The sequence below is a fragment of the Argiope bruennichi genome, chromosome 1, assembly GCF_947563725.1.
Source record: "Argiope bruennichi chromosome 1, qqArgBrue1.1, whole genome shotgun sequence".
Taxonomy (NCBI): domain Eukaryota; kingdom Metazoa; phylum Arthropoda; class Arachnida; order Araneae; family Araneidae; genus Argiope; species Argiope bruennichi.
The window spans coordinates 88,546,338-88,834,695 of NC_079151.1; the positions used below are offsets into that span (position 1 = coordinate 88,546,338).

The 288,358-nt window shown below is 27.9% G+C and overlaps 6 protein-coding genes across 9 annotated transcripts; 3 read left to right on the forward strand and 3 right to left on the reverse strand.

The window, feature by feature from the left end:
* Positions 1–24,897: 24,897 nt before the first annotated feature.
* On the forward strand, positions 24,898–45,864 carry LOC129976067 (sodium/hydrogen exchanger 9B2-like). Its single transcript, XM_056089437.1, has 11 exons — positions 24,898–25,180; positions 30,887–31,105; positions 32,150–32,237; positions 32,578–32,760; positions 32,968–33,143; positions 34,881–34,993; positions 36,968–37,126; positions 38,920–39,025; positions 43,492–43,628; positions 43,751–43,828; positions 45,286–45,864. The coding sequence occupies exons 1-11, from the start codon at positions 25,132–25,134 to the stop codon at positions 45,532–45,534; spliced, it is 1,557 nt and encodes a 518-aa protein (XP_055945412.1). The 5' UTR covers positions 24,898–25,131; the 3' UTR covers positions 45,535–45,864.
* A 5,676-nt stretch (positions 45,865–51,540) lies between these two features.
* Positions 51,541–115,943, reverse strand: LOC129973481 (sodium/hydrogen exchanger 9B2-like). Its single transcript, XM_056087502.1, has 12 exons — positions 115,817–115,943; positions 75,983–76,054; positions 75,125–75,364; positions 72,562–72,649; positions 71,750–71,932; positions 69,343–69,518; positions 63,640–63,752; positions 60,827–60,985; positions 59,765–59,870; positions 58,441–58,577; positions 56,912–56,989; positions 51,541–51,735 (listed from the first exon to the last, which is right to left on the reverse strand). Exons 1-12 carry the CDS (start codon positions 115,941–115,943, stop codon positions 51,541–51,543), a joined length of 1,674 nt encoding a protein of 557 aa, XP_055943477.1.
* LOC129981056 (cytochrome P450 4V2-like) lies at positions 77,817–112,409 on the forward strand. 4 transcript variants are annotated; one of them, XM_056091697.1, is made up of 11 exons: positions 77,817–77,874; positions 93,181–93,290; positions 96,641–96,726; positions 98,627–98,817; positions 101,206–101,269; positions 101,490–101,616; positions 104,743–104,940; positions 105,513–105,683; positions 106,119–106,185; positions 107,221–107,400; positions 111,866–112,409. In XM_056091697.1, exons 2-11 carry the CDS (start codon positions 93,195–93,197, stop codon positions 112,096–112,098), a joined length of 1,413 nt encoding a protein of 470 aa, XP_055947672.1. In that variant the 5' UTR covers positions 77,817–77,874; positions 93,181–93,194; the 3' UTR covers positions 112,099–112,409. The 4 variants fall into 4 exon arrangements, with proteins under 4 accessions (XP_055947672.1, XP_055947681.1, XP_055947663.1 ...); XM_056091706.1 differs by lacking the exon at positions 77,817–77,874 and adding an exon at positions 85,734–85,820; XM_056091688.1 differs by lacking the exon at positions 77,817–77,874 and adding an exon at positions 89,202–89,511.
* A 3,057-nt stretch (positions 115,944–119,000) lies between the features above and the next one.
* On the reverse strand, positions 119,001–137,799 carry LOC129981084 (cytochrome P450 4c3-like). The gene is made up of 11 exons (XM_056091738.1): positions 137,458–137,799; positions 136,561–136,673; positions 133,562–133,647; positions 130,563–130,753; positions 128,829–128,898; positions 127,511–127,637; positions 126,284–126,475; positions 123,919–124,089; positions 122,360–122,426; positions 120,728–120,907; positions 119,001–119,509 (listed from the first exon to the last, which is right to left on the reverse strand). The coding sequence occupies exons 1-11, from the start codon at positions 137,687–137,689 to the stop codon at positions 119,313–119,315; spliced, it is 1,626 nt and encodes a 541-aa protein (XP_055947713.1). The 5' UTR covers positions 137,690–137,799; the 3' UTR covers positions 119,001–119,312.
* A 7,484-nt stretch (positions 137,800–145,283) lies between these two features.
* Positions 145,284–158,328, forward strand: LOC129981091 (kelch-like ECH-associated protein 1A). The gene is made up of 5 exons (XM_056091753.1): positions 145,284–145,385; positions 150,604–150,870; positions 152,715–153,083; positions 154,499–154,845; positions 157,063–158,328. The coding sequence occupies exons 2-5, from the start codon at positions 150,623–150,625 to the stop codon at positions 157,422–157,424; spliced, it is 1,326 nt and encodes a 441-aa protein (XP_055947728.1). The 5' UTR covers positions 145,284–145,385; positions 150,604–150,622; the 3' UTR covers positions 157,425–158,328.
* Positions 158,329–161,717: 3,389 nt separating this feature from the next.
* Positions 161,718–208,242, reverse strand: LOC129981075 (cytochrome P450 4c3-like). Its single transcript, XM_056091726.1, has 11 exons — positions 207,668–208,242; positions 205,620–205,732; positions 191,625–191,710; positions 188,661–188,848; positions 187,040–187,106; positions 178,532–178,658; positions 170,756–170,944; positions 168,173–168,346; positions 166,481–166,547; positions 165,540–165,719; positions 161,718–162,033 (listed from the first exon to the last, which is right to left on the reverse strand). Exons 1-11 carry the CDS (start codon positions 207,954–207,956, stop codon positions 161,867–161,869), a joined length of 1,647 nt encoding a protein of 548 aa, XP_055947701.1. The 5' UTR covers positions 207,957–208,242; the 3' UTR covers positions 161,718–161,866.
* Positions 208,243–288,358: the final 80,116 nt, after the last annotated feature.

Here is a 288,358-nt window from a genome sequence, read left to right on the forward strand (position 1 = left end):
GTAAGGAAAGCAAAGCGGGCGACGATAAGAAAACGTTACCTAAAGAAACCAGTGCAGTCGAGGTTAATTTCGGAATTGTGCTTAATGTGGTTACTGTGAAGCCGGAAGAACTTGTCATTAAGTTCGGAGCTGGCAATGAGTTAGAAGTGACAGTTGCTCAGCGGAACGTCCATTTGAAAGAGAGAATAACTTTCAGCCGTCGCTGCTCTTACAAATATGAATTGCCTGATGGTATTGACAAAAATTCCTTGGTAGCTTTGAGAACATCGGATGACTATTTGATTATTTTGCAACGTGCCCTCTTGAGAGAAGATCTTTTAAAGAAAAGCATTGAAGATGCAGAACAGTCTGAAGAACCTTGTGATAAGGATGCTGAAGAAGCAACCAAAAGTACAGACAAAAAAGAAACCGATACCAAACCAGGAAAAAAGCAGAAGGCACAGAAGAAAGGACTTGAAAAGGCTGCGGAAGATACGAAAGAAACGGAGAAAATATTACCAGATCCAAATTGCATGATACCGGTACAAGTGGCCAGAATGCTAAGACCTGGAATGGATATATTCATGTTAAGGAAATATATGGCTGATCTTGAAAGCTATATAGCTACAGTTCGGAAATTCATCGAAAATGCTTCATTCGTAACGCAAAATTCGAAAACTGCTGAAAGATGTCTTCGTGCCATCGCAAAAGAAAAGACCGATAAGTACTATGAAGAGCGTAACATTACAGGCCAGAAGATTAAAAGGAAATTCACTAAAGAACCATCCCCAGAGAGCGGATACACATCTCCTGGGAATCAGACGCAACCTTCTGGAGTTTACGATGAGTCGTCAGGGAGCTCCTCAACTAAATCCGGACAAACGCAAGAAACATCGAATTGAGATTGAGTTCTTCCACGAAACCCATCCTCAAAATGGCCGAGCCTTCCAAAGTCGTTAAAACACTTCTCCAAGTAAAGACTAGTAGTTTTTTTGAATATAGAAATGTTTAAATTATTCTCGGTTTCTTAATTGAAACTCCGGTAAAGTTTGTTTCTTGAACAGCAGTAATTTTCTAATTCTTAAACTAAAAGTTTTTGATATTATTTATGGATTTTGTTAGAGAATAACTTGTAAAGGAAATTGTTCAAATAAACTTAATTTTGAATTAATGCTTTATTTCATTGATATATTTAATATTTCAATGCATTTAATACATAAAATCTATAATGTAAAGAATAGTGCCAATTATTCTTCTTCCATTCGCCAAGTGCTCACAAATTTTTGAATTGAAAGTTTTTATATGAATAGGTCTAATATCGACGATTCGTATCGTTGAGCAATGAGCTTTTTCTTGTCAAGAAAATAAATGTAATGCATCTTGTTTCGTTTATATGGACTAAATGCTAAAATAGAAAAATCTTGCTGAATATGGGGACAGATATTTGATATCAAGATGCAATTTCCTGCTTCCGAAACTTACAAAATCATAAATATTCTGTGTTCCTATTTCCTACTAAAAAATCAATCTTTATTATTATTGTGGTGAAGGGGGGAAAATTGCGAATTCCATTTAGTTTAAAAACTTATTAAATGAAGATGCTTTTCTAAACATCACGCAAATTGCCTTTATTTTATTAAAAACTCTCTTGGCCATAAGCAGAGTTCACACGAAGCCAACTATTGCGCGCAATTAAAGGTCATGACTACTTCAGGAAAATGGCATGACTGCAATGGGATAATAGCAAATAGTTATCCCGATGGTACAACCATTTGCCATTGTCACGTGATGTTCCTGAAGTAGGCGTGACTTCCCATTGCGCGCAATTGTTGGCCTCTATGAATGCTGCTTAATAAGAATCTTCGTCACTTGAAGATGTACTAGTTTAATAGTGAATGGAATATTTTGTCAATGAATTAACCGTTGTAGGTTAATGGAATTTCCTTTGTGTGCATATATTTCAATGCAAGGGAAATTAAATTACGATCGGAATTTTCATCCGACCTCGAAAGCTATTCCTAGTACCATGTAATTTGCATCATAACAGAAGTATAATGGAAGATTTAATGAAGTCGAAACTTTTAATGGTTCCTTTAATCTACACAATTTCAATGCTTACATTTCTGTATGCTTTCAGGTAAGGTTTGTTTTCGCTAAATATTTTCTAATGCAAATTTTTAAGCATCTTATTGTTTTAACAATCTCTTATTTTGGGATTCAATTTTTAAGTTAAGTGACTAAAATCTGTTCTATTTCAATTGAATTATACTGTATAAATATGTATCTGTTTTATTTATTTGAATACTTAATCCGTTATATTTCTTCCAAAAACTCGTAAATAAAGATGAATGAATTTCTCAATCTATAAAAAACGCGGCATTAAGTTCTAAAAAGGGAAGATAACCATTTAAATCAAGTTTACCATAAATTTTTAATAATAATGGGTTGATTAAATTTAATAAAGGAATGTATCATTCTATCTTGTTGAGAAACATTTTAAGCAAATCGCCCATTCCTCAAATTAGCAAAGCGATATTGTCGGAAGTGATAAAAAAAATTGGCGTTGAAAGAACTGAAACAGCAAAACCATTTGGATACAATAAAGCACTTATTGACATGGATCGAAAAGATCCAACTTATCCATATTCAAATCTAATTATTTCCTTATTTTTAAATATGCTCTACTACAGTCATAACCACGAGTCGTATACCCGGAATATCCCTAATATGCAGTTACCTAGAATATCCATTTTAATGACAGTTATTCCAAATCTTTTTCTTGGGCTTTGATTTAAGCTTAAGGTTCTCTAATGGAATAAATTTCATCAGAAACTAAGAATATGTATTAAAACAATGTCTGTATATACTGAAGCAAGCAAGTAAGAAAGAATGAATCGAATCAGTAAAAGAATGAATCGTCATCAGTATTCAAAAGGTACGAATAATGGAAATCGCAAATAATATACGAGAAACACGAATGTTCTTTAAATAAATATTAAAATATGGATTTTCTCTTTAAAAATGGTTACTCAAAATATTTGGAATAGAAGTACTTCAATTGACTTCTATTAATCTTTTATTTACCGAATTTTTTTGCCATTTATTTTTCAATTTTATTTTTGCATCGTACAAGTTTTGATACAGATCAAGTCCTGAAAGAGGAAAAAAACTTTATAATTAATTAAATGTCTTTATTAATTTAATTAATAACTAACGATTTTTAATTTTTGCTTTTAATCGGTATCTGTTGTTTGCTATAGGAATTACTGTCTTTGTATTCTTTTGAATACCGTTCGAAAAAACTGACATATTATGAAGACATCAGCTTGATTTTAACGTTACTGTTGGTAAATTAGCTAATATTTTTCATTAAGTGAGAAACTTTTTTTTACCAAAATGAATGGGATGGTTCAAAACATGATTTTAATTAAATTTACAGTGGGCCACAAATTTGAGTATACACCTTAGAATCTTAGAGACTTTTTGCAATTACAAATTAAATATTGCTTTAAGATGATTGAAATTTTTACCTTATATACTTTAGTCTGTGCTTTAGCGTACTATACTAATAAAATTGTAACGTGTATTTATTTTTTACGAAAAAAATTAAAAGATCTAAGACGAGAGGAAAAATAACACCACAAAAATAAGTATACACCTTTATTAATTTCCTTTTAACGTACAAATCAATATTTTGTTGCACAACCTTTTGCTTGAATTACAGCTTGTAATCTTCTGGGCAGTGATTCTACTAGTGTTTTAGTGGTTTCAACAGAAAATTTAACCCATTCTTCTCTCAGAACCTTCTTGAGAACTTCCTTGCTTGTGATTTCGTGCTCATGTACAGCTTTCTCTAATTGCGACCACAAATTTTCGATGACATTTAGGTCTGGAGACTGGGTTGGAGTGTGTAATTGTTTCCTGCAATGGTACAGCAAGTATAACTGCACAATCTTCGCTGTATGCTTGGGGTAGTTGTCCTGCTGGAATATGAAGCTTGACCCAAGCCCCAACTTACTGGCACTTTTTTTATAGTTATCATTTAAAATCCCCAAATATACATGTTTGTCCATAATACCATCAATAAAAGCAAGCTCTCCAACTCCTCCAGCCGACATACAACCCTAAAAGAGGACAGATCCACCTCCGAACTTGACTGTCTTAATGGTGTTTTTAGGTGCCAGTGCTTTCCCAGCTTCTCTCCATATTTTAAATAGTCCATCGCTTCCGTAAAGATTAAACTTACTTTCATGAGAAAATATTACAGTGTTCCAGAAAGAAATAGGCTTTAAACATTGTTCTTTGTCGAAAATCACTCTCTTTTGTCTATTCACATACTTGATGAGTGGCTTTCGTATTGGTGTACGGCCATGAAACCCATATTGGTGAAGGGTAAGTCGAATTGTTTCATCTGAGATCTTTTCCCCGATTGTAGAGGACATCGATAAAGCTAGTTTAGAGGCACTCACCCTCGGACCTTTCTTTACTGAGTGAATGATCTTCCTCTTCGCTGTAGTATTCAGTGTTTCTTTACGTCCTCTTCCAGGAATATTGGCCACAGATCCAGTTTTTTTATACTTCTGTAGTATTTTTTGAACACAACCATGAATTACACCTATCAACGAAGCGATTTCTCAAAGAGATTTGCCCTCTTTCGACCATTTTACAACCAATAAACGTTCAGATTCAGTAGTTTCTCTACGAGAGCTCATTTTACGATTTTTAATGAGAAGAAATACTATTTAAAAGCGTTGAAGTGCAATAGCACGTGTTATAAGCAGCAGCTACTCCTGAAACTCTTTAAAGAAAATTTGAAACTAAAAAAAAAAAAAAAAAAAAAAATGTGGCAAAATTTACAAATATAAGAAGTGTATACTCAATTTTGCGGCATGGTTTTCTATCTTTTCTTCGAATCGCTTAACTTTTTTCGTAATAAATAAGTTAACTATAGAATTGTGTTATTATAGGATGGTAAAGCAGAGGTTAAAGTATCTAGGATAAAAAAAATTATCTATTTTAAATCAATATTTAATTTGTAATTGGAAGAGGTCTAAAAGTTTTAGAGGTGTATACTCAATTTTGTGGCTCACTGTATTTCAAAATTTTTTGAGTTAAATTGTTATGCATTGTTATAAACTTTCTTGTCGTCTGATTAATGAGCATAAAATGAATGAAAATTATTACATTGAAATTAATTGCTTTTATTTTCCTAAACTAATTTTATACTTTTCAAGCCTAATGAAATTTTATGCATATTTTATGAAATTAATTTCATATTTTATAATACAACAAGCCTGACTATGGCCTCATTCTACCATATTTCACTAGAAAGAATACAAAAGATTCCAAATGTTTCGCTGAGAAATATTCCAACAGCTCCGATTTCGCGAAAAGTTTTTGTTACTATCCAAATAATTCTAAATAAAAAAAAATTTCTAAATAAATAATTCTAAAGAAAAGGAATTTAAAGAATTAAAATGTTGTGCCATTTAATCATTTGTAATTGCAATCTATTCTCTGTTTGAATTATTCTTCATTACAAAAATATATCAATCCTTAAGCAATCTTACTATTCATATATGAGCGCCATTTCTTTGGAGAGATTAGATGAACTCGCTAAACCCTTGACTAAAATGGTTTTCCAGCTTTATGAAATAATCTTTTCCACTTTCCTATTCATGAATACGGTTAGAAAGCAATTTAGAACTTACTTTTTCGAAGTTTTTTTTAATTTGTATTAATTTACTGATCTATTATATTAGGTCTGAGTAGTTCGGCTTTGATAGTATCATTCATAAAATCATCAAATTTCAGATATGCATATTGAAAATATCAGAAACAGAGTTGTAGAGATTTCATACACGCAAAAATACCTCAATTTTATAGTATCCATCTCCTTTTAACACGTACAGTATCTATCTCTATTTGACTATCAGATACCAAATAATATAGATGAATTTCTCACTGTTGCATATCTTGCTTCACGCAGCATTTCACAAAGTTGTATGAAGCGAAATATGCATCATATTTAAAACGCAAAGATTGCAGATTATCCATAATGTAGTCTTAATAAAAGTTTTCCGATCTGTTTGTTCGTAAGGTGATTAATACATGGGATTACAGCATCTGAAAATTAGATCCTATTAATAAAACTTGAGTATTGTTTTTGGGACAGAAATCAGAATCCCCCCTTCAAATTATATGGTTCCAAAAAATAGGTGACACACAGTTGCTCAGATGATGAAGCTATCCAAGTAGCACAATGTGTTATGCAATGCTGTAAAATATTATGCTAAATTATATTATTCAACAATATCATAAAATAATCAGAATATTGTTTAATAATACACAATATTCTACAATGCATGTGTGCTACTAAAGTTATGTAATAATAATTTGATTATTTGTATTTGATTTTCTTCGGTCGCAATTAAAGGACATTGCTTTCGCCAATCAATTAATTGATATTTTTGTTTTAAAAAAACTAATTTTAAGTCGGTGAGACTTATTTCCTTGTTTCTTTCAATGTAAATCTTAAAATCAAAGAAAAACACGATTGTAATTGCCACCAAATATTTTAATCAGCATGTTGAAAATTCTTATAGTATTTGTATCAATACAATTAGAAATAGGTTGCTTAACCGAAAATTATTAGATATTTTTTAACCAATTAGTTCAATATCTGCATTAAGTATTTCTTCGATGTAAATTCTTCGAATTGGTTTGCGTTCCAGCACATGTTGTAATTGGCCTCTATAAACAAACTAATATTGCAGCAGATGATGTCGGAAATCCGTAAACTTTCAATTGTCATTACAGATGTATGCAAAACTGCATTCCTTATTCAAGAAATGCAATCTTGTAATAATACAAAAATTCGAAATATTCCTAATCATTCAGTCACGTTTCAAACACTAATATGCGACTACTTCTATCTCATAATAAAAACCTCTCTTGCTTGTCTTCATCTTTATTATTTATTTACAAAGACTATCCATTTCGAAAATTGTTCTTGAACCATCTTCTATTTGCCACATATCTGTTATACGACCGCTTTCTGTTCTTTTTGCACCATAGTTGACGCACACAAAGAATAAGTTTCATGTTTCTTAGTAAACAGTTCTCGTCAATACAATTGGATCCATGACACTCCTGTTTTACATCGGAAAGCCATTTCTTTTATCATTCTGCAAATTTGTTCTAATTTCTCTTTTGTGCTTTCTCATATTTCCAATTTTGGCTATTGCTTTGTTTTCAAAGTAGTATAGACAACACAAATTTTCCTCAATTTAAACATTGAAATGAATAACAGCTTTTACTTACTTATATATACTTTGTAAGCAAAACTTTTTATGCTCTTTTAATTTTTTATACTTTAAAAAACATCTATTCTTTCTGAAATGTTTCATTGCTTTTTATTAGTATTCACATAATACTAAACAATATATAATACAATATATATAATGCAATACAATATATAAACAATATATATACATTATTATAAGTTTGAAATGATTATAGATTTTTTGATATAATCTCCCTATACAATTACAAACCCTGCGAATGATTTAATTTTTAATTTCAGAATTTGAAAATCCATGTGATTCGATTCACGAGAGCTAAATAATTAAGTTTCTGAAGACGCTCATTTAATAATATTATAAAAGGTTGATTTTCTCTCTCCTATCAATCATTGAATTGTATTATAATAATTAAGATTTTTCTTATTATTGTATTATAACATTTATATGTTTATAGAATTAAATTTAGATGAATTAATTTTCTAATTTTATTCCCATATTAGAATTCAAATAAGAAATAAAATATTTTCGTAAGTAATTTTATATTTTCAAACGTTTTGCGCATTACTTAATTAGATAGTTGATCTTAATAAAGTTGATAAAGATATATATATGAATCTTCCACATCTTTTCCTAAACAAATGAGCCAGATTTTGCACACTTTTTATATAAGATAATGTGAAGCATGGCTTTTAACTTTTCATAGTACAATTACTTATTTAAATATTCTGTTATTTAAAAATTAGCAAAACTTTTGCTTTTTTTTTTTTTTTGCTATTCTATACAACTATTTTTTCCCCTTATATTTTAATATGTCTTTTGGCAACGCTTTTTTAAAGTAATAATTTAACCCTGCTTAAAACTAAGCTTAAATCAATCTCTCAAATGAAAATTGCCTTTCTTTTTTGCATTTGTGAATAAAATTTGCATTAAAGCAAATATTAACAATTTATGAGGAAAATTAGCTATCAGTGATTTTTAAAAAATCGATTGGTTCAATTTCTATTCTTATTTTAATTAAAAGCAGATGGTATAAGACGCCACATATTTTAGATAATCAAAACGTCTTGTATAGTATGTTTACATAAAAGTAGGTTTTACTCTAAAAATAGATGCTTAAGCACTCAAAAATATCTTTTATATCTTATCTTCAATCACTCTGCTGACTCTGATCTCATTCGGCTTAGCATGACTAGTCAAATATTTAATGCAAAAAGAAAGAATGTTATCTTTTGCGAGCAAAGCGACTCTGACTGCCTTAGTAGAATCTAAGGTAGAAATTTAGTTCAGCTCCAATATAAATAGGGGAGTTTAAATTCCTGGATGATTTTAGCGAAATAAACCAGAAAAAATTCCAATCACAGTGAACAATCCTTTGTTAAACATACATCGGTGAATCTAATTTTTACATACTGCTATTAAAGATGCTAGCGTTGCTAGTGACGAACAACCTTGGTTTTTCGATGTATGCGTCTCATTCATGCTATTTCTTGATCACTATGCAATTGGGGTGCATTAAATTACTCAAAATGCATAAATGTCAATATTAAGAATGAGTGAAATGAAAGCATGTCATATCTTTGAATTTTGTATTTCATATTGTATTTTTAAGATTAAAACATAGAAGTATCTAGAATTTTACATCAAAGACGATCGAAGAAAGGTAAGAAGAAACTTCAAGGCGATCAAAGAAAGAATATATACTGATTGAAGCAAATTATACAGTTTATTGTCTTTCCCAACGAAATACACTTTAAAAAAAATAACTTCTTAATGATTTTGATTATCCCAAATATTTTGAAACTAAAAAGAAAAAATTATTCATTCTTAGACGTTATAATTGTATGCAGTGGAGAGTCTATAAGCATCTTAAGTCTCCTGTGGACTATCAGTTGAATCAATATGACAGAACATTTTAAAACAGAAGTCGGCATCCTATTAAACAGGGAAAATAAAAGCGAATCAAAAAATTTAAAGAAAAATTATAATCCTATGTTATTGAATATGCCTGTAATGAAGTGATTAATTCTGAAAAAATAGATAATTATAACTCTTTCAAAGAATTTTCAAAATCATTCACATATCAAAATATATATTTGAAGTTTGTTTAAATACTTAAGCACCTTACTTTGAAGCAACACAATAGATATTTAGGGGCGAACCTCGTACTTTTGAGCCGTGATTAGAGTGCAATTTTTACTTATCACCCAAGTTTTCGCACTATGGTCCAAATTGTTAAATTCCACAACATGATGATTTACACCAGCGCCTCAAACATGATAAAATTATATTATAATCAGAATCGAATTCATATTTTGAACCTTTGGTCTCGAAATAGCAATCTTTGTATCTGGCCATCGTCCCCTCCCCCTTTTCCCTAGTATACTTTGGAGAAGCTATGATGTAACTAAATCAACTGGTAACTACTTCCACTTCAAGCTGACAATCGGGTTTAAAATTTCACTTTTAAATGATAATACAGTCTTAGAAATCTGCAGTACTTTCAAGAATACACTATTATGATTCCATTAAAGGCGAAAAACTTCATAATATTCAAGATGGTAAACCAATACTGAAAGCTTGGGATTTTGCTTTTGCTTTTGTTAGCTACTTTTAATTTTTACCAAATGTTTGCCAACTTTTGCAGTAATTTTCAGCTTTAATTTAATATGTTTTTGTGATTACTATCATACAAGGCAGTAAATAAATAAATAAATTTTCGGTCATGTGATTTGTGGTTCTCAATAAAAGAATAAAATCTAGAATATAATCGCAGAGCAATTTAATGAATGAAGGAAATGACACATAAGGCCTATAATTTGCACTACGTGTTTATTCATAGATTCAGCTAGCAGCTTCGATTTCAGATATGAGCTTTGAGAGATAACTCCAAATTGCTTTAGAAATTCTACTTTGAAAGTTTTTTTATACGATGACTTTGCTGTAATTTATTTCACATTTCCATTTTAATAGTTTTCCAATGGTCACCTAAGTCCATCTGGCTTCCATAAAAAGTTGTTAATACAAAAATCATTACCTTGCAAAAATATCTATTCAATAATACCTCTTTCTTTAACGCTGAAGTTAATCCACCAGTGCTGCTTTTCTTTTAGCACTACACTGGGGACCATTATAAATAACAGCAATTGAAAAGGTGAAAGATCTATTGTTCCTACAACCCAATAACATTCAATTGATAACATTTATTACCTTTTGACTGCTAAATCTTGTGGTTTAATGTCCCCAGAATTGATATGTCCCTTTTGGATCGCTATTAATCGATTCGTGGTAAGGAATGGGTGTGGTTCCATTACGAGTGACAGCCAGTTGTAATTCCGAAGATCAATGACCGAAGCGATCGGATAGGGGCTGCTCCAGGGTAACCCTTTTCCAAAGTATTAATAGCCTCTCTTCTCTTGCTGGTCTCCTCATAACTGTCAAGGCCATTCACCACGTGTTCAATAAATCCCAGATTAATGACCTCTAAAGGCAGTCGCCTTCAACTATACGTCTGAAAAATTTTTAGGTTTAAGAGGTTTGAAGAAATATTTTCTGTAAACATTTCACTAGATAATATATTTTTATATAAAACGTGCATAAAAATATTATCATTGGAATTGATGATTTATACTAATTATATTACCATATTCAGGGCTGCATATTGTAAAAAAAATATGAATGATAAAATTTCTTAAAATCGTTTGACAAAATAAAACAATAATATAAATGTCATTCGACTATCTTGCTATCAGACAACTCATACAACTCATTGGATAAATAAAATAATAGATAGTCCCCTTGATTCAATTCCAATTTTATTAGAGACTAGCCGCCTTTGGCAACCAGCCGGTTCACCCGTATTAATGCTCGCTAAAATGTTCAATTAATATTTTGTTACTTGTTCTCATAATAGGTTTTTCAGCGAGATATTTTTAAGCTTCAAATTTTGATAGCCATATTATTTACTTATACTATTATGTAGGCCTTAAACCGTACTGTTCATTATGTTACGCGTCTCTATCTAATTTTCTATTAGCATAAAATTCAATTTTAAATTAAGTGGAACTGAAAGCAGAGTTGTTCGGCATTGAAGTCTTATGTGCACTACAGAATAATTTTCATAATTTATAATATCTCAACGAATTATTCAACAAAAAGTTCACGCATTCAATGAAAATATTTTTATTTTTAATATTATATAAACGCTGTCAATAATAATATTTTATTTTTTTAGCTTTTAAATATCTTTCAAAAATTATGAAGTTTAAATTTTAGACAGTCTTTTAGTCCTAAGGAATCATATTCTGTAAAATATTTTTGACACTCCAACATTTAAATAAATAAATAAACGTTTCTATCTTCTGTGTTCAAATCTGACCGATTTATTAAGTTTTGAATATTACAATCTTAGAACAATTAACAATTTCGTAATCTAGCCCAATCATCATTCTTGTGAAACTCTGGCAGATGATTGGCTTCTTTGAGACGGACGGTCGATGAAATTATCTAAAATCAGCCGTTTTTACAGAATAGTTGTATTGAAATTTTCAAAAATATCAGCTTTCGGATTTATTTAGTTTATTAGAATGCAACACTTTTTATTTGAAATATTAACGTCATAAGAATATTTTATTAAATATTATTCAAAAGGCAGAAGATCTTTGTAAAAATTTAAAATTCGCAATTCATCATCATTTATTGATTCAATTTATATAAAATACAATTATTTCATTTAGACCATAGCAGGTGTATGTTTATTACTAAAGGTTTACAAATTAGCTGTTGGTCTCTGATTAGAGTAGATATCTTGTACATATTAAACCATATTTCCCTTAAATAAAACTGTTTAATTAAATTAGTAATATAGGTATTGTAAAAGATCATAGAAAACGTGTCAAAAGATATCATGTTTCATATTTATTTCATTTCATACAGACACGTGCTGAAACGTGATGGTTAACACACGTGACATAGACACGTGATACTTAACTTTTTTTTTATTTGAGCGGTTGTCGCTGATAAAAGTTAATTTTTACATTAACGTGCAACGTGCTCGTGTAGCTTAAAATTTATTTTTATTTTGTGAGAAATAAATTGTTTAAAAAATATAATTAAATTAATTTTTTAAAATTCATTAAATATAGAAATTTAATTTATGGATTAATACATTAGTTTCATTGAAAAGATTATTTTTTGAACTTCAGTATGATGTAAAAATCAATTTCGTGCTGCAATATTTTAGTTATAGTTGGAAAACGACAAAATTTCGCTTATTTCTTAATTAATTAAAATTCTAACTAAAAATTAAAAAATCACTCCGCAGGAGCACATTCCCGATATAAAAGATATACATGTGTCGAATTTGATGCTCTAGGTCAAACGGTCTGGCCTGTAGAGCGCCAACAACACACACACATTGAGCTTTATTATCTTAATATATATAAATTACGTGTCACGTTGTTTGTCCGCGATGGACTCCTAAACTACTTAACCGATTTTAATTAAATTTGCACCCCATGTGCAGTTTGATCTAACTTAAAAGATAGGATAACCCTTTTTTGATTTTTTAATTAGAATTTTAATTATTAATTAAAAACTAACTTTCCCGCCAAAAAAAAATCTTTTCATTTTCCTCACCGCCAAATGAGTAAGGGTTCAGTTTTTTTTTTCCCAACAGTCATAAGGCTAGGCTTAAGATTTTTCGGCTGATTATTTGAAACGATTCTATTTATTTTCTTAATGTTTGATGCATTTAAAATTAAATATTGTTAATGAATCGATCTTTCAGATTCATTATTAAGTACTTTTGAATTAAAATAAAACAGAATAAAGGAAATTAAAAATTTCTAATCTGCATAGCGTTACCCCAACTGGCGTAGAAAAAATCACGTATTTGCGTTACGTAACTGGCGTTGAAAATTCACGCATCCGCATTGTGTTCTGAATTCCGCATTGTGTTGACAATTTTATCAACAGATGCGGACTGGATTTAAATTATTTTTAGGTTCGTTGTATGCTTTTGTAATTAAAATGTATTTATGTTAGTTATATATTTTTTGTATATGCTTATAGTTTTAAGTACATCATTTTTTAAGTAGTTTTTTTAAACCTGCTTTCGGCCGATTATTTTAAACGATTCGTTTTATTTTCTTAGTGTTTGATGCATTTAAAATTAAACATTGTTAATTAATCGTTCTGTTCATGATGAATCTGAGAAAATTTTGTTGACAAATTCTTGAAATATTACATAAATTAAGAAAGATATTCTTTAGTGCCCATAAAGTTTAAACGCTCAGTGACTATTTTCAGTAATCATATTACAAAAAAAAATACTTTGTTTCAGTAAAAAATATTATTATATTAATTGCAGATTCATCCTTTCCACTTTAATTTATAGTATAAATTCTTCGGGAACTAACAGAAAATTGGAGAGAAACATATTACGTTATGACTGAAGGCGTTTATAATATTATGAGAGAATTATATGACTATCAAAATTTGAAGTTTTAAAATATTTTGATGAAGGAGCTATTAAAGTAGGAATTGCATAAAATATTTAATTATTAAAATTTTGGCGAACCGGCTGGTCGCCAAAGGCGGCTAGTAAGTATATATATTAACACTTTTCACCACAATTTGCTTAAAAAAAGATTTTTTGCTAATAAAAAATACATCATTATTATTTATTCTATAATCCATAGCCATTTATTCCATAATCATTTTCGGTATTAATTGGCACATCTGATAATCCATCTACATAAATTACTTATTTCGTTTTATCAGATTGGCTTTCCATTTTTAACTATTTTTTATTTCCTCGTATACGTAGTATATAGAAAGTATAGGAATCATCAAAAAATTCGAGCTCGAGATTTTGTCTGATCTCCACGCTGTTTGACCTTTGAGTTTGAAAAACACACTTTTGGGAAATGCCCATATGTCTGCCTGTGACAAAGATAACTCAAACACGCTTTGAACTGAATGGTTGAAATTTCGTATGCGGTCTTTACACCAAATTTGGAGATTTCTGTCACATTTTGAGTAAAATGTGTTCACAGGAAGCCTATCAGCCCGGCTGTTCAAATATAAGTTAGCATGATAACTATAAAATGAAGAGAGCTAGATAGATAAGATTCGGTAGACAAATTTAACGTCTATATTGTAGACATCTGTCGAAGTTTGAGATAAAACCAACATGGAAATGACTGTCTATCGGTCTGTACTTTCAGAAACAAATTTATCTCGATAATTCAAAAACTTCAGATAAATGTATCAAATTAGGTGTTGGATTTTGTGACTACACATGCAGTTTTATGTCAAGTCTTTGTTTATATCGATAGAGAAAAACGTATCTAAATCACCAATTCGATTTTCGGATACTATTAACTGCATATCAGAGATTAATTGCCACAAACTCAATAAGAATAAGGCAATAGATGCAGTAAAAACGATAAATTCATGCCAAAAATAAATAATTTCTAACTATTGTACGCCGATGCCATGCAAGGTGTTCTCTGGTGTGGCAAGCTTATTAAAGTGTATGCGAGAAATTTTTGGGAAGACCACTTATGCTGGCTTCATAACAAAATAAACATTTTCAGGGCTATTGTTATCTTTTAACCCTTTCTAGGGCCGTGGGAAGTATGCTTCTCACCAAATTTATCAATCTTTGTATGAAATTATGTAGGTTGGCATAAGTTCTGACAAATTTTTTTATGAGTCAGAAACTCAGATGGTTCAGTTCTTTATCTCAGACAAAATGATATGTCTTGATTTGTTACTTAATTATTAATTCACCAAATTAATTAATTAATTAATCAAATTAAATTTATCTAATAAGCTAAATGAATCCCTTTTCTTATCCTAATTTCAATCCTAAAAATATTTTAACATAATATGACTTGAAAAAAATGGCCCTTTAAAGGGTTAAGATAAAATCCCTCTTTCACCGAATTATTGCTTTTATTGAATCTCAATCAAATTTCTTACGCTAAATAAAGCATTCGTGAATTCCTACAACAGCATCATTCTAAGCATCAAATTGTAGCAGACATTAAAAGGGTTTTATTTTGATAACCTTAATTCTGTTCATTTTGTTCATCAATCACCTTAATGGAATCAAATCCCATTAAATTAGAGTGCTATTAAAGCCTTTTCCTTTCGGCTCATGCATCTTTGAAGTTTCGTAGTACATTGTAACTTCACTCATTAGTTCCTTATACAAACTACAGAGAAATTAAACAGAATCCTTTTTCTTTTGCTTTTAACTATGAAAGAAAGTAACACGATTACATATTTGATGAAATAATAAAAACGGTATGACTATCATTGCAACAATGAAAGGCATTGTTAAAATTTATGTAAAAAAATATATTTATAGGTTTGTCAAAAAGCAAAAAAAAAAAAAAAAAAAAAAAACATAATAAGTGAACTGATATTATAAATATAACTTTTTCTATTTCAAAATGATTTAATAATCATATTTATAGAATAATATTATAGTTATCTACAATAATATCTATTATTTTCAGTGATAGTTATCACTGAAATGCCCCAAATCTCGCTTAATTTTTAATTAAATAAAATCTCAATAATTAAAATAGTTGCTTTAAAATATACATTCCAACTCTTAAAAGTATATTTGTACCAAATTCGATAGCTGTTTAATCTGCACTGTAATTCACACCAAAAAAAGACACATATTTTTTATTACTTGTATAGATGAAAGCTGAATATTATATACTGTAGCTTTATAAGAAAAGTAAAAACAAGATAACGTCCTTTTATACTTTTAATAAAAGCTATTAAAACTATTACTAACAGATGCAAGCTAACTATTTTTCGATTCAAACAATTGTCAAAAAGTAACAGATGCTAACTACAGATTAAAAATAAATTTTAAACAAGGCAGTATACAAAGGAAAAAGGAGGAAAAATTGATTTAAAAAGAAAATATTTAAATGATACAAAAATATTTTTATGCAATGTGCGATATGAAAATAAATAAATAAATATCCTTTCATTAAATGGGCTTGTGAATTTGGAAGTAACTTCTCTTTTTGATAAACACTTTGTATTTTTATTAGAAAAATACCCCATTTGAAGTTAATTTTTCTACAAAACAGGATGACTTTTTAAAATGGATTCGGAAAAAAATAACAAGCCTTTAAACAATCACAACATAATTGGATAATTCGATATCATTAATTTAAATTAAAATTATTCAAGAAATATTTTTTAAAAGATAAAAAAAATAAGTTAATACTAGTACAGAGTTCGAATTAAATGATTATTTATTTAAATTTTCCAGTCTCTATCTATGAGAAAGAATACAAGATGTCTGAAAGCCGACGGGAAAGTTGCATGGATAAAAACTAACGTACAAATACTTAACATATTAAATTTTAAAAAATAATTCTGAATTGAAAAAAAGAATTCAAAATAATGCATAATTTAGAATTAATCTAGCCTGAATAAATAAAATGCATTGTTTCGAAATAATTGTTATCGTATCACAAACAAAATCACTTCAGTTACATAGACATAATAACACTTTAGGGATAGACATAACATAGTTTAACATATACAGGAATAATAGTATACATAGACTGAAAATAAGTATAATTTGAAAGCGGTAAATAACACAGAAAATGGTTCCTGAGTGAGAAAGTTCATGGTTGAAGAGAGATAGTCTGCTTCAGAGAACCATTTTATTTGCCGGAATTGTACGAAACAATTCGGCACTAATTTAGACCGTGATTAGACTGCACTTCTCTCTTTTAACTGAAGCAGAAATTGAAATAGTTCGTTAAATTATGCTCGTCCGATAGTTTATAATCAAATCAACAGACTTACAGAGTGGATCGTGATAATAATATACGTCAATTTTGGAGTATGAATATAGCGAATTGAAGTTGTTTGGCATTTACTAATTGTGACGTAATTCAGAAGCAGAGAATATACAACTAGGGTTGCTTTAAATTCCTGAATTCGTTATTCCAAGTTCACCAAAAGACTGTTTAATTTATTTTTCTTCTTCTTCTTCTTCTTTTTGTATATGAAGTATATAAAAGAAAATATTATATTCGTCGAAAATTTCGAAATCGAGATTTTGAATTCTTATATTTTAGACATTTTCGAGTTCGAAAAATATGTTTTTACAATTATGCCTCTATTTGTCAGTGAGCACAATTAATTGAACAGCGCTCTTAATTAGACGCATTGAATTTTCCAAGTAATCTTGATCTCATATTTGTAGATTTCTCTCACATTTTGCAAGAATCTCATTCACAGAAAGTCTGGCTGGCTGTTCGAGAACAGATGAGCGAAATAACTAAAAAACGTTAAGAGCTGGACGAATAAAATTTTGTATACAGATTTAACATTTAAAGTGTAAAATGTATCAGATTTTGTATTAAATTTGTCAAAAGGTTGACTGTCTGTCGGTCTGTACATTCTTATGCATGTGAATGCGATAACTGAAAAGTGAAATGACTTAAATAAATGAAATTACTAAAATTATTCCACTAAAAATACTAAAATTGTAAATGTGTATCAAATTATTTTGTTTCCATTCGATGGGAAGAAAATAAGTCGAAAATGTCCGATGTTTTTTTTTCATTGCAGCACAAAACACAGAATGCTCGTGTGCGGATCTGAAAATTAAAAAAAAAATCAGATGTTTTCGTCTTTCTCTACGATTCACAATTTTATAAACGGAAAATACACATTTATTAGAGAGTACGTGTATGATTTCTGTCTAATACATGACTATCAAACGATTACATTAAAATATCACTTATCAAAAATATTGAATAATTAAAATAATCAATTAACCAGAACCAAAAATTAGTTATATTGTAGATATCAAAAAAAATCTTTCTCAGCAATTTAATTTTTTTATTACAATGACAAAAATATTTCATGTGGAATGTGTTTTTTTTTATCATGTAAATGAAAGATTTGTTTTAAAATAATAATTTGCAGACAACTGATCATGTCTGTGATAAAAAATCACAAATTTTTTTTTGAAAACACATTATTGATTTTTAGTTGTTCCTAATCATTAGATTGTAAATATACCTACATTCCTTCTTTAACTAGGAGAAAAGAATTCTTGTAAGTAAAGCGAAGAAAAATATCTTGAAGTTTTCAGTTTACCTTAAATTCGTAATCAAGAAAATAGAGAATGTATAAGACAACCTTTTTATTATTCTGACTTTCGTTTAAAATCATGTAGTCTGTTACTGTAGAGAAAATAGGATTTTCTCTGTTCGTTTCCTTCTTTTAAAGTAGAAAATTTCTTAAATAATGATTACATAACAATATAAGAAACGAAGCCCTGTGTGTAAGGAGTATTGTATCACTTATCGGATAAAATAGCGATAATTGCTAGGATCGAAATAACAAATTGCTATCTAAAGAGGATACTATTGTGCTTTAAAGCACACATCACCCTTGTAAATTTTATCATTTCTTTTTCAAAATGTTTGATAGCAATGAGTTATTTAAAATGCAACGCACGTAAGTTAAAATCGATAGTTTTCAGAGCGTTTAGAATTACAAAATACTGATTCAGTTTACAGATATGGATAAAGTATCAGAATTAGCACTGTATTTTTTTTCTTTTATTTAACCCTTATAGAAGGGACTATTATATATTTTATATTAGACTCTTCGATTTCTAAGATCATATTTCCTTTCTTAGAGCCTAATTATGAAATAGATAAAGTTGCTGAGAGGTCCTATAAGTTCGGGCTTACAGGTAATATATATATACTATCGGGTGTTCCCAAAATGATTGGTGGATTTTGAAAATCAATTTTAAAAAGATAGAATGCAATAGGAATGCGACCTTATGCTTAAAAATATCCAGGGAAATTTTTCCTATCAAATTGCAAACTTAGTTAACACTGCCGCTGATAAATGGCACTGCAAAATTGGAAAAATAAAAACTGGCATAAAAAATATTCCAAGGCTGTTGCAAAAATATAAACAACAATGTTTTTAATGTAGCCTTTATTTTCAACAAAAAAATCGGCGCAGTCTGAAGCAAAAATGTTCAGAACTCAAACACTTCGTTTTAACTAAATACGGTGCAAACCGCTGCAGCGCCACCTATCCCTAGCAATGATAACTAAATGCGATGAATAAAATTCCCCAAAAGTGCAAATTTTGTTGTAATTTTGTACGCTTGGTTATAACACTTGGGAAATCCGATTTTCCAAGCATAATGCTGCAAACGTTATATTTCTGCCGCATTCCGTCTTTTCTTTATTGATTTTCAAAATACATCCGTCATTTTTGGGACACATTATATACATATATAGTCTTATAAATGTATTTTGAAAGTTACTTAATTGTGTGCCTTCATTTAATTCTAAAGGCAGTAAATTCAAATTTATTCAAATAAAAATCAAGTTTGAATTAATTTTGAAATATCCTTCTAGTGTTATTCTTACATAACTTCTGTTTGCAAGCTTTATGTTATGTCATTTTATAAATCCAAACACATCCAAACACTTATTATTAATTATTATTTAAATGGTGTTAGGAAAAAAATTTCTAATTTTTTTTAAGAAAGTATTTCTTTAAATATCCGTAGCACATTTTATATGCAATATACTGCTGAAATCACCTCTTGAAAAAGAGATTTAGAGTAAAGCCTTTTGCTATTTCAGTCGTTCAAAATTTTCTACTTGCAACAATTCATATATAGAATTTATTTATTATTATAAAAAACATTTTATTATAAAACAAGTAATATAAAAAATTTTTTTAATTCAATTCCTATTTAGGTCAACAAAGAAAATTCTCGACAAATTTTGCAACCATTTAGCGACTTCGCGATGAATTTGGCGACAATTAGCGACTTGGCGACGAATTTGACGACCAGATAGAAATTACTGGAAAAATTTAATTAATGAATTAATATTTGAAAAAAAACTGTATTAACATTAAGAGTCATCCACTACAAGTTTTAAAAAAATGTATTTGAACTTGAGTGGATGAATAAAAAGTATTTTATTAACGATTGAGTATTTGAACAAGATATATATAGAGAGAGTGTGAGTTAATAGTAGTAATTGAAAAATAGAATTCATTTTGAAATATTTGAAAGCATATCAATTTTAATTTTCAGCTACTAAAATTATTTGAAATCAAAAGTAGTAACAGTTTTCTATTATTACAAAAAAGAAAAGAAAATTAAAATTTGATTTTTATATCTGATCTATTTAAAAGCGGCTGTACTTTTTCCCAAACATTTTTTGGAATTCTATACGAATTGTCTGAATCTATATTTCATATTGCTGTCATGAATTCAAATATAATTGATTGATTTATATTATATATTTCGCCGATATGTCAGGATTTACTAAGGAGTAACACTATTGATATCATGAATCTTCAATGGAATCACGATTCAATTTATAAATATTCAATATAAATTAAAGAATAAATGTATTTAAGCAATGCAACAAAAAATAATCTAGCTAAAAGTAATAAAGAAAAAAAAATTTGAAGAAAAAAATCAAGTTAAAATTCAATAAAGGTTGCTAGGATTTTTTAGAATAACAACCTTATACTTTTCTTATCGAAATCTGTGAAGTGCATAAGATTGTGTAACGTGATTCTTCTCAAGTTCTTTCCCTCTCAAAATGTTCACGATTTCAAGTTTTCTTAGATAGCGGCTTATTTCAAAAAACGCACCCAGCCTCCACAACTTGATTATTTTTGTTTGTTATCCATATTCGCTTTTCATGTCTTCTTATTCTACAACTTAATATTTATTGGAATGTTGTACTCTTAATTCTATATTATTTCACTAGACACTTTGGGTTACAAATTGGCTATCCGGAATCAATGATTGCTTAAACTCCCAGCCTCAGTAAAATAATTTTAACCATCAACATTCGATTAACATGCAATTCGTCCTATTTTAGAAATCTTGCATCGTTCTGATAATTGTGTTATGAGTCTTCTAATTTTCTACTATCTCACCTAAAATTTAAGCTTTGATAGAAATTTAATTTTAACTTCGATTTATTTCATTCCAACTAATCTAATATCGTGTTAAGAAAGAAAATATATGGTATAAAAAACATTCAAAATTATATATCAGAGGATCATTCAATATATTTTTTTGATTCAAGAAAATATTCGATGTAGCGAAATAAGTAAACAAATTTCAAGCTAAAGGAGTGATAATATATATATATATATATATATATATATATATATATATATATATATATATATATATTAAATTTTATTTCATGAAAGTGTTGTAGTGTTTAGAAATGAACGAACTTTAAAAAGAATTCATCTGAAATTAATTACCTGTGCAACAGAACATCAAAAATTATATTTAAACCATATATTAAATAGAAGGCAATCCGATACTTAAAAATAAAACGAGTCACGTTGTTCATCAACAATAGGAAAATAATTGTAGATGAAACATTTTCAAAAGCAATAATAATGATTTAAGTTCCATTATAACAATGAAACGTAATATTATAAAATAATTTATTTGGTATCATCAAAAGGTTTAAAAAAAAATTTTTTTAATTTTTAGATGGTGTGAAATTTATATTTGTACTACAATACTTTCAGAAGCTATGGAGAAAAGTCGCAAATAAAAAAAGCATAAACATATATTTTTTTGTTAGTTAAAGTTTTAATTATTTTTTTAAATAACTTCTCAGACATGCCCATTTTCAACCTCCAAAACATGTATGCCGAATTTGGTAACTTTTGATGTATGTTCATCTTCTAAAGTGCCAATAAGCCTACACATGATATTCAGCGGCTACATAAGATGGAATTCTTTTAAATATTCGAAGTCAGATTTTAAACAAAATTAGTAAAAAGACTTTTTTTAACCATTACAAAATTTTCACTTCATAAGTTGTCTCTATAAATTTTCAAGAAAATAATTTTTTTTCCTTGTTTTTTTTTTTAGTATTTATTGACACAAACAAAAATTGTGAATTATGTCAAAATATCAAAATCAAATCAAATCAAATCTTTAGAATATATTGGAATATTTTAATTAAAATTTGCTCCAAATTAATCTAAAATCACAGTAATAACTGCAAATATTTCTGATAAATCTCTGTTTGTAAAAGTTAACAAATATTTAATTGAAATTCTGATCGTTTTTTATACTTAAGCAAATAAAAATGTAATTAAAAAAAATTCTGTTTTAATTTATTCTGAAATTCTTCGTATTTTTTAGATCATTAATGGGAATATCTGAATATATCCATGCTTATAAGATGGAACATCAAAATGGGTTTGCAGTAGAAACCCATTTTGATCAAACGATAACGAATTTAAATTAGCAAAATATGATTTTTTTAAAAATTCATTTTCTTTCAGAGGCAGCATTTTAATGGGTTAGAGAATTTTAAATTATTCATAATTTATTCATTCTTAAAAAAAGATCTTATAGAAACTTAAAAATTTAATAATATTACTTGGTATAAAATTTGGTGAGTGCAAAATTGGGAATTGTAATAAAAATTAAAATTAAAATGGATTTTTCACATTTTTATTGAAAACATGCTTATTTATGTAGCAGCATCAAAACAGCAGCAAATGGATTTCTTAGATCACAGAAATAAATATTATATTTTCTATCAGATATATTGTCATTAGCATTTTTTTTTTATTTATTTATTTATTTATTTTTTGGTTTCATTAACCCAAACTTTTCAAAAACATTGCTTTATAATACTCCATATGATATGCATTAGAGCTGTAGATTTAAAATTCATGTTTTTAAGATTTTTATATTTTTAATTTCCTTATTTAAGTGCCGTAAAAGAAATACAAATTGGAGAAATTTTTATTATTTAAAACCAACTATGTTAACACTTTACCGACCGGTAGCGGTTCGAACATACTATGTATGAACAAAGAACAAAACGTCGATTAATCGACGGCCGGTCGGTAAAGTGTTAATTATGCTTTCTTTCGGTATACAAGATTTTTTTTTCTCCTCTTTACAAACTCGGTAATTTTAATTCAAAACCTGCAACATTTTCATTTCGCTGTTACAAAACCTACCTATCGAATATCTTTGATAAAAAGTCATGAGATTTCAAATTTAAAATGAAATCTAAGATTAGGTTAAAAAAAATATCAGGTGCTGCCCTAGTTTAATAACATTAAACTCCTATCCTGCATAAGAGGATGCAGTGGCCAATGATAAGGCTTTGATTTCAGGACTGGAAGGTTTCAGTTTTAAAAGCTGGTTAATATATGTATGGATTTAATACACGGATTAACCGAGAGTTAAATGCATTCACTTGAGTATAGCGCGGAAATTCGGAAAGAGGATTATCAGTTCAACCATTATTTGAATTATAATGTTTTCAAATTAGGAGACTTATATAAAAACATCTTTTATGATATTTCCAAACGGGAATATCCAATATATATATATATATAATACGTGGAAGCAAAATCAGGCCGAATTTATTAACCGCCCTTAGGCAACATTTCGACCTCGCCAGGGAACATCAACACGCTATTCTTGCATCGGTTTGAAAAATTTTTAAACAAAAAATTAACGGTCAAAAAACGGACAAAATTTTTTGCCATGAGTTTGAATCGTGCCGTATCGATTTTAAAACAAAATCGTCGAAAAAGGCAAGTCAAATGAAAATGCTCAAGAATCGTTCATAAGAAGATCCAGTCGTAATGAATGAGATAGGGTGAAAGGTTTATGTGTACGGAGCGAAGTTTCCGAACTACAGGCGCATAGTTATGGGACTATGTTCTTTTTGCCAGGGAACTTTGCCTTTTGTTACTGGGAAAAAGAAGTAAATTCAAGTAGCAAATACCGAAATGTTGTCATGATTAAAAAAAAATTGTTTTGGAACATCTGTTGAATCCACTGGAAATATTGAAAGACTTGCTGATCAGTGATTTAATCGAATGAAGAAACTACATTGAAGTAAATCGTAAGTATCAAATTCTTATTCTGTCTCTGTAGTGTAGCTTCCAAATTTGAACAATTGTAAGAAAAAAACATTTTTTTAAAATTTGTTTCTTTGGTGGATGCTTTACATTTTTTTTTGTTTTACATTTTTTTAAAAATTTCTTTCATTGTTTTATCATATTTTGGAATAAATTGAATCTGAATATACTATCTGTTGCTAGACTAAAGTGGTTTAGTGGATGGCGAGCGAGCGAAGCGATCCGAGAGGAACTACATTAGCAGTTCCTGTGGGTTGGTGAGCATAAGCGAGCTAGGGGTGGAGCCCCCTAGTAAGAATTAAAATTATCCTTCAGAAAAATGAAGTAGTTTGAAATATTAGGACATATAAAAGAATCTGATTAAATTTGTACAAAAGAATATATAATATTGGCTAAGATCACAAGGTTGTATTTCATACTATCGTTATTTCCTACTTTTGCAATTATTCTTCTCTAATTTTATTTGGTTGAAGTTTTTCATAACAAATACTAGCCCATAAAGGTTCAGATCTTTTTGAGAAAAATGTTTAAAGAAAAACTGATAATCTCTAATCATCGCCAAATACGTCGCCAAGTGAGTATTTGTTATTGCCGCTATCTGTATTGATAAGTTGACAATAAACTTGAGTAAGAACAGGAGTATTTGAAAAAAATTTCTATGAGCAGATTTTTTAAAACTTATTTATCATTCTGATTATTTTGCATTAAAAAAATACTTTATATTGATGAAATTTTCATGTATGCACAATTCTTTGATATAAAAATAGTTTAAAAATAATTTATTGGTAAAAAACCACTTAACTGATTTCAAAATATAAGAATTTTTGAATTGAATAGACTGAATCTAATAAAATTTTGAATTATGACTCATCTCACCACTTTAAGCGAAATGGATAAAATTAGCATTTTAGGTAAGTATTGTTTGTAATAGATTTATGATAATTACAACTCGTTTAAAGTTTTTTTTTAAATTTCTTTAAGTGACAGCATTTATATGATTAAATAAATTTTTTAGTAAAGGATTTGTAAAAAACTCAAAAATGAAAATATTGTAATAAAATATATGTATATTTCTGATTTTGTAAAACAATTTCATTCCCAAATTTAATTTGAGATATTGTTTTAGCTTAGAAATACAACCATTTGAAAGACCCGTGAATCAAAATATATTTCTTTATTGAATACGTATAAGATTTTACATTTAATTACAAATGACTCCATGTACAGGTTTTCTTAAATTTCTTTTTAGACAAGTTTATGTGATTTTTTTTTTAATTTCTTGAGTGATGAAATAATTTTACTAGACTTCTTGAAATCCGATAACAAAATTTTTGCTTCACGTTTTTAGAATCACTATAAATTATAGCCAGCTCAAAACAAATAGAAAAAATCTGATAATTATATCAGACGTTATTAGAGTGTTCAACTGTCAATGCACTGCGAAATTTGGAAAGTAAATGTTGCTTGAGGTATTATCCGCTTCATAAATATTATCCAAAATTAAGAAAAGTGCATCATGAATAATTCTTGCTAGTTTCAAAAAAAGTTATTGTAGCAAATGTAGCTGAATCATAATATAAATCTTTAAATATTGGTTGTTTGAATTGAAACTGATATTCCCTTTCTAAATTGTACGTAAAACTTTTGTTAAATGTTATATTATGCACTATAAATTATTATTTGGCTAAGAAATTTCTACATAGGCTCATTAATTATTTTTACAAAGTATGTATTAGTAGTATTTCCATAACAAAAATAACTCCCATCTCATTCTTTTTTATTGTATTTAATACTAGAAGCCTTTAGCGATCGCTTAATTTGACAGAAATAATGGTTGTGTTTATTTTTCAATTAAATCTTAACTTTAAGTTTATCATTCCTTAAATAAAATAAATGTCAAATTGATACAAATAACAAAGCCTAGTTATTTTAATATCTTACACCCGCTCCGTTCACTGTGGAAATTACCAACTTTAATAGAGCCAAGTGTATGACATCACAATATTATTAAAAATATAGCTTTCAAAAAAATCTATCTTCTAACTTTCAAAATATATTGATTTCACTTTCTTAATTCTGTGATAAACGATATAGATATTAAACAGAATCATAATTTTACCCTAACGCCTTATCCTAATAATTAACTTAATCCTAACACTTACAAAAATAGAAAAAAAAAACATGCAATTAAATATTCGATGTATTAATGAAAACGGTTTGAATTTCAATTAAATAATAAAAATTATTGTTAAAAATTATTTAAATATTGTAAAAAAAATAATTTAAAACATTTCCAAAATTTCAGTAACATTTGCTAGACGAGAGATTTGCAATAAAAAAAAGAGATTAAAAGCTTTTTTTAAATGGTATAAAAATCAGTTTTATGCAATAACGTTTTCAAAAGTTATCACGGGGAAAAAATGTAAAATCTCGTATAATTTTTAATTAATTAAAATTTTAAAATAATAGCTCTGAATTGAAAATTCCCCCTCTCCAAAATATATTGGGACCGGATTTGGAAGTTCCGGATGAAATGGTCTGCCTGTAGAGTGCTAATACACAAACACAAAAACACTCAAACACAAGCATGCGCATACACAAATACACGCAGACATTTCCATGTAAAGATTTTAAATTTGACTTTTTTTTTACCTAACAATATTATAGTATGAATAAAAATGCGCAGAGTTTGAAGAAAGAACAATATTTAACATTTTTCAATAATGAAAAGCTTAGTATCTAATACAACTACACAAATATTACAAATTGACTTCTTTGGTAATTAGCTCATTACCACATCTTTGATCTTGGTAATCAGCCTGATACTTGGTAATCCCCTGTATTATTGATCGCATTTAATTTCTACCAATATCATATACATAATTTATAATCATGACTCTTCTACAAAATATTATTAAGCATCAAATTGTGATAGACATAAAGTATTGTTATTTTAATAGCTTTAAATGCATTATATATTTATTGTAATGCATTTAAATAAACACTAAATGAAGTCCCTTGAACATAGTGCCATTAGAAACTTAAATGTCTGTGTAATCTCTTCCAAACTGTACATTATTTTATGTGGTAATTCAATTTCTCTTATTCTTCGTATAAACGGAGCAAATAATTAATTGTTGGATTTTTTTCTCTTTATCTTACAACAAAAGAAGAAAATCACCCTCCTAAATATGAAATAAAACAATGACAGTTGTTAGAACTTCATTGCAACTGTGAAATCTATTGTTAAAAATCATGACAATTTTTTTTAAATGTCGAAATTCAGGAAAAATTTCATGACAATGAAAGCAGTACAATTGAAAATATTTTAAATTTTAAGATGATGTAAAAATTACTTTTTTTCTATAACATTTTTAAAAGTAATGATTAAAAACTTCAAAATTTTGAATAATTTTACCTAATTAAAATTTTAAAAATATCGTCCAAAGGAGCACATTTCCATATTTCCAAAATATATCCGCTCAAATAATTTTAAATAATTTTTCGAAATTTAGTAAATCTAGTTTTGATGATCTGTCCTGTAGGTGTGAAAACATAGAGACAGTTATTCTTCAGAGTTGCGCACAAACATATCACACACAAATGAATCATGAAACTATATAAATACATATAATATATTTCTTATTTTAATTTTATTTAAATTAATTTTTAGCTAAGATTAGTTAATTAATCTTGCTGTAAACATTGCAAAAAAAAAATGAAAGAGACAACCATAAGTTATCATTCAGATATAAACTTAATCCAATGTTTGGAAAATTAATAATGAATAAAATAATACTTCTTTATTATTTATGATTCCTGGTTCACTGTAATTTATCTTATGTACTTTACTTATAAATATGATGAAGTATATAGCAAATTTCTAACTTTTTATTGGATTCAATACAACTATTCGAAGATTCACACTTATATGACATCAATTAGTGAAAAAAACCCTCATAATTTTGCTTCTCTTCAAGAGCAATTGAAATTCAATTCATTGCAAAGTCAACAACTTTCTTAGTTTGAAGGATATTTGAAAAGAATTTTTATATAAGTTGTCTATATATCTATCTTTGAAATTCTGAAAGAAGAAGTATACTATGTTTTGTGCATGCGCAGTTATAATTTATTTTCTAAATATATTTGAATATTTGACCATTTTACTGAATATACTAAATATAATTTACCATTTCTTCAAATATTTACAAAATTTACTGAAAACTCCAATCTAAGGTTTTAATATTACCTTGGTTTTGGTACCTTTTACCTTTTCTGAGAATACGTGCTCCCATACGAAAATGCGTGAAGATTTGCCCAATGTAAACAAAAAAAAAAAATTTGAAAGTTTCAAACTAATATGCTTTGCGTGTAACGGAGTAGGCCAAAATCATTTCCTTCCTCGTGAATTTATCGTCGATTCCTAAATAATCTTGTGGCCGGATTTTCAATGCAGTTTGTGCTATTCGTGGGTATATTTTTATATGATCGAAGCTTAGTAACTTTTAAACAAATCATTTTGGATATATTCAGTAATGTGCGTAAAACCGAAAATACTTTTGATTACACTGTGTGCATTTAGATAAACAAATGATCAAAAAATTCGAATTCGTGATTTCGACAAATCTCCACTTTTCAAATCTTTCCAAGGTCAACGGATATATTTTTGGAGTTATCTCTCTCTCTCTCTCTCTCTCTCTCTCTCTCTCTCTCTCTCTCTCTCTCTCTCTCTCTCTCTCTCTCTCTCTCTCTCTCTCTCTCTCTCTCTCTCTCTCTGTGAGTGTGTGTGTGAACACGAAAACGCAAAAAAAAAGAAAAATAAAATAACGCTCTGAGTTACATGCTTCAAATATAGAAATATGAGCTTAACCTAAAATTTGTACATTTCTATCAAATTTTGGACAAAATATAATCAGAGATCTCTTATCTAGTTGCCCGAATATGAATATAAGTTAACAAAATGACTTTAAAATAAAGGGAATCAAATGAATGGTACTCAAATTTGCATCTAATGTATAAATATATCTCAAATTTGAAATCATATCCGTCGAGAGGTTGAGTATCTGTTGTGTGTGAACAAGAAACATGAGAACGTGATAATTCAAAACCTAATGATTTATATCTATGAAATTTAGAATGTGATCTTGTGACTACAATTATAATTCTATGTCAAAGCTTGCTTCATTTGTTAGAAGAAAGGCGCTCGAATGTCACAATCAGATACTTTTGATTACAATCTGATACTTTTATATTTCCAGTAATTGGTCGCCAAAGATCGTCCTCTAATAAGCTCTTTCGTAACTTTTGCTCATCATTTGGATGCTGTTAACAATATTTAAGTACATGTATTAGGGAGTATGCGAGGAAGTATAGGGGAGAGATACTAGTTAATTAAAAAACCCACTAGTTTAATTAAAAAATCTGTAAAAAGAATTGATATTTCTCTGCACGATATTTTTATAAAACCCATACAATTTATACATTTATATAAATAACTGTAAGGAATGGGGGAATCTTACATCTCAAATGCTGATTTCTACTTAAACTAGTCAACGTTTAATTAAAATAAATTAAATATGATTAAATAATTTTAGTAAAAAACAATATTTCAAATCATAATTTTTGTAATTAGGAAGTTATTTTGTTAAATGACTCAACGACCAATTAGTCAGTTGTGAATAATTGTTGGATTTGATTGCATTCAAATCTTTTATGCATAATTTTATAGCATACTAAAGTCGTATTGTTTTAAAGATTTATACATAATATGTGTATTGTATACATGAAACATAAGAAATATTCATCATAGATTCGAAGCCAAGGCATCATACGATTCTAACCTTAAGAGTTTGGTTAATATATTTAGAATTGGACTTTTAAGATAATTTAAATCATTTTCGAGATTAAACCGTGCAGATAATTAGCAAAATCTTTTTTCTAAAGCTTTCAACCCAGGAAGAAAACAACGCATTTAAATAATTGATGAAACGATGAAAGCTTAATTCTAATTCCATTGCAACAAGGAAATCTATTTCAGAAAATAATGAAAGAAAATATTTACAAAAAATTCTAAATTCAAAGGAAAGATTCGTGAAAGCTGAACTTAAATCATTAAAAAATATATATTTTTTAAAATTTCAAAATGGTGTTAAAATTCGTTTTATGCTAGTTTCGAAAGTTGTAGGTATTGCCAGTTGTAGGTCGAAAGTTGTAAAGTATTGCCAAAATTTGAATCATTAATAAAAATTCTAATTAAAATTTTTTTAAGCGTTTCGAATTGCTCATTTCCATCTTCTAAAGTATATTTATTCCAAGTTTTGTGTCTCTATGTCAAACTGTGTGTCCTTTAGATGTATGTCCGCCTACATTCACAAGCACACACAGAGAAACATATACATTATTAATAGAGAGAAACCTACTAAGTCTACGAAATGAAGTTATCATTATGAATAGTGCTGATACAAACTTAACCAGATTTGTTTAATCCTAAACAACATATCTATTCATGAAAGACTTTATGAATTATGAAGCCTCTATTTATGAAAATTTCTATTAAATATTCCACACATGCAGTTTTGCTTTCGTATACTGTGTCATATAATATTTTCTTGTTGCAGATATCAATCAAAACAACTGCTCATGGGCCCTAAAGAAAGAGAGACTGGTGTTAATAAGCACTCAACTAGCATGTCTCATCTGCGTGGCTGGAACTGCTTATGGAATTCTGGGAAGTTCAGCCCTTCCTGGATCCGAAATTTTCGCTTTGCTCCTGCTGGCTGTTTCAGCATGGGTAGGAGGAGTCCTGGTAGGATGTCTAAGACTGCCAGCACTTTTGGGTAAGATTTGTTTCTTACCAAATACTCTCAAAATATAAAAAAGTAAATAAGTTCACAAATATCTTTTCAATGATAATTATTGATTATAACCTTTTAATGAACCAGGCGATTTAACCACTTAACTGTTCTGCCCGAGTGGTATACGTGCATCGTTTTATTAGATTTTGATAGTGTTAAGCAAAAAATAATCTATAAAATAATTCAATATTAAAATTACTTCGAATACATAAATAAGTCAAATATTCAATGGATTTCCATTTTAATCAAAATAAGAAAATATTCTCAAAATAGAAGGTATCATCTTATTAGATAGTAAAAAAAAATAAAACAGTTAAGGGGTTAATGGTGCAAAAAGACAACCTGTATGATGTAGGAGGACGATTTAGTTCAATGGTCTAAGTTGTGAAGAAAAATTTCAATTACAGTAAAAAAATTATAAAGTTCAAATATTTATGATGTTTCTAATAATGGGCTAAATACATTTTAAATTGTTCTGTGTCTTAAAATCGTTTACCAATATATCATGTAAATATGTTCAAGGAATATCTAATTAATTATGAACACATATCTCATATTCCTTTGATTATTGTTCAAAGTAAAGGATTATTCCCAAATAAACATATTTCAGATGGGACAATTTAACAAAACAGGATTAAGTTCCACTAAAGATAATTCTGCAAAGAGAATAAAATGGGCAAAATTAATTTCATGATTAGCCATATTTGTCATTTATTATCAAATGAGAATTACGGAAGAGATGCTCTTATTGATTATGTTTAAACTACGGCCAGTTTTTTCAGCAATGACGGAAGGGCTTAAATCCGATTTAACTGGTGTAGGCATTGCCAAAGCCTCAGAATATAGTGTCAATATCGTAACAATATTGTAGAGAGTCTTATACATAGAGATATATGATAAAATACTCTACACTATATAAGCTCAATAGAGATATATCTCGTATTTTATTGCATACTTTTAGAATTCATATTCTAAAACTATTATGATCATAAAGTTGCTCAAAAAAGTTCTTTTGTTTTATTTTAGGCATGCTTATTGTTGGTATTTTATTTCGAAATATTCCTAGTATTCCTTATCATACTGATATTTCCATCAAGTGGGCAGCCACTCTAAGGTAAGTATTAAACAATTTCGTTACTGAAATTCTTAATTAGATATTTAGGAATTTTTAGAATTTCACACATTTTATTAGAGTTGTTTTTTTTTGTTCAATAATAGCGAAATTTAAAGAAAGAATCAAAATTGTAAAAAACAAACTCTAGAAATCTAATCATTAATAATAATTTTTTGAGATAATAATAATTACTAATCTTTTTTGGCCAACAATAAAAGAAATTTATAAAGGCAGTTTCATCTATAAAAAGCATATTCTAGGTATCTAACATGTTCATTGTATAATTATGCCATGTAGTTTTGGCCTCAAAATTGAACCTGCTACTTAATTGTATTTTTAGAGACATATCTCTAGTCATTATTTTACTGAAAGCTGGTCTAGGATTGGATCCTCAGAAACTGCTGGAGTTGAAATTTCATGTTTTCAAGCTGTCTGCTCTCCCATGTCTACTTGAGACAGCTGCTTCGACTGTGCTGGTACACCATTTCTTGTCTCTACCATGGCTCTGGGCAGCAATGTTGGGGTAATCTCATTCTATAATGTTCCTTAAATTTTTTTCATCAATTGATATAAATTATCATCATTTTTTATTCAGCAATCTTCTTAATTTGACAATTGTTCTATGGTTCTTATATTCTCCTCCAATCTCTAAAAATTCAGATAACTCTACCAAAATCCATTAAAAGACCTTTTAAGAATACAGGCAAATTATCGTTTTTATCCATTTCAGGTTCATTGTATCTGCTGTGTCTGCGGCAGTGCTGGTACCAGGAATGCTGGCCCTGGATCAGAGAGGACTTGGAAGGAAAAGTGGCATTCCCACCTTGGTAATGGCATCCGTATCCATTGACAACATCATTGCTCTCACTGGATTCATTGTAACATTCAGCATCCTCACCTCCAGTGGTATCATTGATTCATTCTTCTTTTCAAGTATTTGCATTAGAGAAACCATTATAGATTACAGTGCATCAAATTTAAAATCAAATCTTTATAAATAATTTCATAAAATCTTCGCAGTGTCTTTTGAAATATGTTGTCAAACAATTTTTGCTCCAAAATGAGAACAATATACTTCATGTTTATATTATTGAGCATTTTCGCTAGAATTGTACAACAACATTTAACAAATTGCATAATTGATTTTTGCAAGAAATTCCGCGGAAAATAATCATAACATAATTTCTCTCTCCTTAAATCTATTTCGATATATATTTTTTAAATTTATCAATTGTTCCCAAAAAAATTTTAAATGTTTCTTTTTTTGGATATATTTTCTTGTATAAATGCTAATTTATACTAATATTATTTGAAAACAAGCAGATAATGCAGTCCAAATAAAACTGTTTGGGCATGGTAAATATATGTTTTAAATAAATTAAATATTTTTGAAAAAAGAAATATTTCGATAAATGCCTTAATAATTTGTCAAGTTACAGTTAAGAGAAAATGTGTATCTCTCAAACACACTATGCATTTTTTTCAAGGGAACTCATACCCAAATATTTTTAATTTATTCAAATTTATCTACAAATGATACATTTTATCTAGAGATGTTTCGCATTTAATGCATCCATTAAGTAGTGACATATTATACAATTTTCGTTGTTATTTGTTTCATAATATCTGTCAATTTTTTTTCTATTCTGGCTTTTACCAGAAAAGTCACATTTGAAATTTCATCCAAAATGGGCAAAATTACTTCGAAAGTAAGAATTGTTTTAGATTACAAATATTCCTATTTTTCTTTTACTTTTCATAAATGAGTACACAGTAAAATTTTCGGATTACAAATGATATATAACAAGAGAGAGTGAAAATAACTCAATTAAGTATATTTTCTGGATAAATACAATATTTTGCTGTCTCAAAAACTAAATGTATCGAAATTTGGATGTTTTCCAATTATTGCAGCAAACCAATTTCGACATTTGTGACAGCTTAATTTCCTGATAGTAATGACCGTAACTATCAAGGTGATATATAGTCCGAACTGTCACGCTCAGGTTCTTATGAATGCCGTAGTTTTCAATATTGCTTTGGACGAATTCAATTAATACTTTTTGGTCAACATTGCAAACATAGGTCCAGCACAGAGATATATAATTAATCTTAGGACTGTACCGAATATTCTAGATAAGTTCCTAATTTTTTTCTATAGAATCGATACACTTTTGTAGTAAATTTTCCTCATTGTATCCATTAAACTCAATATAATAATGATAATCGTAATTCTCATTAAAGTATAGCTCCTTAGAGCAGAAATTCTGAAATGGTAATTTTATATCAATAGAGGAATTGCTTTTTAATCACTGCTTTGTATTATAAAAGAAAATTTAAGGATATGTATGAGAATCCCAAAGTCATATTATGATTCAAATATTAAGGTAATATCTTCTCTTAAATAGCAAATTTTTTGATAAATTTCATTCTTTACTTATTATAATGGAATAAATATCAATTAAAGCGGGAAATATTTATTAAAGCAACCTAATGGATTTTTCTTCTTTAATAATTTTTATGCCTTCATCTACTATGATGAATTTTTATTAATGGTTAATGTTTAAACAGCTTCATTTTTGTTGAATTAATTGTAACGCATTTTTAACACTCATTAAGTTTAATGATTTAATTTCATTACAGAAAATTTAACGTGGACTCTTATGACACGACTTCTAGAGCCATTCATTGGATTATTGATGGGAACGATTATTGGAGTACTTCTTTGGTATTTGCCAAATGACAATAATCCGGAGGTAGGATTAAATATATATTTAAAAATGTTATTCAGAAGCATAAACTATCATATTCTTAAAATGACATATATTTCATTGGTAAACAAATGATGGAACGAATTCCATGAATTCTTGATACTTCTTTTATAACGATATCTAGCCAGAAGAATTATCATTATTGTTGAGTCATTATAATTTCAGATTTCAGAAAGTCAATTAAATCTAAAAAGAATACCAAATATATACAATTAATGTCCCTATAATAATCATCCGTGAAAGGGACGAACAAAGAACTCGATTAAGCTTACAAATGCTATATGTATAATGGATAATTCTAAATAGCCTTTTAAAGAGTCAATAAATGTAACAATAGTTTCTAGCTATTAGCACTTCAGTTCAGTAGCGTTTTGAGATTTATATTTGCCATTCGGCCGGTTTATCTCCTTTTTCTCAACTTCTAATAAGTGATGTTGTGTTGAGAAGAAGCTTGACCAATATCATATAAGGAAGAAAATGACTCAAAACTGAACTTAAAACGGCATAAAGGAAAGAGATGCAACGGAGAGCTGAATTCATGAAAACCGTGACAATACAAGAAGACAAAGAGTCATTCAATTATCAAAAAATGAGATGCAAAAATTCAAAACAATTGTATTCCGATATCAAATATTGGATATACACAGATATTGTAAATTGTATTGTTATACCAGTAAACTGTCGTCACTAAGCATTTAATTTTAACAATTCAATAAGAAGCAAATTCATCCTTCGAAGAAAAGTGGAGTGCATAAAAATTTCTCATAGGCTTGTTAATTCATTTTATTCTTCAAATTTTGGTTCAAAAAAGTATTCTTAATTCTATTTCTACTCTTATTATCACTGATATGATTGCTTTTGAATTACTGCTAGAAAGAGCGTTAAGATCATTGCGTTTTGATTCGTGTTGTTGTTGTTTCTAATGGCACTTTTCATAGGCAAGCCCACTGACTTTAGAAGTCAGTGATTTTAAGCCAAGAGTGCGTCACTTGTTTTTCAGTAGTGTCATCAGGGGGCAAGAGTAGGACTTAACTACGCACGAGTCCCAACACTTTTTACGAGGCGGACTTCATTCATGCATTTCATTCACGTATCGTAATTTAGACCTGAATCAGAGAACGATAACCCCTGCTCCAGTGCCCTCCCCCAGTGGTGTTGCTCTTAACATGGATGACTTTGTGACCACGGCAGATTTATATGTGCGCCAGCCACCACACACACGGAAGGTATCCAGCCGGCGGGGTTCGAACTCGCAACCCAAGGGACACGAATAAAACGCCGTACCAACTAGGCTATCCTTCCCGTTATGATTCGCATAATGGCATATGATATTTCGAAAGATCTTTTTTAAAAAAAGAAATGCGTTATTTTTTATGATTTTGAAATTCCATTTGGTTCTTTACTTTCCAATCTGTACTTTACGAAGTCATCTAATAGACTGAAAAATTTTAAGGATGAAATAATAAAAATTTGATAATAAAAGTCTTAAAAATTCTTCAATGATTTTATATGTATTTTTGTATCAGAGTTTTGAATTTAAAGCTTGCATTTTGGTAGATCATTTGCAGTTTTCAATAAACTCAGAGGTATCAAGAAACTTAATATCTGAAATATGCAAAACATGTAAGAAAAAGGAGCAAAATAATAAACGAAAAAATTTGAAATCCATAAATTTTGTTTGATACTATCCTCAAATACTGAATATCATTAAAATAGCTGCAAAAAAAATGCATACTTTTAAAAAGTATTTTTGGCATTTGACTCCTTTTTACATTTTCCTTTAAATAAAAAGTAAATGCATTCCTACTATATATGTATTCAAAAACGAATCTTTTGCATGTAGACTATACTAAAATAAGCAATTTTCTCTTCATTTCAAAAATCAAATAGTAAGTATTTTTAAGATATTGTTATTTGATATGAAATATTATAAGATTTTAAAAACAAAATTTCTTGTAGCCCATTTTGGTATACTACAGGAGCACCCTGCTGTGCCTAGGCGGCCTGGGCGTCTCCTTCGTATGCAAGAGGGTTGGTATGACAGGAGCCGGGGCACTTGCCTGCGTCAGCCTGGCATTCGTCGCATCTCTCCGGTGGCGGCTGAAGGGAGAACATTTCGTGAGTCCTTTATTTCAATCCTTCTTTCAAGAATTAAATACAAATAAGTACAGTCTAAAGGAAACTGTAACTATTCAGCAAAATGTTCTATAAGACATGAAATCAAATTTTTCTTTGAGTGAAGAAAGGTCCATAGACCATGCCTGAAGTAAAATCCTCTTTTTGATTATTTTCAAGAAAAAAGATTAAAAAATTTAAACCTTTGCTAAGTCCTGAGGAATGAAGGCTGCAGTACCAAAAATTCGACATATATATATTAATCTACTACATTAAATCTGCTAGAATGAAACGGTTCCTGGTGTGATGTGAAAGTTTGAAAAGAGGCTTTGCAACTCAAGTAGCATCCGTCACAGAGAAAAATTAACAAATAAAAGGAATTCCTAAATAGCCATCATGCAATTTCTAAACGAAATGCTGGATGTCCATCTGCATTTCGATTAAAAGATCAATACAATTTAATATGTTTAAAAATTTTGCTGCTCCGTAATAGATTTGTTTTATTTTTTTGAATACAATGGTTCAACTAAATTTGTAAGCTCATTTGTTATTTTCAACACAATTATTAATGCAAAGCAAGAATTTAGAGAATAAGTAAATGAATTAAGATTACTATAAAATTCTCATAGGTAAAACGAGTGTAGCAGCAACTCCTATACTGTGCTAAATTTACCTGTGGTATAATCCATTTTTCCGCATTTTATATTTATAAAAAATTTGAATAGTATTTTTATGATTTCGTCTGATAATTGCAATTTCAAAATTAATTTTCATGTAGAAATCTAAAACAATAGCTTTTAGAATAACATGAAAATGAATAATTAAGAACATTAGCACATTTTCATGACTTTGTATCTATCTTTAAGCAAACATATACGCAAAATCTAAATCATAAATCATGCTATACGTATTTTTTAAAAATTCTAGATGTATATCTTTTTTATAATAAACCGCTGTTTATCTCATTTTTTTTTTTTTTTTTGTGGTTCAAATATTACACTTAAACGAGCATAGTTATACAAGTCCATGAATTAAAGATTCGAAAAGTGCAGCATATATTGATCAGAGTGGCTGCATAGCACCTGAAAAGTGCCAGTACATACTATAAGTTGCTATCTTAGAAGGCCTTTTTGGGAAACTGCCCAGATTTGTATTTATCTTGAAAGATATATCAGAGAAACTTTCAATAGCGAGTGTGATCGCAAAGAACAATTCATTGCTGAAACAAAACCAAAACTAATTCATCACTTTTTAATCATGATCAGTCAGAGGAGAGAAACCAAAACCTTCTTGAGATTCAGCACAGTACCATCCTGTGCCTTAATAAACAAGCTATATGCTCTTCTGTGTAAGCCATGTAAATCGTGATTTCAATAATTAAGCTCTCATAACGCAAATAAATTATCTGAATTAAAATCATTGATTCAATTTAAATTTTAGAGTATCTGTACCAGATACAGAAAAAAAAAAGAAATTTTACTTCTTTTTACAAAACCATAACAAATTTTTGAATCACAGAAAAATTCCTGTTACTATTTGTTAAACCGAATATCCTTTCAAATTAATAAGAATTCGGAAGTTGACTCTAAACTTCAAAATGGACCCAAATGTCTATAATGGAGTTAAATATCTTAATAAACTTCAATATGGAGTTATTTGAATCTAAACTGAATAATGTTAAGTTCCAAAACTATTAGGATAAGGAGTAAAACAGGCTCAGTTTTATTTCGCCTTATGAAATGGTTGCTTGCAATTTTAAAAATTTACATAACTTCTCATGCGATTTCTTTGTGCAGAAAAATATAGCGTGGATAACGGGTATTATGTGGAATCTCATTGAACCATTCCTGTTCGGCCTCATAGGAGCAGAAATAACAACTAAAAGCTTAGGAAAAGATTTAGGTATGATTTTTATGTAAACATTGGAAAATTATAAATGTAAAGACCTAAAGGGTGTTTCAGCATCAGGATTCCACACTTTTAAGAAATTATGGTATAATGGAACAACTCGAAAACACGTATAGCAATCCTGTGCTAGAAATGCTTACCAGATGTGGTTGATGGTGTTGCATATGTGCGGGATTACCAAGTGTTTCTATGGGAGTCTTCATTTCCGCAATTTCTAACAAGATTCAATGATCATAACCAATGATGTCACAACTATCCACATTGAATTAAGAGTAATCATTAACCAGTGACTCAGATTCGAAATAAGTAGATCCAAAATGCACAGTTCATGTGAGAATTGAGAAGAACACCTTTACATTTCGTTGAAAATCATCTTAAACTTTGAAACTGCAGTAAAAAAAATTTGTATGGAAAGATTCACATTACGCATATTTTTCCCCAACCAAAAAAAGGATTGGAAACGAGCAAGTGAATGGCAAAGAAGTGATTGTTTTCTTTAATAGAAAATAATAATAAAATCTTGATGATGTCATCGATCAAAATATCTATGTGCATATGTGGAAGAAAGAAATTTTTTTTTTCTGGAATTGAACTATGAATATTGGATCTAAATTTTCAGTCTATTAACGTTCAGTTGCGAGTCATTGGTTATGACCACGCTGTGTTCATGTGGACAACTATAAGATCATTGGTATGATTAATAATCTTATTATGAAATATTGAAATGAAGATATCTTAGGCAATGTTCGGGAATCCAATACAAATGCAATATGTAATATAAGCATTTCTGACTCAGTATTATTATCATATGAGTCCAAGCCCTCTAGGTGTATCCTATTTTTATTGGAAGTTCATAACCCTGACCCTGAGACACCCTGTACAATAATAAATTTAGATACTTAGACAACTGTAGACATTTTAAAAAGTTTTTTTTTATAAGAGCCTTAAAACTTTAACTATTTGTTTCATAAGATATTATTCTTAATTTTCATTGGCTATTTTGTTTCTACTATTAATATCCACCTTTAGTAAAGAGTAAATAACTTTATTTCAATTAAAAACCATCATACCATTCTAATGTAATCACCATATTTTTCATGAGAATATTTAAAACATAATTACCAAATTTAATATTTTACTAATATTGAAATTAAAAGAAGGCAGGTGTAACGTCTTGTCTAATTAACTGGAAAATTGATGATGCTCCTAACAAAAGATTATTGATCTTCTTCGCAAATAGATGCAAACTTTTCAAAACAGTGTATCTTTTTCCGTAATAAATTTTCATCTGTTTTACATTGGATAAGCATTTAATAAATACTTCAGACAATTTAAGTTGCATATTTGATTATGTATAAATCTTTATTTACTACTCAGGTTCTTACTTTCTTTAAGAATGTTTTTAAATAACCAAATGAAACCTAAATCTCGGAAAATATTTTAAAACATAATTATGTCATTGTATAACACTGTTATCTAGCCACTTTTGGTTACCAACTGGTTTACAGGAAATATTGGTTATGTTTTATATAAACTAAATCTCTTAGACATATTTTGATATTCACGATTCACTCAAAAAAAAGGTTCGCCTAATGAAATAGAATCCTGTGTCATCGTAGTTCCATTAAAACTTAGTATCTGGATAATCAATATCAAGTTACACAATCAATATTGTTTTTTTTTTCAATTGCAATATTATCTTTTGCAATAATGTAATTTCCCTTTCTGATTCCTACCTTAACTTTTCAGATAGGTAGAAGATCATTTCTTCTTTAACTTTCAACAATGGAAGGAAATATTTAATGAAATAATGAAAAACATTTGAATTTTAAAGTGGAAATGAAATTTAATGTTGAAAAATTACCTAAGATAGTACTTTTTTAAATATTGTCAAAATTCAACGAAAAACTGCAAAGTAATTATATTGATGTTATTAAAAAATAATTTTCTAATTATTAAAATGATGCGAAAAACAAATTTGTATTATAATTTCAGTAGTTATGAAACTTTGAAATTTCGCTTAACACTAGAAAGTTCGTCGGTGTCGATTGGACACCCGAGTCTGTTTACTTTGTTCTCCTTTCCGCATTTTTGGAGGGAATTTGAAAATTTTTCATGACTTTTAATCAGTTTCCATGGTGATTACACAGAAGAAATTTTGCAGTTCTAGGTTAATTAGGAAATATTTTACAACTAAATATACCTAAAATGCCCGCTGGTGTCATTTAGATACCAATGCAATTTGTCATTATAAATAACTATCGTTCAACAAAAAATAGATACCATTAGTAAAACAAATTTCCCAGAGTATTATCGCACATTTGTTTGACCTTGAATGCAGTGTTATTAGGTTCACAGCGGAAATGAATCAATTATTAAATTAAATTGTTGTTTCTAAGTGTTTCGTTATATAGCATTTGCCTATCTGCTCATTAAAAAATTCATTGGATTTTCGAACCTGTGCAGAGCAGACACTGGAACGAAGGCTCGTAGAAAAGATTTGTTGTTGCGAGAGCTTTCTGAGAACGAATCAGATGGTGGTGAGCTGTCTTGTTCTAATTTAGATTCCGATGAAAACATAAGATTGCGTGTAAGTGACTGCAAAGAATCTGAAGTGCAGATGAAATTGATAATATTTCAAGTAATAAATACTAAATTTAAAGGAATTACAAATTCCATTAATTTCGCTACAACGCAAAAAGTGCGAAATTGAAGAGTGTAATGGTGTAATGTGTCTCTTGCATAAAAATGGTGCGCGGAAAATATACAAGAAAAATTGAATATCACTGTATCCATTGCAAATGAGGTATGTACAAAACATTATGCATAAAAACGATAAATAACGATTAAAAAACTTGCATTCTCACAAAAATTACGATTTTGCTTATTATACTAGTATTTATGAATATTATTTTTTATTTCATTTTACAAGATTAAAAAATTTGTATTGTTACAGTTTTTTTATGATATAAAAGGTCATAATATATGATAATTATGTGAAATAATATTAAAAAGTTATAAACTAAACCCTACTGAGCAGTAGTCATGTAATTATTTTATATATTTTATATCGTGTTGTCGAAACGAAATTAAGAGCGGACATTTAAGAGTAATCGAAATCCCGGACTTCCTAGTGTTAATTTTTAATTAACTAAAATTTCAAAAAAAAAATCTTTAAGTTGATCATTTTTATTTTCTTAAGCAAATTTTTTCCGCATTTGTAGATCTATTAATTTATTTTATAGAACGCCGTATTATAATGTATAATTATCGTACTTTACCTGCGTGGTATTAAAGATGCTAACTGAAAACCAGAATGTTTATGTAAATTCAGCTTTCTAAAGTATTTTCATATAAAATCTTCGTTTAAATGATTTCTTAATAAAATCAGCCGAGTAGGTTGTTTCCCAAATAGCCCACAGACATTTTTATATGTTGCAGAAACAACTAGCACTAAATAGCCATTATTTCCAATGACTACAATGTAATTATTTCATCAACCAATCGAGATTTTATCCGTGTCCGTATCTTCCTATTACTAGAGTCAGTGAAGATCCAGTTTTTCAGAAATATTGCGCCTTAAAGTTTAAGAAACATTTTTATTTCTAGTAATATGTTTAAAACAAAGAAATGGACACATTATTTAGCTAAGATAAATCTGTTGATTTGTAGGAACTTTTTATAAGAAAATCTGCACCAAGTAAACAAAATAAGACCCAATTAATCGGTACCAAGGTAGCAAAAATTTGAATATAAATACCATCCATGTAAAAAAGAAATACTCGAATTATAATGTAATACAGCAAATTCAAATATAAGCAATTCACGGACCAAAAACATATAATTTTGAGATGATAATGTTTATATAGACTGGCTTTTCACTGTCTATAAACTGCATAGTACCACTTGTATAATGTAAATATTATTAGAAACTCTTTAACTTTGGATACAGAATTATCAAATTCGGCAAGAGTAGTTTCTTGGGTAGTAAGTACTAAGAAATGATTTGCCAAAATTTGTAATTAAAAATTTATCGAAAGTTTAAGTTTCACCTCAATAACTTTGGAACATTATTAATACAGCACAAAAATCATTTTTATACATTTTATAAATCAAAAGATGATATTTTTATTTTCTAACTTTAGTAAAATTCTTTAAAATGTTTGAAAGTATATTTTACAATACTCTTCATTCTTTTAGCTACTAAATTTATATCCTTCTCGTTAAACGAAATTCAACAAACTTGTATGTGTGTGGTCACATTTCCACTGTTATATAATTAAAAGAAAATTATAAAAATAAACTGATGATAGACCGATCAATTCTTAAACATAATCAAGCAAAGATATTTAGAATCAGAATTTCAAATAACTGTTATTTATTTATAAATAATTAAAATTTGGAATCATTGTCGGTTTTATTTAAAAATATAAAATATATATATTTATATTCTTTTGCAGGATTTGCAATATTAGCTTTAGTTTTAGGAGTTATATTTCGATTCTTGTGCACCATTTTTGTGTTATTGGGATCAAAACTGAATTTGAAAGAACAAATATTCGTTTCTGCATCGTGGGTGGCAAAGGCAACAGTGCAGGTAAATTTGATAAATTTGTATAAATAAAGATAGAATTTGTCAAGTTTTAAGTAGATTTTTTTTTCTATGGAAAACTTCAGAATGGCTATTCGAACACAATTTTATTTATTCCTTTACAATAGGCAGCAGTTGGCTCACAAGCTCTGGACTATGCAAGATCTCATCCTACAGAACTTGATTTCAAAGACAACAGTCAAAAGGTACTTTTTCGTTTCTGCTTTCTTTAGTTTCTAGTATAAATTCAGGTAAATTCACCCATTTATAAAACCATATACAGAGCAGATTTACTATTTTTTTTCAAAAGTACATTTTAATCTCAAATATGTTATTGTTTATTTGAATATTTGACAGAAAAACGGGTCTACACCATATATCACTACACAAGAAATTTTAAATTCAGTTTAATGAATTCAGCTTGTGAACTTCAAACTAAAATTGTAATTACGTATAAAATGTCGATCAAATCTTTTATTGGAGATAGATATTTTTTTCTAAACAAAAACCCAATTTTCAATGAAATTAAACAAATATACACCATATTAACAAAATTTATTTTAGCATGTACTTTGATACTAACATCCAAGAAAAATATCACAATTTAATTATTGAGCTTATATTAATTAATTTAATTATTTGCATCAGAGAGCATATTAAAGCATTTGTGACCACATTATAGCAATTGCAATTAAAAATTAACGTTTTGGACCAACGTGGAAAGCAAAGTAAAAAGTACAACAATCAGATTGACATCATCGAATAAATAATATTTTCAAACTTAAGATCCACTCTCTTCGGATAATAACTACCGAATCTTCAAGAAAATAACACCATAAGAATGAAATCAAAAATCAGGAGATACAAAAGAAAATTTGAATATTTTAAAGAGAATTTTTAATAATGCCAGTAGTTTTTTATGTAATACAAATACAATATTGTGTTTGACTATGCATTATAAGTTATCGTCTTATTTCTATGTTGTTTATGGCAATAAATACACTTTTGAATAAATTACGATACTTAAATTTTTATACAGTTCCCTGGTCCTAATAATGATATACAGAAAGTCTTCTACTCCCTTGCCATCAAAACTGAAGAAATGCGAAGATTTTAGTTTCATTATTTTAATCAACAGTCGCCTCGAAAAAACGTTATGCAGTAATCAGCGCATCGTCCTCGACATGGTCATTGAAATGTATTAAAACAGTAATATTCAAAGCTTTAAAACCCGATTAGTTTTAGTCACAGATGATTTTTTAAAATTTAAATGAATATTTTACATTGTGTAACTAATGGACCAGAATGCAATTCTATAACAATACATTTATTGGTGCAAACAACATAAAATAACTACGTTGTTGAAAGCATCTTTCCAGTTGGGACTAAACGCCGATGTTGATTTCTACCGGGTTTAGAAATTGTATATTGGATCATATTTAAAAAGGAATTCCTGCATTCATTTTGTCGTTTTTACAGAATGAATAAATCTACTCCTATAAAAATATGAAATAAATTGATGACTGATAAAAATAGTTTTTGAATGGATTTTGTACATTAACAGATAACTCTCTGTACAAACGTCCAACATACCTATGTCCAAATTGACACTGTATGTCATAGTATTTTAATTAAAACCATTTATTGATATTTCACCCATTAGGTTTTAATGATGTCAGTGGTGTCGATTCTACTAACTGCCCCACTGGGAGCAGCTTTCATTGACTTTCTAGCACCCTTCTTACTGAAGGAAGAGTGTTCCGCTTCTTCCACTTCAGCAGATACTTCCGGCGAGGAGGAAAGGGAATGCATCACGGAAGTGACAGTCTCAGACTACGGAGCAAGAAGATGTGCAAGTGTGGGAGAGATAGAAGGATTTCTCCAAGGTCTCAAAAACAACGTTAATGATTAAATACAAGTATGTAGATTGCAGATGATTCTATTCTACATCAGATTTTAAACAAATGCAATCCAAAGAAAATGGAATGATGATAAAAAAAAAAAGGTTTAAAGCAAGTTATTCATCACATTTTTGTTAATTAAAATCTCAGAGCAGGCAACGAAAGTTGAAGTAACAATGAATTATTTTTCTGTTCAAGCGAAGTCCGTCCAAAAAGACTGGCAGAGGATTTGCTTCTTTCGGTAAACCGAATTTACAACGTGTTGAAGAAATTGTCAATATGTAGTATTAAGGTTTAAAGGTTATTCTTCATGTATTTTATTAAAACATTCTAAAGTAAGATTTTTATTGTTCTTACTGCTGTGGCACATATACTATAATGACTGAAAACTGGAGCATAGAGAATTGGAGCACTGTGACTGATTAGTTATGCTAACAAACTGGTGAAATTAGTTTGTTAAGAAAATTAAGAATTTCGATAATTCCAATTTTTAATGCCGGAGGTTCTGACAAAGATTTGTTTTGCTACATCTCTCGAAAATAGAGAAGGTTAATAAGTTTAGGAATAAAACTCCTCCATTTTTTAAAAAAAAATCTTTTAGGTACCTATTAAATCTTGCTACCTATTTTGCTTAATAGCAAATGCTTTAAATGGCAAAATGAATTACACAGGGTGGTTATAAAGTCTTTACCTTATTATAAAAAATTATTACTAAAGAACCTTTAAATATAATACAGCAATTTTTTTACTATGAAAAAATGGTGTTCCTTTATCTTTTAATTCAATACATAACACAACAAACATAAAAATAGTTATTTTTCATTAAATTGTTGTAAAAATGGCGCCAACAAGCAAGAGATTCAATGTGTTCGTTCATTCAATGAATTCACATTCGCCATAACTAATCAAAGTCGATTTTGGGGTTACATAAAGGTCACAATATTTGCAATAGAATTTGAAAATATTGATGACATCAAAGATGCATCAAGTTAGGTTCATAGATGCTGCATTTAGTATGATAGCCAAAATGTTGGGCAATACTGGTCGAGAATCAAAACACAGGTTTGACATTCTTTGAACTACTAAAGTTGCTCTCACAAAAACTTACTGATGTCAGTGATTTTAATAAAAGCTTTCTAAAAATCATTGAAATATTTTGAAGCAACCATATGCCAAATTGTAATTGCCAACAATTACCAAATTGTTGCAGAAGATTGGAACAGTTTTTTTGTTTTAAATGCTAAACTATAAAAAGAATATTTTTCTAAATATGATTCATAACACCCAGGTACTGAGTAAAAGTTTACATATCATATATTTTCAAATTTATTAACTCACACAATATAAAATGGAATTCTTCATGCATTTTAAAGCATTTTTCTCCAAATGGAAGTATATGCTTATCTTTACCAATTTAAAAATTAGAAATTGATTTATGATTAGAGTGAATATCCTGTATAATCACATGAGGTGAAAAATATCTAATATCAATATTTTTAAATTGGTGAGTTATTTAGCATTATGAAAGAAAAAAGGGTTTGCTTATGAAACTAAAAATTCATATTTATCATAGAAGCTTGCAACATTTGAAGAAGGGGTATATATACCTTTTGAAACAAATGTGTATCACTGGGAAAACGAAGATTAAAAATAAATTTTGCTTGACATTAATAACACAATATCAGTCACATTTCTTCCAGATGTCCGTATGGCCAATAACAGAAATTTTTCGATAAAAATACCAACGAAAATTAATTTAATGTTTTTATTACAAAAAATGGTCAACATTTTTATTAGTTTTTATTATAAAATACTGTTTTATCAGTTAGAAATGAAACTAAAAGCTATAATCTTCATATTTACTCAGTTGTACCTTATTCACAGAATATCTTTTCCCCTTAGTTTCTTCCTTTCCCCTTCAATTTCACATAAATTATGTTCACGTAGTACTCCAAAAAAAGAAGAAGAAGAAGAAAAAAGGGTAAGAAAAAAACTTAGCAAAAAATGAAATCTAGAATAAATTTCTTAAGGATTTATAAAATCCTTAATTAATTTCTGAACCAATAATAAAGCTATAAAAATGACTGAGTTCATGGTAAAATAAAGAGAAAAAAATGGCACAATAGATCTTAATAATATTTAAGACTTGAAAAATAATAACAAGGAAAGTGAATATATAGAAACAATAAGAAAAGTTAGAATAATGGGTTAGTTGTGATTGTATAAGTTAGAGTCTGTATTTTGCATGTTGATAAAAAAAAAAAAAAAATCACATATTTATTAGTGCAGTCAATTATGTTTTATTTCTATTGTAACAGGACAAAAACTAATAATCTATAAACATCACTCAAGATTAACATTAATATCACATTTCTATATAAAGCACTTCTATAAAGTTTCATAATAATAGGAAGCTTATTTGAAAATGCCACAGTAACATCATATTAAAAAAAAGGACATATTTTTATAAAACAGTAAAATATTATTATTATTATTTTGTATTCTGGAATGGCAAAATGTTATCATACTAAAAGGCAAATCAAATTAATCAAATTTTTTTGCACTTACTTAAATAAGATATCTTTTATTAGTTTTTTACCAATAATATTAGCAATTTCAGTGTCTCAAATATAGTTATCAATACTTTTCCTAAAAATAATGTAAAAAATAACTGAGTGTTGTAATGTATCACATATTATACTTAAATAATTAATGCAATGAACTAAGTTAATCATATTACAAAAATTGAAACTGCAGCATTTTCTCTTCAACACTCCTAACACACTAGCATATAATGTACTATGAATGTAAAACCTAGTGTCTTAACATACTAATAGATGGTTGATGATAATGTGTAGCAATAAAAATTTTACTTTGAATAGAAAATAGTGCATAAAAAATTTCAATAACCCACAAAATGCATTTTTTTTTTTCATTTTAAAAGAGGTAAATGCATCACACTTAACATTAATATGCAAAATGATTGTCACCTGAATATATCAACAAAATACAATTTACATCATTCTATCAAAAGATTATATAATAAATATATGACAATTTCTATGAAATTTTAAAAATTCATAGAAATTTCGAAATGTTTAACATTGATTATATATCAGTAGATATGATAAGTTTAAAAAATGCAGAAAAAATAAATAAATACACAATGTAAATAAAAGAATGCATTCAACAATAATATCACGTAAATTTAGACACTACAAAAAATTGTGCGCAGAAAATGAAGCAGTTTCTCCGCTTCAAGTTTGTAAAAATTCTCTGTATAGTAAAAAATAACATATATTTAAACATAATCATGTAAAGAAATAATAAAAGAGTGTTTATTATTCAACAATGGTAAAAAATAATAGCAACTAAATATTGACTGTTTAAATGTCAAACTAAAAATACCTAACTGAAGAAAATATTTATCACATATTAAAATAGAAAATTTTAAAAAAAAAGACATGGATGAATACATTAAAGATGATAAATTAATTAAAGATAAATAAAAATACTAATTAAAAAAAGAAATTACAGAAAATGGCATTAGTTTTAACTGAACATTTTTATGTCTAGATAAGAATTGTTGCATAAATTATGCACCCATTCCTTATCTGAAAAAAAAAATCAATTACCCATTTATAATTAAACTAAAAGGAAACTATCAAAAGAATTAAATACTATTTATCTAAAACAGAGATATGAAAAATACATAAGTATTATAAAATATATTCCTTTATAATAAGAGAATCTTTTGCTTTTTATATGATAAAAAAAGGAGAAACTGACAGGCAAATGTGTTCTCAAAAAAAAAAAAATTATATTATAGAACACATTTACTTCATATTAATTATTAATTAAACATGTTACTGCCCTCCCAACATTAAAAAAAAAAAAAAAAAAAAAAAAAAAAACTAATTTTTCTTTCCTATTTCAAATAAATGAAAATCGTAGAACAAAATATTATTATTCAAAAATGCAATATTTAATCTTTTATCATAACAAAGTAATTACACCTTACATTTATATAATTGATATTAAATGGAATTGCAAAATGATTCTCATAATAGATGTTGGGAAATGGTGCAATTTAGATTAAATGATAATACATAATTAAATATAAAAAACGTTTTTTTAATTTTACAATCTTCTTAAGAAACAACTTTAAATAACTGTATTAAATGTTATTTTGGAAGGATTATTACTATTATTACACTTACAGATAGGCTTTAAAGATAACTCGATACTCTAAGTCAGCAAGCAATTATGAAATTTTCTGGTGGTATAAATACTAAAAATGCATCTGAGAATTTAGTAAACTTCTAATATACAATTTACAACTAACCAATCTCTAACCATTATAAATTTCTTAAAATACAAACAAAATGACAGTTAAAATAAAACAAACTAATATATTTGAATGAAACACATGTCAACTGTATTGATTATTATCAATAAACAGTTTGTCAGGAGCAAGGTCTTAAAATATTTTATTAATACTTAACAGTTATAAAAAGTCAACATTTAATAATAAGGAAAGAGAATGGTATATACATAAAAATATATATGATGCTGCATAAAACGAATATCTCAACTTTACAGGGGTATTTTTAAAAAAGTAATGTACAATTTTGCTGCCCCTCAGAAATAAAAAAGAATAATAGGTAAAGGTTTAATATAATTACAAGTGTTTAATGTGAGTCCTTACATGAATGAATATTCCGATTTTTAAAGCACTATTAAGAGAAAACTAGAAAATACAATCCTATTATTCAACGGAAGTCAAACAGAACAGTTGAAAGATTAAATTCAATAAAGTTACAAATGTTCTATACAAGCCCTATTTAAACACAAAGGATATTCAGGTAATATAATAAATCATGCAACATATAATAATTCATTTTCTGCATGTTATGGTGAAGTTTTCGTAAGAAAGAAAAAAAAATTCTTTTATACATTAATTTTATTTTACTTTTGTGGCTACAATGGATGTTTGTTGTACCACTATCAACTGCCATCAGCAAACATAAAACAGACACATTTGCGTATTTTCAAATTATCATACCAGAGATACAGAAAAAAACTGTAGGATAAATTATCATATCACTTTGATATGATTCTTATTTCTGGAGAAGCTCACACTGAACACTTATAATGATGTTGAATTTAAACTTTTAATTGTTACTTTTTATTTCTGAAAACAACAAGGTTCCACTTTTTTTTTAAACCTGCAAAATTGAGACATTCATTCGCGAACATTTTGCATTTCAATTAACTAGATATCATGTCTTGCATAACAGCAGGCTGATAATGCATATAAATTGATAATACTACAAAAATTCACCAATTTAAAAGCAAGACAATAACAAACAACTGCAACAAAAAAATTATATATATAAAATGGATGGACTATATTTTAACACAGAAATTTCTTTAACATTAAAATTGGTCCCACTGCATTCATTATATGCACTTCTATATCAGAAATATAATACTATCAATGTATGGATCCATTGTACATGGAAATATAAAATGTTTGTTATATAATATTAAATTGAGAAATTAAAATAACATATGGCATAATAAAAATTAACTTTAAATTAAATATAATAATATCAATTAAGTGAAAGGAAAACAGATATCAACACATTATAGGAAGCACCATGAAAATGTCTTTTATCATTTACATAAACTTAAATTGAAACAGTAAATAATATTATTGCAATTATCTGAACTCTTTCTTTTTGAAAATATATTTTAAGAAAGAGTACTCAAAGTACACTTCTATAAAACACTAATAAATTTCTCAAGAATTAAAATATTTGACAGAAGTAATGAAAACTTAAAAATAATTTAGCATTAAAAGCAATTTATTCAGTATAAATACATCTGACAAGTACTATGAAAACTGTTAAATCAGATTAGTTCATTTTCTGAGATACTAACAAAAAGATTCCATTACATTAAAATATTTTTTAACTATGGAAAAATATTCAAAAGTGAATTCTTTCTGTATCTCACTTATCTTTTTCCACCAAAACTGCAGAAGACTGCTCTTCTGTCTGTACGGCATTGGCATCTTCTTCTTCAAAATGTTCATCACTATCACTTCGAATGACATCTTGAGTCAGTAAAACAGGCCCCAGGAGACTAATTAATACAGCACCTAAAGGAGCTGTCATTACAATTGACAACACAGACACATTCAAGACCTAAAAAGAAGAAAAAAACATATCAACTGAATAATATTTAACTATTAACAGAAGCACATATGATTTTCATAAATTCCACAAGCTTATTTGCCATTCAATAAAATTCATTGTAAGTTACAGGAAGTGATTATGTAGATGTTTAAGAAGTAAGCAAAAGCTTGCTATTTCTGAAATCAGTCTTCCCATTTAAGTCTTATTCTACTAAAATATAGATTTAGAGAGTGGTAGTTTCACTCAATTTGAAGAAAAACATTCACTATGTGTTACTCATTTAAATTCAGTTAGGCAAATAAAGCAGCAAACTTTAAATTGTTGCATCTACATGCATGCTAACTGTAGTATAAAGCAGTCCAGATCAATGGTAAATAGATCTGAATAATCTTCAAAGAACATTCAGTGCAATCATCGATAATGCAGCTTCTCATAACTAATCAGGATTGACTCTTTCAATATCAACAATTACTTTTGGACATTCCTAACTTGAATATCCAGTATAATTGTGATTTCTTTCTTTTTTTTAAATTTTTCTGCAAATTCAAAATTAATCCTTATAAATATCAGTTGTCTCTATCCCTTTTTCTTTTGAGAAATACGATGGGAATTAAGAATCAATCCCAAGACAACTGAACATTAAGTATGCTGTTGCTTGTAATGTTTCTCAAAAATTAGAATCTCTTTTTTCGGGAAAGAGCCTTTAATAATAATTATATATATACTGACTCATTAATAAAACAAAACCATAAAAAAATGCAAAATTAAATAAACTGTTATTTTATCAAATATTAGCTGCTGTTGGTCATCAGCCAGTTTACAAAGAATATTGGTTGCATTTAATTTCAGTTAAATCTGTTATGGATGACTAGATGTTCAATTATCCTCAACAAAGCAAAACTTTACTTATCAAAGGCATTAAATTTGTGTTATTTTAGTATCTTTTATATTTTTATTGTGGTAATAAATCATCCTAATGGAATCAAGTCCCACAACATTATAACGCCATAAGAAACATAACTATTTCAGTAGTATTCTATGTTCTAATTGGGCATTGATTTTTGTGTCACCGTAAGTTCACTTACTCATTCCTCACATGAACGTTTCGGACAATAAGCAGAATTGCTACTCTTTAAATTTCTACAATACAAAAAAAAAATAAATAAATAAATATTTGATAAAACAATGAAAATGGTTTGAATAACATTGGAACAATGAAGTGCATTGTTGAAAGTTCAACATGCATTATTAAAAAAAATGTAATTTTATTTTTAAAAAATTACCTAAATTCAGAAAAAAATCTGCATGATAAATAAATTAAGATCATTTAAAAGATATTGCATTTTTTTTTTAAATTTCAAAATAGTGCAAAACCATTTTTGTGTAATATTATTATCCGGAATTACCATGAATAAATGCCAAAATCTCGCCTAATTTTTAATTGATCATAATCATTATTAAAAAAAAATTAAATGGTACATTTTTTAAACATAGCTAAACGCAAAAAGTAAATAAAACCAGGGGGAGTGGTCTTCCTAAAACTTTCCCGCATACACTCTAGTGAAAGTGACATTCCAAAGAACGCCTTGCATGCCACTGGCAAAAAATAGTTACGAAATATTAACTTTTGGTGTGAATTCAGTACTTTTATTGAATATATCGTGTGACCCTTGGAGATTAATATCTGGCATGCAGTTAATAATATCCAAAAATCAAAATTTGCGTCTTAGACATGTTTTCTCAACCGATTGAAACAAAAATTCGGCACGAAATTGCACTTAAAGTAACACAATTCTAAACCTAAATTGATATATTTAAGTCACTGCGTTTTTGAATTATCGCATTTACATGTTTCTGAAAGCACAGGCAGAGAAACAGTCAACCCATTGTTCGTTCTCACTCAAATTTTGACAGGTATCTCACTCAAATTTTGACAGGTACACATTATAGATTTTAAATCTCTGCCCCAAATCTTATCTACGTATCTCTGTTGGTTTTGTAATTATCGTGTTAATTTGTATTAGAACAGACGGACAGACAGATTTTCTCAGAGAGAATGTTGCTCAAACTTTGATCTACTAATTTGGTATAAAGATTGTACACTAAATTTCATTCGTCTAGATCAAAAAGTCTAAAATGTTGATATTCTTCAAAATCTCAATTTCGAATTGCTCGGAGATTGCCATACTTCCTCCTTACGGCGTATACAAGAAAATAAAAACCACACAAAGCGGTATGTCTAAGTAAATAAATGAAAATTAAAAAAAGAAAATCCCACAAGGCGTATTCCAAAATTTTGGTGCAACTTTCCTTCCTGCGAAGTGTTTTGTATCAAATTCAGTAGATTTAGGTCAAACGTCCTATAGAGCGTCAATACACATATCAATACATTCCCTTTTATTAGAAATAGAGATTACTCAAACTCACTGTGGTCGTTCCCACCAGCCATCACCAAGCAAATCACTATGGAAATCAAATATCAGAGGTTATATTAGCACTCACAAAAACACAGGAAATCGGAAAGAGCACAGCAGCTCGAAATAGATTTTGGGATCACAATGCAAGCGTCCAACCATTAGTAATCATACAGCAACTATTAAATGCTAGTTTTTTACAAACTTCTAAAGGTTGCTAGCTTTACAAACACATAACGCTTAAGTAGAAAAAAAATTCATTACAAAATGTTAATTCCATAAAAATCTCTAACCATACTTTTGACCAGTGCTTGGTAGATTGTAGGGGGTAAGGCAATAGATAGCTACAAGTTAAGAAATCTATTTTATTTTTAAGCGAATAAACCGGAAATAGTAAAGCATTAAAATATTTTAAATTTATATTTCCAATTAATCAATTAAAGCCTGTATTCTTAAAATTATTTAATACAACTATGCAATGAAAATCTCTGCTCTCTTCCGTCTTTTCAACTAGTTTGTCCAAAGATTTTTGCAGTCTTAAAACTCTATTTTTAATTTTTGTCTTTTTTTGGTTTTAAATAATTTAATTTATATTGTAATATGTTTCTTTTTCTTAAGCTTTTCACCATATTGAGATAGTAATCTTCGCAATTCCATTTTTTTCAGACGTTTTTTATGTTTGTTTGTTTGTTTGATTTTACATTTGATTTTCTTAATTCTATTTTCTATTTTATTATTTTTTTTAATCAACTTGAAATCAAATGTTCTGTAACATATATTTCAACCTCAATGCTTTTATTTAAAATAAACTTTCTACCAATTATGGCCAAAACATAGAATTTTATCCATGGAATCATACTTAAAACTTCTTAGAAATTGTTTCCTACAATTTCTAATAAGCTTTTTTTTCAAAAATATTTTAATGAAAATTTCTCAATTTGATTTTGAATATTTTAAACTTAACAAATTTGTTGCTAGCAAATACTCTGCTGAACTGCCAGAAACATCATTTAAAAAATTCATTTCTATTAAAATAGAATAACAGGCAATTCAGTAAAATTTGCATGCATATGTATGCATGCACTTTTTATTCGCAAGAACAGAAAGAACGGTTTTCGTCTGATTGGTGTAGGTTTAATTTCGCTACTCTCCCCAGATCTAAATATTTTTACTTCTGACAAGTATATAGTTAAGAAGTGATTTATCCAAAACATTACAAATGAAGGTACATACTAAGTCCAGACATTCATATTTCAAATCTGTTGATTCTTATTCCTTTTTTTTTCCCCCTTTCAGATTAATATGCTTATTTTTTTTTTATTATTATTATTTTTTTCTTTTTTGCATTTTAGCTCTAAAGAAACCATTACTAACTTTTCTAATACAAATCTTTATTTGAAAAATCAAAGAAATGTTAGTTACAGTTTTTAAGCCCTCCATAACATCATAACCAGCTTTCAAACAATCAATTACCATCTTTTCATCTTTCTTTCATATCATATGCTAAAAAATTGGTAAGAGTGGCTGCTTTATATAGAAAAATGTAAAATAAATAAATAAATAATGGTTGGATAATTTTGGTTTATGTTGAAAGAAATTCTGTCTGACAAGTGGGATCCTTTTTCCATCTAGCTGTAAATTTATATGATTTAAACTTTGCATTATGGATGTACCTTTTCAATATACAATGTTATAATTTTTCCTTGGTTCAATGGAAAGTTCAGCTGCAATTGTATTTTCTAGATGCCTGATTCTCCAAAAATTCCAGAAAAGTTAATCATTCTCTGAAAATTTAATGTATAATCATCTCTTTAGCTTGCAAATCTTTGAATAAACCATATAAATTCAACAAAAAGAGGTTCAAAATCGATCGCACACTACAAATATCCACATTTATTAATAAAGTCGAAAATTCTTTTTAAATCTTAACATTCAACAATTGCCAATTTACTGATAAATCAACTATCCTGGTAGAAAAAGGCTTTCTCAGATTTAATTTTTCTATAGATCATGAAAATCTCATCGCCCATTAATTTTGAAGCCACATATGTAGTAACAGCTTCTTTATTTCTTTTCATTATGAAATGGAAAGTGTACATTTATTTGCCTTGATTCAAGGATTGTCAACATTAAATTAGGTATATCAACATCAGTCAGATTCTTAAATAAAAATCCTAAATGTATAGAACAATGTCAAATATAAATGCATCCTTATAAGAGCTGTAAGAATAATAATTTTCTCTGCACTATAAAGAGGATAATTTGAACAAACTTAAGATCAGAATTACAACTCTAAACATATTTAATTATACAAAATCTTTGACACATCTTTACAAAAGCATTCAAAAATAAATTTTAGCATTAATGAAATAAATAAAAGACTAAATGCATTGAATTTTCAAAATACACTTAAGAAATGAAACATATTTTATGATGCCAATTTTTATAAAAATAAAATAAATAAGAATTTTTTTTTAAAAAAATCTTTTGAGTCAATGGAACAATAGTAACAAAAAAATGTCAAAAGATATGTATTTAATATATGTTAAGTGCTACATAATTGCACCTTCACATAATTGTTTAAAAAATATTATAAAGTATAAAATTATAGTATTTTAAGTAAATTCTTCATCTCAAAACAATTATTTACAGCAACTCCTTTTGAAAATGTAAATAAACAATTTCTATTATGTGTAATAAAAGTAGTTACATTACAATCAGATAACAATTCTAACTTTAAATTATTTTGTTCTATATGAATAAGTAATTACCGTTGTTCCATACTGAATAAGAGCTTCATCTAAATCATGTTGCCTAGCAAAATCTAAAGCCTGTGATCCAATAGCAGCCTGAAAACAAGATTTTTATCATTTTTTTTTTTTTTTGAAAAAATAACAGCAAAAAGAAATTGAGAAATAGAAAACAATAACAGAATGAATATTTAGGCATCCGTTTAATTAACTGCTTAAATTAATGTCAATAACTCAAAATTCACTATCAATAATATATATACATTGAACATTTAAAATTAATTTTAAATAAATTGAAATTCTCTATTATTTTTTAAACAATTTAAAAAAAAAAGATGGCATTTCAAAAAATTCATTAAAAAATTATTGGAAAATCAGTAGTATTCATAAAAGCATTAAAATTAATAAATATGGTGATTGTAAGTTACTACAAAATTAATTCATCAAATTTCTATCTCAGCAAAGAAAAAAAAACTGACATTTTTTTTTCTTCATATTTTTTAAATATGGTATGCTAATCTTAATGTAGTAAAAATGGACTATTTTTGAAAACAGAACACAGTTAAAGGCAGTTTAGTAAAAGGAAGTAAGTGTCAGCATATTTATTTTATAATTATTGATTGTTTCATAGTGAAAGTTATACAAAACTGAAACAAAATATTTGGAATTAATTTTTTTTTATAAAACTCATTGAAGTTCCTATATTTCTACAGTACAAATTAACAAAAATATTGAAGGCATCATATGATAAAGCAATATTTGATGTAACTTTCGAAACAATATTAATGATAAAACATAAAGGAATAAAAAATACATTCCTACAATAAGGATTTGTTATGTTCCTATATATTCCTACTTTAACATTTGTACAAAAATATAATTTATTAAAGTAGGCAACACAAAATATTAACAAGATTTATTTCAAAATAAACTTGCATATCTTCACAAAATAAATTTTAAGAAATGATATGTATTTTATAAAATTTAATCATTTTGTATGAATCAAAACAATCCAATTAATGTCAGAATATCTACTTTTGTTAGTTTTTCCTCTCATCATTTTCTGAGATTCCTTTTAGTCATCACATGACTCATATAAATATACATTTCACATACACTTTACTTTTAAAATTCAGAAAAAATTATTAACTCTTGTAATAATATAAATTGCATTAAGTTTTAACAGAAATAATAATTGTATATATATTTATTATCATCATGCAAATCCCAAATTATAAAATGAGATTATTAATACAAGAAATGCTGTAAATGCCAGAAATACAAAATTTATCCACAGAAACATAGATTAATGTAAAATGAATGTATATCTTTTGTAGTGTTAGATATCCAAGGCACAACAAATAATTTTTAGAAAAAAAAATAATTAACTTGTTTCAAATATAATAGTAAAAATTGAATGAAATTTTAATAAAAATAATATTAATATCATATTTATTTTTGAACTAAACCCAGAAGATAATAAAGGATATTTAATGCCAGAAACACTGTTATGTGCACAATTTGTGCGTGGAAAGTAAATAGATGCATACCTGAAGTGTGGCTTTAGATATCCAAGACACAACAATAAATAATTTTTCTTTATGTACAAAACCTGCACCTGAACACACGAAATAAGTAACCAAGCAACGAAAACTAAGTCCACATAATATGGACAATGCTCCAAAACCTAGAAAAGAAAAAGAATTAAATTTTCTATATAAAAAAATCTTCAAAATTAGAAAATTTAAAAATGTATAAATTAAAAAGATATAAAAAATTCTTCAATATGAAAGAATAAAATCAATAGAATGTAACTCTAAAATAAATATAATCGTAAACAGCAAACCCTTTTAAACATATTTACAAAATTTTACTGATGAAATTATCAATCCAATCAAAAATACAACATAAAAAATTGTTGATCACATCTTTGCAAAGGAATTTTTATTTCATTGTATCATTGTATCATCTTTGCAAAGGAATTTTTATGCAAATAATCTTTTCAAAATGCAGTAAAATCTTGCTTAATGATCATATCTCATAACTAGATTTATTTAATGAACAAAATAAAATGCAATTTCATTTTGTAAAATGTTTTGGCACTGTTGAATGCAACTCCGAGAGTTTAAGCAAATGCCCCAAGAACCTTAATCGACAAGATGAATGATTCTGGTCAATGTTATGAGGCTAAAGGTTTGTAGCAGCAATATTGATGAAGTAGTGGAAGAATGCAGCCAGAATTATTGAAGAACTTATAGAGTTGCATTCTGTGTCACAGCAAAAAGCAGTAGAGACGGTTTGGACAGGAAAGGAGGAAATAATAGACTTGACAGAGCAAAAAGCTTTCAATAAGGAAGATGCTGAAACCATAGGAAATAATTGATCATACACTGATAAGCATCATCACCCTAATAAAGCAGTAATTAATTCTTTTAATGATACTGTTGTCTCATTTTTGACAAATTATGAAGCATGGTATGTAACCAATGTTTTTAGACAATTTTCTTAGCAAATATTATATATATATATATATATATATATATATATATATATATATATATATATATATATATATATATATATATATATATATATATATATTAAAAATTATAGACTATATTATTATAAGGGGGTGTGATTATTTTTTCTTCATGGAATATATTATTCTTAAATAAAAAATTGTTTTGCTTAACAAATATCCAACCTTACAAATAAGATTGAGTAATGAATTAGGCTTGTTAAGCAAAGTTCCATGGTAGAAACTACATATCAATAACAAAGACTTTTTTTCCCTCTTTTGTACTTCAGAAACTTGTGCAACATGCATTGTAAAATTTCAGTCTCAACAAGTATACATAAATCACTCATAATTACCAGCAGAATTTTGAAGTGTTTCCACTGTTACTTCTGCTCCAATTAAAGCAAAAAGAAATGGTTCAAGAATAATCCAAATACCTTTGGCTACAGTTTGTACTCCTCTCTAAATAGCAGGAGAAAAAATATAATTATCATGTAAAATAATTTTTGGTGAACCAAACAAGAATTCTATATATGCATTAAAATTAAAGCACACCACTATTTTGTCTATTATTATTATTTTAATCTAAAATAAATCTCTACTAATTTTAAAGTTTAAAAAGATTTTGATACTTTACAGCACAGAGATTTAATTTAAAATACACCACATTTCTCCCATATATACTTCGGATGGTGGAGATGTGCACCTCAGAACAAATTTATTAAAAATTAAACAAATTTGGCATTTTATCAAGATAACTTCCACAAATATAACAAACCAAAAATCATTTTTACATCATAAAATGCCAAATAATAATTTTTTTCTAAATACCAATTTAATTATTTTTTTACTAAGAATTTAAAGAATATTTTACAACAATATATTTCATGACTGTAATGAGACTCAAATCATTTTCATTCCTGCCACTAATATTTCATCCTGGCATTTTTCCATTGTTATGATTAAAATATGAAGATTTGACTTAATTTTCTACTTTGACTAGGTTTTCAGTTTTAAGCATGTTTTTAATAAAAAATTTGAAATTGTATTGTATTTACAATTAAGGTTTAACTGAAGAATCAAGCAATGATGAAAATAATTGAAAATGCCTATCTTTAAACTCTGCTATTGTTTTCTGAGATGTAGTTACTATATAAAGAAAAAAAATAGAAAATTATGAAAAGTATTTGCATAGCACACTGAATGATGTAGGGCTTTTCAAATGAGTTATATTCCTATCAATATTTGAAGTTTAAAATACTTTATGGAGGAAAATATTAGGATATGTTAGGAATAAAACATTTAATTAAAATTTTTAACAACCATCAATCTCAAACTAGCTGGTCTTCAACTGACTGGTTTAACTGATCTGCAAGTTATTGATTAAAGAAAAATAATTATCAACCATCTTCACTTACAAATTGACGCTCATTCTTCCTAAAATTGATTCCAGCCACAAATGCAAGAGTGATACAGCCAAGCGGTCCAGCACCTGGCAACCTGTACTTATCACTCAAGAATAAGATTGCCATGCACCCAAATGATAGAAGTAAGATATTGTAATACACCAGTTTAGCCTAGAAATATAATTCAGTTTATTAAAACATACAGCAATTTTCTTAAAATTGAAAAATTTTATCCTTATAAATGATTTGAAAAATAAAAGGTTATATGTTTGATATAACAATAATGATAAATAAATAAACTAAGAAAAAAATCTCATTTTAAAATCATATTCTCAAATGCTTTAGACATTTAGTAAAAGATTCAGATTAGTTGCTAGTATTTGACATTACAATTTATTCTTTTAATAACTTTATTGTGTCACTAGCATAATTAATGAAATATAATAAAGCAGTTCAAAAGTACAAAATAATTCTTTGAAAGAAAATGTAATCACATATTTTGGAAAAAAATTACATACTAAACAAGTCTTTATAAAGAAAGAAAATATTTTTGAAAAGCAAATTACTTCATTTGACAATAACAAAACCTTATTTTACAAATAATTAATGATGTTATTAAATGAATCCATAATTTTAATGCTGAATATTTTGGATTGGATGTTTAAACAAACATTCATTTATTTTGGAAAACTTTTATTGTAATTATCTTGAAAAATTTTAATTAAAAAACTGGTAACAAAACATTAATTACTGCAGCATAACCAAGCAATTAAAAAAATTCAACTGAATATGGATTGCTATACCAATCTCCAAATAATGAATATATATAAAAAAAATAATAAACATAAAATATTGGCAAAAATAAAGAATAATTTATATTAACTGACTGTTATTATAGAATTAGAAACCAACTCTGAAACATAGATTATTTAAAAAAAAAATCTAAAACTGAAATTGATTTAATTTTTCATAATATAGTATCAAAAGTATTAAATAAATGTTCATATTGAATTAGAAACCAATTTCATAATTTATATTATTCACAAAGTATGAAAAAAAACTTATGTTGCAATTAGAACTGATTTAACTATGCAAAGCTTACAATGGCAGGAGCTTTCAAATTAAATTTTATAATAGAAATAAAATTTAACAAAATTTAGAAATAAGATTCAATCATATGGATAATATCATTAAAGAACTATTCAATTATGATCATAGTGAATAATAATGCATAGTAATAATCATTAAGATTCATTATTGATGAGGATTAATGTAATGATTAAGCCTGTTTCATAGCACTCAATTTCAATGTGTTGGACTTTATATTTACCAATTTCAGATGCAAGTCAATTTCTAGCTACATAGGTGTTCAACATAGGTTTTAATTAATAGCATGATTAATGGAAAAACATAACAAATAAAAAGTTATAATGCTTTGCTCAAAATATATTTAGAATTTTTTCTTCTTTTAAACCAAAAATTGTTTAATATATCTTTTTAAAAATTTGTTAGCGAGATTTTTTTCACTAATTTATGAAATATCTAAAACTGATTGGTCTCTTCAACTTAAGAATCATTTAGTACAATATCCTAGCATAAAGCCAGTTTAGCTATAGCTTTATACATTAAAAGATATACAATTTCCACATAATATTAAAATATATTATTCCTAAAAATGGAAAATAGATATCTGAATAATAAATATTAAACAAAATGTTAAAAAGAATACTATTTTAAATACACTTTGAATGCCTATTTAACCATAATTTGTAAATCTAAATAATAAAAAGAACCTCTACTCCTACATAAGAGTCTGTATATAATAGTTAGGTACAGTTTTAATAGTTAAAAATTTAGTAGTGAATTAATAGCAAAGATTTTTAACATTAATTACAAATTAAGTAGAAAAAAAAACGATTGAATTACTGCATTACATTAAATATGATACTTTATAAATTTAACCAATTTAATTCATACATAGAACAAATACTAAGTTTGATATATTTACTATATGTTTAATACTTTTTCATGTTTGCATTCATCTAATGGATGAATTAAATATAGTATTATTATTATCAATTTTATAAATTATATGTTTTTGATAAATACCAGAACAAATAAACAATTAATGTTAAATAACCAATCAGCATTTCATTTTCAATATCTGAAAAACTGATTCAGTATCATTTTTAAAAGCAATTTGAAGTTGTTAAAAGTATTATAGATAGAAATCATGTATTATTTAACCTTTAAGAGTTATTTGCATAGTTTTATTCACAAAGTTCTTTGCACTTTAATTTTTTTCAATATGCTAATAAAATTGTTTTCCAATATAATGTTTGCTTAATTAATTTATAATGATTAGAAATAACAAAAAAAAAAAGAGAGAGATCTTGAAACTACTGATATTTAAATATCCTAAGGACAAAACAGAAATTTGTGGTAACCCTTTCCTTGATTTGCATTTAGAGCTTCCTCTACATATTTTTAATTTAGTTAAAATAATAAATATTTAGAATATGTTACATTAAATATATTTACTTTGGGAAGTCAACTACAATGATAATGAAAAATTGCAGAAATTATTTAATACAGATCTAATTTTTTGAAATTTTTTAAAATACAACAAAGACTGCCATAATCCGTACTAAAAAATCTAATAGGAAATTAGGTTTTTAGCTGCAAAATATATCAATCAATAATCACCATCATTACTGGAAAGCACATAACTCACTTCCAGACTAGTAGTAACTCATTAAACAGAAAGACATTTTTAAAGTACTTTCAAATTAAAGCTGATGAAAAATTTTAGATTAGTTACTTACATTTTTCATTTTGATAGATGGGAAGTACCAAAAAATTACTCCAAACACAGCTCCATATGCAAATCCTACTAAGGGCTCTAGAGGGCCTTTTATTATAGTCCATGTTAAATCAGCTAAGACAAAAAAATAAATAAATAAACAATATGACTAGGCACGATACACGATAAAGCACAAAGATAAATGAATGTATTTATTTCTTAACTAAGCAGAGTAACATAATTTTCCCAAAATTCTAAAATTATAAGTGATATATAAAAGCACCAATTTCATCTATTTTATATTTACTTGAAACTAATTCTAAAATAATAAATAATACCCAGAAAAATGTGATTAATTAATTTTAAGGCACACACATTATATATATAGAGAGAGAAATATTTTATTTCTGGCTCTTCATATTAGTGGATTTCAATATATTTTGTCAAAATCTAACTGTCATTTACCTACACTTTAAACTGAAATCATGAAGAAGAAAAAGATAACTCTTTTCATTTCAAATTAATAAATATTCCCCAGTGTCTTCATGCTTATTCTAACAGCATTTCTAAGTCTATTTTGAATTGGACTTTGATTGAAGAAATCATGCCATTAAATTGGCATGAGATTGATAGAAAAAAAAATATTACTTTAGTTTCAAAATGAAAAATACTCACAATCATGATCAAAAAATACCTAAATGAAAGAAGTATTCAAAAATGAACAGAATGCAATCTAGGATATCCAATTTCTCTTGCTTTTATATGGAAAAAAATATTTTATATAGACACTTATGCCATTCTAAACATCATATAAGCTTTTTAATAACACTATGTTTTAGACACATTACTCATTTACACATTTAGACACATTTCAGGTTACTCACTTGTAAGCATATAATGTTTCCTATTATTTAACTAAGGGCGTAATACACAGCAAAACTGTAACATATTATCATTACTTTCAACAATTCAGTATTTATAATATTATGACCTACAAAATATAAATGGCATATTCAGTAATAAATGCTTTGTTTATAATAAAAAACAAAGGCATTTGGTGCTAAGAAACAATTAAAAAAAAATTCCAAAAGTAACAAGCTAAAACTATTGTCTTCTTATACTTTTTTTTTTTCTCATGTAAAATTTTGTTCATTTTAGAATACTTTGTTTCCTTATTATTATTTTTTTTATTCTGACTGAGAGATAAAAGAAAATCCTGATTTATTAAAATTGCATCAACTTGAAAGAGCTTATACTATCAAATTTGCAAACATTAATTTGACTGACAGAAATTTTTCAATTAAAAAAAAAAAGTTTTAACTTTAGTTTTATTAACGTTCTGTTTTAAAGCAACACTAGGGATAATTTGGGACGGATCTCATAATTTTGAACTGCGGTCATCTGGATGACACCACAGGCTGGCACACTTAATTCAAACTTCTACACCATACCAAGAAAAGGGCAGACTCAACTTAAAATTTAGAAGAATTTGATATGGAACATTCAAAATCCATAATACATAGCTATTGTAATAAAAAGATAATAAGCAACTAAACAAAAATATATTCCATAAAAAACACAGTGAAGTTGCTCTTGGCTTTTTTTTTTTCAAGCCTCAGTTCCATATGGATAACTGTAGGTTGTCTCTTACAGATACAGTTGGCTTTCAACTGTCAAGCCTTTATACCAGCGTTTCTCAACCTTTCAGTATTCGTGGCCCAGTTTGCACTCATAATTTTCATCGCGCCCCCCGCTTACAATAAAATGTATACAACAATAATGTATTTTGAGTATTTTGCATTCTGTTTTAAATTATTTTTAACTAACTGCCAAAACAAGAGAAAAAGCTCGCCAACGTTGGCGAGAAACCACTTCTGGCATTTTACCAAGCGGTCGGTGAACAGATGAAGCGAATGTAAGCGGGGAAAATTTAAATATTATATTTGAAATGAAAGCCAAACAGAGAGGTAACGTTAAAAGAATATGAAAGTAGAAAAATTCGTTAATAAACGTTAACCTAGAAGAGTAGAGCTAAATTTAGAAACTGAGAATACACTTTTTCGAATAATAAAAGAAATAAAACAGAAGCATGACTAAACAAAAGAGAGAAGAAAAAAAAGTAATGTTTGTGGAAGGGAATCCACACGACCGATGCCGTCTCGAGCATGCGCAGAGCAAATGTTTTATCATAGGAAGAAAGAAATTGTTTGATAACTCAAGTTTCAATTCCAGCCAGCCTCATTCGAATCGATCCTTCTATAGCTATCGAACCTATCGTGAATGTGTATGTTATATATGTTTTCTTGTTAACTGCAATTCTCCATATTAAACATTCACTGCAGAAGATTTATGCAGACTCATGGATAAATTTTTAAGCCGAAGTAAGAGAGCATTAGACGATAGTGAAGCATCAACAAGTACACAGACTAGTGTGGTTCCGAACATAAAATCAAGAATATATATTCACAACAATACTTAATTTTATTTTTACGAATACTGAAGTAAATGAAGAAGAAAGGCCCCTATGTATCATTTGCTCAAAAATGTTGACCTCAGACAGAATGAAACCTAAACTTAAACGACATTTGGAAACGCTTCATAGTGAGTACATCAACAAATCTAGAGAATTCTTCGAATTTAAATTAAAATCATATAAAAAGCAAAAATCGTTTTTTAAAGAAACTTTGTGTGTGAATAAAAATGCTTTAATTGCGTCTTACAAAGTTTCATATAAAATAACCAGATGTAAAAAACTTCACATCATTGGTGAAGAACTTATTTTACCAACAGCAATTGAGATTGTAGAAACTATCTTTGGAGATAATTTTTCAAAACAATTGCAGCCCATACCTCTTTCAAATGATGCTATTGCTCGTCGAATTGGTCATACAGCTGAAGATGGTGTCAGCTTTTCCCGAAGTTGCGAGACAAATTGTTTTCAAAACAGCTTGATGAAGCAACAGATTGTAATAAAGATGCTCATTTAATTGCTTAAGTTCGATTTTGTAATAATATGTCAGTAGTAGAAGAACTACTTTTCTGCAATCCAATAGAACTTAAAACCACAGCGCTCGCATTATTTGTTATTTTAAATGATTTTATGAACAAGGCAAACATTGATTGGAGAAACTGTGTCGGAATATGCACCGATAGTGCTTGTTCAATGTCCGGAAGATTCCAAGGTATAAAAGCACTTGTAAAACAAAAATCGCCTGAGTGCGTTTGGACACATTGCATGATCCATAGAGAAGCTTTGACTTCGAAAGAAATGAGTCCTGGTGTGATTATTGTATTTACTACGGTTGTAACCGTAAATTATATAAAAATGAGACCCCTGAAATCAAAATCTTTCCCGCATTTTGTAAGACTTGGGTTCAGTACATTCAGCGTTACTATTTTATTGCGAGGCAAGATGGTTATCACGTGGGAAATTTTTGAGACGTTTTAATGAATTAAGAGAAGAAATCGCCATTTTCCTTGAAGAAGAAAACAGACCAGAGGCCAAGAATTTTCGAGGTGGTTTATTTGTGATGAAATTGAGCTACTTGGTCGACATATTGGAGAAATTAAATAACTTGAATCTGCAACTCCAAGGAGCAAATACACATATGTTGGATATGAGTGATAAAGTTAATGCTTTTTGTTAAAAACTGGAATTGTGGAGCAGAAATTTAAAGCAAAAAACCTAATAATGTTTGCAAATGAGGATGATTGTACTAACACTTACAAGGCTGACGAAGAACATGTAAAAGTTGTTTTTGTAACCCTAGAAAATCATTTAGCCATGCTGGCAAAGACATTTAAAAAGTGTTTTCTTGCTGACGATAAACTGATAGCAAGTTACGAGTGGGTTAGGGATCCATTTCATAAGACTCCTGAAGGACTCTCAAATGATGAGGAAGAAAAATTCAAAGACTTCACAACAATTGATAGACAATTTAATAACAAATCACGATTTGAATTTTGGGGAGGAGTAAAGGATGATTTTTCTGCACTAAAAACAAGGGCATTTCGCATTCTATTACCATTATCAACATCCTACCTTTGTGAAATTGGATTTTCTGTTGTGGCTTCTTTGAAGACAAAAAATAGATACTGGATAAATATAGAAACAGAACTGAAAGTGGCTATTTCTAATATCAAGCCTTCCTTCGAAAAATTTTGCTCTGCAAGACAGGCCCAAGGAAATCCCTAATAAACATTAATTTTTAAAAAAATTTATTATGTTTTTATTTAGTAAGTTGTTTTACTTGAATAAGTTATTAAATGGGTCGAAATGCATTTTATTTTCTGTGTGTATGTGTGCTTTCCTTTTAATCAGTTAATCAATTTTTTTAAATAATATTTTCTTTTGGATATTCTCGCACCCCCCTCTAGTGTGCTCACGCCCCCCTAGTGGGGCGTGCCCCACAGGTTGAGAATCGCTGCTTTATACTATAAAGCCTAATTAAACAAAAATAATTTTCCAAAATGAAATAAAAACAGCATATAAATAATATTTACTATTATAAAATGCTGCAAATGGGTTAATGCTACAAATACAAATATACCAATACAAACAGAAGCATACAAATTGGGGACATGCTATGCTACTTGTTTTGCACATTGTCAATTGAGTATCATATTGTCACTTTATCAATTGAGTACTTGTTTTTCACTTTGTCAATTGAGTATCATATTGTCACTTTATCAATTGAGTACTTGTTTTTCACTTTGTCAATTGACTATCATATATCAACAATCAGAATATGTTTGCAAACAAATACATTAGTTCAACATTGGCATAATGATTTATTAATGAACATTAATATAGGTTTAAATAATTTTTTAAGAATAAAGCAAAAATTTTATGATTTCAGTTTGTTTATTCTAAAGTGCATGTATTAATAATATACACTATACATTATGTTTCCTGAAATTAAATTAGATAATGTAAATTTTGTATTAAATTGTGCACATTTTTTTTTTTTTTTTAATTCTTGGTCCTTTTTTTTCCCCCTTTTTTGCCATTTTTTTTAAATATATGGTACAATTCATAATGCACTTTTATGAAATAATATGTTGTTTTAAAAAGTTGAAAAATGTGAACAGGATTTGATGTAAAAAAAAGAGACATTTTTAATGTTATTGATGTGGATAGAAAAGTTATGTTGAGTTGACTTCGTTTTTTTATGGCACAAAAGCCATCTTTGACTAAGCTGTGCCAAATTCACAAGATTAAAATATTTATCAATTTATAATTAAACCAATATACGGAATGGTTACAAAATCCAAATGTCTAAATGCATAAAACTGTGAGTCATGCAAAAGTGCAATAATGATCTAAGGGATGGGATTGTACTAAAAACTGCAGCTAATGTTTATATATGATTATAAACACCAATATTTTTTTTAAACTAAAAATGTTAACATACAGTGTTTTGGAAAGCAACTCTCCCAAACCAAGTATTTATGCAACAATATAACTTTCTAAAAGCTTACACTTAAAAATGCTTATTGTTCATATTTTACTTTACCATAATTACCACATTAAAGAAATAAAGCAGTTTTATTCACCATTATTTATTTGTCAATAGCACAATCCTGTTCAATTACATTTATTTTTTACTAAACATTTGCATTTTATCTCATACCAATTGTAAAAAAAATTCACATTTTTTTATTAATAAATCAGCTTTCTGGGAAACTGAGTTTACCTAATTCTAGACCAAAAATAGAAAATTACCTGTTGAGAAAGCTATACTGAAGCAAACGGTAAAAGCTGCAATAGCTAGAATATCATCCAAAGACAAAGCAGCTACTATTAAAGTATTTATTCCTTTATTTATACCATAACCCTGTTGTTCAAGGTTAATAATTAAAGGCATAACGACTTCAGGAGATATAGCTGACATTAACCATCTATTAACAAAAAAATTTTATCTTTTAAAAAATGCAATAATGAATAAAATATTAGAATACAAAGCAACACAGAACATAAAAATAATTATTTATTTTGTTTCAATAAATAAATGCACTTCTGAAAAATTATGAAGGTTAAATTGTATGCAGTCCCTTGGCCCTACAAACCACATTCAGTAAAATATTCTTGACATTCTAAGTCAAAACAATGAATCTGAAGAATTAATAAACAAACGAATCTGATCAATCTATGAGGAATTTCACTTTAGAAATTATTTTCAATAAACATTTCATTATTTAATAAAAATGTAGAATTCTGTAATTCATCTGAACAGTTATTGACTCAAAGTACATAAAACATAATTATTTACTTCATTTAGACTTTTTTTTTTCTTATTTGATATATATGCCTATCATTGACAATTAGAAATTAGCTATTAGGATCCTATTAAATAGTACATATTACTATATATAAAAACTCTGTTTTATACTGTGGAATTTTTTTAATTAAATAATATTGATAATTTAATGTCACAAGAATCTTTTTCTCGCATTTATATTCTAGAAAACCTATTTCATATTTATTTTATGCCATACAGACACATACTAAAAACTAAACTATTCTAAGTTTAGTTTGCAATAAGACTTAACTTCTTTTAATTTGAACTTTTGTAAGTATGTTGGCAACACACTGATGAAAGCTAATTTTTTTCATGTAAGTATAATGTGCTCGTGCTGGTTAAATTTTATTTTTGTCTTGAGTAAAATATATTACAAGGAATTATGCTTAAACATTTTCTAAAAATAATTAATATTTGAAAAAACATTATAAAATAATAGTAGTCTAAAATTGTATATCATTATAAATTCAAATTTTCATATTTCAAATCATACTCAAATCTTTTCATAAGAATCTCAAGAATATTTTATTAAATATTACTAATAGAACTAAGGATTTATATATAAAAAAATGAAATCCAGTAATTTATCAGAACATTTATTAACTCAATAAACATCTATTAATTATAATACAGAATATAATTACTGTCTTCATTTGGACCATTTTTCATATTAGATGTATATCTCTATTATCAACAGTAAAAAAATTAACTGTTGAACCAGAGGAACATGCATAGTCTTAATACACTAAACATGTTTACCTTAAATAACTGAATTATTGAATGATAATAGAGATATTTTGTTACAGAAATTTGAATTTATTTTTCTAAAAAATATGTTTCACATTTATTTTATTTCATACAGATACGTACTAAAACTTAAACTTTTCTAGTTTAGTTTGCAGTGATAATTAACAACTGAAAATTTTAATTAGAGCTTTTTTCAGCAGGATGGCTACACATTAATAAAAACTTTTTCTTTTCTTTCATGCAAACATAATGTGTTCATGCAGAATAAATTTTACTTTTATTTTGTATAAAATATATTGTGAGGAATTGGGCTTAAAATATCTTTTTAAATAATTAAGAATTAAAAATAAATTATGTAGTAAACTAATAAAAATCATTAAAAAGATAATTTTTTGAATTTTAAAATGATGTAAAAACCCTTTTGCACTGTAATAAATTTTGAAGTTATTGTGGGAAAAATGGTGAAATTTTGTTTAATTTTTAATAAAAATTCTAAAAATTTAATAAAATTCTAATTTGAAATTTTGAAAAAAAAATGCTAAGAGATACATATTCCTCTATATATATGTACTAAATTTGGTTGCTTGTACTATGTCACTCACTCATTCTCACTCTCTCTCTCTTTTCACTCTCTCTCATACACACACACATTCTGTAAAATGAAATGATAAAGAATAGAATAGAAAACATCAACAAAACAAAATTTGATTATTTAATTATGTATTTTCTCTATTTTTTGTACAATGATATTTTCAAAAATGAAAATAAATAGATTACTTATTTTCATTTATTGAAAATAAATAATTCATTAAATCTAATCTAATCTATTAAATCTAATAATCGATTTTTTAAATTATTAAATAATAAGAAGAAAAATAACTAAATAAATAGATTTTTATAAATATAAACTTTAAATGCATAAGATATACAAAAGTCATGAAAAAAATTCACAATATTTCCACCACAATCTTAAAAGACATATATATATATAAATTAATTTAAAAGAAAAACATGATTTTGCTTAATTTGAGTTAGTAAACAAAATTTAATCTAAGCAGCTATTTTAAATAAACATTCTCTTACCCCAACATAATTGCAAAGATCCATGGTAGCCCTAATAAGAAATGTGATATAACAGCCATTAAGGAAGCTTCACAAATACATGGAATAAGAACCAGTCTTAATACAAGGAGTTTCAGCTTCATGAGTTTTTCTGCATCAATTCCTAAGCCAGCTCTCATTAAAATGTAAGCTAATGCAATTTCCCTATAATATTGTAAATATTTTTGTAAAATTTTTCTCATAAAATTACAGCACTGTATAGATACAAGAGGCATAAGAAATCACTAATAGTTTCGTATCTAAATTTGTCATATGTATGTGTTTATGTATGTAAGTATGTACATACTGTTTATTTTCATTAAGAAATATCTTTCAGCAATGTTTTATTTGCAATGGAATATTTTAGTTTATTATAAATAAATGGCATTAATAAATGTTTTGTAAATGAATCTAGGAATACTTATAAGAATGAATGAAAAAACAATTATTTTTATGAATAAAATTAATTACTAATGATATAAAATGTTAAAAAGACTTTTAAACATCTTGAATAAAAGTTTATCTACCATTGTGTTTCAAATTACAATTTTGCGTAAAGAAAACTTTTCTCATAAACTATTATTTATTCAATATAGAATTTAAACTCCAAAGGCGTAAAGTAATTTAAATTCAAACATAAGACTATTAAAAAGTGAAAACAATTAGATATGTGAATATACTGATTTAACTAGCAATTCTTAAAAATCCAAAATTTTATAGTAACATATTGCAAGTTTCACATAAAAAGAAGAATTAAAATGAAGGACGAATTAGAATTTAAATCATCCACTTACCTGACAGATGCAATCGTTTTCCAAGAAATATCATCAAAATAAGGATTGAATTTCATATTTCGATACAGAAATCCAACAATCATCATACCTGAAAAAAAAATCAGTATTGCATTCAAGTGTATGCTCACACACACATATATACAAGGTGATCAGCAATCCTTTAATTTCAAAACAGCAAAAAAATATACTATCTAGCAATATCATGCAGTTTTTGTGAGTTAAGTGGCAACAAAGTGAAATTTAAAAAGCTAATAAAAAAATAATAATACTGAAAATTTGCAAAATGCATAAGGCAAGGGGGTACAGTAACCTGAGGATATATTTTTCAATCTTAGGATGATTTTTTAACAGAAAGTTTGTAATTTTAATCAGAAAGATACATTAATTTTACAGATAACTCCATGAAACCTTTTCCTGTGTTTCCAATCTCTTTTATGTCTTTTTTTTTATGTTGCTGCTAGGAGCACTATAATTTTTCTCAATAAATTCAACATAGTTATTTTACTATAGGTACACATTGCTTCCCTACTAAATGAGACACCATTTTGAATAAAGGATTTTCTGAACATCCACAATATATATATATATATATATATATATATATATATATATATATATATATATATATATAATTTTACAGATGCATGGCTAAAAGGAACACAAATTCTGAACGCACTAACTTCAAATACACTCAAGAACAGGAGGCATAAATTTTTTGTATAGGGAAAGGAGAATAATGATAAAGAGACACAACTGTTTACATTGCAACATTAGAACAAACTGAAAATAATTTTTTCCCTGAGTGATTTTACTATGAGAGTCTGATAGGGATTCCTTTCACATGAATAGGCTTTAAAAGGGATGTATAGATATAAAGGACTTTTATCTCTTTTCTCATGGCATAGGAAACAAAGGAATCAGCAATTTTTTAGAGTGTATCTTAGAAATAATTTAATAAAAAAAAGTAGGATTTGGATCAGGATGTGTGTATATATATATATAATTTTACATGGAACTTCAAAGCGCAATACAGCTTATTAAATAAAATGGCAAAAAGCAAGAAAGGAAAAATGTGAGAATATATTTGTATTTTATATAGTTTCAAGAAAGAATCTGTCAACTCAGCATTTTAATACTGTGTAAAAATTAATAGCACATGCAACTCAGAAATTAAAGCTGCAGTAAAACGAAAGTTCAACTGATTAGAAAATTATTTTTAAAGTTTAAGTAAATTATTTTAATTGAAATTATTACACACATATATCAAGATAAAAAAAAATTCAGAAATCTCCATGAAAAGAATATTTAGAAAAGAATTTTTTGAAAAACAAATAAACTCAATAGCATATAATTTTTTCTTATTTAATAATTCATCAGTAAGTAATTGTTTTGAAAAGACAATAGCATTCCAAACTAATAAACAATATATTCTATTTTCTTAAGCAAAATTTGTTTTTTCAATGAATAAAAAGTTTTTCAAGTTACAACATATCATTACTGAGAGATATACAAAATGTTTAGCATAATAATAAGAAAACACACACACACACAAAAAAAAAGCTAATGTCATTTGTACCATTTTTAGAAACCAAGGGGGAAAAAATCCAGGACTTTTAAGATACAAATTTTTCAATGTTATACAGTAAGATTTCTTAATATTGATTTTATATCTACACATCATTCTCAACAGCAAACACCATTAAAAAATAATCTAACAATTTTGCTGTCTAGTTTTTATACTATACTAGTTTTTGCTACTATTTTTAAAAACTAATACAGAATGCAGAATTACAAATATAATAAAATAGTTATGTCTAAATTAGATTACATGTGAAGAATTTAAGATTCAAAACAAGTAATGAAGAGCATAATCACTTTTATTTTTTACACACACACACACACACACACAAAAAAAAAAAAAAAAAAAAAAAAAAAAAAAAAAAACTTTAAAAATCATAAAGTCTTTTTTTTTATTGATATGTCTGTATTTAAAAATTATTTTAAAACTTAGCAGCTAATTTGATTATGGTAAATATGAAAAAATTTGTATATTATGTATTTAAAAAAAAACTAAGTCGTAAAATGAAATCTGGATACTGTTTATGAAAAACCGAATTTTTATTCAATTATGGGAAAGAGATATAACATCAGATTAAAAAATCATTCATCCATATTAATAAACGATATTAAGCAATACTTCTATGTTCTTTGATATTTTGAATGCAATTCAGTATTTCAATAATATAATATTTTGAAGCATTCTCAATAGGGGCAAATAAGATTATAGAAAAAAAATGCAAAATCTAGATTTTGCTAAAATTATTTAGAACATCATAAATGACTGCACAATAAATGAATCAATTAATTCATTCTTGTACAGCCAAATACATTCAAATTGAAATATATATTTTTAACTATAAAAAATATATTAAATGGTAGTTAAATTCTCATAGCATTACTACAATCAATTTAACCTCAGTCCTTTAAGTAAATTATAATACAAAGACAAATGATGGGCAAAAAACAAATAGTTTTTCAGCTTAGAAAATGCATCAAAGTTTACCAATTAATGGAGGTAATTTCATAAATTTAAGGATCTTTCCACCAATCACAGCTAAAATGGCCATAAACAGCAATCCAAATATTTCAGATCCAGGTAAAACCTGTTTACCAAGCATTCCAAAAATAAAAAGGAAGAAGAAAAACACAACAAACAATCGAGTAATGTATAAATTAATATAGTTTCTTGAGGGTAAAATAAACTCCAGTACATGGTGGTACCATCTTTTGGGTTTTTCTGAATCTAAAGGGACAGAAAAAAAAACACATTAAATATGATATAAAAATATTGATTAATAATATTTTATTACTGTGAATACTTTTTATACACAAATTATAATGTCTAATATTGTTAACAATGTCTTATAATGAAACAGGAAAGTTCATATTTAATTACTTGGTTATTCTGATTTAATTTTTCATTTAATAAGCACAGTGAGAAATTTTCATTCAGTTATTTCCTTCTTCCTTTTATAAAAACAATAATTACTTATGACCTAGTTTATTTAAAGGAAAAAATTAATCAATTTTAAAGAATATTTTCTGTAAAAAAATTAATAAAGATAAATAAAATTTAGTTTTTATTTAAATATATTTATCAAATAATTAATTTTTAAATTATAATTACATAAGATATTCTGCAGAATATATTTATAGAAATAAATTTAAGACCTTTGTTTAAGAAAATTCTGCAGATTATTTCCATACTTAATGATAGTATTAAAAAAAATTTACATAAATTAAGAAATAGATTAACATGTAAAGAATTATTCCCAATTATTAGAAATAATAATAATAATTCTATAGCAAGAAAAAAAAACTAGACAAAATTTTGTTATAAATAACTAAACTTTTATATTACCTTCAATTTCAGAATAGAGTTCGCCAGGAAAGTATTCATTACTTTGTAACGTTGATATTTCCATGAATTGGTCTATAAAAGCAAAGCAATAAAAAAAAATTTTACTTTTCTATTTTTTGAAGGATATTTAATGATTATTTTCTATTTTACAAATGAGCTCCTAAAGGAAGGCACCTCAGACATGAGAATGAGATGCTTCTGGTATGGTGATTGGTTCTCCCCACAAAGTACCCAAAATGGTATGAAACTGGCTACCTCCTATTGATAACAGAATATGCCTCCAATGAGAGAGGTTTTACCACAGCCATTGATGGCTGTAAAGACTCAACATTAGTTCTCACCAATACTGTCATTGCAGTACAGTCATTCAGATTTTTCCATATGCCTTAATGGCAGATTGGAGTAGTCAGTTTGTGGTTATTTCACAAATTTAAAAAAAAAATCCAAATTATCAAAAAAAAAAAAAAAACTTTCATTAGGTGCAAAAAATTGATCAACCAGCTTAGAAAACAAGACAAATGAATAAAACATTTAAGATATTGAAATTATAATAAATTTATATTTATTATTCCAATTTTATTTTCTTATTGTTATTTCCATAAAATTAAAGGAAACTTTATATAAAACCTGAAACTAATTTTTGAATAGCATAAGTAGACTATAAAATAAAAATGCATTGCATTCTTTATGACCAATATTATTCAAAATTAAAACTATAAACATAGAAAAGTTTCAAATAACAGAATGAAAAAATCACTTTATAATAATAAATATGATTAAACATATCATTCAAGTAAATCTGAAAAGTTTTAGCAAACTTGAATAAAGGAATAAAACACTATTAGTTATTATTGACTATGCATGAAAGACATTACTATAAATTTGTTAAAATATAAATTAAAAATATAATTCAATGTAGTAATATTTTCAAATAAAATATCACTTGAGAAAATATATTTTTATAAAAGATAATTGTTTCTCACTGTCAGAAAATTAGATTGATCCAGATCCAAACAAATTACCAAGTCAGATAATAATCTGTTCGTTCCGCGCTTTCTTTGCTCTACAAACCAAGCTGTTACCATGGCTACAAACCCACTAGATGCGCAAAAATTCATCTTCCTCATCATTCATTCATAAGCATCTTTCGATCCGAGTAACTGTCGTTTTTTTTTTGCTAAAACGATTACAATTACTTAAATCGTAACTTTGTTTCCTAAACAGGACGCTCATTCGCACAATGACTAAAATAGGTTCGAACTATGTTTGAATATTTAAAGAAATGTATAATCCTAGGATACTCTTTTTGTCATTGTTGCTTTTAAATATCTGCATCAAATGCTTACTATTTCAATCCCTCTCTAAATTTTAAAATAGTCTTATTATGTAAAAATAAGAAAGAAAGGGGTTTATTATTATTTTTGCAAATTTTATTTGGATAGATGCAGAATTTTCGTGCCTAAGATTGATTTCCGGTAATGTCAACATTTCCATTCGAAGGATTTGTATTAATTTGGCATAAAATTACATTGAAAATATCTATTTTGATGTTCCTATTTCTGTAACTTTCAACGTTTGCTTAAAATCAAAACCTCATTCTAGAAACTAATGTTTGTTGAGTTTAAAACTTAACCAAACGATTAAAGTTATGGGACAATTCTTCTAAAATGGAACATTTCGTCATTTCTGGTAAATGGGAAGAATGAATTCGTTGTTGTTGAATTTTAATTTTTGAAAAGAATATACGTGTATGTATGTATGTTTACTTTTTTTTTATTTTAAAAACAAATATTTGTTATTGAATTTGCACCAAATATTATTATGGAACGATAAAAGCAACCGCGATTTTTTTAGTTTGGCAAAAAAGACATAATAGGATTCTGCACTGCTAAGTAAGTTGATTTCTATATAGTTTCTCTACTTCTTTTATGGAAGATTTTTCAATTTTAAATTCTTACTATAATATTTAAAGGCCTTTATTGACTTGTTTCCTATCAGGCTTATAGCTCCTAATTTTAATAACTATCATTCTTGCAGCTCATTTTGTATTTGTAAATTCCTTTTTTTTCCCTTCTTATTTTAAATATCTGAAGTCCTTTATTTTTCTGGACATTTACATGGAAGACTGGATATCCATTTCAACTAATTTATTATATAAATTTTTCCTTCAGCAGCGAAATCCTTTTGCATAATATTTGATGATAAAACAGTATTGTGAGTATCGAACAGTGTGTAAATGAATATTGTGAGTATCGAACAATGTGTAATGTGAAAATATTCAAAAGATACTGACATTTTTAGAAATATTGATGCAATAATATTTTCGTACAAAATTGTTAGTTTTTGCTTAATAATTCATTTAATTCGATATTGTATTTCAAAATATTAAATGGCACATTTTTTTCATTAAAAGACGAATGTTGTATAGTATTGTGAAAACAATATTGAAATTTTACATTAGAGATGCATAATCCATGATTTTTTTAATAACAAATAATTTTGCTATTGTTATTTTTAAATATGTGATCCAAATATCTGTTATTTCAATCATATTATTAATTAAAAAATTATTAATTAGTATTAAATATAAAATTTATTAATTGTAATTAATACTTAATTTAACGTGTGATTGAATTAATTTATCTATTTCAGCTTACTTGTTAAATTTGATTTTTTTTCAAAACTATTTATTTAATTTCTTTATTGGACTAAACCATTTTCTGAAAAATTTGAATTAAATATATATATGTCATTTCTTTAAAATGTTAGTTTACTATTCCACCAATAGATAGCGCCAGCACTAAACAGAATATATGCAATCACAGTCATGTCACAAGCAATTAAAAATTATCTTTATGGAATAGTGCATCGTCAAATGCAAATATTAGAGAGTCAAGGTCACTCCCTTGAAGTGGAGCGGTGACTTCACACTCTCCAGTGAAATCACCGCTCCGATAATTTTCAGTGATATGCAATTCAGTGATACGATAATTCCAAGAATAACCGGTCCGTTCACTTCAGTGGATAAGGGACTTTCCCTATGCATGATTGAACTCTTGTTCGAGGACTTCCATTGGACAGATCGTATCGATTGTTACTTTCTACGTGATCCAGGACCTATAATCAGAATATCACCAGTAAGATCGTATCAAGGATTTGAATCACACCCCTCTTTGAAAAGTATTGATCACTAGTACTTGTGACTTATTGATATTGATTACATAATAACCGTTCGTAAAATATTCATCTCTATCTTACATTAAATGATGTTGAAAAATGCTAAATCCATATTAAAAACTCTACATTAATCAACACTGATTAATGTAGAGTTTATTAATTGTATTATTATTGTTTATTTATTGTAGATTAACATTACTACTGCGAATTAAGTATTTAATGACTTGATAATAAGTTTTCAAATTTTTATTTTAAGTAACCATACAACATAGATATATTTTTGATATCTTATTTTTCAGCGATTTGTTTATTTAAGGTAAAGTAAATTAACAATAGAAAATGAAATTAATTTATTTCATGATTAATAATATAAATGTAAGTATAGAAAACCAGAAGAAGGAAGATAATTTATTAGGTATTAAAAAATTGCTTTTGAAAGATTGATCATCAAATTTTTGCTTTAAATAGAACATTTCAAAATTATTATGATTAAACAAACAATCAAAGACCATTAGACCTTGTTTTACAGAAAATATAAATTTCTTAATATTGAACTTTTAATTTTTATAAGCTAGAAAACGGTAAATACTGCCAGAAAAATAAAAAAATATATACTTTCCATTGAAAAACTGAACCTCATTTCCATGATTTTTCTAATTTTACCAGTAACTAATAATCTAAGTTACAGGTCTTAATCTTAGTCAAATCATTTGTTCTGTGATTACAAATCACATTCTGAAATCGAAATTTTAAAATAATTAATTTAATAGGACGATCCAAAATTAGATAGAGAAGTGTACGATATCCCTAGAGATTCAAACGCTGAATTACCCAAATCGAGATTTGCGTCACAAGATCTCCCTGGCTCATTAAATAATACGCCTCTTGCAAATTAGTTAATCCTAGAATCGAATTTGGAGGCAAGTGGAAAACCGAAATATAGCAAATGTAAGTTAAATAATATTCAGGAATCACGCTGCAAAAGAGAAATATCTTTTTTCTGTCGGGGATAGGTAGTTATAATTAATTTTAGGAATGTTTATAATATTGGGAACTATTTTGATGGATGCCTGAAAAACTATATTTTTCAATATTGTATCTAATATAGATCAATATAAGTAACGTCTTACGTTTTATACTGTTTTAATATTCTAAACCATATTAAACTATAATATATAATACTGATATACATTATGACATCAATACATCCAATACTGAGAAAATACTTTCAAAGATAAGTTAGGAATAAATTTTATTTTGTTCGTGCAAATATAAGAGAGCGGCTAAATAGAGCGGTCACCTTATACACCCAAAATGTTACTAGCCAATCAGCATTTAGAGTCAAACTGGCATTAGTAGAATTAGGTTAGAAATTATTTTATATATTAGAAATACTTTGTTAGATTAGTGCTTCGAAGTAAAATAAATATTTTTTTTTTTTTTCATTTACCAGAATTTATTGATTCTTAATTCCATAAGTTACTTCAGTTCTCTTACTAATGACTCTTTAACATTCTAGTTTAAATCTTATACTATAAAAATTTATTATTCACCAATTCTGTAAATGAGTCATAAAAGCATCTATATATTTCCGCACAATCAAAATAAATAATGTTACAATGCTTTACACTCAACATTTAATTTTATTGCAAATTAATTGCGCTTGAACACATAATTTTAGGTGCTATTTTTATTTGAATACTTTTTTAATTTTGTTTTATATTGAAATGCTAGGTTCTACTTATTTTACAAAAGAAAGAAGGATGTAACATTTCTTCCAATTAAAGTAATAATTCTTTTTTTACTTGGAAGGAATTTTTAATGATATTATAAATATAGAAACCAGTTAGTTAACATATTCATTCAAATCTTTAAAACCGAAATATATATGGCTTGATTAAAGAAATTATTTTTCAGTACACAATGAATTTAACTGTGGTAACATTAATTATCTTATTTAATAACAATTTTCAAATTATAGATTGACATATTTAGCTTCTAAATTAGTTTTTCTATAACATTTAAAAGATTCTTAAGCTAATATTTCAAAACAATATTATTTATATCGGTAATAATTCCCGTTTTATAACTGAATAGAGTTGTTAAGAGAAAAACGCTAATTTATAGTTTAATGTCCTTTAGTAACTAATTTACAACGTCTTGAGTTTACTTTTAAGATTATTTTGTTATGCAAAAAAGTGCACTTATATAGACAAAGCACAGAAATTTTTATATAGACTTCCAGGAGACCTAGACATTAACTGGAATAGGCCTTCTAAATTTAATTTCCGATTCTTAACATTCTTGTGGAATATAATATACAGATTGTGGATAGCCTAAAACCCATTCTAACCAGTTTTTATTCTGGTTATTACAATTGTATCCTATATACAAGCAAATATATATATAAATTTTGGTCAGTATTTTAAAGATTTTCGAAAAGTAAACGTAGTTTTATTTTTAATGTTTTAGGTTTTGAATTAAACTGCTCTGTACACTTCTTTCTGTTTCAAAACACAATTCATTCAGTTTCCAAATAATTATAAATGGCATAAAAATTAAACATATGATATATGTATTATCATGTTTTACCGTTATTGATTTCATATTTTAAAGTACAGAATGCATAATTTTCGTAAATTTATGAATGGTATTTTTCAAACAATTGATTTGTTTTGGTTTATTTCATCAAATAGAGTATCTGAGAAAAAAATTTGTGTAACTATATATACTGTTTTAAACATTTATATTAAGATATAATAATACCAATGTCTGTGACATTTAAAAAAGTTTGTAAAAGTATTCTGAAGAAAAATCTGTTACTTACATTTTTATCATGTTATTTTATAGTTGAATAGAGAAAGCAAGCATTAAAATAAATTTAAAGTAATAATGATTAATTTTTAACAATATAAGTAAAATATAAATTTAAAATAACAATATGAATTGAAAACAATAAATAAAAATCAAATGTGCAATTTTCACTTTAATGTCTTTTATTATTTTAAAAATCTGGAGAATGGACATTTTATAAATTGAATATGAAAGTTATAAAGTCAGGATTTTTAAAAAATGCAAAAATAATTATAATAAAAAAAAATGTTAAATACAGATTTGGATTAATTGATAATCCATATGATTATTTTTTAAAGTATTTTAGTTAAATTTGAACTATTTTTTAATGCATAATGTTTTTGATTATGCAAGTTATACGCTTTTGTTGTAAGTGTGAGCAGCGTGGGTTTCAGACAGATGTATTGCAGCATATTCTCCAATTAACTCTTTTTTAGTTCTGAAATGAGTCAACAGATGGCAGTTTGACTCTGAATGCTGATTGGCTAATAACATTTTGGACTTGAAAGGTGCACCGCTCCATCTAGCCACTCGTCACACATAATACTGACTAAAATTTTAAATTCGAATTAATTTGTTGCTTTTTTTTCTATATTGAGTTGAATATAGAAAATGATTTTTATAATACACTCATGCTAATAATTTAAGGATATGAAAGTTCAGGAAAAGAAAGAGTCAGAAATAAAACAAATGTGACTTATTTGTAAAGCCTATTTATTAAAAAAAGATAAAGAGCAAAAAAAAAAAAAAAAAAAGATTCTATATGTTTGACATCATTAATAAAAATTCCGATTTTTTTGCTCCCTGGAGCAAATTACAAAAAGAAAAAAACCCTATTTACAAAAAACAAATATTACATGGTTGGTATGATGGTTAATACATAGTATGTCTCCCAATCGATGCAATACAGTCCGCATAACGCCTAGGCATACTGAGTATCAAATTATCGATCTGATCTTGGGGAATATTACACCACTTATCAAGCAATGATCTCCAAAGTTCCGGTAGACACGTAGAAGGTGGTTGTCGGGCTGCAACTCGTTGGCCAAGCATGTCCCATACATGCTCTATTGGATTCAAGTCCGGTGAGAATGCTGGCCAGTCCGTACGGGTGATATCCTCCGATCGAAGGCATTCATTTACGATGTTTGCATGATGAGGACGGGCGTTGTCATCCATAAACATGAATTCTGCGCCCATGGCGCCACGAAACAAACTTACATGTTGTTCCAGAATGACGTCCCGATAGATTTAGCCTGTCATGGTTCCAATTTGAGCATACAGGTCAGTTCTGGAACCCAGAATAATTCCTCCCTAAACGAGCAATCCTGCACCACCGTAACGGTGTCGTTCAATGATATTCTCTTGGTGGTAACGGGTATCTGGTGCTCTCCATATGAAAGTCCGACGAGAATCAGACTGCAAGTTAAACTTGGACTCGTCGGAAAACATAAGACAAGCCAACTGTTGCGATGTACACAATTCATGCTCTCTATTCCAGGCTAACAGCAGATGTCAGTGAGTTGCAGTAAGTGGAACACATCAGACAAGCCTACGAGCATATATATCAATCTTCCCTAAGCGTTTGTACACGGTCTGCCTTGAAACTGTCCTATTAGTGACTGAAGAGAGCTGACGAGAGAGGTCTGATGCTGTGCTCCGTTGTAACTTGGGGGCGACCTGAGCTGTAACGTCTACTCACATAACCATCATCTTTGAATCGTTGCAAAAGCCTGGAAATGACACTCTGGGCGATTCCAAGTTCCTCGGATGCTTCCAACTGGGTACGCCTACATTCCAGACGGCCGATAATTCTACCACGTAAAAATCATCCAAATGCTTCTTTGTGTCATAACTATGCGGTTATTGCACTGAAAGGCTTATAAAGCGCTTGCGAACAATTTTACTTCTTTGCCTGTATTCCTTATACTCCTCACTCTCTTACACTCTCGTCATTGTGACGTACTGTTGGTGTCATCTGGTGGCTTCCTGCAATTTGCATATGATTTTTGAAGATGTGTGTAGTCATTTTACGGGTGATATATGCATTTTAGAGTTCAATTTCCGCGTGACTCTGTATTATCCTTAATTTATGGACATGCGTGTACGTTAAAATCATATTGCCAAATTATTATTACATAATAGATATTAGTTGAATTGCATTCTTTTCTTTTATAAGAAATCAAAGTCGTCATTGTAATTTACAGGTTATTATAGATTAAGTCTATTAAAATTCTTTCTGGCTAGTGATGCATAACGTCTCATTGGGACATCAATAACAGGAATGTCTTCATTTGGGATGTTTGAAATAGGAATACATTCAGTAGGAAGATTAGCAAATTGTTGAATTTCAAAAGTCGGATCAACATGTTGGGAATCTATTATCAGAGATATGGATAGATATCCGCTGATTAAAAGCCTAGATTTCTTCAGATGCGACATGAAAATACTAAGGAATTAAACATTTTGGGTTTAAAATGCTGGATGGATAGATCTTATCTATATGAGCAAGATATCTTTTTTTTTTAAATTTCAAACAACCAAATGCTGTAATCTTTTGGATGAATTCATTTATCATGAATCAATTTTTTCAGAAGAGCTTTGTGGGAGTTTACCCAACTATTTTGATCACATGATAGATCTTGTTATTAGTATGAGCTTTGAAATGCACTGATTTTTTTATATGTGCCTTATGCTGTATGGATGTAATAACCCCAAGACAGATTTAACAAAACGCTTGAATTACAGCTTTCTTGGAGATCAACCATTTGTAAAATTTGGTGAATATTTGAACCAAAGCAAAACTCTATTCACCTTGGTCATTACGGTAGTGCTATAATTAGAATCTAATTGTATCTTAGTGAATTTTTAAGAATCTTAATGGTATGTTCCGCTTGCCCATTCGATTGAGGATAATATGTTAGAGTAAGAGTCTGTAAAACACCCAAGGATTTCAGAAAGCTTCTGAATTCCTTGGAAATGAACCGGGGTCCATTGTCAGAATCAACTTCAAGTGGTACACCATACCTATCAACCATTGCTTTTAACATCAGTTGTAGTTACTGTTGATGAAGATGTCATTTTTGCCACTTATAACCATTTAGAATAGCTATCCTCTACTATCAAATAATCAGTTTGGTTTTTCATTACGAAATCTAAACTAATACGGTTTTACGGAGTCTTGGGTCATACCCATGATTTTATTGGTGTAACCGGTGGAGATTTGGCTATGTTAGGACAAAAGTAATTGTTATTTTGGCCACTAGATGGCTGCACCTGTCAAACTGTTTTCGGCAAATCGGCTGAATCGTGTTTGACATGGTCATAACGAAATTACATAAATTCTATTCCATAAAGTAACCAATGTTACATTTATTTTATTTAAAAGCAATTAATTATTGTTAATTTTTAGAATGATTTTCATAATTTATATTTCAGTTTTTGTATTTTTATTTTTATATCTTTTTAACTGTGTGTCAATGTTAACTGTAAATCAAACAGTACTTGTGAAAAAACGTGGCTTTTTTTTGAACCACTTGAGTTGCTGTACTGATTTGTGAGATGTCGCAAGTTGAATAAATATCCGGTAGATGCTGAAAATTTTGTTGAATTATTTTAAAAATCACGCAACCTAATTAATGAATAAATATTTAAACTGAGTGCGAGTACTTTGCGCACCTAATATCAACATTCTGACAAGTTTTGCAATTAGTAAATATATGTTCTATATCTTGGTTTAAATTAGGACTTCAGAAATTACTTTAAGCAACAGTTTTCATCTTTACAATTCCAAGGTGAATATCATGATGTAATTTAAGTAAATGTTTTCGGTATATTTTAAGAATTGTTATATTCTCATCCTCCATAATAACCAATTTCTATCATGAACTATATAGTTCATCTTTTCTTTAGAAAAATGGTAAAAGATCACGATTCTCAATTTTGGGTTGAAAAACATTCTGAATATATTTAATTCCCAAAATTTGAGAAGTTCTAAATGTAATAGCAACGTCTTCAGAGATAATTCTTACAAATAGAAAATCTTATAAATATCCGATGGGTACAAATCTTTGTTTAGGTCTTCATTGAACAATTTAGCAAGAGAATCGGCATTCAAATTTGCAGTACTTTCTTATACTTTTTAGCATGCTTTAAATCATACCCAGGAAACATTTTTGTTCAGAAGGTTATATACAGAAGACAATAAATTAGATGAATTTCCTTGTGAATTTGGAGAAATATTCAATTATCGTAAAACTTATTCAGCTGAAGTATTGATCTTTATAATTGCCTATAGTTTCTCTTAAATGGGATGAATACTACCTTTAACAATTAAAAGCCCTAAAAATTCAACACTTCTTTTAAAAAAGGACTTCTTTACATTTAATTTTTCATTATATTTTTGTAATCTTGACATTACTGTCTTTATCGTGGAAAGATGTTCTGCTTAAGATACCGATGCGATCCATATATCATCTATATTTCTTGGTATACCTTGTAATATTTGCTCCATGAATGATAGAAAAAATAGTTACCGCTGCAGATATACTATGCATAAATCTATTCGGGCGAACTAAACTCATCACAGTATTAAGAGTTAACATCCAATTTAATCTGTTGATATGCTTGTAAAAGGTCATGTAATGGCTTTGTAAAAAACAGTTTGACCATTACCTTTCATTTCAAGAACAGCCTTAAAATGCTTAATTGGTTGATCAATTATTTGATAAATATATAAGTGCTCTTTCTTAAATGTTTCAATATTGTGCACATATTCTGAGGAAACCGAAAATATTTCATTCCAATTTAATTTGAGTACGGATAACCCATTTTTCCGGAATAGAGCTGGTTGGATCACCTCAATCATTAAAATGATATTTTTTAAAGCATGAACAAATACACTCGTGAGCAAAATATTTAGGAGAATATCAATGTTGTTTCAATTAATATTTTCCTATAGCTATGGTTTATTGCATGGCAATGAGTATAAAGTCAAGATAAAAAGAATTGCGTTGCTTTGATTAGTGTTTAAAATCCGATTGCTTTAAACTGCAAATGACTACCACTGGTTATCCTTTCAATATTGAAAATTGACCACGTGGTCGGATTCCAACTCCTGAAACTTTTATAAGGGAAGGGAAGGGAAGGGGAAGATTTCATCCTGCTTTCAATAATGAAAAGTTACCCCGAACTTTGAGGCATTGAAATTATCCAGGGTACCAGGCTTAGAGATTTAAGAAATTCATTATTTTTCCGAGTCTATATAAAATTTCTTGGTTTTATTTTGTTTATGAACATTAAAAAGGATTATATATAAAACACAGATTGCACATTGTAGTTCCTTATAATATATTTCAAAGAATTGTTTCTGTATATTTGACGCATTACACACACACACACGCGCGCTATGAGTTAGAGTGGAGAATTAAAAAACAAAATTTTTATAACTGTACCTTGTCAATTTTTCTTAAATATGATATTATTTATTTTATCTGAAATGAGTAATTAAAGATGATCTAAGACGTTTTTAAAGTCAGGATAGGCCAGAATGAAAGTCGTCTAGCTAACTTTTGGTGCAATACATTAAAATTAAAAATAAAACGCTGCGCCTTTGTCATGCAGAATATACAATATTTTCAATTAAACCATTATCAAACAAACCATTGACCAATGTTGTTGAATGTAAGCTTTTCAATATTGCTTACAAAATAATATTTGCATATTATAAGTATTAAAAAATATTAATATTACAAAAAATTACATATATAACAAAATAATATATCTAATAAAATAATATTTCTTACTATACAATATTGTGCTACCACATAAAAAATTGCACTGGTGCATTTTTTAAAAATAAAATGAATTGCTAAGTAAAATTCTGGTTAAAAAATAGTATTTAAAAATAATTTTAATTTTAATTCGGTTAAAAAATTGTGGTGTTTTCTTCAATTACAATTCCATTGTTAATGCGGTATTTAGTATTCCTAGTATTCTTCAATGTTGCCTAAAGTATTCTACAGTATTAAGGTGTTAATGGAGATCCAGGTTATTATCCTTTGTACAAGTTTTAAAGCTATTGTGGATTTTAATGAAATGTCATAAATCGATAGGATCCTTTATTTATTTAATTAAGCTCCTTTACTTAATAACTATTTTCATGATTTATTTCATTTTTGTAAAGATAAAATTTTGACATTTCATTCAATTCCTTTTGGGTTGAAATTCTGATAATTTGTATATACATATGTTCTTGATAAGATAGTTTTTTTAAAAAAATATTTTCAAAATTTAATTATAATTTTAATTTCACAAGATATGTTTCATTAAGATTTCAAATGAAGAATTTATAATTTCAATTCATATTTTATAATTATTCTTTTGATAATTATAATTTTGAATTGCACTAATGACTGATGAATAGAAATTAAAATAAATAAGAAACCATTTTAAAAAAGCTTTTTGAGGCGAATTAAAAATATTTTTTTTTATCAAAATCTAGAAGTCCTTCCCCTCCCTCCCCCCCAAAAAAGAATAAAAAAATGAGGCACTGATAACCGTATGGCCATGAAATAAAGGCATAATAAAAAATTGATAAGATTTTACTATTAAAATAAAATAAAATAAAATTCGATGCTTTCATTTGAAATCAATTCTTTTTATAAATATGGATTAAAATTTCAATATTCTTAGAATATTTCAATCGGCGTCTTGGGCTTTTACATTTAATTTTTTTACCAAGAAATTTAAGCGTATTTTCTCAAATTTTTATTTTATTATTTCGAAGATTAATATTCAGTTCCACTATTTTTATGTACATTTAAAATAAAACCAAAATGAAAATATTGAATTCTCATAGTAAAAAATTATTAAAAAAAATGTTTTCACCAAAATAATATCAACTCACTTAAAAATAAAGCAGGAAGCAGTTTAATCAAATAATTGAAAAATACACTTTCACATACTTTACCTGCTTGCAGTTCGATATATATTACTATTTATGGATGTTTCTCTTAAGAAAGAAACAATTTTTAAATGAAAAGAAAACTTATTTTTTTACTATGACATAAATTTAATATGCAATTCCCCACAAAAATTCAAAGACTCTTATCACTATAAAAACTGATAACTTAATCAAAGAGAGATGGCAGTCGAATTGTTTACAAAGTCCTCTTAAAAGTATCAAATATATCTAAAAGCTTAAAATATCAAATCCGAGGAGAAAAGAAAACTAATCTATTATTTAACCATGATTTGGAATTCATTGACGAAAATTTTCTTTTTAGAAAGTTCAACTGGATATTTGGCTCTGTTTATTGCTTTCTCATTTGTATTGTTAAGTTATTTTATTAATGTTTGGCTCAATTTGTTAAAAAGAGTGCATAGTTTGCCTGGTTTGAAGCTGAAATGTTATCATGTACTAGGACACGCAACTATTTTATTTTCTCATAGATTTAAAAAGAGATTTAAGAAGATGGGAATTGTGTCATCACATGTCCGTGAGTACTTTTGTATATTCCGTGTATCATAATTTGGAGTGTAATGCACTTATTTTTTCATAATATTCTGTTGATCAGTTCTCAATAATTTTATTAATTAATCCCGTTTTTTTTTCCTATTAATATTCATGAAGTATCTGAGAAATATTTAGTCACATAATTTGAGGTACAATCCGTAGCCTTTTTCGTAATTTTCTGTTGGTTAATTTCAATAATTTTAAGAGGCGATTCCTTTTTCTACGCCAATAAATGCTTTTGAAAGTTGTGAAAGTGCAAAAGAAATTAGTTCTAAAATATCTTCAGCAATTTTATGCTGATTATTTTTAAGTTATGATGTATTTTGATTATTTATACCATCAAAAGAATCTTTCTTGATTTAAGGAAAACCAGTTTCCTCAAGAGATGAAAATATTCGGAAAAATTTGATATGAAAGTTATTTTTGCAGCAAAGCTGTGTATCAAAGCCTATTTATATTTGATTTATATTACTTACAATTCCTGCTTATGTTTGATTTATATTACTTTAAAAATATGATTATAGACTGGATACATCATCATGTGCAGAGACATGGCTAGCGTGATATATCTGAAGGTTGCGAAATTTTAAAACTACCGATTTTAATCATGAGTTTTGAAGGTATCTTTAAAGTACTGTTAGTAAAGTGATGTATCATGACGCATAATATACAAATAGAAACAATACTTTATATTTCTTTTGAAAATTTAAAACTTTTTTTCTTTTATTATATCACGAACATCTTTTTGATAATTTATAAAAACATACATTTTCAGAATCTTCTTAGATCAATTTTAAACAATTCATGCGCTTAAGAGCATATAATTATTGCGACAACTTGAACTTAAAAGGATTCGGTACACTGAGAATTTCGGAAAATCGGCAAATATATCGATATTTCATTTTTGGGTGAAAAAAGATCCTTGAGCCTTTGACTTATTAATCTGAAAATTTCAAAACAATCGGATAAGTATTTAGAGAGATATGGAATTATTTTGTGTGATGCGATAGCTAATACCACGTTCACTTCCAGTGTTTGCATCAAACATATTTCTTGGGAAAGTAGCCAAGCCGCATTAATTTTTCATTGAAATAAAAAACGGAACAGCTGTTTGATACTGTAATAGTTAAATCTTTGCTTATAATTTTACTGTTTTCACTTTTCTTTTCGATTGAATTTCTCACTGGTTATTATAATTATCTTGAAAATGACTAATTTCATTTGAATTTCAATTAAATGGTCTAGAATTTTTGCTGCGTATTAATAGATATTTGATAAACAGAACTGCATATTATTTAATAAAAAATTTTTATCCTAAAAAATGAAAATTTTCTAATAATCCTTATAATAAATATGTCATTAATAAATATGATAATATATATTGATGAAATTGAATATTTTATGACTTACAAATACCACATTATTGCTCTGAGGAAAAATTCTGCTTGATATGAGCGGTTTTTATTATAATTTTACTGTGTTGAAAATTTTAAATCTATTTATGTCAGTTTGCTTTTCCTCAAAATTCTGTTTGCTACAAAATGTTAAAAGTCACTCACATTTTATTGTAATTATATGAAATTTTTTCTGCTCACTCCTAAAAGCATGCTTAATAGAATTAGGGATAAAAAAATTGTAAAAGTTTGATTAGAAGTCTTTCTAAAAATATTCAAAGTGAAAAAAATCTCATATTTTCTAAAAAATTCGCAAAATTTTGAGAATTTTTTTTTCTCAGAAACTAATATAGATATCAAAAATCCGATTCCTAATTCTGCTACATACTTAATGAGGTCCATTAAAAAAACTGGGGGGGGGGGAATATTGAAAATTGCACAAGAAGAAACATTTTAAAAAAGAGTTAATATTTTTGAAAAATTTAAAAAATTTAAATTTATAACTTTTGAATCGGCAAAATATTTCAGAAATTTAAATTTCTGCCCAGTTAACATCTATCTATCACAAAATTTGAAAAATAAGTTGGAAATTGTGGAAAAAAATTTTGTGTACTGAGCCCCATTTAAAAGTTGGAGTTCTTTAAAAGAAGATTATCCCATCAATGTGGTGTTATGAAAGTACTATGCATTTGTAATTGCTTTATGAATTCCGTACTTTAAAAATAAGTTAAAAATTATAAAAAGCAATGAAAAAAAAATGCCTTAAACCGCCAAATTACTTAAGAATCATTGCTTTTCAATAAAAAAAGAAATTCGCACACATTATCACTGATAATTTAAAACTGCTATAGTTGAAAAATGATATCACTACATTCATCATGAGGTCATCAATTTGTTATTTATATTTCCTCAAAATTTTTGGAATGATAAAAATCACAATGGTGTTTATATAATATGTCAACTTTTATGTAAAGATAAGGGTCAAAACTTCTGTGAACGTAAATAAAAAAGTATTAAAACAGATCATAAACTCTTATCGAGCTAACTGCAAAGTACATTATTGATAAAATTTCATTTATTGCATCCAGACTAAAATTTTTAATTCTGAAGAAAAATCTCGAAGATATTTTTATGCCATCTGAATAATGAGCAATCAATATGAATGTTTTAATCGCTTCCGAGCGACTAAAACTAAATACTAAATTTTCAGTTGAATTTTAATTAAAGCTGTTACATATTTCAAATAATTCGACGTTTTTTAGTATGACAATGTATTTAGTACAGTATTATTTCTGTAAAAAATCGTTGAATTTAGATAGTCAGAATTCAATCAAGTACGAATCAAATCACCAACATTCTTAAGCTATGACGTTACATAGTAGATTTTTTGTTAACTGCAAAGTAAATCAATTTTATAAAAATTATCCTTTTATTTCAATTGCGTTATAAAGCCATAAAACGAAAAAATTACAATTAAAAACTCTTTCATGATTCGAAACAAAATATGGATTTTTAATTTTTCAAATAATATATTTTAATTTTCTTTAGAAAAGAAATCAGCTAGACGATATTTATCCAAACATTTTTATGTAACTTAATAATACTGACTTTTCCAGCAGCAATTTTCTGATGTTTTAGAGTCGAAGAAAAGATACTTTCATTTTACGACATTTTCTTAAATCAAATTTCCTTTTACATTTTAAGATCATACTTTAGTTGAAGCTTTTTTTGTTTCAATTTTTTTTCATCTACATTTCAGGACTTTGCAAATATCCGAAACTTTATTTTAATTTGATATTAATAGCCTTTGGAGCTATCAGCAATTTGTAATATACTAATGATGAAAATCTTTCAGAATATTGTACTTGGCAGACAGAGGATCTAACAAATTTGCATAACAGTTATACTCCAAATACTTGCGTTTTGACTAGTAGGTGCTAATTAAGAAAGAAATTTTCAAAATTTTAATTAAATTTCTAAATATTAAAAAAAATTTTTAACGTATTCTTTCAATAATTTTGGAGTAAGTTATGTAAATTATACATTACAAAATTATCTTTCTTATTTTGATAAGAACAACATTCTTAGAAGGTAAAAATATATACTTTAAACTCATTTTTTATAATTCGTTTTTTTCCCACAGGATTTTAATATTATAACTCTCTATAAATATGAATGTAATATAAATATAGAATGTCTATAAATATAAAATGATAACTATTACTATAAATTTATTAAAAAAAATTCCTGAATTTCAGGCGATTTCGAGGTCATGTGTGGTCATCATCACTTATTTTCTCATGAGGGATTATCATCTACATGGTATTTGTTTCATGAAATTACAATTTTCAAAGCTGATGTTGTCGAAGTAAGTTCATTTTCATGTTTATTATACTGCCAAAGACGCATATGTAAACAAAAACACTTCTAGGCTTTGAAATATTTGAAAAGAATTGAGGCAGGATTTGTTGAAATAGCAGGAATTGAGGCAGGAATGAATTGAAAGAATTGAGGCAGGAATGTTGAATCTCTTGATAATCACCGTTTACTTATTTATGAAGATTCTTTTGAATTATTTCAATATATTATTTCTAAATAAGGAATTGTATCTAATTCTTCTAAAGATGGCTGGAAATAAACGAGGAGCATTAAAGAAGTATGTATAAGGTATCGTAGCACAGTTTTTAAAATGCTGCTGCATTAACTTGAACAGTTCTGATGAGATGTAAATTCCTCATTAAGAAATTAAACAAAGATGCAAACTCAAATATACATTGATCATTATTAAATCAACACAAAAACACACCTTCATGCCGGCTTTAGGCGACCAACTTGTTCGAGTGGAATCCTGACCTTTTTGTCTATTAAGGAATACATTAATTAAAATTTCATTTTATTTGTTTCATTTATCAATGGATTAAATAGAATGTACGACATATAATGGTCAGGCAAATTAAAATGTGTATATATTGCCATTAAAAGATATAATGGTCATTTCATAGAATTTTAATTATTTCAAGAAATAACTTATCTATATAAACAAAAATATAAAAGTTCGTTTATTCAGTTCTTTAACGATTTCTTTGAAATTTTGACATAACATTGAATTCCAATACGTGTATGTTTTTATATATTTATTACATTAATATCACACTTATAACAAGTAAAAACTTGCTTTAAAAAACACCATCTATTGGATGTAAAACCAATGCACGTTATGCTAAATATTTTACGATTTCATTTCAATGTTTCCGATTGTTAAATTGAATTTTCACAGATCTAGATTAATCATCATTTTAATTTAATTATTTCCTATGACATTACATTGGAATAGAGTTGTGTCGTTTACCATAGCCTTCCTTTCTTTAGCCTGTAATTAATTTTCTTCTTTTTCAATCGTTCTTCATTTCATTTTTTAAACTGTTTTTATTTTATTTCTGTGCTATAGTCAGTGCTATTTTTATTTATTATATTTTAGTGCTATTGTTAGTGGAATTGAGCAGTTTCGATTGATTTTCATTTCAATTCACATTTTTCATGCAATTGACCTGTCTGGAGTGATTTGTTCGAGCAGTTTGTAATATTTCGTTTGCCAATGCTTTGGAATCGAGTTATGTTGTTTGATCTGTGTTTGAATTAGTTAATCAAACTTTAATATTTATGTTTAAATAAAAAAAAGTAGCAATAATAAAATATATATTAATAAAAATGTTAATGTTCATCATGATTTAAACCGCTGCAAAACTTTGCTGTATTCGGAAGTGCCTATGCATTACTCATGGAATACGAGTAGAAAATCTTTTGAACGGCGCAAACAAGGAGAGCGAGTGGACAGACAACTTTGCATATAAAAAGAAACTATAGCAAGCAGACAGTACATTGCGCATTCCAATCAAGATGAAGGATTAGTTTCTCGCATGCTGTTAGTAAATGTGTCTGGTTCAACATCTTTCCATGTCAATTTCCGCAGTGGATATTAAGTTTTGAAATCATTAGGAAACGACCGACACTGAAACGTCTGCATTAATGACGCGTGCAATATATCACATCCAAATCAAATTCGTGTATTGTTTTGCAATCATATTGATCACTTGCCATCTTTCATCTCCAGTGTTATGGAGAAATATAAATCATGCATGACCTAAATGTAATAATCCTAACAAGTAATTGTATAAAGTTGTTTTAAATTAACTAAAATTAAGTGGTAAGTATACTTACCAGCGAACATTCGATGATATTTATTACTCTTAACGCTCAGTAGTACCACTTTCAGCTTCCTCTGAACGGCCTCTGATAAGTATATTTACTACTCTTTATTTCATAAATTAAATGACAAATCAACGAACTGTTGATGTTTTAGTATTTACATCATCAATTTATCATGATATAACCCTAAAAATTTTATTTGTCAATCCCCTGGAATTATGCCCTATAAAGGGTTAACTGAATAATTATGCATCGAATTACTTTTCCAAGCGCAAAGGATTAGTTACAAATATGCATGAATGACTTCGTACTGAAATCAGGTGAGATATTCATATTCAGTTGGTAGAAATTGGAAACGGAAAAGCGATGGTTGTTTCGACCTCTGTACGAATTTCATTGACTCGTGAGTACTGCAATTTAGTGACGTCAAAGGAAGAAATTGGTTTAAAAAGTTATTTCCCAATATACAAACCAGTTGTAAGAATCAGGATCGATTGAGTGAATGAGCTGCTCTTGTGGCCTAGAGCGAAGACATCTACAAACTTAATAATATTATTCAGTTTAACATTCAAAGTGAGGCTGAGATATACAAGAGATATACAAGACCGTCCAAAGAAGATAAAGCGGTTAGTTATCAAACAAAATTTTTGAATTCTCTCAATCTGCCACTAATGCCATGGCGCCCATACTGCTGTTGAAAATCGGCGTGCCAATGATCATGTTACCAAATATCATCCAGTCAATGCTTTGTTATACCATGTGGATTGTCGTAAAATAAATAAAGAGCATTGTCGTAATAGCAACAATTTTGATAGGACCTTTCAATGGTGAAAATGCTTTCATTTCTTGCATTTTTATGATTCCAAAGGATATGTCATTTCAATTTAAGAGATTCCAACTCTCAGAGCGATTAAAGTTTACAATAACAATCAGCAACTCTCAGGGACAATCCTTAGAATTTGTGGTTTAGATCTAGGCACAGATTACTTCTCTGGTGCAAATTATATGTTGCATGTTCTTGAATCGGCAAATCAGATAATTTCTATATCTGCATAGTCAATAGGGCAACAAAAAATATTGTATACTCATAAATAGTGTGAAATTAAACAGTTTTAAAAAGAAATTAACGATTGGAAAAGAAATGGAAGAGGAAAAGGGCGTTTTCTCTCCTATTTCTTTTCCATTTAACCAGACTGAGCCACAGCAACGCGTGACTGGCTACAGCTATAGTTGTATGAAATAATAGATTTTATGCTTTAGAAATACAATCCAGTTATCTTTTAATACTTAAATCTAATTTCGCACTGGATTAAATTTTTGATCTTATGGGGTGAGCCCGCTATCATAAGGTTAACTATAATATTATAGAATTTTTTATACATAAAAAAATAAATGATTACTTTTTATAGTTAGTAAAAAAATTGATTTACACAGGAATTGTGATTAACATATTGTAGTTTACATATAATATAAATCAAGTAATTTTAATGGCAAATATATTTCTGTATTTAGCTTATTCTAAATAGCAGCAAAGAAATCAAGAAAGCTTGGTTTTATAAATTTATAGAACCATGGTTGGGACGTGGAGTGCTGACGAGGTAATAAATTAATTATCATTCGTTATTTTTGATCCAATTACTCAATAATATATAAAATATTATTTTGTAGACTAATGTATTTTCCCACTAGACTGCTCAAGAGTATCTCTAGGCAAAAAATTTGTCATTCAAAAAATGGTACTTAAAATTTGAGATATTGAAAGATCATAGTGTTCGCCCTAGTGTCGTAAGACACAAAGGATATTTTTAATATCACAAAATTTGCATATCGAATCTCATGTCTCATAAGTTTAAAAATACAAATAAACTTTATAATTGCATATTCGTATTATAATGTTTATCACTACCAATCTAATGATATAACTTTGAGTGGGAAGCAGACAAATAAAAAAAAAAATATATCGTTAGCTTACACTCAGTTGTGAAACACTTTTACGTAGAGATATGGCTTTCAGATAATTATAATCATAAATGCTTTTTTTAACAATGAATAAGTCCATATTGTTTTTTCTTAATTCAAAGTGAAAAATTATTATTCAAAAATTTATTTAAAGAAATGATTTTTAATGCATGATTTCTAATTTATTTTTATTATTTCTGATAAAAAAAGTTTTAATCAAAATTACATTTTTATCTACTGACTAAGGGTACCCGCCTGTTTCCCAATTCCGATCCTGTCCCCGATTCTTGCATGTCTTCAGGATAGTGGGGTTTTCTGAGGAATTCATTCCCTCCTTCCAGACAACAAATGTAATTGAAAAAAAAATTCTGTTTTAAAAATATCATAACTAAAAGGAAGCTCAACGCAAAATTAAAATATATATATATATATATATATATTATCATTAATTTAAATTCAGAAGAAATCTCGCCCTCATTTGATAAGAATGAAGACTTAAAGCAGAAAATTAAACAATTTTAAGCAAATTAAATAAAAACTTTCTTAAAATCGTTCAAAGATGCTTACTAATATAATATTTCACTATGCCTTATTTTTACTAAATAGGATAATTTTTATGAACAGTGTTTTTAATGATGCCTGCTTTAGCCTGGATTCTAATTCCGGCTCTAGATTTCTCTCTAGAAAATGCTACTTATAACTTACAATGTGAAAATATTTCCCTTCGATCATTAATAATCAGACCAACTTGAAGCGGTATGAGATGCGCGCAGGATAAAACCTGGGACCTTGTGGTTAGCAGTCCAGTAACAAAACCATTATACCAAAACGATAGTTTAGGTAGAAGAGTTGTTAACTGGCTTATATACTATTCACCACAAACTCTGTGACTTAAGACTTTTTGTTGGTAATGACGAACGCTAGTCTCATTAGAAATTACACTTTTTTCAGTTTTTCTTTTCAAGCTAGCAGATTCTCGCTTTTTTCCCGTTTTTTCTTCATATGATATTACTGGATGCTCTATTATTGTTTTAAAAAACAATGCAGGGTTAACACGTGTATTGCTTAGGTATTTTAATGACTGCCAGACTAGAGACGAAAATTTTTTATCACTCGAAAAAGATAAACAAACCGGAAAGCTATTCATTAATATTGCAACAAACGGTGCCTCTAAAAGAATTAACAAATAACATTGTTTTTAACTCATTTGCTGTTAATTTGGAATGAATTAAATCTTTGTTTTTTTTTTGTCACCATTTCACAGTCAAGTACAATATCAATACCTATTATGAAGTAATAATATTTTTCATTAAAAATTTCAAACACTACTGGAAAAACAGACCTCAAAAGACTACCCATGGTTCAAGTGACTACCCATGTCTACCAATTACAAAGCGGATAAAACGCAACTTTAACACAATATTTTTTTAAATAATAAATATTTAATAATGTAATATCATAAATAGATCAGTACGGCAATTTTATTTTCAAATGTACTTACATTATTATTTCTTTTTATTTTTCTATGGCTGAAAATAGCTATGATGAGAAATGGAAAATTAGACGAAAGTTATTGACTCCAGCTCTCCACTTCAGTGTTTTGAAAGAATACTTACCAATTAGGAACAAACATGGGAGAATTATAAGAGACAACTTGAGCACTTCCACAGAAGAAGAATTTATAAACATTTACCCTTTAATGGGAAGAAGCAGTTTTAATATCATAAGTGGTAGGTAAAAATTCTATAAATATTTTGAAATGATGAGGTCAAGGTATTTGGAAAAATATAAATAAACATAGGGCCCTACTTCAAATTACGGCGGAAGGGCCAGCTACGAGTATTTAACATTTAAAACCTCCCTTTTATTGTTCACTAAACTCAAATATTATGGTTTAAATAAAATCCGAAATATTTAAGCAGAAAAATCTTTGATTGTGAATAGAGGATATTCTTTCAGAAATTTTTTTTGAAAAGTTTTATCAAGCACTGAGAGATAACCGATGTGTTGGCAGTTACTGAACTAGCTTTTGGAACTTCTCTACGTAAGCAAATTTCTATTACTTCTGTACATATTTATTACAATTATTTTAGTAGAAAATTGTATTACTAGAACATCTAGGAGAGTGAAGCCTGTTGTTTCACGACGGCACTTAGATAAGATTCTTTGAAAAGAAAGAAAAATCATCCGATTAATCTCTCTATCACGCCATACTATTGTGGATGAAAAAAGTTGCATGTATCTTGTCAATTTTGGGGAGTTGACAAAGTTCTTTATATACAACGGAAATCAAATTTCTTTCTCAATCGCGATGAATTTTGAGTGATGTTCCAAATTTGGAAATCCATTTTTGCAATAATCATTACTTCCTCATCGAGAACTGGATATGCGGCTAACAACTTTGTGAAGTAATCCATGACTACTAAAATATTCATGCTATCTTCTACTATTAGAGGAAGAAGTCCGAAAATGTCAAAGGTTATTCTTTAAACGGTGCTCTAATACTACATCATTGAAACTTCACACTGCCGTGTGCTTTTGGTCATTTCGGGCATAACAGACATCTTATTATTTGCACTATTCCTTCAAATTATTCCAATAAAATCGTTCTTGAACATTTTGAATAATCTTCAATATTTCAAAGAGTTCACATGTTGGACTATTGTACGACTTCTTTAGTACGACATTTATTCTTGCTTGAGGGAGCACCAATTGTCTTCTTGATGTTTTGTCTTCGGATTTCCACTTTTTATACAATACGCCATTTTGAGTTTGGAATGAGTTCCTGAGGACCAATAGCATATAATTCCAAGTCTGAATCTTGGAAGGTTCTTCCATATGGATTGTTGTATTGAATGACTCCATAAATTCGATGATACATTTTATATTTGGATCTTTCAATTGTACCTTCAGAACTTTTTTTTATCACTCTACGAATTAGTCTGTGATGGAACAGAATCAGTGACTTGGAGCACAATTGGGCTTTGTATTTCTTCTCATTTGTACAGCAATAACGATAACAGTCTGAACAGGCCTATCCTGATAAGGCATATGCATTTCCATGTAAGGATACTTTCTGATGTTTTCTTTTAAAGTCATATTCCTGCAATTCAAAGATATTCCATCTAGCGGTCCTTCTGGGTTTGAAACTCAAAAGCTAAGTAAGAAATGCATAGTCCGTTTGGAGCAAAATTTTCAATCCATAAAGGAAAGTAATGAAGTGTTCTACGACTTTTACCACAGCGAGACTTTTTCGGGTGCCACAATAATTTCATTCTGGTTTAGAGAATTATTTGTTCCAATATGCTATGACATGTTCGTAGCCATCAAATTTATTAAGATAGTGCTGCTCGACACTCTCCTTGCTAGCTTTTGTATCTAAGATTAATTTCTTATCAAGATCCTGTTATGATAGATGATATGGGGACCGATATTAAGACCTTGTTATACACTTCACATACAGAAACATTGGTTTTCAGTGAACTTATGAAATCATCTTCCAATAATGGAAAAACCTTTAATGAAGTTTCTATAAATTCAGAACCCTAAAGAATTCTTAAGCTCATGCACATTCAGAGTATGGTTGCAGTCTTTTATCGCCGATACTTTATCAGTTTTAATGCTATTAGCAGAAATTTTGTTACCGAAGACGTCATGAAGTGTTGAGAACCTTGAAGTATTCTAGGTATGTGGCTCTTATTTAAAAAGTATAAAACATTTCGAAAGTCTTATATTGGTCTATGGAGATATGTTTATTTAAAATATAAGGAATAAGGAAAACTTGAAATTAGTGTTTTGATATTTTGATAAGTGATGTCTTTTTCACATTACATGCTGTATTGCATTTATTTAATAAATTTTCAACTTTCAATTTCTTTCTAATCTGTGAAAAAATGCATAATTAGTATTTTGAATACTTTCTATTTATTAACCCTTAATCTGGATAAATTAGAATTCATAGTTATTTTTCATGCACATATATAATTTTATTTTCTTAAATTGTCATTGTCTATCCTTAATGGTGACGATAAATTTATCATCAGAATGATAAATAAATATTCATCAACCTCGAAATTTTATATCTACACGTTTTTATTCAACATATTTCCTCTTTTCAGAATGCGCTTTTGATAAAGAAAGTCAAACGAAGTCTCAAGATTTGTATCTGAGTAAAATCCATGAGTAAGACAATTTCTTGTATTGAATTCAAATTATTTGAATTATTCTAAAGTATTTATTTTATTTTCATCAACGTTTTATTTTAAAATACCATTTTTTGTTCAATAAAGAATATTAGTAACGCATAAGAAATGGCGAGAATGAGGTACTTATCCTTTTTCTAAGAAAAAGTGATATGGAATGAATATTAATACTAGTAAATTGATATTGCATTTTTTTTCAGGTTGACATCTTCGGTTTTCGAAAGAATTCATAGGTCTTTACATTGGATTGACTTTATCTACTATCGTTCCTCTGCTGGCAAAGCATTTTCGAAAGCTCTAGAAGTAACGCGGGACTTAACAAACAAGGTCATTTTCTTTAGCTAAATATATTCAAACTGAAGTTTTTTTTTTTTCAGACCTTGAAAGACATCAACTCCTAAAGGTATCAAAAATTGCGAAATGCGAGCTCCATATTCTGCGAACAAACTCGTACAATTTTCTGAAAAAAAAAAAAAAGAAAAAAAAAAAAAAGCTTTTTTTTAATCACAACTTTATTCACTACCATCACAATATGTCGTGCTGCCGGCCTCCTGGCCTAAGGGTAGCGCGTCATACCCGTGATCCGGACGTTCCGGGTTTGAATTTTGGTTCGGGCATGGTTGTTCTCTACCATGTGTTCTATCTATGAGGTGTGTAAAAATAAAAGGGATCTAAAGGGATCCCCCCTCTAAAAAGGGATTGTGTAAGCGAATGTGTGTGTCATCTTCATATGAGCTACAAGTCAGACTTTTGCCCTCAGGTACTCAGAGGTCTTTGCCCTCAGAAGTTACTGCACACTCGGCTTAAATCTCTGACATTTCGTCAGCGGGCTTGTAAAGTTCCCTAAGTAACAACAACAACATATGCCCTGCTTTTGGAATAAACATCAATATTTCCAAAATCTATTTCACTTGTTTGAGTGCATAAGGGACCCTAAACAACTTTAAAGAAGGCATGCGCGAAATGAAAGAAATGCCACAGTAGAGCCCGTATTGAACTAAAATTTCCGCCTACTTTTAAAGCTTTTCTTGCCACATATTCAACTTTTCATTAGCTTATTTCAAAATAAACGTAGAATATATGGGCTTATTGGTTGTGCAAATTATGAAAATAGGTTTTAAAAATAGTTCTGGATGAAACAGGCCAACATCTATTTTTGCACGGTGCTTTAAACATTAAAAAAAAACTATTTTTGACTATATTTGATGTACCAGATGAATTGGTTAAATTTTTGAAATATGGAAACAGTTTTTCTCATTCAGTTTTTTTCTTCCCTTTTTTAAAGATTAAGTATATCTAAATCATGAAAAGCAGGATATCCATTATTAAAATATCCTATTTTAAAGTTACCTTTAGACGCAAATATTGTTTAAAAGCAAACTGAATGTGTTGGAGAGAATAAAAACAAATAATTATAAATTTGCCACCAGAGTGTATTTTTTATTGAATTACATATTTAGCACAACTGTTATACACATTTATGATGGTTTACAAATGTTATTACAACGAAATATGTTCAACATGACGATCATCATTTCCAGTTGCCATCTGGAATCGTAAGATAACATGTTCCATAGTAGACTTCAATGTATGTTCTGCGAAATACTACGAACGTGCCATAAAATAATGTCTTTAAGGCAAAATTTTTGACTTACAAAATATTTTATATGATCTAAATTTTACATGGAGTGGGCCTGGGGAAACTACTGATCGCAAAAGTTGTGGCAGATAAAATTCTGTGATGTGATTTTGAGGACGCCTTGACCACAAAGGCTAATAGTATATGGAAGAGCTATAACATACATACAAATAGTACATAAATGGCACTGATTTTTGTAAATCCGGAACAGTTTTATTCTGTAACAACGATTCATATCACTGCGATATCAAAGCAGATGAAATATTTATTGAATGGCAGATTACTGTTAGAATCTGCTAAGAGAATGTGCCAATGAAATCTATTCAATAATGTGAAGCAAAAGAAACTTACAGATTGCCACAACAACAAATAATATATTTTTTTTATTTACTTATTTTTTCCGCTTTTTAATTAAGTTATTGTGAATCTACGAGAATGATGCGTGTATTTTTCTTCAACTAATAAAAACATTTTGCAAAATTTATTAAGGGAATAGTTTTTTTATTGAATGCCCTAAGTCTATTCTAAAGCGTTAGCATAAGTTGTGTTATGGTCAACTCTTAAGAAGAAGAGTTGAGGTAAAAAGAAATCCTTAAATTTACTTCCTATATATGAAATAGGAATAAAGTTAATTAAAAAAATATTGATATTAAAAATATATGTTGGTCTGTGTAGTATGCTATTTAATACTCTAAGAAAAAAGTGACAATAAAAATTTAAATAAATAAGTTTTGCACTATTAGTTTCATTATTACGTTTATACTCCTAATGTTTCATAACGGCCGTTACAGTTCTAATTTATTTAGATTATTTCGTCAAATCTCACACTTCTGCATTTTTTTTTTTTTTTTGCTCCTCAAATTTTTGAAAAGTATTATTTTTTCATTTTCAAAATTAAAAAAAGATTTTCTGAATTTTTTCTATTTATCATTAACACCATCTATTATCAATACTATACTTAGGAATAAGATTCCCTAACTTCGTAGAAATACTCAACAAAAGGGAAAAATAATTTGTATTATTTCTATTGTGTGGTGAACTTGAAATTATTAATGTTTGGTTTCTGTGGTTGTACAACAGGAATTCGAGGTGTCTACAAAATCGTCGTCGAGATCATAATCTGAAAGTATACCATCTTCCTCACTGATTAAAATTACAGACATCTGTTTGCAAATCCATAATTAAAAATTAAATCAAAGAATTTTATTCCTTCTTAAGAAAAAAGTAGGTATACATTTCTGATTAAGTTTAAAGTCAAGGTAAATCTTAAATTATATTAAGAGGAAGATCGTAGCTCAAATAGTTTAATTAATCTTCGTTTAAATTTTAATATTATTTCAAATGTAGTTTTAATAAATTTGAAAATAAATATTATTTGATATCATATATTTCACGTTTCTCGAAATGATGCAATAAAAATTTTTCAAAGCAAATGAATTAAAACTAGGAATAAAAATAATCCGCAGTTTTTAAATTTAGATGCAGATTTTGCAATAAAAGTAATGACTTTAAAAACTGAATTATTTACTGGCAAATAAATTTAACTCGAGTCATATTAACAGAGGTTGAATAACGCTAAAGTAATTTAAACATAAATGGGAAAATGCTTTGAGGAATAAAATGAAAGATAGCTATTTTTTTAAAAATATTATATCAAGAAATACCTAAAATTATTTAAACATGACTTTGGAATATTTTTAAAGGAATCAAATAATTAAAAAAGCCGTTAAACTTTTTTGATTAAGGAAATACATTTTTTTTATATAATCAATATGTGACAAGGTATTTTTATAATTTTATATCTAATTTTTCAGATCATTTTTCAAAAGATAAAAGAAAGAAAAGAAAATAAGCAGAACGCCATTCCTGTAAATGAAGATTCGCTTCATAAGCATACGCAATCCCAGCTCCAGAAATCAGCATTCATGGATTTACTTGTGGAGGAACATCTCAAAAATAATTCTCTTTCTGAAAACGATATTAGGCAAGAAGTTGATTCCTTTGTATTTGCAGTAAGTGTCTGAAGTAAAATGTTTTCTTTTCATCATAAACTTTTTAATGATATTGTTATGAAAAGTTGATCAATTTAAAAATAACTTGCTATTCAACTAACTATTCAAATGCCATATTAACAGTATTAATTTTGTGATGTCAATCACAAAACTGCATTAATAAACTGCATTTTCAAAGTCTGAAACAATGAAATTCCAAAGTTTGGAAAATTTTAAATACAATTCCTTATAGAGACAATCCCCTATAAAAATTTTAGGTACAACATCTTTTAGCATTCATTACTACCATTTTCCACATAGGATGATCGATATCAGAATAAAAATGGGTGACTCATTTTTTTCAAAGATGGTACATTTGTGTTTAAACTTATTTATAATCATATGAGTACTTTGTAGTAGCATAGCAACTTTGAAATAACAACAACAGCAAGCTAACAACTTTCACACAATATTTAGAAAGTAAGAACTCTGGTACTTTCTTATTTATTTTTTGAATTGATCGAGTTTCTTTATCTTGGATACCAATACTTCGAATTGAGTTAAGCTTGTTGCTTTATAAACTCTACTTTCAGGGTCATGATACCACTTCTGTGACGATGAGCTGGTGTTTATGGATGATAGGCCTTCATCCATGGATCCAAGACAAGATTCACGAAGAACTAGATATCATTTTTGGGGAAGATGATCGAGAATCAACAGTAGAGGATTTGAATAACATGAAATATCTTGAGTGTGTTGTCAAAGTAAGAATTTCTTTCTCCTTTTACATTCACTTGACAATCGAAAGTTAAATACAAAAAAAGTCAGCAGAAGGCCTGGAATGTTTTTTATTTTTCCTTTAGTAACAAATGCCATCAAGATTTATAGTATAGCTCAAAATAAGCAAAAAATTAGTAAAAAATCATAATTTTTATTCTAATGAGTCATTGAAGAAATAGGTTATGAAAACAAAGGTGATAATATATTTAAAGTAATAATTGTTGTATCAACTGCCATTTTTTTAGCCTTACTGTTTTCCTAATAAGAAATTAAATATGTAATGTGTGGATTGATCATCAAAATTTGGGACCTGAGTGAAAGAGATTATCCAGAACATCTATTAACATTCAATAGCATCTATATAATGAGCAAAGCTAATGCAAAAGATTTTGAAACATTGATTTTTTTTTTATTTACAGGAAACTATGAGATTATATCCTCCAGTTCCTATCATTGCAAGGGAGATAAGAAACGATATTCAGTATGGTATGCTTATTTTGAGATAATATTGATGAATAAGTCTTAACGTGTACATTATCTTATTTATTTTAAAGTGGATTTCATACAAAATTTGATGACGGTCAACTTAGGTGTATTGACTGTGTATCAAATCTGAATAGTTTATCTCAAAGCGTTTATAAGACATCGTGCTGCGAGACATTTATCCACAACTCCAAAAATTTGTTTTCTTAACCCTTTCTAGGGCCGTGGGAAGAATGCTTCCCACCAAATTTATCAATCTTTGTATGAATTTATGTAGGTTGGCATAAGTTCTGATAAAAATTTTTAAAAAGACAGAAACTTAGATGCTTTAGTTCTTTATCTTGCACAAAATAATGTGTCTTGATTTGTTACTTAATTATTAATTAACCAAATTAATTAATTAATCAAATTAAATTTATCTAATAAGTTAAATGAATCCCTTTTTTTATTCTAATTTCAAGCCTAAAAATATTTTAACATAATATGACTAGAAAAAAATGACCCTTTAAAGGGTTAACTCTGGGATGTCTAATGCATGCAGATTTATCAAAATATAGATTTTGATAAATATAGCTTTTCAGTTATCGCAATGCTTTTTCTATATATTCTGTTTATGAGAGTATAAAAAGATAGCTTTTCAGAGATCTAATAGTGACTACGGCTAGAATTAAGATTTTAATCTTTACAGATAAGAAAGAGGGTTAGAAATATCCTATAGGCACACTATTCCCAATAACAATGGATAATAATTCCCTATAGATGATATTTGGAATTTTCTTTGGAATTCAGACTATCCAACAATATCGTGGAGATATCATACATTTTGTGCTATCATGATGAGATTCTTCCCGGAAAGACATTACTGGATATATGTAAAGTTTGATTCTAAATAATTCTTGGTTGGAATACTTTATCCCTTAGTACCTTTAAATGATTCTGAAGAATGAAAAATCATGGCAGAGACAAGGACTTTAGATTTAGGAAGTATTATTAACGACTTCTTTTTGAACAAGTAAGTTTTCTATTTCTTTTGAACAGGAAAATATACAATCCCCAAAGATAGTACCTGCGTTGTATATGCTTATGTGCTTCATCGTGATCCGGACGTCTTTCCCGACCCAGAGCGGTTTGATCCTGAACGATTCACTGCTGAAAACAGCGCTGGGAGAAATCCCTTCGCTTATGTGCCTTTTTCGGCTGGACCCAGGAATTGTCTAGGTGAAACAATTTTATTTCTCTAAAACTAATGTTTATTGAAATTTAATAAAATTTTGTTGATATATGCCTTTATTACTTTGTGAGACTAATTAAACTTTAATTTAGAGATTAAAACTGTCAAATTTCAGGTAAATACATATTTTAGAGAATAGTATCATACATTCGTAAAATAAGCAGCTTTCTAAGTTGCTACAAATAAAATAACTAAATAGATCTGAATTTAAAATCAATTAAAGTTTACTTAAAGGGGTATTTATGTTTAATTTAAAATGTAGTTCGATATGAATGGTAACAGATTTAATAATGTCTTGTGAAGAAGTTAATAATAGAATAGCGCAAACTATGTAGATAATTTTTGCATATAATTAAAAAAAACCACAGTTGATAATTTTGTTTGTTGAAATAATGCTATTTATTATGGTATTTACTATCATCTATCATTTTCATTCATTGAATAAAAATTTGAATTTAACTTAGGATATTGTTAGAACATTTTTTTTCAGGCAATTACTAAAAGTGTTGTTAAAACTTACCACAGAATGAAATAAAAAAGTAAATAAAAAAATCTAAATACTGATATCAAAATATTTTTTTAATAACTGTTTAAACTAATTTAAACAAAAATTTCATAAACTGAGAATTTCATCTATGTCAGGTATCTGATTTTGAAATATTCTGTAAAAATTTTCTTGCACTATTCTTCGATCATTTTTGCTTGATGTTTGGTGGAGGATTTTCATGCCATTATATTCGTTAGCTATACGCCAACAATGATTTGTTTATGAATTATTGGAGCAAGACTGCGTGAAACTAGAAATTTATATTTGCTTAAAATCCAATATTTAGAAGTGAATAAAAGATGAAGAAACGAGCAAGTATTAAAAGCTTATTTAGCGTAAAAACCAAGGTAAAAGGTAAAGCTGTGGTTATATTGAAAAATAAAATCCAATGGTTTTTAAAAATGAAAACGTGAGATTTTGCCAGTGAGTACAAACCAATACATCAACAAGAGTTGTTTGAAAGTATTGCAACCTTTGAGGAATTAAGAATGAGCACTCAGACAGAAAATGGAGAGAAAGGTAGCAGCTATAATGTGTGCATATAGGAGCTTCATCTGATAAGGCATGATAATTTGTGATAGTCCCAAGAAAATGCGCATCTCTAGATGGTGAACATCAGCTAAAATGAAATTCCGGGGTCTATAAATAAGATTTCTGGCATTTTAAAATCTTGCATTCACAAGATGGAGCTATGGCCATTAAATACTAAGCTACCAAAATATAAAAGTCATAGTGGCAAAAGTGTGCTCCATTTGTTTATTCAAATAATTTATTGGAAATAATTTATAGATAAAGGAAAGAGTACCAGGGAAGATAATTTCATATTATGACGGGGAAAAATGTTAAGCCACACTATTAACACTACAAGCACTGTTATTGGTGAATTAAATAGCAGGATTTTTTTTATTTTAATTATTTTCTACTATTGAATGAAGGGGTTTTGGACACCATTTAGATTCTATGATCTTTTATCTTTTGTTTAGAACTGGAAATGAAAGGCTAATGACATATGCAATGGGTTTAATATATTTAAAATAAACATTTAAAAATTTGAAAGGATAAAAAGTACAGAATATTTATCAGTATACATTATTAAAATAGAAAAGAATTCAGAGAACAGACATCTAAATTACTATTTTTTTTTAATTTTGCATTTTTACATCATAATTTAGATTAGTTTTATAGATGCCTAACTATATCTCATAAAATCTATGGATTTTATGAGACATTAATTTAGAATATCCGAAGATGTAGTGGTTCCCAAAAATGGGTTATCAGCAAGATGAAACTATATTTGTCGAACCCTTGAAAATTGCATGGAAATTAATGGAAAATGATAAATGCCAGAGAAATTATGCTAGAGTAAAAAAAAAAAAAACTAAATAATGCGAAACAATTCATAGGAAAATATTTTAATGACCACGAGAAATTTATTAATAAAACATTATTTAATATAATATTCAAAGCAGCAGCTGGGCATTTTATACTATTAAGCATACAGTTTATAATATCAATCATATAAATCCAAAGTTGGAGGTAATCGCATCATTACGGCTCGATACGATGCTAGTCTTATTAAGAAATTTATGTTGAATTTTACCATCCTCGCAATAATAATAATAATAATAAAAAAAAAAAAATAGAAACAGAATTCCATTTGAGTTACTTGTATATATTTATTTATTTTATTATTATTTAGCTTTTGTATTTACAGAATGCATATGTTCTAAGTTTTAACAATTCATTAAATAATTATTTATGATTTTCTTACATTTTTTTCTAATTATTTCTCCTAAATGCATAAGAATGAACACCCATAAAAATTTTTTCAAAATTTAAGAGCTGTTGCCTAAAAGCATGAAGTGCTCCATCTTATTCTTGCAATATACAGGGTGGTGCGATACTTTTCCAACAAAAATCTAAAGATGATCGAAAAAGTCAAGAAAAACAACTTCTGCTATTGAACTTAGGATGGAGTCCCAAAAGTAACGTAAGATTTGAATTTGCTACCATTTGTGAGTAAACTGCAAGCATGGTGGCAACTTTATTATAAAAACCATTTGACAGCTCATAGTTTAGAGTTAGTAAAAATGGAGCGTAACATGACAGAACAACGTATTAACGCAAGATTTCAATTAAATAAAGCAAATAGTTTTTTTTAACTCGTTATATTTTTATTGAATCGTAAAGTTCATAACATAAGGTTACGTATGGAATAGCACGTAGAGGAAATGACCTCCACGAATTTGCTACCAGATTCGTACTCTTTTCTTGAAATTTTTCATGACCATTTTGCGTAAATGTGGCTGAATTTCATTGATGAAGCGTTGAATTTCCGCTTTCAATGCACGCGTGCTTGTGGGCTTCTTGATATAGATCTTTGAATTCAAATAACCCTATAAAAGGAAATCCAATGGTGTTAAATCACGCGATCTAAGGGGTTAATTCTCAAATTTTCGAACTGTGGTTGCCCGATTTTCATTATTTCTGAAATATTGTTCTACAAAGTAAACATGTTATCTTCGTTATGCTCCATTTTTACTAAACCTAAGTTATCAGCTGCCAAATTCTTTTTATTAATAGCGTTGTCAACAGTTTACTGCACGCATGATGGCAAATTTAAATTTTTCTTTAATTTTGGGACACCCTTTATAAATATTTAGTGGAATATCTTGGATTCATCTAGGACTGGATTTAGTAAAAAGCTTGTTGATACTTGTGAAAAGATTATATTAGTACCATATCTCTAAGATTGGGTGAGATATACCTTCTTCCGGCGATGTCAATTGTCAAATGGTTCCCTTAGATTACTTACTAGATTATTATTTTGTCCAATTAATATGAGTAATGAGTAATCCAATTAATAATATCCAGTATATTATTTTATTAGTCTTTTTTTATTTTCTTTAATGCCCGAACAGCAACAATTCCTCTATTTTAGCTACATGGTCGATAAATGAACATAGAATTAAGATTCTGTTTCAAAAATCATTACTTATTATCACTCCTAGGAGTTTTTAGATAAAATTCTTGACCAAACTGTATATGAACTATAAAAACAATTATCTAAAAGGATATACCGGGTGGCCATAAAATACCTTTTCCTGTTTGGTGGCATCTGCAGCTTAAAACGAATGAAAGAAATGAAACCACATTACATATACAGACTTTGAAAACAGGGGAAATACAAGCGTTGTGGGAGTACAGCTATGAATGAATTCTTTGAAACTCGTAGAAAATAATCTTTTATTGATCAATATTAAGGTCCCCTGGACGTCGTGCAACATTTTCAATATTTTGACCTTTCCTGTGTACAACATATTGCATATTGTATATGACGTTTTCCACTGCTGGGTGTAAACTGTCAGTTTCGATGATCATAACAGTCCGTCTTATGTTCTGTTTCAAGACACGCAGGTTTGCTTAAAAACAGCCACGGCAATTACACTGTCTGATGTAAAACAGTTTTACCAGTAAAGCACACTGAGGTAAGGTAGGGTCCATTTTAAGTATACATCAACAGTCAATCACGAACAACAGTCAAGAACACATTAATGGTCAAAAACGAACTGCTAGCAGGTAGTTTGTTCATCTTATTTTATACAAGAAATGCATGGCGCTGCTTATCATACATGCACTTGGAATTTTACATAATCCATCTCTATATGCAAATTTCCTCGTTTGTAAGTTATAGCAGCGCTAATATATCTCCTAGCAACAACTTTTGGCACTAATTTTTTCTTCTTCAGAATTCATCTTCCCATGCCTTTTGCAGTCTGCATATGAAATGTGGTTTCATTTGGTTCATTCGTTTTTACTGTAGATGCCGTCAATCAGAGAAAGTTATTTAGTTAAAGTAATTCTTGACATTGATTTCTGTTTTACAAGTCATTTTTTTCTTACAGGTCAGAGATTTGCTATGCTAGAAATAAAGATTTTATTGTCATCAATTTTGAGGAGATATAAAATGCGCTCTCTAGATCCCCGAGATAAAGTTCATACTCTGGCGGAAATGGTCCTGAGACCTTCGAATGGGCTGCGCATTCAAGTTCGAAGAAGGGACCAGAGTTTTGATTTTCATTCTGTTTATTATCGCCCACCAGAAGAATCTCTTGTTTCTCAATTAAAAATTACTTAAACCTCAAATTTTTCTACTAAAGAAAGAGAGAATAATTTCTGTGATATAGAATAGTATGTAAATATTGAATGATAAAAATTAAAAGGCATACTTTGAGCTGTATTAAAGAAAAAAATGTAATGCATAATCAATACTTGATAATTGATCGATACTTGAAAATCTGATTTATGAGATAATTTTATATCTTTATTATTTATATCTTCATTATTTTTATATCTTTATTATTTATATTCTTTAAGTTGACCAAAAGCTCTCAGTAAGGTTAAAAAATATCATCAACGTTTCAGCTGTCATAAAATAAACCTATTCAAAATTCAACATATTGAAACGTATTTTGTCTATCTGTTCTTGACAAATTATGATATTTCAGGTGAGTAATTATAGGCAAAACAATTCTTAGATGTAGCGTAAATCAAAGAAAAAAAAAGTTCTAAATTTGTTCATGGTATAATTATCGAATATTAATATCAGAATATAATTCATAGAGTCCAAAGCTCATGTTGAAAACCATTGGTACAAATCGTTACTCGTTTAAAAATTATGTAAAATTGTTGAAAGAATGAAATCTATTTTCAAGCATGATAAAAATATGACATTGATCATGATCATGAACAAAAGAAAATACTTCAAACAATTGGGCATTAGACAGATTTTACATACTAATAAGCCGATAGAAAAGATAAAAGTAATTAAAACCTGCCATTAGTAATAAGCTAGAATATACTGTCTACACTTATATTCTATCTCTTTTAGATGGTTTTTGTTGAATTAAGTTCAATAATATGATTTTCTGAAGCTCAAAAGGTAGATTTAAGCACTGATTCACCGATTTTTCTTCTTCATTAAGAAATCACATTCCTGACACTGTAATTTCATTTAAGGAGCGGCTGATTAACTCCGCATATGTGCCTGGTGTGTCAAAATCCAACCTGTAGAATTACTCAAAAGCAATGCGAAAAATGGGTACAGCGGATTCCAAAATCGAAAATACTACCCAAATACTCAAGCTCCCATCAAAGAAATTTCTACATATCATCAAATGCGAAGAAAGACTAATTCTTCGTGCAAAACTTTTAAGATTCATCAAGTATTTTTGTTGAACATTATTTTGGGAGTTTAATTGCTATTTCATATAGGTCTTTTAAGATTTGTAACTATTTGCATTTCTGTTCTTTATTATTTTTTGTTGGACAAATGGTATTCTAACTTATGGAGCTTGCTTTGCAATTATGTATTCATCAAAAAAGTAAGTAAACGAAATTGGTAACCTTATTTAGACAATACAATATGCAGTACACTGCCTAGTATCTGGTTCGTGACTATCCTGCTTAGCTTTCTTTTATCGTAATTTAATGAGGAAGGCAAGACGTTGCAGAAGCAATCGCCTATTAAGAACTTTTTCAAAACCAAAAACTGTAAGTTTTGACTTTTATTTTAGGGTCACATTTTCATATCTATATAATGATTTATCAGTAAAAAATAAAATTAATTTTAGTCAATTTTCTTAAGAACTAGGCTTACAAATTACTTTACCGTTTTGTTTATATTTCTTGCATTTTAGTTAGCCATTAGAGAATTTATGTTAAAAGATGATCAGTTTATATCCTTTAACTTACTTTTTCTCTAATAAATTCTTTAAATGTGCAATGCAGTATATAAACACATAATAAGACAGTCTTTTATTTTTCCTACACATGTTACCGGCAGCTGTTTTTATGATTCACCAGGCTGCGGCCGCCTTCACATTCTACATAGCATGAAATAAATGGAGAACTTATTACCCACTAAGAAGTGAGAAAATACATATTGCATAATATGTTTAGTATTAAAACTTCTGTTACTGGTGGGCAAAGAAATGAGTTCATAAAACTCCGGCATATCCGTTTTTTTGTTATCCGGTTGCCCTTCCGCCACATTAGAACGGATACTCGGGAGTGTATTGTATATATATTGAACTATTACATTTCATCGACAAGATGATGCATGAAGATTGTTTTGATGATCAAGAACAAAAAAAAAAAAAATACTTTGCAGGGAATGGACAAGCGAAAATTACTGACCAGTTTTAATAAAATAAATTTTATTACTCTTAAGAATGCGGATAGTTGACTGACAAATAATTTACAATTGGAAATAAAAAAAAAGAAACAGATGATTTTCCTCATTTTTTACGTCTTTTAAATGCCACAGAACAGCAGAGAACTTCAATCGATTTACCCCACACCTTCCGTAATATTTTTCACGATTTCGCAGCTTTCTGTGGTATAGCAACGTGAAAAAGATTGTTTTTTTCCCTTACACTATTTAATCATAGCATACAGCATTTTTATTTTTCACATACAAGGTATAGAGGAAGTATTGTATAATCGTCAAAACCTTCGAAATACAGACTCCTTTTATACCTCCTAATTAACTCCTTTTTTTACACCGCCCTGAAATAAAAAAAAAAAACTTATTTTTGGCATTATGCATTTATTATCGATAAACAAAACAAAACAAAACCTTTTTTTTAAGCTGTAAGGGATGAAATTTGATACATGAACCTAACACCGGATTTTCAAATTTTTGTCAAATTTTGAACGAAATCCGTTCAGAGGAAGTCTATCTGGATGTCTGAGTAAAAGTTAACTTGATAGCTATAAAACTTAATGCGCTTGATATACAAAATTTGGTATACAAATTTAGCCTCTAAATGTAGATATCTTTCAAATTTTGAACCATATCTGTCAAAGAGTTGGCCTTCAACCGGTCCTTACTTTCGCATTCATGTAAACACAATAACTCATAAAAGCAATGACTTAAATCAATTAAATTCAGTATGTTTTCTTGTGAGTACTACTGTTTATCTGGGTCCAATTTTAGCTTCAATTGGTCAGAAAAAGCATTCAAAATATCTATATTCGTACAATAGATTCAGTAAAAATGGTACATTCACGACTATATATATAGTTCTATATTTCCTAATTATTACTCGCCAATATTCAAGATTCACAATTCTTTGCAGCAGCAGGAAGAGACTACCTTTATTGGAGAATAGGTAGAAAGTTTCGTGGAAATAAATCACTTCCTCTACTTTATCGTGTTTACAAGAGTACAGATTTTCCGTAAATGTATAATCTTAATAATAAATGTAATATCTTAAGCAATTTTCCCAAAATGTATTTCATTCAAAATTTGAAACTCAAATTTAAAAATTTGTAGTAAAGACCACAGATTAAATTTCATGTCTAGAGCTCTGAAGTTTTAAATTACCACACTCTAAAACAGATAGAAAAACTCTTTACAAGAATGATTTTTTTCGGATTCAAGTTGGTATAAACCATGAAAATTCATCCAAAATTTGAGGTCGAAGTTTTTAACGATTGTATATTATTTTTTTTTTTGTATACTTCTTAGAAGAAAAAGAAAAAAGTCACATCCAGTAAATCGTGAGTAATAAAGGAAAATAACATAGAAAATTTCAAAGCATAACTTGTTATTTTTACAACAAAATAACAGTAGAAATAAATCAACAAAATATAACAAAATAATAAAAAATTTTTAAAAAAATGTTGCATTCTTTTTTTTCCTCTAAAATATTGCTTTGTAAAAACAAAATGTAGTGACAATCTTATTTTATATTTATCTAATCTTATTTATATCTATTTTATTTCTTATTTATATTTATATTTATATTATCTACATCAGAGATTCAATGAAATATTGAATTATATGTTACCTTTTCTTTCCATGGTGAGGTGTTGATTCTCGACTTTTCCCAGACTTTTCCCAGACTGATACAGTAGAGACATCACATGACTCTGGGGATCGACTGCTTTTACAGATAAAAAATTTCTTTTCAGCATTTTTAAATGGTTTATCTGTATTTCTTTGGGTTATCTGAATTTAAAATGTAGATAATTTAGATTTTATTTTCCTTTTATTTTATAAATAAAGGACAAATAATAGAAGTCAAAAGTTACAGAAAACCGTTTTTATTAACACATTATGAAAAAGATGATATTAAACTTTAATAAATTTTACAGATTTGAAATATTAAGAATTAAGTCCTTTAATAGCTAATATAGATATCAAAATTTAATAGCAGTTTGTAGAAAAGCTCTAAGAAAACTGAAACTGTGACATTATTCATAAAAGAATTTTAATTTTTAGTGAAGTTTAGGAATTTTTTGCGATGTCCTTGATGGTTATATTCAGAATTGTTTTTTTTAAAAAAAATTACATAATGCCATAAATTTATTTTAAACTGATTTTCACGCGTGGTTTTTTATATACATATTATTCCAATAAAATTGTTATACATCGAATATTTTAAAGAAACTTTTAGAATATACATAGCGTTCATTATAAACGTACGTCGATTACTTACTTCAAAAGCCTTAAAAATAGGTATATATCTCCAGTTGGAGAAATGCTTTAATTAAGTAAAGAATTATATTTTATGTCATTTAAATAATTAAATGTGTTTCTGAAAACTTATGATTTCAAATTTTGCAGAAGACTCTTAACCCTATCAATGATTCTTAGAAAAATATTTTAATCATGCTAACATTTAAAAAAAATCATGTTTCTGAAACTAAAACTGACCGTATTGTGAAGCGTTGAATCATTTTTAGACGAATTTAGTGCTTTCTAATGGCCATTTCGAGGACAATGCACCGACAAACACATCTTTCTGGAGAAAACTACAGTATATTAATGTTTATATTAGTAAAATTGAGTAAAATATTGTGATTAACCGACTAACGCCCAATCAGTTTGCCGAACAAATGGTAACTAGAATTTTCAATTAAATATGTATGTAAGTAGCTTCCTTGGAAAAACAATTTTTTTTTTTCAAATTTTGATATATAATTCTGACTATTTTGAAAACTTACATCACTCTATTCATTGTAGTGTGTATTTATTTAACTGTCAGTCATCACTTCTAAAACTTGAGTTTTAATTTGAAACAGGACAGAATGAACTTCAACTAATAATTAATCGCAAAGGATTATACAAGAAACTTTTTTGCTGAATTTAAATAAAACTCAGTTTACTATATTAATGTAGGAAATATAGTTTCATTGGACTCAAGGTCTGTATATGAATATAAAGCTTCTAATTCATGAGAGCATTTACCGACTCGAACTACATAAAATTTAACTCTTTACTTTTTTTAAACCATTTGTCTTGCTATATTTACTGACTTAAAAGTGAACTATTGAGTCACAGTTAGAATTGATGTCCTGTATATATATATATATATATATATATATATATATATATATATATATATATATATATATATATATATATATATATAATGTTCTGGCCTTTTCGTTTTTTCCTTTAGTGCTATTTTTTGTTTTTATTGTTATTTTTGTTATTGTATTTTTACTTTGAAGTGGTTATGTTCTTCTAATTTGTTGTTTTGTATTTTCCTTTCTGTTAAAATGGTATATCTCTTGGGCCTAATTTCAGGGAATTTTCGGGTCACGAGGAATCATTATTAGATGTCTGCATTCCTTCACAGAAAAAATCCCTTTCTTTGAATCCCTACCTGAGGGTGACCCTTGAAAAAGTCTTCAGGCCGGATTCTTTTTTATATTTTTATATATATATTTTTTGGTTTAATTTTTATTTGATTTCTTTTTATTTTCCTATTAACTTGATTTTAATACTTTTGTATATATATATATAACCATATTTGTCTTAAATATTGTAGAATTATTAAACTTTAATTTGATCTTTTGTCAACATGATGATTACACGTTGATAAAAGCTTGTTTTTTTCTCACGCACGCGTAATGTGGTTTTGCAAGTTATTTTACATGAAATATATTTTCGAAAAATATGCTTATTATATTTTTTATAAAAAGATTAAGAATTGAAAAAAATTATGCTGTTAAATAATAGGTATTATTTTTTAAACTTTAAGGTGATGTAAAAAAATTCTTCTTGCGGCGCTATACTATTGGAAGTTACTGTGGGGAAAATGCCAAAATGTTGCTTAATTAAAATTTTTATAAATAATAAAATAAGATAAAGCAGAATCTCTTCGAAGTAAAAATTCTCACCCATCAAGATATTAAAGCGCAAGCACGCACAGGCAATGCGCCCTGTTTGTTCGAGTAATTAGAAAATTATTTTTAGAGAGCAGATTAATTAGAAATTATCACATATTCTTTGCAAGTAAAATATTAAAAGCTTCAGACATAATAATTTGCTTATTATATAGACTATATCGAAAATAAGATGGAGAAGTTTTATTTAATTTTTCATTAAATGCTTCAACTCTCGATTACTTCGTGTGGATTTATCTTTTAAATTAACATTTCAGCACACACACACACACACACACACACACACACACACACACACACACACACACACACACACACACACACACACACACACACATACACACACACAATCCGCTGAGGAAAAAAATTCTTTTAAAAGAGTTCCTAAAATTGATATTTATTCTTCTTTTTAACAATAGAGAGCGTCTTACTATGAAGTTTTTAAAGCATGTGCTCTCTGTGAACATTACTTTTCTACCCTCAATTAATCTTTGTTTGAATTGGCAATACTGAAATATTTTATAACTTTTAAATAATTGGAACAAGTTAATAATCTTAGTTGAAGGTACCAAGTTCTTTAATCATGAAACTACTCAATATTTAGTACTTTTTGTGAAATAAACTATGATATTTTATTCCAAGCTATTCGTGCATTGCACTTAAAAATAAAAAGCACTGCACTTTTTAATGAAATATTAATTAAAAATAAGATCTACATTCTTGTCTCACTCAATTACTTCTCAAAATTTTTAAAACATATCCTTTTTAAAAAATATATAACTCTAAATTAATTTTTAAATATTTCTATTCTGACAAAATGAATATATTTCATCCGAAAAAAACAAAACAAGATATTTTATTAATTATAAACAATGTACACTGAAAGATTTTAAAACTACTAACTTAAAACTCTGCATCTTCATTTAAAAAGTGTCAATTGAATTAGATGAAATATGGTATACCAAACAAATCTTCGATTATCTCATTAATAACTATATTCGGTGTACAGAAGAAATGTACAGAAGAAAATGCCAATTATTCATTTTAGACATGAGATTTTCCTCTTCTGAAAATGCCCGAATAATGTATGGCGACCGAGTTCTCTTTCCTTAACTCTGTATTAAAGATAAAATAACCAAATATGGTAAGTCATGAAAAGTAGTAGACGGAATGAAAGTCGAAGGGTTGGCTTCGTTCTCGAATTTGTATCCTCAGGCCTTTGTAAGGTCTCAAGACGATTTCGTCCAACAACTGAACTTTGTCTCTTGGGTCCAAAGAACGGACTTTGAATTTTCTTAAAATCGAAGAAAGCACTGTTTTTTCTTCCATTAAGGCAAATCTTTGGCCTAGAAGTAGAAAAAATTATGAGAGAAAATTTGAAGTAGAAATTAAAAATTTATATTGCCATAGGATAAATCTTACAATAAATAAATATATATAAGACATCTAAAAATCAGTTGTATGTTACCCTGATGGTATCGGTCACTTTATAAAGAAATCATCTGTAATTTTGTTTTACAGTCCCTTAGCATAGATTTGGCTAATTTATGCTTTGTTTATAAAAGCGAGACATATTTCATCTTTTAAAGCATTTCTAGATGAATTTCATTTCAAAGTTCATTTTGAAAATGGGTCATCAAACAGGTGGCTTTTATTTCACCAATTTTGCAAGAGCTACCTAAATTTGATAAATCTTTTAAAAATAAAAATGAATTCGAAGCAAAAAACGCAATACATCGAATTATAGTTGATTATAAACATTATTAGTCTTAATGTTTGTATCCTCCAAATTTTTTTTAACTAGACCCCGTATTCAAATTCAATTTATTACTCTTGTACAACGAAGTTATTTACCTCTGAAACAGTTTATGACAGGCGATGAAAAATGCACTGAGTGCAGTGAAGTTGAATGAAAAAGTTATGGAATTATTTGAATGAACCTCCATTAATCACCCAGAAGGCCAATACGTATTCCTAAAAAGTTATATCCTGCCACAAATGGGATTGGAAGGCCGTTGTCTAATATGAGCGATGGTTGCTTATAATTTAGACTAAATAGAGGAGCCAAATAAGCAATTCAAATTCGACATTAACAAGAAACTCCCAAATTTAGAGAATCGTATTGGATTGATATTTTATCAAGATAGTATATTTTTTGCTAATCTGGTGGAATTTGGTCAATCTTTTAGTTAGGATGGCTTATTCGCACTTCGTATTGTCCGATTTGGTTCTTTTGAACTACCATTTGTTCCCTTCACCGAAAATTCCACGAAGGAAATAAAATTAAATCCTCTGAAGGACTGCAAAAAACTCTTTTGGCAGTTTTTAAAGGTAATTTAGGGAACTTCTTTGAGAATAGGTTAATGATAAGAGAGGTGTTTGAAAATATTGAATATACTTGGTTATCAGTGCAAAAATGTCTTTGCAATTTATTCCCAACATCAGAGGATGCCCCCCGAACAATCAAATAAATCTTAATAATATCTTTCTTCTTTCTTTCTTCTATCTTTCTTCTTTCTAGTGTTTTCCTGTTTTTAAATCTGTGGCATTGTAACATCACTCACCAATGCAATTCCTTGGGCCAGCCGAGAATGGAACGTAAGCAAAAGGATGTCTTCCGGCGCTGTTCTCTGGAGAAAACCTGTCAGGATCGAACTTTTCAGGGTTAGGAAAAAATTCCGGATCTCGATGTAACAAATAAGCGATTACAAGACACATAGATCCTCTGGGCAATAGAAATTCCCCTGAAAAATAAAAAAAAGCTTCATGTAATATCATTATATTGTTGTCATTCATTTAATTTTGTTAATCAATTAGTGCAATGCAATTAGTAAATCCTCATATACATAGATTAATATCAATGTATATGAAAATACTTAATGTAGAATAGTTGTGTTTCAAGCATTTAAAAATAGCCTTATTGAGATTAAGATTTAGGACTGTTTTTTTGTAAAATATTAAATCTTTTTGATTGATTTAATTCTGAAAAATAATTTCCCAAACATTTCTCAATATTAGAGCAGGCATTTTAAAAAATATAAAATACTTGGGTTTAATGTTACAGAAAATAGCTGTATTTTGAAAAAAAAATCAAAAATTTGGAGATTTAAAAAACATTTTAAAATCTGATAGAAATAATTTTTCATAAATAGAAGCTTTCCTTTTAGATCCAATTGTTATAAGGTTAATCTGTTAATGCTATTAAATTAATTAATAATATTAATTAATTAAACAAATAAAGAATACAAATGTTTTTTTTAATTCCAAAATAAAATAAATTCTTTAAGACAGAAAGAATAAATTTAAAATGATATTATATATATATATATATATATATATATATTGCGATAAAATTTCAGTAATTTCGTACTGGTACCTTAGATTTCAAAATTCATACCTTGAATTACCAATTAATTTCCTTTTATCAGTATTATAAATCCTTAACTTTTACTTTCAAGTTTTTTGATATCAGTAAACTTTTTTGCTTCTTTCAAGGCAGAAAGGTATACACAAGTAACATTTCACAAATATTCGTCTATTTTATGAATTCTCTTTAATTCAGCTTATTTGCTCCAATTACTTAACTTAACTTGAAGTTTCATTTCCATGCTATGTTGCTTCATTTTCGCAAGTATGTGGCGCAATTGGCATCAGTTTTTTTTTATCAAAGCGATGATTAATTCAGGACTTGTTAGCACTGTATCCACATTAACACGCCAGTTTAACGTTTGATTCAAATATTTAGATACTACATTTGGCTGCTATTTAAATTTTATTATTTCGTTGTCACCAAAATTTCAGCTAAGCGGTGACTGGTTCAGTACTTGTTAACAAGCCATTAATGACAAAATAACTGCGTTCAAAGCCAATATTTAAATATTTATTATTTATTATCTATTTAGTTATTACTTATTTTATTATTTTTACTATTTATATAATTACGGATTATTAATATGTTATTGCTTATATATAATATTTGGCAAAAACTTAGTGCATGATGACAACTGGTGGCACAATTGTAGTTTCGCAGCGACTGCTGTCATATTAACGAAAAACTGTCAAATGTATAAGAATATTGTCCTAGTTTTAAGTAAAAGAAATTTCAAAAGTTTTTGGAAATAAAATTATGGCAGATTATCTACATTTTTTTGTAACGAATTAAGATAATAATTACTTTTAATGAAATAAAATCATACCTATTTGGAGATCATTTCTAAGCATACGTCCAATTGCCGGAACTGGTGGGTATAATCTTAGAGCTTCCTTTCGAAAAAAATTGATATATTTTTCATATACTAAAGAAAACTTAGATTATTTCAAATAGTTTTCTATAGATATACACAATAAAAAAAAATTATGGATTTGTTTAATATAAACCAACATAAATTTTTCTTATACCGAATAGAGAAAAGTTTAGTATAAAATAACAATTTCAAAATTATATTATGTAGATAGTTTATAGAAACAGAGTTATAGAAGTTTAACAAAAGATAATTCAGAAAAAATTGCATTCCTGCGTATTGCCAAAATCGTTAATGAAATTATTGAGTCAGCTGAGCAACAGGTTGCAGCTGAATTGTATTTGCACGAAATATTATATGCACTTATTTTAAAATTCAATAAATAAAATAAAACGTCATTTTTAAAAGTCAAACTTCGTCCAATTAAGTGGAGAAATCTGGCAAAGAAAATGGCACAATCTAGTTTTTGTAACACATTAAGTGCGTTCGTTGAAAAACAAAAGTTTTAAAATATTAATTAATTATTTTTAAATAAACTACACTAACGGGTTGATTTCATTCTGAGCTATCAATAAAAATAATGAATATTTTGATAAGAGATTGAATGGACATGAGTTACAATAATGTAAGTTATCGAAATTCTTGTCCTGTGTTGAAGTAATAAGGGAATATTTTTAATCGAATCTCGCAGTTTTAAACGGAGGTTAGAAACATAAGAGAGTACCTAGACGGAGGCCTATTTCCAAAATTCTGCGTTACAGAATGGAAAAGAGTGGGACCTCACCATAAGCCTTGGCACGCACTAGAATTTCGTGCATAGCGATTTTGAGGGGAAATCGAGCTTCTAGCTTTGAACCGTCTGACACCGTATTCTAGAGTTTGCCATTAGGCTATTACAACTCTATTTATTTAAAAAAATAGTAAACTAATATATCCGTAACCAAGTAGGTTTACATTTATGCCAAAAAATTTATTTATGAACGAAATATTTAACACAGTTAATAATGTTTCATTAAAAATATCCTTATTAATTCAAATAATTATTCTTATTGATCCAGTTTAGTTGAGTTATATTAACGTCCCGTTGTAAAGCAATACTAGGGCTATTTTGGGACAGACCTCGTCATTTTGAACCGCGGTCAGATGACGAGAACGACACCTGAGCTGGCATCCCCTTCTCCACGCCACACCACACCAGCCGGAGGACGTTTGACATGACGGATTTAACGTGCAACAGATCCTCTTAAACGACGGTTCTTCGGCTGAATCGGGTCTCGAACCTGAAACCCTACGGTTCACAAGCCGGGACCTTACCACCAGGCCACCGCGGCCCATTATTGATCCAGAGGAAAGCGTAAAACAGAGTTTTAAGAATTAATAATAGTGAGTTTTAATTTGAAATATTCTTTTGTAAAATATATAGAATTGAATACTTTTTTCATAAATTTCATTAAAAGAAAAAAGATTCTGAATTTTCACTGATGGGATAAGCCCAATTGTAAGATATTTCATACTTTGATGACGCATTCCAGGTACTTCATATCTTTAAGATCTTCCATGGTAGCATCTCTGTTGTTATCTCCAAAAATGGAGTCCAACTCTTCATGTATTTTTTTCTGGATCCACGGATGAAGTCCTATCATCCACAGGCACCAACTAATACCCGAAGAGGTTGTATCATGACCCTAAAAACATTTTTATGAAATTTTTTAGACATTAATGAGGTAAATAGATTGGTATGTTTTCCCTCATGCTTCTTTCTACGATTTGTAATTCTTTGTTTGATTTTTGCTTGATATTTGTTTTTTTATATCAATCACATTATTATTGCTATAATGCAACATCATGAATTAGTTAAATGATCTCTTATGGAGATCCTGATTTTTATGAAAATATTAAGTATTAAAGAAGGTCTCGCATTTCCTGCAGTTTTTTCAACCTTTATAGAACAAATTTCGTTATCTTAATACTGCATTTTGAAACGACACGAGTGCTCATTTGAGGACAAATCTCGTAATTATAACCATGACTAGATAGTGAGGATGGCACTTGAGTCAGATTTCACTCTTCAGGTGACGTCTCTCTTTGTAGAAGCAGAAAATTAACACGTGTGCTACTTTCATGCCAGTTGTTTGCGTCGGTTCGTACGCTGTATCTTTCCATTATATGGTTTGTGAAGAAAAGTGTCGTTGTCAGTATCATTAATGTTTTAAATGTATTTAAAAAAAACTAAATAATTTTCATTAGCCTAAAATAAATAGGAAGTAATGAATGATTTATAATACGTAACACTTATGATTTTTTTACGTGAATAAACGCGTAGACAGCACCTCTAATCATGGTTGTGTGTTTTACACATAAGTTTCGATGTTCTTTTTTTTTTTTTTTTCTTTTTGCTGTAGTTGCGTATATATTATAAGCGAGAATATAGGATTGAAAGACACAATTCAGAAAGCTTATTTTTAAATTCAATTTATAATTAAAATTGATTAAGAATTATTGATTTCTAAATTATAATTTCTTTGTTCATTGATTTTAGCATAAAATTACAAACAATATTGATGGGATATCTCCTCAATATTGCAGGGCATTCAAAAAATGAAACCACATTCTGGAATTATCAGACAATTTTTTTGAACGAATTGTGAAAACTTGTTGAAATTAAGCTTAAAATCTAAATATTTATTTAAATTAACAGCAGAAGACAAAATTTATGTATTTCGAAGTGCAAATTGTAATATGAATTACAGCATCCCACGATTATAAATCATTAACGATCATTGGTTATATTCGGCAACATGCTTGCATCTATCAAGTAACTAATGCTGGGTTATAATTATTTCTTGTGTAATCATTCTATTTTAAGCAGAAAATAAAGTTGTCTTAATACAACTTTTGTTTGTTAAACAGCAAAACAAAAAGTCGATCTTAACACAAAAGCGTTTTAAAGGTCTGCACTAAGTGATCTTGAATTATTAAAATAGCATAAAGGAGCAGATGATGCATATACTTACAAACATAATTGTAAAAAAAATAATAATAATAATAATTACAAAATAAAATAAATGCGAATAAATTTTTCAAAAGGTCACTTTCTTTATATTTCAGGTAGATTTATTTTATTATTAAAATAAAGAAATTAATTCTGGTTCAAAAAAAACTATATAAATATATTAGATAGTGCATAAAAAAGTATGTGTAAAAGATTTTATTGAAGTTCTGAAGTAAGAAATAATATATTATAGAGGAAAAAATCTAAAGCAAAAATAAAGTTTGTTAACAAGCAGCAAAAAAAAAAAAAAAAAAAAAACCACACACACACACACACACACACACACACAAAAAAACCCCTCTGTTTTTCTCACTTCGAGCAATAGATTCAAAATCATTTTGTGCTTATTGATCCAATGCTGTATTATATTAGTATAATTCAGTGAAATAGTACAATACGACGTCCAATATCTTTTGACCAAATCAGTGAATACTTTACCTTAAGCATTCCAGCTTGCATTAACCTACTGTAGGGAAATAATCTGCCGGGGAAATAAATTAGTTGGGACATGCTGCCATCTATTGACAACAAAGAGAAGCATTTGTTTCACAGAAAACAGAAAACTAAGCAGGAAATATCCAAAACCTGTTTTAATCTACCGGCTGTATCCTAAAGGCGAATTTCAGATAATCCTACCGAATTTGGAAAAAGAATAAGTACTTTTCGAAACATTTCACTTATGGTGAGATTAGTGATATTGCGTAGAGGATCATAAAGGGCAGCAACACTTTACTATTGCTATATTTGTAGTATTATTTAAACATTCATTCCTATTCGCATTAAAATACTCACTCAACATTTTAAACTTTTATGAAATAGTAAGTTACTTCAAAGGTGAAAGTGTCTACTTCTTCCCTTATTTCTTCTTCGGAAATCGAATTATGTTTGCAGTGCTCTTCGAGAAGCAGATCCATCAGAGCCAGTTTCTTGCGCTTCGCCCCTTCCACTTCGTTGTTACCATCAGTGAGTGTCTCACCACTTTTCCTCTTCTCTAGTTCTGCTTTCTTTTCAGATATTACCTGTGAATAATAGATATATAATAAACTTTCAAAATAGATCAGGAAAGAATCGACACAATATTTTCAAATTTGAAGTAACGCCAGAAAGTATATCAGGTTTGTTCAATATGCAAAAATCTATACTCTTTAGTAAATTATCCCGGATATTCTTTAACCCATTACATGCCATCTATGATTTTTAAATAATGTAGCCTTATTTTTTTTAACTAACTGTCCATAAAACATTTGAGATGTTTATGGCTTCCACTAATTTTATATGGAATTGTAACATGGGCAATTAATTAAATAGGTTATTAATGGAATAATATGGTTATTCTATGCACGAATTAAATTCGAACAATTTAGCAAAGGGGTTTATTTAAAGTATTAGCTATTTTTTGTATGAAATAATCATTAAAAAATTTCACCAATTACACATGATTTATTTTTTTAGGCACGAATCACACTCCACCTTAATAATAAGTGCATCAATAATTTCAGCCATGAGACTATAACAAAACATAACTTAACGATAATGCGGTGCGAGTTCAGGTATCGATATCGTCATCTGATCGTAGTTCAAAATTACGAGGCCCTTCTCAGAATAGCCCAAATGTTGCTTTAAAACGGGACGTTAAGGTAACTAAATTAAATTAAACCAAAACAAAATTATTTTCATGTGGTACATATGTAAGAACATAAATAAAATTAAAAGAAAAGGTTAATTATTGAAATAAATGTTTTTTTCCCTTAAAATATATCTTTTTAAAAGACAAAAAAGAACAACTATAACAGAGCTTCGGTTCTAACACTTTAAAAATATTGTGAAAATGACAGCTGCAGTACATCTAATGTAATAACCGGAATTTCCATAACAAATATTTTTTTTTTTACAATTAAAAAAAACTGATTAGATGCTGCTCATCAGTTAAAGCCTGCGGTATAATTAAAGAGATGTATTATTTATTATTTTCCATGCTATTTTTTAATAAAACCTCTAAAAAAATTTCAAAAGTTTCAGCACAAATAATTAATTATAAATAGTAACACTTTTACTTGTCTGGTAAAACTGTGGACAATGTCAACATTCTTCATAAATTTTCTACCAAAAGGAGAAATCTTAAACAGAAAATCATTCCAGTACCAAGGGCTTTGCATTCTTTCGAAGACGGAATCTGTCAAACTGAATATTAATAATAATTAACATAAAAAATTTCATGCACATGCAAACATTTTTATTAATTCATATAAAAAAATTATAATAGTATACGATGCCATATAATTTATTTAGTTATTCATAACATTTGAAATCAAAGATTCCAATTACTTAAAAAATGAGATATTTTTTGGCTTTTTTCTGCAAAAACTTCCATGGGCATTATTTCATAAAAATGTTTTGCATTATTTTAAAATTTAAAATTATATCTATTCTGATACCAGTTTAATTACCACGAATCATTTCCTTCAATTTCATAAATGTTTTTAAAAAATTATTTTAGTTTTTGTTTATTATATTATTAGCATTTTTGAATTTTTTAAAAATGATAATGATTAGGTGTAGCACGATTTTTTTTAAATTAAAAAAAAAATATTGCATTTGCACAACTTTTGATAATATTTTTCATTATTATTGAGAAATTCAAATCGTTTTCACTGCTTCCTCAAATACTAAGTAGATTAGTTTTTTTACTATCATTGGAAGCTAAGAAGAAACATTTTGATTATTATTTGTATTGCTTATATGAAGAATAAGAAAGTGAATTTATAGTTTCATGAATGACAACTTAAATTTGAAACAGATTTCCCAAACGATTATATTTTTAAGGGATTTATAATGTCATAGTCCTTGATCCATTAGAAAGATTCGTGTGCCAAAAATAAATAAATAAAAATAGAATAAGTGTAAGACGTTTAAAATAACTAAGTTTTTTAACATGACTTTAAGTTTATCTCAAAGTAATGTTAAAATTATTTTGCTGGGAGAATCATGAACCTCAGCTTATGCACTGACACGTAGCAAAGAATTCCCTATCAGAATCTCATATTAAAATCACTGAAGGGATAAACTTAAGTCTATTTTGCTCTTGTGTCGGCAATGCTGGCTGCAGCATCTCTTATCGCTTTTTCTCTGTACAAATTTTGAATCCCATGGTGAAATACACCGAAGTTAAACTTTTGAAAGTTTCTGCTTTTCGGCCACGTATCTTCAGAAATTATTTTCACATGTATTATTTTAAATAATTAATTTAGAATTTTTGGTGAAAAATAAATTGCCTTGGAATATTCCGGAAAATACTAAGAACAAATTCAGTAAACTCTGATTTATATATACTTTCATTGGTATAGTTTTATAATTAAAAACATGTTTGCTTACTATACAACGGCTTTCACATAAGAGCTGCTTGGTTGAGTTTGGGAATGGACTTCTTTACCCAAAATCGCCTCTGAAAGAGAATGTTTGAATAGAAAACAGGTCTTCTATCAACCAAGCCATATTTACTTTGGGACAATTTTCGCGTCATTGGTAAATCACGTGACCATACGACTGTCAATACAATCAAATGGCATATGGAATCATGTAACGCCGATATCATTTTACAACAACGCCTCATCTGCTCCTATGTATATTCAGCGCATACATTTTAGTTTGTTAAGAAATTCATTGGAAGAAAAACATTTGGATCATTGATAAAATTGGAAGTAAAAGCACGATCTCTTTATTTTCGTAAAATTAAAATATATGGTTCATTTTTAATGAATGTTAAAATTTTTTTATTTTTTTATTGGGTTTGGTATACTTATTATTGGGATTTAATTTTATTATACTGTTGCTTATAGCGTCTTGCACTATTATAAAACGTTTCATCTTGTGAGTTTTGATAAACATTTTCTTTTCAATATAATATACAGAATATGATTACGCATACAAAATAAACTAAAAGTATATTTTAAGAAATACCTAAGCTATATAATTTCTATTTCTACATCTTAGGAATTTTTCCTTATTATTGTAACTTATTAAGGAATCGCTCAATAGTTTTTATCTCAAATTTTCAACCAGATATTATCGATTAAACTGATAATTAAGGTTTGAAAATATTCGAATATTGTTTTGCCATTGGAAGTGATCTAAATTTCATAGCTTTAATAATTAAAAGTGAAAATTTGTAATAAAATTACTTTTTATTTATAACACTAAATAATTTTTAAAAAATGCATGTAAAAGTTATCAGTTTAGAGTAAAAAGTGAATTGCAAATTTTACTTTTTAGTGACAACATATTTAAAATTATAATTCAAAACACAATATTTAAATTATATAGCTGAAAGTATTATACTACTCTACTCATCTTTCTTAGATTAAATTTTATTTATTTATTTTAAAAATAATAGAATCTACAAGAAAGAATAGGAATAATATTTATAAAACTTTCCGATTTAAAAATCAAATGTTTCAGCAACTTTCTTTTAAAATTTGTGTATCTTGACATTAAATTATATCTTCGTTATTTAGCCATCAATTTTTTAAATTCTTGTTTCTATAGTATAAACATTCTAGAGCTTGTTCTATTTCTTTGTATAGAATACGTAAGGTCTGAAAAATAATTGGAACAAGCAGAATTTTTTTCGCAATACTTGAGTAACAAATTTATATTTCATAATTGCAATTACTCTATAACTTCGATTTCTTTGTTAAATTGTATTTGACAGTTTAAAGCTAATAATAATAATATATATATATATATATATATATATATATATATATATATATATATATATATATATATATATATATATATATATATATATATATATATATATATATATATATATATATATATATATATATATATATATGGGAATATTAGAAAATGAATGCAGATTCTCAAAATTTATTAAATCTTGCTATGTATATTTACTTTTGAATGTTAAATTTTTTCCAAAGATACTCAGAATGTGATTTGTCGCATATTTTTTTTGTCTCTTTTATCATTTGTCTCATTTCAACCTTCTAAGTTGAAATAAATGTTAACTTCTAAGTCAGCAGTCAAAAGTTTGGAGGAAGGTAATTATGTTAAAACGGTAAAGATTCATTAATGTAACTTTACCACATATGATGTCCAAACTGCATTTGGTGATGACTGGTACAATATCAGTGAATTCATCTTTGGTGTAGCTCTTAAGTATGTCAACTAAAATCTTGGATTGCTTGTTGAAGGCGTGAAGAAAATCTTTTAAAATGTTGAAATGAAAAGCAGGAGTCAACATCTTCCTTTTCTTTCGCCATTTTTCGTCGTAACTGTTTTAATAAGAAATTTTCAAAAAATTTATTCGACTAAAAACATCTAACATTGTGATAGAAGTAAGTTATTTTTACAAAAACGTATTGTCTTAGTGTAAGTCAAATACACAGTAATAAGTTATTTTTCCAAAAAAAAAAAAATGATTACGTATACAAAGGAATTTAGTAATGAGTGGCACAATTAGAGGAAGCTATTTGTTAATAACTTATGGTGTGGTCATTATAAAAATCTTGCCGATATGCGTGAAGGTTCATTCACCTAAAAGTTCTAACATTGTTATTGATTGAGAAAGTGGTATGACAATAAAAGTAGCATAAAAGGAAGTGACTTAAAAATATAAGTGCAGAACATGAATATCAGGTTAAGACATCTTGCCGATATGCGGGAAGATTCATGAATTCGAAGATTCTTAACTTCTTGTTATAGATATTAACTTCCTATTGTTAATTATAATTGCTATTGATTGAGAAAGTTTCATGACAATATAAGTAGCATAAAAGGAAGTGGCTTAAAAATATAAGTGCAGAACATGAATATCAGGTTAAGACATCTTGCCGATATGCGGGAAGATTCATAAATTCGAAGCTTCTTAACTTCTTGTTATATATATTAACTTCCTATTGTTAATTATATTGCTATTGATTGAGAAAGTGGTATGACAATATAAATAACTTAAATGGAAGTGGCTTAAAATATGCAAGTGCAGAACACGAATATCAGGTTAGGTGTCGATATGCGTGAATGTTCATGTAACCAAAGATTCTTAAATTCCTAACATTCTTATTGATTGAAGAAGTGGTATGACAATAAAGTAGCATAAATGGAAGTGCCTTAAAATATATAAGTGCGGAACATGAAGGTCAGGTTAAGTATATCTCGCTGATATGCGGGAAGGTACATTAACTCAAAGATTCTTAACTTAATAACATTGTTATTGATTGTGAAAGTGGTATTAACATATAAGTAACATAAATGGAAGTGCCTTAAAATATATAATGACAAAATATGAATATCAGGTTAAGTATATAATGTGGAAAAAAACAGACTGATTTTTAACACAATGGAATTGTCATTGAAATTCGCATACAGTCATATTGGTTTGGCATTAAAATAAATTCTCTTTGGTCTAGAGGCAAATGAAACGTCTTTGTCTTCTGTAGGTTTACAGTGTTTTGGGTCATAAATTTTAATTTTTTAATTAATGTATTGTTACTTTTGACGAGATTTTTAGAGAATCTCGAGCACATTTTTTTAATAAAAATCATTAACCGTGAAAAAGCTGTAAATGTTCTAAACAAAAAACAACAACAATAAAAAATGTTTGCAAGTACATATACTTTTATACTTAAACTTTTATGGATACTTTGAACATATGTGGGAAATTTATAGACTATAATAAAATGTTTTACTTCTCTGTCTTTATTGGACCATTTTCTTCGACTTCGCTTTTTTTTGGCGCTTTCCTTATCGCAACTGTTCTAACCCCATTTATGGCTTTTAATTAGGAAGATATCCAATGATAAAAGAAACTATTATTATTTAAAATTTTAAGTCTTTGCTCTTGTAACTAATTGTGACAACCAAGCTGATGATTTTTGCGCCATTCTGCAGGCCATGCCTTAACAGTGTCTTCATGTAAAATTTCATATCCTTTCTTTTATTTGTATGACGGCCAGTGACTCATATATCGACAAAATTTTTTAATAAGCACCTTGAAATTTACAGACAATTAGTTCTCTGTAGCAGCTGTTTTTAGTGTTTGCTACTCTATGTTTTATTAAAAACAATTACTGGTATTTTTACATATCACAAGACTTAAAAAATTATCTAGTGATTTTAAAGGTACACTGTATGCAAGCAAATCATGAAACAATAATAATAAAAAAAGACTGAAGTAAACTTTATGATATGCGAATATGTTTTAAAAATTTTATATTCATTTTTCATAAATAATAAAAGAAAGGGAGGATCTATTTTTTAAAATTAAAACTGATTTTCTGAGTCATTATAGTATGATTGTTAATATCATTCAAGTATAAAAATGCACAAAAACTATTGAAAGAAGTCAGAAATAGTCTATGATATTAATAATCTGAAATGATCAACAAGTTAGTCAACTATCCATAATGAGTAATTAAACTTAGTTACGGTTAAAATTTTAAAGTAATTAATTTATAATACGTTTTAGATATAAAAACATTTATTTCTATAACCGAAAACACCATATTTAAATGAGCTTTAATTTTAAGAATATAATTTTATAATTATATTAATTTTTTTTGGCATTTTACAAGTATTGTTTTCTGGATGATCGATTATTTGAAACGATGTTTTATTTATTGAAGTAAATTATTTCAGAATCTAACTCTTATACTAATATATGATTCATATTAAGCAAAATGGAATTATTTTTAATAAATAAAAATGAAATTCATACACATTTTATTTATAAATAACATGCTATTTATAAATAAGGGAAATTCTAAATCACATTATGGATATTGATTTTCTTCTCTTCTAAATAGAATTTAATTTTTTTAATTACATCTTTGAAAAATATCCTAAAAATGGTCCACTTTGGTACTAAAAATTATTCGTTTTGATCTGCCAATTTTTTTCTTCATTCGTGAAAAAAACAGACTCACATAATATTAGACTTTATGCCGATATGTCATTTCAACTTTACTTACGTGCTGATAATAGCTAGAATGATAAAATATATCTACACTCTATATCAGAATTTTATCTCTTTTATATCTGTTTTTCTGTGAAACAAAAAATAAATGTTCCTGCCTTTATCTCACCTAGTCAGCAAACCATGTCCTATGAATGGGTGTAAAAGGTCGTAGAACCATGCCTTTTTCAGCTCTGTGCTATGATTTAGAATCGCCTGCAGATAAGATTGTTTGTATAAAAATATAGACAGCAATATAGATATGTGACATTGACAAAAACATAGATATATTAATTTCATTTCATAATATAATTATTTCAAAATATCGTTTGCCTAATACTGATATGTCGATTAAATTTACCGTCAAATTAGATATGCTTTTTATCGTAATCTTCAAAGTTCTAGTCAGGGTTGTCTCGACATTGCATTATTTTCAATTATACCTGATGTGTAAGTTTGCCTCTTCCGGATTTATCTTCTTTGTTTTGTTTGTTAGATATGTTCACAATCTATGTACAATTAAATAACGAATTTTACTTTCTAGAACTCTTTAACTTTTTTTTTTACTTTCTTTTGTATACGAGAGAAAATATTGTAATCATAAAATATTTTGAACACGAGAGTTTGACGAACCTCCACGTTTTATTTTTCTCTGAATTAGAAAAACACATTTTAACAATTTCGTGTATCTGTCTGTATGTGAACAAGATAACTCAAAAACACTTTAAGCTGTACGGGTGAAATTTGGTTTATGAACTTTTGTCTAAGCGTCTAAATTTCTTTATCAAATTTGAACAAAATTCATACATTGTAAGTCAGGTTGTTCGAGTACAAGTTATCTCGATAAATACTAAACGGAGAGTGATAAAAAAGATTTGGTACATATGTTTAACTTCTAAAGTGTAGATCCATATATAATGTGGAACCAAATCCTTCAAATGTGACCATTTATCAATCTACAATTCACAAGCATGCAAACAACATTATTCAAATCCTAATGGCTTAAATATTTGAAATTTGACGAGTGATTTTCAGACTACAAATTACAATTTTGTGTCAAAATTTGTTTTCAATTGTTTGAAGAAAATAAAAAAGACGCTAAAATGCATATTCAGTTTTCTGGTAAACACATACCAATGATTAATCGTCGAAGATCGCTATCCTGCATTACTAGGTTCTTTCTTATCTAATGTTCGACAATGGATTACTGGTAAAATTACATAAATACATTCATTCATTAGAGGAGACAATGCCACTGGTCATAAATATTAACAAAATAAAAATTGAATGTCGGCTTTTTCAGTATTCACAAAATTACAATTAAAGGCTTCACTTTTATAAAAATGATTTAACAGTTTTAATGGCGCTGAACTCACCATTGACCAGCCAAACACTATCTACTATTAAAACCATCACATATCTTGGAATTACTAATTATAAAAATCCTTATATATGCATTGTTTTTTTAATGACTTCAAGGAAAATTTATGCTAAATCCGAAAGAAATAAAACAGGGCTTTCCATCGTGATTGTGTAATAAAAAAATTTACAGACAAATGGACTAAATAGTGAATTCTCGACTTAAAACAGGAACTCATTCCACACGTGTATGCATTTTAGACATTTGTCCAAAAGTCCATCTTGTGAGTAATCTGATATTTTTCTATCAATATGTTGATAAATAAACGGGACAATTTTCAGTTATCATGCTTGTTATTGAGTTTTCGTGTTGACTTTATTTCATTGTTAGCGCGAAGTGTCTTGAATTCAGCTTTGCTACAATAGGATATGTAGCAGCAAAGATTGTTACCCCCTAGAGCTATCGCGCTCATATGCATGTAAACAAACAACACACATACAATACGCTAGCTGTCGAATTCTATACAGAATTACAGACAGATCCATATTTTTGACATAATGACCATATGCCAAAATTCACCCATTCATCAATTTTGAGCAATAGCGATCACATAAGTACGAATATTAAACTGCGGAATAGTCTAAACTTTTAGATAATTCCAGAATTTAAGTTATTTTTTTAATCACAGTAATAAATTCCAGTCTTGAAAATCTGTCATGTTCAACAGTGTTATAGGATTAACATGCACATGAACGAAAAGACGAACGAACATGATGAACCTCTAATCAGGTTATTTCTAAAATTTAAGAGAAATTAACGATTTTATTGTAAAAACATATTTTCGAACATTTTGTTTATTTCAACTTTGGGTTATTATGATTACAGACAAATATATATATTTATTTATTTTCCCATGTCGACATAACCTACCGATAGAGTGTAAAGTATTGGACTTTCTCGTCCTTGAGAACGTTAATAATCTCGTCATTGAGAACGTTAATAATAGTTTGAAATAAATCTTTTTTCAAACTCAGGGAGAGCTAAAAATGAGGAGATTCATCAAAATGTTGGTTATACTGTTGACAAAAATTTTGTCAATAGTAATATTTTCTTCTTATATTCCTTGGGAAGACAAAAGTAAAAATGCACGAACGCATGTTAAAGTATTAAAAACTTATACAAAATTACTGGGCCAATTAACTCCTATAAAAAGTTCCAATAAAAAATTAGATTGTTCAGTTCTAGTCTGTTGAAATAAGGCACATTTCATTGATTTCAGAAATTCTTAAATGCATAACTTATATAGGTTTCAAAAACTAGAAGCTCATTAAAAATGTAATTGAACGAAATATATTGCGTGCAATATATATTTTTTAAAATTACTTTGTAAGTATACTAAATTGAAGTTAGATTCATTGCAATTATTGGACCTATACTCACATATTATGCTGATTTTGAATTATGTTTATTCCAAAATTAATTTCCAGAATGTATCGATTAATGATTTTGAACTGGGATTCTCGAAGAAATGCCATCTGTTGATTGAGCATATTCTTTTAAATATTGATATATTTTAAATATCTTGCAGAAAATCTAATGTAAAATTAGATAGATATTAATGGATAGGCAGGAAATAAGAATTCAGAATCTTTATATAATTTACAATCTAAAAATTTCTTGTTCTGAATAAAATTTGAGTTTAACTATTGTTTTATATTTTAGCATTTCATCATTTAAAGAACAATCGGAAGAAACTGATTGTCACTTACTTCAACTGCATCCGCTTGGAACACACTTACGAAAGGATAATGAATTTGCCAGATGTTAGAAATTCCATTTTTGGAAAACACCTTATTAAAACCAGTGAGTGCAATAAAGTCATCTAAAATAAAAACAAACCAAAAGTTTAAGAAAATGAACACTTAGAATTGAAAAATAGGTTATTTACAAAGTTTAAGGTTCTCATATATTTCATTGGAAATATAATACAATATAAGTAATATAAAAATCCTTTGATAATCACATTTTATGCACTTTGTCCAAAGAAGAAAAAAGAAAGGAAGAAAAAAGAAAAACCTCAGTTTTATCTGTACGTTTCATGCCATCCATTATATTATTTTTTGGTTATAATATATATATTATTTTGTATATGAATATCGATTACAAAGGAATAAATTGTGGAACCATGTAGTGAAATGGTATAAATTCATTTTTTTTTCATTGTTTATGCAGTAGTGAAATTCATTTTTTTTATTTTTTAAAGTTTTGCCAAGTAACGTCATTTCCGGACTTGTTGCTTTTAATTATTACTGAGTAAAGCCTACTATATAATGTTGAGTTTTTATGGCTTGAGTTCACATTTTTAAAATAATAATTATATATATCAAATACCTTTTAATATTTGAAAGCCTGTATAGTTAAAAAGCGTGTTATAATTCCACTAAATCCCTTTTTTTTCCAAAATCAGATTTTTTTTTGGATTGTAAAATTTATTTGGTGGAAAAATATTTCTTATACTGTAATTAAGTGCTGAAAATATTGTCAAAGTCCAAAGTTGATATTATATAATTCATTTATCATAAAAATAATGGGGGTAAAAATTTATAGTGTGCATTTCATGCAGATAGATATACGAAACATAAAAAGACAATAAATTAATAACTCACAAACATGTGGATTATAACCATTGAGCTTCTTCTTCCACCTTCTTTGTGCCCACACCAGGCTCACATGGCCAAGCACGTGATAAAACTTCAGTTTCATAGACGGCAAAAGGTTGGCATGTTGCACCATATGACGCCTGGGTAAATATACCTTGAAAAAGTACCATAATACTGTGAAAATGAATACGATGCTAAAAACTATAGTGAAGTTAAAATCAATTTTAAAACCCTCCATTTAGAACAGTTTTTCAAAGCATTCTTCCAAATAAAAACAAATGAAGTGTGATATCCTGGAAAACAAAACACTACTAAATGGCAATCTATGAGATTGATGAAGTGCTAAATAACAAATTTCTGTGAAAGTGGCATTATCTTCAAATGAAAAAAAAAAAAAAAACTGCCGAATATAATCCAGATAATATTAGATCAGTTCTGATAAGGTCTTTGTTTAGTTCAAATGAAGATTTCGAAAGATATTATTTGATTCTGATAAAATGTTGGATTAGCTGAACAGATGAAAGAAACTAAAATTTAATGACAGTGGAAGAAAAAAAATGACAAATAATTTATATAAATACAATTCGTTAAATCTCGCTATTGGGTACGCATAAATAATGTGAATAAAAATAATTAGTTTTAATTTATTATCTCATTTTACTTACGATCAAATACTTTTTCCTAGATCTTGATATAAAAATTAATTCTTCAGTTCTTGAGCATAGTAAATTCTAACTTGATTATTTTTTTAAACTTTTTTGTACACAAAATATATAAATATAATTTATTGTAATCGTTAAAAAATTCAAATTCCAGATTTTGAGTATTGTTCACGTTTGAAGCATTCCAGAGTTGGAAAAATACATTTTTTGTCTATCTTTAAAAAATACTTTTACCTAGATAGATGACATTTGGTGTGTGGTCTTACATCAGACTAATAGATTTCTATTAAATTTTGAACAAAACCCGTTCGGAGCAAGTCGGTCAGACTATTCAAATGTAATGATAATTACAAAGGTTAACACGATAATTACAAAAAAGAAAGGTAAATGGGTTAAAGTTTAGTACACAAATTTAATATCTAAAGTGTAGATCCATTCAGTGAAGTTCTGTATGAATACAAGTTAACACAATAAGTAGCAAACGAAGAGAGGTAGATAGTTAATTTGACATTTAACATCTAAGGTGCAGATATGTACCAAAATTGGAACCAAATCCATCAAGAAGTTGACCGTTGTTAGTTTTACATCAGACTAATAGGTTTCTATTAAATTTTGAACAAAATCCGTTCGGAGAAAGTCGTTCAGACTATTCAAATATAATGATAATTACAAAAGTTAACACGATAATTACGAAAAAGAAAGGTAAATGGGTAAAGTTTAGTACACAAATTTAATATCTAAAGTGTAGATCCATTCAGTGAAGTTCTGTATGAATACAAGTTAACACAATAAGTAGCAAACGAAGAGAGGCAGATAGTTAATTTGACATTTAACATCTAAAGTGCAGATGTGTATCAAAATTGGAACCAAATCCATCAAGAAGTTGACCGTTGTTGGTCTGTACTTTCAGAAACATGCAAATGCGGTAAATCAAAAATGTAGTGACTTAAGTATATAAAATTTGGTATGTGCTTTTGTGATTATAGTTGTAATTTTGTTTGAAATTTTAGTTTCATTTTGTTAGAAAAAAATCTGCTTGAATTTTGCATTTAGCTTTCTAGTACTTGTATGCTAACAGTCCTAATGATTAAACGCCAACTGTCCAACTAATAGGCTCTCTCTTAACAATTATTCGACAATGGATTGCTGCTTAAAATAACAAGTAAATAGATACTATGAGACATAGCTTCGGAGAGAACATTAATTAAACCATCATAATGAACGAGATGTTATTTATTATTGGAATATGCATATATAAAATATATTTTTTAATTAAAAACTAATTTTTCAAATTAAAAATATCATAAGCCATATTTGCTGATTAAAGTACAATTTTCGTAAAATCTCGTAGTTGAATAAGACAAAATGAATATTTGAAGCTAATGGTGGGTTTGAAATTGCATAAATCATTTTGTTTATTCCGATTGCAGTTTATTGAGAAATGCAATGAAAAAATATTTAAAATGGAATTCTATTCTGTAAACAAACAGTATCATAAAAAGAATGGCAAAAAATGGATTATAACTTGCATATTGTTATAAAAAAATATCATATAGAATATTCCATATAATGACTTTCCATGCTTAGAGGCATCTGCAACTAAAATTAATGAAAGAAATAAAACCAAATTTCATATACAGACGGACAAGAGCATGAGAAGATGAATTTTGAAAAGAAATATTTATATATATACATATTATACCGCAATAAAAGTATCATTAAAAGTTTCAGCAGAAAAAGAAAAAGATAATACTAACAAAAGACACTGATAGAGAAGATTTTAACCTTCTCGAAGTGAAAGCAGTAACATCAATAAGTAAAACTAATACTCTGAAAAACGGATTATGCAAAATCTCATTACGTTCGAGTAATAAAAATGCACGCGCAAAAATGAATGGCATGCAATATGAAATACTTAATCAAAAAACAATCAATTTGTATTTTCGATTAATTACCTATTTCGAGCATTTGTTTTTTCATTTTCAATACTTTGAAAATTATTTTTACGGAACAAATAGCTAAATAAAAGCAAATTATGCAAGATAATGTGGTAAATGAAACAAGTGCTGCAAAGAATATTAAAAAAAAAAAAAAATGTAAACTTCTGAAGCATGAGACAGTGTTTAGAGTTTCTAAATTATTTTTCAACCATTTTTTTCTAACTGATAAAAATGCACATCATTTTTTTATTTTTAGAATGAGAACCTATCTCTTACTAGTATTTATTTTATATGCTAAACGATGTAAAATTACCCATTTCCTTAGTCCTAAAACATGTTAAATTTTTAATCTTTTAATAACTGACTTTGACGTGAAAAATTATGAAAATGATCTATTTTTCTGAATGTTCTGAAAAGAAATTTATTACAACTTTACATCAGAATCAACCATCGACTGCTTTGGTAAATCCTTTGCTCTTAATTTTCTTCCTCGGAATTTCTCTTATAAAAAAGTCACCTTATTTGATTTTCCGAGAGATGGCAGCATGGTAGGTTTGAAAGAATAAAAATCAAACAAATGAAAAAGATTACAGTGGTAATTCCTTCCCTAATCTTACTTGTAATGCGAAATGATTTTTGCCATAGGAATCCATGTAAAATAGGACAATACGTTCTATTTTACAGTTTATTTTGCTCGTTATGCGAGGTGCTCGTTAAATGAGGTTTGACTTTAAAATAATTTTAGTTTCGATCATATTATGTTATTAGCTAACTTGGAGTACATTGAGCGAAATATAGCTTAGTTTAAAGAAATTATAAGTTAAATGCAGAAATGTGATTCGAATCGCAATTTTCTTTTGAAGAAAATATTTAATAAATTCATAAAGAAGTATTAAATATTAATATATATTGTTTTTATACAAAGGTCATATTTTTAAATAAAGCTCAAAAAATTTGTACTAATTTTATAATTTACAAAAATTGAACTTGAAATAAAAAAAAAAAAACCACGCCTTGTTTTTTTGTTTTCTTGATAGGGCAGTAGATTCTCTATCATCTTCTGATTTATGAAATATACGAGAGAAAAGTACAAAAATCATCGCAATATTCGACGTTAAAATTTTAATGAATATTCAATTTTAAACTTCTCCGAATCCAAAAATACCATCTTGGAATCATATTTGTCGCTCTATCAATCTGTTCGTGAGCAATATAATTTTTAAACAGGACAAAACAGACGCATATATTTGGTGCTTGTTCCTTACACCAAAATTGTAGCTTTAGTCTTTAGCTTATATTCTTTGACTTTTGTTTTGCCAATATTTCATAAAAAATTAAAAAAAAAAATCAGATAGGAAAATTATACAGTGGATTTAATGTTCTTGTGAATTTTCTGAAAGCATTTATTTTAAAGAGCGCAATGTTTATTTATCAAGAAAACAAAACAAAAAGAAAAAAGCACAATCAACTGTGTATAATATTCAGAATACCTTGAGAATGTGTGCGAACACGTGTATATGTACACACGTGCCGAGAAAACTGCGTTTGGGATATCCAGTAATACGCATTAGAATTTCAAAGAAGAATGAATCATTGATGTGCTAGTATCCTGAGATTGAAAACTTTTCTACGAAATATTACTATATTTATTTATATTCCTCGTGTTTATGAATATACGTGCAGAGAAAACTGTACTGCGACGTACAATAACAAGCATTCGTGTTATACCGGTTCAATATCTCCGAGAATAATGTGCTAGTATCCTGAGACTAAATGTTATTCCATAAAATATTAGAAAATTTACCAAACATGCAATTTTCACTAAGCACCTATTTTATTTGGTAAATATATTCATTCTTTATATATATATATATATATATATATATATATATATATATATATATATATATATATATATATATATATATATATATATATATATATATATATATTAAACTCAATTGAGATTTTGTTAAATTTAAATATAAGTGATAATTAGATTAATTTTATTTCTTTATGGATGCCATTTTCTGTAAGCTTAAAAATGCCATAAAAAGAAGATAAAACAGAGAAATATGCTATATAACAAAAAGGTATTTTGATTTTATTTAGTACTTAAACATGGAATCTAGGATTATTGGGGGCATTAAGAACTGATATATAATTGAAGCAGTATTAAAAATTATATGAATCCTTTTAAAATTCAAAAATGTTATTGCTTTTTTTATCAAATATTCTTTTATTATCAAACTTAAAACCTTTTTCGTTGTTTTGTCTTGATATATAATTTATAGTAACTTGTATTATATTTTAAGTTATACATATTAACTATATGTTGTATTAAAAAAATTCGTTATAAATGTCTTTTTAAATATTGAATAACAGATTAATTTATAAATAATATTTTGTTTTATTTTTTTGTAAATGTAGTAAAATTTAGAAGACATTCTTGACATTGCAAATATTTTATATAAATAAATTTTAAAAGCAACCAGATCTTAAAAGATCGAAATTAATTAAGTTTTTTTCTAACTATATCTTAAGATTGGGTGGATAGCAATAAGACTATACGAAATGAAAGACCTAATTATAAATGAATAAACCCATGAAGATCGAACATTAGAAAGAGTATTGATTTGAAGAAATTTTTTTAGTATAAGCAAAAATAGATTGCAAATAATGTTTTATAACAAGTTTAAATTACTTTGCATATAAATAAGTAATGAATTCATTAATTAACCGCTATGTGTAGTACAATTATGATTCATGTCCAAATGAAATTAAAAGAACTCTCATATGTTTGCTTTTATTTTTGGAAAAATATTCTCCCTCATAGATATAATAAATGCTGGTACTGATTCAAATATATTTTAAAAATAATAGATATCTCAGAGTAATATATGACACATTGAAAGCATGCAACTATTATTATTAAAAATAATGCTAGCAAAATGAAGTATATTGGATTTAAGGGTTAAAAATTTTACTTTGCCGTAGATTAGATTAAATTTATTAAAAATTATTCTTTTTTAGAATGTTTTTTATTTTCCTAATGATTAATCAATCATTATTTTTAATATTTTAAGTTGCCATTATTGTAACATGAATCGTAGCCACAGCACGAATCCTCTATCAGTAGATCCGTTTAGAATTTCAACAGTAATACTACTAAGATTAATTGGCTAACCATCTAAACAATTAATACGAAAATAATTCTAGATGATTTCTCTTTCTACTCTTGTAGAATTATTGAGCATTTTTGCAATCGAAATGTAGTATTAAAGATGTAAAAATTATTTCATAATTTTCATGAAGTAAAATCATTAAGATTAAAAATTGATTTTCCAATAGATGGTCAACCTTGCTTCATTGGTTTTGTATCTTTACCAAGTACCTGAAACTATACTTGCAGGTAGAATCTAAAGACTATATCATCAGCATCTCTCAGAGATAAGATAATACTATGAGATACTTTAGAAGTTATAATAAGTTATTTTCAAAAAATAACTTTTTATTATAATTCATTTCATGCATGTGAAGGATATTGGTATAGATTCATCGATAGTTTTCAGATATAATACAAGACAGAACGACGTTTTCTGAAATCACGTAGCGATAGAGAAAATGTAAGTAAAATGAAGTATATTGGATTTAAGGGTAAAAAAACTTTACTTCATTATAGATTATACTAAATTTATTAAAATCTACTTTTTTAAATAATATTAGCACTTTCCTTAATGATTAATCTATTATTATTTTCTACATTTTAAACTACCATTATTGTATCCTGGACTATATGCAACATCACCACGAATTCTTTATCAACAGATCAATCCGAGTTTCAGTACCAAAACTAATAAGGTAATGATTTAAGCAATAAATATGACAATAATTCTATATGATTCCTATTTCATCTCTTGAGGAATATTTGACTACTTTTTTGAACCGAAAGATAAAACTAAAAATGTAACAATTATTGCATAGTTTTCAATGAAAGAAACTTACTAATACTCAAAAATAATTTTCCAATAGATGGTCAACATTACCTCGTTAGTTTTGTGGGCATCTTTAACTAGATCTGAAACCACATTTGTAAGAAGAACTTGAAGACTGTACCATCAAACATCTTTGGAGAGATCCGATTAAACTATGAGATACTTTAGAAATCACAAGTTAGTTTTGATAAATTATTTTCTTTCACACATATAATGAATGTTGGCATAGACACATCGATAGTTTTAAGATTTAATGAATACAAGACAGCAATAGATGACCCATTGAATTCGCACAGCTTTCGGAATATTGCAAGTAAAATGAAGTATATTGGATTTATTGGTTAAAATTTTTTACTTCGCTATATATTGGATTAAACTTATTAAGAACTATTCTTATTTACAATATTTGTATTTTCCTAATTATTAATATTTTATTATATTTTACATTTTTAAAGTGCCATTATTGTTTCCTGACCCATATGTACTAATATGAATTCGCTCTCAACAGACCCCTTTAGTTTCAACATGAAAATTGATATGACAAATCGACCAATGATGTAGATAATCTATACGAAAATATTTTATACGATTTTGGTTCCTTCTCTTACCGAAGTTTTGATCTTTTTTTTTCAATTGAAATGCAAAATTAAAAAAATGTAACTATTATTGTATAATTTTTAATGAAAGAGAATCACACACACACAGAAAAATTCAAATAGATGGCTCAAAGTGCTTCGTTAGTTTCGCACCTTTATTAAATATCTGAAACCCTTTTTGAAGGTAGAATCTTAAGACTATATCATCAAGCATCTTTCCGAGATCCAATACCACAATGAAGTACTTTTAGATGTTATAATAAGATATTTTAGCAATTATTGCCGTGATTATTCTATATGAAAGAAGTCGTACTGTGCATTAAAAAAGTCATTCTGGGAACAAATGGCTAGTAAAAAATTGAACTATTATGTTTCGAGATTTGAGGCTAACGTTTCACAAACAGTATCGCCTATTCTAATATGTAGATTAATTCATTTTGAAGAATTTTGAGACAAAATAATTAAAATCTATAACAGTAAATACAAAAAAAAAATCATCAGAAAGTTGTACAATGGATTAAAATATTATACATTCGAAAAATTTGTCATTTAGAAATAAATATATAATAGAAAGAAAAGGTTCAAATATTCTGAAACTTTGAAGAAAGTGAAATGAAGATTTACATAAGATATTGATGAAAAATATCTAGAACTTCAGAAACTGTGTTTCTCATTGGATTTCTGAAGTTTCCAAACTGAATGTTGCATTTTCTTCTTCATAAAATACTCTCTTCTTTTACGGTAATTTTTGTTTTATAACTTTACTTTTTGTATGTGAACATGATTCTTGATCAGCAATAGGTATTCTGTTTTAAATGCATAAAAATATAACAGTGCAGTATGCTATGCACGCTAAATTCATTGCATAGCGTACTGAGAAGCAATATGCTGTCGGATAACTGAGTATAAAATTGATAAAAATAATTATTTTAAAGTGCAAACAAAATATTTTTGAGAATAATTTAAATAGATTCATACAGTAATACAAAAGAGAAGACGAAGTAATAAGACGACTTTTGCCGTTATGACATTCGCTTATGAAATATTTTTGAACAAAAAATTAACCAAGTTATAGCCAAGTGATTAACTGATATATCGATGGATTTCATTATAATTATAATTTTAAAATGCTGGCTTTTGAAATTTAACTTTGGAAAGGAACTTAAAATTTGAAGTTTGTTAAACGTTTCTAAATGGACCTATTACGAATATCAAATTTTAAATTTACCGTTAGTGAACATAATGTATTACATCTTTTTTATTTAAAAGACAAGAAAAGATATTGGTTATAAACTATGATTTTATTACTACGTATTTTTTCTTGTTAATTTTCAGTAATAAGACATGAAAAGTAGTTTCAAACAAATGTTTCCATATTTCTGATAATAAAAACAGTTTTTTTTTAAATTCTGCGTTCAGACATTCACCGAGGTTGTACCTGTTGTACTAGTACGATTTAATATGTTGTGTTTACATATGAGGCGTTTATTTTGAAAGTGAGGCAAGTCCATTTTTTGTTATTGCGAGATATTTAAAGGTTTGCGTTTCAATAAATTTAACAATATTGGTAAGTATTAATAGATATATTTTTTGTATTTTGTGGGACCAGATAATGTAAGTTTGTAATCCAATAGCTGATTACAACGCTGATTAAAAAATAAGAGTTTTATTATAACTAAATGGACTTGCCTCGCTTTCAAAATTAATGAATTATTGTAAACTTACATTTAATTCGGAAATATTTCTATTTCATCAGCCTTTTTTAATAATAAAAACAAAATACTATTCGAATTTTTATAAATATTTAATTATTTAATAAAAAGTGAAACAAAACAAAGAATATTTTTGCAGAAAACATAACAGTAATTTCGTTTTATTAAAAATTTCAATGAAATTATACATTTTCAGTTTATACCCAAGTATAATTAAATTGAATTTTATTCAGGATTTAACGTTTTAAAATGTTCATGATGGACAGGAGGTATATATGATAATAAATCCATCATATCCTTGTATTTTTCAGATGTAATCTCTTTTTTTCATACATAAAAGATAATTTTGTATTTCTGAAATTACTTGGAATTATTTACCTTCCTCTTTGTGTCGACAAATCGATAATTTTAAATTCAAAATCTCGTTCTATCGAAGTTTTGTTGAACATTTTGTATGGTGCATCCCTTGTAAATCTGCTCAAGCATATAGTTAATCCACGGTTTCTCCATCGGTATTTTTCTTTCTTTTTAAAACCGCTTTTTCCAGAGGTTGGGTTGAAAATAAATTTCCAAGTCTCATTTCATGTACTAAACATTTATTATGCTTTCGACAATTTTGTATTACTTTATAGTAATCCTGGGGAATCTTTCGGAACAATCTTTCGGTAGAAATGAATGTCCTGACAAAAATTTGTGATCAATGATATTTATTTCATTGTCACTGGACTGAATAATAGATGATGGAAATAAACATATTACTATCGACACATAAAATCAAGATATACTTTTTATTATTTAATGAAATACTGTACAATCACCGATTTTCAATGTCAAAAATAAATAGAAACACCTTAGATTTCAGAAATGTCAAGCGGCCACATTTGCTTCACCATACTGATACCGGAGTTAAATTTTGCCGTAATATATTCGGTCAAAAATAATTTCAATCTAATGGACTTGCACCACTTTCAAAATAAACAGACTGTCAATACTATTAAGAGCTAAAACTTCCATCTCCCAAATGCTAGAATCTAAATTTTATTTTACTGTAAATTTTTTATGCATAAAAAGACCATAACAAGTTTGATTTATAATTACCATTATTCCCATTTTTTTTTTCAAAAATGGGCTTGCCCCACTTTCAAAATAAACGGTTCGTATAGTAATGAGGAATATCGCGTTTGCTGTAAAGAAACTATCGTAAATGTTGAAAAAATATTGCAACATAATACTATATATCTTGTCAAAAATTATATAATTTTATGCTTAGAATCGTAACTGTATTAATAAAAAATGCACACAATTAAATTTATACTTTGCGCATGATTATAAATTCATTTACCGAGTATATTCGGAATTGCAAATTTTGTATATGAAGTTTCATTATATTTGATTTTTCAAGTAACTTTTGTCTTCATAATTTTGACCTCGACTCTGTATTTATACTGAAACAAGTAAAAAAAAATTCCCCCCCTTTGAAAAATAAACATTTCAATAGATTCCTATTCAAAAAAAAAAATTCATGTCATAAAATTATGCAAGAATGCGCATTGTCTATATGGCTTTAATAAAAGAATATATTTACCAGTTAAAATATTAAATAAAAAAAAACTGAGTAAACCAAAATTGAATATAAGATTTATTCTATTTTTTAACTTACACAGAAACTAAGTTCAACGAAAAATTTTCAAGATTACTTGTTCTTTAATAAATAAAAGAAATTTCTTGTTAAGCTCTTTTAAAGATTTGTAAATATTTATGAGCAGGCAAATTTTTAATATGAAATTAGGAAGCATAAAATTTGAATCTCTTAAGTATTTAGTATCCAGAAAATTCAATTCTCTGCTTTCTTATTTGAAATTCTGTATACTTTACCTCGTCAAACAAATGCATTGCATTCAGGCAATCTAAGATGCATAGTTTGTAAAAGTTTGTTAATATATAATGATTCATATTCGTTTTTTCTCTTTATATTGCATTTTCTTACGAATATGAAGCAAATTTTCTTCATGTTAAAAAATTTAAATTAAAAAAAATATAACTATATGCATAAATCAGTGTTTTCGGACCTGTGAATATTGGATTTAAAATATTTTAAGCACTTTAATCTTTATTTTTCGGTGGTATAATTTTATTTTTTTTCAAATCTTTGAATTTGAAGCAATTATAAGTTTCCTTTGTTATGAGTTCATCTAATTTCCATTACAAAATTTTAATTTAATGTTAATGTAATAAATATTTTCTAATTTTTTATTCAATTATGAACTTCCAGTTTTTGGCACTCCTACTCCTTTCAAGGCGTCTAGAATACATTCCGCCAGCCTTTTAAAATTAATTTAAGTGGTTCTTAATAGGATATATTTTCAGGTCATTTGACCATCTTGCTCCAACTTCTAGCCAAAAATCATTTGGAAAAAAAACAAATCAAACGAATTTCTTATTTAGAGCCGATTCTGTTTCCTGGCCTATAAAATGAATGGTAAAAGACTTTAAAATGTTCGTAGTCATTGGCTTAACGGATCAACTCATTTCTTCTAAATCAATGGAATCAATGGAACCTTTTATCAATGGAGGTCATTTAGAATTGGGAATCTCAAATCATTTCAATTGACTTTATTTTTTTTCTTTTTGAAATAATATGCGTTTCTGTAAAGATAAGTATTCCCTCCCTCTCAGTTTAGCGAAATTTTTCCATTTCTTCCTGATTGTTTCATAATGCCTCATTTGTTGTCAACCCCACAACTATGATAAGGAATCCAATATATGGAAAACTCTATCTAATATGGGGGGAAAACTCGATCTAATATGGGGGGAAAACTCGATCTAATATGGGGGGAAAACTCGATCTAATATGGGGGGAAAACTCGATCTAATATGGGGGTAAACTTAATTGATCTAATATGGGGGTAAACTTAATTGATCTAATATGGGGGTAAACTTAATTGATCTAATAGGGGGGTAAACTTAATTGATCTAATAGGGGGGTAAACTTAATTGATCTAATAGGGGGGTAAACTTAATTGATCTAATAGGGGGGTAAACCTAATTGATCTAATAGGGGGGTAAACCTAATTGATCTAATAGGGGGGTAAACTTAATTGATCTAATACGGGGGTGCACTTAATTGATCTAATACGGGGGTACACTTAATTGATCTAATAGGGGGGTAAACTTGAAAGAAATTAATAAAAGACACGATATTATTGATCATTGAGAAATAATTAGAACAAATAAAACTAAATTATATTACAGGGATCATCGGATAAGTTTATTCAAAATCTCATGTTACTATTTATGAGAAATCTATTTACGTTTTTTGAGTAGTTTATCCTCAGAAGTGATTCCTACTGAAATCTAAATAATTGGAATGCAGTCTGAAAATGATCACAAATGGCAAAGATCGAAGTAGCAATATATTTTCATTTCATATATATTCATATATATGCTTTGTATGTGAGTAGTTACATACAAAGCATTTATTTTGTTTTAACGAAATCTGAATTTTTGGATTTAAAACCGGAGATGTAGCGAAAGTAGTTGTTTTGTTCTATTTATTAAAATAAACTGCTTTGAATAGCTTTGAAAAGTATGAATTGATATTGCTTTTACATTTTTCGTTTACTTTCATTTTTTCCAACATTTTTAAAAAATCAAGAATAGAATTAACGTATTAACTAGATGAATTTTTCAGCAAGAAAATATGACAGTTTTACGAGAAATTATGTTAAGGAGTTAATTATTAATTAACATAATTATGTTAAATGACTTATTATTGAAATATCAAGTGCTCAAGATTAAGACATTTTATTAATAAATGCATACAATAAAAAGTTTAAATTTTGAAAAAAAAATACTGTAGTGAATATAAACTTCTAAAATTGAAACTTTAAGATGCTTATCAGTATCATTGGTAATAGATTCGGATTCATGCATTTAATTTTAAAAGCGTTTCTGGTCATGAAAATCGAAGAATTCTACTTCATGATTACTTTTAAATTAAATATATTATAGTTAAAGAAAATCACAAGAGCTTTCCGCGACGAAATATTTTATATTTATTTCTTAAAGAAATTTTAGCTGAGCAATTAATTTGCTAAACATTTGTTGATACAATTCTTTTAATATGTATTGTTAAACTTGCTATCACTTGAAAAAAAATTATTAAACAATTAGATGAAGCAGATTTGCTGTTCTTATTGAACTTATTTTCAAAATACTTGTGTTTACTAATCTTCTTTCTTTTCCAGTTAACATTGAAAAAATTAGATGTATGAGGCACGCAATTTCTATGGTAATGCCGCCGGCACTCGCCTCTTCTTCAATGAAAGGGACAGTGACGTATCCATCAGAGTGGAATGGGAGGGCCAGAAGTGGCAATTTCCTGGGCACAAACTTGTGCTCTGTACCATGAGCGACGTCTTCCGCACCATGCTTGAGACGGATATGCTAGAGAAGAGCAGCAACATTATCACCATCAAAGATTCCTGCCCTTATGCCGTCAAGCAATTTCTCAAGTGAGTAGCCTTATGAAATTTTCTAAAATCGATTTTAATTCCCGATTTCAAATTTGTAAAGAAACTTCTTGGCATTTCGAATGGTTTTAAATAAACTGCCCAAAACCTAAATAAGAGAAAGAGTGTAGCATTATGTATTGAAAAGTTGTAAACGACAAATTTGTTGTAATTAAATGGATTGGTTTTTTCAATAAGAATATATTGAATTATCATCATCTTATACTTGTTCTTTAAATTCTATCTATATTAAATTCTATCTTTTCAAAAATATCTTAGTATTTTCAATGGATGACTTTGATAATTTAATGCAGTTCTTATGGTTTACATATAGCATCACTTTCAGTTTCATTTGGTTAAAGACATCTGAAATGAACAGATAACAATCAGACTCGCACAATTCATAAATTTACATTCGGGAGATTTATCATTATTTCACCCCAACAAAAATTGTGCCAAGTAAGGTTTCGGTAAGTTGTTTGAAGTTATTCCACTTAGCTTTCTTGAAATTTCATTTATAACTGTTGAGTTCCATGGTATACTTGCAATCCTTTATATTAATCAAGATGGGTAGGTGATCACTGTCAAGGTTATTCAGAACATTCCAATTGTGAAGCGGATATAATTCCGGGCTAGCTAAAGTGATGTCTAAAGCCCCAGATTTCCGTAACTAAAAGAAGTATACTTTGGCGATCCGTCAATGAGAAATAGTTGAGCCTGACTAGGTGGGTGATGCATATTAAAAATGTTGATTGATCTTTTCTTCTATACAATGGAAATACCCTGCAGCTCAATGTCACTGTTTTGCACTGGAGTTTGTCAATGTTCTTGAAGTTTAAATTTCTGATGAGGAAGGCAAGGATACCTCCCCCTTCAATGCTTCTATCTTCCCGAAATACCGACTAGCCTTTTAATTTGAAAATGGAATGCTCTCTTAGTTTGATTTCTTCCTGCAAGGCTATGAGCTGAAGGCCATGCTTATTAGCTAAATTCAATACTTCATCCACATGGTCGGGGTATAAAGACCATTCGCATTACACTGCAGGATTTTAAGATTTTCTGTTGCATGCAGGAGACTGTAATCCACTTGTCAAACGAGGCCCTCTGCCTAAACCACGTTCGCGCCCCTGATTAGCTTGTGGGGCGGGCGATGCAGTATTAATATTCGAATATGGAGACAGTTTCATGATAGAGAAATGAGCAGTTTCCATGGATCCGAGGACCTGGGGCATCGATGGAAGACTGACTTAACTCTGACCTTAACTGAGAAAAATAGAACGGCCTTCATGCCTTGGGTGACCCTGCGAGGAGAATACTCTTCCGAAGTGCTTTATCCGCTCCGCCCAGGAACATCCCTTCATCTGTATATATTTGTATCAATTTATAATAAAATCGAAACATGGAATGTCTGCAAAATCTACATGTCTAAAATAGTAAAAATGTGAGTAATTAAAAGGCGCAACAGTGATCTAAGGTATGGTACAGTACTAAAAAGTGTGGCTAATAACTATATATGATTATAAAACCCTTATTTAAAAAAAATAGGTTAGTATACGGAGTTTTGGAAAGAAACTAATCCAAATCAGGGTGAGATTTCTGAAAAAATCTAAGACATTGTAAAGAAAACCGTGGACATTTTACAAGAATGTTTGAAACAGACATAGGGCATTTTAAAGTGGCATCAGCAGACGTATTCTATTAGTCTAATTTAGCACTGAAATATTAAGGACTCCTTATTCCTTAAATACCTTAATTTAAAATACAATTGCAAAAAAAAATCTTGAAATTAGCTAAACTCCTTAAGATTCATTATCATTGTCTGAAATCACCAAATAATTTCACTGTAGGTATCTGTACATGGGGACTGTGGATTTTACCAACTGGCTGCAGGCCGTCAACTTGTTGAAAATAGCTCACAAATACAGCGTCCAAACTCTCATCAGTTTGAGTGAAGCCTACTTGATAACAACTGTTGTCTTCTCCAACGCTTGCTCATTATACGAACTCGCACGTACGTATTCCTTGAAGCTACTGAAGAAGCACACCCAGTTGTTCATAATGGATTCCGGATTTATAGTTTCGGCCACTGAAGGATTCTTCAATCTGAGGCCCCGCAGTTTAGAGACTTTTCTCAGCAGTTCACTCTTCAACATGGAAAATGAAGGAACCGTTCTGACTTGTCTCAGAGAATGGGCAGTTTGCGAATGTTCGCGCAGGTATCTCCATTTATTCTTAACTATCTAAATCTGCTAGGAGATTTGTGACAACATAAATATTTCTGTTAGGCCTTTCAATAAAATGCATTAAATGTAAAAAATATTGATATTAACTCTTTAATTTCTGTAGTTATTTAACCTGACAGTTTCTTCTATGTATGACCAACACCTTGAACAATTGTAATATCTAATATTTTCTTGGGTTTTTAAACTTGGTTCAATCGTTGAGTAAAGAATTTTATTTAAAGACTCTTAAATAATATACTGTTTTGTACTTTTATACATATAGCTAAACAGCATCGACCCAGTTACGTCAATTCTTTAAGTATCGAAGAAGCGGTAAAGTTTAGCGGCATTTAATTACTCCTAAATGTGTAAAATGGATCAAAATCGATTGTCTTTAAGTTGCTCATAATTAATGAACTAAAAATTTCATTTGGATTCCCAGTAAAATTACGGTATCTGAATAATATATTCGGGAAGAAGTTTTTGAAAAACATTCGAAAATACTTATATTTTTGAATAATTGCATAAATAAGATATAAAAAACATCTATGAAACAAAAATATGCCAGTTAAGGGGCTAAAATGTTTTAAAAATTGGCAAAAAAGGTTTGTCTAAAAGGCAAAAACCTTCTAGTTTTGAAGATTTGTTCTAAAAGGTGAAAAAAAAAATTTTAGTTATAAAGATTTGTTCTAAAAAGTGAAAAAAAAAAAAAAACAAATTCTAGTTTTAAAGGTTTGTTCTCAAAAGTTAAAGACCTTTTAGTTTTAAATGTTTATCAAATCATTTGCTTAAAATTTTGCAGATAACTTAAGAGATATATTATCTAGTATAATGTATTTCAATTTATCTTTTAAATATTGGGTTTAGATTGATAAATAACATAGAATTTTCAATTTTTTTCACCCTGTAAACCATTAAAATAATTATAAAATATTTCGAAATGAATAGATTACTTATTCTCTAGTTCAGGAACTGGAAATCACATTGAGAGATTTTTATAACAATTTTAAATATAAAATATGCATTAAATTTTAATTTTTGTGGGTTTTTCGTTGGAAATTTTATGAAAGATTATAAATTGAGAAAATAGCATCTAAATATATAAAATAGCATTAAAATGTATGTAAATGAAAATATAAAAATCGGTGCAACTTCCTAAAAAATAGATTTGGAAACAAAATCCTAATGGTTTTATAAAAAAACTTGTTCAAACATTAAAAATGTAAATAAATTTTTTTTCATAATTTCGCAAAGAAAAAAAAACTTTTTAATGTAGTCATCTGCTATGACTTATTAGTTTTAGATTAATAACGCATTGTATTCCAAGTAAAATGGCATATATATATATTTTTTTTCAAATTCTTTCTTCTCTAAGCTTAGTTATACAAAAGGCTTATCTTTCATTACAGATGCATGGCGTTGTCGAGATCTAATGTCCTGTCTGCTATGGAGCCTTATTTTAAATACATTCGATGGACGCTCATTCCAGAGTCGCACCGGACATTCGTTCCTCAAATCTTAGCTGAAAAATATAAAGACGATGACCTACCTCCCCGGCGAGCATTTCGTGTGCCCAATTCTCTCCAATTCCATATCAACTACGTCAAATTTGTGGTAGAATTGGGGGCATTTTATGAACAGATCGGATCGCATGACCAGAATATCTGCATCTCAAAGTTCACAATTGACAATCACGTCTTTATGGCAGGTTTTCGGATAGTTGGGCTGTTTAAGGCAAAAACAACATTTCTCTCGTGTGAGTTTTCTTCCGATTCACTTTTTTTAGTGTATTTCAATTATGACTTTAAATTCTGTCCATATTATCATTAATTTCTCAGTTTTTAATATCCAATACTTTTTTGTTTTCACGCAATCAACGTTACTTGGCTAAGACCCGAATCCTAATTTTTGTACCTTTTTAAAATCAATGGGATTTACGATTTAAAATACAAACATAATTAATGATCTATTGGATTTTGCTATCACCTTGCGAAACATAACTCTGGATTGTTTTATTTCAAACTGTTTATTTTCTGATATGTAGAGTATAGAGAAAATATAGTAATCATCAAAAGTCGATATTTTGACGTATCCAAGTTTAGTTCTTTCTGAGTTCGAAAAACACATTTTTGAAAAATGTCTATCTGCCTGTCTGTGACAAAGACAACTTGAAAACGATTTGATCTAGATTTGATGGAATTTGATATACAGTATTTGTACAAAATTTCGATATTTCTATCAAAATTTGAGCGAAATCCGCCCAGAGGAAATCTGCCTCTCAGGCTGTTAAAATGTAATTTAACATAACTACAAATCGAAGAGCTATATACATAAATTTCAATTCACAGCGTTACATCTGTAATCTAGACACCTTTTCAAATTTTGTGGCAAATCCAATAAGGGGATGATTGTCTGTCAATCTGTAGTTTCAGAAACATGCAAGTGATAACTCAAAGACGGAATGAAATACATAAAATTTGGTATATTTTTTTTGGTCAAATTTTTGTTTCCATCTGTAGGGAAGTAGACTGAAATACATATGCTGTTTTCAGACACTGTTAAACGCATGCCAGGGATTAATCTTTAACTAAGGAAGGATTACACGACAAATTCAGAGAAATGCTATATTGACGCCAAATCTTAATATTTCGTAACTATTGTTACACAAACGCCATGCAAGACGTTCTTTGGAATATCATTTTTATTGGAGAGTATGCGAGAAAGTTTTGGGAAGACCAATACCGCTGGTTAAACTTTGGGTTTAAAAAAATGTTTGGCGCAATATAGTCTATATATTGGTTCTTACGCAGTGAAGCTTCAAATTAAATCAAATTCAATGTGCTTATACATTCTTGTTCTTAAGAAATAAAATAGCAAAATGGTAGGCAATATTCTATTTCAGCCTTTGTTCTGTTTTTCTAGAAGTTTGTTTTAAATATTTTGAGTCTTAGCGATCATTTTTTGTCTTGCGTTCTCTCTGATATTTCTTCTAGGAAAGATGAACCATAGATTGGCCTATATTGATTTCTTGAAAAATGATGTATTTTGTGAGAAAGAATTTTAATAATTTGATCCAATTCCAATGACATTTATTATTTTTGATTTTTGTTAAATCTACATAATATATGACATTATTTATATAAAAAATATCCTGGGGAGAGCAATATATAAAATTCTCATCTAGCGTTTGATACTTGTTTCTGTTTTCGATATCGGTTCCGAACAGTATATGAAATAGATTCAAATGGCACATTAAATTTCCTGCGTTCGAGCTAATCAAATATATTTCCTATTTCATACTTCTAATTTTGCTTGTATATTTAACCCGTAACTGGAGACGAGTGTAAAAATGACTCGGCGTTGTTTATTGGCTCTGATTATCACGTGGAATTTTGTCCTTGAATGTAATCATCTCCTCAGGACCTTCAAGATGTTCTTTCAGCAATATGTTGACAAAAGCCTAGGTATGAGCACATGCGTATAACCGAGTTATTCTTTTTCAAAAGTTCTTTTGTTATTTATGGAGTTGTTGACTCCATGTACTTGAAATTGCTTTTAATTTGAATGATACAAAAATAATAAAAATTTTTTATATATATTCTTTATTTTGTTTGTTAAATTCTAACGGTTATTGACATTAGTGTAATGTCGTCATATATATACGAAGTAAATACTCATTAAAAGATTGTTTAGGCTTTTCTTGTAACATTTTCCCTGTATTTAATACAATAACATTTGAAATTTTTAATATTAATATTTTTGGTAACAACATGATTTGCAGAATGTATTGTTTCCAAAATAAATTCCAAAGCTGTTTACAAAAGAAAAAAAAAATAAAAAATAACAATGGAGTCATTTTGACTCCATGTCTCTGGCTGCATGAAGCAAATTCCAGTCTCCAGTTACGGATTAAATATTTAATAGATTTTTTTTCGTAAAGTAAATATTTTCTAACAGTTTTATTCTTTTTTAGTTCCATGCTTCTTAACACTTTCAAGAGAAGAAAATAAAACACTTATCCAATTCAATCTTAATTCCTTGGCTTGGACCAAAGGCGCAAATGCAGGTAACGAGATCTGGCATGAGATGATTGCTTACCTGCCTTACCCGATTCGATTAGACCCTTTCAGCACTTATACCCTGACATTGAGAATAAGGCGTAGCAAAGAAATAGAATTCGCCAAGTGGCCGAGGACAAGACTGGATTCAGAGATTGTCGTATCCGACCTGGGGAGTATCATTTTCAAATCATTTGGTTGCTGCTTCGGTTTGACTCAGCTGTTCATTTTGCCAGCTTCTCCGTACAGAAACATTTGCAACACAGAATTAGACTGATCCTATTGGCTGATGGTCCTGTTGAAGACAACTGAGCTGGACTCTGATTGGCTCATGCTGCAGCTGGAAAACTGGAACGATGCTGGCACATCGTTCTGGACAACCAAATGGATGAATATTTGGTTAATTTATCTTATTATCATATTACATAATAAGAAGAGATATTGAGCATGCCGTTTTATATAACCTTGTTAAATCTTGTTGGATTTTATGCGATCATGTTAATGTTGAATGTTTTAGTCGCAAGAGAGGCTTTGGAAAAAGAATCGAATTGATCGATTGATCTATCAAAGGGATTAATCATTCTTCAGTTCATGTTTAGGAATGCTTGATTCAACGGTTGTATTTCCTAAGAGCTCGATTTAATTAGTTTATGTAAGATGGTTGAGAGCACAATGATTCAGATGAATCTCATTCCTCAATAGTGATGGATTTGATAATTGATCTAAATAAAATTTGGCATAAATTCGAAATATTTGCATCATAAACATCAAAATTATCTTTTTATTGAATTATTGGATCAATATCTAATCGGCATACTAAAGGAAATTTTGAAACATTTTGAATCGCTTTTGTATTAGAATGGACTTGATTTACAAATCGGTTAAGAATGTTAAATTAATTTCTTTGAATCATATTCCTTAAACATGAAGCTGTAGTTACATTTGATGATTTTTCATGCATTTCTCTTGCTAGTTTTAATATGCTTAAGAATTTTTACATCTCGTGGTTTAGCGCATGTAATTTTGTGTATTGAATTATTTTTATTTTTTCATATGAAAAATTTTGTAATGAAAACAAAACCTTCGTATGAATTATATTTTGCCATTTTTATGCATGTAGATTGAAGAATTTTATGAATTTCAAGAAAACGGATATTGAATCGTTGAATATTGTCTTGAAATTTTTCACGCTTATGAGAAATGTTTTAAAATAAATTTTTTAATGTTAAATGTGTTTGCACTTCTTATTAGCTCTTTAGGGAATTGATCCAAACAAAAGTTGTAAAAATTTTGAATGTCCATGTTTGTAATATCTATTAGTATCCACTCACACACATATATATATATATTCATTAAATAATATGGGTTGATTATTGCACAAAAGAGTGATAATCAGCTTTATATTAGTTATATTTTTGTAAATTTTAAAAGTAAGATGTCGAATGTTCCTTAAAAATGAAGGGAAAAAGATAGACATGGGCAACAAAAGCCTTTAAATTAAACGCATCCTTTGTATAAATCTGTAAAATTTGATTATTTTATTTCTTTAAGCATTAATCTTTTTCCAATTGAATGCTTATTAAGTTATTACCCATAGTTTCATAAATTTTTATACGTTTATTCTGATACCGTTCTTAACCCTTCGCACTCGGAAAAGTAATTTGATGCGTAATTATTCACCTAATACAAAGATTTGTTTATTGCTCCGAAAAATATATATATTTATAATTGTTATAAGTTGAATTCTCCCGTTTGATTTGCATCTTATTACTATTCTGCAGGTATTTTTAATAATATTAAATAAATAAATAAAACGTGAAAATTATACACTCTTGAATGGTGGCGAGAAGAATTCAAAGATTCAAAGGATAAAATTAATTAAATAGGATTCAAAGAGATAATTCAAAGGATTAAAATGTTCATATTGAAGTGGATTCGAAATGAAATTCATACATGCATATATTTTGCAAAATAATTCCTTGTATATTTATCAACTGCCGAATTCATTATTAACAGTTAATAATTAACTTCGATTAATGAGGGTTCATAAACGTACATAAATTTACATGGAATAATAAAAAAATATGTATAATAAATTAAGTAGTTAAATTTTAAACTCATGAATTAGAATTAGATTTATTTCTCATGATCAATGAATTATTGCTAAGAATTTATTTTTACTCATGAATATAATTAACGGTGTAGATTTATATTGTGAAGTACACTTTTTACGAAACAAATAATCAAAGGAATTACTGAATATAATTTTTACTCATGAATATAATTAACGGTGTAGATTTATATTGTGAAGTACACTTTTTACGAAACAAATAATCAAAGGAATTACTGAATATAATTAACGGTGTAGATTTATATTGTGAAGTACACTTTTTACAAAACAAATAATCAAAGGAATTACTGAGATGATTCAAGTCTCATACGATGCTGAAGTGAATAACCGCACTTCGTCAATGAAAGCAGAAATACAATGAAATCATAATTTAAATGATTTCATTGTCTCATATATTTATATTGAATAAATATAAATATGAGACAATGAAATATATCTCATTATATCTCATTATTTTTCTTCATATATTTATATTGAATAAAACATTTTACAAGATTTTAACAATGTTTATAGTTGCATATAAAAGAATTACTTAACATAAGAAGGAATGTTATAGCTTGCCTTAAATTGATTCTTCCTATTCTCAAAGAATATTAAAAAAATATTTAAACTGTTCAAATTTATATCGCTTAATTTATACGTTTTATCCCAAATTATTTATATCGCAACGATTCAAAAGACTTTTTTGATGTAATTATTAAAATTTCTTTTCTCTGAAACATTGCGGTTTTGGGTGTCAACTACTTTATATTTACTTAAAAAGTAATTTAATATAAACACTGCTGAAAAACGTTATGTAGAAAGAATTGATTGTACTATAATGTTTTGTATAACTTTACAGGGGCGTTTCTTAAACATTCTTCATTTTTGACATAGTTTTGATTATACGACTAAAGTAATTTTCTGTTAACGCAGTATCACTACCATTTCCAAGATTTGATGCCAATATATGCCGATAATGGTGATGTATTGTCAGAAAAGTATCGAAATTCTACTTGATTTGAATTATAAGCCGTTTTCATACCCAAGTAGGATAATAGAGTATTAATCTGATGTACCAGGAAATTTGATTATATACAAATACAAAATATGATTATGAAATGATCAAAAGGAAAGTGTAAGTTTTAATGTTTTGTACTTTCTTAAATTGAAACTTAAAGAAGCATTAGCAGTTTTTCACTACTCCTTTTCGAGGTAGAAACCAAATTTTAAGACTGTCCCAATGCATGAATTCTTCAAGTAAAATTGCAATAAAATTTACTAAAGAAGGAAATTTAATAATGAAAAAAAAAATCCATAATTGCTTAAAATACATTATGTATTCAAATGTTGAAATGAACAAATCGAACACAGTTGGCATTTAGTTTGAAAAAGGTTGTAACTTAATACTTGTATGGCATTTTAATATAACTTCAATACAATTTTTAATGACGACATTATTTAGACTTGCGTTTCATAATGAGTTTGTATAATCATTAAGAAACAATTTTTTCGCTGTAAAGTTTAATTCATAATGTGAAAGTGGACAATAAAACTTAAACCACAAAGCAATAAAACTAAAGGAAACAAACCACTGTAATAGTGTTTAATTGGATAAAAAAATTAAGATACACAAAGCATATAATTATTTACTATACTCTATATACCAATAAATATTTCAATACTATCTTATACCGTACCAGGATTATAAAAAAATAACATCTCATGCTCATTTTAAAGAAATTATTCACTTTATTTCATCCTAAATCTTTAATCTTTCTTCTGCAACATAGTTGACACTGCACGGGAAAGAAGTTTTCATGTACATTTTAGAATTATATGAATTTAAATCATATTAATGCAAATTAATCTTGAAATGGCAATCCATGAGCTTTTAAACATAATGTACTTAGAAGCGAATTCATAGAATTCTATATTATACTTTAAGCCAATCACTATGTTTAATAGCGACATTATAAGCTAAAAGTATTCAAAGAATTCGTTTTATCACAGAATGAATTTAACCATCAGTTTACACACACACACACGCAAGCATGCATATACATATATATATATATATATAGGCTTTAGCAATCACTCCAGATTGACATTCTTCACTTCATATAAATTGACCAATAAGTATTAGAATCTTTCTTTTTCAACTTTAGAAAATTATATAAATAAACTAGATTATTAATATTGTAATATAAAATTATTGGTTGATCATAACCGCATATAGAACTTGCCGGTCTTGTTTTATTTACAAAGATAGCCGCGCCATCTATTATTAGAGATTTCTTCTCTTGAGTCAGCTAGAAATTATCTGGTCATCAAACTTCTTGTCTTGCTGTTCTTAATCGTTGATTCACCTAACCATATCGAAATCGATTTGTACCAAGAAAACCCAATGATTTCGCAGCTTTATGAGAAATGCCGGTGCCATAATGGCAACTAAAAAAAACTATACAAATGTCCAGAGGTGAAAAATATTTGGAGGAAATAGATGCACTTTACGAAATCGGTTGTTCCTCGAGGTACCAATTTTTGAGTTCCTATTGCTCTGAAACTGAACTGTACAAAAGAAAAAGTACGATCATAAATTGTTATCTTCATGATATGTGTCTTCTGTGTACTCTAATCCTCAGAGGCCCATCGTTTCTGAGAACCATTTCTGATGAGAGACGAAGCTTGTCTCTTGGATCAAGGGATTCAATTCTGAACTTTCTTAAGATGTTAGCCACGACTGTCTTTTCTTCTAACATGGCGAAGCGCTGACCTAAAAATAAGAGGATGCATTTTTATAAATTAGGTAAGCTTCATAGAGTAAATATTATAAATAATGTATGCTTTATTATGTTATTATAATGACATTTTAGTCCTTAAACTTATATGAAGGACTTGGTATTTCCTGTCATTTCATTTCTTAGAGAATTGCCTTTTTGTATAGCTTAGGTGTTTTATAAAGAAAAGGCGTTACCTTCAAATTTGAATTTGTATGTTTTAATATATCATTTATTTAAGAGAATTATATGGTTTTCGATGAATTTAAAGTGTCGAATTAGAATTACCAAATGATAATAAAGCTGTGGGAGCACTTGTTTAATTTGTAGAAGTTACCAAAATATTAGCCATGCATACTCAACAGGTTAAGCGCCATGTCACACATATTCGAGGAACCAGAAATAGGCTTAATTCAGTGTACAATTGAATGTGAATAGAATATGCCTCTGTTTAGTTTATATCTCCTGGTTTTATCTCCTTTGTTTATTGCTTGTGATTATTGCTATGTGAATCCCCTGGGATTCACACTTACTATCTAATTAGATATTCTCTTCTCTACTACAGTTGAGGGGAAAAAACAGTAAGCATCTTATTAGATAGTGACCCGAATTAGAGGCGTGATTCACTGCCTGAAAATATTAAAAGAATTTTTTAGTTATTGTTAGTTTGGCAAATGATTCCATTGATTCCCTATGTGTTCAAGCAGATACTTCAATAAATACTCGAAGTAATAATTAGGTTACCTGGAGTCAACAAAAATAATTGAAATTAGGGATTATGTTCTTACAATCTGCCGAAGTTATGAGATAAAACGATCTTTTTTTGAATTATGCCAACATTATCGGTGAACTAAACAGACATAAATTATTTTCAAGTATAGATAGATATCCGAAAAGACTTAGAATTTTCTAGATTCAAATGTAATATACTTGATCATATAAACTCATACACAATATAAAGTAAGTTTTGATCTCATACACAATATAAAGTAAGTTTTGATCTCATACACAATATAAAGTAAGTTTTGATCTCATACACAATATAAAGTAAGTTTTGATCTCATACACAATATAAAGTAAGTTTTGATCTCATACACAATATAAAGTAAGTTTTGATCTCATACACAATATAAAGTAAGTTTTGATATCATACACAATATAAAGTAAGTTTTGATCTCATACACAATATAAAGTAAGTTTTAATCTCGAGCATAATATAAAGTAAGCTTTGATCTCGTGCATAATATAAAGTAAGCTTTGATCTCGTGCATAATATAAAGTAAGCTTTGATCTCGTGCATAATATAAAGTAAGCTTTGATCTCGTGCATAATATAAAGTAAGCTTTGATCTCGTGCATAATATAAAGTAAGCTTTGATCTCGTGCATAATATAAAGTAAGCTTTGATCTCGTGCATAATATAAAGTAAGCTTTGATCTCGTGCATAATATAAAGTAAGCTTTGATCTCGTGCATAATATAAAGCTTTGATCTTGTACATAATATAAAGCTTTGATCTTGTACATAATATAAAGCTTTGATCTCGTACATAATATAAAGTTTTGATCCCGTACATAATGTAAAGTAAGTTTTGATCCCGTACATAATGTAAAGTAAGTTTTGATCTCGTACATAATGTAAAGTGTTGATCCCGTACATAATATAAACTATGAGAATATTAAGTAATTTTCTGATGCTGTAGCCACTAATGTGAGTTGTTTATTTTGCATTTCAGAATAAATTAGTTTCGAAATTTTGCATATGATATACATCTTCATTCATCTAATCAATGGATTAATATTATAAAATCTTGTGAGACAAGGGATATTTTATTAGTGCGATTGGGTTTAATTTCGAGTGTTGTGGAAATTACAAATAATTTTTCAGATGAGTCCACTTGAGCTTTTCTTTTATTGGACTTTGGCTACAGAATTAACTATACAGAAATATTCATTGAGTGTTTGTTGGGAAATGCTCTTTTATGTTTTTTCTGTATTTATTTGAACATGCATGGTACATATATCAAAAGTTTGGGGATTCCGAAATGAATCGAGTCATGATTTAAAAGTGCAATAATAATACCTTCCCTCTTTGTAGCTGGCATAATCAAACAGCGAACTTATGCCCTTATATATGTTATGATTAAGATAATTCATTTATTATGAATAATTATCAGTTAATGTTCTTATTACCAGAAGTTATTATTAATTATAATCCATTTATGGTATAGGGCGTAACATATGCATACTAAATTTAATTTTTATAAGCATCATATTGCATTGACTAGGCACAACTGAAATTATAGAATGTAAAGGTTCGAATAATTTAACTCATTTTTTGGGAAAACATGTTCATCAAATTTTCAATTGAAGCTCTTATCAAAATTCCAGAAAAAGGAATAACAATCTTACAATCTTTTTTGTACCACTTATCTATCCCTTTATGGGATTCTTGATGAGTTCAATCAGCCAGTATACCGTAGCAGATAAAATATTATCCTAATCCACTGATTTCTACAACGGAATTTATCGTTAATTATTTTTCTTATCCTTAAAAGCTAGGCAGTTAGTAATATTAACACCCTGACTTCCATGTCGCTCACCGGTGACCGGCGGGTCTATATAAATTATATTGTGAAAAATTCAGCGAAGCAGTCAACGTATTAATACGTTACTTCTTTTAGAAAATATGCTTAATGAGATATACAGTAAAAGTACAGAGGCAAAAAACATGTTTAAATATTTGATTTAAAACCTCCCAGTTGTTTGTTGTTGAACCAAATTCGTTATTAGAATTTCTGACAAAACATGAAATATCATTGAAAAGTAGATATCACGATACCTACGGATTGAAAAATTTTTAAACTTTAGATTTAAGTTTATTTGACTTTTTCAAATAAGACCACTAAACAGATAATATATAATATTCATTTAATCATTTCGACGAATCACTTTGGACTTATAATTTTTAAGATAAGAGTTAATTTTAGGCTTTATATTAAGAAAGAAAATTTTCATACATTCTCTTGCTCTATAAATGATATAGATTTCACTAAAAATTATTTGAAAAAAAAAAGTCAACAATTTGGTAAAATTTTGAGGTTGATTGTTCAATGAATTCTGTGGGTGTGCTTCTTAAAGTTTTTTCAGCGACTTCAATTATTGGACCGGACATTAAATTAATTACAAAGTACAACTTTTTAGAAACTGTAAAATCTATAGTTTTAACTAAAAAGAGGGAATTTATATGTTTTTACAATTTTATACTTGGCGATTTTCAATTTATGCCAAGCTTCCTAGCTTCATTATACATAAGATGCCAAGATTTCGAAACGGTGGTTGTATTCCTAGGTTTACCTAGAGATGTTCAGAATACGCCAAAATCGCCATCGCCAAGCTGGCAATGATTCATTTTTTTGACGATTTAAAGTGTAGGCCATAAAAATGGGTATTAAAATAGGATCTTAAATTGTTTTAATTTTTCGAAGATTGTGATTTTGCATACCGATGCAATTTCTAGGGCCAGCTGAGAATGGCACGTATGCAAAAGGATGCCTTCCAGCACAGTTTTCTGGCAGGAAACGTTCTGGATCGAAAACTTCTGGATTTGGGAATACTTCTGGATTTCTATGCAGCATGAATGTTGCTAGCATACAAGTCGTTCCAGCAGGTACCATGTAGCCATCTATGAGAAGAAAAGAAAGAAAAAAAGTCACAATTAAAAAACTTTTCAAGTTAAAAACCCATTTCTTTTGAATTTAAAAACTTTTAGAATAGGATTTCATTTAGTTCGGAATATTATTATATTTATCCTTTTACAGATAAATATAGAAATGTTTAAAGATTAAAGTGATACATTTCTAATAAACATTTGATTCTTATAAAAGTTTTCTATTGAAATTAAATCATCTACATTAATATAAAAATGCAGTCGTAAATTTTCGTATGCCTTTAAAGAAATCATTCGAAATTTATTGGTTCTAAAAATGTTTCAAATGATCATCATCTAATAAAAATTCGGGTACAACTTGATTTTCACGGCGACCACGACAAACAGCCAAATCATGTAAAAAAAGCTGAAAGTAACCAAACTAAAAGCAATCGCACTTCATTTTGGATTTCATTTTAGTTTGGCGTTATTCTTGGCGTCGTTTTAATAGCCGTCTCCTTAGATATCAAGATGTACTAAAATTCGGAAGAAAAATTTCTGCTCAATAATCTTTTAATAAATGTAACACAATAATTTACAATATAATGGATACTGTGAAATAAATGTAAATAATACCGAAACACTTTTCTGCGTGCTGCTCTATATCATTTTTTAAAATTATTTTCAAAATAATACTGGACATTATGACATAAAAGTTTGATAAATACTTCAACATTCTTATTCTTTGAAGAGAAACATGTGAAAGAATTACTTGCTTATATAAAAGTTATACAGACCTATCATAACATCTTCTTCTAATTCTCTACCAATTACAGGCAAAGAAGGATATAACCGTTGACTTTCCTGAAAAAAAAAAAAAAAAAAAAAAAAAGGCTGTTCAGTACGAAAAATTTGGTTTTGAAATTATTTATATGCATAAAACATTTTCATACGAATTTTGTGTGTGGGGTAGAAAATTTAAAAAAAAAAAAAATTAATACTAACATCCAAATGGTTGCTTGAATTATATTATCGCAACACGTTATTTTCAAAAGCATTTTATTCGAACATTAAATTAATTATGCCAGCGTCCTGGCATAGGGGTAGCGTGTCTTCCCCGTGATCTGGGCGTCCCGGGTTCGAATCCCGGTTCGGGCATGGTTGTTCTTCATCTGTGTTCTATCTGTGAGGTGTGTGAATGTGCCTCCCTGTAAAAAGGGGTTGTGCAAGCGAATGTGTGAGTTTCATCTTCATATGAGCTAGAAGTCAGACTTCTGCCCTCGGGTACTCAGCGGTCTTTACCCTCAGAAGCTACTGCACCCCCTTTTCGTGGTAATGCGGACACGATATCATCATCATTAAATTAATTTCTTAATTTGAAAAACATGTCTATCTATGTATGAATAAAATGAATTCTTTTGTAAAATTAAAGGGTTAAGGCAAAACTTCTTAGATATAGCAAACTAATAAACAGCTTTTTAATAAAAGAAATGGATAATTAAAATGTTTATTTTTATCTCTATGTAGTTTTTTCAGAAAGATATACACTTTGCAATTTAGATGATAATGCTTTAAATACTTCAAATAAAAAAAAAATATAAGACTTTTTTAATGTAGTAAATAATCACTTTACGACTATTCAATATATGACTGAATTATGCCCAATATGTTCAAACAAGTCTTGAAAACTATTGCAAAATATATAAAAGTGTGGTTTAAAGATAATTTAAGTTATATCTAAAATAATAAATTCTGGATTCAAAAGGCGAAAGTTGAATGGTTAAGAAAAGACAATCGTTATGTAACTAATTTATTCGTTTATCAAATATTTTGCTCAATAAACAGCCAGACGGTTTTTCTCTTTATCTAAATGTTTCATTTGCATGTGATATATTTCGATAAATAAATTTAAATAAGCATTTACGTTTCACATCATCTTACTCTTGCCCATAGAAATGTCTTATAATTTTTGAAAGCATCCTTTATCACTAATGTATTGTAATGTTACTTTTAATATCATAATGTTAACGGGATAAAATATATGTGTAAATTGCATCATGCTTGATACAAAAGTAATTCAAAATGCTCTGTATTTTCGACTACTCGACCTTGGATTGCGTATTCTTGCAAGTAATTACATCTTCGGCTGTAAATTCGTTATAAGGTAAAGTTGGATAAAATATCAATTATGTTTTTTAATTAAAAGTTAATCAAAATGTTTGTTCTTCATCATTAATTTCGGAGGACAATATCTCGTAAAAAGTTTTTGAGAAAAAGTTGAAATAAAAAAAGATTCTTTATGATATAAATTTTATTTCCATTCAATTTACGCTAATTTTAATTAAAAAAATGATATTCAGTATATTTTATAACGATATTTTTATATCCTCGTAAAAGATGTATAAAATATTGTAATCGTCATTTATTTATCTTTGTGTGTATCATATGACTAAAGAACATTTTTGAAAACTACGAATACAACTTTATACCTTTATGACACAATCAAGGTATTTCATTTCTCTGACGTCTTCCATTTTGATTGGTCGCTCTTGGTCGTCTCCAAATATTCTGTCCAGCTCATTGTGAATATTTTCTTGAATATCAAGACGCAAACCGATATTATACAGTGCCCAGCTGATACCCATGGCGGTGGTGTCATGACCCTTTCAAATGAAGAATACCCAAATCAGAACATAAAATCTCAACGAAATTAAAACATTTGCATAATTTTATTTTACCTGCAAAGAAGCTAATAAAAAGTACAAGGTAGTTGTATTTACACTCGCTAGATTTCAATATATATATATATATATATATAAACTATAAAATAAACATGTATTTTTTAAAAAATATGGAAGCATATGACTTCCTTTATTCGAATAATTGCTAGTGTTCTTTTTCTCTTTATCACCCTTCAGAAACTCTTTATACTTTTATAAATATTAAAATATATTTTTCGTTTTTTTTTATGAGTTTTCAATGAGTGATCCTGTACATTGTGTTCTTGGATATATAAGAAAGCATCGATAAAGTTGCCATTTCGAAAAACATTTGTTACAATTCTTTCACGAATTAACAGATATCCTTTGTTTTTGTTCTTCAAAATAATGTATGATTTAGCTTACTAGATTAATATCTCTTATAAAGTTTAAAGAGTTTATTTTTCCGGGGACTCCGTTATTTTAAATCTTGATCTGATGACGAAGACAGTACCGGGGGATTTATCTATTCTCCAAACTTTTATTCAACACCACCGTGTGACCTTCGATGCTTGAATAGATATATCTTGTATCCGTCACGTATTATCTGTAAATATTAATTAATTTCGAGCTATGATCCTCAATTTCAAATCTTGGAACATGCCACTAAGTCAATCACTATGGTCTTTGTAAAGCTCATGAGACCAGTCTCTAAACTGATTGTTCGTATCTCTTATTATCTTACATGTATTACAGCCAGAAATCTCATGCTAGATTGGTAAGGAAGTTTGTTCGTCCTCGTCATCTGACATCTGTTTAGAATCATAAAGTCCGTCCCAAAATAGCTCTTGTATTGCTTTTAAACTAGAAATTAATATAATTAAACTGTATTCAGAAGTTTTCTCTGAAAAAGACAATTAATTAACCCTTGGGGAGTTTTTGATTAAGCATGTTATAATAATAAGAAGAAATAATTACACAGCTATGTAAAAAGAATAATATGATAATCTAACAAAATAAAAGAATAATACAAGTGGTTGTTGTTAAGAAAATGAAAATTAAAGTAAATCGAGAAGCTCATTATCTATATTTGTTTAGTCGCATCAAAGTCCTTAAAATTATCACATCGCTTATTCAACTTTTTCTACTATTTATTTAAAAGATAGTTTTATTTATGCAAATGAATATAATTGCAAAGGAGCAAAATCATTGAATGCAGCGCATGCGCATAAAAAATTAATCTCCATCATTATTCAGATGTATTCTTAAACCTACTTAGAAATTTGAATATTCTGAATTATATAATGCATCTTATCCATCATTTTTGCTTTATTATACCAAATATCATATTTGAAATTCTTTGTGATTTGTACATATTTGCATAAAATCTTTTAACTGCTTACTTATCTCTCCCTCTATATAGAATAAATTTTTTCGCCTTAATACAAAAACTCTGCAACCGTGAAATTCAATTGCATAAAGAAAACATTTTTTAGTTTCAAATTCTATGAATAATATAGTAGTTAGTCCATTTTTAGTAATCTCGATACACTTATGTTTATCGTAAAATCTTTACACTCAGCGGTGTCAAAGAAACTATTAGAAATTAAGATTATTCAGCTGTAAAAACAAAATACTATTTAAATTCGATTTTTTCTTAGGTTTTTTTTTTTTCACTTTTTTTTTGGGGGGGGGTAGCTGTATCGCTGTAGCTGCAGCTAGACTACGTGTTTTATAATTTCTACGGTATAATTCGATATTAACGCATATTACAAATAAATGATGCCATGTATATGTGAATTATAAATAGTATAATTAGGCACAGCACTATTATTACATTATAGCACACTAAAGCATACTTAACTTTATTAAATCCACTTTATTTCATATAATAGTAGCAAAAAAGAAATAAAAAAAAATCCTTTTAAAAAATTCTAAATTTTTCAGAAATTATTTAAAGAGATTAAAATATTTCAGAACCAAAAATATCTTTAAAATAGGTCTTAAAAGATTTCCATTAAAATTATTTTTTGAAACTTTTTGATTTTTAAAAATCATTCATAAATTCATTAGTTCCAATTAGGAAATTAACTCTTCTCCCTTAGAATAAGCATTTATTTCCCTATTAAACCTTTATTCCTTAAACAAATATATATAAAAAAAGTTTATAAAAAATGTCTTAAAAAGCTTCCTTTTAAAATTATTTTTTAAAACTTTTTGATTTTTAAAAATTATCCATAAATTTCTTTAGTTCCATGTACAGAGTTAACTCGTCTCCCTTGCAATAAGCATTTATTTCCCCATTAAACATTTGTTCCCTGAACTTCGCCATTTCGATGTCGGAAGGGATGCAACAAGAAGAAGCGCACTTACGGCGAACATGAAGGTGTCCACCTCTTCCCTGATGTCCCTTTCGCTCAGGATATTGTCCTTGATGTGCAGGTCAAGCAGCAGGTCGAGAAACGCTTTCCTCTTCTTTGTGTTGACGTCATCATCTTCTTGAAAGGGATTCGACTCCTCTTTCGGTTTCAAGAGCATTTCCTTCTTCCGTTCACGGATAACCTGAAAGAGAAAGGCCACTTACCAAAACTATTATAGAAATCGATTTCTAGAAGGAATTTCGATAAGATTTGAGATTCCTTTTACAGCCGAAGCTTGTTCCTCTTTTTTTTTTTGTCCTTTATTGAACCCATGCTTGATTAGTTTATAAAGAAAAAAATCCTGGTTATCTTCCGTTGAAAAATATTTCACTTTAAAACAATGCTTCTTCATTCTAACCGAATTTCATATGGCATATACCAGAATCCATCTGTTTTGTTTCTTATTGTACAGTACAATACAATTCTTGAAAATTTTTTATCCATGTTTGAAATGAATATAAAATTTGCATTTCAAAATCAAAATTTGTGGATTTCTTTTTATTTCGCTTTCATTTCTATTGATCATTCTAACTGGTAAAATCGCTTTTGCTTATCAGTTTGAGATTTTTTTCTGTCATTGGATTTTTATCTTGAAATTCTAAATATCTCTTTAATCTTTTTTCAACATATATATTTTATTTTATAAAGGTAAGATTAAAATTTCGGATTTTAAATAAAACTATTACCAATACAATGCTCATTTTAACGATGTTTATTTATTTATTTATTTACTTACAATGATATCTTTCTACAACGCTATAAACATGAAATAATGACTGAAATAAATCTGTGTCAGTTCTTAACAAATAGATACAACCTGCTTGATGTAACATCATGAACTAATAATTGAAATAAACCTAAGCAAGCTAATTTTAAACGAATAGATATAATTTGAATATATGTGCTTGTGGATCATTATATAAATAATATATACAAAACAATATTTGAAGAAACAATCGTGAAGTTATTTTTTTAACGATTTATTTTTTCATAATTTTAAGGAAATAGTTAAATGTTTATTATTAAGATTCTTTACCTAGGAAAAGGTGCAGCGAATTGAATAGGAAATTAGAAAGCAGGAAACAGAGGAACATGTGAAAGAATTCTTCGAAAGAATATTCAGAAAGTAATGCGAAGCAGAATTCTGAAGAGTTTAAAAAAAGAATTCTCTGACCCATTGTTCTTGGGGGAAACATAATAGTAGGTGCAACTCAAAAGGAAGCCGCAGTTCGAATGATTAGAAAGCTATTTTTGGATTAATTAGAAATCATCACGCCCACGCACGCATGCATGCACACACTATAATCCCTTTATATTGCATGTGCAATCAAACTACAATATTGGATAAAATAATCTTGCAACATCTACATATCAGGTTATTTGGAAAAATAAAACCCTATAACAAGTCGATTGTATACATGAAGAATAGCTCCACAATGTTGTTTTTAGTAAACTCCAATAATGTTTTTTATTTTAATCATTAAAAGTTTTTGACATTTATTAACAGTGACTTTAGAAATGTGAGAATCGGCTTTTATTGTATGCTGTTTCAATTCTCTAATTTCATAAACGTTGCATGATATTTACTTTAATATGCAATTAATTGTATCATCTGCAATTTTATAAAGTGAACGTTTAAGAAGAATAAGAATTCACTTGAAGGTCTCCCAAATTATTTTTTTCTCCAGGACCTTAAGAATACAGAAAATAATTTTTACTTGCATTTAATGTAATTTAGACTTAAATGACAAATTAATGTTCTAGCAATATGAAATAGGATTAAAATAATTTGCTGGTATCACATACATAGTGGTATGTCGTTTGATTAAGCAAATGTTACTGAACATGGGTTTTTCTTTTGTATTAGTCATGTTATAATAATAATAATAACATATTTTACGGTTTATACTTTAAATAAGTTAAAATATGTCACTTAGATTGAAGTGGTATACTTTATCTACGGAGCGTTTCATTGAATTTGCCTTATACATTAGCAATATATTGTAGGTGATTATAATTAATAAATGCATTGCTTAAGTGAGTTAATATTTTTATCTATCTGTTCTATAAATATATATAAATCCTAAAACCATTTTAATTTTTTTGTTTAATTTAATAAAAATATTATTAGCAATTTATTTATAAAATAGGAAAACATAAAAAAACAAGAAGCTGAAGCAAGAATACTTTAACAAATGATACCGAATTTCAAATGATTTATTTTTGATAAGCAAGCGAGTTGAGTTGGGAAATGAAATGCTGCCTTCTAGAGAATAAAAACATCTCTTCAGATTATAAATAGGAAAATGTTAATTAATAATAATACAGTAAATAAAAGATGCAGTTCCTTGGCGGCTTATATGCCTACTTTGATGTAGCATATCATGCGTACAGCTCTAACTCAAAACTATGTAAAGTAAAATGAATCTGTTGATAAGAGAGATGTGTGATTTTTGAATAATTATTTAGAATTGTGTGATACTTATCATATTATTCCGATCATTGGAATTTGTGAATTTATTATAATGGTAAAAAAAATCATTAATTTCAAAGTCAACGCGATACATTCTTCCAATAATTTTCATAAATTAATACATATCATCTTTAAAATATAACAAGACAAAAATAACATTGTGAGTTTATTTAGAAATACCTATGGTTAAAATTATAATTAAGATACCTTCCAAATAATAATCAGCATCATTGTTTTCAAAACAATACTTTAATAGGAAATTTCAAATCGGTAACATTTGTACTTCAGAAATACACAAGTAGGACTTTAGTTAAATAGAAAGAACAGAAACTAAATCTATATTACATTGTTCAGTCATTTACTGGAACTCTGAAAGGATGTCGATCGTCATTAAGAGCAGGAATTTATTTGTATCTTGGATGGGGTACTCGATGATGACTTGCTTTGATAGAGTGAGCAATGTTAAGAGGCATTTATTGAATGTTTTAGAAATTGGTTCTTATTAAGCTTTTCATTTTAAAGGAGGAATAGTGTTTGCGTAGGAATGTGAAATGCACCCGTTATTGAATCTTATTCTCTTATAAATTGCTTAACTAAACATGAATATGTATTTGTGATAAATAGTTGCATTTTAAGGTTTCATAGATTTTGTTAATGAATCGATTCGTAAGAACGTTTCAGGGTTATATCGCATTTTACTCTCCGATATAAATCATGCCAAGAAAAAAATGCTTCAAAAGACCTTGAAAGCACATTTCGCATTTTTCTCTTTTTTTACTTCTGTATAATAATGTAACTTTTAAAAGCTAATAAAATTAATGTTCAAATTAGAAATAAATATTAAGTTATTTTGTTTTAATACTGAAATGTCATTGCTCAGTATTTCTTTGATTTTAATGCCGTTGCTTTGTATATACTAATTTTTATCTTCAAAAAGCCAATTTCTTGGGAGTTTTAGGTTATCGGGTTTTAAAACTTAGACAAAAGTCAGACCCCTCATAGAAAAAAAAATCCCTGGTTTGAATCCCTACTTAGAGATTGTCCTTGATAAAGTCTTTAGGACGTATTTATCATTTCCTTCATTTTTTTTTTTTTTGGAATTTAAACATGTTTGTTTCTAATTTGGTTAAACTTCTTTTGCGTTTTAGATATACTTGCATCGGAGAGCTCTAACTACAATGTATCTTCCTTTTAAAAGTATTTGATTCAGGAAATATTAACTTTATATGTTAGTTTTATAAATATTTTTTTTTAATTTTATGGTTTGTAGTTGCTTAATGTAATTTCGAAATTGTAATATAATAATGGCTTAGGTTTGGATCGTTTATATTTATCTTATTCTTTAAATTGTTCCTTAATTATAAATTAGTGGTAACGAGCACACAAAAAAATAACACAACGCACGTATAAATAGATTAACAGAAATAAGGAAAAGTGTAATTGTAAATTATACTTAAAATTAACTTATATGCTTTATTTGAAATTACCCGTAAGAAATTGGAGAAAAATTATATAGCTGAAAAAAAAAAGTTTTTTTTTTAAATTTTAATGTTGTCTAAAAATTGCCTTTGTGCAATAATATTTTCCTTAAATTTTAAAATACATGTTTCGTTTGTTTAATTTTTAATAAGACTTTTATTTTAAAATTCCTTAATTTTTATTTAAAATCTACTACCCAATAAATAACTTATTGCGAAATCGGTAGTCAGAGTTCACGTATTTTCCCAATAGAATCCAACAATCAACTCTATTGAATGTCTTGAACGTTTTTAACTTTGCATATTATATTTTTCAAGTGACATATTATTTAGTTATAGTGTGCCTGCCTATAAGCATTATCCGGTTAATAAATTCATTTTATCTTTTAACTTTAAATACATTTCACTAGAACATTGTTTATGTAATCTGTCAGATGGCTTAAAACATAAGTTAAATAAGCAAGATGACATATTTAACGTTTTACTTAAATAATCGCCTCAGGCGGTAAGCTGGTTCCACCAGGAATATTTGTTTTGATATAACTTCCGCTGATATGATTCCGACATGGTGTTTCATTTTAAAGTCGTGTTATTTTGACAATCCTTACTTGAGCTTTATTTATTGTGTACACGAAATTTTTTTATGGATACCTTTCAGCCTCATAACATCACAACGCTATTAAAAACGAAAATATCCGTTTTGTATATTTAACTTCTTAAATTCTCGATATTGTAATTTCACATGTTTTAAAAATCTGTTTTGTAAATTACAAAGATATATTAAATAGAATCCTTCTCCATTTGCTTCAAACATTGAAGAAAACCACATGAATGAATATTTGATGAAACAATAAAAACGTTTTCAATTTCAGAGTAACAATGGTGTTATATTTTTTTGTTGAACTACAAAAAAATATTTCTAAAAAATTGACAAAATTCAGCAAAGATTTTAATTATTATAAATCTTCATCCTTTTAAAAAAGACAATTTTCCAAATTTTGAATTGGTGTAAACTTCATTTTTGTTCAGTAACATTTTAGTGAATTATCGAGTGGAAATTCCAAAACTCGGCATAATTTTTAATTCATTAAAAATATAATTAAGATTTCCATACGATGTGTAGAGGTGCGTCCTCTAAGATGTACCGTGGCCAAATTTAGTAGCTGTATATATTAAGCAGTCTAACTATAGCGCACCACCTCACTGATTTTTACAATAAATTTAGATATTTTTTTTTTCTGTGGAAGTGCAATAGTGATTACTGAGACGAAGGAAATCTATAAAATTTTTTCCAGTATTTCACCTGGAACACTTTTTGTCCATCGTTGCACTAAATTTTTGTTTTTATATTGTTTTCATTTAAAATGACCTATAAATTAACTATGCAAAACAGATACTTAGAAAACAAGATATCATTTATATAATTCTGTGTTTTTGCAAACATTTCCAAATACTTGTCTTTCTGATCAAAACCATAGGAAAACTTGATATTTAATTATTTTTGGATAAATAAGCGTGTTTATATTTAAATTAAAAAATAAAACTTTGCAAATTATCGAAAAAGATATGTTTTTACTTTTTAAAAATTACATATTTTTGTTTGATTTTAATTACAAATTTTAAAGATTTTCGTAAGTGAATAAAAAATAAGCACATACTTTTGTAAAGTATTGTTGTTTTTTTTTAATTCAAAGAAATAATGTTAATTAACTTCGCTTCTTAAAAAATATTTAAACAGCTAAATAAATATTTGGGTTTTGGTTATAAACAAGTTGAAACCTGAGGAATGTTCCAAAGAATTTTTTTTTCCCGAATGAAAAGCATTTTATGGAAGTAAGGGAAAAGAATTACTTGTTTTCGAATACAAAAATAAATAAATAAATAATCTTTTGAGAACGAAAATAATTAGAACGTTGAATTTCTACAGTAGAAAACCCGAAAAGCAGTGATATTCTTTATAGAAAATGCATAATAATTTTTTTTTAAAGTTTATTGTTGTTTTCATAAAATAAATATATACATCAGCATCAAAGAAATTGATACTTTGCTTTAAAACTAATAGGCTAGAAAATAAGAAAATTTAACAGGTATCTTATTTATAAAAAAATATTTTTGTTGGAATATTTTGTGAATTCTTTTAGAGATCGAATTCATGTAGTATTAGACTAACAAAATTTATTTCTATTTGAATTATTCTGGGGAACTACTAAAGTTAATTTAATTATTGGGCAATAAGAATGCTTACAAACAAAAGGTAGCACAATTGATTTATTATTTGAAAATATCTCGAAAACCAGTCAATCCTAGTACGAAAAATTATGTTCAAGAAGACGTAAGAGCAGACAATAAAGTTCCTAATTACCGTTTCATTTAGGATGGATCGATTTCACTTTGTTAACTATTACCTGAAATCTATCTTGGATGCTTCTAATACGAGCCATAGAGTAAATATGAATAAATACATTCTAATAGCGAAATATAATTTATTGTAATATCATTAATTTCATTAAATTTATACGATTACTCGGTGTATCATGAATAACAACGAGTTGATATTTTCATTAATATATAAAGTTCTCTCCAGTTGAATAATTTGAGCCTCTGTTAAATTCTTTTAAAGCCATGTATTCTTCATTTAAAAACTTAAATATGATGAATGGAAATACATATTTTAACAATTGTTGTATTGAATATGGTACGTAGAATGAATGAATGAATGTAATATTTATGAAAATGTGCATTCTTCCGTGTAGTGAATTCCATAAATATTTATTTTGTACAAAAGTATTTAAAATTTCCTTTCGAACTTAATGCTTATTTATATTAGAAAAATTTAGAAATTTTTTATAAACATTTTATAAGCATAATTTTCTTTTAATAATTTTAATATTTTCCTTATAAAAGAACGATTTTGTGTTTTATAACAAAATCTGCTGAAACTTTTGAGATTATATAAACTTTTATGAATAAAATATCGAACAGTGTAAGCTTTTGTATAAATAAAGAGCAAAAGCACTTAGGATAAAATATAATCGATTGTAATGTTTATTTTTTTTAAGCAATTTAATATTTTGAAATGCATTTTTTATGAAAAAGAAGTTTACTAGTAATAAATTGATCTGTTGTTCTGGGATAAGAGTAAGGGAATTGATATTTTGTGTACTTTTTTTTTTTTTGCTAAATTACTGCCTAGGATCCTAGTTTTTTTTAATACACCTTAAATGAAGGAATTCAATTTGAGTAAAATATTTAATACAAAGAAATAAGAAAATGAAGAAATTTTGCCCTCAATCAAAATCGCGTTTATCATATAATCTTAATATTCTTACCTCATAGATATTGCTATTTTAGTTATTTTTTGATAGTGATAAATGCCAGAGATAAAATACGATTAATGAATTAATAGAAAAAAAAGTCTTCAATTAAAATTCAAAGTGTTGATAGATTGGAATTAAGTATATGCGATTATATTTATCTGGGATATATACTACCAAACTTTTAAAAAGGCTTAAGTAATTTAATTATTTTATTTAAAAAATTGACTTATAATGAGTCAGCATGCCATATTTCTGTTAGTTTTCATGTTATAATTTTAATCTTTGTGATCTTAGAAATGTGTGACAAATTAAATGCTTCAAAGGGAGCTAAATAAAGCGTGAATTTTATCTGCAGTACTTAGAATTTTACAATGTTACTAAGAAAAATCATGCTTAAACTGACCTTAAAAACTTAACTTGATTGAAGTCAAAATCTACTTACAGATCTGATATCTACTTACAGCTGAAGTGAACTGGAGCATAATAGATACATTCTTTTTGTACTTGCGTCCCTCCTCAGTCAAGTAATACGTGAAGTCAGACCAAACCCAAGGCTTAATGATACGATCAGAGAATTGAGAAGAGGCCCTAAATAATAGACATAGTTAAAATTAATAGAAAAAATTTCTAAATTAAGCGCGGATTAGTTATTATTAAAACTGACAATAACATAATATTCCGAGTCATAATAGTATGGCGCAGATTATCCAATTTATAAGTAGTTATTAAATTTTCTAATTTTATTTGGGGCACAATTAGTTATCTATTTTATTTAAAATAGCGTGACTAGAATATAATACAAATGATTAAAAAAATAAAATTGCTGTTTAAAATAAATGATTATTTGTTGTCAACATTTTAATTCTTTATTTTAAATTTTATTTTATAAAACACTTATTTCTTCTGTGCCTTTCTATTTACTTGTCCATATTAAAATGAATTTTTCTTCTTATAAAATGTTAATTTATTAGATTATATATATTGTTTAACTAGATAAAATAAATAATGTGATAAAGATTTATCAAAAATCTGAGATGCAATTATTATCATTGTTAATTCTAATATAAAGAAAATAATACTTTATAAGAAATTTTAGTCATAGAATATAATAGGATTAAAATTGCTTTTAGCTGTTTTTACAGCTGTAAATGGATTAATTAAAATGAAAGGATAATTAACATAATTTAAAAATGAGTAAATTAGTATTTATTGGGGATGATCAAATTTCTCTGACAATTATTTGTTTGCTAATTTATCAATTTACCCATAACAAAAGATATTTTTAATAATTTCTTATTGCATTCATTTAAAAAGAATTAGTATCTTAACTCATTAAGGTACAGTGGTTTTTTTTAAGGACGGTTTGAAATATGCTCTTGAATTTTACATATATAAACATTTCTGCTATATATACTATATAGATTTTTCTGCTTATTAATCTATTCCTATGCTTTCATTTTAATTTTTTAATAGATGGCAACTCATAAATGACATAAAGCGTACTCTAAAATCGCTTTTTTTATATTTTTCTAAAATTACACTGGCAGTAATGACAAGAAGAAAAAAGTAGTTTTCGAAATTATTTTTTATTTAAAAATTATGATTTACATTTATTTATTTAAATTTAAAATTATTTACTTGTCTATTTTTGATATACTACTATAAGCAATTGTTTAGTTTACGTATTTTTGCAATCATATGCATTTTTAAATTTTTATAGAGATTTCTAGGATTTTAAGATTGCCACTTTTTAGGGATGTTAAATATTTTTTAATTAAATGGAAAAAATTTAAATTATATATACATTTTTATTAATTTTCAGTTGATAAGACAACGTCTGAAACTAGTATACAAAGTATTTTTGAAAGCAAAATTATCAGGCATTCATTAGTTAAAACAGATTTATATCATGACTAAAAAATGTTTCATATTTTAAAATAATTCTTAAAAAACATTTTTTTAAAAATAGGCGCCATTTTTTATGTCTTTTTATGCTTCGAATTTAAATTTCTGAAACATTTAAAAAAGGTTTGATTTCTATGAAAAATAGAATAATAATGACAGAAGCTGCAGGAAGAAAAAAAAAAGGATCACCGAGTCTTGATTACCAAATGGTAAATTTTTCAAGATGAAAGGTTGTTATGCCTCGACATCTTAAGCAAGAAATGGTTATTTCGTTTTCTCGATGAGAGATCTTGTAATTCGGATTGTAATTCTCAGATGGCGCTATAATGTATATTTTGTTTCAAGATTTAATATATGGATACAATAAAGATCAGGATAGGAAGATATGCTACATAAAATTTAGCTTCGAATATCAGTATTCACTGGAGAACAAAAATATTTTTTTTTTATTTAACGCATGAAAATTCACTCATTTATAAAATTAAGAAATTTTTCAATACTCCATTATATTCCCTTAAAAACAATAGTAAGATTTTAGTTCATAAGATATTTTTACTATGTCTTTTTTTAATGTAATGTACATGTTATGGTCAAATAGTGGCGAAATGCATAATAAACCATTTAGTAATGCATGAGAACACAAGATTAAATTTGTTGGAGGTATTCTTGACAGTTTTATTGCTTTTATTAAAAAAAAATTTTAATTCTTTCTCAGAAAATTAAGAAAATTTTCAAACTGTGTTAACTGTGTCTTCGTCTTTTTTATTGAAATGGCTTCTACTGATAACTAATTCGGATTAAGTTTTATTTCAACATTTTTCGAATGATTTTTTTTGTGCTTTTAAAGATTTAACATTAAAGAATGACACAGATATTTACTTCCTATTTAAGAAAAAAAAAGTAATGTTTGAGTAAAAAAGTAACTTTAAAATTTTTAATACATTCAAACGCTTCTTGAAACACTATTAGTAAAATCAAAATTCATATTATATGATTCTTGTAAGAATTATGTAATGCCATCTTTATTGGTTATTATTAAAAATTGATGTATTAAAAATACCTAATTTGATTCTATTAAAAATACCTAATCATATAAATTTTAATACAATTTAATAATTTAATATTCTTCTTAAATGAAGTCTTAAATAATTTAATATTGGAATGTTTTGGCATATGCAGCTATAAATATCAACTTATTAATTCAAATTAGTGATCCTTTAAGTATCTTGTAAGAATATTTACTGCTAGTATAGTTTGCAGGTAATATTTTTTGTTTGCATTAAAAAAATAATCTTTCATTAATATATGTATTTATAACATTAGGACCACTTGCAAATGGTCAAGTGTTTCGTTTAAATGATACAGAACGGCAACATTTTGCAGTAAAAAGCTTAGTTTTATGTGGGTACATAATAACTGTCTTATATCATTTGCCATAGGACTAGGGATTGCAATACCGGTATACCGGAATACGGAATACCGGTATTTTGAGCCATTTGTACAATTTTGTAATACCGGTATTCACAAGTTTAAATACAGGGTTTTCGGTATTTACTAGAAATTTTTAAAATTGTCTCCACTATATGATCAGGGATCGCCAACACAACAAAATAGTATACGTTTTTGTTTTTATGTCACCCTAACGGGCGAAATTAATTAGCTAATTAATAGCTTAATTTGTTGCTTAAATCTAAATTAGCCTGATTATCCCTGAAAGAAGATATTTTATCCATAACTACTGATGGAGCAACAGTTATGAAAAGAGTTGGAAAGTTGATTGGTGCAAATCAGCAGTTGTTCTATGCACATGGAATTCAATTAGGAGTAATAGATATATTATACCAAAAAAATAAAGAACAGAAGAATCCAAATACTGTGGATATAGAAATTTTGGATTTCAACTTTGAAAAGAGTAAGAGTGATATTGACGATGAAGATAATCGATAACCTATCAAGAATTGCTTCCTATAATTTATAAAGTTCGAAGAATTGTTAAGATATTTAAACGTTCCCCTATAAAAAGGATATATTACTAAAATATATACTAACTGAAAATAAAACAGAATATATGTTAATATTAGATTCTAAAACACGTTGGAACAGTTTACTCCTAATGATGGAACGATTTTTGAAACTGAGAAATCCAATCCAAAAGCAATAATGGACTTAAACCTGTAAATTAATTTTTCAGATAGTGAATTCGACTTAATATCTAGAACTATATCAACTCTACTTCCAATAAAATTGACTATTGAGGCATTATGTCTGTGAGATTCTAATTTATTAACAGCTAATGCAACAATAAATTTCATGCTGCAGTCACTGAAAGAACAGCACACATCACTATCTGAAGAATTATATATTACATTGAAAAATCGCACAGAAAAAAGGCATACCGAAATAAAAAATGTCTTGTGGTATTTACATAATTACAATGATTTCAAAAATGAAAAAGAAGAAAAGAAAATAACCAGTTCAAATCTGATTAAGTTTAGAGTAAATTTTCTTAAAATTTTTTTACACACAAACCTATCCACATTCAGAATTCGATTCAGTTATCGAAGATTATGATGTCACTACTGTCGATAGTAAAAAGAAATTGTCTCTTGAACAAAAATTAGAATTAGCGATAAATAATAAAATTTCAACGAACCAAAATACAATACAGAAATCAGCTATATCCAAAACCATCCTACGAGAAATCGATTTATTTGAAGATGAGGGATTTAGAGGCAAATACTTGTAAAAAGTATAATCCGCATTGCTAACAGTACCACCAATTAGCGTAGATGCCGAAAGAGCGTTTTCTACAGCTGGTAAATTTTACACAAAATTAATTTTCAGGCTTAATGACAGTACAATGGATGCATTATGTTTTTTAAGATCACGTTTCAAATATTTGTAATAGTACCACAGACTGAATAGTGATATTTATACTTTTTTGTGATTTGAATAAATAAGATGTTTCTTTATATTTTTGTGATTATATACTGTTATAATTTATAAGTTACAAATTATTTTTTGTGATATTTACACTCTCTAACAAAACTGGCAAATAAAACAAAGAAACACCTGTGTTTTCTTTCTTTTTCTAAAATTTCTAATACCGGTATTAAAATCGGTATCCCGGTATTAAGATTTAAAAAATACCGAATACCGGTATTGAAATTTTGGTCCGGTATTGCAATCCCTATATAGGACACATGATTTATATACCTGTGCAATTTATTTCACTCACTTGGATTCTTTTAAAAGTATCTTAACACTCAGTTAAGACAAAATTAAGGTTATATCCCGATAAAACAAAAAGCAATGTCAAGACATAATTAAACAATTTATACAGGAAATTCATACTGCTATCAAACACGCATCAATGGCTGCCAACGTGCGTTTCGGTGCATGATGTTAAATGGATTACTGCAAGAGGGTTGCCTATGAGTGTGACCAAGGCAAACTTCGTGGGCAATCATTATGAACTAAACAAGACTTCAAGCTGCTTTGCGCATTGTGTTCAAATTTAATCTTCTTATTATTGTTTAAAAGAAAGTTGTAGGCATTTCTAATTCATACAAGGAAGGTTTTATTAAGAAATTCCATTCAACGAAATCGCACCAAAAACAATCAACAAGCCCAGTCGGCTTGAAATTTTAAATTTCTAGACCTGAACGAGAAACAATTGGACCTAAGACAATTGGTGTTATTAAAGAAATCATATTAATTTTTCATGAATTCCTGGATTTTTAAAAGCTGCAAAACTTGAAAAAACTACAACTAAAGCTGGAAGAATAAGAAAAAAAAAAGTTTTAACGAATTTGGGCATCCGTTTGATACGCCTTTTAATTTTTATTCGCTTTCTGATTGGTTCTTGCTTTCGCTTCTAATAGGCTAGCCTGAAAAATTCTGCATGCAGACATAAAGCAAATGCAGAAGAATAAAAAAAAGCATATTACAAGGATAATATTAATTCCCTTTTTACTTATTATATTTCTTATATTTCATTCATTTTTTTAATAATGATTTCAGATATATAATATCCAATAGTTTTTTAAAATTATTTAAATTAAAATTTCAAGAAGAGCTTCAAAAATGCTTGCACATAAGATAAAGGGTTATTGGCAAATTAAACCAGTTTTTGCAAACACTTATTTAATGTAGCTGAGTGAACTTGAAATATTGCATTTTGGCGGATTTTGAAAGGTAACATTAAAATGGATTTGAAAGGAACAGAAATTAGTCTTGTGGAAGAGACGATTATTATAAAATGAAGGAATGAAGGCGAAACTTTTAATGCAATTGGCACGATTTTCAGAAGAACTCGTTCCCCTATGCAAAGAGTTATCAATAATTAGTTCATCGAAATCTAGTATCTCAAAAATATGTAATCGTCATCAATCTAAGCTCTCTGCCATAGAGATATCCTCCGAGTCTGTATGTCTAAGTCCTATGACTACTACATTTTGAATTGCAAAGGGGATTAAAGAGAAATTTGAGAAACAATTAGCCACTCATACTATCTATCAATAGGCAAAAGCATTTAGATTTTGCAAACGAGATATCCTACTGGGAACATCAGAAACGAGAATAAGAAGTTTAGGTTGTGTGGTTAATTCTCACCACACCGATGGATACAGAAATGGTGGTGGTCGACTACCTCTTACCGATGACGGGGTGTGCTTCCCACGGAAGGGATTGCACCGCGACCAGAGATGTCTCTAAGGACTCAATCTTAGTACCCGCCAGTGTTGCTGTCGCGACCGTTCGATCAATCAGACAAATCCATATGCTTTAGTGGCAGGTTGGAGTAGCCGGTTGTGGTTTGCAAACGAGATATTGTTAAACTTCTATTGATTTGGGAAAAAAAGGTTTTCTCTGATGAAAACAAATCCTATATCTTCGGCATCAAAGAGCATTAGCAGGTTCAGAGAAAACAAAGTCTGGCTTTTGAGAAGCGGAATCTTGTGCTTACAATTAAGTATGCTGGAGGAGTTATGGTAGTTAGTCACCGTTAAATTATATGGTAGTATGCAAAAATTTTAAAAGAAAATTTATGAGAGCACAACATTTGAATCTTGAAGACTTTTGGTTTATGCCGGACAATGATTCTAAATATATTGCTCACAACGTGAGACTCACTTTGGCTATTATACAATATAAAAAATATCTGCACAATTGTCGGATATAAACCTTACTGAGTATTCATGGGATTTAATGGAATGGAAGATTCGCCGCATGATATAATTTTGAAAGCCATGTTGCAAAATGTAATTATCATCGAGTGTAATAGCATTTTTTCTGAAGCAGCATACAAACTGGTGCAATAGTTTCTCAAATGATTGACAGAGGTCCTTAAACATAAGAAACATCCAACAAGATATTAAAGGATTAAAGTACAGCTCTTAGTAATAAATGTTTTCAAACTTCGATTGTGTATGCAAACTTTATCTGACACCATCTGACTTGGAACCTATCTAATTTTATCTTATGTTTTTTGAAGTTTAATTAATTTTTTTTAAAGTCATTGTGCATTATATTTCCAAAACTGTTTTTAAAAGCTAATGGATTGCTTAAGGAATACAACAAATAAATCTGAAATTGATATTATCATTATAATAATATGCTAATATATAAAAAAAAATCCTATGTGTTTATATGAAGGTATTTTTTTCTGGAAAGATTATCTTTTCCTATCCATTGAAGATTTCATTACTCTCCTACTGCCAGGCATGACTTCGTCTTTTCACTAATATTGTCGTTAATTTTTGTAAAGTTTTCTTTTTTTTAAATTTTATACTCCTTTTTTATTTTACATCATTATTCACCGTTCTAATCTTTGTTGTGCAATTTATAGCAAAATTTTTTCTGAAATTGATTTTGTAAATATTTATCTTTTTAAAAATTGTTACATTCGGAGTTTAAGAACCGTCGACTTCAAGAACTCTGTCAATCCTTCTCATATATCGGCATTCTAATCAGTACAACTGATTCGAATTCCCTTATTTAAAAGAAAATTGGAATGAATGATTGTGAATGTATGTGGTAAATAAAACTATAAAAAAGCTTCATGTTTGTAAATCCTTATAATTCATATATTATTATTTGAAACAGTGTTGAAATGCAACCATACTATACAAAACAGTTTATATTAAATGAAATGAAGAACAATAAGAAACATAGAAATAACAATCCGATTTATGTAAATGTAATTTTATTTAAATGATTTGCTATAAGCATATATAACGAATTAAGTCTAGTATTGCATTTAATTCCATTGAAAAATATTTTATTAGGAAGAGGGTTCCAATGGGCTTGGAGAATGTTTTCATCATGTAAATGTTTAAAATTAATATATGGGTTGCATTACTCGCTCTTACCTGTTAAAACCTAGGGTGGCTATATGGAAATACTATAAATTTGCACAGTTTAATTCCAACGTCTTTTGAAATAATATATATATTGTACATTCTATTGTGTGCATTTGAAATTTTAAATTTTAATAATACAAGAATTTTTTTATTGCGTGTTTTCAAAATGAGATTTACAATTATCTTGGGAAAGAAAATATTTAAGAAAAAAATGAGTCGAAAAATATGGATATGGACAGCAGTCTTCATCTATTAACATAGGACGACCTTCTTTCACATATAACTGAAGAGATTAACACTTGGCAGATTGTATATTACCTAATTTGGCAAGAGTAAACGCAACCAGAAGTTGAAAATTGTATTTATAAGCTTTCAGGAAATAGAGATTTTGATATCTTGAATATAGTGTTAATTTGTACATGCCTCATTGTTCCAATTTGTTTAATTTATTTTTGGTAACTGGAAGAATTGATTTATATATTTTCAAACTATCTCATAAAATGTTTTGTAAAAATAAATAATCTACAAATGAATATTAATTTATTACTTTTGGCATAAATAGCTCCTCAAAGAAGTCTTTATTGCGAAACGATATTAACAAAAGTTAATTCCCCGGTTAACAGGTTAATATTTATCTAATTTTAAAATGAGTATATGAGATTGAATGTTTTTTTCTAGAAGATGGAATTAATTTCTACTTACTGCTTAAGAGCTTCGACATATTTGGTATTTTTTCTTTGAGCTTCAATTTTTATACCCATAGCGGTTTCTGGAACAGAAAAATAGTTCATGTTATACGATGTACTTTTAAAATAGATACAATTTCATGAAAAAAATAATGGCATTCTTTTGCATTTTAATCTTTATTAGGTGCAAAACACGCTATCGGATCACGCACAAGCATAAATTTGATTGCTGTATTAGCATATTGAATTACTTCCTGTATTAAACCATACTAAAACTACGAGCATTTATTAAAAGTGGTAAAGTCTTCCAAAATATTTAAAAGAAATTCGAGCTCTTAATGAGAAAAATCTTTGTTTTCGTTTCACTTTATAATTTCACTTTTAGTCTTAATTATAATTATCAAAATGTGTGCACAGAAAAAAAAGTCGCAATCGTTTTAATATCATCACAGTAGATGTGTGTATAAATACAGGAATTAAACAATAAAAGTTATTGTTGGAAGTATATTTAAATTCGATTAAAATTTAATAAATTTAGAAAAAAAAATGCATAAAACTAAAATTGTTATAAGTAAAAACTTGATTCCTTAAATTTTAATGTTATGCAATTTTAATGTGTATAATTATGTACAATAATGTTTTTAATTTACTTCGGAAAAATTTAAAATGTTGAATAATTTTAATAAAAGGCTTAGTTAAAGTTTTTGAAAACATATTCTTATTCAGGTCACACAACCCAATAATTACCACATTTGTCTGCGAAATCGAGCGGTTTTCCTTGTAAAGGTTTTTGAACGAACTTTGCGTTATGCATTTCGTATCACACATGATGCTATTTATAATAATAACTAGACTATAAATATTATCATATTAAAATTTAAATAAAAATTAAAGCTAATTAATATTAATCTTTCCAAAAAATAGTTATCAATCGATGAATCTTGCTTATTTGAACTAGAAAAATACATTTACAGCTAAGCAACATGGATATCCGACAAATAGATGATAAATTTATATTTAAAAAATAAGATAAATACAGGATTCGCAGAATGCTACGATAATTGCGAAAACAATGAACAAAATGGTATGCGATGGATTTGATAAATACTTAACATAATGTCTGACTGGAGTAATAAGTAATCCAGCAATGCTGATTAGATTGCCATTACGTCAAAGTAATTAAATTAGTTTTAAACTAAAAGTAAAATAAATTTGATATAGCATGCCAAGAGATTAAATCTTTGCTTCCAAAGAATCCAAATGATTTCTTGCTCCAGTTAAACATTTTTATGTTCTAATTCAACATAAATTAGTATAATGAAATTAATTATACTAATTTATTAGAATACAATAAAATTAATTATTCTAATTAATTATGATACAATAAAAGGAATTTCATTAATTAATATATTAATTATTTTTTATTATAAATGATATAATAAGAATAGGAACTTATGTTTTTAAAAATATAAAAAAGAATGTTTTAATCTGGTTTCAGCTATTCATTTTTTTTAAAATTTTCTAGCTCTCAATAACTGTTGTATATTATTTACTTTTTATTTCAATATGAAAGTAAATTTTATGAATAAAATTCTAATGATATAATAAAAAAAACACAAAATATAGCATTAACTGACCACAGATAATATCCAAGGTGCAAAGAGTGACTGGATGGACAATATCCACTATTTCGCCTTCTTTTTCTTCAAGTACTTTCACTAGTACTCGAGATTGCTCATCAAGGACCGGCTGGAAGTCGGATAAGATTCGGAAGTGAAAAGCTGGAGTCAATAACTTCCTTCTCATGCGCCATTTGGATCCAGAACTGATGAAAAAGTAGAAACATAAACGACATAAAAATGATAGGAGTAAATCCTTGACTTTCCAACACATTAATCTTTCGTTAGTCCTAGTTAATGATTGCAATTAGTGTTACGGAACGGTCTTGTTGTCAAGCTTGCAAAATTTTGCCAATCATTAAAATGCTTGCCAAACAAACGCAATCTTAAAAAAAAACTTTCTTAAAATGCATACCCTTTTTTATTTTAGAGGATTGCAACATTTAACACGTTACCGCCTGCTAATAATTAAGCTGTACCATAAAGTATCTTTGATTGCGACATTGTAACTAATGGGCCATTTTGAAGTAGTACATGAACTATTTTGGCATTAAACTCGTCATTTAAATCTTTGGTCGGATGATGAGGAAAATAGCTATAGCTGGTACCAATTCTACAAATATCAACAGCAAACTAGTAAAAGAATATTCCATCCTTGTTATATTAAGCTGGCTCCAGGTCTACCTGCACACTAAATCCATAATGTGATAGGGTGGTGAATCTGGATTCATTATGTCCAGAAGACAAGGTCATATTTCTAAACTACATATTTATAATTATTAGCATATCCTTAAATAAATTTGCAATTGTTTTTTAATTGCCAGAATTTTGAATTAAGAACAATTTGTATGACGTTTTGATACAATTTGATAACCATGTATACAGAAGAACTTAGCTGAAATCGAAATCAAATTATCATCGTAAAATTTTAAGATAGTTATATAATTTTCGGATATATAAAATGAATGGTAATTAAACACCAAAAATTACTGCATGAAATCGTATCGTAAAATTTAGGGGATTTCTCTGTGTAAGAAAAGAAAGAAGTAGGTGTTTTGAAACACATTAAACTTTCATAGAAAAACAAATGCGTGGCAGTTATCTCCCCAAACTTTTCTAGCATACTTTGTAGAAAGATGTTATCCTCATCAAGACCGCAAAAATTTGGGAACTTTGGGCACGAAGAGCGCCATAAGAGCTCATATATTTATTTTTAGAATTAAGCAAGCCCATGAGATTTTTATGTCTTGTAGCATAGTAAAGAAAACTGGTGTTGATACATTAATTTCATGCTGTTGGTGAAAATAAGTTACAAAACAGCCGATTAGTCACGGAGCAATATTTGGCGACTAATTGCCTGCATGCGGTTAATGCATAAATAACAGGAAACGGAATATGTATCTTGCATATATATCTTTTCTCAACCTATTGAAAGCAGAATTTAACACAAAAATACAATTCTAGTTATAAGATCACAAACCATATTTCATTTATTCAATGTTGTGTCTTTCAGTTGTCGTGTTTGCATTCATGCGAAAGAATAGACTAATAGATATATTTTTGATAGCTTTGTTTAAAACATGTTAATTATCTATATTTCAGGTGATAAAACTATAAACAAAACTTTGTAAAATTTTTGAATTATCACGTTTAAATATGTGTAAAAGAATAAAAAGACAAATAGTCAAAACCTTAGCGGATTTAAAGATTCGATTATGAATGCATTTCCCTCAAGATTTACAATAAATCTACAAAACTGATGTAAAGATCACATACTAAATTCCATTTATTTTGTTCAAAGCATTTATGAATTATCTTGTTTTCAGATGAAAAGACATTATTTCAAAAATGTATTTTTAGGGCTAAAAAATTCTGAAACGTTGAAATTTGTCACGATTTCCAGATGGAATTTTTTTTCATAATGATTGAACTTTATCATTGTATGCTTTGTTTATGAGAAAGTAAGAAAAAATACAATTCTAGACTTTAAATCAAAATGTTTTCTAGAAACCGAGAATTAGTGTGATTTTGTAAATGGAAGACGATTTTACCGCAACAATTTAACAGCAAGACACTCGATATTTTTGAAATAAAAATTTTTGTGACCGAATAAAACCTACATCTCAAAAAGGCAAGAAACAGTAATTATACGTTCTTTACTTAATATGTTAAGAGAGTATGATAGTTTAATGAGTAGAGTTTTTAATGCTTTCAAGTATATAATCAATTAAAGAGTGCTAGAAAACATATAAAGCGTGGAATATATATATATATATATATATACTTAATTTCTTTTCATGGATAACACTTGAAAGATTGATCTTATATTCCATCCTTCATGCTTTCGATTTGTGGTATTTGCATATTATAATACTCTATTAGAAACTTCTTTTTTTCCTCTGTAATGATCTAAGGAATGTGACTAACTTAGTAAATCATAATTTTTCAATCATTTCCTTTTTAATAAATTCATTAATTTTCTAGACAATTTTTTTGTCGTGTTTTATTTTTTAGTTATCCGTGAAAATTAATCATGTATATATTTTACATTGTTTTTCAGAAGAATGCCTTGTTTGAAAATATACAGTATAAAAATATTTTTTTCTTTTATGATTTATAACTACTTACTGTAACGTGCAAATATATGGGAGAAATAACTAATGTGAGCCTAGAATCACGGAGATGTGTAAAAAATATTCTAGTATATATACATAATTAATTTATTGCTTGAAATTCTTTTGAATAGATATCTTCTAAGCTAATCTTGTGGTTATCTTTTTCTGTTAAAGATAAATTATATTTGCACAGTGATATGATAACTATTAGCTAAAAAATTTGCTTAAAAATTAAAGTGTATATAGCGAGAAAAATTTATTCTATGTAAAGTAAGATATGATTTTTTCTAAAGTAAAGAAATTCGACGATGCGACGGTAATTAATTAATGTAACATTAGCGTATGATATAGAGTAAAAAACACTTACCTTGTAATCAGACCTTCTTTAAACCAATAATTGAGGAAGTCGTACATGAAAGTCTTTTTTAGAATAGTGTTACTATTTAAAATGACCTGTAAAAAGAAGTAGAAATTTTAATTACTTAACATTTTTTACTTTGTTTATTGCTTCAAAATATTAAAGTAATGGAACCCTATTTTTTGACTGCCGATAGATGAAAAGCGAAGATAAGAGTAGAGAATAAAATGAATTTATTATCAAAAATTATGCACGAATATGGTTAATTTTCAATATAATTACTGTGAAGATTCAGGCATTTGTGATATCGTTGGGCCAGTTTCAGCCCTCCTTGAAAATTGTAGCCTCCAGTAATACGATATAAATATGAATGCTCCTTAGTAAATCTCCATTATTCAAACTTTAGCCTTCAATTCATGAAAGAGATAGAAATCACTCGGCTCTAAGTCAGGTTCTCAAGACGCAAGCCTGTCGCCATAGAAGATCTTGTACATCGACTTAATTAAATGCTTCGAAAGAAAAGTAGGCTGTTGGAATTCTAGGCAAAGAACTGATCGATTAGCATTCCAAAATTGTGATATGGAAGAGTAAAGGTGTAGGCATTCCTGTTCTATATTCTTCCCTTGAAAAAGAACTCAAAGGACTTGCAAATTAATAATGAGTTTGAAAGGCCTCATCTAACATCACTGTCGACTATGTTCTTCGATGAGGAGATCGAAAATCTTGATAGCGGATTTGAGAAAGATCTGAATCTTCACGAAGATTATGTCGAAAAATAACCATGTCTATATATAACTTTTGGTTATAATTCTGGTTTCTATTCTTTCTTTTTTCGGTTTACAAGCCGTCGTATGCCAATAGAAACAATAATCTATTTCTAGAACAAGAAAAAACAACAGGAAGATCTTTCCAAAACCTTTTCGCAGACTCTCTAATAAATTTGTAAAGCCAGAGAAAACGCTTTGCATGATTTTGCCGTACAATGGTTGCGAAATATTGAACTCTGGGGTGAATTTAGCTTTTTTACTGAATCTGTTGTGTCATCTTTGACGAATTATTGGGCTATTAATCCCTGACATACGGTCAATAGTATCCAAAAATTGGATTTGCTTTAGACACATTTTTTTCAATCGATTGAAGCATAAATTCGACACGAAACTGCACTTGTAGTCACTAAATCCCATAATTCATTTGATATTTTGTCTTTGTGTTTTAGAATTATCGAATTTACATACTTCTGAATGTATAGACAGACGGATAGTCAACTCGTTGTTATTTTTGTCTCAAACTTTAACAAATAGAGATTTTAAATCTGTATATCGAATCTTATCTCTCTGGCTCTCCATTCTGTTGTTAACGTATTAACTTATATTCGAACTGCCGGACAGGCAGACTTCCTTTGAACAGATTTTACTTAAAATTTAAAAGAAATCTGCAAATTTTGTTTAAAGACCGTATTAAAAATTTCAATCGTCGAGCTCAAAGTTTTTGGAGTTATCTTTGTCACAGACAGACGGATATTTTCAAAAAAGTTTGTTTTTTGAACTTAGGGAGGTCTAAAATGCGGAGATTAATAAATTCTCGAGTTTGAATTTTTCTGACGATTACATTATTTTCTCTATTCTACCTATATGAGAAAGTAAAAATTCTTATTCTGATTTTATAATTTACTTACAGTTATGTGATTCAATGACTAAATGTCAAAACTATATGCACAATATGCATTATAAATCTTAGAAGTACTTTACCTTTCTTTTGAAGGAAATTATGGGCATAAATGCATATGAATTAAATGTTTTTTGGTTGAAAATTTTATATATGACTATAATTTAAATGCTAAAACAGTACGCTTAATCTTATCTGCCTTAATCTTTATTTTTTGAATTCGAACAGGTATTTAGACAAACTTCTTGTGAATTGCTTTCGGTTAAATTTGATGAAAATCTATTAATTTACTGTGAAGATTTCACTCAAATTTCATTCGTTTAGCTCAAAGTGTTTATTAGTTACGTTTAAAAGCAGAGAGATAAAATTCAAAAAACTGTTTTTTTTTCGGATATAGGGAAATCTAAAACATGGAGATTCGTCAAATCTAACATTTAGACGTTTGTAATACATTTTGTTAATACACTTTATAAGAAAAATATAAAAAAAGCATAAATAATATTTTTGCATCTATTTCTATTATTTTTCTCTGATTTATTCTTATTATTCATTAGGGTAAATTTATTCTATATATTATAAAAGTTGTGAATGAGTTATTTACTGATAGTTAGAAAATGAAACAATTCAAAATATTTATTTCAAATATTAATTAATTAGAAGCAAAAAGTCAGAATTTTGTATTGCGAACAGGCTTAATTCTGAATATCGTATTAATTTATTCGTTTTGCTAAAGTTAGAAAAGATAAATCACGTTTAACTTTCCTTTATTTTATTTTAAGGTGCTTCATAAAAATAGATTAAATCGAAAAATATATAGGCAATTAATTTTTTAAGAAAAAAAAATTAAGGATGTTTAAATCAAATCCAGAAACATTTTTTTTAATTGGACAATAGTAAAAATTTTGACAATTGGACAAAAAGAAATTTCGTTCTATTTATTTATTTTTTTCGTTCGAAAAAAAAAATCGTTGTATGAAAAATTCTTTTGTTCTATGAAAAATTATGGATTATTATGAAATATTTTTCTTAAAACTTTAATTTCTTAACGATTTTTTCGTGTGTGACAGCCATAATCAAAATGTGATAAAAGCTAGTATTGTTTGTTTTAAATAATTTTTATTAATAATCTTATTTATAACCGATTTAATTTTATTTAACATTACATTTCAAGATAATTATAATTATTATGAAGATTATTATGAAGAAAATAATTATGAATAACTATTAAATAACATGCAATTATCCCCACAATTCCATAACTTTTATTAGTATACATATCTTTTACATTCGTTAGATTATTTTTATAAATTATATTTAATTTCTAAATATTCGAAATTGTGATATATGAGTTGCTATTAATGCAAGAAAAAAAATGTCGGAAAAGATTTTAATGTAAGTGAGGCGTAATTGGAAACTTATGATGTTCATCGATTAATAGTTTAGTGCGCGGAACTTCCATTCATTTTATAGTTAGCCAATAAAAGATGAAAAATTCCCCTGCATTTATGCCGAATATATCAGAAAAGTTTAAATATCTCCTGACATTAGCGAAACTAATGCTTACAAAAGCCTGCATTTGGACGTTAAATTACAAAATCAATATGCCTTGAAATGATGATGACCTTTCAGCGAAATGTGTTTCTGAATGAGGAAAGTAAATGATCTGCTTTTTCGAAATTGGAAACACGCTTTTCAAAATTTTATGGTCGTATTTATTGTTGAAAGAAATGCATCTTATTTCAGACCAAGCATTTGTCATCTGTAAGTTGTATTTTCAAAGTTTTCGTAATTTTTTTTATTCATATTTTGTTGTTTCATATATTTTCCATATTTGATCTTTTACGATTTCAGTAAATTCTTTAAAGGTATTTATAGTAAAAATTATATTATTTTTATTACAAATTATTTTATTGTCTTTTAAATGGCCCAAACAGGAAATATTAGAGAACTTAATCCTGCGAATAGATCCAAATAGAGGAAAAATTTCCTGTTAACTTGCTTCAAGATGCTTAATTGTTTGATATGATATCGTTTTTAAATATACGTTTCACATTTTTGAGATTAATGTAACTTTAGAGAAATGGTATTTTAGTTTTTAATCTCTCAATTTTCAAGGTTTAAACTAGTTTTTTTTTGTTCATTTCAATTTTTAATCTCTCTTAAAATTTTCAATGTTAAAACTAGTTTTTTGTTCACCAAAAACATTTCTATTTCTAAAAAATTTAAAATAAGTTGTAATATTGTTGCTGATTAAAAGATATGCTCGTGTAGAAGAGCTATTATCCTGAAAATAACTCATATTAGATTGCCAAAAATTAAATAACGATGTTATTTCGGAAACAACTTATGCACATTGGTAAAATATTTAAGAAATTATAAATTATAATTTGTTTATATAGAAGCATTAAAAGTGACCAATAAAGGCCTAGAGTTGTATGAACTACAAAAGTTTATGAGTATTCATTTCAAAATTAATCGTTGAAAACTGATTGAAAGAAATGTTGGATCACTAAGACAATGTAATTCCTAATACGAAATTGTAAAGAAACTTAAAAGAAATATTAGCAAAAAGAAAATACTATACAAATATTCTGTGAAGGGAGAATGTAGTGAATCGGTATATATATAAAATAATAAGAACTGAACATCTCAGTTCTTTGATGTTCATAACAATTCAACATAAAGAGATGTAAATATTGCTTGAAGTTTACGATCCCACAACTAATTTTTATTCATGCTTAGCTTTATTCCCATATAGATGGGAATCACTGTCTTTAGCATTACAAATATATCTTATACAATGCTTGACGCCCTAATAAAAATTGGAATTAGCACATATGATAATGATGGTGACAAAAGAGGTGAGGATATTTATAAACTGCGCTTAGCATTATAGAAGATCCTGGACGATATTCTTTTTTCATTTTATAATATTGAGTTAAATATTTTCTTAAATGTGTGTAATATGTATGGATATCATATTTATGCATACAATAAAACTTAACGTCATAACTAAATATTTTTGTAAATTTTCTGCGACATAATTGGTCTGTATATTTACAAAGTAGTTCATGAATAGTCCGTGTTTAAAGGTTAAATGAAAGAGGAAATAAAGGGAAATCGGATATAAAAATTGAACAATAATAGTCATCAAATTTTAATTATAAAATCTACTCAATATTTACGTGTAAACGTTGATTTATTTATAATTTGAGTTCCAGTATGCAAAGTTTTCTCTCATCAACTTTTTAGATATTCTAAAACATTTGCGAATTGGATTTAAAAAGCCTCCAACATCTGAATAAATGGCTGTAGTAAATGATATAGCTTATAAATTTGTTCTATCTAATAAAACTCTTATAAACATGATCACATTCACATTACTTCTACATGAATGTAATATTGGACTTTTTAAATAATATAAAGGAAGTTAATACCTCACCTTGACATTCAAATTAAACGTTGCTCTTGCCGTAAGCTATTATTGAGGATTAATGCAAATTTATAAATGTCTAAATTTATCACTTCTTTACATAATTTGATTCAATATTTAATCCTATTAAGATTTGCAGTTTTTTAAACAATCTTTCAAATCAGAGTTTTTTTTTTAAAACGTTCTACTTTTTTCATATATGACTCATCATTTAATCTCATTAGAATGTACCTTGTTTTAATAACTATTCAAGCCTTTAAGATTCTTATTGTCTTAATTTCAGTTTTAATAGTTTGTGTTACGACGTTGGAGAGAGAAAAATACTTGCAATTAATTGCTGAATTTTAAAATCCATAAGAGACCTGATTCAGTGCAATTCAGAAAGGTTTTATGTAACATCATATAATACAAAGTGATACTACTTATGCTTATAAAAATGTATAACCATAATAAAGATAATTAGGGTTATTATGAGTATCCTAGCCTGACATAATAGCAATATTAAATGAATGATTATTCAATAAAGAGGTTCCTACTGAAATCCTTGGTATTTTCTGACTTCCAAATAAGCAGGAAGTGGCGAGTCTCCTATTGTTAAATCCACAATTAGATGGGGAGAAATGCGAAATCATACCAGGTTCGTTTACAAACATTATTTATTCTTTCGAGAATATTATGTTCAACTTTCATGTAAATCTGTATCGTTTCAGGAATAAACAGATGCTAGAGAGTCAGCAATCTATGAAATAAAAATTTGTATCTATCTATGAAATAAAAATTTGTAAACTTCATATCAAATTTTGAAAGAAATCTGTGGAGTGGACGTTTCTCTAGTGGTTCGAGTAAAGTGAATTTGATAACTACAAAACATAAAGAGCTAGATAGATAAAAATTGGTATACAATTTAACGTATAAAATATAGATTCTTAAAAAAAGTAACTAAATCTCTCGAAGGATTCACGGTCTGTTGGTCTACATATTTCAATTCATGTAAATGCAATACCTCATAAATCTAATGATTTAAATCAATAAATTTCGTTACTTGTAATAATATGAATACAACTGTAGTTGCGGGTCAAATTTTGATTTCTCTCTATCTGTCAGAGAAAAGGAGTCCAAAATACCTATTCACATGATAGATTTAGTAAAAACTTTTAGATTCACGCAAATAATCTATATTTTGTGATATTGTTTTCCAATGCCGAGCAAGATATGCACGGAATAACTTAAAGTGCACAATTTTATGCGGAATTATAGGGCGTATTGGAAAGTATGCGAGAGAGTTCCGGGTGGACCATTTCCTTAGTATCCTTTTTTTTTCTCTTAGGATCCCTTTTTATCTCTTGATCCATTTGAAACCTAAACACATAACCTTGCGCTTAGGATTGATGATGTTTTATTCGAATTTTCCATGAAACTGAATCATTTATTAAAGAAATCTCATATTTTTTTATTTAATAACAAGAGCATTATCTCAACTTGTTATCGAATTTTGTGTTTTTCAGAACTAATAGATCGTTCTGTTATAACAGAATCGTCTTACAATCAATTCACCAATATTAATCAATTTTTATATGTGTCATAATTTTAAAAAATTTAGAACAGCTCTCAGAATTATTTTCATTCTTCAGATTCAATAAAATTATTTATGATTCTCTGAAAAACCCTTATTTGCACAGATTTCATATTGATGACCTGGTACGCTATTGGGATGCACAATAATAATACATAAAAAAACAAAAACAGATTTCCATTCGAAAAAAAAAAAAAACACAAATAGGAAAAATATAAAAAAGAAATGTGCAAAAACGTCATAATTCAATCATTATGATGAACATGTTATAATAAACTATGAAATTTCTTCAAATATTGAATAATATAGTTTCATACATCCATGCAGTTTTAGATATTCCTATAAGGAATTAAAGCTCCCACATTTACATTTTTCTTTCAAAATGGGCTTAACGAAATAATACTTAAAAAATATTTTAATTCTATTCTTTGCGTTAAATTTTAAGTTGGAGGCTTAAATCGGATATCTTTTTTTCTAGTCTTCCATTGAGAAAATGATGTAAAAGTTCATGGTGCGCACAAATGCTGTCAACCGAGTGTAAGAAAGTATTTTACGGATAAACGATGTATATGTGGATAACTTGCTTTTCAAGTCATAAAATTATTTCAGAGTGAAAATAATGCAGTTCTTCGAAATCGCTTTCCTGAATTCAAAAAAGGGATCAATGCTAAATCTTGTGAAGTCAAAATTTCGAGCAATACCATCGTAAAAAGTCCGTTCTTCGCGTGTCTAAGACAAAATCCATTGTGAGATTTAAAGCATATTTCATCGGAAATATACTCGCATTACTATTCAGAATGCAGCTTTGTTTATTTTGAAATTTTTCGCTGAAGAAATGCATATGTCAGTTATAACATGTCCCTGAGATTTAATGTTTCGATTTATTAAAATCGATATGATGAAGGAGGTTTAAATAATGGAATATAATTACGATGTTGTATTTTGGAAGTTGAAAATATGTATTCGTCCATAATAAAAATAAAACATTTTTAAAAGTACGCTTTTATTAACGAATTAAAAAGTAGAAAATATTTTTTTATTAAAATTTTATAATAAAAGTTGATATAATTTCTATTTATATTATGATTTAATTTTTAACTCTTTCAACATTAAGATTTTCGAAAGGACCGTTCAAGAAAAGTAAGGCGAATGACGTATAGCTTCGCGAAATTATTCCCTCTTTTTTTTGCGATGTAACTGAATAACCAAATCTTCAATCATTAGATCGAATCATGGTTAGTTATACTGCTTAAAGGATGAGTCGATCATATGATAGAATAGAATGATCATTAGATAGAATGAATGATCATTGATAGAATTTCTATTTATATTATCATTTAATTTTTAACTCTTTCAACATTAAGATTTTCGAAATGACCGTTCAAGAAAAGTAAGGCGAATGACGTATAGCTTCGCGAAATTATTCCCTCTTTTTTGCGATGTAACTGAATAACCAAATCTTCAATCATTAGATCATTAGGTTGAATCATGGTTAGTTATACTGCTTAAAGGATGAGTCGATCATACTTTTTTATTACAAGTTAGTAGAATTAGTAGAAGTCGGTTAACCTGTGTCTTCTTTTACATATCAACCTCTGCGAATTACGATTTGTTAAGGATTTGTCTTTTCTGTGAATGAAGACAATATGATTTTCATAATAATCATTGTGGTTTAATTTCTTCATAGTATTGTTTATAGCTTCTCAATTTTTTTTTTAATTTTTTACTTTAATTTAACATTTTTGGCAAAAAAAAAAAATTCTTTTCACTACCTTACTATGCGCATAAAAATTCATTTTTACAAGCCTTTATAATGTTCTGCAATTTATTCTTCATAATTAATTATTTTGAATAAAATGGAGTTTTAAAAGTAATTTTTTCTGTGTTCACTGCCAGAGGGTGCCCTGCACATGATATAAAAATTCATATCGAATAAATGGATCAAATGAGAATTAAGTTCTAAAAACATGATATATCATAATAACCTCGGAAAAACTCTATAATAAATTTAGATCTACTTATTAGGAGGTGGGTGAAAAATCGACTATAAAGTTTCCTCTTTACATGCGTTAAACAAGTAAAGTTCAGTAAAAGCGTGTAAAAATAGGTCCTGAAATACAAGTTTACAGAAACAATCTTTAAAAAAATGAGAATGAATTATAATCAAAGCAGTTAATGATATTAAATTAGCTCGACATATCTGATAACAATCTGATTATAAAAAAGAGATATTTTTAAAAATATGTATTCTGAAACAATGATAGTTTATTCTTATTTTCAGAAATTTATTTACAAATACGCAATTGCGGTTACAGTTTTAATTGCTGAATTCAGTGATATGTTAAGAAATTAATCAGAAAATCTTTTATAGTCCAAATACTTGAAATCTTAATCGCTTGGATAGCAAATTATATTAAGCTGATCCGCAGTGCCCTCTGTGTTAAGCATTTTAAATCATTAAAGGACTTAATTTCAATGAAAATTCTATTTACAATTTCAATGAAATTGTAAATAGAAGAATAAACAAAAAGCACAAACAATAAATTTCGTTTATGATTTTATAATAAATTATAAACGATTACGATTTTGCTTATGATTTTATAACTAAATATTGAATATTAATTAATCTTTTAATCAGTATATTAATATCTTAGTTAAAAACTGTTTGAAGTTAGAAAGAAAACCAGAAACTTTATAAAGACTTCGTTTCATTATGTTGAATTAAAACAAAAACGAAATATACTTTCCCATTTTCTTCTAAGTTAAGTATATTTAATCATTAGAAGATTCAATTACAAATAAAATTTCAATAAAATGGTTATTAAAATTATTCGCAATAAAAAAACTGCAAATAAAATGTCTGAAATTATTTTATCAATCTTGAGAAAATGTAAAACGGTAAAATGGCAAAGAAACATAAATAATACATTTCGATTTTTTTTTGTGTCTAAATGTTCAAGTTTATCAAATCTTACAATCAATTAAGGTTTACTTCAGCAACTTCAAAAATTCTGTCGACTTTGAAAAAAGCATCAAACGCTTTTGAAAGATTTCTTTCCATCATTCGGAATAAAAAAGAATCAGAACATACATTCAGATGAAACTGAAAATGGCAGCACTTGAAGAAGAAATTTGCAGTAAAGTATCTCCAGTTTTATTTTATTTAATCTATCAGCAATGCTTTTTTTATTTTTATTTTCATATAGCCAATAGATGAAAATCAGTATGTATAGTCGAGGGAAAACAAAGAGCCATTCAACTTTATTCTGCTGCCAATCATCGTATTTTAAAACTAAAAATACCACTTTTAATCTAGTAACATATAATAAAGTATAATGTGCCTAAAATGTTCATAGGGGAATTTTCTATATATTTATTTAAAACTATAAGAACTTTAAAATTTCCTTTGGAAATACCACTTTTTAATGTCATAAATAGATTTTACATGGGGAAAAACGACTTAGAGTGCATATTATGCGTAATATACTACGATTACAACAGAGGATAATATGTATTTTCTGCTAAGAATTTGTTTCCACAGTTAGATGTGTAATGCCTATATATGTTCCGGACGTCGATAATAGAATTTGTTTATTTTTGTGATTCTTTAAAAGTGCCTTTACAATTTACTGAACCAAATATGCTGCACAAAGAGATTTTTGGAAACAGTTATATTACAGTGATGTATATTTTCACTTTTTTTTTTACCAACTCACTTTTTACAGTTTGGTCGGCTTTCGTCATATCCATGAAACCTGACAAAAGCCGTGGTAAAGAAAATTTGATTTTTATTTCATAGTTGAGAGCTAAGGAAGAGGAGTTTTGTTTAATATATGTGTATTTTATATGGCGAATAAAAAATTGATTACAATATTACGAAAGTTAGAAGATCTGTGAACTGGAGATTAGTTATTAACAGAGATTTGGTGAATCTGAATTCTATTAAAAAAATCTCTATATTGAAATTATTAATGTAAAGAAAATTTGAGAGAAGCATTGTTCAATGAGCGGCATGCTACTAAAATAGAACGTATTGCATGTCTATCAAAAACCTCAAGAAATCACAAGGAAAAGACGGATAATAATAAATATTTAATAAATATACAATATTTGAAAATGTAGATAAAAGTTATGGATAGTAATAAATATTTAATAAATATACAATATTTGAAAATAAAGATAAGTTATGGATAGTAATAAATATTTAATAAATATACAATATTTGAAAATAAAGATAAAAGTTATGGATAGTAATAAATATTTAATAAATATACAATATTTGAAAATAAAGATAAAAGTTATGGATAGTAATAAATATTTAATAAATATACAATATTTGAAAATAAAGATAAAAGTTATGGATAGTAATAAATATTTAATAAATATACAATATTTGAAAATAAAGATAAAAGTTATGGAGCGTATTTAAATTTCTCCAGAAAATAAAAGATGCATATGAAAGCCTCTATACACACAGACTCAAAGTTTAATGAAATTTAAAAGAAAAGGAAACGTTATTAATGAATCAATTTAGAAAAATGGAATATTTGTAGTGAAATATAGAAAAAAAATAAGGAAGTTAGGTAATCAAGCAATGAAATAGACTGGTGCTTATGAAATCACTGACTTTTGAAAATTTCTTTTTTTTTTTGAACATTAGATTTATTTTTTGTTGAAGAGCATTTTTTTAAATCCTCTTTTTACAAAAGTAAATTAAAAGTTTACTACGAATGAATTTTTTCGCCAGTTTGCAATCAAAAACATAAGCATAATAACTTCAAAAGACAACTTTATATTAACATTTTATAAAACCCATTACAGACAGCGAAATCGGAATATGTATCTGCTGCTTTTATTTAGCGGCATTGGTAAAAACGTGGAAAAGATTTCGTTATTCGCATAGATGTATTTTGGATATGCAAATAAGAATTTTTGAATTCATTTTATATTTTAAAAATTCCAGTGAGAAGGGTGAAATTAAAAATTAAATTTCTGTACAATTTAGCTTTCTACTCTCCAGTTCAATTTTTGACGGTCAAATATTTTTTTATATTAAAGAATATGTAATATTCGTTTGATCAGCGTTTTTTGTTAACTATACAACCGTCATGTTCATGTGTCATACGGGTATCGAGATATTTATCCTCAAACTTTTAAGCTGAAAGTATTTTCTTGAAAGGCTAAACAATTCGATACAAATAATCACATGTAATAACATGTACGTCACAAGCACGTCTATTGATTCTTAATTAAATAAATAGGACAGCGCATTCCCTATATGGGAAGTATTATCTAATTAGAAAGTAGAAAAAATATAACAGGTAAGAAGTTAAAAAAAAAGATAAAGCGCTGTAAATCGCATTATATATTACAAACAAATTGAGTGAAAATTCTGATGTTTAAGATATATAATCATATGAAATATATCTTTTGCTAAGCTTATATATTTGGATATGAAATCCAAATATATAAGCTTAGCAAAAGTTTAAAGTTTATTAATCAATATTATGACAAATCCTATAAAAATGGAAATGAAAAAGTAGCTTAAATATTCCTAAAACGTCAAGAAATTCTTAACAATCTTTGTCATATCTCAAAAGAAGAATAACGCACAAATGAGAGATTAAGAACATAAAGGTGAAACAAGACCAAAAAATTAAATATTTTTGCCAACAAATCCTTCCTGTTTTTCCATGCATTATGTTATTTGCTTCATTTTCAGTTCTAATTGACACTTAAAAAGCCGTCAAAAGCTCAAATAGTTTTGTTTACATTGTCATTCTCGTGTTCCACCATTCATTTTCCCAGCCGATGCTGTCAGGCGGAACTGCTCGATTACGATCAGTCTTTTACACGCACTGATACTTTTCAAATCGTTTAAAGCTATCTCTAATCCTCCAACCGAAAGTAATGCACGTTTTTCCATTCCTTTCAGACGGTTTTCTCTTTCAATTTGGACTACTCATTTGATTTCATGAAAAGTGAAAGCTAAGCATGGTAGCCATTTTACTTTTTAACACTGGCGAGATGGCTACTTTTAGCGATATGAAAGATTATATATTATTACTTCTCATACATGTCCAATTTGTATATTAATTTGGTTTTTAAGTTCATATTTTACCGCTAAAATGTAGAAATCAGCTAATATGTACATTAACTAGGGTGATCCTTTAAATTGAAGAAAGTTCTTTCATTTCTCAAATTACCTAGTTGATTCAATCGATGATCAATGAATTGAAAAATTATAATACAAAGAATCAAATGGTTTAACATGTTATTACAATTAAGGAAATGAATTTGCGAAACATCTGATAAAATTATTCTTATTTATTAGGGCAATCTAAAGATTGTTGACGCACTGAATTGCATAGCAATTGGTTTTTGCGACAAGCACACGTAATCGTAGTACATTTGTGACGGTCCCTTTATATGAAACCGTATCTGGTACCCAGGGATTATTTTATTGCTGTTTAACGTAAAGTCTACATCTTCTTTCGCTAAAAATCTCTTTGCAAACATGAAATTCAGAATGAGCGAAACAAAATTTAAGCTTTAAAAATACGGAAGCCTCTAATGTGCACATTATCTAGTTAAATAAGAAAAACTCTTGATTTCGCACTTTAACGCAGCAAATGTGTTAATCTGCAGATTAGCTAGGTAATTTGCACATTAACGGCTTTCGAGTTATAACAGTTACACATATACCAAATTTCTTCTATTACTTTTTCTCCTATTAAAGCGCTTTTGAGTTATCATATTCACAGATAATCGGATAGATGTACAGACAGACTTAATGCCAGAAAGTGTTGGGGCAGCGGTGGCCTGGTGGTAAGGTCTCGGCTTCGGAACCGGAGAGTTTCAGGTTCGAGACCCGATTCCACCGAAGAACTGTCGTGTAAGGGGGTCTGTTGCATGTTAAATCCGTCCTGACCAAACGTCCTCCCGCTGGTGTGGTGTGGTATGGAGAGGGGGGGGTGCAGCTCAGGAGTCGTCCTCGTCATCTGACTGCGGTTCAAAATTACGAGGTCCGTCCCAAAATAGCCCTAGAGTTGCTTCAAGCGGGACGTTAATATAAATAAACTAAATTAAGCCAGAAAGTGTTTTTCGAAATTTGTATTTGAATATTTTGGCGATTATAACATTTTATCTAGACTCTGTAAGTAAGAAAGTAAAAATTAGGCCTGCTATCATCGCATGGCGATATCTCTTCAAAGACAAGTTTTTCTTTTATTTCAGGGAAAATCGATCACTATATTGCTCTTTCCAGAACAGAATGTTTAGAACAATTAAGTTATTATAAGTCGTTTTTTTCAAGTACCATTTGGTTACTTACTTCAATAGCTTCTGGTTTATGAAGAATGACCCAAGGCTTGCTCCCAATCCACAATCTCCATAACTTTTCTTTGCCATGGAGAAGTGTAGCTCCGCACAAAATCTGGAAGGTCACTGAAGGACAAAAAAAAATACTTGTTGAATTAAAAGATAATATTTTGGGTTTTAAGAAAATATTAAAATTTTTTTTGATATAATATTTTAGAAAAATATGGCTGAAAAACACGAAACATTTACTTAATTTTTAATATTTTATACATTTTTTGAAACTTGAAAAATAATAGTGACATTCCTTTTGTTTTGAAGAGCACATGTGCCAAATTTCATCAAGATCGAACAAAAACGGAAGATTTCTATAAAAGAACATACGGAAAAAATATTCATCTGTATTTATATAGTGGATGTGTGTTATGTATTTCAGTCATTCTGTAATATAAGTTTCACTTTATTTCTTTCAATTGTGCCTTAGCACGTCATTTCGTTCATACTTTCCTACACAGAAAATATTTATTATAATAATATGCATTATCACTTCTTAAAGATTGTCGCATGAATTTTGAAACGCTCTGTAAAATTTAATATTCAAGTGAATTTAAACCACACATAAAATTTGAATTGATTTCTTTCTTGAATTCTGATATGAATCTATTCCTTCTATGATAATTTTTTATTTAACTTTCCAAATTTTCTAAGTTATTTCTTAATTTTATTAGGTTTGAAAATAGAAACAGAAAATTATATATACTTTAGCCAAAACTGCCTAATATACTTTCATTACATTGAAACATAAAATCGATTATTTATTAACAGGAAAATCAAAATTTGATCAGTATGCAGCATTTCCGTTAAAATATGTTAACAATCATATTATTGACCCTTTTCTTACATTTAACTATCTGGATTACTTCATCCTATTTTGAAAAAAAAATATTTCAAAAATATTTTAAATATTTCATTCTAATGATAAAGGTAATAGAAAAGTGACATAAATAATTTATTAAATTGGTAAGTGTTTTTTTAATTTCAAAATTTTCCAATGACTGTAAATTAGAATAAGTATTGAAAAAGTTAAAAAAAAAAAGATTATCTAATTGAACTCAAGAAATCAATGCAAATTATATTTCAAGATTTGATCTGTAATAATTTTAAATGAATCATACCACTAATTATATATATTTATATAATGTATCAGTATACTGATTAACTTACTTCTTATATAGTCAGTTTTATTGTAATTATCATAAACTTGTAAATATATATAAAATCAAATCCAAGAACAAAATAAATGTTTCTTGTTTTATTTATTTAAGATATGTGTTTACGTCCCGAATAAAGTTTTTCTAAAAAGTTATTTAATATTTACATTCTAGAATTTTTAGATAAAAAAAATGACAAAAATAAGCCAATAAACAGGCAAAAATGTTCTGAAAAATGGAATTTTTTTACGGAAATCAAAATATGTCTAAATAACTTTTTCCAGTTTAGAAATTTATAAAATGATATTTCGAAATTTTACAGATATCTCGCGATATATATTATGTAGCTTCTGAGATAAAGTATAAATCTTATTTCCATCCAGTTTTTAAATATTACGTTTCAACAGATCTATAACATAACATGTGAATTTTATCTCATTTTATGCAACATTAAAACAGTTGTAAAATTTTTTTAGACAGCAAACTCATTATTCTTTAGTTAAAAAAACTACAGAACATGTTGCAATATTATTATAAAAAATTTCAATAAAAAATTGCATTGGATATTAATTTGTCATATTTTTCATACGGAAACTTTATTAGATTTTAAAATTAAAAAAAAGCCTTTAAAAATGGAAACAGCATTAAAATTTAAATTATGCAAAGATAAAAAAGCACACTCAAACTTCTTAGATTGGAATCTGTTTCCGCATTCATTCTTTATTTCATAAAGAGAATTGCTCATAGATTAAGAAAGTTTAATGAAAAAAAAATCGATATTTTCGTTAAAAATCAATGTTTTTAACTTGTTGCCTGTTAAAACAGAAAGGTAATAAATAATGTGTTTACTCACAAATATTACTCTTGATTTGATTCCTAAGCACTATAGACTTTGCAATAGCGAAATACAAAAATAAGGTATTGGCATTGCAGCCTGGTAATTTCCACAACATATCATTCTTCTTCTTTCTTTCTAAGAGTGCTTTGACAGCTGGCCAAACCATGAAAAACAGGAAGAAAATCCAAATAAAATAAACACTCATATATTTCCAATTCTGATCCAACATCAGTCTTTTCCAGTTAGGCGTCTTGGTCACCAGCATTTCCGAGCTATTTCCGATCATAGCAAGTATGGGATCCATAGCGCCAAAACAAATGATCCAGTCACTGCACCTTCGAAGGGTTTCCGGTAAATGAGTTTTTCCGTGGACTTCCGAAAAGTTTTAATGAATAAGAGGGTCAGTTGTAATGGGATGTGTGAATGTAGGTCAACGAGATGGAGGATTGAATTTTCTTTTTCTACCTTTCACTCGGCCCTCAGGTTATAGGTAAGGCAAGTTCAATGCTAGAGAAAGTGATACTGAGGTTTCTGGGCTTTGTTTGCTCACATTGTTCACTTTCATAAGCAGGCGATCTTCTGATTGGATTAATAAAGTATTGACCTTCAAATGCCCTCTGTTAGCGTTTTTAAATATTCTTTTTATGATATAATTTATGATTATGCATCTCGTCAAAGTATTTACTTTTTAAAAATCTCTGTTTATTTACAAACATTGAATAATAGTATTTACCCTGAGATATTTTAAAATTCTGTTATAGCTTCGATGGATAAAGTCTAAATTGATTACCCTTTTTTTATGTATTTTTCTCGGTTCTAAATTTTTAATGATATAAGATATTTTAATTATCTTTGACATAAAATATTCTAATTATATTCATTTACTCTGATCATATTTTAAGTATGCATGTACTTTCATTTGGCAATATCTCATGATTTATATTATTATTAACAATAAAGAATTTAATCTTACAAGAGGATTTTATATCATGATAATATTCAAATCTATTCAACTTCCTAGATACTACATTTTTTATTTTTTAAAAGCAACAGAACATTTAAATATTATAAGAAGTTTATAAAAATGTTCTACAATTGCCTGGCGAATAATAACTCTTTATTCCAGTTTTGCCTCTAATATGTTATATTTTTTTTATTTTCATATTTGTATTTATATTGTTTTATTAAATAACTTATAGTATAAATATTTTCTCAATATCCTCAGTATGGTTTATTATTTTATGGAGAATTTCATACTTTGATGAATCATAAAATATCACAAACAAATGAGAAACAATTTTCAAAAGCTTTAAAATAATGAATAACAGACAAGGAATCTTGGAGAGGGAATTAATGCATTTTTGTTTTATTTATTCCCAGACAAAACAGAAAAAAAGCATATTTAATATTTATTAAACAATTTGCTAACATATAAAATAAACACGAATTAAAAAAAAACACTCTAAAATTTATCTGTGAAGCCTTTGAAAGAAAAGACGATTCTTATAAGGGAATAACTGGATTAATCAAATCGTTTTATGAAGGACTTCTTAAGGAACCACTTACTCTTAATAATAAAATACTTATTTCTCCGTATTAAAATACTCAAATAGATAACAGTAATTTTTGTGGAAATATATATCTGAACTTGATTTTTTGACTTCAAACATTTTTCGTATCTTGACAGTTAAGAACTAACTACTTCTAGCATTTTAAATATAAGATGATGTTATAATACATCTAAATGTGCATATTTCTCAAAAAAATCGACAAACCAATGCAAAAAATAGGTTTAAAAGTATAAGGATAAAGGTGATTGATATTACGTTATTTGCTGTGAAATAATTATAATATAATAAACAAGTATTCAAACCTCCAAGAATTTAAATAAGAATCATTACATAGCTCTAATTCCAGTCCTTAAGTTCTACTTTTTATTTTGAGATCAGAAGATTTGAAGTCGTATTTAAAAAGTACGATCTTCGCTTTTTTATCTTTCCTCCATTATTTGTATAAATAATATTTTAAAATTTTTTATTACAAAGATTATGAAAATGCAATGTTTTTAATTGTTCAAAAATTAAAACTTCTAAATTTTTGTAACTTTAAAACCGTAAAAATTTTAACTGTTTGAAAAATTAAATTTTTCATTTTTTTCAATTGAAATTATTGAACTAATTTTTATGCAAAAAAACCTCTACTCAACGGAGCAATTATTTCACAAATTTTATATAAACATATAACTCTACTTTTATTTTAAAATGAAAATTTTAAATCCTATCTTAATTTAAGTCAAATATCATGGTTGTAAATAGAGTATCGAAAATTTGAGAAAATTTAAAATTGAACAAAAATTCTGATTCCCCTAACTAAGTATCAAAAAGCAGTATCGGTCTCTTTTAGCCATTAACTAAATCTAATTAACTAATCTAACTCTTTTACATAAAATAATAAAAGTGATAATTCTGAGAGTTTTATATTAATAGAAAAAATTGAACCTTCAATTCGAAACTTATTAATATGGAAAGGTTTCATACTGTCTGATTTTTCTCTTTTCATCTGATTTGAATGCATCAGCTTTTGCATTCTATTCATAATTATTTTTAGTGCTCGAATTTTACAGAAATAATGCCAGTTTGAAAAAAATAGCATTAATTAGAATTAATAGCAGAAAAATTAAAGTTTCTACTTTAAAATTAATATTGAAAGAAAGTATATTTTATCTTACTGTTTACAATTACAAATGTTTACGTCTGAGAAATTTGATTAAATGATAAAATTGCTTTGAATTTCATTGCAAAATATCCATTGTCAAAAATTAAATTTTAAATCAATTTTGAAGAAAATATTAAAAATAAAGGAAAAATAAATTGCATTGAAATAAAATTGGCATAGATAATTTTTTAAATGTGATAATTTTTAAAATTTTGTTGCATTTTTTTTAAATGATGTTAAATGGATTTTTGCATTCAATATGTTTTGTATTCAACATTTTTTTGATTAATATCCTAATTAAAATAAAAAAAAACTAATATAATAATAAAATGTAATTTAAATTCTGAATCGTTTTCTTTGGCAAATAACTATTGTTTAAGAAACAAGCAAGTGCCAAGCTCTAGGTTCAACGGAACGCATTCAGCGTAACGATTTTTGCATTACTTATTATTCAATTAATATGCCGATATAAAAACATTGTTAAAAATGCCAAATCAATCTTACTAATAATTAAATTCCACTAGACTGGTCAGTTAAAACAATATGTGATGCTCTATCCATTCCTAAAGAAATTATTTCCTCATTTATCACTTCCTCAATTTTCGTTCCATTCGATTGAATTGAAAAAAAAATGTTTTTTAAGATTAGATTGAGAATTTCTGTAATGAATTTTTTTCAACTACTTGTGTTTGATTAGAAAACAAATTATTACACGATATGATAATCACTTGCATTACAAAATAAATGACGAAAAATTAATTTCTTGCTAATCAACCCATTGAAGAAATCAATGCACTGAATAACATTGACATATTTATTAGAGCTAAAGTATTTTCATAGCATCTAATGATATAGATATCAGTGACAAACAAGAAAGAATACAACTAATTGTATAGAAACATTAACTTATTATCATTTGAGTTCCTTAAGACATGTGGTAGAGATGTCATATTATGAAAAGAAGATGATTACTATATAACCAGCTGATAACCTTGGCAGTTGCAGCCAACAGATTTGGTGCATAGGTAGTATCCTCAAACCGTAACATTTCAATATAATTGGGTTTAAATAAAACTTCCGAGGATTAAAAATCGAATTGATGATTGATTCATTTGAATTGATTATTACTCAGTGGGGATATATTTCATGAAACGAATTGAAATAATAATTTAAAGAAATTTTATACAAATGCTTATAATTAAAAAAATATGTATGAAAAAGCAATTTCTGTTAGTGACTTAAATGGAAAATGGTGTCTTGTTCACATGTTCACTTTTAATGGATACAAATTGCAGAATTTTTGAAATTTCAATCAATAATGATGGTTTGGTCGGTTTCGAAAAATCATTAGCGGTGAGGAATATAGTTTTGTTGCTTAAAAGCGTTAAATCTGCATTAAAAAGGTATTTTTTACACATTTTAAAACATTCATATAAAAATTGAATTAGTAATAAATACCCCCTATCTCATCTAATTACGAGGTAGATAAATTCGCGCATTAGTGATTAAAAAGCTTTTATGGGGTAATTGAAAACTTGATTTATAGAAAAGAGATATTTACTATAATTTCAAGAAAATAAAATCTATAAGATAAAGCAGATTTATTTTTTATTTATTCATTTTTGCCAAGATGTAATATAATTTAGAAAGAATAAAGATTTATTTTATGGATAAGATATATATAAATTGTATAGATAACACTAAGAATTGTTAAGCTGTTCACATTTAATTGTTCTAATCATCTTGAATCAGAATATGATTCAAGATGGTGCTTCTAAAACATAAGCAAGAAATTTTTGAAGAATTTCGATCAAGTTTGAAGCTTATTTGACATGAGAAGATTAAATAATTACTGTAAAAGGCTAGTTTTCAATTCTCTAATATCTTTTTTCTTCCACAAGATTTACTAGTTAGGCAATAGTATCGAATATAGCTTATATATTATAGTTCCACTATCAGCATAATTAATTCTCCTTCGGGTTATCTAACATCACTTTAAGTGTAGTACAAGGCGAGTACAATATTGGTATCTATATTAGAATGTTATCAACGTTTTAAAGGCCGCGGTGGCCTAGTGGTAAGGTCTCGGCTTGTGAGCCGTTGGGTTTCAGGTTCGATACCCGATTCCACCGAAGAACCGTCGTGTAAGGGGGTCGGTTGCACTTAAATCCGTCATACCAAACGTCCTCCCGCTGGTGTGGTGTGGAGAGGGGGTGCTAGCTCAGGTGTCGTCCTCAGCATCTGACCGCGGTTCAAAATGACGAGGTCCGTCCCAAAATAGCCCTAGTGTTTCTTTATAACGGGACGTTAATATAACTGAACTGAACTATAAACATTTTAACATAGATCTTATATTTAATACCTACTAGCTTATAATATATTATAATACTCTTACTTTATATCACTAATCAACAATAAGAATTGGCACTAATTCTTATGATGGCACTTTAGATATCTTACAATTTCTAAATTATTAGTAGCTAGTTATACACAATGGTGGATTTCCAATTAGGCAGCTGATTAGATCTTTTGGCCTGAGAGATGACTCGGGCACTTTAAACGATGACTTAAAAAAAAAACTATGGTTCTATTTAAGAAATAATAAATTCATTAAAAAATATAAATTCTATGATTTACAAAACGTTAAGATTACATTAGGATTACATTTGCCCATTGTAATAAGTCAAATTCGAGTCTATTTCTTTCTGTTTTCTTTGCCATTACACTATCTATAGGCGCCGGCCATCTACAAGATATATCTATATAGCGTGGATTACGGGAAATTACCAGTTATAAATAAGTGAAAGAAATAAGCATAAAATACTAAATGCAACGTTATTCAAATAAAAAAATCAATCTAAAATAAATAATTCATCTTTTTTTTTAAAGAAAAGTTTCATATTTCGTTCTGTTTAGGACCGCAAAAAACCTAAATCTATTCCTGGTAGTAGATAATGATCATAACTGCATTGAAAGTTTCCAAGTTTGTACCCATATCTTATCAGTTGTAATAACATGGCTATCACTATGAAATTTCAATCCGCATGCATTTCTTGATTTTTTTCAATTCCTATTATTAGTTCACACTCTCCCTATATATATATATATATATATATATATATATATATATATATATATATATATATATATATATATATATACAGGGTGTTTATAAAGTCCCGGACCCATTTTGATGTTTAATAACTCATAAAATAATAAAGATAGATTTAAATTAATAGCATAAATGGTTAAATAGACTCAAAAAGTTTCATGACCCTTGTCAATGAACTTCCACGTGTGCCCACTTCGTCGCACGGAGAATATCAAGTCGATAGTCAATTTCACGCCAGGTAGCGACAAGCATGTCGGCATCCACAAAGCCATTTGCGCACATTATGGCGATTAACAATGCCAGAAACATGAAAGGATGCTTCATCGGAGAACATTATGCTCTTCAGAAAATCAGCAGCATCTTCTATCCTTCTTAGCATATTTGTTGCAAAGGCCATTCTCCTAGGTCTATCGTTCGGTTCCAAAACTTGAACAATTTGAACTTTGTATGCATGCAGTCTTAATTTTTTCTTAATAACCTTGTACACCGTCGAAATTGGCATATCCAATTCTGTTGCCACTGATCTCACAGATATTCTAGGATTGTGTAAAAATGTCTCTCTGACACGTTCAACATCAAAATCACTTGCGCAAGGACGTCTGGAACGTTTCTTATCTTCGATACTTCCAATTTCTAGAAAATTCTTTTTCCACCGCAAGATGCTGTTTTTGGATGGAGGATCTTTTTGGTAAATTCTTCTGAAATTTCTCTGTGCTTGCACTATCGATTTCATTTCTATGAACCACCATAAAATCTGTGCTTTCTCTTGTGGTGTATGCATTCTCCTTAATATCCGCTCGAATAAAACATCACATACAAAAGTACTACATAGAACAAACACATCAAAAGTAAACATAACATTGCAATAGTTACCAAAAACAAAAGAGAGAAAAATGCAATTAATAAGCAGACAATATTTAGAAAAGTACAGATATTTAGACTGGAAAATGAAATTATCTGAAATTAACCACACGCGCAGACGATATTTACAAAAGTAAAAATATTCAAACCTGAAAAGGAAAATATATGAGTTATTCCATCAATAAATGCCATAAGTTTGTTTATATCTTTATTATTTTATGAGTTATTAAACATCAAAATGGGTCCGGGACTTTATAAACACCCTGTATATATATATATCTTGTTCAAATTTTCAATCGTTAATAAAATACTTTTTATTCATCCAATCAAGTTCAAATATATTTTTTTAAGACTTGTAGTGGATGACACTTGATGTTAATACAGTTTTTTCAAATATTAATTCATTAAATATTAAATTTAATTAATTTTTAATGCATTAAATAGAGTTTTAGCAGTTTCTAATGAAAATTGAAATCAACAGGCAGGAGCACAATCGGCAAAATGCAAGGATTTCAGTATTTTTCACGTGAAGATAAAGAATGTGAGTTCAATTCTTGCGAAAGTAGTAATTTATTTAAAAAATGGTTTTTATATTACATGTTTTAAATATTAAGGAAAACTAAAATTTGTCCCTATGTTAACTACAATGAACATTAATCAACGGAAAATGATAACGTTCATCAGCGTAACAGATTTTTCATAGAATAAGATACACTAAAAATGTTTGTTAAAAAATAAATTTCAAAATTTGTGGATAGAAGTGACAATGCCATTTATACTGAATTCATTTGTACTGTTGAAATTGTTCACATATGCAATTATAAAATTCATTATGCTTTAACATTAATTTTCATAAGTTATTTCATAAGCAATTTTTTGATATATCCATCAAAGAAATCTCACACCAAAAACTTTACTAATTTTATTAATTTCTGAAACAACTGAATGCATTTTATCGAAATATAAAAATACATCTTGTAATATAGAAGCAATATGGGGGAAGTTTTACTATTTCCCTAACGATAGATGTCACTGGTGCCAGTGAACTATGGAAAATAATTTTTATTTACAAAATCAACAGAATAACCTTTCTTCCTGCAGCTGAATTAGTGAATTTAAGGGCTTCTTGCATACGGTATTGACAATTTTAGTCGCAGAAATTATTAATTTAACAGTATTAAGGTGTATGTACACACTTGAAACTTCGAAAATCGTTCAAAATATCGAATATTTTTTTATTGTTTAATAATGCTTTCGGATCATCTAGCTTTCAAACGATACCAAGATGTTGTCAATATTCGAAATATTTCTCGAGTTATAACTATTTTTCTTGAGGTGCTTTCATTAAAAACTCTAGTCATGGCGTTTTTAAAACTCATTTTATGAAGAATGATATTTTTCCACTATGTTGCTTCATTCAAACAATCATACCTCAACAAGAATTGAACCAAATACAGTTATTTATATATCAAAATAATGTGTATGAAATAGCGGATGTTTTGTACCTATATCACAGTTATATTTATAAAAATAAATTTTTAATAGCTATTTAAAAGTTAAAATGACAGAAAAAAGCTCTTTTTCTATTCATCGTTGATGAAAAAATTGTTTAAAAAAAACTATATACTTTTATAAATTGATTGAGGCAGACAACATGAAGACTAATATTAGGCATAATTTTCAACTAGAAATGAGTGTCTGTACAAATTAGAATTTAAGATATCATGTTTCAAAAAATAGGCTAATTAGCTCATTAAATATTATTTAATTAATAATTAGTGTCATATGGTTTTTTCTCACTGAAATGAGCTTAAATATATATTAATGACCTACTGTGAAAAAATTGGAATTTTAAAGTTAAAATTTAAAAAAAAAATCTTCGAGTGTGTACGTACACCTTAAATCTATGGGATCTAGCATGAAAAAACAGAATTGCAAGACTGTCGTGTACCTTGAATAGTGGTAGATTGACAGACCCAAGTAATGTGCAAATATAATTACACTTTTAGGGGAAAAAAAACTGAAACTTAAAATTGTTAAATTGCGAGTTTCCTAATAGTTCCAGAGGATAACCATGAAAATTAGGGAACGACCATCGGAGAAACATAAAAAGTTATACACAATGTTATAATGAGGCTATATTGTGAAATTGTTTATTTTCAATTGAAATCTTGAAAATAACATTTCTGAAATTATTAATGAAATGATAAAATATTCCTCGATTTTCTTTGCCAAAGTTTACTGGTCGACATACAGAATGATTGCATTTAAATCACAATTCTTTAGATGCATTAAAAATAACATGCAGCTAATCTGATTATCAGGAAATTTAATATTTGAAACCATTTCTGTTGAGAAATGCAAAATAGCTGAAAGTTTTATATGATTCTTACGCTTCATTGCTCGAAATACTATTAAAACGATGTGAAAACATGAGATTAATGATCAAGTAAACAAATTGCTAAATATTTCAAAACTAAGAATCGAACTTAAAACAAATTGAGAAATCTAGTAGATAATGCGTTAAGTCATTTAAGAATGTTGAAAAAATAGATTTAGATTTTAAAAAATTAAGTGAAGCAATTTCGAAAGCTTTTGAATGTTTCTTATTTGCAATAAATTTCGGTAATCGAAAGGATTTTTCGAATTTTTGTCAAAAGGTGAAAAGGGTTCGAAAATTAGCAACATAGATTTCCCAATATCAAACCAAAACATGATTGGTCTTACGAAATTTCGGTTTAAAAAAATTGTAATTGCAATTGCTGCCTTTTTAATCGCAATGATTTGGTCTGTAAATGTTAGAAATTTCTTAGTTTATTTGCTAACGAAGGATTAGATGAAATATGTAAATGAAGAATTAGTAAATTCTACTGTTAGTCAGCCAAACTAGTGATGCAACATTGAATTTTTCAAGATTATTTTCTTTTGCTTTGAGGCGAAAGTTCTGATACGAAGAGCACCCAGAAATGAAGTTCCATTTTCAAGTTTCGTCGAAAAAGCACTTAGTTCATGATTTTCGCTTTCACTTAGCTGTTTCATTGAAAAAAAAACAATAGGAGTCATTTCTAGACCAATAAGTATTATTTTACCTGTATGTTGAAAGCTTTAAATGTTTTTAAGAATTGAATATCCCATCGCATGCGAGTTATATTCCATCATCCACTTTCTTAATGGTAAGAACAATAAATCGAATGAAATTCATAGACAAATTTATGAAGCTTATGGACAAAATGCGATTAGTGATTCGATGGTAAAGAGGTGATTGCGACATCTGAATGAAGGATGTGAAAATATTCAGAATGAGGAACGAATTTGGCTGTGATCTCTGATTGATGATGATTTGCTTACAGAAGATGATGAAAAATTTAAGGAAATCGTTAGATTCGCTATTATGACATTTTCAATACATTTTTCTCAAAATTTCCATTCACTTCATCACTGTAGGCAAAAAAAACTCCTTAATGATAAATTAGTATTGGTGGTAACTATGCAATTATGTTGAAAGATATATTATTTACAGCACTTCATTTTTTTCAAATAAATATTTAGTTAGTTAGTTTACTTTCCCTCATTGTTTTGCTTTCAACGGTGAAAGTTTATGAGGAAAGAGCAGATGGTTTTAATTACTTTTTATGCTACCCAGAAAGTAAAATTCCATTATATTGCCATGCCATTTTATAATAAAACATACAAAGGCATTTAATATGTTCCGTAATTACTGGATTAAATAGATCCCTTTTAAATGTAAAAAAAGCCAAAAAATACCATTTCCAAATGAAGTGGAAAATTCTAATCATTCTTAAATATGTTAGTTGTTCTAAATTGCAAGTTGTTGATGGACAATAGTTGACCTTCCAAAATTATTGATCTATTCAAATTGAATCTTACCAAAAATGTAATTCTCACTTTAGATGGAGATGATTTTTTATGAGTTATTAAAGAACCATCAAATATAGGAGAACGATATAAACTTAATACTGAAAGATGTCGTCTTTGGTATAGATAAATACCGAATGTTAGTAAAGTTTTGTGCAAGATTCCAAAATGAATTTTAGGGTTTTCGTATATTGTATAATAATTGCATCCCATATCGCTCTTCCCAAAGAAACCGCTAAAAATTGCTTGCTAATAGGCTCTTTTGTATGCTATTATTATTTGTAGCTATTATGTTAACATTATCTTCAGCAGTAAATAAAAGTTTTATATCACTAATCGTCTTGTATATAATTTGCAGCAAGAGAAAATCAATAGATCTCATAGAGCCAGAAAAAAGTTTTCATGAGTTTAAAATAATTTATTTTATTGAATTCCTTAAGTTTCGTTTATAAACCAACAATAATTTAATACTTAATTATTACTGCGGCCTTACTTACCTTAATTATAAATAAGGTTTGGATTACATAGAGGGTTATACTCTTTGTTATTTTCCAATATTTTAAATTTTAAACTACTGTATTATAGATTAATTTATAATTCCAATTTGAAAATGCTTTAAATGACATAACTAGATATATTTCATATTGTTTCCAATCAATAAATGTATTTTTCTGAAAGAAATACGAACCTCAATTATTTTACGTTTTTGAAAGCATTTTTTTTCTTTCTGTAAATATATGTTTGTCTTGCACTGAAATTATCTATAGGGTCACGATTACAAGCGACTCCATATATATTTAATTAAGCTTATAATTTTTCTTCTACTTTTTTGACAATATACCAAGATATTTAGAGGATTAAAATTCTGTTGCTAAATTAACATTAATTCACAATAATTAAGATCTAAGAAAAACTCTATGGAATTGCTTTCTGAGTAAAGAGTAAAGCATTTTGATCTACATCAAAACTAATTTAAGATTAAAGATTCAAATAAATTTTTTGACTTCCATAAATATAATTTTTTACATTTTTAAATACGGAATGTGAAAATTCATGTGAATGAATAGATTATCCACTTAGTAAAATATACATGCATTTCCTGAGCAAAATTTCACATACTTGAAGAATATTAAGCATTAATGAACATGAATTCATCAAAAATTAAGCTCACGTCTGCTGCTTAATCAGGCATGAAAAGTAAGTATCTGCCTCATTTGCATCAAATTACGCTCTCCGTAACAGTTGGTATCTATCTTATCGCCATTGTTTACGTGTTACCTGGATTCATATGAGTAGTTTTCTGTCAAGTAATTGTATAATTTCTCGTCAATGAACATTTTGCATTTTAAAGTTGTATTTTGTTTGACGGATCTGGTTTAAAACGTTTTGCTTATTTGATTTATTGTAAATCAATCATCCATAAAGAGAAGTTAGTGGGAAAAATTGGTAAAAAAGGGAGTATTATGTTACTTTTCTTTACAACGTTTGAGAAATTGTAAAATAATGGATAATATGGATTACTAATATGGAATGCTAAAAAGCCATGACGATATGAATGCTCTTGCCTATTTACTACAAGTAACATAATCCATAAAAATGCTTTTTAACAGGTGAAAATTTTTTTGTGCTATTAGGCCTCAAATTAATTATAGGTTTAACATAATCATACATTGATATACAATTATACTTAGCATAGATTTACTAAAGTCGGGCATATCATAGGTTTACTTCTACGTCACGTATCATAAATTTATGGCAATTGTATGTATCATGGTCTTACAATATCTGTACACACATTGCAGGCTTATTATAATCATACATATCATACTCTTATTACAATCATACGCATTACAAGCTTATTACAGTTATATACATCACAGAATTATTACAATTATGAATTATAGGTTTTATATAATCATACATATCATATAATTATAGATAAAAATCGTAATCTTTATTCATTCTTCCTGTATATATAATATATACATTCAGATATTTAAGAATTCAAAGTGCCAGTTATTAGCGGTTTCAACATATACCATAACGGTTGCTTGAATAAACATATGAAATATGCTTTTCAAAATTTATAAGGTGGAAAAGCAGGACTAGTAACTTTTGCAAAGCTTCTTGCATTTTTCTACGTATAAGTCACTTGCTTGTTAAACTTGCCATGAAATCATGACATTGCCAATAAGGACACTGGAGGTTGTGTCCTAGAAATATGCATCTTTTGTTGCTGTACTATAATAATTTTATTTTGTATTAATACTGAACTGAGCTACAATGACATTATTTTGTATTAATACTGAACTGAACTACAATGACATTATTTTGTATTAATACTGAACTGAACTACAATGACATTATTTTGTATTAATACTGAACTGAACTACAATGACATTTTGTATTAATACTGAACTGAACTACAATGACATTATTTTGTAATAATACTGAACTGAATTACAATGACATTATTTTGTATTAATACTGAACTGAACTACAATGTCATTATTTTGTATTAATACTGAACTGAACTACAATGTCATTATTTTGTATTAATACTGAACTGAACTACAATGTCATTATTTTGTATTAATACTGAACTGAACTACAATGACATTATTTGGTGTTAATACTGAACTGAACTACAATGACATTATTCTGTAATAATACTGAACTGAATTACAGTGACATTATTTTGTATTAATACTGAACTGACCTACAGTGACATTATTTTGTATTAATACTGAACTGAACTACAGTGACATTATTTTGTATTAATACTGAACTGAACTACAGTGACATTATTTTGTATTAATACTGAACTGAACTACAATGACATTATTTTGTATTAATACTAAACTGAACTACAATGACATTATTTTGTATTAATACTGAACTTAATAACATGCTTAAAACAATCGTATATCATAGGTTTAATACAATCCAAGTGTCATAGATTTCATAGAATCATATATATATCACAGTTTTTAATCAATCATTCATGTTATAGGTTTAATACAATTATCCTTTATCATTTTATTTGTTTAAAATGTTCGATCTGGTGATCATTAATTGCTAGACATATAGCACAAGGGTTAACAATTGCTTGAACCAAGAAATTAAATATACTGTTTTTGCTTTCTCGTATGTGAAAAATCTAAAAAAAAAAAAATTGCAATCGTCAAAAGATTCGACCTTGAGATTTTGACAAATTTCCTCGATTTAGAACTTCTTGAGTCCAAAAACACATTTTTAGAATTATATGTGTCTATGAACATGGTTCACGTTAACTGCATGAATGAAAATTTTACACAGACTTAGAATCTAAAATATAATTACTTATCAAATTTTAAATCAAAATCAACCAAGTGTTGTGTGTTTGATGGCTTATATTTTCTTATGCATGTAAACGTGATTCTCTAAATTGCAATGATTTAAATAAATGGAATTATTATGTAGTGGCTATATAATGGAATTATGTATAGTAAATGGCTATGTGATCTTGTGATTACAATTGTAATTCTAATTCAAATTTAGGTTTCAATCAACCGGGAAAAAAAGACGATCGATTTTTTTCTGGTACTTGTGCAAAATGCCTATTCCAGCGATTAAGCGCCAAATATTGTTCGATGGATTCAATAAAAATGTTAGAATCACGCAAAATGCCGATATTTCATAACTATTGTTCGTCAGTGCCTTGGAACTAATACACAAATACCGAAATATGAAATACACAACTCTCATATGTGGAGATCTGAAAATAAAAATAGGAGCACTTTTGACTTCAAGACCTTGCCTAAAATCTTCAGTTATATGTGATAGGAGAGAGAGAAATATGTAACACATTCGTTAGAAAATATGCGAGCAGGTTTTGGAAGATCACACTGGTTAGTTAAGATCATAAGCTGAAGAAGGAAAACCAATAACTATTCAGCGCTTTCCCAGTCTTCTCATATGCAAGCCACATACGGTTTCTTGACAAGTTTAATAAGAGCAGATATTGTTTGTTAATGTGTTCTCGTTTTATGACTAACTGTATTTAAGAAAAAAAATTTTCAGATAATTTTTAGATTAAATGTGTTCTCGTTTTATGAATAACTGTATTTAAGAAAAATAAGTTTTTTTCAGATAATTTTTAGATTAAATGTGTTCTCGTTTCATGACTAACTGTATTTAAGAAAAATAAGTTTTTTTTTCAGATAATTTTTAGATTAAATTTGTTCTCGTTTTATGACTAACTGTATTTAAGAAAAGTTTTTTTCAGATAGTTTTTAGATTAAATGTGTTCTCGTTTTATGACTAACTGTATTTAAGAAAAATAAGTTTTTTTAGATAGTTTTTAGATTATATGAATTTTATTTATTTTATCAGATCATCTCTTTCTACTTTTATTTAGCTTATAAAAGAAATCGATCGAAGGATTAACTCGGAAAATACAGACATATATCAAAACGCAGCAAAATATTTAAAGCTTCATCATTCGAATTTATGTAAAACTGATAAAATTATTGGTCTTAGCAGGTAATTTATGTGTTTGTCGTGAATCGATTTATTTTGTACTGTTTCCAGCTGATGTTTCCTTCCTAAAATCGAACTTAATCGAGTTCTTCGTGAATCAAATGCTTTAATTCAATGAATTCTGCTTCGTTTATCAATAAATCTTAGAAAAGTATCAAATTTTGTAGCTATTAATAAATTTTTCCAGTTCTGTGAATTTATTAGGGAATTTACTAGGAAATAATTATTTGCAATCAACGAGAAAATCAGGTGGTTTTAAAAGATTCTTTTTGTAAAAAAAATCAATAAATTTAATTTATTAAAAACTAACTTTTGAATAGATGAAGTCTGGCAACAATTCTGCTAGAAAATCTGTAATATATAGACGCATAAATATTTTAGATATTTCTGCCTGTTTTGAGGCTTGATACTTCAGCTGCATTCTTCGAAATTTTTTGTACTTTTGATTTCTATTGTTTGACTTACATTCAAATAAGTTGAGAGGCTTGATCATTTACATTGAAATGACATGACTAATGAGTTGCACTTAAATAATTATTCAATAAATCATATCCTATTCTGAAAATTTTTAATATTTTTATTCTGTAGATCCGTGACATTGTATGCAATTCATAGATAAATTTCTAAGAGTTTTTTTTTGATAATTTTATGCACATTTTTGACAGTTTAAACATTTAAAATATTATAAAATACTCCAAAACCTCGCAGTTTAATATTTATGACCATTTCAATGGTAGTTTAAGAGCTGAGCTCTTTTCTAATTCTAATTTTGAATAATGTTCTAATATAATATCATGTTTGAAGGCCTTTCTTTTTTCCCCGCAATTTTTATTTGTTAGCAAATGAGTTATTTTAATCTAATTAACCCGTTAACGCCCAACTTAATTTAAAATTTAAATTTTGTTAAAAACTTTTAAAATTATGTTCTAAACACTTAAATTAAATATAATATGCAATTAAACTCCACACCATTAATTTAGGATCCGAGATAATTACTGTCCTATAAATAGGACGCTGGGCGAATATGGAAGTTTTTGAACTCTTAGTACTTCTCCTTTGTTTTTAGTTACTTGATTATGTTTCTGTTCCCAAACAATTGAACTTTAATATTCAATGCAAAATAAAATGAAACACAAATAAATTTGACATTTTTTATTAAGTTTAAACATATTCACACTATTTATGGTAATTTGGAAAACATTTGGTACATAGAGTTACATTACATTACATTCAAAATGTAAAAGGTTTTACCGAACAATTTTGCCTTTGACATCGTCTTTGTTTTTCTCTTTTACCAATTATATGGCCAACTCCATCACGTCTAACAGTGTCTATTTCCTTCACTCGAGATGAAATTGTATAACTTGGTCTATCTATTTGTTTTTGTCCTGTGTTGCCTTTTTTTAGATAGGCTAGTGCAATATGTCTCCTTATTTCTTTGATACTCTTTTTCTCTGCATTTACCATTTTATAAATAACGCAGGTATTTACAACAGCCATGTCTACAATTCGGGTAAAAATTGGCCAATACCATTTTTTTTCCACGGATCTTTATGGTATGTTTCTCTAAAAGCCAATCATGAGAATCAACACCACCCATGTTTTTGTTATAATTATTTACGAGACATGGCTGTTCGATTTTTTTTTTCAGTTTTTTCTTTTACAGGCCTTGAAACAGATGTTAGTGGCTCAATTATGTCAAAATTTGTCGCAAGTGTAATGCATTTGTTATCATTCCATTTTACCACAGTAATTTTATTTTTCACATCAAAGTAGAAATCATGTGAACCACGGCTAGTCTTTTTGAAAGTAGAATCAATTTCAAGTTGACAATGCTGTATTCTGTCACTTCTTATTGTTCCTGTTGCTCGAAATCCACTCTTTCTTAGGTCAACTAACAAATTTTAGGAATTAAAAAAAATATCAAAATAAACTATATGACTCTTGGGATCAGAAACTGGCTGAATAATTTTTTTTACAACTCGAGTTCCCAAAGACTCTTTTGAAAGAACCACGGTAGAAGCAGCACCGACAACTTCCTTGCCGCAATACAAATCAAAATTATAGCAGTAACCATTGTTCCCACATAATGCCCGCATCTTATACCCGAGTTTCAGTGTCATCAAAACCTTTTTCATCTGTTAATTCATCTACTTCAGGTGGTAAAGCAATCATTTCGGACTCTAATTCCTCCAAAAATAGATATTCTACAACTTCCTCGACAGTTTTTTAAAAAAAATTCAGCGACATCTTGGGCACCTATTAAATAAACTACATATCTGAAAATTTAACGAATCCGCCCAGCGTCCTATTTTTAGGACAGTAGTTTAAATTTGTAATTAAAACTAATAAAAGTAAAAATAATTTTAAAACGTTATAAGATATCTAATAATAGAATATCTAAAATATAAATTCTGAAAAAATATTTAAATTTTACTTTAAAACCTTTTCGTACGATTACAATGAAATTCAGCAAGAAAAAATCATGAAAATAGCGAAGTTTACATGTCTGCAGCTGGCTGAAAAATGCTTCCATCCGGTCCAAATCGGTTTAAGTAAGTAGGGTGAAACCCTTACTCTTCAGGGGGCAGAAAAATAACAGACGAAACGTAGAATAGCTTTATTTATAATGATGAAAATGAACTGTCCTATAAATATGACGCTGGGCGGAAACTGGTTAAAAAGCCGATACCCAAAAATTGATTTGAATTTTTTCATGATTTTTCTAAAGATAAAATAAATTTTCTAAAGATAAAAAATAAAATAAGATAGCTAAATGAAAATGAATTACTCAAACATTTTTAATTGCTGGTTTTTTTAATTCAAAGCAGAAGGGAAAAAATGAATTAATAATAGTTTAATTTTTGTAACAGAGGCACATTATAGAGATTTAAAACAAAAATGGATGTTATTTCACAAGCTAATTTTCAAAAAGTTTTGAATTTGTACCTAAAATACTAGAGTAACATTATCATTATCGCTAAAAAGATAATCTATTTTTAAGTAGATGAAAAATACCCCTTAGTTAAGATTGTAATTAATTAATTCTGTTTAAACTTGGTTTTAATTATATAATTTACTTTTGCTTACAATTTCCTATTATTCAATTAATATTCGTTGAATTTGAAGTAAATGAAATCATAATTAATTTAAAAACAATCATTTTGAAATACATAGTTCTGGGTTCTATTTTATTAATTTATTCCTATGTATTATATGCGTAATGCCAATACTACTCGCTTTCATATTTAATGGAGCTAACCCATTAATAAATGCAGAACTAAAAAGCCCGCAGAAGATACAGAAGAGGCAACATGTACTTTGAAGTTTTATGAAATTTCACAGAAAATGAAGAATGATGCAGAAAATGATGCTTAAAGCAACTCTGATGATGATATTTATGATAAATATTAGAATGGGTAGTTTAAAATAATAAAATTAAGTATATTTATCTACATATGGTACATTTTGAAAACTATTATATGTTCAAAATGAACAAATTCTAGAAAAATATTTATTTAAATATGTAAATATATGTTAACAGATGCGCGGCGGAAAAGAATAAACTTTTGAATTTTAACTTCGGTTTATTTCACTACGAAAGACATATTATGTACAAGGAAGAAGCATTGATCAAATACACGTTTGTTTACATCGCGATACAATAGCCAAGTATCAAAAATTTTTCCTTCAGTGATTTTTCTATGAGATTTTGATAGGGATTCTTTTGTTACTTTGAAGATTTAGGAAAGGGAATCTTAGGTACCTTTAAAGGAATGTTGCAACCATTGAAGATTATAATCCTTTTGTTCCTGGTATAGGAATAATGGAGTCAACCCTTTTATGAAGTGCGTTTTAAGAATAACTAAATAAAAGAGTGGGAATTGGATCAGGACATAAGAATCCATTTTAGAATGAAGTTAACATGGACTAATTTAAGATAAAATTAGAAAATTAATTAAGATTTAAATTAAACTTATATACATATATGCGTGGTGTTTCATTTCAAATCTGAAAGGTAAAAGAGGAATAAGGAAATAGTTAAAAAATTAATCCTTGAAAAAAAAATTATAAAAGCTTTATTTTCTTAGTTTTTGGAGATAAGTTTTCAAATTTCTAGTAGGTAGTTCTGATCAGTTTCTTTTTGTTTTTGTTATTAAATTTTACATTAAAAAAGTACAAAACATATTATAATGATGAGCAAGCAATGAAATAAAGCCAGTATTTTCTTTAAATGAAATTCTGAAGATAAAAATTACAAAAAGAATCCTCTACGAAATGAAATTTTGCAACGAAACTAATTTATAATAAGATACAAATTTGCTTGCATCTGAGCAAATAAAAAGTGCAAAACGTGCTGACTGAAAAATTTGCATAAATGAAGCGCCAAATTAGCATACTTTCGAACACTATTTACAAAACTACTAGAAGTGGAAGATCTTGCTTCGATCAGCATTCTTTTGCAACTACTGTAACAAAATTTTTAAAAGGGGTGATTTGTTTTTTATCTTTGCAGGTAATGAGGGAGGAAATAAAAGAGATATCCTTCAGACTGTTGTTAGAAAGTGTTCTTCAGATAAAAATTACTAAATATTAAAGAAAACAACAACAACAACAACAAAAAAATGTTATTTTTTCCTGTTTTAGAATCATTCTGTCTTTTAACTCAAATCTTAAGGGAACCAGTCAATATTTCTTTAATTCGTTACTTTAACTTTTCTTTCATTTCATTCTCTAAATCCTTTTACGCAAGTGATTGTTATAAAAGGATTTGTAAATGTCCTTATTATTTGAGTTTTGAGTCCTGAGAGAATTATCATGCATCCAATTATATTGTGTAATATTTAATCACTGATAAAATCAACTTAATAATAACCCATTAAAACCCATGGAATAAATCAATTGATGTTCCAGCAATGTCCGACGCAAAATAATAATTTTATCACAAATAATGTGCTATATGTAACGTAAATTCATTTTGTTATTGCTTTCCGATATCTTATAGGGCCATGGTGGACTGGTGGTAAGATCACGGCTTTGGAATTGGAGGGTTTCAGGCTCGAGAACCGATTCCATCGAAGAACCGTTCTGTAAGCGGGTCTGGTTCACGTTAAACCCATCGGAGCCAAACGTCCGCCTACTGGTGTGGTGTGTAAATTTGTAGAGGGGGATTCCAGTACAGGTATCCTCTTCGTCATCTGACAGCGGTTCAACATTACGAGATCTGTCCTAAAATAGCCGTAGTGTTGATTTAAAAAACGGGACGTTAATATAACTAAACCAAATTCGGAAATTTTATGAAGAGTTTTTATATATATATAAAGATGCTACCGCTGTAGTTTAACCTGTTCCAGCTTGAAATATGGCCCAACGATCCAGTCCTATTATTTTTTGCCATTGCAATCGAAAGTTTTCTTCTCAAAAATTTTTCTTCGCATTCTTTCAGTTTATTTAAAGGTTTCGGTTCCGATTCTTGTTGTCTCGACAGAAATACATCCTATTTATCGAATATTCATTTTGTTTTGTTATAATTCACTTTTTAAACAAAAGATACAAAGATAATCTTCTAAAATGTTATTAAGATTAAACTTTCTTTAAGGAAGAATCAACTATGGTAATTATATGTAAAAAAACGATTAAGATAGGTAGAAACTAATTGCACCTCTCATTAACATTTATTTTCGGTTCAGTATTATCGAGCTGATTGGATGCAATGTGTGAGAGAAGAGGAAGGAGGATTCTGATTCTTTTATCTGCAGAATTCAACCTTCGCATAAATTTTTCTGTTGAAAAAAAATTACAAGATTAAATAACCTAGAATAATAATTTTATCGTCTTCAAATAATAATTTCAATAAATTTCGTATCTGCCCTTGAAATTAAAAAGTTAAGGTTAGTTATTGCTGAAATTGTTCATTTTTAAAAATTTAAAATGAAATCATTCAGTAATTTTTTTGTAACACTTCTAACTTTTGATCCGATGAAACACCATTGATATAAATTAATGTATAAACAAAATGTATACAAAATATTATGATTTTCATCATGTACAGGATTCAGGAAATTATTTTATTTTAGGAAATGTAAGAGAATATTATTTTTGATGAAAATATTTATTGATAAATAATGCTTTAGCTATGTGATAATATATTAAACTTTATTGTTTAGATTTATTTGCTTCGAGTATAATATTTTTTATTACTGTCCTTGACAATGTTATGGGTACTATTACAAGCAATAAATTGTATGTTTGATTATATTAAGTGGTTTATTCATATTCATAAGAAATGTACTTGTGTAAAACTCTAAACTCCATCATAAATCTTTCAAAATCTACAATTTATTTCACATATGTTTCACTTAATTAAGTCAGTTAATTTATTTTCTCGGTTCTTTATAATGATTTACCAAGTTGGGATAGAAAATGGTAAAGGAACTGAAACATGTCCTTGAAAATAAGAAATACAAGGTGACTAAATAGAGGGACAAAACTTGTCTTTTAACATAAATTAAAGTTATTTTCAAATCGTAAATTGGAAAGTGTCTACCATGTTTGACACTTGAAACTAAGAATATTTTTGCTCAAAATTTCTTGCTATCATTAACGTTGAATTCTGGATGCTTAAATTCTTAAGATTTACATGGCATATTAAGATTCATGCATGACTTGTTTTTCAAACAATTGATCCATTTATCTAAAACTAATTACTGAGATTTCAAGCAAAAAGTAACCCTTAGAAATATCAAATGAGACAATGAAAGACATAAAAAGTGACAACAAATTCTTCCCCAACTTTCTCCGTTGACAACCGCCAGAGCACGTGTCGATAACACAATAAATCAAAGGTCTGCTTCAAAAACCCGTCCAAGAGTACAAGGTCGACGTGAAGACAGACCTACATTCATTACGTAACCTTGCGCAATGCATTACTTCATGAAGCAGAACTTCTTCTCTGGCACAGTGACCCGAGAGTAGTTGAGGCGAAAATCGCCGTTTAACCTTATTTTTGTTTTCTTGATTATTGTTTTGAAAACATTTTTCTCAACGTAATATTTTTTTCAATGCCTCTAGGACATTATTTAGGTCATGAAATTCCATTTCACTGGTGAATGAGATAACAAGTGGTAGAGTTTCAGCGGTGTGTAAAGTGGAAAGCAAATGCCTTCAAAGCTTCCACCGATCTGGAAGCTTCTTGGATGAATGCGCTTTGTTGAGGTTTTAGGATTACCGAGGAGATATTTTATGACTTCCGCATGATTTTACACTTTCCATTGAATCTTCGGAACTGCGGAAAATACGCTAATTATTATCACATCACTTAGCAAAGTAATTAGCATTAATGAATATAGAGATTTTGAAAAAAATAAATAAAGGAAGCTTAGTTGTATTTATTGGTCAAACTACTGTTTCCATAGAGAATCGAAACAGCATAATTTACGGCGAATTAAAGTGATGCAAGAATTAAAAAAAACCCATCTATTTAAACTCTGATTAAATAGTAAAAAAAAAATAAGAAATGAATAAGAAAAAGCAGAATGGCTAAGAAACCATTGTATTTTTGATTTTACCTTTCGCTTTGATTCATAAATAATTGCTAAATAAATAAAAAGATTTTTAATTTAGTATTAACGATAAGGTTATGGAATAAAAACACTTAACAAGTTAGTGAAATGTCAGTAAGACAATGAATATGAAATAAAAAATAAGGATATAGACGGAAGATAATTATGCAGCTGAGAATTTTATTTTTTACCATTTTATGTTTTACTGCTGTGATTTCAAAACGAGGGGCATCTTGACTCTTTCCTACATGATATATAAAATTTACTTAATTTTTTTCTTTTAATTTTAGATTTATCAAACATAATTGAAACACAGCATCAAACGTAATTGGAGTAATCAAACATAGGGTAAATGTATCGATTTCTCACTGCTGAACATTTGGTTTAAGAAATAATTACAGAATGTTCATGTTTAGGATCCGACAAATATCTCTCTGTAGCATCATTCCAATTTTGCCTTCAATAATTTTTTATGAATCTCTAATGTGGATCATTATCTTCACTGTCAAGGAGAAAGGCACTTTCGAAGCAATCTGCCTTTCTTTGTTTTGTTTGGCTCTTCCTTTTTTTGTTTTCATCAATCTCTCTTCTTTGTTTGGCGTCATCTAACTTCTCTAGGTTTTTTTTTATCGTGGTTTAGACGCATCAGAAAAATCTGCGATTGCACCAAAACGATGGTATGATTTTTTTTTCTCGGAAATGATTTTAATTCAAATCTGATTTATGCTGTTTCGTTACTTTTACTTTAGGGAATTTTCAACCCAGGATGTTACGGCACACATTAGGTTTTTCCATTTTTTTAAAAATGAAAACAAATTGTTTTATTGTAATGCTTTATATGTTTATTGTAATATCTGAGCAGATACGTTGAATTTTCTGTTTTTTTTCTTCGTACAGAAAGAAAAAATATTGTAAGCGTTTTAAATTTGAGTTTGAGATTTTGGCCTATCTCAACTTCTAGATATCCTTCCGACCCAAAAAAAAACGTATTTTTGGAATTAGTTTGTCTGTGAACACGATAATAAAAAATAAGACAGATAAAATTCCTTATGCGATCTTTAAACTTAGTCTATGGATCTATATTTAATTTTAAATGATGTTCATTTAAAGGAAGTCTCTCTTTCCACATACGAGTGAACATGACAATTGTAAATTTTAAGGCAATAATTAAGATTTCTACATAGTATATAACATCTAACTTCATATCTATTTTTGAATAAAATCTATCAACACTTTGACCGTCTGTTGGTCGGTACTTACGATAGTTAAAAAACGCAATGGCTTAAATAAATAAAAATTGGTTTGAGATCTTGCGATTAAAATTATACTTTTGTTTCGAATTTTGCTTTCAGTCGATAGGAAGAGAGGAACCCAAAAAGCATTAATTTAATTTTCAAGTATTTACTTACTAACTGCAATGATCGCACGATGGATTCAGTAAAACTTCTAGATTTACGTCAAAGAACTAATTTTTTTAACGATGTAGCTTTATTAAATTAGGTACTGCCCATCGTTGTCGATGCTATTTTGTTATCTTTTAGGCAATGTCATAATTACATGTTAATAAAATTTCTATTTATGTCAACAAAAAATTGAATTAAACAAGATTTTACATTATCCAGTGCCATTAGAAATTTTTATCATTTATGGAGATCTGCGTTGAACAAAATAAATGGAAATTTGAATAAAATGTGATAGATATGAAAACATCTCAACCCAGCTCCAATAATTGTTGGCGGATGACCAAAGAAATGTGCTATGAAGACTGACGAAGCCGACTATGAATGCTTTTCTGAAATTCAGCGGCATATTTCCAATTAGACAGACTAGGAAGCTACCTAGGGCCGCTACGCTGAGAGATTGCTGCAAGGTCTCGGATTGGTATAAAAATAATATATCCCTAATTTTCTATAAATTGGATAAGAGCAATAACATCGCAATAAAAAAATTGAATTCTATGACCCCAAGTGCCTAGTAAACGTCAAGAGATCTCGACATCTCCTCTGCAATTGAACTTAATTACAGTTTTACCAAGCCAAAGTCATTTTGGACCGAATTTATAGAAATTTTTAATGTAAAAATTTTCTTTGTTCCTTGTTTCTCTTTTTCAAGCTTTTAAGAAAGTCATATTCCGTGCACAAATAATTGGTTTAAATCTTCTTAACTTACAACCACTTGTTAAGTAGTTTCACTGCCATGTAATTACTTTAACAATTTTCTTTGGAGATTAAGAGCTTCACGTTCTTTTCTTTAGAGGTTAAGAGTTTCGCGTTCACGTACTCCGTTACTTATCCTTCAAATCGGAAAAAAAAAATGTTCTGCCTTTTCGGAAATAATACAATGAAATATGCCTGAAATGCACACTTATTTCTTCCATTTTTAAAATGGGATAAAAACAAAAATAATATAATCGATATAATTTTCTTACCAATTGAAGGTAGAAGTTCAGGCAGCAGAAAAGCAATATATGTGAAGCACTTTCAACACGTTGAGAAAACAAAATAATGTGTTAAATCGATAGAAATTCTTAATTATTTAATTATCCAGCCAATACTGGAGGTACCTACTCCAGCTTGCGTATTAAAATGGAACTGAAATGCAGAACTTTTTAAAAATTCTAGTTTTGCAACTGCTGGTTGAAATTTGAAGAATAAACTTTGCTTTTCTCTAATCGTATACACTGAAATAGGGCAACTTGAGCTATTAGTTACCTTTTAATGGAAAAGTAACAGAAATAAAATTAGTAAAATATTTTTGACAAGTCGTAAAATGATCTCATTTATAATAATTACAAAATCATATATCTATGATTACGAATATCTTTTTTTCTACTTCTGGAATTAAAAGTGAAATAGGAGAAATTCGGATTGGTTCACTTCATCTTAAAATGAACTCGTACTAACAGATCGAAATAAAATTGCGTTCAATTTGGGGCAAAACTAAGGGTAACTATTTTGATAAGTAACATCAAATGAAATAAAGCGAAAGACAATCGGAAATCATTCAAGAAGGTGCCAGCTACTTGTTAGTGAAAAATGAAATAATTTTAACTGAATGTATCTGTTTCTTACGAATCTAATTATAATCGGTTTATTCCTAAAAATAATAAAAATACTTCTGACTATTTAATACCTTTTATTTTTATTCTTATAATTTTAATTAGTAGATAAATAAAAGCGTTTAATGCAATTCAGATTAGAAAGACAGCTTCAACTTTATTATTTGCACCGATAGTTTATTTTTAGCGACAGATATAATTGTGTCAATATAACAAATGACTTAAAACTGTAGAATGTTGCTTTCTGATGCAAGGACCCATAAGAAATATAAAATGAAGTTTAATGATTATAAATTATTTTAAACAAGATTTTAATGTGCAAATTTATTTATTTTCCAAATATATCAACGCTAAGAATTTATCATTTCCCAGATCTCAGTATTCCAGCTATGGAAATAGCGATTTTTGTTTGTTCAAGTAATTAGATTGTTAATCAATTATCTATGAATTCAAATCTTTGATGTATTACTGGCTAATACTCTTAACAAAGATTATAGATGACATAAATCTGTAATTTATGAGTTACATGTAATATAAATTAATTTATCTGTTGCGATAAATATATTTGTCATTACTTCCAACGTAATTCAACTAAATTAAGCAATATTAATAATAAATAAAACTAGAAGTTAAACAAATTATTAAATATTTTGAAATGACAAGTGTAATTGCCATATTTTTTATGCGAGTCAATAAAGCGTGTAATTGCATCACTGTCGAGGCATTTGAATATTAGATATCTTATAAGCCTAAAGCTAATATTTGATCTTTTGATTGGTTTCGGATCCAGAATTTTCAATCGCATTTATTTTTATTACCTAGAAATCTTGTGCATTAACTAATGGTGTACCTGTAATAATTATACGTTTTTTAAAAAATAATAAAAGTCCTTTTTCAGTTAAAAAAAAGAAAGAAATATTTATTTTTATCCCAAAATTAAGCTGTATAATGGCATTTTCACTAATGCAAACTGCAAAGCTTTGCATTCTATTTAAAATATATTACACAATTTAGAATATAGAATGTATTTTTATTCTTTTAACAGTTTTATTATCTATTTTATTTAATACGTAATTTTTTTTTGTAGTTCTATTTGCTATTTGCGAAGAAGTGAAATAGGATTTTGATAGCGCATTACTTTGCTGATCTAACTTCAGTTTTTCTTTGACATACAAATTATTTTTTAACTCCCTTTCACAGTTTTTAGAACGAAGCAGGATTTCAGTAAATGAACTTCTGCTTAAAAAGGCGTCTACATTTCTTTCGCAGAGGAAGTTATAATAAATGCACTGATAAGGTCTTTAAAAATATCAACTAAATAAAAATTAAAAAAATTTTAAAAATAAGTTTTTAGTAAAAATGATAATTTTATGCTGCATTGCGCAGTATTTCTTAACAAAATTAGAAAAAAATTAAGTGTTAATGACTACAAGGATTGTAGAAGTTGTATTGAAAAAGTGTTAAAATTTATTTAAAGTTTTAGGTGATTACTGATTATTATTATTATTATTATTATTTTTTTGCAATTTAGAAGGAATTTGACTGAATCAATTTTTAATTTCAATTTCTAACAGTTCAAAGTTTACTTTAGTAAAATGAGTTTTTCTTTTAAAGTAACAATAGTACAGATAAATATCAATAGTTGATATTTATTTTAATTAGTTTATTGTTTATTAAAAATTGTTATTACTTCTGAATTTGCTTGTTTGCTAGTTAATAAAGTTCCTAACTTCTTCCTGTAGTAACTATTTTATTTCATATGGCGTATAGAATTGTAATGAACTAAATATCGTAATTTCAAAAATTTTGAAAAAATATGAAATATATATTATATTTTGAGTTTTATAGTACAATTATTATACAAAAATGTTACATCGTTTATCCATTGTTTACTAATTTGTTAAATTAAAAAACTCTTGTTACATTACTTAAAATTATTTATTGCATGCTATTATTACATATTATTAAATTAAAATTGTTGAACATTTGAAGTAAATCACCCCTGTACCCTTATGTATTTAAAATTTGTAATTTTCCTTTACTGTACTCATTGTTAGAAAGAGTTTTCTTAAATGAACTGAATTTTAATTTAGATTCTCCAAGTTCCACTGTAATAATAATTTTATGACAAATATATTATGAATAAATAATTTTAATTATACATTATTTTATTATTAGGTATTAAGTTTCTAAATATTTGTATTTTTTGTTGAATTCAATTTCAAAAACTCATTTAAAATTTATTATTGATTAATGTAAGGTTAAGTAAAATGTATCAATAATTTGAAGCTATTATGTTCATAACATTTAGTATCATTTAAATTTAGGCTTCCTAAATAATATTTTTTGAGATTATTGTTATTAAAGAAATTTGATTAAATGATTTTAAATATTCTTGAAATCGCCACTTAAAATTCAAACAAATAATCCCTTTTATTTCTTTGATGCAGGAGCATTTGTCTTTTCCCAATTCTGTCTAGGTCTAAATTGTGTAATCGTAAAAAGTTGTAAGTGAAATTTATAAGCTTTAATATATGTGTGCTTCAACCAGGCCTGCAATTTACAGGAGAAATCATTCTAGAAGTTTAAAATTCAAAAAGTACTCCAATGGTCTCTTTAGATTCGATGTTGATAACAGGCAACTCAGGTACCTAGTCATGATTATTCCAATGGAAATTTTCAAAACGTCTAAATTATGAAATTTATTCGCCAATTTTGCAAAACATGAAGGAAATATATATGATATCGGATAATGGGATTTTGCACCTTACATTTATATATTGAAACTTCAATTAGTATTTTAACTAACGCATATTGAGCTAAATTTTGAGGTTTTTCAGCAATAACTTAAGAAAATTACCTAGAACAAAAATGATTTTTTTCGCCGTTTCAAAATTCAAAAAATTACATTTTTTAATAAAATTAATTTAACAGCTCTAAGTTCTGAGAATTTTCAAAATTTTTTTTGTCTTATTTCCAATAATAGATTATATTGTTGATCTAAAATTCAAACCGCTTTCATTGTTTCATCAAATACTTAAAAACAGAAATTTTTTTTTCATTGTTGAAACTAAGAAAGAAGAATTCTGTGTCGTTTAGAAAACAAATAAAAAGTGAACTTGCGATAGCGCGAAAGTTAAAAGAAAGATTAATCGAACAATTGCGTATTAATGCTGCTATGACCGCATGAAACTTTTCTCTCTTAGAAAAGTTCATGTATTCAGTAATTAAAACACATATAAGATTATTAAATTAATTTGGTTTTAATGTTTGGTAATTGGGCTAACTATTTTCATGAAAATACAGGGTGTTTATAAAGTCCCGGACCCATTTTGATGTTTAATAACTCATAAAATAATAAAGATATAAACACACTTATGGCCTTTATTGATGGAATAACTCATATATTTTCCTTTTCAGGTTTGAATATTTTTACTTTTGTAAATATCGTCTGCGCGTGTGGTTAATTTCAGATCATTTCATTTTCCAGTCTAAATATCTGTACTTTTCTAAATATTGTCTGCTTATTAATTGCATTTTTCTCTCTTGTTTTTGGCAACTATTGCAATGTTATGTTTACTTTTGATGTGTTTGTTCTATGTAGTACTTTTCTATGAGATGTTTTATTCGAGCAGATATTAAGGAGAATGCATACACCACAAGAGAAAGCACAGATTTTATGGTGGTTCATAGAAATGAAATCGATAGTGCAAGCACAGAGAAATTTCAGAAGAATTTACCAAAAAGATCCTCCATCCAAAAACAGTATCTTGCGGTGGAAAAAGAATTTTCTAGAAATTGGAAGTATCGAAGATAAGAAACGTTCCAGACGTCCTTGCACAAGTGATTTTGATGTTGAGCGTGTCAGAGAGACATTTTTACACAATCCTAGAATATCTGTGAGATCAGCGGTAACATAATTGGATATGCCAATTTCGACGGTGTACAAGGTTATTAAGAAAAAATTAAGACTGCATTAATACAAAGTTCAAATTGTTCAAGTTTTGGAATCGAACGATAGGCCTAGGAGGATGGCCTTTGCAACAGATATGCTAAGGAGGATAGAAGATGCTGCTGATTTTCTGAAGAGCATAATGTTCTCCGATGAAGCATCCTTTCCTGTTTCTGGTATTGTTAATCGCCATAATGTGCGCAAATGGCTCTGTGGATGCCGACATGCTTGTCGCTACCTGGCTTGAAATTGACTATCGACTTGATATTCTCCATGCGACGAAGGGGGCACACGTGGAAGTTCATTGACAAGGGTCATGAAACTTTTTGAGTCTATTTAGCCATTTATGTTATTAATTTAAATCTATCTTTATTATTTTATGAGTTATTAAACATCAAAATGGGTCCGGGACTTTATAAACACCCTGTACATTTAAGCGATTTAGCTGAATTTAAATATATTTAATACAGCCAGTGACCCCGATTAAATTTGAATATAATAAAGACAAAAATATGAAATGTGAATTTATTTTCATTATCTGCTTCGTTAAAGAGTTTAAAGAAGTAGTTAACCTATTTTAGCAGGAAAATACTTTTTCTTACATTAACTGATAGATTTTTATGAACCGAAGCTATTCAAATTGTAATTATAAAGCTTACAATTGTATGTGAGAAATCATAACTTTTTTAATATTAGTTATTTCAAAATATAAATTAGTCAACTTTTCATAGCTTCTTTATAAACAAAAGTACATAAGACAAGACAAATTTTAATATTATGTTTATAACAGATACAGTTAAATAATTTCGAACATATTCTATTTTCTAAAAAATTTGTAATGCTAGGAATATTTTATACATTTCCTGTTAAATACATTAAAAAACTGAATTATGTTTGTGTAATCCATTTTTTATGTTACGTTAAAAAGTGTAATAGAGGAAAAAGCGAAAAAATCTTAACAATTAATGATCCTGCAATAATTGCTCAAATAGTCCTATTCAGTCATCAAAATTTATTCTAATGAACTATTAAACGGATTTTTAACAATTAACTGACGATCAAAAAAGTTTAAAAACAAAAGTAAAACCTACATCGCTATCTTTGTGTGTCAAATTCACTTCAACCGTGCATGAAATTGCTTTTTCGGCACTTTTATTTTTTATTTATTTTTTACACAAATCCGATTAACTAATCGTAAAACTTTCTTCATTACATGCCAGATCATTTATTTCCTAGTAAAAAAAGGCTTTAATAAAGTTTGTATTTTAATATTTGTATTGAGAAATTTACAAAAGGATTGCTTAAGTTTTACAACGTAGTTAAGCTTTTTTTAGTGCCCTTTCCATGGAAAATTCTTGCCCTTATTTCACTTGAATAATTTTTGGAGTATTCACCTTAATGTCTATTTGCAATAGCACACCAATCGGCTTCATCGATAGGTTATTGGATAGAACATTTGAAATTGTTTAAAATATAAAAACATTTGATTGGCTATATAGAAGAAAAATAAAGATGTTTGTTGGATCAGGGCATTTTTTCAAAACTTTAATGTATTGAAATTTTGTAGTATCAGCATGCGAGTTAATTTTTTTATGACCAAAAACAAAATTTTAAAATAATTTTATGTTAAAAGGGGATATAATTTCTGGTAATTATATCTGTTTACAAATATAATTACAAAACAAAATTAATAAAAGTAATCTGAATGAAGTGATTGTCTGAGAACATAAATAAGTGTTCGAAAACTACAAATATGTTTCAATTTAATATAAACGATGGTAATATCAATTTATGTATGCATGAAATTAAAATGAAAATGAAATTAAATCAAGTTATGTATGCAAATTAATTTATGTATGCAAATTAATTTATGTATGCATTTATGTATGCAAAGTATGCATAAAATTTTGCAAAGTATGAAATTGAAGTAAAAACTGTTTTGGTTAAAAATACAGAATCTCTAAGATGTTTTGTTATACATTTAAGTTGAAACCGGAGCTAAATCGCTGCCAAGAAGAATAGAGAATGGAAAATGCTCTAGATAATAAATAGAATAAAAGGTTAAAGTCCGACAATAAACAAATATTGCAATTTCTTAGATCCAAACACAGATAATGTAATATTACGTGAATTAGCTAAATTACTCGTAAAATTCATCCAAATGGTATTAATAAGATTCTTTTATAATTAAAAATTATTTTTAAAAACAGTGAATATTGTAAGATTTTATTATTTTCCTTGCATAAAATCTTAACAATTGTGAAAATAGACCCATGCATGAAGTTATATAATGTAAACATTCTCTTGTAAATTCAGTTTTTTTCAGTCTAAAATCTTTTAAATAACAAAAAATGAAGTAAAGAATGCTATCTTATTATATTCCACAATTATTTGAGAAAACATTAAATATATATTAAAGCATTTTCATATAATTCAAAAGCAGATATTTTAGTGAAAATTAAAGAGTTAATTAAATAAAAATCAACTATAGTTTTTAACAATCGGATTTAAATTTAAACTAAATCGGTGGATGGAAACACACATATATTATATATATGCTTTTCTTAAAACGGAAAAAAGTGATAATAATTTATATTTGTGACAAATAGTAAGAACAGAAATATCTATTGCAGAAATTAACTGTAATATTTCACTCAGAACTGTGCTGGCAAGAAAACGGCATGCATTTAAGGCGTCCTCTCGAAACTTAAACCTTTTATAAACTGTTAGTAATTTTCAATTAAAGTAAATGTTAATCCTTTGTGTGTACATGTTTGTATCTTGTGAATGTAATACATTTGTGGGATTTAAGAAGAACTAATTAGTATCATATATCATCACTAATAATAAAGGAGATTGTGTTGGTGTTCCTGTTGTCTGTTGACTTTTTACAGGACAGAAAATTTGACCATGAGTTACCTAATTCGGCATATATATATTTTGAAGGGTGGATATTTGCACGTTTGTCCAATCATTTTTTAAATTTTAATTAATTAAAAAGTAGGTGAGATTTTGATGTTTTTCAGCATTAGCTCTCGAAACTAATATTACTTAATATCAATTTTTAAACTTTTTAAAAGATATTTTTTATTTGCATTATTCTGCTTTCCCCCCTGGATGAACCAGCTGATCGTATAAAGGGAACTGTTTACAAATATTTTTAATTTTTTTAGCAAATAATTTATAGCATTTCCATATTACTTCTTTTACTTATTTGAACGAAAGATAAATACTGAATAAAAACGGTAATTGTATCTGAACTGAATTATGGTTATTCACTGAAATGAATTTACAATTATAAAAAGTTAAATTTAGGTGCAGAATACATATTGTCGAAACATTTAAAATTGCAGTCATATAAGTTTCTATTTTATTCTTCATAAGTTTTTTTTTTATATCAGACCTTTTTTATTTGAACTTTTATCCATTTCCTGCTATAAGATTTTCTGCGGTGACAAGAAATCGTTTGGAAAGACATAATTTTTCACGACACTATGCAATTAAGCATTTTAAAAGTTAAAAATGTTTTATCTTTGAATTTTTTTTTTGAAGAAGAGTACCTATTTTTTTTTGTCTAATATTTCATAGCTGCTAAAAAAAGTCTAAAATTTAGCATTGAAGAATGTAATAAAATATGAATTTATCAACATTCAATTGAAAAGAAAAAAAATCAGAAAAGTCCTTAATTTATTATATACTTTCATCTGCGTCTTGAAGCAACAAAACATTTTTCAATTCAAAGAAATTTTAAAGTAGAATTTTACTTTAACTTATCAGAAAAAAAATTGATAAATATAGTATTCTCATGGAATGTGCATTCTTTAGAATCATTTCTACACAATGTCAATTACAAAAACTTTATAAATTGTCTTGTATATGTCAGATGTTATTTAGGAAATATGCTGAACTTGCAAAAAGTCTAGGTTTCCAGAAAATCGATGCCATCGTAAAATGACAAATTGCCGAGGCTGCAATCATATGAAACTATTTTGAAAAACATGCCGATTCGACATTTGAGCAAGAATGAGAAAAATGGACTTAAAAGGAAAGAAAATATTCACTGAATACTTTATGACCAGAAAAGTAATTTATCATAAAAGTCTGTCTACCAAAAATCTGAAAGAATAAAAAAAGTGAAGTTTAGGATAGATTCCTTAGTTGCAAGTTAAATTCAAGGCACTTTTAGAACAAAGATTTTTCTCCCCTAAGCAGTTATCTTTTTTAATTATAAATAATTATATTTTAGGGAATCCTCTGCAAACAGTTTTCGATTATCGATGCGGGATTTGTCGTGAGACAGTGAATTTTCTACTTTGGAATAAATGGGAAGGGAAAATGGAGATATCAATATTTGCATTGCTTAAAGGTCTCCTGTGAGTTTAATCCGGCCTTGCCAAATACATACGTACCATAGTTCCCAGAGCGCGTTGTTCACGACTGCAGAATTTGGTTTTTATTTCCCAATTACCAATTCTGTGAATCTTAGCATTTTTAACAGTTAGCAATAAAAGAGTTAATATATACTATACTATTAACACTATATGAGTTGTAGTTACAGTAGTTACATTAATATTGATTTATATATAGATATTTCTATGAAAAGTATTTGTTTATTTATTTTAAGTACACTCTTAACTTTCTTGATCTGGTTAATCTTATTAATAAAACAGAGTGAGCGTGTGCATGAATTATTGTCAATAAGATAATATTTAAATGTCTGAAGTCTAATTCTTTGAGTGAAGTTTTAATTCAGCCAAATGGGACGAAGCGTAACTATACATAATCGGATTGATAGTTTAACTGTTAACCTGAAACCGTAAAGACGCTTAATTTCTAATTTTAAACAATTTTTATCAGATAAAAGTCTAGATTTAAGGTGAATGAAGTATTATGTAACTACAAGTGAAACGAGAAAATTTTTGCTGTCGTGGGACGTTATCTTTTATAATATTATGGAAATCCCCGATTTCCATGAATGTGTGTATGGTAAAAATAGTTCAACAGGGTTAATGAAGGATAAAAACGTTTATTCTAGAAAAATGCTCAAAGCTCAAGTAGCAAAACACAGACAAAGCGTCTACAAAACCGCACCTTCAATAAACAACAACAACAGCAGCACAAATCGTTTAGAGAGAACTCGCTTAACTATTCGCTTGAGATAAACTCAAATGACAAGAGCTCTGTCTGTAGGTTGTTTAATTTTTTCCATAATAAAGTAAAAAACTTCTAGAAATATATCGCATTTGCGCTCCTAATTGTGATATCGCGAAAATTCATGAATATTCTGGATCCTTCTTTTTTCTTTTCTTTTTTTTTGTCGCTAAATGCTTTGTGAAGAAACTAAATAGTGGCAAAGCTGGGAACCTTTGACTCGGTATCCATTCAACATCGATTAAAGCTACCTATAAAACGCTCTTCCTTTACATAAAAGAGAATTTGTAGGGAAGTAATACTGTGAATTCGAATCTGTATTTTATTATTTCTCAGGTGTCAATTAACATTGTCAGGGATTAGTTTTCTACTAATTTGCCGTAACATATTCGATAGCAACAGCAATGTTGCTTTTTTTACCAGTTTAGATTTGAAAACATATGATTACCACATGCTATTTAATAGAAAGGCGAATCTAGTCCATTAATATCTACAAATTTATAATTTTTAAAATTTCAATATTCCATATTGCCTTAATGCATTATGTACTTTTTTTTTCAATTGCATCACCCGTTGTGTCTTCAAATACTTTGTTCGTTTTTTTCTTTTATTTTGAGAGGATACAATATCTAAAAATTAGAATCAGAATATAAGTTATTCTTTTATAATCATATATAATTGTTTTTATCATTCTATTCATTTTATCAAAACTTCAGAGTGGTGCCTTTAATATTTAAGAAGTTATTTAGATTATTGTGTAATAAATGAAATCCAAGCACAAATGAGAATTTTAAATGATATTTCGCCCATGTTAGATTTTTCATCACAACAAATTTTAAAATGCTAAAGTATTTTTGAGCTTACGCCAGCGGTTTCAGGTTATTTGGACTCACTAATCATACGATTATACGGTGCATGAAATGAGACATTCAGCGATTTATTTTTATATGTAACGTATAAAATGTAGTGCTAAAGTTTTCGGATTCACTATGCATAATAGTGAAAATGTTATCTTTAACATAAGATTTAAATCCATGCACAGTAGGGTGGAACGAAAATGGCTTAAATTTTTTTTTTAAATTTAAATTTGGTAATAGTGCGGAAAAGTTGCCTTTTAGGATCAAAGACAATATTTAAAAATTTCGTTGCAATATTATATTATCTTAAAGTGCCGCAAAAAGCTTGAAATTTGTTAAAAAATTTTTAAAAATGGGAATTTTTAAAAGGGATCTTTAAAATTTTTTCATAGATTTTAGTTTGGCAATAGTGGTGAAAAGTTAGCTTTTAAGTTCGAAAAGAATTAAAAAAAATTCCCGTTGCAATACAACACTATTTTGAGGTACCGCAAAGAGCTTAATGTTTGTTAAAAAATTAAAAAATCATGAACTTTGATAAAATATTTTTATGAATTTTTCGTTCATATAATGTTACAAAAGATGATTTTAAATACATATATAAGCATTACAGTTGGAAAAAAATTAATTTCCAAAGTATAATAATAAAAATATATTTTTTATGTCAAATTTTGGGTTTCTTACTTCTGTATCCTTAACGATTGCAAATGTTACGGCTGCAAAATGCTTGTTTCTACTTCAGTGCCAAATTAAACTGTTTTATTTAAATTAAATTTTGGCATATTCACACGCCAGTCAATTTTTGCTCTTATGCGATTGAACCAAAGAAATTTTGAGCCGATTCGGCCACCAGTCTCACAGCTCTTTCCACTCGCATGTAACAAGGAAGCCGGTACAAGTCAATAACCGATTCCGCTATACTATTTGGTTCAGCTTCAGATGCCTTCTGTATAAAGTTTTAACTTAATATTAAACCACACAGGCACTTGATAGTTTTATCGCTTCTTGTATATTTGATGGATCTGGTTGGCTTGTGTCTTTTTTGTAAAGAACACTGTCTTTCTTCAGCGTTGTCATTGTCGCCAGTAATCGCTTCTGATACACTAGTATTTTTTGCCCGTTCTTAATTAAACTTAACTATTATCCTTAGTTTCTTTACTCTTTCTTGCTTCTTTCTTCCTCAAACGCTTGTGTTAGCAATATCAATATTATCTATAACCCTTTTCCTGTTAGAGCATTGATCGTTTAGAATTCCTTTGGCACTTTTTTCCTTTTATACGTCAGCAATATCAAATAAACGTTTAGCATCTTCTTTAAATTGTGTGAGGTCGGAATCAAATTTATCTGAACATTTTCTGCTTTTATACTTTAATAAAGTCCTGTATTTAGCATGATAAGCTTTTATCATTTGTGAAATTCACTTGCTAGAAACAACGGGAATAGAAGCTCTTGACCATATTTGTGCTTTTATGGGAATTAAATTGTCATATGTTCAAAAGTGTCACAGAAGGATCCTTCTTTGAAGAAATTTTGAGGTTATGTTTAATATAATAGTAGCACTAATTAGTATGTAGTGAATTCAACTTCAAGCAAAACATTAAATTTCCCCAAAATAAAAACACTCCTACAATTGTCTGTCATCACTAATTTAGACTGAGCCATTTTTACTCACAGCAAAGCACACAAGCGCACAAACTAACAAATCAGTTTCGTTAATCAGTTATACAATAGACGGAGTGGAGACGTCAACTCTGCTGAACTCGGCAAAGCTACTGATTTGAAACCAGGCCTGTCCTTGACACCTGGCGCAAACAAATCTCCTCCTTATCTCAATAACAACCGCATCGGCGACGATTCAATGCCATGCCAGTGCAATAGTAAAATATTTTCATGCTTTGATTCATATGACAATGCCTAATGAAAGCTTTTCATTTCTTAATCGAGGCACTCAAAAATCCTTAAAAAGTTGCAAAAAGTGAGTTTTTATGAAATTTTAACATCCTTGCGGCCCGTCAAGCCCTACTCCAATATTTTTCATATTTATAATTTATTTTATCTATACCAAAAGGTAACTTTTCCCCGCTATTACAAATTAAAAATCATGAGTTGATTTTTTTCGTTCCATCCTAATGCACAGGCTTGTGTAACTTTATATTAATGAATCTACAAATACAATTTTAAGCAAAAAATCACATTTGTAAAAGTAATGATGAATCGAAGCGATTTAAAAAATTCTAAAATTCAAGTTAAAATTATTTTGATTTGATTATTTTTTTCAAGGTCTTTTTATTTGGATGTTAAGTTGCAATATTATATATGTTCCAATATTATTAAAATATTTAGGTGTAAATTTAAGTATAAAAGAACATAGACATATCTGAAAAAAACATTGAATTACAGTGAAAAATATAAAAACTGTTTTTGAAATTAGACTGCTGTGGAATCCAAAAATATTCGTTTATCTCGTTCTGAATCTACAATAATCAAGATTATTAATATGCTAGAAATAATAGGCATGTTTTTATTATTAATATGCATAACATCATTCTAATAAAATTTAAGATATTTTTAAATATTTAAAGGCGATAAATTATAAATTCTGTATGAAGAATGAAATAATTTGGAAATGAGAAATCGTGACTAGAAAATTAAAATTGCTAAACAATTCTCGAAATTTATTTAAAAAATCATATTTTTTTATTATTGAAGATATCTAATTTAAACAATTGCTGTTTGGAGATAAATATGTCATTTGCAAATAATTTACTTGAAAATCATGTCAAAATTAAAATCTATATAGTAATTGAGATAAATTTGCAAAATTATCACATTAGAGAAAATTATACTTTAGAATAGAATATATAAATTAACTCAAAGACTTTGATTGATGGAAATGATTGAAGTTTCATCCTTTTCATGATTAAAATTCATAATTAAATAAATTGCTGTTTGTCGGCTAAAACGACTTCTTAATCGATATAAACTTTTCACATATATTTCAAAAAAGAAAAACTGTCAAGACCGATTTAAGGGACAATAGACTGATAAATCGTGGGATGAAACCAGTAACAGTGAATACAGAAATTTCTTATTCAGGGCAAAATTCGTAGTTAAAATTGATAACTTTTTGTACCCATTATAGGCCGTGTTTGATTTAATATAATCAAATCACTGATTTAAGCTTCTTTAGGAATTTCTATTTTCAAATGTATTTTTTAAAATTGATTTTACGACTGAAGTTAAGTTTAATAATGTGTAATTTATTTCAAATTATTTCTTGCTTCGTTTTTACAATCGCTTCTTATGATAAAATGATTAATAAAATTGTAATAAAATGATGTAATAATTGATCTTGTGATGTTTGTTCAATTTTTAACATGTATTAATATTATTTAAAATGAAAAATAAGAAACCGTAACAATTGGAGAACGTCTGCCAAAGGTGGGGAAACGAGAGCTTTCATGGTAGAAGTTTTATTATTTTTCCAATAGATGGCGACACGACTACAGTGATTTCTGATTTTTTTGTCCATTTGATCTCTCTCAAGAATATGCAATATAATGATAAACGATAGATACAAGAAGCAAACGAAAGATTCTTGAATTATTTACTTTTTAGGATGAATATGACGACTATTTACATTTTACGATTGGAAATTAATTTAACTTCCTTAATTTAAATATGAGAGAAAAATAAAAGATTCTGCTACTATACGAATTTTAAAAACCTCATTAAAAAAAAGTCGTTGAAAGCAATTATATAAGTTATTTGAATTATATGGACAGGTTTAAAGTCGTATTTATGTCATAAATTAATTATTTTGAACTAATTATATAATTTATTTCTTCCTTAAATGGAATTTGATTCAAAAAGGTGAATAATGTTTCTTTCTTTTTGTTCTACATTTGCTCTGGAGTTCAATTAATAAAGATGAGCTTGACTGTCAGTAGCCATGTTAAAGCTATTTCAATTTATCTGAAACTATGTAAATTTGAATTATATAAAAGTAACCATATTTATTACTACCCATTTCAAAAATAAGTTTACATTTTTAAATTAATTTGTACACGACTCGTTACACTATTGAAGCTATCAACTCCAGCATTCCTTAAGTTAACGATTATGTAGAGTAGAGTCTATAAACAATCTATAAATAATAAAAACAAGAATATTTGCAATAAACATTTACTTGAAATTCAATGATTTCATTTTGAATCTATTAACATTAACCATTCCATTAAAAAAATATAATTAAAAAAAATTTTTTTAGAAATTTTTATTTTTATTTATTAGAATAATTTATAAAAATAACTATCTTTTTTTTTCTTTTTCGTTTATAAAAAAAGAAAAAAATCTTAGTTTAAACCCTTAGTTTAGTTTACTTTACAATACACAAAAAGTGAATTTGAATTTTTTTTTTTTACAAAAATAAATAAGTAAAGAATTATAAACGTAAATATCAAATTTTGAAAATTAATCTAACTTTAATCTAAAGCGTATTTCGTTATGGAATAATAAAGCGAAAAGAAGGATAACTGAGCAAATACAGCAAATATATTTATTTATCTTAAGACAATATTTAAGAATTTTTTTTTTCTAGCTACAGTTAGCAGGTTTACTTATATACTATTGGTATTATTTTAACTATGTGAGCAAAAATTTAAAATTGATCCATCAAAATCTTGACAGTTTAGTTTTCAATTGGTTCAAAAGATCAGGAAATTAGGAATATATAAGCAGCAGTAACTTACAGGAAATATATTAAGACATTAAGCTAAATTTTGGTATGTTATAAAGAATATATGCTAAATAACGTACATCTAATGAAGTTATTAATTCAGATTTTATATGCATCTGTTAATAAAATGTTAATCTCCAAATATATGAAATTCAGTACTACACGCTTTTACACTTTTCATAAGATCAGATGCATTGTGATATAAACCAGGAGATAAGCAAATCTCGAGAGATCACTTAGATTAACATCTTAATCGCTATGTGAATTAACTGTGTCTTAGAGGTAATGTATTCATTCCAGTCGTATGAATCATACATGCTTCATGTGTTTGTATGTGTAATTAGTCAATTGTTTTCCGTGGCCCAGCAGATCAAAAATATTTTGTCTTGAGCTGATTAGTGTATTAATTAACATAAAAACGTGATAATTTACGAGGAAACGTTAAAGATGAGAATGCAAGGGCGGGATTTAACTATAATAATCAGCGTAAATAATATTCCCAAAACTCTCTCGCATACTCTAATAAAGTAGTTACCCCAGAGAACATTTTGCATGGCATTATTGTGAATGCGTTACTGAATATGAATCTTTGGCGTGAATTAGCATTTTAATTGAATCTATCATGTGAATCTTAGCGAGTGTTTCGGGGATTAACACCGGATATGTGTTTAATAGTATCCGAAGATCAAATTTATGCATTAAGGACGCTTTTCCCAACCGATAAAAAAAAAAACATTAGAAACAAACATTTGACACAAAGCTACTCTCAGTCGCAAAATTCCATACCAAATTTAATATGTTAAAGTCATTCCATTTTTAAGGTATTGCGTTTGCATATTTCTGAACGTACAGACCGACAGACGGTCAATCCCTTGTTGAATTTGGCTCAAAATTTGACAGATATCTATACTATTGATGTTGAAACTTTGTGCCGAATTTTATTTATTTGGCTTTCTCCGTTTAGTAGTTATCGTGCTATCTTAAATTCGAACAGCAGGACAGACAGACTTCCTCTGGATTAATTTTACTCAAATTGTAACAGAAATTTACAAATTTGGGATAAAAACCGTATACTAAGTTTCAATCGACAAACTCAAAGCTCTTTTGAGTCATTTTTGTCACAAACAGATAGGCAGACAGACAAACAGACATTTTCTAAAAATGTGTTTTTCGTACTCGGAAAGGTCTAAGATTGGAGATCGGTCAAAATCGCGAGTTCGAATTTTTCAACGATTACTACACTACTTTCTCCATACTATGTATAAGAGAAAGTGAAATTCGACTGCTAAATACTTGGTATTTAATGAAAATTATCTTTCTTTTAATTTTGGCATCAATATCCAATTAATTTGAAGTGAATAGTTTATTATTTGTTTTTATTTATCTTATGATCGGTTGCTCACGTAGATCTATAAACAAATTTTACTGATATGTGAAGTAATTATGCTTTAACTTTGTAGTGATGATGGAGTCTCATTTGATGTCGGATTATAACAAACGGTTTTCAAGCCGTCCCACATTTCCAGTTTATATGTAAAGGTTTCATAATTTTTTGCATATATGATATCAAAGTACAAAGCTTACTTGAGACTCCTTTAGGCTCATTTTATTTGTTAGCTGAGAGTTATTTACAAATAAACTCAAATAAAAGATGGAAAAAATGAACTTTTTTTGTCTCTGATAATTTAAAAAAAAGTTATTCCGAGAAAGGGCCGTAACACACCAAAAAGATATAGAAACGTGCATAACTTCAAGCTCTCATAATATCGATCAGACTACATTCAATAGATTTATTCTTTCAGTTGATAATTGTATACTCCCTTATTTTACAGAACAGATACATATTTACAGGCCGATACATGTGGAATATGTCACTTAGTGCATCATTTAGTTATATAATTTGATGATATGCGCAGTAGTGCTCATCCCATATTTCGCCTGCTGTCACCTGAATTTAATCCATTTCATCATGTATCCGAATACATATGAAGAAAAATCTTCACTACTTGTTTAGTAACAAATTAAATATGCTAAATTCATATATCACCTGATTATAATGAGTTTGACTCAGCAGCAAATGTATAAAAGACATATATCAAAAGCATTTATCTGGATCAGTTTGCACTGACGAATGCAAAGTATGGTAGTCAGAAAAATCTTAAATTATTTACATGTACAAGGCGTCTAACTTTTGTGAGAAAAGGTATCTATCTTAGTAGAAATGCATTTAGCTTAGACAAATTTTCAATAACTAAAATTTTAAAACTTTTAAGTTTCCTTCAAATATTTTCACTCGTTGGTTGGCATAGCGTGATTTGGCTTTGTTGTACCAACTGGGGTGTTGAGATACGGAATTTTGATATAAAATATAGTATTATTTTAAATATATTTAACACGTGTTAAGCCATCAATAAAATCACGGAAATATTATCGAATTGCAACATAATCGTTAATCACATCCCTTTTGTGCTTCTTTGAGTAGAGAGTCATCCAACTTTCCAAACGATTAATTTTATTATCATAGACATTAAGTGTTCTGGGCTTACTTTGAGATAGACTTTTTTTTTTTTAATATTAATATCCTAGATAACCATGCCATGTTTCTATTTAGTTTTATTTTTGTTGATTACTAGAAGTTATAGACAAGAAATTTCTTTTGTATAAGCATAGAAGGAATGGAAACTATACATTGATCAGAAATTCTTTTATCAAGCCAAAGCATGTTTTATTGAATTAAAGAATCATAACTTTTCCAAATTTCTTTTTCTAAAAATATACTTCATTTGACAAAAGGGGATGCAGTATTTAAGCGCGTCGAAGATGTTATATACTCACCTTAAGGGCAAGATTTATATTTTATCCTATTGATACGATTAAAAAAACTTTAAAAGCAGATGCAGCAATTTTTTTTATTTGTTTGTTAATGGTGTGTCAAAACGTTTGCAGATTATTCATATTTAATTATACTGTTAAGACATTATGTATAATGTTTAAAAATGTGATTAATTACGCTTTAGATAGCGAAGATAATGTGGTAAATAAATGTAAGTACAAAAGCGGCTTTCTTAATTTATCCATTTGTTATTCTTATTTAGAATTGTTAATATTATTTAAATATCATTTTATTTTTATTTTGGATCAAACTCCTATTTCTTAAAAATAATTTTGAATTTAATTTTTTGTTTCATCCAATACAAAGAAAATGTAAGCTGTACAAAACATTAATCGATTTCTAAATTTTGAATAGTACTTGCACACACACACACAAAAAAAAAATTATAGAGCAAAAATAAATTTTCTACAACGTTAAAGAAGGTTTTGAAAATGAAATATTTGAAGGCTTTTCCCACTCAATTGAAGTCGATTATAATACGCCGACAAAACATAAAAATGTATCTCCATTCATCCAGAAACCGTGAAACTGAAAGCGAAAGATCATATATTTATAAACCGCGAAGCCTGAAAAGTTTTAAAGACATCTGAAGGGTTTATTTAAATTTTGTTTCAAAAGTTTAATTTAGAAATTATGGATTGTTTTTAATATAGTTTAAATGAAATTACATTTCTGATACAATTTGCTGTATTTTAATTACATTTCGGATACAATTTGCAGTATTTTAATTACATTTCGGATACAATTTGCAGTATTTTAATTACATTTCGGATACAATTTGCAGTATTTTAATTACATTTCAGATACAGTTTACAGTATTTTATAAAGGTTATTTCGAAAAATACAAATGGTAGGGGCAAAGTTACGAATCTTTTATTAATCGAAACCGAAGTTTATGTTAATAATAATCGGCCAGTATGATATGTCGATTAATAACTTTTTATCGGTTATTATTATTATAATAATAACCATAATAACCAATTAATCTCTATGACCAAAACAATAATAATTCAATATTATCATCATTTTAACAATGATAACATTGCGGATGTTAGGTTTTAAATTTACAGAATGAAATGTGTAGGATTCATATAAAACAATAATGATTCAAATTAATAAGAATAATTTTATTTATGTATAGTATTTAAATCACTTATTGGAAACTTCAAACTTTTGTTAAGATTTATTCACAAAATGCTGCTAATACCAATAATAAATATATTTATGCATAACGATTGACACATTCTCTTGTAGATGTTTTACTGAAATGCATCGATTATTGATACTATCGGATAAAATTCTACATATGAGCAAATACCACATATTTCAGTTTTCGAGATTTTATAATAGCAATAAAGAAAAATCTTTTGCAACTAGTAACCAATAATTCTGATTTGTTTTCGCATTGAACAAGAAAATATAATCTGTTATTCATATTAAATGCAAACAAAAGAGCAGGAAGATTCTCATTGGTTTCAAAATGTTATTTATTTCTTGCTTTTATAAAAGCCAAATATTGCTGCTTGTAAGATGACGATATGTTTATTGCAACAGTTCGTCAAATATCAGGTCTTCCAACGAATGGAAATCCATCTGAGATGGAGAGCTGTAAGAAAAAGGGGAAAAAATTAAAGATAACTATGTTCCAGTAATTTTTGAAATATTCAGCAGTGTGCATATTTAAATTATTTTTAAAAGTAAGCCATGCTCAATGATTATAGTGTGACAATCTTGAATACTATAAATTTCAAGAAGTAGTTTCTGCCATTTCTAAGGCTGCTGAATTTTACTGTGTGGAAGTCGCCTCATTTGTTGGGCATTTGTTGAAAATTTGATGAACTAACGCTAAACCTAAAATCTTCTGACGGGTTTCATTTTTACTACCAGAGGGCGTGATCTCTTTTAAACATTCTCACATACTCTTTAATAAAGGGATTATCCAAAAGAACGGTTTACATAGCATTGGCGTACAATAGTTACTGAATATTAAAATTTGACTTCAATTGTGCATTTTGACTGAATCTATTGGGTCATCCTTGCCAATTAATCCCCTACATGGAGTTTATAATATCCAAACATCGAATTTTTGTTTGATACGTTTTTTTTTCTCAACCGATTGAAACAAAAAATTGACACAAAACTGCATTTGTAGTCATAAAATAATGTACCATATATAACAGTTAATCCCTTGTGGGATTAGGCTCAAAATTGGATAAGTATCTAGACTACATATGTTAATTTGTGGACCAAATTTAATCCATCTAGCTCTCTTCTTTTTGTAGCTATCGTGTTAAATTATATTCGAACATCCGGACAAACACACATTCTCCGAGTATATTTTGCTCATTAAAATTTGACATTAATCTGCAAATTTGGTGTAATTTCCGTAAGCCAAATTTCAACATTTCAAAACACATTATCCAATAATGTTATTTTCGAATTCAGGATGATCTAAAAAGTAAAGATTCGTCAAAATCTCAAGTTCAAATTTTTTGATGATTAGTATGCTTTCTATATTCTACGTATACGAGAAAGTCAAAAACTGCATGCAAAATCGCACGCAACAGAAATGCATAGTTTTTTTTTAAAAAAACTAAAACTGCTGACGTTAAAAAGAAGCCACGAACAAGATTTACCCTTAGTAGATGTGATGCTTTTCGGACACAATTGGTTGCATTAATTCTTCAAATTTGGAAGTTGTTGTTTCTAATAGCACTTGTCATAGACAAGCCCACTGAATTTAGAAGTCAGTGATTTAAGCCAAGTGTGCGTCTTTTGTTTTTTCAGTAGCGCCATTTAGGGCCAAGAGAACGATTTAGCTACACACACGTCACAACCCTTTTTACGGGGCGGACTTTATTCACGCTTTTCATTCACTCATCCACAGATCGTAATTTAGACCTGAATCAGAGAACGGTCACCCCTGATCCAGTATCCCCAGTGGTATTACTCTCGACATGGGGGACTTTGTGACCAAGACAGATTTATGCGTGCGCCAGCCACCAAGCACGCGGGGAATCTTCGGCCGGCGGGGTTCGAATTCACAACCAAAGGGACGCCAATCCAACGCTCTACCAACCAGGCTATCCTGGCCTGGTTTGTAGGTAACGGGTCTTACTATCTATGACCTGTAAAGTGTCCATGAAGGATTGTCGATTTGTGTCTGAGATACAGTTTTCTGAACAAATGCATATGCAGTTTGCTTCATAGATCTGTAAGCAGTATAGTTTCCATGTGCCTACTCTAATTTCCGCTGTTTTTCCCAGTTTCTTAGCAACTTCAATAAAATTTCTGTCCATTGCCCAAATAGGTCGGTTTTCATCGCTTTATCCATTTGTTTACCAGGTTGCCATTGTATTATAATAGACCTCGTATTGGTACGAAACCCCTTCATTAAGATTAAGTAATACAGTATTCTTAAAGAAAAAAAAATGTCTGGCTAAACCAAACGTCTTTAGAACTTGCATTAAGCAATGTTCAACGTGTTTGTTTACAGGATTCTCATCTGTGATGCGAGGATTATCAGTTTTTCAGTTATTTACAATTATTGCAGTCGCATTAGCCTCTAAATTTATGAAAAATGTATATAAATGTAAAATATTGTAGTTCCATGTAAACAAATGACTAAATTTCTATATTTTAAGCTTCTGGAAAGTGTATTGATACTACAATTTGAGTTAAAATCTTCAATGCATAATATCAATTGCTTATGTGTGAATATTTCAATAAATATCTGCATTTTTTAAACTTCCTGCTAACCGTATAACGTATTATGTTACATATGCCATATAAGTGGCAATATAAATAACTTATATGATATATAATTTGTTATATGTAAATGGAAATACGATATAAATAGTTAGATAAATTATGTAAAAACATATGAATAAACGTTCTAAATTGTGTAAGCAAATCTACTATGTAATATGTTACTTGCCATAAGTTATTTTCACTTGTTATCATTGTTAAATTCACATATAAGAAGCATATCGGGAAGCAAATGTTAAAAATCGTCATCGAGTAATAATCTGGAGATTTGAATAAAACTTTTTTTTTCTTTTTATCAATGAATTAATTCATATTAAATAATCTAATGCACTTTTTATATTGATGCAATTTATTATTTGGATGTGCCATAACTAATCTTTTAAAAATATCTCCCTTTCTTTTTCTTTCTAAACAACAGCAAAAAGAAAAGACATCAAAATCCGATACACAATATCAATTCAGATCGGATTATGAGATCAACACTCAGAAGATGTTTTATATTTTTATAAAACTGACTGGGTTAATAAAGTACTTAAAAAAGCATTTTCGAATTAAATGAAAAGTTTTGGTGACAGTTGAACAAAAAATAAAAACGCGGTATGTGTCCTCATTGATACCGTAAAGATATTTTATTTACTTTTCTCCTGTCAAAATACGTTTTTAAAAAAATACACCCGTCACTCAAGTTTTTCGCTTGAGGTGTTTGACGGAGTATTTTCATCCTTCGCTGAGTTTTATGTTTGGTTGGAAAGATCCTTTTTTTTCAGATCTGCCTTTTCTTTTACTTTTTCCCCACGTTTCCTTGTCTTACTCTTTCTTTTTATCAATAGATTGATAAGAATTTTTTGATGCCTTCCATGGATCATGACATTGTTACAAGTGTCAATTCGATTGTTTCATTTTGTCTGTATGACATGCGTTCTTTAAATACTTTATTCGAATAAAATGCTGGCATGGCAGTCTTTCAGTGCTAATATAAAATATTGTTTACTAAATTTATTGTAATTTGAGATTCTTTTTGCAATAATGTAAAGCTGTAGACACAAAACTTTTTCGTCCTAACATAAAGTAATTATCGCTATCTTTAAGAAGAATTAAGGTGTTTTAAACTTTTCATGGCCAAGAAAAATTTACTCTTGAGTCTCATACTTCCTTTCTGGAGTATATAAAATTTTTAAATTTGTCCATCAGTATTATTTGATACATTATAAATATCTCTTTTACCCATTGTTTTTTTATTCCGCATTTTAAAAATCTTTTACTTTTTGCTCTAATTTTTTTAGGAATTTCTTCAATTTTCTTATTATTCTGTTTACACTCGATTTATTTTTATTACGTCTACTTTTTGATATTCGAATTTTAAAATCAAATATTTTCCAAATTTTTACGCTTTATATAAAATACTACATATTATTGGTGAAAACCCGACCCTTTGAGTATCGTGTTTGTATTCCTAAAAGTACAAACTAACGGGTGGTCAATCCCTTGTTCGATTTGGCTTTGAAGGTTTCTAAACTATAGATGGTAATTCTGTGTATCGAATTTTATTTATCTCTCTTAGTTTTGTAGTTATTGTGCTAAATTATATTCGAAAAGAACAAAGACAAATTTCCATTTATCCGCTCTGAGCGGATATTGCTCAACATTTGAAGAAATCTGCAAATCTACCAGATCTTATACCAAATTTCATCCATCTAGATCAAAGTGCTATAATTAACTTTGTCATAGACAGGAAAACAGACATTTTTCAAAAATATGAGTTTCGAAATAAGGGAAGTCCATGTTTTAAGGTGGAGATTCGACAAAATCTCGAGTTCGAATTTTTTGATGATTAATATATTTTAATAATATATCGCACAATTTATTTATTATTTTATTTTAATAATATATCACACAAGGATATAATAATAAATTTAATCTATAACGTTGGGGAAAGATACTATGGAAAATACTCATCGCCGTTTCTTAGTTATTATATCCTAAATGAGTATGATTTAATTACGAGAAATATATTTTAATCTTGTGTAGTTTCTTTCATAAGATTTTTATTTGTATCATATATAAATTTTATCATGATCATAAAAAAATCAGGCTACTATTCAATTCATAAACCACATTAAATAATTTTATGCCTATTAAAGTTTCTAGGATGATTTGAATAATTTAACGACAATATTGCAGTTCATTTACTAAGCATTTATTATACTAATTACATAATACTAAGAAATATTTTATGAAAAATGTAATTTAATTTTCGAACATCGAGCCTCAAATTACGAAGACTTGCATTATTTTTAACTAGAAGTAATTACGTCGAAAATATTCCCTTTTACAAAATAAACTTGACCTTTTTTAATCAGAGAATCAGAAATATATGAAAAAAAAATGCTCACCCATTATAACCTACTATCAAGCAATTAATTTCGAAAAGGATTAAAGTACGTACAGTTATGCATAATAATTTAAAAACAATTAAAATGCTAGATCAAAATGCTGAGGCAAAAAAATCAACTCCTCTTGATCAGTGCTTTTAATTAGCGAATTAACGCTTTTTCCCTTTGAATAAGATTTGTTAAACTTTTGTGAGGAGAATATAAAAGAAGCGAAACAAAGCCGGACTGAAGTGTGCTTTTCTAGTGGAATTGATTTCGTATCCTTCTTTTATACTTGTTTTGCTAAAATAATGAAAATTAAAAAGAAAAACTCATTAAACCGAGATTCTGTCGTTTATTTTGAACTACAGTATTTACTTTAAAAATTGAAGAAGTTATTATAATATACAGGGCTCAACAAAAAGTTTGTTGTTGCGAAAATTCATTAAATTTAATTAGATACATTATGAAAAAAATCAGAAAAAAAAGTTTACTTTTGCCTTCAGTGGATTATGAATTACAGGAAATGAATCATAAAATGAAAAGTATTACATAAATAAATACAGTGAACAATATTAAGTATTAGCAAACTTTGGCGACAAGCTAGTTCTCCAGGTATATTAATAATCATAAATTTTAATTAAATGCTTTAACATGTAGAGAGACGACTCTTTATAACTTCATTATAGACGAAAATAATAGACGAGTTTAATTAATAATAATAAGTAGATGAAAATAATAGACGAGTTTCAGGAACAGTTATTTAATTATTTTCTAAGTTTCGCATTTGATAATACAAAACAAACACGAACCCAAAAATACAGGACACTCACTTAGAATACATTCTAATAATGACACCCAAGAAGGATCATGGGAAATGTACCTTGATGTTAATAAGGTAACGCCATCTGTAGTATCAAAAGAGAAGGTAGTAGAGTTATGTAACCGTTACGAGCATAATTAGTATAAGGTTCCATCAACAAAATATTTGTACTCATTAAATTGTGAGAGGTATAAGGTCACGGCATTTTAATTGTCTTATATTTGTTCCTTTTATTGAACGCATGAACATTCCTGATGGAATCAAGTCCCATGACAACCTTGTGCTATTAAAATTAAAACTAGAAGATATGCTATATTCAAATTATAGTTTGTCTTTCGTGGTATTCTAGATTTCCCTATTTCTCATGTAAGTATCTCAGATAGACATTTTTTCATTAACTTGAATTAATTAGTAACTAAGTTGATACGAATAAAATGAATATCTTTTTATTGGTTCTCGATGTATAAACTCTTTGCGTGCCAACAAGTATACTACAAGGCTTGCAAATGTAAGTCAGTATACAATTGATAGTAAAATAAATTTCAAATATAAGGACGCAGGCACAAATGCAAAGTAAAATGGGGGAGACAAGAAAATACACAAATACAAATAAAAAATAAAACAAAATTGCTCACATACTAACAGACATACAGTAAATGATATACAAATGAAGAAACACGATGAAATAAAAATATCCAAAATACAAATACAAAAGCATAATAGTAAATATGCAAAAAAATACACAGAAATAAGGTCTAAATAATGCAGGGAAAATTGTTATTAATATAAGTACAAAAGGAAAAGAAAGATGATTTATTCTGTTCAAAAGTAGATAAATGAGGAGGTCAAACTATGTTGATCTTTAGAAGTTCCTGAATTTACGTCTTTTCGAAATAAATTTGGTGCATTCAAATATCAAATGCTTGACATCTTGGACTGCACCACTGTAGCACGAACACCTATTAGTCGGCGACAAGTTGAAGCATTTTAAATATGCTTTAAAGTTTCCATGCCCAGTCAGAAACTGGATAAGCTTAAAATTTGACTCACGGTAGTTAACCTTTAAGCGTCTCTGTATGAATGGAATAAATTCCTTAGTGAGCTCCGTATTTTGTCAATGCTTGATATAAAGTTTCCCATTCAGACATAACCTTATCTTTAAAGACATTCTTTAAATAAGATTTCGGAATAATCATAGGAATGAAATTAACTAGTTTTATCGCTTCTTTGGCAAGCCAGTCGGCGCGTTCATTGCCATAGATTCCCGTATGACCTCTAACAAAAAAAAAGGAAACTTGCACACCTCTGCCTCGAATAAAAGTCAGATTAGATTGTGCTTTAAAAATTATTTGGTTTAGGGAATTTATGTTATTAAAGGCATGTAAAGATGATAGGGAGTCATTGTAAATTAAGAACTTTGATGAAAGGTCTTCCTTATCGCAAATCCAAGAAACTGCTTGGGCTGAATGCAAAGCAATTCAGCCTGAAAACCCACTGCATTCGTCTCTTATTCTGAATTGACGAGTTTCAGTTTCAATATAATCTTGAAAAATAACAAATGCATGCCCAACCGTATTGTTAATTTTACTGCCATCTGTAAAACAGACAGCAGGAAAGTTGTATTCAATATTATTATGATAATTATTAAATTAAGAGAAAATCTTTCAGAAGGATGGGGAAGTTCAGAAATTTCAAGGGAATCCTCTAGACTCTTATGGGCCAGGTTCTTCGCTGCGTTTTTGAATTCATTACTATGGATTATAAAGATGTTATAAGGTGGAAAGCCTGAAATAGAAAACACAGCTTCATAGGATATCGTTCGATACTCAGAAACAATATGTAGGAGTATTCTCCTTTGAATTTATCTCAAGAGCCGACAATTAATTTTGTTCTTCAGAGCAAGGTCCCAGACAATAACCAAATAAATGGTACAATACCTTGTTTGTAGATGAGGTATGAGACATTAGATTTGAGTCCAAAACTATTTTTGGCAACTCTATTAAGACCAAGAAGAATTTTTTCACATTTATTTGAAAGATGTAAAATATGTTGTTTCCGAGAGAATTTTCTGTCAAGGGCAATTCCAAGTTATTTTAATTCCCACCTATTAAAGAGGAATTCCATTAAGGATGAGGTTACCATTACGAACGCGGTTCTCTCTCCTCTCCAAGAACATTAACTTTTGATTTGATGGCGTTAAACTCTAATTTATGGTTATTTGCCCAGTTCGATACAACATCAAGAGGAATTTGCGCTTGTCAGCTTGTATCGTGAAAAAAATTTCCTGAAAACAAAGAAGCAAGTCATCAGCAAAAACAATCGTTTCACAAGAAGAGAAAGCTATGATTTTTTTCAATAAATCATTTAAAATAATATTCCAGATATAAATAATATCAAAATAATATTCCAGATTTGATGCCGAAGTCACCAAATTGTCACCAAGTTTGTCGTCAAAGGTGGAGGGGGGGGGATCATTGGAATGGCTTTAAGAATCACTATAAAATATTTTCCTATCGTAGGATGTACTTGTCAATGGGATATATGCTATTCCAGTGACCCCAATATGTATTATCCATACTATTGTCTTAATTTACAAACTAATTTAACGTGATATGTGATTGCATTGTTTTTCATAATGGTGAATGAGAAAACAGCGAAATATTATTATATATTTAGGGCAGTTAAATTATTTTCAGTAGAAATAACTAAGGGTTTAGCAAAAATTAAATGAATCTAAGCTGTCCTATTTCAAAGATATCAATTTTTTGGACAATCCCCAAATTTTCCCTTCAAATCTAAAATTTATGAATTTATAAATAATTTCGTAATTATTACACGACTATAATATGTTTACATGTACTGAAGGCGATTTATACTGATCAAGTGAAATATAGCTTTACATTACAAGTACAATTTTTATACCAGTTTAAATGTTTAGAATGCTAATTTAAAAGTTTTTATAACCAATATCTGTAATATTATTTCGAATATAGAAAAAATTATCGATTTCAAATAACCTTATCAGTATTATCCATTTGAGCTTAAATTTTGCGAAATTTATATTGAATGACTTAATGCGGAACAAAACCCTAAGGTTAAGCTGCAGCTTGTCTCTAAAATAGTCTATTAATGTTTAGAAATGAATAGAATATTAAAAACACATTAAGGTTGATAGCAAATTTCAAAGTTCTGAATTATTGTGAGTTTAGTTTAGTTATTTTAACGTCCAGTTTTAAAGCAGCACTAGGGCTATTTTGAGATGATCGTAATTTTGAACCGTGGTCAGATGACAAGGATGGCACCTGAGCTGGCACCCCTATCCAAACTTTCAAACCACACCAGTGGGAGAATCGAATTATTGTGAGACAAAGAGCAGATACTTAAACTTTCTTCACATCCGGCAATTACTTCCCATTCAGTGTCAGTTTAGGGCAATTAAATATTGATCAATTTAGTCCACATTAGAGGAAATGCAAATCAACCTGGCTTTCTTTTATTGAAGCAGCTTTTACCTGAAGAAAATATCAAACACTACTTGCAGCATTTAGGTATAACAGGCATCAACGTAAATTATGTTATTCGTAGAAAACGTCAATTTTTTTGTATATAAAAACTTTACTAGTTTTCAACAGTAATTAAAATCTACAAATATGCTTGATTTAAAAAAAAAATAAATCATCACTTGCTCATAATATTGAGTATGATAGTAGTTTGTTTGCTCAAGAAAAAACTAAGATAGTTATTTTAATATTGAGAGTCAACCAATTAATAATTCTAAAAAATTTGTTGCTTAGTCACGCTTATGCAAATTTCTTTTTTAATTTTTTGGATGTGTTTTTAAGTGCATTTTTGGACTGTGCTCAAAATGTAAATGCATTTTTTTTGCACACGTTCATTGATATTTTTGGTCAAGGAATTAAAAATATGCAATAAAATATCAATTTTTAAAATTATTTTTCAATTGCAAACAAATTTTGAATATTTATGGTGACTAAAAGTATTTGTAAATATTAGTTAAAAAGTTAAAAAAAAATAACTATAAATATTTTTAAAATATTTAAATTTTCTTTAACTTAAGAAATCATTTAATTGAATCTTTTATTGAAAAATTAATTAAACAATAAATTTACTTACATGATAGGAATGTAAACTAGTTTTGACTTTTATTTTAAGAAAGCGTAGTAATAATAAATACGATCGAATGAAAAAAAATAATTAAAAAACTGTCGTCATCATTAATACGAAAAATATATAACTTTAGATGATGGATTAAATGGAAATAATTATTATGATTTAATATGTTTTAAGATGTAGTAGATTTATTCTTTTATTAGATTATAACATATATACAAGAATGTTCATAAAAAATTGTGAATTAAATAAGGAACATTTTCATAAATAACCGAATAGGTTTTCGAGAACTTGTGTGAAACCCAAAAGATGTATTTTTTCATCGAATTATTTTTCAAAATGCAAATCAAGTGGAGTATTCATCACAATGAAATAATCTTAAATAAAAGAAGTGAAAACTTTCTTCGAAAATTAAATAAATTCAAGAATTATTATTATTCAGTTACAGGGAAATATTGAATTAATTGTAAAATAAGAAAATGATTTAAATATCTATTAACTTCAAGAAGAAAGCACAAATTACATGGAAGTTATTGAACCATCAAATATTACATGGCAAAATTTTGTAATTATATATTCAGAATTAAAATGTACTATTCGCCCTGAAATGGAAGTTAGAAAACTTTGACAACGAATAAAATTATCTTCTTGAATAAACTACAAGGAATCAATAATTAATTTACAAATTTAAATAAAATATTTCGATCTGTACTTTTAATTATTTAACTTTCATGAAATAGATACAAATAAGCAAAATTAAAGAAAATGAAATTTTAGAAAAGTAAGAAATTAAAAACATTAATTTCATAGTTGAAGTAACAATTTTTTTTCTATTTTCCTCATAGCAACGAAATAGATTTGATTTTTCAATTTAGTATTCATTAAATAGGATGTGCTTATTCAATTAAATAATTCATGAATATTAACTATGCTTTTGTTATGAATTTATTTAAATATGAATGAAGTGCCAGAAAAGCTTCATTTTATTCACATCCAAAATAATGCATTACAATGAATTTATCGATCAAAATATATTAAAAAATTAAAATAAGCAAATAACTAGATTTAAAAAAAATTACATGCGAGAAAAAGATTAAATTGCACATTTGATGTTTATATATTTTTAATGCTAAAATAATTGAATTTTAATATAATTTTGGATAATATTTTCTTTTTCTTTTTTTAAAGTAATTTCAGTGTTTAGATACATATATGTTAATTTTTCACGGTTAATCAATTTTTTAGTTAATTTTCAGATATTAAATTAAGATATTGAATTCAATGATTTCGATATTTTTCGATTGTTGCTAACTCGTTTTTTTTTTGAAAAAAAAATTAATAATTTTTCAATATAGAGATCAATAATGTAAAGTGAGTAGTGTTTTAATATCTCCTTGATTTTGTTAAATGATTAAAACAACTATTAAAACATTTAAATTAAAGTTGATATTTACTGAATTACCTTTTCTCTTCCATGGGATTTCATATTTCACTATTCTTTTCTTTGAATAAAAACTATATTTATATATACGTGAGATTTATATGTACAAAAGCTCACTTCTATTATGTAGAAATTTTTGTCGCATAATCAAAATATACTTGTTACTTATTATTGTAATTGATTTTGTAAATGCATTCCAGTTCCGTATACATATATGCCATTTGCATACATACATATATGTCGTGTGTTTACTTGCTATTGAATATATAATCAAACAATAGATTATTCTACAATAATTTCCAATTCAAAATCCATTCTTATGGTTTTAGAATTATTGAATCAAAAAAAGTTATATATTAAATGAAGTTAAAAAACAAGATAATTAAATATACAAAAAAATTGCGTTGATGCGTAGAGAGCAAATGAGCTCTCTAAGCTAGCAGCGAAAATATTTCACATGAATTGCAAATGTTTCGATTCAAAAACTCAATTTAAAATAAATTTGAGGAAGAAACTATGGGCAGGGTAAAATATCCAGCTCTTTAAAAGGTAGAATTATAAGGCAATTTTTTTAATAAAGTAAGCTAAGAAATTTTCGATGAATTAACGTTTTTGAAAGGAAACTTTTTTTTCTTTATCTTTATCTTATCTTTTCTTTCTTTCTTTTTTTTATGGAACAACATTTCAAAATCTGCATAAAAACATGAAAGAAAAGCCTTGTAGTTGAAATAGAAAACATCATTCAAAAATCTCTTTTAGCTTCGTAGTTTTCAAATCTTTCTAGAGAATGTTATTAACGTATTCTTATCTCTAGAGTTTCGAAATGTGTGATACATCTTTAATATTCGTCTAGGACACGCGTTATTAATTTTTATAGAGCTGTTTGTGTGTTTTTTTTAAAAATCAGCATTATATTCTATATTAATTTTTGTTATGATGTATTTTCTTATCATTATTTTCTAAAATTTTCTGAATGTTGGTAAGCATGTCATATGTTTTAGTTTAATGATATTATGCTTTCTATATGTTCTAATATATATACTTTGTAAAATTTCTCTATCAGCTTTCATACAACGTCCACTATTACGGGTAAATAAGCGAGATAAAAAAAAAGACAAATATTAAGCTGTATTCAATTCCTATTTTTGTACATATAATTCTTTTAAAAATTAATAAAAAATTAGGTTCTTTTTTGAGTTTACTATCAAAGATAATATTCATATTTAGATAATATTCCTACGAAATAATATGACTATGATATAATTTATTGTACTAGCATATCTAAAAGAAAATTATAATTTGTGTTATTGGTGAACTACTGGAGAAAAAGGTGGAAAATATTAATTTTTAAATAATATGAAATAGCTTAATAATAATATAAAATAAGAACATGTTCGATAAACTAAGTTCAGATGTTCTGAACCTATCTCTGATAGTTTTTGCAATTCAGGATTGGAATGTGTTATGTCCATTATTAAGAAGCATCTATTGGCTATTCTTAATCTTTGCTAGGAATTCTTTTTACAACAATTTGTTTCGCAACATATCTCCTTTGCTTGATTCAATCATTAGCATATCCATATTACTGCTTATTAATTAATGGATCTCTAATAATCTTTGCGATTCAAGATTATCATGAGTTATGTCCATTATTAAGAGGAATCTATTGGCTATTCTTAATCTTTGCTAGGAATTCTTTTTACAACAATTTGTTTCGCAACATATCTCCTTTGCTTGATTCAATCATTAGCATATCCATATTACTGCTTATTAATTAATGGATCTCTAATAATCTTTGCGATTCAAGATTATCATGAGTTATATCCATTATTAAGAGGAATCTATTGGATATTCTTTGTCTTTGCTTGGAATTCTTTTTACAGCTATCTGTCTCTCAATATATCTCCGTTACTTGATTGAATCATTGGAATATCCATACTCTTGCTTATTAATTAATAGATCTCTAATACTCTTTGTGATTCAGGATTATCATGAGTTATGTCCATTATTAAGAGGAATCTATTGGCTATTCTTTGTCATTAGAATATCCATACTCTTGCTTACTAATTACTCATACCTTTATATGATGCTTAAGTGCGCAAAAACTCTCCTACAGTGTGGATTTTTCAATCAACAGATTCCATTTCCAGCGAAATCACTGATCAATCCATTCCATTCACTTTAAGCACTCCAATCTATTTCTTTTAAGCACAGTGTATATTATTTAAGAAAAGCGTTTCTTAAATAATCATTTTGCCATCTTTTTATTACCACGATAATCAAACATTGCGATTTTCCAGAGTAAAAATTCAAACATTCAGATGTATAATTTTTGAAACACTACTCTAGCAATTTAATTTTTATTCAAAGATCATCACAAACTTGAAAATATATAAAAAGTTGGGGTGTCTAATTTTGGAACTTCTGTCTGAGAATGACATTTAGTTTTGTGGTGCAGGCCAAGTTAACAAGAAATTTAAATGAGTAATTAATGATCAGCCATTTTGAATCTTTGATAAGCCATTTTTAATTCTTAAGCATTCTGCCATATGTTGTTGAATGAGTTCGGTGCGTAGGGAGAAATATAATGTTGCTCATAATGCCAGAAGCATATTAGGTGATCATAAGGTATGCAAGAGTTGATTTTAGATTTCTGGTGGAGGAAAGATCATTTTTAAAAAGCCATAATAATTGGAAGAAATATAAAGTATTTCCTTTTATTAAAGTAGTATTCCAAATATTCAAATTTCTTGTATGCTTGAGTTTTAACTATCAAAAATTACTATATATATATATATATATATATATATATATATTTCCATTGTTTAAATAAATGATGTTAAATTTATTTAATGAATTTACTCTAGCATAAACTTAGTGATTGACTAGTTATTCATCCGTAATTTTGCTGGAAATCTCATGTTCTTCGGAAAATTTGCATTGTAGCTATATTTTCGAGCAATCGAATATTACAAAAATCAGTCTTATATAGAAAGAAAGTATATGGTTATTATAATAATTAAATCAAACAAAAGAGAGAGATGGTCGTAGAAAAAATCTTCTGGCAGAAATAAAATAGTAGTTATATATTAAGGATATAATCCCCCTTTACCCTTATGAATCCCTTAAATGTAATATTTGCTAAAAATCGGCTAGCAGTCATTAAAACAGTTTATCGATCAGTTCTTGGGGTAAAAATACCCATATATTTACCAGCATTTCTTTTTGATATTATTTGTTCTCTGATGGAAACGAACTTGAACAAAGGCTTCTTTCCCGAGCTTTCAGCACCATTCAGTGACTTATATTAAAAGAGCCTGCTATCTAATCTACTTCAATGGTTTCCTTACTTTCCATTATCTAATCCATAGAATTAGTCTATGAATTCAGGGATTACTTTCAGTGAAAAGGAGATGTATGCAATTATCAATTTACTTACGCAGACATGAAAGGCTTATTTATTGACTTGCAACAATATTCATTCGTATGTGATAAGTCCATGAAAAATGGGAAGGTCAGTTCTCTCATTCAGTATGATGCTATCCCATATAAGAATCAATGCTTTCGAAATAGTATCTTTCTATGATGTAAAAACAAGAAAGCTGGGTTTAACTCATTCACTAAAACGATTATGTTGAAGCGAATGATGCTGCTTTGTTTGTCCATCTAATCTCAATATTGATATTTTCTTTTCATTATTTTTAAATACCACCGCCAATGAACAGATAACTTTTAATAAATACTTTTTGGGACGACAGACAAATTGTCTATTTCATGATAGCATCCGGCCAGTGAATAATGAAGTATGATGACACAGTCCCACGCGTTTAGCATGCAATGCTTTTCACGAACTAGTGATCTCTTATTTGCAACATTGCATAAAGATCATGCGCCGCAACCGTATTTCTTAAATAATCATCTGTAAACTTTCATTATATCAACACATTGTTTTAAAAAAAACTTTCATTCTATATTATAGCCAAGGAAGCTCAATTGAATTGCCTGTGGTGTTAAAAATCATTTGACAGTTCGGTCGAAGTACAATTTCCTAATGGTTATGGTTCCACTATATAACATTCCAAAGGGTCTTTGCATAAATGCTGGTTCTTGTTGTTGAATTTAATGGACTATAGTTTTCTTCAATGCTTTATTATCGGGCTAATTACTGATGACTTATCTTTTCCCTCTGTATTTTGTCTGGATCTTGCCTAAACTACCTTCGCTTATATTATTGTTGTATCTATCAGCATGCCTGCAATGAACTCTGTTTTGTGTACAAAACTACATAAAGACTGTAGTGCAACTGCAGAACTACATGTTCTGCAACTATGTTTCTTAAATGATCATTTGTAAACTTTCATATTATTACGCCATTTCTTTAAAAATACTTTCATTCTTTTTTTTATCGTCATTATGCTAAAATGAACTGCTTGTGAAGTTCAGGATCATTCAGGATCTTTGAAATTCAGGTCGAAGTACAGTTTTGGAATAGTTATGGTTCCAGTATATGGCAGACCGGAGGGCCGTGGTATGAATGAGCCAACTACTGGCTGTTGCCTTTGACGGCCTATGGTTCTCTTCAATGCTTTATTAACTGGCTATTTCCCAACGAACCATCTTTTCTATTTGTTTTTAGACCTGACCTTGCATGAACTATCTTCGCGTATTTTATGGTTCTATCTATCAGCATGTCCGCATTGAATGTTTATTTGCTATATCGCCATACAATGAGCCAGGCAATCAAAATGACTTTGTGTCTACAACAGTTTAATGAGTACATGATATTCTATAATCAAAAGTGGTAGTTAAAATACCTTTTAATTTTATATTAACCGTTTATTAGAATGTTGAGATTGTTATTATTTTACAATTTTTGTTTTAAATAATGAATATACCAATATTGTTCCTAAGCTAATTCATTTTAAGAATATGCATAAAACATAGCAGAAACAAATTGTAACAAATATCAATATAATAAAAAAGGGAAAAAAAAGCCCTAATGCATATAACAAAAGGGGTCAATTTTTGAAAAAAAGCCTCTTCACTACTATCAAATAAAACTAAAATTTTTATAATAAAATTTGTCAACTTTTTTCACTTTTATTTGATGGAAAAACTCTTTACAAAAAAAAGAGACTAGACAGGAATCCTCAAAAACATATCCTTAATACTGGGCATTTCATCCATTGCGTGTTTCTGTAAACATTTACGTCTGTGAAAGAGAAATATTAAAGCAATGTCTCTATCGCCATCGAAAAAAATAAACACTTGCTTCGAACCTTCATACTTGGGTCAATCTTACAAAAGAAAGTTTCTTGAAAAATATCTCCACGTGACTCTTTTCTGGTGAGGAAGAAAAAAAAGAAAAAGAAAACATGAACGCGAAGCAGAAGAGTATTTATATTTGCTTCAATACTGTTTATTTTTTCCCCTTTTGAGTTTGAAGGAATCTTTGAAAAAATTTGGAGCACTGGTAAAAAGAATTGGAACTCTATGGAATATACCGAGGTATTGTGGTAAATATTCTGAAAGTGATTTAATGAAATTGAATTTACGCTAAAACACTTTGTGTCTACTAATGAATTCTTCCACAATGTAAAAAAATTATGAACAAAATGAATTATTTTCAAACATCTACGGAAAGCTATATGCTTTCCGATCATGCTGATCTAAAATGTACATCTTTAATATGTACTATGATTTATTAGAATATATCTCAGTAAATTTGTCGAATAAATGGAGTAAGTCAATATTTCACATGTAAAGAAATATGGAGATAGAAGTAAATTTTGAATATCAAAAACATTGTTATATATCAGATGCATGCAGATATTGAATTTTCGTCTGTTTACAATGTGTTTCATTTTTCTGTCCCTTATTATACAGAGTATAATTTCATTATATTGCCTTTTGCTTCTATCTCAAATATGTAACTACACTTACACTTCACTTACAAAAAAATATTCGACTATTAGATGAAAGAAATATTAAAACAAAAGCTTTCAATTTTCTTACAAAAAAATTAAAAAAAAATTGCTTAAATCTGGTTAAAGAAAAAAAAAAGTAGTGAGATTTATAAATTCATACACTAAAATACTTTAAGTATATAAAAAAATATTAGAGGATGATGAAGTCCTTCCAAAGCAAAAATGAAAGGATCTTGTGAGATTATTTTTAAAGTTATTATTTCAAAATGACGGAAGGGGTCCGATTCCTGAATTTAAAATGTGAAAAAAATACAATATTCTTGAATACAATACAATATTCTTCTAGGTAAAATGCATTTGTCTTTTCCGGTTATTTAAGCTTGACTTTCAATTAGAGCTGCAACTTAATGCTCATACTCTCCATAGGCTAAGTTCATCATGGCCATTTCAGTTTCTTTCAGTAAACTGCAATACCCTATTGTAACCTTTTGATAAGTACGTTGTTAATTTGGAACCAAATCTAAAAATGAAAGTTTTTCCAATATTGAAACTCTTCATTTAAACGTAATAATTGTTAGATTAATATTAATCCTTAAATTTACTAAGAATTTTATTAAAAGTAGGTATTCGGAATCATTTATTTCATAATCAGTAATGAAAAGTATTGAAAATTGATAAGGTACTAAATAGAAAACTCGAATTTATATTACCTTAATTAATCATTCATTTTAATAATAAGCTTAAAAAATCCTTAATCATTCATTTTAATAATAATCTTAAGAAGTTGGATGAATTAGATCCAAAGTTTGAGAAAAATTATTTGAATCTATTTAGAACACCGAAGACATGAAAGGAGCGTTGTTCGGAAGACAATACATTCATTTCATGTCTTCCGGAATTATCTGCTACACCTAACTATGCCATTTTCTCTTTCATCCTTTGTAAGATTCTGAATTTCTCTCTGCTTCAAACATAGAAGAACGGTCTTCCATCTAGTATGAAATCAATGACTTAACTGTCTGATCCCAATGGTGAAGATGTTTTCATGACTATTAGCTTTACGTGCCTGCAACACCAGATTTCCTACTCGTTCCATTATTCCAAACCAAAATCCCCAGAATGTATTGGCTATATTCCCTAAACTATTCATACAGCACGTTGTGTAGCTCTTATGAATCGACCTATCAAAGATATCTCTCATCGATACCGGACAAGATAGGGATAATATGAAATCTGATACATCTGTTGATGCGAAGTTTAATAATTTAGATGTTTGTGTATTGAACCACCACTAGTTTAAAGCAGGCATATTCGCTGCTTGATGGATATTAACCAGATGCTTTAATATCTTTCAAAACTTGTTTAAATTGTTCATAGCAGACATGTATGATAACTTCCGGGTTTGATGGCGGTATTGGATTGAAAATTCACAATGCTTAGGTCATGGATATTCAGTATGTCATTACCAGAAGATATGCTTCCATCATTGAACTAAATTGAATTTAGAATAATCCTGCATTAAAAAATATTTGTGATTTGAATATCAACTTCAGATATTTGATAAAAGAAAGTTGTGGAAAAACAAAAATAAGATGAACTGAAACGATAAATAATAATAAATCGTAATTAAATGAAATCATGCAAGCGTGTAAGTAAAAATTAAAAAAAAATCTGACCACTTTACGTTATGCTGCTGAGTGGACCTATTTTGTAACATATAATAAGGCTGTTGTAATTATGCTGTTAATCATTGAATTTTTAATGTGATAATAGACTCTTTCTAAGTTGTCAAAAAATAATCAGAGGCTGCAATTAAATAATAAAAAAAATACCTATTTTTCAGTCGAGTGTTACATTTATGTTACATAAATTAATTGATCAAAATAAATCTGAAGTCTGTTTATTATAAAATAAAGTGAATTTAAATTGAAACTTATTCTTGTTAAAATGCCTATTTATAAAATATCAATAAAAAATTTGCTTCAAGTATAATTGTAATTATTTAGAGATGTACACTTATACATTGTCCGAATTAAGAACATTGTTTATGTGTTGAATAAACAAGTATCACAACATCATTTAGAAGGCGTAGCAAAATAAATTAACTTTGAAGGCAAATACCTCAAATCAGGGCATGTTTTTATTTTTCTACGGTTGAAATGTAGTTAAATAAATGTATTTTAAGTAAAAATCGTTATTAAGTCTAGTTTAAAACTGGAACAAATTTTATCGATGCAATTACCCACATAGCTGTTAGCTTATTTTAAAATAAACAACACTTGAAATGACCAAAAGGCTTTCTAATGTTTCTCACATAATGATCTAATATACTACAATAATTAATTTTCTAATATTAATTTATATTTTGTTTCCAGCACCAAAAAATATTTTTCTTTTGTCACCCCAAAAATAGTTTCATGTTTTTAGTAAACGTTGTTTTAGTATACATTAGAGTCCCCAGTAGCAAAAAATATTGTAAAAGTTTAAACAATGTATAACAGTAATGTATAATAATGTTAAATATTGAATAATATATTGTAACATTTCTCAATATAATAGAATATTCTGTTATATCTGGGATAATCAGCTATTAAATGAGTTGCCGACTTCTAAACCTTTTAAAGAAGATTTTATTAATAATTTATTTATCCTTGCATATTTAAATAGTAACACATTTCTAGACATGCAGAATACATTTCTTACTATACAGATAGAAACGATGCACAGATATTACTAATCTCATAAAAAGTTTAATGACTTTTCAAGCTTTTATCAATTTTCTGGAATAATTCACTATCTTAGATGAATAATAGTCCCCTGTATGCACAATAGAAATTATTTCTAACGTTAAACATCGACTCTGTTCCTCGTACTGAGGATGGAATTGTCCAATACACATAAATGAATCAAGCATATAGATATCTGGTATTCAGCTGACAGATTGAGGCGTGGTAAATGACTTCTTTATTGAAACAACTACTTCCACAATACAGAGTTAAGATATCAATTGCTCAATGTGTCAGTTCGATATAAAAAAAGAAAAAAGCGAAATTTGTAGACCAACAATAAATTATATTCCATTAAATCTTTGGTTAAAGATTCATATAAGAAGGGTTGATATAAAACTTGATTCGTCTCTGCATAAATCCTTCTTCAATGATATATAAGCTTCTTTCCTTTCAAAGAGAAGGTGTTCATGCTGCCCACGTGTAAAATTGAGTTTTGTGTTCGTCATATATAAATCGACTGCTCTTTCTTTATGTTTACACACATTTTTAAAAAATTTGTTTTGTCCTAAACTATGAAAGACTTGGTGTGGGAATGCACATATCAAAATGTATTTGCCTTTCTTTGAAAGAGTAGTAAATGTCCCATGAAGATTATTTAAACAAATATTTTTCCACGTTTGAAATAAATCATGCATATATATTTAATCATCATAAACTTTTCGATATTTTTCGGTGCACTTAATCTTTTTTTTATTTCATTTCATTTCATTTCAATCTTAACAATAGATCGTTCATCCATTTCCATCTATTTTATTTTTTAAAAGCAAGTAAAGCACAGAATAATCAAATTTGGATTCTGGAAAATGAAATGGATAATAGGAAACCATACTGTAAAATAAAAAAAAATTAAATGCTTGAAATTTGCAATGAAAATTGATAGACATAGTTATGATTAAAATATTTCCATTAATTGTATATAAAATTATTAAAATTATCTATTGAAGGAATGATGACGAACGTCGAACTTCTCGGTGAGTATGTTAATAGGGCAGTCTATACGAAATAGAATTAGAGATAGTCATACTAAATCTGATATTTCAAAATATGTCATCAACAAACATCATTACTTTTAATATTTTTGTAGTAAACAGTGGAAATTATTGTTTCCTTAATTTGAATAAAGCAATATAATATAAAAAAAGTGAAAGTACGAATCAAAGAAATGTCAGAATATAGTACAATTATGATTAAATATACATAAAACAGAAAATACAAAAATACGACAAATTTGGAGTGGTAAAATAAGTTAATAATAGAATATTACCCATCTCAAGTATGCATATAATTTGACAGTTTTGAGTAAGTAGGACAGATTTTGAGTAAGAATTATACGAGTTATAAGAAGAAATTAAAGTGAAGAAAATTAAACAAAATTAACATAATTTGGAAAATTTCTTAAAACAAGTGTTTTGTTGAAACAAATAATATTCATTTGAAATCGAAAACAATTTTTGAGATTAACAGAATTGTTTATATTTTATTACACACAAACATTGCCCGACAAGTGTATAAGAAATTCGAGTTATAATAATTTTATAAATATTTGTTCCTTACTTATATATATATATATAAAATAATATAGTTAATTTATAAAATTTTAATCGATACATTCTAATATCGAATTCAAACTTTTCATGAATGTGTTTAAAAGTAATCAATTTTATAGTAATCAATTATGTCAGTGTTTCAAAAAAGAAAAAAAAAAAAGAATTAAATTGTAAAAAAAATATTTTTTACAATACACTCATGATTTTTTTTATGATACTCATCCATATCAGTTGGAATATGCCATTATTCAGCCTAATTTCTTGGGTATTCGGAATCATTCTAAAAGATTCTATGAATCGTAAGCAAAATAAAAAGTAAATAAATAAATAAAAATAAATAGGCAAGTAAATAAATAAGCAAAGAAATCAACAAATAAAAATAAAATAAAAAGTTTATAAATAAATAAATAAATATTAAATAACGTTTCTTTATCTCTCATTTTTAGTTATCTATTTTTTCTTTAAAAAAACCGTTTCTGGTTTTCTTACAGACTTTCTTTTGTGGGACTAACTAAAATCAGATTGAGACTTTATTTTCCCGAATTCTCAAAAGATTTGCTCTAATACTTCATCCTCGGAGCAAATAATGTTTTGAAAAGACACGCAAAGAAGATGTTCATCTTTGGATTTTCACAAAAATTCCTTTTTTCCAAGAAGTTTTGTTTGAATCATAAGGAAAATAATGCCGAGCTTTATTTATTCTTCTGATAAATTTTGTTCTTTTCTTTGAATTGATGAGATTATTACATTATTTTCTTTTTGTGTTACAAACCATTCTACAAACGTTTTCCTGTACTGTACGTTTAAGTTATTCCTACTCATTATTTTGTACATATAAAAGAGTTTAGTTTCTCATATACGAAATATACGAAGAGAAAGTATTGCAATCAGTAACATTTCAAACCTGATATTTTGACGAATTTTCCAGTTTCAGACTTACTTGAGTTCGAAAATTACATTTTTTGAATTATACCTGTCAGTGTATCTGTGAACATGATAAATCAAAACGCAATGAGTTGGACGGATGAAAGTTGGTATATGGACTCTTTACCGGATTTTTTAAATCCTGAAAAATTTGGAATGGAATCTATTCAGAGAAATTCTATATGTTAGCATTAAAGAGAGCCAGATGGATGAAATTTGGTTCATAGATTTCATATATAAAATGTAGATCCTTGTCAAATTCGGAAACAAATCCGTCAAGAATTGAACGTCTGTCGGTCTCTACTTTCAAAAACATATAAATGTAATGACTCAAAAATGGAATGATTTCAAAATAGAAAATTTGGTACGTGATTTTCAAATTACAATATGCAGAGTTGTGTCAAATTGTGGTATTCTGGCACTTCTGTAATAACTGCTTTCTTGAAATTAATTGCCAAAGATTACATAATAACAGACTCTTTCGTAATTATTGTTCGCCAATGCATACATTAATAAATAAATGCACGTTAACTAGAGGGAATACGAGAAAGTTTCTGGGAGATTTCTCCTTTTTATTTATCAAAAAAATTTTGTTCTGTTATCAGTTCTTTTTATAATTTATAAGAAAAAAAAGTTACTCTTGAAGAATTTATCTGTCTACTGACGTATATTAGTAACTTTCCATGAAAACAACATCTGGGTATGTTTAAATATTGAAGAATTTAATTACTTTAAGACATTATATATAACAACATAATTTATTTACTTCTTGAAAAATATGATGCTTGGTTAATCTCAACTGATCTGTTTTATCTCAGTATTAATAATCCCACAAGATGTCGAACAGTAAACGTGCCACAGATCAACTAATTTCCGAACTATCAGAAAAATATGTATACTTTTAGAAGGAAAAAATGCTTTAAATGATCAATAAATATACAGCTGAATAACTGAGAAGTTTAAACTTTCATACAGTACCTTAATATTTTTCATTGCATTTGTACATTACTACTAGCATTTTGAATAAAAGAAAGTTGCATGCTTCTGCAATTAAAACTATTCTTTTGACACAATGATCATCTAATATTGATGTACAGTTTTTTATATTATTATTAAGGGTTTCTATGAGATAACTTCTTTGAGAAATATCGAAATAACTACCTTATTTCAATATTGTGTTGCCTATAACATTGAAAAGAAAATATATTGCATACTTGTTACACATATACAATTTACCGCATAAAAATGTTACATATTTAAATTCAAAATGACTTTTTTAAATCAGTGATGTCATGCAGATCGTATTTTTTTAAAAATGAAATTTTCTCCTATGCATAGATCCATTTTAAATCTGAAGTTCCTGATTGTTCTAATTCGACGCAGTTACATGCCTACTTTTTTCAATTTTTGGCAATTATAAAATTTTGGAAGGGAAATAAGTAAAGTTAATAATTGCTATTTTGACATAAAATTGCTGAAATAGATCATTTTATAAAAAAAATGACTTTTATTTAAACTGCGGGAATGTGTCCCAAAACATGTTTTATGTATTTTTTAATATATTATAAACTCTTACATACTCCGTAATGACATTATAAAAACAATAAAAAATACATTATAATAAAGACGTTTTTTTCCCCGCTTCTTACTACATAAAATTTATCGATTTTCTGAGTAACGAATGATTACTTTTCCGAGTTCCACGCATGATCATTCGTGCTTCGTACTGGAGAGAAAAAAACTAGTATACATTAGAACGCCTTCGTTTAGATCAATTGACACAAAATTATAATCTTAAAAACAAAATCAGATACCAAATTCTATTTTATCTAACTCATTGCATTTTAATCACTTTTACATGCATGCAAAAATATAAATCTTTAAGCTATGAACCGTTGAAAATATATCGCAAAATTTAACACAGATCTAAATAGCAGATGCAAAATTGTACCAACATCTGATTTAAAGGAGTTTTTGAATATTTGTGTTCACTCTCAATCAGAAATAATTCCAAGTACATAAAAAAAAGTTTTTTGCACCTGGAGATGTCTGAATCATGGAGTTTTGTTAAAATCTCGAGTTCGAATATTTTGATGATTACCATTTCTCTTGCCACTTTTCGTATAAAAGAAAAAAAATTAGCTTACAAGTGGAATAAAGTAATTATAACTAACTTCGTGAATTATTATTCGTAATCCAATTAGGTACATTAGATAATCCCAATATAATAAATGCACGCGACATATGACATCTTTGTTATGTGAGTTTTATTAAAAACATTACTTTTATACAAAGCAATACCGAAATAAAATGCCAGGCAATATGGCAGTTGAATTACGTGCTATTATTTTTAGCACGATTGCTCTCTAGATGATTAGTACCTGTGGGCGTTTACTTGGCATTTCCTGTCATAGAATGTAAAACTAACTCGAAATAGACATAATTACATAGAATGAATTCAGTATTCATTTTATTCTGTTGTAACTTTATGACAGGCAATCTATCTAACAAAAGGTAAAAATACAGTTACTTTCAACCCTTGGCAAGAATGTTCCATCTCAATTTCCAACTTCCAATAGGAAAGAATTCGTGACCGTTTTGTTAATTGTTAGAATATTTTAGGCGTATTTGTTTTGTCTATTAACCTTTAACTTAACATTTATCAGCCGGAAGTGGACGCTTGACTTTGATATAACACTTCGGATAGAGTAACTGGTTTCAACAAAGTTAAAAATAAGCAATGTACGATTGTATTTTTGTATTAAATTTACCTACAATCGAACAGTATTTTTTTTTCTCTGTTGTTTTCGAAGAGAGATTTCTCAACAGTATTCATGATGTAACATATCGATTTCTTCATGTAATGAATTCATTATGAAAAATTTAGACATTACTTTAGAAGACCTGGATTTTCTATCTGACCGAAAAAAAAAGTTTAACTGGATGCACTTTTTGATTGGTGCTTACCAAATGACCATAAAAGATAGACATTTTTTTAAAAATATCTTATTAATTTTAAGCGATTGGACAGCATAAACTTTACTCATTTTTTTTCCTTAATTAAAATAAATAGTACAAGATACTCACAGAGAATACATTTTCTGTCCAAACTATATGTGAATAAGTATAACAAAATGTATATCTTCTTTTCCGAAACAAATTACAACTTCATAACATAGATTTTCAAAATAATTTTGTTCTTAACAGTTTTGGAAATAAATCGCCTAAAACTCTTAAATCCAGAAAGGATATTTAATAAATTTAATTTCTAACTTCCTTAAAAATTCTTTCCTAGCAGCATTAATCTGTATTTTCCGAGTCGTCGATAACAACATATTCGAATGATAGAAATAGTTTATTGGGCTCTCGAAAAAGGCCAATAACTTATGTTGGTCGTGTCTGTATGCTGTTATTACAAAGGAAACATGACAAGAAAATGTTTCCAGATTATTTAGAAAAATTTCCAATTGTTTTTCATCACGCATCTGAGAAATCATTGCTCCTTTGCAACTTTGATGCTTCCATATCGATTATGGACCGTTGCTCTAATGTCTTTACAGATTAAGCAACTTTTTTTTTGAAAAATATTTTATTATTGATACTTTCTGAAGAATGATAAAAACCATTTAACAGATGTATATTTGTAAGTGTGACATTTAGTACTTTAGAAATGAAATCTCACTAGATTTTGATGAAATCTTTCGATACTGTTTTGTTTATGTTACACAAATAAGTAATTGAAATAATTTCCAAAATCCCGAGCTCGATTTACTCTTTTTAGTCATGGTTTAATCTTCAAATGTCCTGAATGCCTATTTGTTTTATGAGTGTCAAGTTTAGTTCAATTCTTTACAATAAAAATGACCATCATAGTAATTTATATCCAAGTATTTTAAAGGAATTCTTCCATTTCTGATTGCATCCATTATTTATGGACGCCCTCTTTTTTCCTTCTCTTCAGATTATCTCAGTTATTCAAGACAACATGCAGCAATTGCTTATATTATGTAATCTGTTTTATTTCATAAATCTAATATATCCGCATAAAAATTAAGAATAAAAATCAAAATTGTAATTTTTGCGTGATTGAAAAAAGGAGTAAACTGTATACATAATGAGAATGAAATTATTTTCCTTTTCTGCCTTTCTTGGAGTCATCTGCAGCTAAAATTTGCCAATCAAACCAATTTTAATAGGGAGCACTTTGGATGCCATGAATTCCGCCAATCTTAAAGGAATCATATTTTGCAAAATAATCTTGACACTCCATCTTTTAAATAAATAACAAAATGTTTTTATCTGCTGCGTTCAAATCTGTCCGATTTATTAAATTTTGAATATTACAATATTAGAACAATCAACATTTTCATAGTCTAGGCCAATCACTCTTGAGAAACTCTGAGAGATGATTGGCTTCTTCCGACGGTAGATGATATGATCTAAAAATCACTCTCTTTTATAGAATAATGATATTGAAATTTTCATAAATCGATCCGCTTTAGTGATTCAATTAGTTGATTGGAAGGCAAGTCTTTTTATTTAAGATATTAGTGTCTCAAGAATATTTTATTAAATATGATTCACAGGGCAGAGGATCTATGCAAAAATTTAAAATTCGTAATTCCTCAGCATTTATAAATTCAAACTACATAAAATGTAATTATTTATTTCATTTAAATCATTTGTTAGCAGATGTATGTCTGTTATTAAAAATTTACAAATTAATTCTTGGACTCCAATTTGAGTAGATATCTTGTGTATATTAATCCATATTTGTCTTTATTCATTATCTTAACCCTTTCTAGGGCCTTGGGAAATATGCTTTCCAGCAAATTTATCAATATTTGTATGAAATTATGTAGGTTGGCATAAGTTCTGACAAATTTTTTTGGTAAGTTAGAAACATAGATGCTTCAGTTCTTTATCTCACACAAAATGATGTGTCTTGGTTTGTTACTTAATTATTAATTAACCAAATTAATAAATTAATCAAATTAAATGTATCTAATAAGCTAAATGAATCCCTTTTCTTATTATAATTTCAAGCCTAAAAATATTTTAACATAATATGACTAGAAAAAAATGGCCCTTTAAAGGGTTAAATAAAACTTTTTAATTGATATAGGTGTCTTTCCTGAAAAAACACGATTTTTACACGCACAAAAAACAGATTTTTTTAAAACTAACTATTAGAGCCTTTTTCTATCTGGTCTCATGCTGACAATGCCCTATAGCGCCATCTGGTAAATTTTTGTAGAACTTGTATTTTTGAAATAGGATGATAACCTACTGGTATCTCATAATTTTGTGAGCCGACACTATATGACATTATCTGAATACGAATACGTTCGGTTCAAATCCAATAGCAACAATGCAATTATTGCGTTAACCAATTCAAATAACTTGTTAAATTAAAGTGCATTCTTAATTTTTTTGTATTTAAATGACCAGTTCGTATGTAGGTAAGATCGAAAAAATATTCATATATAATAAGTATGGGAGTCGTATCCAAAGAGTTTCTCAAAAAAAAATGCACAAGTGAATCTTGATTTCAAATATATATATATATATATATATATATATATATATATATATATATATATATATATATATATATATATATATATATATATATGATTTAATTCAGTGCAATCGGAACGAAAACGAATCAATTATTACGATGAACATAGGAAAGATGAACATTGAAAAAGTCCATTAATTTTTGTATGATATAAATGTACATGCAGAAATGAATATTATGCCATCATTAAATATTCTTTTGTAAATCAACATAGGGCGCCTTGCTCTTGGCAAAATTTTAAAAATGCTGATCTTCCATGAGCAGACAATAGGTAAATCTTTTTTAACGAAATGCCTTTACCCAAGCCTTTTGCAATGTGCATATGAAACTTAAGTTTTGATTGCAGATATCTCCAAATAATGAAAACTATTTTATGACCGCATTTCCTAGAAAAGAACAGTTAATCGAATAAAAAGTTTTTAACCCTTATCGTGGCAAAATTGCTTTTTTGAAGAAAAGCAAAAAAAAAAAAAATGTATATAGGTATGTATATATAAAAATGTGTAAGAACAAACAGTTAGGCATGTGTATTTTATAATAAACACACATATTTAGGGGTACAAACATAAAAATAAAAGAAAACTTACCTTAGATAAACCTGAGCGGCGCATCTTGAAGGTTATTTTTCACAACTGATTTAAAATTATGACAGATAAACTACTATTTTTATTTTTGAAGTATAAATAAACGTCTAGAAATGTCATGTGTTTAATAAAACTAAGTTAAAAATTATTTTATAGTGGTAGTATATTTTTATAAAGTTGTATGTATGATATACTATACAAAATGAACATAAGAGTTAAAATAAAAAAAGCTTTCATAAAACAGAAAATGGTAGATGATGCATTTTGATTAGGTATAGGATCTATGGCATCTATAAGAATTTCAGTGGATGTCAAAATAGTACATAACGCATTCTGGTGAGTTAAAGGATTATTTATAAAAAAGACCCTGATGACAGATATTATGATATTTTTGTCGCAATCGCTTAAAAATAAAAATCTATATCACGAAATCAAAGCGATTGGAACTCGTAAGTAAGTAATTTAAAGCACAGCTTAAGGAAACTGAAATAAAATTAATTTCTGAATTTTATCATTATTTTGTTTTAATTAGAAGTCAAAAAGTGAAAAAAAAATATCAAGCAATAATAATAATAAAACGCTTCTTCGCTGTTGCCATTCAATAAAACAATCAACAATAAATGAATCAGTGATTTTTTTTCCTTTGTCTTGGATAGGAGAATATAAACGTCTAAATTTGTTTTTAAAGCTAATTGTTTCTAAAAAGGAAAATGTTTACCCAAAGCAATTAATTATCTTGCATAATTAGGAGATGGGATAATGCAGAACCAATTAAAAAATCGATACAATTGCCGGATAGATTTAACTGTTAAGTTTCTAAATAAGATAATTAACTTTTTCTTAAGGCTTAGTTCTTATTTTTCATTCCTAGGTCAAATTAAGATCAGGAAAAAAAATTGAATATTGTGAAACTAATTGTGTATTTCTAATAACTGCAATGAGTTTAAATGAATATCTGGGTCGAGTTATTATTTTGTCCTTAAAATACTGTAGGTGTTTTATTCAAATTAAGTGGAATATTTTCGCAAATTTTTGAAAATATTTTTTTACACTTCTTGAGTATTTTACACTGATGAGTATTTTTATTAAATTGGCTGTGGCAAGCTTATAAGAAAACGATATTACTTGCACAAAAGATAAATATTAGTATCTGCATGCTATTAGTTTCGTAGATAAGGACAGAACCGTAGAAAATCATATCAGCAAATGATATTATAACTGTTGATTTTTAAAATATTATTTTTTAACATAAAAAGCACTGCATCAGAACGACTGGTAACAGCAATTATAAGCGATATATTCACCTCCTGCTTTACCATCCGGGATTATATGGATGATCAATTGTGCAACAACTACACAGAAATTGAAAGTGGAATCTTAACCAATATATTTCAACCTTTTTAATGACAACACATTTCGTCATTATTGTGAAGGTGTTTCAACACCATATTAAATCTAACAGGAAAGCGACCCGCTCCTTACTTATCGGATATCATTTCATCCAAGACTGATATAAAATCAGGTGAAAAAGGGTATGCGTTTTATCTTCGAGTTTTGTTTTTAACCTATGTTACTCGAGAATAGAGACACCAACGCGTACGAGATTCTTCCTATGATAGGTTGGCTATTGGTTCTGATCTTTTACTGAGAAATGATTTGCTTTCCTGAAATTCATCAAAAATGTAACCTACATCTTTCTTATAGCTAAAAAAAATTTCTACTTCAGGATTTACATAGGCTGTCTATAATGCATAGGCATAATGAATGTCAAAGTCAGTCAGTATGTCAAAGGTCATCTTTACCATGAATGCTTTGTTTAAAGATTTTACTTGATATAAAAGATAAATGAGATTAGAGTAACAATATAACAAGTGATGCATATAACCTGTTAAATATATGGATTGAAAGGTTGATTCAAATATTATGCAATAGATCAATAGATATCAACGAAATGTATTCTCATTTCATTGAATTTTATGTTTATTTCCAAAATGTTTCTTCTCTATTATATATATATATATATAATGATATTTTAAACTCTTAATTTTGCCTATAGTAAAATATTGCCTTATTTCTTGATCTAATTCCTTTTTTCGGTTTAATTAATTCCTTTGTATAACATAATGGGCCATCAGTACTACGTATTGAGTGAAAGTGATACTTCCGTTGCCCTTCTCAATGTCAACACATGTATTGAATTGACGCGTGGCTGGAAATCCCATGTTATATAAGACTAGTGATCATTTGTTTCGCCCCTTTTTACTTCTCTTTCTTACTTCTGCTTTTGTGCTGCACTGTGGCGGACGTGCCTTCTCTGCGTCTCTGCTTGTAGATAAATTGCCTTCTCGAGATGGATATTAAAGAGAATTAAAAATACAAAATCTCTTCACTGCTAGTCAAACCTGCATTCTGTTGCAAACAAAATAATATATATATATATAATTTTAATCACATTTGTCTCCTTCAATTTTATAGATAACTTCAATAATTTTTTGATGCGTTTTTCTTATGGTATTGTGTCATTTTTCAATGGCTAGTATGCTTATCATATTTTTTTTACCTACTTATCCAGTGACTTATCTTATTTTTGATGGGTTTTTTTTTTGTATTTTTCTTATATGTCTCAACTTGCACTGCAACCTTCATCAATAAATGTAGCATCGTCTTTTTACTGAAGGTACACGTTACTTCCATGACAATACGAGGCACAGTTTTGAATTTGAAAGGCTTAAAAGGACTTTACTGATCATACTGTATATATAACATGTAGTCAGATAAACAAAAATGATTTATATGACTATTTCAGGATCGTTCTATTTTAAAATACAAAAAAAAATCATTTTAATTTCTTAATTTTGTTATAATTTAGTATATTTTTAATTATTAGGAATGAAATATTTTTAATTAGTGAATGAAGCCTTTGTATTAGGTTTCTAGCCACGCTATCATATAAAAACTTCGACCTCATTTTTTACATCACAAACTTTCTTCAAAGCAATGTATAAAAAGTTAAATAAAATTCATTTGCAGGAATATATTCACTCGTATGTATTAATAAATTAGCAATATTAATAAGAACATCTTTGATAATCTGTCTAGGCTATCTATTTCTCAGTTAGAGTTTAATCAGCATTTTAATGATAATGAAAAATTTACTTTTTTACATAAATTTTAACTAAATTTCAACAGTTTTCATATTTTATATACAGTTACAATATTATATTATGTTACAAACTGTCCAATTTTTAATTCCGTCATGATCTTTTTTAAAGAAGTTCGATTAAATTTTAGCAACTTTCTTATTTTAATGAGGTTAACATAAAATGTTGTCATATTTTAACATGGGTTTCCATAATAAACAAATTTCTAGACACTTAATTGATACTTTTATATTAATTTTCCTGGATACTTAAGCAAAGATTGAGAAATCGCCTTTTGAGAAAATTTAATTTAATCTTAATAATTATTAAGTAATTTTATTTTGCAACAAGCGCACATTTGGTAATTTCTTCTATTTTCTGAAGAAATACTGAAGTTTATGGTAAATGACGTAATTTGATCAAGATGAGTTTCTACTTCTTTTTTTCGTGTGTATTCAGTAATCCAGCTTAATTTTGTCCCATTTTTTTCTGTAGTTTATATCTTATGGAAAGTGTATTGATTATCTAATTAGTGATATTATTCAAGAAAAACGATCGTAGAGCTTTTTATTTTAAATTTAATTATTTTCACCTCATTATGCATAATTACAGGGGATTCCTTCTTTATTCAAGCTAAATGTTAGGCTACAATTTACATGGAATGCAAAGTATAGGCAAGTTTTAGTTCTAATAAAAATGCACACTTTTATCACGTTTCGTATAGATTTTTTTTCTGCTATTTCAATAGTTTAGAAAATTTTCTTCTTTCTAATTAAGTAATTAAGATTTTGTTCAAAAGAAAACGCAGTTCAGTATTTTTTTAAATTTCATAGCTTAATTATTTTTAGGTCCTTCCATGTAATTGTGAGTAGTCGATTCTCTATGCAAGTTAAATGTTTGGAAAGATTGGAATACTTGGATAAGATTTCAGCTTTACTAAAAATGCACACTTCTGCAGTCTTAAAATTCATATTTGTTGTTATTTAACTAATGAAATTATTACTTAATAGAAAAAAAAGTCGAATATTTTTTCATGTGATAATTTGTTTTCAGTTCGTCTTATATAAATGTAAACAGCTCTGTCTCCTTGCAAGTTAAATGTCTAGCAATGTTTTGCGCGAATTCTAAAACATAGAAAATGTACGTGGATAAGCAAATAAAAGGGACCTGATCTGCCTTTTTTCCATTTATTATATGTAAAGCAACTACTGACGAAGGCATCTAAAGTAGGGGTACAACATGAACATAAACGTGCACATACATCACATAAACATACACACACAGCTACAGGAGGTACATCTTTTCTCGCGCGGCAAAGAGAAAGTACTGTGGCGGGAAAACGTTGTTGCCAAATCAAGAGAAAAAGTTATTGCCAGATCAAGATTTAAGTTCTTGCGCTGATTCTGCAACAGAAAACATAGGATGCACCTAAATTCCACAAGAGATGTCCACAGATTTTGTAACGGTTTCTTCTATTTTTGCAATGGTTTTACACATCTTATTCTGTTTTAACTAATTAGCATTTTGATCAAGAGAAAAAGTTGTAGAATGTTTCATCATATAATTAAATTCATTGTTTTCAATTCATCATGGATAATTCTGATCAGCCATTTTGCAAGTTAAATGCTTGATTCCAACTTGTGTGTGCGAAATAGAGATAAGGCTTGAATTCAATTAGAAAAGAATCTTTCTATCGAGGTTTGTATTGTTACTTCCCTTATCGTTTCTATATTTTGAAGAATTTTGATGGAAAATATATCAATTAACTAATTAGTAATAAGGATGAAAAGAATAGGTAGTGCTTTTTAGTTTGTATTTTTAATCGTACATTTTAATTGTCTTAAATTCATCATGTATATCTGTAAATATTATATCTTTATAGATCGTTCTGTATCACCATTAATGTACATTCAAAAATAATTAATACTTACACAACGACCCCTCCCCACTTGGGGGCGCCTCGAAAAAAGGATGAGATGCTTCCGGTATGGTAGTTGGATCTCGCTAGCCTGGTGGGTACATAAATAGGTGAGGGATCTGGCTCCTCCCATCGATGACGGAATGCACTTCTTTCGGGAAGAGGTGTACCGTGGCCGGTGATGGTCTTTAGAACTCAACCACAGTTCCACCAATGTTGCTGTTGTAGCCTCTTACCCTCGCAACGAGCGTGAATATAAATATGGAAAATAACTATGGAAAACATTATTATAATATGTACTTAAAATATTTTAAGAATGTAAAAGAAAAGAGAATGTACGGAGTTAAAACTGAGTAAACTATGGAACTAAAACGATCATCAAAAATTGCTTTCAAACTTTGAAAATTGTATAAAACTGGTTACTATGGAGCAATATCTGCGAAGCTATCGGGGAAAAAAAGAGAAATATAATTAAAAATCTAATTGAAATTCCCAAATGTTCTCTTTTATTAAGCGTCTGTTATGAAAGAAGTAACTGCCAAATGTGATAATTTAAAATTTAAATATCTGCTCAATATAGTGGTTGAGGCGATTTTTGATAAAACTTCTAGGTCAAAGAAGTAGTATGTCAGCCTATAAATACAATTTTGCTAAAATCATTAAGTTGTACAAACACATAAAAATAAAACACGCATGCAAAAAAAAAAAAAAAAACACCTCTAAATCTAGAACTAGTTCTATAATGTACTAGAGGATTCTTATCATCCTTTTTGATAGAAAAAAAAAAGAAATATGCCGAAGAAATGGGACAGCAAAATTAAAAAGCAGTGCAGATTCTAAAAAAAAAAAAAAAAAGAAAGAAAGAAAAGAAAAGAATCTCTCAACCAAGCATAAAACTCAGCGAAGGAGAAAAATATCCGTGATATATACCTGAAATGAAAAATGTAGGTGACAAGAATGTATTTCTTTCCAAAATACTATTTGACAGGAGAAAGCTAAATAAAAAATATCTTTATATTTTGAATGTAAAATAAAGATAATTTTACACTTTTTTATTCAATAAAAAATAGAGTTGTCATAAAAATATCTACCTGAACCTCAAGAAAATTCATTTCGCAATACTTGATTAAACATGCTATTTATGTTGGGACAAAAAATTTTCTGATTTGAACATTCTTTATCCAGTCTGAAATAAAATTAAAAAGACTATATTGTTATGAATTTGTAATATTGCTGTCTTGTAATATTAGTATCATCGCTGAAGAGAAAGATTTATGCTGACCGTATACTAGGACTGATGGATGCTGAATGTATACTAGGACAAAAACTTCCGTCCTTGGCGATCATTTGGCGACTCTCACAACGAAAATAAGCATTATGGTGAATGCAAGCATTTTAACCCTATTTCAGTTGGGGATCGAGATTCGAATCTTTATGAAAAAATGAATACCTTGTTGGGAGATTATATAAACGGAGGCACTCAAAAAAACTTCATTCCCATTTTGTAGTATTCATCATGGAGTGAACTCTCTAGCTACATTCTGAACTCTATTCCGTTAATGCTATTGTTTGACAATAATTTGCTGCTCTCGTGTGGCTGGTGACAGTCATAAATGCTGTATTTGTATTTTGCTACTTGTTTTTCGTGTTCTCTTGTTACATAAACCATCGTCATCGTTATAGAGCACGTTGGACGATTCATCATATCCCCATAGAATAATTTCATTTACAATATCAAAATTATATGTACGTTTCTTTCATAAGGTTTACAAGAATAGATTTTTTCATAAAATAACTGAGTGATAAAAATTCACTTAGACGAACGAAAAATAATCCAAAATATAAAATAAATATACATTTTTGTATAGCTACCGGATTTATAAATTTTTTATATAAAAAGTTCAATTTTTAGTTTATACTTACTGATGTTTTTTGAAATTTATTTATCAGAGAAATGCTCAGTTTTGCCTTAAAAGTTACACTTTATTCATTATTAAAAGTTATCTTAAAATATAATATGTTGGTTATACGTGAAACGTCGATAAAGTTAAAGCAAAAATCTATTAAAGGACATCATCAAGACTATAAGTACGAAAAGCAATTAAATTGCTTTAATAATCTGAAAACTTAATTATTTGTGAGAGCACGAGAAAAAAGAAGATTATCTTTTCCAAGCGAGTTTCTCAAAGCTCTTCCGCATGGTATTATGTAGATTTTTTAAAAATCGATTTCGCAAGAATTCAGTAGTTAGATTTTCTTTTCTTTCTCCTATAATAAATATAGGTGAAGAAAAGAATACAATCGTCAAAAATTCGGGCAATTTCAGAATTCCCGGAATCGGAAAAACTAATTTTTAGTATTATGCCTGTCTATGAACACGGTAACTCAAAAGCTCGTTTAAACAGACAGATGAAATTTGGCATAAAGTCTTTATACCAATATGTAGATTTTTGTCAAACTTTGGATGC

Bases quoted from the DNA above. Each gene is read 5' to 3' on its own strand.
- LOC129976067 (XM_056089437.1), top strand. From the start codon at position 25,132: ATGACTCATCTCACCACTTTAAGCGAAATGGATAAAATTAGCATTTTA. The intron at 43,629-43,750 runs GTAAATTTGATA...CCTTTACAATAG, and splicing joins TGGCAAAGGCAACAGTGCAG to GCAGCAGTTGGCTCACAAGC. The intron at 43,829-45,285 runs GTACTTTTTCGT...TTCACCCATTAG, and splicing joins TCAAAGACAACAGTCAAAAG to GTTTTAATGATGTCAGTGGT.
- LOC129981056 (XM_056091688.1), top strand. From the start codon at position 89,262: ATGATTTGGAATTCATTGACGAAAATTTTCTTTTTAGAAAGTTCAACT. The intron at 101,617-104,742 runs GTCATTTTCTTT...CTAATTTTTCAG, and splicing joins CGCGGGACTTAACAAACAAG to ATCATTTTTCAAAAGATAAA. The intron at 104,941-105,512 runs GTAAGTGTCTGA...CTCTACTTTCAG, and splicing joins TTGATTCCTTTGTATTTGCA to GGTCATGATACCACTTCTGT.
- LOC129973481 (XM_056087502.1), bottom strand. From the start codon at position 115,943: ATGCTGAAAAGAAATTTTTTATCTGTAAAAGCAGTCGATCCCCAGAGT. The intron at 69,519-71,749 runs GTAAGAGAATGT...TTTTGTTAATAG, and splicing joins ATCTTTGCAATTATGTTGGG to ATGGTTAATGTCAGCTATAT. The intron at 60,986-63,639 runs GTAAGTAACTAA...TTATATTTCTAG, and splicing joins CATCTATCAAAATGAAAAAT to GCTAAACTGGTGTATTACAA.
- LOC129981084 (XM_056091738.1), bottom strand. From the start codon at position 137,689: ATGGAGGGTTTTAAAATTGATTTTAACTTCACTATAGTTTTTAGCATC. The intron at 120,908-122,359 runs GTATGATTTTAT...TTTATTTTTCAG, and splicing joins TAGAAATGATCTCCAAATAG to GGGAATTTCTATTGCCCAGA. The intron at 119,510-120,727 runs GTGAGTGATGTT...TTCTACTTCTAG, and splicing joins TGGCCCAAGGAATTGCATTG to GCCAAAGATTTGCCTTAATG.
- LOC129981091 (XM_056091753.1), top strand. From the start codon at position 150,623: ATGTATGAGGCACGCAATTTCTATGGTAATGCCGCCGGCACTCGCCTC. The intron at 150,871-152,714 runs GTGAGTAGCCTT...ATTTCACTGTAG, and splicing joins GCCGTCAAGCAATTTCTCAA to GTATCTGTACATGGGGACTG. The intron at 153,084-154,498 runs GTATCTCCATTT...CTTTCATTACAG, and splicing joins GTTTGCGAATGTTCGCGCAG to ATGCATGGCGTTGTCGAGAT.
- LOC129981075 (XM_056091726.1), bottom strand. From the start codon at position 207,956: ATGGATCCCATACTTGCTATGATCGGAAATAGCTCGGAAATGCTGGTG. The intron at 178,659-187,039 runs GTAAGTAGAAAT...TCTATTATTTAG, and splicing joins TATGTCGAAGCTCTTAAGCA to GGCCTCTTCTCAATTCTCTG. The intron at 166,548-168,172 runs GTATAAAGTTGT...TTTTTTTTTCAG, and splicing joins ACCTTGATTGTGTCATAAAG to GAAAGTCAACGGTTATATCC.